The following is a 288358-nucleotide window of genomic DNA, read 5'->3' as shown; positions in this document are numbered from 1 at the left end:
TGTGCACTGACATATTATCACGTTTTAAGTTGATAGTGGGAATGTTTTAAAAGATAAAGTCTCCAATATGTTCACCAAGCCAATCTTTTTTTGTCTGTTATTTGGTGCTGAGCAGGTAGTGTATAGTGGATTTTATTTGCTGAAAATAGCTGCCTGCTGTGGCTCAAAATTACACTATTAGAGCAGTGAACTGGTGATGGAGGTACCTGGAAGTTCCTCCTGATCAGATTTTTCATCTATCTATAACATTTTTGTCATCTTGTTTTTCAGTGCTGTATTTCTATAAAGTTTCTATCTGGTCTATTCTGTACACACATATATTGAATTTCTGTCATGCTGGAAGAGGGATCCCTTCCACCTCTGTTGCTCTTCCTGTGGTTTCATCCAATTCTTTTTTTTTCCCCCCTTTAAATGATTTTTTGGGGGAGTTTTTCCTTACTCAAGTCACAGGTCTAAGGATAGAGGATGTGGTATTGCTGTACAGATTGTAAAACCCCCTCCAGGCAAATTTGTGATTATTTGAGATATTGGACTATACAATAAAATTGACTTTACCGAAGTAAAGTTGTGGGCCAAAGCAGTGAGCTGAAAGATGCTGCTAAGCTCTGTAGAGATGAGGGGAACTGCAGAGTAAGATAATAATACTGTACAAATTGGTAAATGTAAACCGGTGTATAAGGCGCAGTCTATTTTGGGAGGTGTCATGCTGGGAAAAATTGCTTTTCTATTAATGACTGGTTTATTTGAATACACCAGTAGCTATTAATTTATAAACACAGATGTTTATAAGTGTGGATGCTCACAACGTTATCTTTATACTATTGTAGTTATAGTTCTTAGTGTGGACGGCCCTTTACAGACATATAACCATCCAACCTCTCTCTGCATTGTACTGGTGTACTGGACACACCCTATTTTTAAATGTTTTAAAAATTGTATCAAAGGTGCGTTTTATATACCAGTTTTTACGGTAATTTGTGGGTTCATCACTTGGTGTCAAGTTTCACATGAGTACATAAAGGTGCAATGAACAGAAACGTGACAGTACGTTATATAAAAAGGTTGCAATAGATACAGTTCTCACTGTACAGGTTACACTATACCACATAGCATTTTTACAATATACAACATTGGGATTGTGTTCATCCAGGTCCGCACAACTAAAGGTCTAGACTGTTTGTCTTTGGCTCGGGTAATGGAGAGGAACAAGCATCAGTCACATCGGTTACTGGTTTGAGTCACTGCTTCATGAGACACTGAACCCCAGATTGCTCCTGATGTGCGTATATGTGAGAGGAAACAGTGTTTCATTTTGAACAAGAGTCATATCTGACAAACTCATGTCATGTCATCTGCTGGCAGGATGTAAACTTTTGATAGTTTCCTGAGTTCCTGTTTTTAATGAGTTCCTGTTTTTAATGGGTTCCTATGTTTAATCATTTATTTTGTTTGTTTGTTTGTTTGTTTGTTTGTTTTGAATATGTAAAGCACTGTTAAATTGCGATGTAGGAAAAGTACTATACAAATAAAGTTAGATTGATTGATAGTCACCAATAAAAGATGAGCTTTACTTTGTTTAAAGGACAAATCTGGTGATGTTCTGTATTTTTCTTACTGTCCACAAAACCCAGGAAAAGACTAAGGCATTTAATGTATGAGGAACAGTGTTGGGCTTGTTATTTGAAAACTTCTTTTATAGAGTTGATTTATATCACTCATGTACAAGCTGTGAACGGTTTAGCACCTCCATATTTAGTCGACTCTACTCCCAGCCCCTGGCTTTGGTCCTTGAGCACTGCAGCACAACAGTTAAGACAAAGAAATATGGAGGGGCAGCGTTTGATTATCATGAACCAAAACTGTGGAACAACCTTCCCATAAATATCTGCCACTGAACTTCTGTAACTTCCTTTAAAAAAGAACTTGAGACTCACTTTTTTTATCTCGCTTTTAAGCAGTTTGTGTGCTTATTGAATCTTACCTAAAGTGTGCTTATTTATTTTAATCTTATTATCATTACGCCCTGCTTTATTGTGTTTAATAATTTAATTTCCACCATCTAATGTGTGTTTAAATATTTTTAAATATCTTTAAATTTGATGTAAAGCACTTTAAGGTGTGTGCATGTTGTATGATGTGCAATATAACCCTATATTGCGTGTTATTTTCCTTGTGTTACTCAGTCCAGTCAGTCCCATTTAGTCAAATGCACCATTTACTCCTGATTGAGTAACTAAAAACTTCAGTGCCTAGCTTTTATTAGGAAATCAGTTTATTTACACACAGATTGGCCATTAAACTTCTCTAACTTCTTTTAAGGAAGATTTTGAGACTCACCTTTTTAACTTGCTGTTAAGTAGTCTGTAAGCTTATTGAATCTTACAGAAAGTGCACTTATTCCTATTATATCCTGCGTTATTATAATTCTTCATTTTCCACCATCTAATGTAAAGTAAACAAGCAGTTATTATTATTATATTCATTCTGTTACTCAGCCCGACCGTGTCAAAATTTCTTTAGTCCCATTTAGTCAAATGCACCATTTAGCTACTACAGTGTTTAACCTTTAATAATAATTGAGTACAGGCCAGCTGACAGTCTTGCCTGGGCCCGGGAAGAGATAATCTTAGATGGGCCCCCACGCACCCGGATTTCTCATTTTCCCTTGCTCTTCCTCTCCTCTTCTCTCCTCTGCTCTTCCTCTCCTCTCCTCAGTGTTGGGGAAGCTACTTTGCAAGCATACCTTGTAAAACTACATGTAGTTCAGCCTGACAGTAGTTTGAACAAACTACCCCTGGAGAAATGTAGTTTGTAAAACTACAGCTAAAAAAAGTAGCTTTAGCAACTACTTATACTCATTATACTCATTTAACTCAGCGTTAAATAAATCAACATGTGGTCTATATGAAACTAAATATAATAGCCTACAAAAAATTCACATGCCAGCAGAAATATGCCTCTCAACTCAGTTTTATTTTTTTAAAGAAAAAAAGCTGACATGTTGGTCAACATACTGTAGGTTCACCATAGACATGTTGGGTAATATAAAGAGAAAATGAAAATCCTACCCCAATACCCACATGTAAATCAGAAATGTAAATCAGTCTACAAAAAGTGTAATAAAAAACCCAAAGAGGCAGACATATTCTAGATCGGTGTGTCTTGAACAACAATGTTGGCATGTCATGACATGATTCATGCCTTTTTTTATTTTTTTTTATTTAAAATAACATTTATATTATATAGGTATTTTTTGTATAAAAAATATTTCATGTGCAGGTGGTCGAGTGGTTAGAGCACATGCCATATACGCTGCTAAATAAAGGCGTCCATGCCAACAAAAATATTTCATGTTATTGACCAAAATTGTAGTTTGTAAATTGAGTAGTTAAACTACAAAAAATGACCCAAAAAGTAGTTGAAATACTTGACGCAGCACAACATATGAATGTAGTTTAACTACCAGCAAGTTACAGCAAATTGTAGTTAGGCTATGTAGTTCAACTACATGTAGTTTAAGTCTAACCAACACTGCCTCTCCTCTGCTCTTCCTACTCCTACTCTATCAGACTCGGTCATTTTAGTGGGCCATAGTGCAGGATCGCTGAAATACTTGGGTAAAGTTAGAAAGAGATTGGCAGATTCGAACTTCAGCTATCAATAGCTCACAAACGAAACATTGTTAAAACATAAAAAATGTCTCTTTCCTATCGTAGTAAGGTAGACTATTGACTACAAACTCATTTTCGCCAAAACGGGTCGTCCTCCAGGCTGCAGGAAATATATTGCTCTCTATGCGTTGCGGGCGGAGAGGCGAGCGCTTAGGGACCGTCTACAAAGTGCAGTACCAAAGCGAAAAATATTCAATATCTCCACTTTTATTCACTGTAGTCTCACCAAATTCACTCCACACACCAACGGTCACCTGATAATCACACTACAACAGTTATTTTTACAAAATGTGCTTGTGTATAATACTTCAATATCATCACTGTCATGTGCTGTCGTTCCATTGATTTCCCTTCAATAGCTTCAATATTATACACAGTAGTCTTCACTATATTCACTCCACACAACAAGGGTCACCTGATAATCAAACTACAACAGTTATTTCAGAAAAAAAATCTTTTTGCATATTTTTGGGGAATTTTATTGTGAAAAATCGTCAATAGCGTTAATATTATACACTGTATACTCACCAAAATCATGCTACACAACAAGGGTCACCTGATTATCATACTACAACAGTTATTTCAGAAAATTTTGTTTTTGTTTATTTTTGGGTAATTTTATTGTGAAAAATCATCAATAGCGTTAATATTATACACTGTATATCCCATCCTGAGGAGGGCGGAAAGGGCGCAGCTCAAGAGATTGGTTGGCGTGGGACTCAGACCACACCTTAGGATGGAATGCAGGATTAGGGCGCAGCAGCACTCCAGCATTCCCAGGCAAGAAACGGCAGCACTCTTCATGCACGGAAAGGGCATGTAGCTCACCCACCCTTTTTGTCGATATAATAGCCAACAAGAATGTAGTCTTGAGCGAAAGCCATTTCAGCTCAACCGTTTCCAGAGGCTCGAACGGCCCATGCCGCAAGGCTGACAAAACCGGGGGACACCCGGCCTCCTGGGAGAGGGAGCAACCCTACAAGCCCCCCTAAAGAACTGAGCAATAAGGTCACAACAACCCTGTGCCAGTTTACGAGGCCCAACATGGGCCGCCTTTATGGCTGCCACCGTCCCCCTCAACGTCGAGGGAGACTTGCCTGCCTCTAACAGCTCCTGAAGGAACTGAAGGATACCAGGGGCCATACAGGAGAGGGGATCCACGTGTCGTGAGGCACACCATGATTTAAACACCCCCCAACGATAGGAATAAGCAACCCTGGTCGAGGGAGCCCGGGCCCCCCGGGTACCCACTACAGACTGGGGGAAGCCCAAGGCTAGAAATTAGGCCCTCTCAGGGGCCATGCCCAAAGCCTGAGGCCCTGGGGAAAAGGATGAAAAACAGTTCCCTCGGCCTGGGACGGGAGGTCCCGGCGAATGGGTAGCTCCCACGGTTGTCCCTGAAGAAGGGGCGGAATCTCGGCAAACCAAATCATCTGGGGCCAATTGGGGGCCACCAGGATGAGGCTGGACTCTCTGTAGGAGTTGGTGCAGGAGGAGGAACGGAGGGAAGGCATACAGGAGGCCCAGTGGCCACTGATGTGCCATCGCATCCGTCCCTAAGGGAGGATTGTCCCTCCCCATGGAGAAAAAGGGGGGACAATGAGTGTTCTCCCTGGATGCAAAAAGATCTGCCACCGTAGCGATCCCATATTCCGCTCACAACCTCTGGATGAAGCTGCCACTCTTCGGGAAGGGGTCCCCCCCTGGAGAGCCGATCTACAGCAAGGTTCTCCCGACCCCGCACGTATGTGGCCCTCAGGGACTTGAACTGGGGATGAGCCCACTCCCATATTGCCCGAGCCAATCTGCACAGGCGAGGGGAACCTAGGCCCCCTTGCCTGTTGATATATGCCGCCGCTACTGTACTGTCTGTTCTCACCAGCACATGGCGGTCCTGTAGCTCTGGCAGGAAGTGCAGAAGAGCCAAATGGATAGCCTGCAGCTCCAAAACATGTGTTGCGCTAGCCAGGGTCCGTGCCAAAGGCCGCTGATGCCCTTGCCTTCATGGACAGCCCCCCAGCCTACCAGGGATGCATCTGATGACACCACCTGGCGACGCAACACAAGCCCCAGTACCGTCCCACGTGCTAAGTTGGTCGGCCGCCGCCCCCAACGGAGAGCCACACACAGTCTGCGCATCACCAATACGCTGGCCTGCAGATTCCTCTGTGGGCAAAATCCAAGGTCTAGGAGGCAGCGCTGCACTGGGCGCATGTTCAGAAGAGCCAGGGGTATGACATGCACTGTGGCTGCCATTAACCCCAAGAGGCGGAGACATAGCCAGGTCACCCTGGCCCCAAGCCGGAACTGGGACAAGCAAGCCCTGAGGGCGGCCTGTCTCACAGGAGTCAAGTAAAGAGTCCCTGCCCTGGCATCCAAACACATGCCTAGGAACTCCGTGGACTGTGAGGGCTGGAGCCTGCTCTTCTTCCTGTTGAGCTGCAGGCCTAGGTACTCTAAGTGCTGCTGGAGACGAGCCACATCTCTGCGGCACTGCCCCTCCGAGTGAGCACACATGTTGGCTGGCCTCTAAAAGGACCCGTAGATCACTGGAAGCAGCAGAACCTAATTGACGTGGTCTTGGCTGTGGGGCTGGTCCCGGCCCCGCCGGATCATACCAGACATCTCTTGTGTGACCGGCAAACCGGTGTCACAAGCCGCCACGCTTTCACCAGCCCGGGTAGCAAAGACAGTCGCAGCAATCCAGAGAGGGGCCCGTAGACCAGCTCTCCCAAACTCAAAGTAAGTGGATATTGTGCACACAAGCCGTCTAAACCCCCCCCCCCCCCCCCCCCCCCACGTAGAATGGAGAGATAATAATGAAAAACTATGTACAGATGTTTCAGTTGTGCAGATGTAGCATGATTTTGCTGAGTATACAGTGTATAATATTAACGCTATTGATGATTTTTCACAATAAAATTCCCCTAAAATATGCAAAAAGTTTTTTTTCTGAAATGACTGTTGTAGTATGATTATCAGGTGACCCTTGTTTTGTATCATGATTTTGGTCATCCTACACTGTATAATATTAACGCTATTGACGATTTTTCACAATAAAATTCCCCAAAAATATGCAAAAAGTTTTTTTTCTGGAATGACTGTTGTAGTATGATTATCAGGTGACCCTTGTTGTGTATCATGATTTTGGTGAGTATACAGTGTATAATATTAACGCTATTGACGATTTTTCACAATAAAATGCCCCAAAAATATGCAAAACGATTTATTTTTTTTATGAAATGACTGTTGTAGTATGATTATCAGGCGACCATTGTTGTGAAGCATGATTTTGGTCAGTATACAGTGTATAATATTAACGCTATTGCAGATTTTTCACAATAAAATTCCCCAAAAATATGAAAAAAGTTTTTTCTGAAATGACTGTTGTAGTATTATTATCAGGTGACCCTTGTTGTGTATTATGATTTTGGTCATCCTACAGTGTATAATATTAACGCTATTGACTATATTTCAAAATAAAATTCCCCAAAAATATGCAATTTTCGTTTTTCCTGAAATAACTGTTGTAGTATGATTATCAGGTGACCATTGTTGTGTAGCATGATTTTGGTGAGTATACAGTGTATAATATTAACGCTATTGATGATTTTTCAAAATAAAATTCCCCAAAAATATGCAAAAAGATTTATTTTTTTAATGAAATGACTGTTGTAGTATGATTATCAGGTGACCCTTGTTGTGTATCATGATTTTGGTCATCCTACAGTGTATAATATTAACGCTATTGACGATTTTTCACAATAAAATTCCCCAAAAATATGCAAACTTTTTTTTCCCATGAAATGACTGTTGTAGTATGATTATCAGGTGACCATTGTTGTGAAGCATGATTTTGGTCATCCTACACTGTATAATATTAACGCTATTGACGATTTTTCACAATAAAATTCCCCAAAAATATGCAAAAAGTTTTTTTTTCTGAAATGACTGTTGTAGTATGATTATCAGGTGACCCTTGTTGTGTAGCATGATTTTGGTCATCCTACACTGTATAATATTAACGCTATTGATGATTTTTCACAATAAAATTCCCCAAAAATATGCAAAAAGTTTTTTTTCTGAAATGACTGTTGTAGTATAATTATCAGGTGACCATTGTTCTGTAGCATGATTTTGGTCATCCTACACTGTATAATATTAACGCTATTGACGATATTTCAAAATAAAATTCCCCAAAAATATGCAAAAAGATTTTTTTTCTGAAATGACTGTTGTAGTATGATTATCAGGTGACCATTGTTGTGTAGCATGATTTTGGTGAGTATACAGTGTATAATATTAACGATATTGAAGATTTTTTAATATAAAAAATCTCAAATTATATCAAAACTAATTTTCCCAAAATAAATGTTGTAGTATGATTATCAGGTGACCCTTGTTGTGTAGCATGATTTTGGTCATCCTACAGTGTATAATATTAACGCTATTGACGATTTTTCACAATAAAATTCCCCAAAAATATGCAAAAAGTTTTTTTTCTGAAATGACTGTTGTAGTATGATTATCAGGTGACCATTGTTGTGTAGCATGATTTTGGTGAATATACAGTGTATAATATTAACGCTATTGATGATATTTCACAATAAAATTCCCCAAAAATATGCAAAAAGATTTATTTTTTTAATGAAATGACTGTTGTAGTATGATTATCAGGTGACCCTTGTTGTGTATCATGATTTTGGTCATCCTACAGTGTATAATATTAACGCTATTGACGATTTTTCACAATAAAATTCCCCAAAAATATGCAAACTTTTTTTTCCCATGAAATGACTGTTGTAGTATGATTATCAGGTGACCATTGTTGTGAAGCATGATTTTGGTCATCCTACACTGTATAATATTAACGCTATTGACGATATTTCAAAATAAAATTCCCCAAAAATATGCAAAAAGATTTTTTTTCTGAAATGACTGTTGTAGTATGATTATCAGGTGACCCTTGTTGTGTATCATGATTTTGGTCATCCTACAGTGTATAATATTAACGCTATTGACGATTTTTCACAATAAAATTCCCCAAAAATATGCAAAAAGTTTTTTTTTCTGAAATGACTGTTGTAGTATGATTATCAGGTGACCCTTGTTGTGTAGCATGATTTTGGTCATCCTACAGGGTATAATATTAACGCTATTGATGATTTTTCACAATAAAATTCCCCAAAAATATGCAAAAAGTTTTTTTTCTGAAATGACTGTTGTAGTATAATTATCAGGTGACCATTGTTCTGTAGCATGATTTTGGTCATCCTACACTGTATAATATTAACGCTATTGACGATATTTCAAAATAAAATTCCCCAAAAATATGCAAAAAGATTTATTTTCTGAAATGACTGTTGTAGTATGATTATCAGGTGACCCTTGTTGTGTATCATGGTTTTGGTCATCCTACAGTGTATAATATTTACGCTATTGACGATTTTTCACAATAACATTCCCCAAAAATATGCAAACTTTTTTTCCCCCTGAAATGACTGTTGTAGTATGATTATCAGGTGACCATTGTTGTGTAGCATGATTTTGGTGAATATACAGTGTATAATATTAACGCTATTGATGATATTTCACAATAAAATTCCCCAAAAATATGCAAAAAGATTTATTTTTTTAATGAAATGACTGTTGTAGTATGATTATCAGGTGACCCTTGTTGTGTATCATGATTTTGGTCATCCTACAGTGTATAATATTAACGCTATTGACGATTTTTCACAATAAAATTCCCCAAAAATATGCAAACTTTTTTTTCCCATGAAATGACTGTTGTAGTATGATTATCAGGTGACCATTGTTGTGAAGCATGATTTTGGTCATCCTACACTGTATAATATTAACGCTATTGACGATATTTCAAAATAAAATTCCCCAAAAATATGCAAAAAGATTTTTTTTCTGAAATGACTGTTGTAGTATGATAATCAGGTGACCCTTGTTGTGTATCATGATTTTGGTCATCCTACAGTGTATAATATTAACGCTATTGACGATTTTTCACAATAAAATTCCCCAAAAATATGCAAAAAGTTTTTTTTTCTGAAATGACTGTTGTAGTATGATTATCAGGTGACCCTTGTTGTGTAGCATGATTTTGGTCATCCTACAGTGTATAATATTAACGCTATTGATGATTTTTCACAATAAAATTCCCCAAAAATATGCAAAAAGTTTTTTTTTCTGAAATGACTGTTGTAGTATAATTATCAGGTGACCATTGTTCTGTAGCATGATTTTGGTCATCCTACACTGTATAATATTAACGCTATTGACGATATTTCAAAATAAAATTCCCCAAAAATATGCAAAAAGATTTTTTTTCTGAAATGACTGTTGTAGTATGATTATCAGGTGACCCTTGTTGTGTATCATGGTTTTGGTCATCCTACAGTGTATAATATTTACGCTATTGACGATTTTTCACAATAACATTCCCCAAAAATATGCAAACTTTTTTTCCCCCTGAAATGACTGTTGTAGTATGATTATCAGGTGACCATTGTTGTGTAGCATGATTTTGGTGAGTATACAGTGTATAATATTAACGCTATTGACAATTTTTCACAATAAAATTCCCCAAAAATATGCAAAAAGATTTTTTTTTCTGAAATGACTGTTGTGGTATGATTATCAGGTGACCCTTGTTGTGTATCATGATTTTGGTCATCCTACAGTGTATAATATTAACGCTATTGATGATTTTTCACAATAAAATTCCCCAAAAATATGCAAACTTCTTTTTCCCATGAAATGACTGTTGTAGTATGATTATCAGGTGACCATTGTTGTGTAGCATGATTTTGGTCATCCTACACTGTATAATATTAACGCTATTGACGATATTTCAAAATAAAATTCCCCAAAAATATGCAAAAAGATTTTTTTTCTGAAATGACTGTTGTAGTAATATTATCAGGTGACCCTTGTTGTGTATCATGATTTTGATCATTACAGTGTATAATATTAACGCTATTGACGATTTTTCACAATAAAATTCCCCAAAAATATGCAAAAAGGTTTTTTTTCTGAAATGACTGTTGTAGTATGATTATCAGGTGACCCTTGTTGTGTAGCATGATTTTGGTCATCCTACAGTGTATAATATTAAAGCTATTGACGATTTTTCACAATAAAATTCCCCAAAAATATGCAAACTTTTTTTCCCCATGAAATCACTGTTGTAGTATGATTATCAGGTGACCCCTTGTTGTGTAGCATGATTTTGGTGAGTATACAGTGTATAATATTAACGCTATTGACGATTTTTCACAATAAAATTCCCCAAAAATATGCAAAAAGTTTTTTTTCTGAAATGACTGTTGTAGTATAATTATCAGGTGACCCTTGTTGTGTATCATAATTTTGGTCATCCTACAGTGTATAATATTAACGCTATTGACGATTTTTCACGATAAAATTCCCCAAAAATATGCAAAAAGTTTTTTTTTCTGAAATGACTGTTGTAGTATGATTATCAGGTGACCATTGTTGTGTAGCATGATTTTGGTGAGTATACAGTGTATAATATTAACGCTATTGACGATTTTTCACTATAAAATTCCCCAAAAATATGCAAAAACACATTTTTCTGAAATAACTGTTGTAGTACGATTATCAGGTGACCCTTGTTGTGTAGCATGATTTTGGTCATCCTACACTGTATAATATTAACGATATTGAAGATTTTTTAATATAAAAAATCTCAAATTATATCAAAACAAATTTTCCCAAAATAAATGTTGTAGTATGATTATCAGGTGACCCTTGTTGTGTAGCATGATTTTGGTCATCCTACAGTGTATAATATTAACGCTATTGACGATTTTTCACGATAAAATTCCCCAAAAATATGCAAAAAGTTTTTTTTTCTGAAATGACTGTTGTAGTATGATTATCAGGTGACCCTTGTTGTGTAGCATGATTTTGGTCATCCTACAGTATATAATATTAAAGCTATTGACGATTTTTCATAATAAAATTCCCCAAAAATATGCAAACTTTTTTTCCCCGTGAAATCACTGTTGTAGTATGATTATCAGGTGACCCTTGTTGTGTAGCATGATTTTGGTGAGTATTCAGTGTATAATATTAACGCTATTGACGATTTTTCACAATAAAATTCCCCAAAAATATGCAAAAAGATTTTTTTTTCTGAAATGACTGTTGTAGTATGATTATCAGGTGACCCTTGTTGTGTAGCATGATTTTGGTCATCCTACAGTGTATAATATTAACGCTATTGACGATTTTTCACAATAAAATTCCCCAAAAATATGCAAACTTTTTTTTCCCATGAAATGACTGTTGTAGTATGATTATCAGGTGACCCTTGTTGTGTATCATGGTTTTGGTCATCCTACAGTGTATAATATTAACGCTATTGATGATTTTTCACAATAAAATTCCCCAAAAATATGCAAAAAGATTTTTTTTCTGAAATGACTGTTGTAGTAGGATTATCAGGTGACCCTTGTTGTGTATCATGATTTTGGTCATCTTACAGTGTATAATATTAACGCTATTGATGATTTTTCACAATAAAATTCCCCAAAAATATGCAAAAAGTTTTTTTTTCTGAAATGACTGTTGTAGTATGATTATCAGGTGACCCTTGTTGTGTAGCATGATTTTGGTCATCCTACAGTGTATAATATTAAAGCTATTGACGATTTTTCACAATAAAATTCCCCAAAAATATGCAAACTTTTTTTACCCATGAAATCACTGTTGTAGTATGATTATCAGGTGACCCTTGTTGTGTAGCATGATTTTGGTGAGTATACAGTGTATAATATTAACGCTATTGATGATTTTTCACAATAAAATTCCCCAAAAATATGCAAAAAGTTTTTTTTCTGAAATGACTGTTGTAGTATAATTATCAGGTGACCCTTGTTGTGTATCATAATATTGGTCATCCTACAGTGTATAATATTAACGCTATTGACGATATTTCCAATTTTTTTTTTCCTGAAATAACTGTTGTAGTATGATTATCAGGTGACCATTGTTGTGTAGCATGATTTTGGTGAGTATACAGTGTATAATATTAACGCTATTGACGATTTTTCACAATAAAATTCCCCAAAAATATGCAAACTTTTTTTCCCCATGAAATCACTGTTGTAGTATGATTATCAGGTGACCCTTGTTGTGTAGCATGGTTTTGGTCATCCTACACTGTATAATATTAAAGCTATTGACGATATTTCAAAATAAAATTCCCCAAAAATATGCAAAAAGTTTTTTTTCCGAAATGACTGTTGTAGTATAATTATCAGGTGACCATTGTTGTGTAGCATGATTTTGGTCATCCTACACTGTATAATATTAACGCTATTGACGATATTTCAAAATAAAATTCCCCAAAAATATGCAAAAATATTTTTTTTCTGAAATGACTGTTGTAGTATGATTATCAGGTGACCCTTGTTGTGTAGCATGATTTTGGTCATCCTACAGTGTATAATATTAACGCTATTGACGATTTTTCACAATAAAATTCCCCAAAAATATGCAAACTTTTTTTCCCCGTGAAATCACTGTTGTAGTATGATTATCAGGTGACCCTTGTTGTGTAGCATGATTTTGGTGAGTATTCAGTGTATAATATTAACGCTATTGACGATTTTTCACAATAAAATTCCCCAAAAATATGCAAAAAGATTTTTTTTTCTGAAATGACTGTTGTAGTATGATTATCAGGTGACCCTTGTTGTGTAGCATGATTTTGGTCATCCTACAGTGTATAATATTAACGCTATTGACGATTTTTCACAATAAAATTCCCCAAAAATATGCAAAACAAATTTTCCCATGAAATGACTGTTGTAGTATGATTATCAGGTGACCCTTGTTGTGTATCATGGTTTTGGTCATCCTACAGTGTATAATATTAACGCTATTGACGATTTTTCACAATAAAATTCCCCAAAAATATGCAAAAAGATTTTTTTTCTGAAATGACTGTTGTAGTAAGATTATCAGGTGACCCTTGTTGTGTATCATGATTTTGGTCATCTTACAGTGTATAATATTAACGCTATTGATGATTTTTCACAATAAAATTCCCCAAAAATATGCAAAAAGTTTTTTTTTCTGAAATGACTGTTGTAGTATGATTATCAGGTGACCCTTGTTGTGTAGCATGATTTTGGTCATCCTACAGTGTATAATATTAAAGCTATTGACGATTTTTCACAATAAAATTCCCCAAAAATATGCAAACTTTTTTTCCCCATGAAATCACTGTTGTAGTATGATTATCAGGTGACCCTTGTTGTGTAGCATGATTTTGGTGAGTATACAGTGTATAATATTAACGCTATTGACGATTTTTCACAATAAAATTCCCCAAAAATATGCAAAAAGTTTTTTTTCTGAAATGACTGTTGTAGTATAATTATCAGGTGACCCTTGTTGTGTAGCATGATTTTGGTCATCCTACAGTGTATAATATTAACGCTATTGACGATTTTTCACAATAAAATTCCCCAAAAATATGCAAACTTTTTTTCCCCATGAAATCACTGTTGTAGTATGATTATCAGGTGACCCTTGTTGTGTAGCATGATTTTGGTCATCCTACACTGTATAATATTAAAGCTATTGACGATATTTCAAAATAAAATTCCCCAAAAATATGCAAAAAGTTTTTTTTCCGAAATGACTGTTGTAGTATAATTATCAGGTGACCATTGTTGTGTAGCATGATTTTGGTCATCCTACACTGTATAATATTAACGCTATTGACGATATTTCAAAATAAAATTCCCCAAAAATATGCAAAAATATTTTTTTTCTGAAATGACTGTTGTAGTAGGATTATCAGGTGACCCTTGTTGTGTAGCATGATTTTGGTGAGTATACAGTGTATAATATTAACGCTATTGACGATTTTTCACAATAAAATTCCCCAAAAATATGCAAAAAGTTTTTTTTCTGAAATGACTGTTGTAGTATAATTATCAGGTGACCCTTGTTGTGTATCATAATATTGGTCATCCTACAGTGTATAATATTAACGCTATTGACGATATTTCCAATTTTTTTTTTCCTGAAATAACTGTTGTAGTATGATTATCAGGTGACCCTTGTTGTGTAGCATGATTTTGGTCATCCTACAGTGTATAATATTAACGCTATTGACGATTTTTCACAATAAAATTCCCCAAAAATATGCAAACTTTTTTTTCCCATGAAATGACTGTTGTAGTTTGATTATCAGGTGACCCTTGTTGTGTATCATGGTTTTGGTCATCCTACAGTGTATAATATTAACGCTATTGACGATTTTTCACAATAAAATTCCCCAAAAATATGCAAAAAGTTTTTTTTCTGAAATGACTGTTGTAGTATAATTATCAGGTGACCCTTGTTGTGTAGCATGATTTTGGTCATCCTACAGTGTATAATATTAACGCTATTGACGATTTTTCACAATAAAATTCCCCAAAAATATGCAAACTTTTTTTCCCCATGAAATCACTGTTGTAGTATGATTATCAGGTGACCCTTGTTGTGTAGCATGATTTTGGTCATCCTACACTGTATAATATTAAAGCTATTGACGATATTTCAAAATAAAATTCCCCAAAAATATGCAAAAAGTTTTTTTTCCGAAATGACTGTTGTAGTATAATTATCAGGTGACCATTGTTGTGTAGCATGATTTTGGTCATCCTACACTGTATAATATTAACGCTATTGACGATATTTCACAATAAAATTCCCCAAAAATATGCAAACTTTTTTTCCGTGAAATGACTGTTGTAGTATGATTATCAGGTGACCCTTGTTGTGTAGCATGATTTTGGTCATCCTACAGTGTATAATATTAAAGCTATTGACGATTTTTCACAATAAAATTCCCCAAAAATATGCAAACTTTTTTTCCCCATGAAATCACTGTTGTAGTATGATTATCAGGTGACCCTTGTTGTGTATCATGGTTTTGGTCATCCTACAGTGTATAATATTAACGCTATTGACGATTTTTCACAATAAAATTCCCCAAAAATATGCAAAAAGTTTTTTTTCTGAAATGACTGTTGTAGTATAATTATCAGGTGACCCTTGTTGTGTAGCATGATTTTGGTCATCCTACAGTGTATAATATTAACGCTATTGACGATTTTTCACAATAAAATTCCCCAAAAATATGCAAACTTTTTTTCCCCATGAAATCACTGTTGTAGTATGATTATCAGGTGACCCTTGTTGTGTAGCATGATTTTGGTCATCCTACACTGTATAATATTAAAGCTATTGACGATATTTCAAAATAAAATTCCCCAAAAATATGCAAAAAGTTTTTTTTCCGAAATGACTGTTGTAGTATAATTATCAGGTGACCATTGTTGTGTAGCATGATTTTGGTCATCCTACACTGTATAATATTAACGCTATTGACGATATTTCAAAATAAAATTCCCCAAAAATATGCAAATAATTTTTTTTCTGAAATGACTGTTGTAGTATGATTATCAGGTGACCCTTGTTGTGTAGCATGATTTTGGTCATCCTACAGTGTATAATATTAACGCTATTGACGATTTTTCACGATAAAATTCCCCAAAAATATGCAAAAAGTTTTTTTTTCTGAAATGACTGTTGTAGTATGATTATCAGGTGACCCTTGTTGTGTAGCATGATTTTGGTCATCCTACAGTGTATAATATTAAAGCTATTGACGATTTTTCACAATAAAATTCCCCAAAAATATTCCAACTTTTTTTCCCCGTGAAATCACTGTTGTAGTATGATTATCAGGTGACCCTTGTTGTGTAGCATGATTTTGGTGAGTATTCAGTGTATAATATTAACGCTATTGACGATTTTTCACAATAAAATTCCCCAAAAATATGCAAAAAGATTTTTTTTTCTGAAATGACTGTTGTAGTATGATTATCAGGTGACCCTTGTTGTGTAGCATGATTTTGGTCATCCTACAGTGTATAATATTAAAGCTATTGACGATTTTTCACAATAAAATTCCCCAAAAATATGCAAACTTTTTTTCCCCATGAAATCACTGTTGTAGCATGATTATCAGGTGACCCTTGTTGTGTAGCATGATTTTGGTGAGTATACAGTGTATAATATTAACGCTATTGACGATTTTTCACAATAAAATTCCCCAAAAATATGCAAAAAGTTTTTTTTCTGAAATGACTGTTGTAGTATAATTATCAGGTGACCCTTGTTGTGTATCATAATATTGGTCATCCTACAGTGTATAATATTAACGCTATTGACGATATTTCCAATTTTTTTTTTCCTGAAATAACTGTTGTAGTATGATTATCAGGTGACCCTTGTTGTGTAGCATGATTTTGGTCATCCTACAGTGTATAATATTAACGCTATTGACAATTTTTCACAATAAAATTCCCCAAAAATATGCAAAAAGTTTTTTTTCTGAAATGACTGTTGTAGTATAATTATCAGGTGACCCTTGTTGTGTAGCATGATTTTGGTCATCCTACAGTGTATAATATTAACGCTATTGACGATTTTTCACAATAAAATTCCCCAAAAATATGCAAACTTTTTTTCCCCATGAAATCACTGTTGTAGTATGATTATCAGGTGACCCTTGTTGTGTAGCATGATTTTGGTCATCCTACACTGTATAATATTAAAGCTATTGACGATATTTCAAAATAAAATTCCCCAAAAATATGCAAAAAGTTTTTTTTCCGAAATGACTGTTGTAGTATAATTATCAGGTGACCATTGTTGTGTAGCATGATTTTGGTCATCCTACACTGTATAATATTAACGCTATTGACGATATTTCACAATAAAATTCCCCAAAAATATGCAAACTTTTTTTCCCCGTGAAATGACTGTTGTAGTATGATTATCAGGTGACCCTTGTTGTGTAGCATGATTTTGGTCATCCTACAGTGTATAATATTAAAGCTATTGACGATTTTTCACAATAAAATTCCCCAAAAATATGCAAACTTTTTTTCCCCATGAAATCACTGTTGTAGTATGATTATCAGGTGACCCTTGTTGTGTATCATGGTTTTGGTCATCCTACAGTGTATAATATTAACGCTATTGACGATTTTTCACAATAAAATTCCCCAAAAATATGCAAAAAGTTTTTTTTCTGAAATGACTGTTGTAGTATAATTATCAGGTGACCCTTGTTGTGTAGCATGATTTTGGTCATCCTACAGTGTATAATATTAACGCTATTGACGATTTTTCACAATAAAATTCCCCAAAAATATGCAAACTTTTTTTCCCCATGAAATCACTGTTGTAGTATGATTATCAGGTGACCCTTGTTGTGTAGCATGATTTTGGTCATCCTACACTGTATAATATTAAAGCTATTGACGATATTTCAAAATAAAATTCCCCAAAAATATGCAAAAAGTTTTTTTTCCGAAATGACTGTTGTAGTATAATTATCAGGTGACCATTGTTGTGTAGCATGATTTTGGTCATCCTACACTGTATAATATTAACGCTATTGACGATATTTCAAAATAAAATTCCCCAAAAATATGCAAATAATTTTTTTTCTGAAATGACTGTTGTAGTATGATTATCAGGTGACCCTTGTTGTGTAGCATGATTTTGGTCATCCTACAGTGTATAATATTAACGCTATTGACGATTTTTCACGATAAAATTCCCCAAAAATATGCAAAAAGTTTTTTTTTCTGAAATGACTGTTGTAGTATGATTATCAGGTGACCCTTGTTGTGTAGCATGATTTTGGTCATCCTACAGTGTATAATATTAAAGCTATTGACGATTTTTCACAATAAAATTCCCCAAAAATATTCCAACTTTTTTTCCCCGTGAAATCACTGTTGTAGTATGATTATCAGGTGACCCTTGTTGTGTAGCATGATTTTGGTGAGTATTCAGTGTATAATATTAACGCTATTGACGATTTTTCACAATAAAATTCCCCAAAAATATGCAAAAAGATTTTTTTTTCTGAAATGACTGTTGTAGTATGATTATCAGGTGACCCTTGTTGTGTAGCATGATTTTGGTCATCCTACAGTGTATAATATTAAAGCTATTGACGATTTTTCACAATAAAATTCCCCAAAAATATGCAAACTTTTTTTCCCCATGAAATCACTGTTGTAGCATGATTATCAGGTGACCCTTGTTGTGTAGCATGATTTTGGTGAGTATACAGTGTATAATATTAACGCTATTGACGATTTTTCACAATAAAATTCCCCAAAAATATGCAAAAAGTTTTTTTTCTGAAATGACTGTTGTAGTATAATTATCAGGTGACCCTTGTTGTGTATCATAATATTGGTCATCCTACAGTGTATAATATTAACGCTATTGACGATATTTCCAATTTTTTTTTTCCTGAAATAACTGTTGTAGTATGATTATCAGGTGACCCTTGTTGTGTAGCATGATTTTGGTCATCCTACAGTGTATAATATTAACGCTATTGACAATTTTTCACAATAAAATTCCCCAAAAATATGCAAACTTTTTTTTCCCATGAAATGACTGTTGTAGTATGATTATCAGGTGACCCTTGTTGTGTATCATGGTTTTGGTCATCCTACAGTGTATAATATTAACGCTATTGACGATTTTTCACAATAAAATTCCCCAAAAATATGCAAAAAGTTTTTTTTCTGAAATGACTGTTGTAGTATAATTATCAGGTGACCCTTGTTGTGTAGCATGATTTTGGTCATCCTACAGTGTATAATATTAACGCTATTGACGATTTTTCACAATAAAATTCCCCAAAAATATGCAAACTTTTTTTCCCCATGAAATCACTGTTGTAGTATGATTATCAGGTGACCCTTGTTGTGTAGCATGATTTTGGTCATCCTACACTGTATAATATTAAAGCTATTGACGATATTTCAAAATAAAATTCCCCAAAAATATGCAAAAAGTTTTTTTTCCGAAATGACTGTTGTAGTATAATTATCAGGTGACCATTGTTGTGTAGCATGATTTTGGTCATCCTACACTGTATAATATTAACGCTATTGACGATATTTCAAAATAAAATTCCCCAAAAATATGCAAAAATATTTTTTTTCTGAAATGACTGTTGTAGTATGATTATCAGGTGACCCTTGTTGTGTAGCATGATTTTGGTCATCCTACAGTGTATAATATTAACGCTATTGACGATTTTTCACAATAAAATTCCCCAAAAATATGCAAACTTTTTTTTCCCATGAAATGACTGTTGTAGTTTGATTATCAGGTGACCCTTGTTGTGTATCATGGTTTTGGTCATCCTACAGTGTATAATATTAACGCTATTGACGATTTTTCACAATAAAATTCCCCAAAAATATGCAAAAAGTTTTTTTTCTGAAATGACTGTTGTAGTATAATTATCAGGTGACCCTTGTTGTGTAGCATGATTTTGGTCATCCTACAGTGTATAATATTAACGCTATTGACGATTTTTCACAATAAAATTCCCCAAAAATATGCAAACTTTTTTTCCCCGTGAAATCACTGTTGTAGTATGATTATCAGGTGACCCTTGTTGTGTAGCATGATTTTGGTCATCCTACAGTGTATAATATTAAAGCTATTGACGATTTTTCACAATAAAATTCCCCAAAAATATTCCAACTTTTTTTCCCCGTGAAATCACTGTTGTAGTATGATTATCAGGTGACCCTTGTTGTGTAGCATGATTTTGGTGAGTATTCAGTGTATAATATTAACGCTATTGACGATTTTTCACAATAAAATTCCCCAAAAATATGCAAAAAGATTTTTTTTTCTGAAATGACTGTTGTAGTATGATTATCAGGTGACCCTTGTTGTGTAGCATGATTTTGGTCATCCTACAGTGTATAATATTAAAGCTATTGACGATTTTTCACAATAAAATTCCCCAAAAATATGCAAACTTTTTTTCCCCATGAAATCACTGTTGTAGCATGATTATCAGGTGACCCTTGTTGTGTAGCATGATTTTGGTGAGTATACAGTGTATAATATTAACGCTATTGACGATTTTTCACAATAAAATTCCCCAAAAATATGCAAAAAGTTTTTTTTCTGAAATGACTGTTGTAGTATAATTATCAGGTGACCCTTGTTGTGTATCATAATATTGGTCATCCTACAGTGTATAATATTAACGCTATTGACGATATTTCCAATTTTTTTTTTCCTGAAATAACTGTTGTAGTATGATTATCAGGTGACCCTTGTTGTGTAGCATGATTTTGGTCATCCTACAGTGTATAATATTAACGCTATTGACAATTTTTCACAATAAAATTCCCCAAAAATATGCAAACTTTTTTTTCCCATGAAATGACTGTTGTAGTATGATTATCAGGTGACCCTTGTTGTGTATCATGGTTTTGGTCATCCTACAGTGTATAATATTAACGCTATTGACGATTTTTCACAATAAAATTCCCCAAAAATATGCAAAAAGTTTTTTTTCTGAAATGACTGTTGTAGTATAATTATCAGGTGACCCTTGTTGTGTAGCATGATTTTGGTCATCCTACAGTGTATAATATTAACGCTATTGACGATTTTTCACAATAAAATTCCCCAAAAATATGCAAACTTTTTTTCCCCATGAAATCACTGTTGTAGTATGATTATCAGGTGACCCTTGTTGTGTAGCATGATTTTGGTCATCCTACACTGTATAATATTAAAGCTATTGACGATATTTCAAAATAAAATTCCCCAAAAATATGCAAAAAGTTTTTTTTCCGAAATGACTGTTGTAGTATAATTATCAGGTGACCATTGTTGTGTAGCATGATTTTGGTCATCCTACACTGTATAATATTAACGCTATTGACGATATTTCAAAATAAAATTCCCCAAAAATATGCAAAAATATTTTTTTTCTGAAATGACTGTTGTAGTATGATTATCAGGTGACCCTTGTTGTGTAGCATGATTTTGGTCATCCTACAGTGTATAATATTAACGCTATTGACGATTTTTCACAATAAAATTCCCCAAAAATATGCAAACTTTTTTTTCCCATGAAATGACTGTTGTAGTTTGATTATCAGGTGACCCTTGTTGTGTATCATGGTTTTGGTCATCCTACAGTGTATAATATTAACGCTATTGACGATTTTTCACAATAAAATTCCCCAAAAATATGCAAAAAGTTTTTTTTCTGAAATGACTGTTGTAGTATAATTATCAGGTGACCCTTGTTGTGTAGCATGATTTTGGTCATCCTACAGTGTATAATATTAACGCTATTGACGATTTTTCACAATAAAATTCCCCAAAAATATGCAAACTTTTTTTCCCCATGAAATCACTGTTGTAGTATGATTATCAGGTGACCCTTGTTGTGTAGCATGATTTTGGTCATCCTACACTGTATAATATTAAAGCTATTGACGATATTTCAAAATAAAATTCCCCAAAAATATGCAAAAAGTTTTTTTTCTGAAATGACTGTTGTAGTATAATTATCAGGTGACCATTGTTGTGTAGCATGATTTTGGTCATCCTACACTGTATAATATTAACGCTATTGACGATATTTCACAATAAAATTCCCCAAAAATATGCAAACTTTTTTTCCCCGTGAAATGACTGTTGTAGTATGATTATCAGGTGACCCTTGTTGTGTAGCATGATTTTGGTCATCCTACAGTGTATAATATTAAAGCTATTGACGATTTTTCACAATAAAATTCCCCAAAAATACGCAAAAAGTTTTTTTTCCGAAATGACTGTTGTAGTATAATTATCAGGTGACCATTGTTGTGTAGCATGATTTTGGTCATCCTACACTGTATAATATTAACGCTATTGACGATATTTCAAAATAAAATTCCCCAAAAATATGCAAAAAGATTTTTTTTCTGAAATGACTGTTGTAGTATGATTATCAGGTGACCCTTGTTGTGTAGCATGATTTTGGTCATCCTACAGTGTATAATATTAACGCTATTGACGATTTTTCACGATAAAATTCCCCAAAAATATGCAAAAAGTTTTTTTTTCTGAAATGACTGTTGTAGTATGATTATCAGGTGACCCTTGTTGTGTAGCATGATTTTGGTCATCCTACAGTGTATAATATTAAAGCTATTGACGATTTTTCACAATAAAATTCCCCAAAAATATGCAAACTTTTTTTCCCCGTGAAATCACTGTTGTAGTATGATTATCAGGTGACCCTTGTTGTGTAGCATGATTTTGGTGAGTATTCAGTGTATAATATTAACGCTATTGACGATTTTTCACAATAAAATTCCCCAAAAATATGCAAAAAGATTTTTTTTTCTGAAATGACTGTTGTAGTATGATTATCAGGTGACCCTTGTTGTGTAGCATGATTTTGGTCATCCTACAGTGTATAATATTAAAGCTATTGACGATTTTTCACAATAAAATTCCCCAAAAATATGCAAACTTTTTTTCCCCATGAAATCACTGTTGTAGTATGATTATCAGGTGACCCTTGTTGTGTAGCATGATTTTGGTGAGTATACAGTGTATAATATTAACGCTATTGACGATTTTTCACAATAAAATTCCCCAAAAATATGCAAAAAGTTTTTTTTCTGAAATGACTGTTGTAGTATAATTATCAGGTGACCCTTGTTGTGTATCATAATATTGGTCATCCTACAGTGTATAATATTAACGCTATTGACGATATTTCCAATTTTTTTTTTCCTGAAATAACTGTTGTAGTATGATTATCAGGTGACCCTTGTTGTGTAGCATGATTTTGGTCATCCTACAGTGTATAATATTAACGCTATTGACGATTTTTCACAATAAAATTCCCCAAAAATATGCAAACTTTTTTTTCCCATGAAATGACTGTTGTAGTATGATTATCAGGTGACCCTTGTTGTGTATCATGGTTTTGGTCATCCTACAGTGTATAATATTAACGCTATTGACGATTTTTCACAATAAAATTCCCCAAAAATATGCAAAAAGTTTTTTTTCTGAAATGACTGTTGTAGTATAATTATCAGGTGACCCTTGTTGTGTAGCATGATTTTGGTCATCCTACAGTGTATAATATTAACGCTATTGACGATTTTTCACAATAAAATTCCCCAAAAATATGCAAACTTTTTTTCCCCATGAAATCACTGTTGTAGTATGATTATCAGGTGACCCTTGTTGTGTAGCATGATTTTGGTCATCCTACACTGTATAATATTAAAGCTATTGACGATATTTCAAAATAAAATTCCCCAAAAATATGCAAAAAGTTTTTTTTCCGAAATGACTGTTGTAGTATAATTATCAGGTGACCATTGTTGTGTAGCATGATTTTGGTCATCCTACACTGTATAATATTAACGCTATTGACGATATTTCAAAATAAAATTCCCCAAAAATATGCAAAAATATTTTTTTTCTGAAATGACTGTTGTAGTATGATTATCAGGTGACCCTTGTTGTGTAGCATGATTTTGGTCATCCTACAGTGTATAATATTAACGCTATTGACGATTTTTCACGATAAAATTCCCCAAAAATATGCAAAAAGTATTTTTTTCTGAAATGACTGTTGTAGTATGATTATCAGGTGACCCTTGTTGTGTAGCATGATTTTGGTCATCCTACAGTGTATAATATTAAAGCTATTGACGATTTTTCACAATAAAATTCCCCAAAAATATGCAAACTTTTTTTCCCCGTGAAATCACTGTTGTAGTATGATTATCAGGTGACCCTTGTTGTGTAGCATGATTTTGGTGAGTATTCAGTGTATAATATTAACGCTATTGACGATTTTTCACAATAAAATTCCCCAAAAATATGCAAAAAGATTTTTTTTTCTGAAATGACTGTTGTAGTATGATTATCAGGTGACCCTTGTTGTGTAGCATGATTTTGGTCATCCTACAGTGTATAATATTAAAGCTATTGACGATTTTTCACAATAAAATTCCCCAAAAATATGCAAACTTTTTTTCCCCATGAAATCACTGTTGTAGTATGATTATCAGGTGACCCTTGTTGTGTAGCATGATTTTGGTGAGTATACAGTGTATAATATTAACGCTATTGACGATTTTTCACAATAAAATTCCCCAAAAATATGCAAAAAGTTTTTTTTCTGAAATGACTGTTGTAGTATAATTATCAGGTGACCCTTGTTGTGTATCATAATATTGGTCATCCTACAGTGTATAATATTAACGCTATTGACGATATTTCCAATTTTTTTTTTCCTGAAATAACTGTTGTAGTATGATTATCAGGTGACCCTTGTTGTGTAGCATGATTTTGGTCATCCTACAGTGTATAATATTAACGCTATTGACGATTTTTCACAATAAAATTCCCCAAAAATATGCAAACTTTTTTTTCCCATGAAATGACTGTTGTAGTATGATTATCAGGTGACCCTTGTTGTGTATCATGGTTTTGGTCATCCTACAGTGTATAATATTAACGCTATTGACGATTTTTCACAATAAAATTCCCCAAAAATATGCAAAAAGTTTTTTTTCTGAAATGACTGTTGTAGTATAATTATCAGGTGACCCTTGTTGTGTAGCATGATTTTGGTCATCCTACAGTGTATAATATTAACGCTGTTGACGATTTTTCACAATAAAATTCCCCAAAAATATGCAAACTTTTTTCCCCATGAAATCACTGTTGTAGTATGATTATCAGGTGACCCTTGTTGTGTAGCATGATTTTGGTCATCCTACACTGTATAATATTAAAGCTATTGACGATATTTCAAAATAAAATTCCCCAAAAATATGCAAAAAGTTTTTTTTCCGAAATGACTGTTGTAGTATAATTATCAGGTGACCATTGTTGTGTAGCATGATTTTGGTCATCCTACACTGTATAATATTAACGCTATTGACGATATTTCAAAATAAAATTCCCCAAAAATATGCAAAAAGTTTTTTTTTCTAAAATGACTGTTGTAGTATGATTATCAGGTGACCCTTGTTGTGTAGCATGATTTTGGTCATCCTACAGTGTATAATATTAAAGCTATTGATGATTTTTCACAATAAAATTCCCCAAAAATATGCAAACTTTTTTTCCCCGTGAAATCACTGTTGTAGTATGATTATCAGGTGACCCTTGTTGTGTAGCATGATTTTGGTGAGTATTCAGTGTATAATATTAACGCTATTGACGATTTTTCACAATAAAATTCCCCAAAAATATGCAAAAAGATTTTTTTTTCTGAAATGACTGTTGTAGTATGATTATCAGGTGACCCTTGTTGTGTAGCATGATTTTGGTCATCCTACAGTGTATAATATTAAAGCTATTGACGATTTTTCACAATAAAATTCCCCAAAAATATGCAAACTTTTTTTCCCCGTGAAATCACTGTTGTAGTATGATTATCAGGTGACCCTTGTTGTGTAGCATGATTTTGGTGAGTATTCAGTGTATAATATTAACGCTATTGACGATTTTTCACAATAAAATTCCCCAAAAATATGCAAAAAGATTTTTTTTTCTGAAATGACTGTTGTAGTATGATTATCAGGTGACCCTTGTTGTGTAGCATGATTTTGGTCATCCTACAGTGTATAATATTAACGCTATTGACGATTTTTCACAATAAAATTCCCCAAAAATATGCAAACTTTTTTTTCCCATGAAATGACTGTTGTAGTATGATTATCAGGTGACCCTTGTTGTGTATCATGGTTTTGGTCATCCTACAGTGTATAATATTAACGCTATTGACGATTTTTCACAATAAAATTCCCAAAAATATGCAAAAAGATTTTTTTTCTGAAATGACTGTTGTAGTAGGATTATCAGGCGACCCTTGTTGTGTATCATGATTTTGGTCATCTTACAGTGTATAATATTAACGCTATTGATGATTTTTCACAATGAAATTCCCCAAAAATATGCAAAAAGTTTTTTTTTCTGAAATGACTGTTGTAGTATGATTATCAGGTGACCCTTGTTGTGTAGCATGATTTTGGTCATCCTACAGTGTATAATATTAAAGCTATTGACGATTTTTCACAATAAAATTCCCCAAAAATATGCAAACTTTTTTTCCCCGTGAAATGACTGTTGTAGTATGATTATCAGGTGACCCTTGTTGTGTAGCATGATTTTGGTCATCCTACAGTGTATAATATTAAAGCTATTGACGATTTTTCACAATAAAATTCCCCAAAAATATGCAAACTTTTTTTCCCCATGAAATCACTGTTGTAGTATGATTATCAGGTGACCCTTGTTGTGTAGCATGATTTTGGTGAGTATACAGTGTATAATATTAACGCTATTGACGATTTTTCACAATAAAATTCCCCAAAAATATGCAAAAAGTTTTTTTTCTGAAATGACTGTTGTAGTATAATTATCAGGTGACCCTTGTTGTGTATCATAATATTGGTCATCCTACAGTGTATAATATTAACGCTATTGACGATATTTCCAATTTTTTTTTTCCTGAAATAACTGTTGTAGTATGATTATCAGGTGACCATTGTTGTGTAGCATGATTTTGGTGAGTATACAGTGTATAATATTAACGCTATTGACGATTTTTCACAATAAAATTCCCCAAAAATATGCAAAAACACTTTTTTCTGGAATAACTGTTGTAGTACGATTATCAGGTGACCCTTGTTGTGTATCATGATTTTGGTCATCCTACAGTGTATAATATTAACGCTATTGACGATTTTTCACAATAAAATTCCCCAAAAATATGCAAACTTTTTTTTCCCATGAAATGACTGTTGTAGTATGATTATCAGGTGACCCTTGTTGTGTAGCATGATTTTGGTCATCCTACACTGTATAATATTAACGCTATTGACGATATTTCAAAATAAAATTCCCCAAAAATATGCAAAAAGATTTTTTTTCTGAAATGACTGTTGTAGTATGATTATCAGGTGACCATTGTTGTGAAGCATGATTTTGGTCATCCTACAGTGTATAATATTAACGCTATTGACGATTTTTCACGATAAAATTCCCCAAAAATATGCAAAAAGTATTTTTTTCTGAAATGACTGTTGTAGTATGATTATCAGGTGACCCTTGTTGTGTAGCATGATTTTGGTCATCCTACAGTGTATAATATTAAAGCTATTGACGATTTTTCACAATAAAATTCCCCAAAAATATGCAAACTTTTTTTCCCCGTGAAATCACTGTTGTAGTATGATTATCAGGTGACCCTTGTTGTGTAGCATGATTTTGGTGAGTATTCAGTGTATAATATTAACGCTATTGACGATTTTTCACAATAAAATTCCCCAAAAATATGCAAAAAGATTTTTTTTTCTGAAATGACTGTTGTAGTATGATTATCAGGTGACCCTTGTTGTGTAGCATGATTTTGGTCATCCTACAGTGTATAATATTAAAGCTATTGACGATTTTTCACAATAAAATTCCCCAAAAATATGCAAACTTTTTTTCCCCATGAAATCACTGTTGTAGTATGATTATCAGGTGACCCTTGTTGTGTAGCATGATTTTGGTGAGTATACAGTGTATAATATTAACGCTATTGACGATTTTTCACAATAAAATTCCCCAAAAATATGCAAAAAGTTTTTTTTCTGAAATGACTGTTGTAGTATAATTATCAGGTGACCCTTGTTGTGTATCATAATATTGGTCATCCTACAGTGTATAATATTAACGCTATTGACGATATTTCCAATTTTTTTTTTCCTGAAATAACTGTTGTAGTATGATTATCAGGTGACCCTTGTTGTGTAGCATGATTTTGGTCATCCTACAGTGTATAATATTAACGCTATTGACGATTTTTCACAATAAAATTCCCCAAAAATATGCAAACTTTTTTTTCCCATGAAATGACTGTTGTAGTATGATTATCAGGTGACCCTTGTTGTGTATCATGGTTTTGGTCATCCTACAGTGTATAATATTAACGCTATTGACGATTTTTCACAATAAAATTCCCCAAAAATATGCAAAAAGTTTTTTTTCTGAAATGACTGTTGTAGTATAATTATCAGGTGACCCTTGTTGTGTAGCATGATTTTGGTCATCCTACAGTGTATAATATTAACGCTATTGACGATTTTCACAATAAAATTCCCCAAAAATATGCAAACTTTTTTTCCCCATGAAATCACTGTTGTAGTATGATTATCAGGTGACCCTTGTTGTGTAGCATGATTTTGGTCATCCTACACTGTATAATATTAAAGCTATTGACGATATTTCAAAATAAAATTCCCCAAAAATATGCAAAAAGTTTTTTTTCCGAAATGACTGTTGTAGTATAATTATCAGGTGACCATTGTTGTGTAGCATGATTTTGGTCATCCTACACTGTATAATATTAACGCTATTGACGATATTTCAAAATAAAATTCCCAAAAATATGCAAAAAGTTTTTTTTTTCTAAAATGACTGTTGTAGTATGATTATCAGGTGACCCTTGTTGTGTAGCATGATTTTGGTCATCCTACAGTGTATAATATTAAAGCTATTGATGATTTTTTCACAATAAAATTCCCCAAAAATATGCAAACTTTTTTTCCCGTGAAATCACTGTTGTAGTATGATTATCAGGTGACCCTTGTTGTGTAGCATGATTTTGGTGAGTATTCAGTGTATAATATTAACGCTATTGACGATTTTTCACAATAAAATTCCCCAAAAATATGCAAAAAGATTTTTTTTTCTGAAATGACTGTTGTAGTATGATTATCAGGTGACCCTTGTTGTGTAGCATGATTTTGGTCATCCTACAGTGTATAATATTAAAGCTATTGACGATTTTTCACAATAAAATTCCCCAAAAATATGCAAACTTTTTTTCCCCGTGAAATCACTGTTGTAGTATGATTATCAGGTGACCCTTGTTGTGTAGCATGATTTTGGTGAGTATTCAGTGTATAATATTAACGCTATTGACGATTTTTCACAATAAAATTCCCCAAAAATATGCAAAAAGATTTTTTTTTCTGAAATGACTGTTGTAGTATGATTATCAGGTGACCCTTGTTGTGTATCATGGTTTTGGTCATCCTACAGTGTATAATATTAACGCTATTGACGATTTTTCACAATAAAATTCCCCAAAAATATGCAAAAAGATTTTTTTTCTGAAATGACTGTTGTAGTAGGATTATCAGGCGACCCTTGTTGTGTATCATGATTTTGGTCATCTTACAGTGTATAATATTAACGCTATTGATGATTTTTCACAATGAAATTCCCCAAAAATATGCAAAAAGTTTTTTTTTCTGAAATGACTGTTGTAGTATGATTATCAGGTGACCCTTGTTGTGTAGCATGATTTTGGTCATCCTACAGTGTATAATATTAAAGCTATTGACGATTTTTCACAATAAAATTCCCCAAAAATATGCAAACTTTTTTTCCCCGTGAAATGACTGTTGTAGTATGATTATCAGGTGACCCTTGTTGTGTAGCATGATTTTGGTCATCCTACAGTGTATAATATTAAAGCTATTGACGATTTTTCACAATAAAATTCCCCAAAAATATGCAAACTTTTTTTCCCCATGAAATCACTGTTGTAGTATGATTATCAGGTGACCCTTGTTGTGTAGCATGATTTTGGTGAGTATACAGTGTATAATATTAACGCTATTGACGATTTTTCACAATAAAATTCCCCAAAAATATGCAAAAAGTTTTTTTTCTGAAATGACTGTTGTAGTATAATTATCAGGTGACCCTTGTTGTGTATCATAATATTGGTCATCCTACAGTGTATAATATTAACGCTATTGACGATATTTCCAATTTTTTTTTTCCTGAAATAACTGTTGTAGTATGATTATCAGGTGACCATTGTTGTGTAGCATGATTTTGGTGAGTATACAGTGTATAATATTAACGCTATTGACGATTTTTCACAATAAAATTCCCCAAAAATATGCAAAAACACTTTTTTCTGGAATAACTGTTGTAGTACGATTATCAGGTGACCCTTGTTGTGTATCATGATTTTGGTCATCCTACAGTGTATAATATTAACGCTATTGACGATTTTTCACAATAAAATTCCCCAAAAATATGCAAACTTTTTTTTCCCATGAAATGACTGTTGTAGTATGATTATCAGGTGACCCTTGTTGTGTAGCATGATTTTGGTCATCCTACACTGTATAATATTAACGCTATTGACGATATTTCAAAATAAAATTCCCCAAAAATATGCAAAAAGATTTTTTTTCTGAAATGACTGTTGTAGTATGATTATCAGGTGACCATTGTTGTGAAGCATGATTTTGGTCATCCTACACTGTATAATATTAACGCTATTGACGATATTTCAAAATAAAATTCCCCAAAAATATGCAAAAAGATTTTTTTTCTGAAATGACTGTTGTAGTATGATTATCAGGTGACCCTTGTTGTGTATCATGATTTTGGTCATCTTACAGTGTATAATATTAACGCTATTGACGATTTTTCACAATAAAATTCCCCAAAAATATGCAAAAAGTTTTTTTTTCTGAAATGACTGTTGTAGTATGATTATCAGGTGACCCTTGTTGTGTAGCATGATTTTGGTCATCCTACAGTGTATAATATTAAAGCTATTGACGATTTTTCACAATAAAATTCCCCAAAAATATGCAAACTTTTTTTCCCCATGAAATCACTGTTGTAGTATGATTATCAGGTGACCCTTGTTGTGTAGCATGATTTTGGTGAGTATACAGTGTATAATATTAACGCTATTGACGATTTTTCACAATAAAATTCCCCAAAAATATGCAAAAAGTATTTTTTCTGAAATGACTGTTGTAGTATAATTATCAGGTGACCCTTGTTGTGTAGCATGATTTTAGTCATCCTACACTGTATAATATTAACGGTATTGACGATATGTCAAAATAAAATTCCCCAAAAATATGCAAAAAGATTTTTTTTCTGAAATGACTGTTGTAGTATGATTATCAGGTGACCCATGTTGTGTATCATGGTTTTGGTCATCCTACAGTGTATAATATTAACGCTATTGACGATTTTTCACAATAAAATTCCCCAAAAATATGCAAAAAGTTTTTTTTCTGAAATGACTGTTGTAGTATGATTATCAGGTGACCCTTGTTGTGTAGCATGATTTTGGTCATCCTACACTGTATAATATTAACGCTATTGACGATATTTCAAAATAAAATTCCCCAAAAATATGCAAAAAGTTTTTTTTTCTGAAATGACTGTTGTAGTATGATTATCAGGTGACCCTTGTTGTGTAGCATGATTTTGGTCATCCTACAGTGTATAATATTAAAGCTATTGACGATTTTTCACAATAAAATTCCCCAAAAATATGCAAACTTTTTTTCCCCATGAAATCACTGTTGTAGTATGATTATCAGGTGACCCTTGTTGTGTAGCATGATTTTGGTGAGTATACAGTGTATAATATTAACGCTATTGACGATTTTTCACAATAAAATTCCCCAAAAATATGCAAAAAGTTTTTTTTCTGAAATGACTGTTGTAGTATAATTATCAGGTGACCCTTGTTGTGTAGCATGATTTTAGTCATCCTACACTGTATAATATTAACGGTATTGACGATATGTCAAAATAAAATTCCCCAAAAATATGCAAAAAGATTTTTTTTCTGAAATGACTGTTGTAGTATGATTATCAGGTGACCCATGTTGTGTATCATGGTTTTGGTCATCCTACACTGTATAATATTAACGCTATTGACGATATTTCAAAATAAAATTCCCCAAAAATATGCAAAAAGTTTTTTTTTCTGAAATGACTGTTGTAGTATGATTATCAGGTGACCCTTGTTGTGTAGCATGATTTTGGTCATCCTACAGTGTATAATATTAAAGCTATTGACGATTTTTCACAATAAAATTCCCCAAAAATATGCAAACTTTTTTTCCCCATGAAATCACTGTTGTAGTATGATTATCAGGTGACCCTTATTGTGTAGCATGATTTTGGTGAGTATACAGTGTATAATATTAACGCTATTGACGATTTTTCACAATAAAATTCCCCAAAAATATGCAAAAAGTTTTTTTTCTGAAATGACTGTTGTAGTATAATTATCAGGTGACCCTTGTTGTGTATCATAATTTTGGTCATCCTACAGTGTATAATATTAACGCTATTGACGATATTTCCAATTCTTTTTTTTCCTGAAATAACTGTTGTAGTATGATTATCAGGTGACCATTGTTGTGTAGCATGATTTTGGTGAGTATACAGTGTATAATATTAACGCTATTGACGATTTTTCACAATAAAATTCCCCAAAAATATGCAAAAACACATTTTTCTGAAATAACTGTTGTAGTACGATTATCAGGTGACCCTTGTTGTGTATCATGATTTTGGTCATCCTACAGTGTATAATATTAACGCTATTGGCGATTTTTCACAATAAAATTCCCCAAAAATATGCAAACTTTTTTTTCCCATGAAATGACTGTTGTAGTATGATTATCAGGTGACCCTTGTTGTGTATCATGGTTTTGGTCATCCTACAGTGTATAATATTAACGCTATTGACGATTTTTCACAATAAAATTCCCCAAAAATATGCAAAAAGATTTTTTTTCTGAAATGACTGTTGTAGTATGATTATCAGGTGACCATTGTTGTGAAGCATGATTTTGGTCATCCTACACTGTATAATATTAACGCTATTGACGATATTTCAAAATAAAATTCCCCAAAAATATGCAAAAAGATTTTTTTTCTGAAATGACTGTTGTAGTATGATTATCAGGTGACCCTTGTTGTGTATCATGATTTTGGTCATCTTACAGTGTATAATATTAACGCTATTGACGATTTTTCACAATAAAATTCCCCAAAAATATGCAAACTTTTTTTCCCCATGAAATCACTGTTGTAGTATGATTATCAGGTGACCCTTGTTGTGTAGCATGATTTTGGTGAGTATACAGTGTATAATATTAACGCTATTGATGATTTTTCACAATAAAATTCCCCAAAAATATGCAAAAAGTTTTTTTTCTGAAATGACTGTTGTAGTATAATTATCAGGTGACCCTTGTTGTGTATCATAATTTTGGTCATCCTACAGTGTATAATATTAACGCTATTGACGATATTTCCAATTTTTTTTTTCCTGAAATGACTGTTGTAGTATGATTATCAGGTGACCCTTGTTGTGTATCATGATTTTGGTCATCCTACAGTGTATAATATTAACGCTATTGACGATTTTTCACAATAAAATTCCCCAAAAATATGCAAAAAGTTTTTTTTTCTGAAATGACTGTTGTAGTATGATTATCAGGTGACCCTTGTTGTGTAGCATGATTTTGGTGAGTATACAGTGTATAATATTAACGCTATTGACGATTTTTCACAATAAAATTCCCCAAAAATATGCAAAAAGTTTTTTTTTCTGAAATGACTCTTGTAGTATAATTATCAGGTGACCATTGTTGTGCAGCATGATTTTGGTCATCCTACACTGTATAATATTAACGCTATTGACGATATTTCAAAATAAAATTCCCCAAAAATATGCAAAAAGATTTTTTTTCTGAAATGACTGTTGTAGTATGATTATCAGGTGACCCTTGTTGTGTATCATGATTTTGGTCATCCTACAGTGTATAATATTAACGCTATTGACGATTTTTCACAATAAAATTCCCCAAAAATATGCAAAAAGTTTTTTTTCTGAAATGACTGTTGTAGTATGATTATCAGGTGACCCTTGTTGTGTATCATGATTTTGGTCATCCTAAAGTGTATAATATTAATGCTTTTGACGATTTTTCACAATAAAATTCCCCAAAAATATGCAAACTTTTTTTTCCCATGAAATGACTGTTGTAGTATGATTATCAGGTGACCCTTGTTGTGTAGCATGATTTTGGTCATCCTACACTGTATAATATTAACGCTATTGACGATATTTCAAAATAAAATTCCCCAAAAATATGCAAAAAGTTTTTTTTCTGAAATGACTGTTGTAGTATGATTATCAGGTGACCATTGTTGTGAAGCATGATTTTGGTCATCCTACACTGTATAATATTAACGCTATTGACGATATTTCAAAATAAAATTCCCCAAAAATATGCAAAAAGTTTTTTTTTTCTGAAATGACTGTTGTAGTATGATTATCAGGTGACCCTTGTTGTGTAGCATGATTTTGGTCATCCTACAGTTTATAATATTAACGCTATTGACGATTTTTCACAATAAAATTCCCCAAAAATATGCAAACTTTTTTTTCCCATGAAATGACTGTTGTAGTATGATTATCAGGTGACCCTTGTTGTGTAGCATGATTTTGGTGAGTATACAGTGTATAATATTAACGCTATTGACGATTTTTCACAATAAAATTCCCCAAAAATATGCAAAAAGTTTTTTTTTCTGAAATGACTGTTGTAGTATAATTATCAGGTGACCATTGTTGTGCAGCATGATTTTGGTCATCCTACACTGTATAATATTAACGCTATTGACGATATTTCAAAATAAAATTCCCCAAAATTATGCAAAAAGATTTTTTTTCTGAAATGACTGTTGTAGTATGATTATCAGGTGACCCTTGTTGTGTATCATGGTTTTGGTCATCCTACAGTGTATAATATTAACGCTATTGACGATTTTTCACAATAAAATTCCCCAAAAATATGCAAAAAGTTTTTTTTTCTGAAATGACTGTTGTAGTATGATTATCAGGTGACCCTTGTTGTGTAGCATGATTTTGGTCATCCTACAGTGTATAATATTAACGCTATTGACGATTTTTCACAATAAAATTCCCCAAAAATATACAAAAAGTTTTTTTTCTGAAATGACTGTTGTAGTATGATTATCAGGTGACCCTTGTTGTGTATCATGATTTTGGTCATCCTAAAGTGTGTAATATTAACGCTATTGACGATTTTTCACAATAACATTCCCCAAAAATATGCAAACTTTTTTCCCCCTGAAATGACTGTTGTAGTATGATTATCAGGTGACCATTGTTGTGTAGCATGATTTTGGTGAGTATACAGTGTATAATATTAACGCTATTGACGATATTTCACAATAAAATTCCCCAAAAATATATAAAAAGATTTATTTTTTTAATGAAATGACTGTTGTAGTATGATTATCAGGTGACCATTGTTGTGTAGCATGATTTTGGTGAGTATGCAGTGTATAATATTAACGCTATTGACGATTTTTCACAATAAAATTCCCCAAAAATATGCAAAAAGAATTATTTTCTTTATGAAATGACTGTTGTAGTATGATTATCAGGTGACCCTTGTTGTGTATCATGGTTTTGGTCATCCTACAGTGTATAATATTAACGCTATTGACGATTTTTCACAATAAAATTCCCCAAAAATATGCAAAAAGTTTTTTTTCTGAAATGACTGTTGTAGTATAATTATCAGGTGACCCTTGTTGTGTAGCATGATTTTGGTCATCCTACAGTGTATAATATTAACGCTATTGACGATTTTTCACAATAAAATTCCCCAAAAATATGCAAACTTTTTTTCCCCATGAAATCACTGTTGTAGTATGATTATCAGGTGACCCTTGTTGTGTAGCATGATTTTGGTCATCCTACACTGTATAATATTAAAGCTATTGACGATATTTCAAAATAAAATTCCCCAAAAATATGCAAAAAGTTTTTTTTCCGAAATGACTGTTGTAGTATAATTATCAGGTGACCATTGTTGTGTAGCATGATTTTGGTCATCCTACACTGTATAATATTAACGCTATTGACGATTTTTCAAAATAAAATTCCCCAAAAATATGCAAAAAAATTTTTTTCTGAAATGACTGTTGTAGTATGATTATCAGGTGACCCTTGTTGTGTAGCATGATTTTGGTCATCCTACAGTGTATAATATTAACGCTATTGACGATTTTTCACGATAAAATTCCCCAAAAATATGCAAAAAGTTTTTTTTTCTGAAATGACTGTTGTAGTATGATTATCAGGTGACCCTTGTTGTGTAGCATGATTTTGGTCATCCTACAGTGTATAATATTAAAGCTATTGACGATTTTTCACAATAAAATTCCCCAAAAATATGCAAACTTTTTTTCCCCGTGAAATCACTGTTGTAGTATGATTATCAGGTGACCCTTGTTGTGTAGCATGATTTTGGTGAGTATTCAGTGTATAATATTAACGCTATTGACGATTTTTCACAATAAAATTCCCCAAAAATATGCAAAAAGATTTTTTTTTCTGAAATGACTGTTGTAGTATGATTATCAGGTGACCCTTGTTGTGTAGCATGATTTTGGTCATCCTACAGTGTATAATATTAACGCTATTGACGATTTTTCACAATAAAATTCCCCAAAAATATGCAAACTTTTTTTTCCCATGAAATGACTGTTGTAGTATGATTATCAGGTGACCCTTGTTGTGTATCATGGTTTTGGTCATCCTACAGTGTATAATATTAACGCTATTGACGATTTTTCACAATAAAATTCCCCAAAAATATGCAAAAAGTTTTTTTTCTGAAATGACTGTTGTAGTAGGATTATCAGGCGACCCTTGTTGTGTATCATGATTTTGGTCATCTTACAGTGTATAATATTAACGCTATTGATGATTTTTCACAATAAAATTCCCCAAAAATATGCAAAAAGTTTTTTTTTCTGAAATGACTGTTGTAGTATGATTATCAGGTGACCCTTGTTGTGTAGCATGATTTTGGTCATCCTACAGTGTATAATATTAACGCTATTGACGATTTTTCACAATAAAATTCCCCAAAAATATGCAAAAAGTTTTTTTTCTGAAATGACTGTTGTAGTATGATTATCAGGTGACCCTTGTTGTGTATCATGATTTTGGTCATCCTAAAGTGTATAATATTAATGCTTTTGACGATTTTTCACAATAAAATTCCCCAAAAATATGCAAACTTTTTTTTCCCATGAAATGACTGTTGTAGTATGATTATCAGGTGACCCTTGTTGTGTAGCATGATTTTGGTCATCCTACACTGTATAATATTAACGCTATTGACGATATTTCAAAATAAAATTCCCCAAAAATATGCAAAAAGTTTTTTTTCTGAAATGACTGTTGTAGTATGATTATCAGGTGACCATTGTTGTGAAGCATGATTTTGGTCATCCTACACTGTATAATATTAACGCTATTGACGATATTTCAAAATAAAATTCCCCAAAAATATGCAAAAAGTTTTTTTTTTCTGAAATGACTGTTGTAGTATGATTATCAGGTGACCCTTGTTGTGTAGCATGATTTTGGTCATCCTACAGTTTATAATATTAACGCTATTGACGATTTTTCACAATAAAATTCCCCAAAAATATGCAAACTTTTTTTTCCCATGAAATGACTGTTGTAGTATGATTATCAGGTGACCCTTGTTGTGTAGCATGATTTTGGTGAGTATACAGTGTATAATATTAACGCTATTGACGATTTTTCACAATAAAATTCCCCAAAAATATGCAAAAAGTTTTTTTTTCTGAAATGACTGTTGTAGTATAATTATCAGGTGACCATTGTTGTGCAGCATGATTTTGGTCATCCTACACTGTATAATATTAACGCTATTGACGATATTTCAAAATAAAATTCCCCAAAATTATGCAAAAAGATTTTTTTTCTGAAATGACTGTTGTAGTATGATTATCAGGTGACCCTTGTTGTGTATCATGGTTTTGGTCATCCTACAGTGTATAATATTAACGCTATTGACGATTTTTCACAATAAAATTCCCCAAAAATATGCAAAAAGTTTTTTTTTCTGAAATGACTGTTGTAGTATGATTATCAGGTGACCCTTGTTGTGTATCATGATTTTGGTCATCCTACAGTGTATAATATTAACGCTATTGACGATTTTTCACAATAAAATTCCCCAAAAATATGCAAAAAGTTTTTTTTCTGAAATGACTGTTGTAGTATGATTATCAGGTGACCCTTGTTGTGTATCATGATTTTGGTCATCCTAAAGTGTATAATATTAATGCTTTTGACGATTTTTCACAATAAAATTCCCCAAAAATATGCAAACTTTTTTTTCCCATGAAATGACTGTTGTAGTATGATTATCAGGTGACCCTTGTTGTGTAGCATGATTTTGGTCATCCTACACTGTATAATATTAACGCTATTGACGATATTTCAAAATAAAATTCCCCAAAAATATGCAAAAAGTTTTTTTTCTGAAATGACTGTTGTAGTATGATTATCAGGTGACCATTGTTGTGAAGCATGATTTTGGTCATCCTACACTGTATAATATTAACGCTATTGACGATATTTCAAAATAAAATTCCCCAAAAATATGCAAAAAGTTTTTTTTTTCTGAAATGACTGTTGTAGTATGATTATCAGGTGACCCTTGTTGTGTAGCATGATTTTGGTCATCCTACAGTTTATAATATTAACGCTATTGACGATTTTTCACAATAAAATTCCCCAAAAATATGCAAACTTTTTTTTCCCATGAAATGACTGTTGTAGTATGATTATCAGGTGACCCTTGTTGTGTAGCATGATTTTGGTGAGTATACAGTGTATAATATTAACGCTATTGACGATTTTTCACAATAAAATTCCCCAAAAATATGCAAAAAGTTTTTTTTTCTGAAATGACTGTTGTAGTATAATTATCAGGTGACCATTGTTGTGCAGCATGATTTTGGTCATCCTACACTGTATAATATTAACGCTATTGACGATATTTCAAAATAAAATTCCCCAAAATTATGCAAAAAGATTTTTTTTCTGAAATGACTGTTGTAGTATGATTATCAGGTGACCCTTGTTGTGTATCATGGTTTTGGTCATCCTACAGTGTATAATATTAACGCTATTGACGATTTTTCACAATAAAATTCCCCAAAAATATGCAAAAAGTTTTTTTTTCTGAAATGACTGTTGTAGTATGATTATCAGGTGACCCTTGTTGTGTATCATGATTTTGGTCATCCTACAGTGTATAATATTAACGCTATTGACGATTTTTCACAATAAAATTCCCCAAAAATATACAAAAAGTTTTTTTTCTGAAATGACTGTTGTAGTATGATTATCAGGTGACCCTTGTTGTGTATCATGATTTTGGTCATCCTAAAGTGTGTAATATTAACGCTATTGACGATTTTTCACAATAACATTCCCCAAAAATATGCAAACTTTTTTCCCCCTGAAATGACTGTTGTAGTATGATTATCAGGTGACCATTGTTGTGTAGCATGATTTTGGTGAGTATACAGTGTATAATATTAACGCTATTGACGATATTTCACAATAAAATTCCCCAAAAATATATAAAAAGATTTATTTTTTTAATGAAATGACTGTTGTAGTATGATTATCAGGTGACCATTGTTGTGTAGCATGATTTTGGTGAGTATGCAGTGTATAATATTAACGCTATTGACGATTTTTCACAATAAAATTCCCCAAAAATATGCAAAAAGAATTATTTTCTTTATGAAATGACTGTTGTAGTATGATTATCAGGTGACCCTTGTTGTGTATCATGGTTTTGGTCATCCTACAGTGTATAATATTAACGCTATTGACGATTTTTCACAATAAAATTCCCCAAAAATATGCAAAAAGTTTTTTTTCTGAAATGACTGTTGTAGTATAATTATCAGGTGACCCTTGTTGTGTAGCATGATTTTGGTCATCCTACAGTGTATAATATTAACGCTATTGACGATTTTTCACAATAAAATTCCCCAAAAATATGCAAACTTTTTTTCCCCATGAAATCACTGTTGTAGTATGATTATCAGGTGACCCTTGTTGTGTAGCATGATTTTGGTCATCCTACACTGTATAATATTAAAGCTATTGACGATATTTCAAAATAAAATTCCCCAAAAATATGCAAAAAGTTTTTTTTCCGAAATGACTGTTGTAGTATAATTATCAGGTGACCATTGTTGTGTAGCATGATTTTGGTCATCCTACACTGTATAATATTAACGCTATTGACGATTTTTCAAAATAAAATTCCCCAAAAATATGCAAAAAATTTTTTTTCTGAAATGACTGTTGTAGTATGATTATCAGGTGACCCTTGTTGTGTATCATGGTTTTGGTCATCCTACAGTGTATAATATTAACGCTATTGACGATTTTTCACAATAAAATTCCCCAAAAATATGCAAAAAGTTTTTTTTCTGAAATGACTGTTGTAGTAGGATTATCAGGCGACCCTTGTTGTGTATCATGATTTTGGTCATCTTACAGTGTATAATATTAACGCTATTGATGATTTTTCACAATAAAATTCCCCAAAAATATGCAAAAAGTTTTTTTTTCTGAAATGACTGTTGTAGTATGATTATCAGGTGACCCTTGTTGTGTAGCATGATTTTGGTCATCCTACAGTGTATAATATTAACGCTATTGACGATTTTTCACAATAAAATTCCCCAAAAATATGCAAAAAGTTTTTTTTCTGAAATGACTGTTGTAGTATGATTATCAGGTGACCCTTGTTGTGTATCATGATTTTGGTCATCCTAAAGTGTATAATATTAATGCTTTTGACGATTTTTCACAATAAAATTCCCCAAAAATATGCAAACTTTTTTTTCCCATGAAATGACTGTTGTAGTATGATTATCAGGTGACCCTTGTTGTGTAGCATGATTTTGGTCATCCTACACTGTATAATATTAACGCTATTGACGATATTTCAAAATAAAATTCCCCAAAAATATGCAAAAAGTTTTTTTTTTCTGAAATGACTGTTGTAGTATGATTATCAGGTGACCCTTGTTGTGTAGCATGATTTTGGTCATCCTACAGTTTATAATATTAACGCTATTGACGATTTTTCACAATAAAATTCCCCAAAAATATGCAAACTTTTTTTTCCCATGAAATGACTGTTGTAGTATGATTATCAGGTGACCCTTGTTGTGTAGCATGATTTTGGTGAGTATACAGTGTATAATATTAACGCTATTGACGATTTTTCACAATAAAATTCCCCAAAAATATGCAAAAAGTTTTTTTTTCTGAAATGACTGTTGTAGTATAATTATCAGGTGACCATTGTTGTGCAGCATGATTTTGGTCATCCTACACTGTATAATATTAACGCTATTGACGATATTTCAAAATAAAATTCCCCAAAATTATGCAAAAAGATTTTTTTTCTGAAATGACTGTTGTAGTATGATTATCAGGTGACCCTTGTTGTGTATCATGGTTTTGGTCATCCTACAGTGTATAATATTAACGCTATTGACGATTTTTCACAATAAAATTCCCCAAAAATATGCAAAAAGTTTTTTTTTCTGAAATGACTGTTGTAGTATGATTATCAGGTGACCCTTGTTGTGTATCATGATTTTGGTCATCCTACAGTGTATAATATTAACGCTATTGACGATTTTTCACAATAAAATTCCCCAAAAATATACAAAAAGTTTTTTTTCTGAAATGACTGTTGTAGTATGATTATCAGGTGACCCTTGTTGTGTATCATGATTTTGGTCATCCTAAAGTGTGTAATATTAACGCTATTGACGATTTTTCACAATAACATTCCCCAAAAATATGCAAACTTTTTTCCCCCTGAAATGACTGTTGTAGTATGATTATCAGGTGACCATTGTTGTGTAGCATGATTTTGGTGAGTATACAGTGTATAATATTAACGCTATTGACGATATTTCACAATAAAATTCCCCAAAAATATATAAAAAGATTTATTTTTTTAATGAAATGACTGTTGTAGTATGATTATCAGGTGACCATTGTTGTGTAGCATGATTTTGGTGAGTATGCAGTGTATAATATTAACGCTATTGACGATTTTTCACAATAAAATTCCCCAAAAATATGCAAAAAGAATTATTTTCTTTATGAAATGACTGTTGTAGTATGATTATCAGGTGACCCTTGTTGTGTATCATGGTTTTGGTCATCCTACAGTGTATAATATTAACGCTATTGACGATTTTTCACAATAAAATTCCCCAAAAATATGCAAAAAGTTTTTTTTCTGAAATGACTGTTGTAGTATAATTATCAGGTGACCCTTGTTGTGTAGCATGATTTTGGTCATCCTACAGTGTATAATATTAACGCTATTGACGATTTTTCACAATAAAATTCCCCAAAAATATGCAAACTTTTTTTCCCCATGAAATCACTGTTGTAGTATGATTATCAGGTGACCCTTGTTGTGTAGCATGATTTTGGTCATCCTACACTGTATAATATTAAAGCTATTGACGATATTTCAAAATAAAATTCCCCAAAAATATGCAAAAAGTTTTTTTTCCGAAATGACTGTTGTAGTATAATTATCAGGTGACCATTGTTGTGTAGCATGATTTTGGTCATCCTACACTGTATAATATTAACGCTATTGACGATTTTTCAAAATAAAATTCCCCAAAAATATGCAAAAAATTTTTTTTCTGAAATGACTGTTGTAGTATGATTATCAGATGACCCTTGTTGTGTAGCATGATTTTGGTCATCCTACAGTGTATAATATTAACGCTATTGACGATTTTTCACGATAAAATTCCCCAAAAATATGCAAAAAGTTTTTTTTTCTGAAATGACTGTTGTAGTATGATTATCAGGTGACCCTTGTTGTGTAGCATGATTTTGGTCATCCTACAGTGTATAATATTAAAGCTATTGACGATTTTTCACAATAAAATTCCCCAAAAATATGCAAACTTTTTTTCCCCGTGAAATCACTGTTGTAGTATGATTATCAGGTGACCCTTGTTGTGTAGCATGATTTTGGTGAGTATTCAGTGTATAATATTAACGCTATTGACGATTTTTCACAATAAAATTCCCCAAAAATATGCAAAAAGATTTTTTTTTCTGAAATGACTGTTGTAGTATGATTATCAGGTGACCCTTGTTGTGTAGCATGATTTTGGTCATCCTACAGTGTATAATATTAACGCTATTGACGATTTTTCACAATAAAATTCCCCAAAAATATGCAAACTTTTTTTTCCCATGAAATGACTGTTGTAGTATGATTATCAGGTGACCCTTGTTGTGTAGCATGATTTTGGTCATCCTACACTGTATAATATTAACGCTATTGACGATATTTCAAAATAAAATTCCCCAAAAATATGCAAAAAGTTTTTTTTTCTGAAATGACTGTTGTAGTATGATTATCAGGTGACCCTTGTTGTGTAGCATGATTTTGGTCATCCTACAGTGTATAATATTAAAGCTATTGACGATTTTTCACAATAAAATTCCCCAAAAATATGCAAACTTTTTTTCCCCATGAAATCACTGTTGTAGTATGATTATCAGGTGACCATTGTTGTGTAGCATGATTTTGGTGAGTATACAGTGTATAATATTAACGCTATTGATGATTTTTCACAATAAAATTCCCCAAAAATATGCAAAAACACATTTTTCTGGAATAACTGTTGTAGTACGATTATCAGGTGACCCTTGTTGTGTATCATGATTTTGGTCATCCTACAGTGTATAATATTAACGCTATTGACGATTTTTCACAATAAAATTCCCCAAAAATATGCAAACTTTTTTTTCCCATGAAATGACTGTTGTAGTATGATTATCAGGTGACCCTTGTTGTGTAGCATGATTTTGGTCATCCTACACTGTATAATATTAACGCTATTGACGATTTTTCACAATAAAATTCCCCAAAAATATGCAAAAAGTTTTTTTTCTGAAATGACTGTTGTAGTAGGATTATCAGGCGACCCTTGTTGTGTATCATGATTTTGGTCATCTTACAGTGTATAATATTAACGCTATTGATGATTTTTCACAATAAAATTCCCCAAAAATATGCAAAAAGTTTTTTTTTCTGAAATGACTGTTGTAGTATGATTATCAGGTGACCCTTGTTGTGTAGCATGATTTTGGTCATCCTACAGTGTATAATATTAAAGCTATTGACGATTTTTCACAATAAAATTCCCCAAAAATATGCAAACTTTTGTTCCCCGTGAAATGACTGTTGTAGTATGATTATCAGGTGACCCTTGTTGTGTAGCATGATTTTGGTCATCCTACAGTGTATAATATTAAAGCTATTGACGATTTTTCACAATAAAATTCCCCAAAAATATGCAAACTTTTTTTCCCCATGAAATCACTGTTGTAGTATGATTATCAGGTGACCCTTGTTGTGTAGCATGATTTTGGTGAGTATACAGTGTATAATATTAACGCTATTGATGATTTTTCACAATAAAATTCCCCAAAAATATGCAAAAAGTTTTTTTTCTGAAATGACTGTTGTAGTATAATTATCAGGTGACCCTTGTTGTGTATCATAATATTGGTCATCCTACAGTGTATAATATTAACGCTATTGACGATATTTCCAATTTTTTTTTTCCTGAAATAACTGTTGTAGTATGATTATCAGGTGACCATTGTTGTGTAGCATGATTTTGGTGAGTATACAGTGTATAATATTAACGCTATTGACGATTTTTCACAATAAAATTCCCCAAAAATATGCAAAAACACATTTTTCTGGAATAACTGTTGTAGTACGATTATCAGGTGACCCTTGTTGTGTATCATGATTTTGGTCATCCTACAGTGTATAATATTAACGCTATTGACGATTTTTCACAATAAAATTCCCCAAAAATATGCAAACTTTTTTTTCCCATGAAATGACTGTTGTAGTATGATTATCAGGTGACCCTTGTTGTGTAGCATGATTTTGGTCATCCTACACTGTATAATATTAACGCTATTGACGATATTTCAAAATAAAATTCCCCAAAAATATGCAAAAAGATTTTTTTTCTGAAATGACTGTTGTAGTATGATTATCAGGTGACCATTGTTGTGAAGCATGATTTTGGTCATCCTACACTGTATAATATTAACGCTATTGACGATATTTCAAAATAAAATTCCCCAAAAATATGCAAAAAGATTTTTTTTCTGAAATGACTGTTGTAGTATGATTATCAGGTGACCCTTGTTGTGTATCATGATTTTGGTCATCTTACAGTGTATAATATTAACGCTATTGACGATTTTTCACAATAAAATTCCCCAAAAATATGCAAAAAGTTTTTTTTTCTGAAATGACTGTTGTAGTATGATTATCAGGTGACCCTTGTTGTGTAGCATGATTTTGGTCATCCTACAGTGTATAATATTAAAGCTATTGACGATTTTTCACAATAAAATTCCCCAAAAATATGCAAACTTTTTTTCCCCATGAAATCACTGTTGTAGTATGATTATCAGGTGACCCTTGTTGTGTAGCATGATTTTGGTGAGTATACAGTGTATAATATTAACGCTATTGACGATTTTTCACAATAAAATTCCCCAAAAATATGCAAAAAGTATTTTTTCTGAAATGACTGTTGTAGTATAATTATCAGGTGACCCTTGTTGTGTAGCATGATTTTAGTCATCCTACACTGTATAATATTAACGGTATTGACGATATGTCAAAATAAAATTCCCCAAAAATATGCAAAAAGATTTTTTTTCTGAAATGACTGTTGTAGTATGATTATCAGGTGACCCATGTTGTGTATCATGGTTTTGGTCATCCTACAGTGTATAATATTAACGCTATTGACGATTTTTCACAATAAAATTCCCCAAAAATATGCAAAAAGTTTTTTTTCTGAAATGACTGTTGTAGTATGATTATCAGGTGACCCTTGTTGTGTAGCATGATTTTGGTCATCCTACACTGTATAATATTAACGCTATTGACGATATTTCAAAATAAAATTCCCCAAAAATATGCAAAAAGTTTTTTTTTCTGAAATGACTGTTGTAGTATGATTATCAGGTGACCCTTGTTGTGTAGCATGATTTTGGTCATCCTACAGTGTATAATATTAAAGCTATTGACGATTTTTCACAATAAAATTCCCCAAAAATATGCAAACTTTTTTTCCCCATGAAATCACTGTTGTAGTATGATTATCAGGTGACCATTGTTGTGTAGCATGATTTTGGTGAGTATACAGTGTATAATATTAACGCTATTGATGATTTTTCACAATAAAATTCCCCAAAAATATGCAAAAACACATTTTTCTGGAATAACTGTTGTAGTACGATTATCAGGTGACCCTTGTTGTGTATCATGATTTTGGTCATCCTACAGTGTATAATATTAACGCTATTGACGATTTTTCACAATAAAATTCCCCAAAAATATGCAAACTTTTTTTTCCCATGAAATGACTGTTGTAGTATGATTATCAGGTGACCCTTGTTGTGTAGCATGATTTTGGTCATCCTACACTGTATAATATTAACGCTATTGACGATATTTCAAAATAAAATTCCCCAAAAATATGCAAAAAGATTTTTTTTCTGAAATGACTGTTGTAGTATGATTATCAGGTGACCATTGTTGTGAAGCATGATTTTGGTCATCCTACACTGTATAATATTAACGCTATTGACGATATTTCAAAATAAAATTCCCCAAAAATATGCAAAAAGATTTTTTTTCTGAAATGACTGTTGTAGTATGATTATCAGGTGACCCTTGTTGTGTAGCATGATTTTGGTGAGTATACAGTGTATAATATTAACGCTATTGACGATTTTTCACAATAAAATTCCCCAAAAATATGCAAAAAGTTTTTTTTCTGAAATGACTGTTGTAGTATAATTATCAGGTGACCCTTGTTGTGTAGCATGATTTTAGTCATCCTACACTGTATAATATTAACGGTATTGACGATATGTCAAAATAAAATTCCCCCTCACTACAGTTGTTGGTATATATGTGTTTTTTTTTTTTGTTTTTTTTTCTCCCTCCCCTTCCCCTGCTTTCCTCTTCTCATGTCAAGGCAGTGTCACTATTTTACATACCTCTGACCATTACATATGAGTAACATAATAAAAGACAAAGGAGCAAGCCTGAGGTTTGTATCCTGGAATGTTAAAGGCCTTAATAGCCCAGTCAAGAGGGGCAGAATTGTATCTCATTTAAGACACTTAAAAACCGATGTAGCTTTCCTACAGGAGACCCATCTGATCACTAAAGATCATCACAGATTGAGGGCATCATGGATTGGTCAATGTTTCCACTCCAATTTTAGCAGTAAAGCACGGGGTGCAGCTATTGTATTCCATAAAAAAGTTCAGTTTACCCCATCTAATACAATAGCTGATAATCAAGGCCGATTCATTATAGTTACAGGCTCTCTTAACAATGAAGCAGTCACTCTTGTAAACTTGTATGCGCCCAATTGGGATGATGAAGCGTTTGTTACAAAGTTGATATCGTCTCTTCCAGATTTGAGCTGTTATAAATTAATTTTGGGGGGTGACCTTAACTGTGCATTGGACCCGATTCTGGACAGATCCTCCTCCAGACAGCACGCTCCATCTAAAATGGCCAAAGCCTTCTCATCTTTCATGAACCACATAGGAAGTGTGGACCCATGGCGATTCCTCTTCCCTGATAAAAAGCAATTTTCATTTTATTCCCATGTTCATAATAGTTTCTCACGAATAGATTACTTTTTCATTAGTAATGATTTCCTTCCAGCTGTTAATCACACGGAATACTCAGCCTTAGTCATATCGGATCATGCACCACTACTTCTTGACCTTTCTTTTGCACTCTTACAAAAAACACGCCCTCCCTGGAGGTTAAATTCTGCACTGCTTAACGATAATGCATTTAATTGTATGATTTCTGCAGCAATTGATAATTTTCTTATAAATAACGATTCAGATTCCATATCTCCTTCTTTGCTTTGGGAAACATTTAAAGTGGTTATTCGGGGAGAGATTATATCGTACTCTGCGAGCATAAATAAATATAAAAAACAAAAACAAGAGCAGCTAATGGAAAGTATTAAACATCTGGATAATAAACTATCAGTATCACCATCCCCAGAACTTATAAAAGACAGACAAAATCTACAAATGGAATATAATCTATTTACAACACATGAGACCGAAAAACTACTATTGCACTCACGCGGACTTTTGTATGAGCATGGTGAGAAAGCAGGACGGCTGTTGGCTCACCAGCTCAGGAGTCGAACAGCATCTCAACAAATTAAACAAATTAGAACTTTTTCAGGAGAAATTACAGTGCTTCCGTCTGTCATCAATGATACCTTTACAAATTACTACTCTAAACTATACACTTCTGAAGCTTTTAACACTGACACATATAGGACAGAATTTCTTGATAATTTGGAATTCCCATCCATTGCTACTGGCAAAGCAAGTTATATGGATCAACCTCTGAAAATTAGTGAAATTACTGATGCAATTAAACTAATGCAAAGCAGCAAAGCCCCTGGCCCGGATGGATATCCGATAGAATTTTATAAAAAGTTCATTGATAAACTAAGCCCTCTTCTTCTTAAAATGTTTAATGACTCTTTGGATCAGGGAACCTTACCTAAAACCCTCACAGAGGCCTCCATAACCTTATTGTTGAAACCAAACAAAGACAGTGTTGAGTGTGGCTCCTACAGGCCTATCTCACTCTTGAATAATGACTATAAGATTCTAGCTAAAATACTTGCACTGAGATTGGAACCTGTTTTGCTGGACATCATATCGTCAGACCAGACCGGATTTATGAAAAATCGCCATTCCTTCTCAAATATTCGCAGACTTCTTAATATCCTTTTATCCTCAGCTCCTGTTGAGACATCAGAAGTGGTGGTCTCACTAGATGCTGAGAAAGCATTTGACATGGTGGAGTGGGAGTACCTGTTTGATGTTCTAAACAGATTTGGTATGGGTTCCAAATACATCTCATGGATAAAGTTACTATATACCTCACCTAAAGCTTCAGTGAATACAAATGGAATGAGATCTCAATACTTTACACTCTCCAGGTCCACTCGTCAGGGGTGTCCCCTGAGTCCCCTGTTATTTGCTGTGGCAATTGAACCATTGTCTATAGCACTCAAATCAACTAGCTATAATCAGGGGATTACTAGAGGTGGCACCAAACATATACTTTCACTTTATGCCGATGATTTATTGTTGTTTATTTCTGATCCATTAACCACGATCCCTCGCATAATCAAACTATTAGATACATTTGGAACCTTTTAGGGTTATAAACTGAATTACTCAAAAAGTGAATGTTTCTTGGTAAACAACCCAACCCCACACATTACTGATGGAGACCTTCCCTTTAAGCTGTCTGGAAACACCTTTAGATACTTAGGGGTGAATATCTATCAACATTTATCAGCCATTTACAAAAATAATTTTCTACCTTTAATGGAACAGATTAAACTAGATTTGGAAAAGTGGAATGGTCTGCATTTAACAATTGCAGGTAGGATAAATTGTATAAAAATGAATGTGCTCCCACGGTTTTTGTATCTTTTTCAGTGTCTGCCCATTTTTTTGCCAAAATCATACTTTAGTACAGTTGACAAATTGATCTCCTCCTTTATATGGAAAAATGGGACCCCCAGGATCAAACGTGGGTTTTTACAAAGAGACAGATCAGCTGGTGGATTAGCGCTCCCAAACTTGAGAAATTATTATTGGGCGGCCAACATACAAAAAATGATCCTTTGGGTTCAGGCGCCGACGCTAAATTGGTGTGAGATCGAGGCTAGTTCATGTCCCTCCACTTCACTTTTAGCTTTGCTCACATCTAAGCTACCCATTCAGTCAACCCAATACACAGCCAACCCTATCGTTATTACTACTTTAAGGATCTGGTCTCAATTTAGACTAACTTTTGGACTCAAGGGGGCATCCAACCATAGCCCCATTTGCAACAATCACCTTTTTCTTCCCCCCAGTGTAGATGCAGCCTTCTCCTTTTGGCGAAGGGCAGGCCTTACAAATCTAAGGGATCTCTACACTGATAATTCCTTTAATAGCTTTGGCAGACTCTGTGAAAGGTTCAATCTCCCACAGTCACATCTTTTTCGTTATTTCCAGATCCGTAACTTTGCCAAGCTGAATAATTCAATCTTTCCAAACTCCCCACCTGATTCTGCTGTCGATTCAATTTTAGACATTCCTGCTAGTCAAAAAGGCCTCATTTCCAGAATATATATTTCAATATCCCAGCTCACAGAGACCCCACTTGATCAGATAAGAAAAACCTGGGAGGAGGAGCTGGGTTGCCCTATTGCTGACAATGACTGGGAGGAGGCACTCAGCAGAGTGAATGGGAGTACTTCTTGTGCAAGGCTGAGTTTAATACAGTTTAAGGTGGTTCACCGCACTTATTTTACCAATTCTAAACTTTCTAAAATATATCCTAATGTCACAGACTCCTGTAACAGGTGTAATTTATCTCCAGCAGACATGACACACATGTTTTGGTCTTGTCCTCGCCTTCATGATTACTGGACAGATATCTTTGGTCATTTGTCCAAGTTTCTAAGTGTTACATTACCACCAAGCCACCAAGTTGGTATCTTTGGGGTAATACCAAATCATGAGAATTTTAGAAAGTGGGCAAAGGACACTATTGCCTTTGCATCCTTATTAGCGAGGAGGAGAATACTACTAGGATGGAAGTCACCGCTTGCCCCCACGGCGTCCACATGGCTTAAAGACCTTATGATGTTCCTCAATCTAGAAAAAATTAAATACAATTTAAGAGGGTCTCCTGAAAAATTTGAGTTAGTTTGGAATCCAACACTGGAATACATAAGAGAATTAAAAACTCTCGAAGATAAATGAGCACCCCCTTTGAACAGCACTATCTTTTGGCATGCCTCAGGGTTGTTAGAGTACAAGTTGACCTTGTCACCTTATTTCCTTGCTGACCCCCCCCCCCCCCCCCCCCCTATTTTTGTTTGTTTTGTTTTGTTTTGTTTTTTATTCTTTTCCCTATGTTTCCATTGGAATGTATGGTGCAGATGATGATGTGCACTTCTCAACTTATCTCAAAAATAATAATTTATTCGCTTCATGGACATTTTGACTGTATGTTGTATTATGCATTGTATCATTTGTTACATTATGCATTGTATTATTTTTAATTTGGTGTTTATAGTGTAATCTGTACGGTGTAGAAAGTGTAGTGTGGATGACTGGGTAGGGTGGGGAAATGAAAGGGTATGTTGTTGAAGAAAAATGGAAAATAAGCCTTCTGATGTAAATGGCTCTTTGTTATAACCTGTGAAATCAATAAAAAATATTATTAAAAAAAAATAAATAAATAAAATTCCCCAAAAATATGCAAAAAGATTTTTTTTCTGAAATGACTGTTGTAGTATGATTATCAGGTGACCCATGTTGTGTATCATGGTTTTGGTCATCCTACACTGTATAATATTAACGCTATTGACGATATTTCAAAATAAAATTCCCCAAAAATATGCAAAAAGTTTTTTTTTCTGAAATGACTGTTGTAGTATGATTATCAGGTGACCCTTGTTGTGTAGCATGATTTTGGTCATCCTACAGTGTATAATATTAAAGCTATTGACGATTTTTCACAATAAAATTCCCCAAAAATATGCAACCTTTTTTTCCCCATGAAATCACTGTTGTAGTATGATTATCAGGTGACCCTTATTGTGTAGCATGATTTTGGTGAGTATACAGTGTATAATATTAACGCTATTGACGATTTTTCACAATAAAATTCCCCAAAAATATGCAAAAAGTTTTTTTTCTGAAATGACTGTTGTAGTATAATTATCAGGTGACCCTTGTTGTGTATCATAATTTTGGTCATCCTACAGTGTATAATATTAACGCTATTGACGATATTTCCAATTCTTTTTTTTCCTGAAATAACTGTTGTAGTATGATTATCAGGTGACCATTGTTGTGTAGCATGATTTTGGTGAGTATACAGTGTATAATATTAACGCTATTGACGATTTTTCACAATAAAATTCCCCAAAAATATGCAAAAACACATTTTTCTGAAATAACTGTTGTAGTACGATTATCAGGTGACCCTTGTTGTGTATCATGATTTTGGTCATCCTACAGTGTATAATATTAACGCTATTGGCGATTTTTCACAATAAAATTCCCCAAAAATATGCAAACTTTTTTTTCCCATGAAATGACTGTTGTAGTATGATTATCAGGTGACCCTTGTTGTGTATCATGGTTTTGGTCATCCTACAGTGTATAATATTAACGCTATTGACGATTTTTCACAATAAAATTCCCCAAAAATATGCAAAAAGATTTTTTTTCTGAAATGACTGTTGTAGTATGATTATCAGGTGACCATTGTTGTGAAGCATGATTTTGGTCATCCTACACTGTATAATATTAACGCTATTGACGATATTTCAAAATAAAATTCCCCAAAAATATGCAAAAAGATTTTTTTTCTGAAATGACTGTTGTAGTATGATTATCAGGTGACCCTTGTTGTGTATCATGATTTTGGTCATCTTACAGTGTATAATATTAACGCTATTGACGATTTTTCACAATAAAATTCCCCAAAAATATGCAAACTTTTTTTCCCCATGAAATCACTGTTGTAGTATGATTATCAGGTGACCCTTGTTGTGTAGCATGATTTTGGTGAGTATACAGTGTATAATATTAACGCTATTGATGATTTTTCACAATAAAATTCCCCAAAAATATGCAAAAAGTTTTTTTTTCTGAAATGACTGTTGTAGTATAATTATCAGGTGACCCTTGTTGTGTATCATAATTTTGGTCATCCTACAGTGTATAATATTAACGCTATTGACGATATTTCCAATTTTTTTTTTCCTGAAATGACTGTTGTAGTATGATTATCAGGTGACCCTTGTTGTGTATCATGATTTTGGTCATCCTACAGTGTATAATATTAACGCTATTGACGATTTTTCACAATAAAATTCCCCAAAAATATGCAAAAAGTTTTTTTTTTCTGAAATGACTGTTGTAGTATGATTATCAGGTGACCCTTGTTGTGTAGCATGATTTTGGTCATCCTACACTGTATAATATTAACGCTATTGACGATATTTCAAAATAAAATTCCCCAAAAATATGCAAAAAGTTTTTTTTCTGAAATGACTGTTGTAGTATGATTATCAGGTGACCATTGTTGTGAAGCATGATTTTGGTCATCCTACACTGTATAATATTAACGCTATTGACGATATTTCAAAATAAAATTCCCCAAAAATATGCAAAAAGTTTTTTTTTCTGAAATGACTGTTGTAGTATGATTATCAGGTGACCCTTGTTGTGTAGCATGATTTTGATCATCCTACAGTTTATAATATTAACGCTATTGACGATTTTTCACAATAAAATTCCCCAAAAATATGCAAACTTTTTTTTCCCATGAAATGACTGTTGTAGTATGATTATCAGGTGACCCTTGTTGTGTAGCATGATTTTGGTGAGTATACAGTGTATAATATTAACGCTATTGACGATTTTTCACAATAAAATTCCCCAAAAATATGCAAAAAGTTTTTTTTTCTGAAATGACTGTTGTAGTACAATTATCAGGTGACCATTGTTGTGCAGCATGATTTTGGTCATCCTACACTGTATAATATTAACGCTATTGACGATATTTCAAAATAAAATTCCCCAAAATTATGCAAAAAGATTTTTTTTCTGAAATGACTGTTGTAGTATGATTATCAGGTGACCCTTGTTGTGTATCATGGTTTTGGTCATCCTACAGTGTATAATATTAACGCTATTGACGATTTTTCACAATAAAATTCCCCAAAAATATGCAAAAAGTTTTTTTTTCTGAAATGACTGTTGTAGTATGATTATCAGGTGACCCTTGTTGTGTATCATGATTTTGGTCATCCTACAGTGTATAATATTAACGCTATTGACGATTTTTCACAATAAAATTCCCCAAAAATATACAAAAAGTTTTTTTTCTGAAATGACTGTTGTAGTATGATTATCAGGTGACCCTTGTTGTGTATCATGATTTTGGTCATCCTACAGTGTATAATATTAACGCTATTGACGATTTTTCACAATAAAATTCCCCAAAAATATACAAAAAGTTTTTTTTCTGAAATGACTGTTGTAGTATGATTATCAGGTGACCCTTGTTGTGTATCATGATTTTGGTCATCCTAAAGTGTGTAATATTAACGCTATTGACGATTTTTCACAATAACATTCCCCAAAAATATGCAAACTTTTTTCCCCCTGAAATGACTGTTGTAGTATGATTATCAGGTGACCATTGTTGTGTAGCATGATTTTGGTGAGTATACAGTGTATAATATTAACGCTATTGACGATATTTCACAATAAAATTCCCCAAAAATATATAAAAAGATTTATTTTTTTAATGAAATGACTGTTGTAGTATGATTATCAGGTGACCATTGTTGTGTAGCATGATTTTGGTGAGTATGCAGTGTATAATATTAACGCTATTGACGATTTTTCACAATAAAATTCCCCAAAAATATGCAAAAAGAATTATTTTCTTTATGAAATGACTGTTGTAGTATGATTATCAGGCGACCATTGTTGTGTAGCATGATTTTGGTGAGTATACAGTGTATAATATTAACCCTATTGACGATTTTTCACAATAATATTCCCCAAAAATATGTAAAAAGATTTATTTTTTTTATGAAATGACTGTTGTAGTATGATTATCAGGTGACCATTGTTGTGTAGCATAATTTTGGTCATCCTACAGTGTATAATATTAACGCTATTGACGATATTTCCAATTTTTTTTTTCCTGACATAACTGTTGTAGTATGATTATCAGGTGACCATTGTTGTGAAGCATGATTTTGGTGAGTATACAGTGTATAATATTAACGCTATTGACGATTTTTCACAATAAAATTCCCCAAAAATATGCAAAAACACATTATTCTGAAATAAATGTTGTAGTATGATTATCAGGTGACCCTTGTTGTGTAGCATGATTTTGGTCATCTTACACTGTATAATATTAACGCTATTGACGATATTTCAAAATAAAATCCCCCAAAAATATGCAAACTTTTTTTTCCCTGAAATAACTGTTGTAGTATGATTATCAGGTGACCATTGTTGTGTAGCATGATTTTGGTGAGTATACAGTGTATAATAGTAACGCTATTGATGATTTTTCACAATAAAATTCCCCAAAAATATGCAAAAAGTTTTTTTCTGAAAATGACTGTTGTAGTATGATTATCAGGTGACCCTTGTTGTGTAGCATGATTTTGGTGAGTATACAGTGTATAATATTGACGCTATTGACGATTTTTCACAATAAATTTCCCCAAAAACATTTTTTTATGAAATAACTGTTGTAGTGTGATTATCAGGTGACCGTTCATGTGTGGAGTGAATTTGATGAGACTACAGTGAATAAAAGTGGAGATATTGAATATTTTTCGCTTTGTTACTGCACTTTGTAGACGGTCCCCAAGTGCTCGCCTCTCCGCCCGCAACGCATAGAGAGCAATATATTTCCTGCAGCCTGGAGGACGACTCTTTTTGGCGAAAATGAGTTTGTAGTCAATAGTCTACCTTACTACGATAGGAAAGAGACATTTTTTATGTTTTAACAATGTTTCGTTTGTAAGCTATTGATCGCTGAAGTTCGAATCTGCCAATCCAGTTCCAGCTTCACCGTCACCACCTTTTTTAAAAATATTTTTTTAGAAAATCGCTAAGGCCTCTATTTTCCTCTTATCTTTTCTTTACTTTTCTGAGCACCGGACTTGGGCTGACCGGACATTTTTAGCGCACTGAACTTCAAATGACAACATCAAATTTTGATCAGTGGCCAAACCATTATTGTGTTGGGGGTGGGGTGGTTCTTGACCACTATTTCAAGAGCGATTAGGAAGAAAACAATTAAAATCTTTTATGTAACTCAAATATTACACATCTTCTCCACAGATAGGCCTATTTTGAAAAATTATTCCATAATTTAATGTGGGCCCAGTTGATATGAAATACCAGCAGCTCTGTTCGTTAACTGGTCATACCCACACTCACCTTGTAAATATTATATTATGTGGGGTTATTGTACTGATTTTTCAAAGCCACTGGAAACAATGAAAGTGATGTAGTCTGCAGCAAGCTGGTACCCGCCTCGAGCACCTGCCGCCGTCTAAAACCTACTTCAGCTTTTTTAGCCTCTGACCTTGTTAAAGTTCCACTGTGTGAAATGTGGTCCAACCTGTCGGGAGAAACGGGTAAAACTGATGCGGTTATGTTCACACAGGCCAAAAAACGAAAGCACAAATTTATCCTGTTACCACCTATTGTTTAGTATGATTGATTATAAGGGTTTGATGAAAGTATTACGTCATTATCTTTAGCTGTTCTGCTTTTAATGGGGCCTTGCAGCTTTTAACCAGCTTGAAAGCACTTATCACTGTACCTTTTATGCAAACGTGCAAATGCTCTCTCTCTCTCTCTCTCTCTCTCTCTCTCTCTCTCTCTCTCTCTCTCTCTCTCTCTCTCTCTCTCTCTCTCTCTCTCTGTCTCTCTCTCTCTGGTCTTTTTGGAACAGACGCTGGCTTAGCTTTATTCATAAGTCAATTTCTGACAAACTATTGTTCCCATTTTTGTAGTTATACTCCTCTAAAGTTTAGGATTATGCTACATTCACAGGACTTGTTCCCACTATCATTTGCCTTAAGTCCATGCAAAGGTGGATAAAAGCACTTTAATTTAAAAAACAACTCACACAGGTAGATTTCCTTATGAAGTATTTTTTATTGTTGTGTTTCACCCATTTTCTTCAATATATTGTTTTTAGTTATGCTGTTTACCTGTTGTCTTGATAAATGTAATATAATGAATAATATAATTTTCTCAGCACCTTATCTGTCGAGGCTCGCTGAGACCCCCCCCCCCCCCCACACACACACACACACACCGAGAAAAACCAACAACACGAGTTGTTCCAGCAAATGCCTGAAGACTAAATTTGTTTGATGTTCACCTGATGAATCCCTTCAGCTGCCAGAGAGGGCATCAGGTTTTGGCACAATAGGTTACTGTTCCTTTCCCGTATTTTGAATAATTGCCTAACCTGAAACAATTAGTTATTGTTGTAACCATGACAACGATTGTCCCCTAATCTTAACAAAGTAAGTAAGTTAAACATGATATTTTGTCCCTAAACCTAAGCAACCCTTCACCATTGCATTGTATTTATCTTGAAACTGCCTTACAGGAGTATACTTTCTTATCTTGTACAAAAGTATATCATCTTGAATACCACTCCCAAGCTTATAGGCACCTTATTTTGCATAACTGATAGCACAACCTGTTTGTTTTACTCAGAGCTTTTCAGTATTCACTGCTTGTCAATGCAAATGTCGCTCCCTCCGTCTCATCTGTATATTTGGAAACCTTTTTGTATTTGTTTATCTTTCCCAGAACAGGCTCTGTCAGAGAACGCTGACCTTTCAGATTCACCCCAGTGACCCAACAGCAGCAGCAACCAGTGTGGAAAGATCACTGACAGACAATACGCTGTCAGAGACATGGGTAATGCATCAGCTGAGCCGCCTGAGCAGCGAGACGGAGAGAGAGAGAAAACGTTAACCTGCTGTTTGGCCTCGTTTCTCACTCTCTCTCTCTGTCATATCCTATTGAGTTAGCTTTTACATACATCCCTGGAATCTCTTTAATGTCTTAACAACAGTCCGAAATGTAGGTGTACTTCCAAAATGCTAAACATTTTTATATATTTGCATTATATATATATTTTTGGGAATGTTTTACTCACTTACAACTTGCCTAATTAAAAAAGAATCGAGTCTAGATCAAAGCAGGTAGCTCTTTGTCTGAAAAGTGAAGCCAATGTAGAAGTGACTTCAAACCTGCAGCAGGGCATGACTGGCTTCAAAGAGAGAAAATGATCCTACATCTGATTTATTACCTCAGTAAACAGTTTCCTAACAAGTTTATAGTCTCAATCACTAGTTTCAAGTTTTCTTCAATACAGAATGATGATAATTGTGTAAATCATGGCCCTATTTACAGTAAAATAGCCAATAGGTGAGGGTATGCTTTAGGGCGTGGCTACCTCCTCGCTACCATTGTGACAACATCCATTAGTTAAGGTAACCATAGCGTAACCCCAGATTCAGGGAGTAAAGGCATTCTCGTAGCCGTCGCTATTCCACTGTTTTAAATTTATGAAGGTTAATTGTATCATTCTGGCTTTTTCGAGATGTTACTAGGTGGATTTCTTAATTTTGGCGGTAGTTTACTCTGCTTCCCGTCTTCATGCTAAGCTAAGCTAATTGACTCATAGCTCCATACTTACCACACAAGCTTCTCATCTAACTGTTGAAATGAATAAAGAGTAACGAATAATCATATATTCCCAAATGTCTTGAAATTTTGCCTTCATTTATTAATTTTTGTATTATTTTGTGAAGCTTGTGGAGACACTCCGGTAGTGATAATACACTTTAGCTAAATACTGATTTAACTTGACATTATTTTATATTGTCCCTAAATGTGGCACATTTGAAATTATTCATGTTTGTGTGTTTACTTTACCTCTATTTTACCCTTTTCATTTAACGTTTATTTAAATTTGATCATTTTCATCACTTAGACATAAAGATATAGGCTATACACACATCCCACACATAAACTTCTGCACTTACTCTGAATATAAAGAGACAGTAAAGCATTGTGGTGCTTTTATTTTAGTGTTATCAGTAAAAAAATGCTTTTTTTAGTAACAATTATTTGTTGTAACAAACAAAGCATTAGACTTGCTCATACAGTGCAGCCTGGTTTAACTAAAACTAAAAGTTTCAGGAAAATATGAGATCTATGTGAACTATTAAGAGTTCAACTTTACTGAAAATGTAAAACAAGACAGAAACTGACAGTTGACATTTCAGTAATTTTTTGGGTGCTTCAGGGTTTTTCTTTTACTGTAAGTGACACGCTGTCCTCCTTCTGTGTCACAAATTCACTTAATAAAGACATAAAAACACTTCCTGAGTGTGCCAGGTTCAGGTGTTCAGGTGTTGAATGAATGTGTCGTCAAACTGAAGTTCAAGCTGTTCCTTCGTTCACCAGAAATGTTTCTCTGCGGATCAGCGAGGGAGGTTTGCCAACTGAGACTGAAACAGCAGCTGCACACCAGCTGCAATATGTTATTAACTAAAACTGGGGAATTTGAGAGCTATTACTGACTTGCTGAAGATTTATTCCAAACACTGACTCACTTTTTCCATTATGTGCTGTTCATTAAGATAGATTGAGCTTATCAATGGGAATAAATGATTACACTGAAACAAATTCCTTTGATCTCTAATTATTAGACTATTTAATTCCTAAAATAATTACTAGAGACATTATGTACATGTACCATGTACCATACACAGGGTAAGTACTGTAAGTACACCCTCCCTCTCTGCATATTTACAAAATACAACAGAGGACTGCCGGGTAAATGATTGTATGAGGTGTGGTGTACTCATTAATGAGCCTGTTGCAGCATGAGCATTCATTGTATTCTGCTGGAGGCTTGTTCTGATAGCTTCAGCTGGTTCTACCACTTTGTTCTGGGGATAGATTTTGTTAAAAGAATGATCTTGCTTGGTGTTTTGGTGTTGATCAAACACTACAGTACTGCTCTCTACTACGGCCACTGTTTCACTGCAAATCAATGACAATGGACTTGTGCTTCCCTCAGGCACAGTAAACATTTATTTCTCATTCCAGTCACTCTTAGTGTGTAGTTTCCACTGCCTACAGTACCTCTATTTTTTTTAATATATTGGTTAAAGCAATTTTACTTTTTCAACCTGAGCTCCAAAATCTGACAACCTTAATAACTGCAGCCTGTGAAGTGACGTGATAGTGATGTTTCACCTTAAAGAGTTCCGGGTCGGATTTGTGATGAGGTTATGCTCCTGGTCCAGATTAAAATGTTATCCATCTATTGAGTATGTGTACTTCAGAATCTTGGCTATTTCGCCACCTTTTGAGGAGCGGCCACAGAATTCAGGTTTCAGAAGCAAAAGCAGCCACACACATCTGTGTTGTTGGAAAATTCACAAGGATAAGGATCTACAATATGTGATGATGTGAGATAGGCTGGGGGAGCCTTTTCTATAGCATCCCCTCGGCCTTCGGGACAGTCTGCCAGAGGCTGTTAAACAGGCTGAGTCTGTTGATACTTTTAAGACTCGTCTAAAGACTCACTTTTATTCTCTGGCTTTTATCTGTGTTTAATCAGTTTTTACTTGTTATCTGATCTTTAAAATTGTGCTTAAACTTTGTTCTATTTTTTTTAATATTGCTCCTTTTTTATAAGCATCTGCTATGTACATACATGCTTGTATGTGCATACATATGCCTGCCTTTGTAAAGCACATTGCTTTTTTAAGTGCTACATTAATAAAATAAACTTGAAACTTGTCCAGCACTAATAATAATAATAATATTGTTCCTCTTGAACTATTAAAGGAGATTTTGAATAAGTAAAAACACAGTAGAATATGACTAAATATTATATAACTTTGTCCTTCAAAAAACCTTTCTGTTGTAATTCTGTATCTCTACCCTCCATCCTGTCGACAACTTCCCACATTAATTAAAAACCTCAGGATTCCAGCATATTGCCCTATTGATCGTTTTTATTGTTGTACAGGTTCATCTGATAAAGAGACGCAGATTTGGGTCGTTACAGGAGGCTACGCTTAGGTTAAACTAATTTCCAGCAAGTTAGCTCGAAGAGAACACATTTGAATTTAGCCAATAATAAATTTGACATAGCCTCAATTTAGATAGCAATCGTTTAATTTCATTGGAATTAATTTGGCTCAGCTGGAAGTGTAAATTAACCTGCCAATACCGCCCACCCAACCTTCCCACCTCAAAGAAATATGTGCATTCTTTAGCAAGGACTTGGCGTCACTTAATTGATTTCAGCAACCTGCCAAACATTCATATTCGAAATTGTTGTGTTTAATTAAAACAGGCACAATCACTCCAACAGAGCACTTTTTTTTTGGAATGAATGAAGGAGACAAGTGCTTATCCAAATATGTTGTTGACACTGAATAAATTGTTTTTGTGTTTCTGTCTGTTTAATGAATTAAAAACCATTTTAGTTTGATATTATCTTTATGTTTTCTGTGAAATCACTGAATCTAAACATTGAGATGGTTTTCTAATATTCAGAGAGAAAAGTGAAGACAACATTTTTTGGGAGGGTTTGATTGTTTATTAAGGCATCACCAAGTTTGCATTTTACAAGCAATTGTAATTAATGTAGGAGTCTCCCGTTATCTGTCTGCCCTGCGTCATTACTGCAGTAATCTCTGCAATTCGTTAACACTGCGACACAAAACTCCTAACTCCTATCTCTCAGCCAGACAAAAACGCTCCGCGCACTGATTGATGTCTCAAATTAGATCGAGGAAGGAATCAGACCTGCCGTGCCTGCCGTCGAACCATCTAACCACACCAAAGAAAACACACACACACACACACACACGCATCTCTCAGTTATTGTTGGCTGTTTGGACTGCGCTGAGGCACATATCAATCATAATCAGGGCGCATATTGATCGAGTGCGGAGCAGGTAATGATGAGTGAAAGGAACGAGGGAGCCGAGAAAAATATAATGTATTTTTTTCCCTTCTTGCCCAACAAACATGTATCAGGAACATAAGTTAGACTTTTCTTTCTAGATTGTCATTGAAAGTCAAAGCAAACTTAAGCATTAGATTTGCTCTAATTTTGCTCTACGTATGCAGCAGGTAAACGCTATGTAACTCTGTGAGGTGCACACTGTCTCTCAAATCTCAACTCTCTGTTTGGACACATGGAGGTCAGAAGATTTAAGCAGTATATTATGATGATATAGTTGTTGCTACCGAGTCGTTGTAAGACCAAATACACAACTCCCTCCCTGAATACCAAAAACCTCATTCTATGAATAACAAAACAGCCCCCCCCACCACCTCCCTCCTCGCTGGTGCAGAAAAACAAACTCTCAAAGTGTTTGGTTTGACGTTTCAATTCTCCGACTCTGGCTGTGACTGCCGGTCGTGGAATAGCTGAACGCACAATTCAAATTTAACTTCTTATTACCTCCCATGAGCTACAACAGCAGGCTATTGTTGATATGGATAATGTTATTGTTCACAACGGTTTCCGATTTTGTTGAAAAGGCCTCAAAGGGCCAGCTGTGTCATCATCTGTATTTTATGCTGCAGTACAACAGTCACATTGGGTTTATTTATCTTTAGCTTGTCTGATTATAAGCTCATTTCTTTGTTGTTGTTTGTCTTTTAACTAAGACTTTTGACAAAAAAAGGTATTAAAAAAATAATTAAACCAAACATTATAACAAATATTCATTTTCTAAACATCCTTCATTGACTGCAAAGCATATTCTTCATTAAAAAAAGATTTCATTAAATTCACTTTGGCAACAAACATAAATGGCTGACAGTTACTTTTGGCTGTTTCAGTGTATTTCAGATAGATTTCCTTCAATGATCCCAATTTTAAAGCAATACATCTATTCAGTAACAATGCAAAATCTCACTTAAGTACAATTTGTGGTGGCTGACAACAGACCTATGATTTCTTTTGTAATTTTTCATCAACAAACAAACATTTAAACAGTCTTATATACAAAACTCCACAACAGATGTTGTGTATCAAATGCCATTAAGCATAATGGCAGACATTCTTTCAAGGGAGTGCATGACTTTGGTCTCGGAGTCTGTTCAGTTCCTGTGGCGCCCTGGAAAGTTGGTCATTTGGATGTCGTCCCCCTGGAGTGCTGGGTTGTAATAGGCTGAACCACCGTAGTTCAAGTCCAAAGGCTCACTGTTGTCTAATGTGAGGACTGGAAATCAGAATAGTTAATGTTAACTTTAAAAATACAAGCAACACATTAAAAAAGCCTAATTATATAAGACTGACATACACAGAAAAGGAGCCCATATTTCCCCCCTTTAGTGCTGATTTACACGGGAAGTTTAAAGGGGACATATCATGCTCTTTTTGATTTTCTGTCATTTCTACGCTGTTATATTTTCTATGTTAAACACGGTCAAAGATCCTAAACATGAGATGAACATGAAAAAATGTGCAAATGCTGCCTTCAAAGCCCGAGCTTCAGTCTGTTCTGAACTCTCCGTTTGCAGTGTTACCTCTACATGCCCACGCAGCCATCTGCTCCATAGTCTTTGTAGCTCAGGTTGTTTGTGTTATCTACAATATTTTGCATATTTCAGACTGGATTCAAGTTTATATTTAGAGAAAAAAGGGAGAAGTAAAATCCAACTACTATTGTTTGTTTACGAAGCCTCCAGAGCTGCTGGAAGCTGGCCAGTCTCCGGAGGAGGTGCCTTAAGGAGACAAGTAAAACAGCCTTTTAGCCTTCAGACACAAGCTGAACTGAAGGGCTGCACAAAGATCTAGTATAAGTTAAATGAGGAGAGTTTTTTTAAGTCAAAATCATGCGAAGATATTTCAGATAATGAGCATGATATGTCGATGTAGAAAAACTTAGAACTTTCACCACTGTCATAATCCATATCACAGTCAAAAACAGACACTATAAGACAGAGTGCAGGACATGCACATCCAAAAAGCAGCTACAGAAACAATTTAGATGCAGCGGTGTGATTGGTTCACTCTGAGAGGTAGATTGATTTTCGATCATGGAGATTATTACAACCACCTGAGTGATGAATGTGTTTCTGTCTATGTATTGCTTGTGCTGCTTGTGCTTCTGATGACTATTTGACAAAAGCCCGATGAAGATGTCTGTGTGCAGTATACAGATCTTTAATCTGACTTTTGCCAAAAATAGACAAATACCATATTGACATATTCACGTACAGTTTGCTTTTTGAGCCTCTATTTGAAACCAACATTTACAAAAATCAATCGTACAAAGTTCTCGCAAGATTCACGACTCCTTTATTGTTACATCCCATTACAAAAGTAATGAGAGTGAGAGTAAAACTTTCATTTTCATTTCAGCAACAATATCAATAAAATAACAATAGAAATAGCAGTAAAAATAGTACTAAAAAAGTACAATAAAATGAAAAATATAAATAATATAAATACTGTATAGTGTGTGTAAAATGCTGTGTGTAGTAAAAAATAATGTGTGTGTGTGTATGTGTTCGCGCGTATGTGAGTGTGGTGTGTGTGTGTGTGTGTGTGTGTGTGTGTGTGTGTTAGTCTCCATTATTCATAAGCCTCGTAGCTTGGTAGAAAAAACTGTCCTGGAGCCTGCTTGTCCGGGCCTTGAGGCTGAGGTACCATTTGCCAGACAGCAGCAGCTGATAGAGTCCATGGTTGGGTGTTCGGGGGTCTTTGATAATCCTGTGGGCTTTACTGACTCCCCATCTGTTGTAAATCTGCTGGATGGAGGCAAGCTCACATCCACTAATGCTCTGGACTGTCTGCATGACCCTCTGCTTTGCGGTAGAGGGTAGCACAGTTTCCATACCAGGCAGTGATGCATCCCATCAGGATGCTCTCAGTTGTGCCTCTGTAGAAGGCCTGTGGGATCTTGAGCCCCATGCCAAACTATTTCAGCCGTCTGAGGTGAAAAAGGTGTTTCTGGGCCTTTTTCACCACATGGCCGGTCTGCTCATACCAGGTGTGGTTCTTGATAACTTAAGTTGGATCCGTGCATGGCCACGCAGTCATGGGATACACAGAGTAGAGTAGAGGTAGAAGGGCAGAGGTGCTGGAGCCCATCTTCACCACCTGGCATCAATTCGACAGCAAGTCCAAGATCCAGCTGCACAGTCTGGGCTTGAGCTCTAGGCACCTGAGTGTGGTGTTGAGAATGGAAGGGACTATGGTGTTTAAATGTCTATGAACAGCATCCTCATGTAATAATTCCTCTTCTCCAGGAGGGTGAAGGAGATGTGAAGTGTTGTAACATAAGCAAAGCAAGCAAATTGGTGCAGGTCCAGGGTGAGCAGATTAGGTCTGTTTCTCAAAGGATTTGCAAACATTGGGAGTGAGAGCAACAGGACGGCAGTCATAAAAGCATGTTAACTTGTTTTTTTGGTACCGGAACAATGGTTGATGACTTGAAAAAGGACAGGACCACACACACGGAAAGTGAGAGGTTGAATATGTCCGTGAACACACCGGCTGTGCATGCTCTAATCACCTGGGATGCAGCTTTGTGGATGTTGACGCACTTAAAGGATTTGCTTGCATCAGTCTCCTGGGTTCCCTCCGGGAGGTCGGTGTTAACGACCTCAAAACGAGCATCAAAACTATTCAGCTCGTCCAGGAGGGACTCTCTCTGAGAATGAGCCATAATTATTCCTGTTGAATCATTGTTGTTGTCATCGCCACCTGAATGCAACTAGTTCTCGCCGGTTCTCTGGAGTTTTTAGAAAGTAATTTCGGGGAAACGTAGGAAATCACTACACCTGACTGGAGTAAGAGTAAACAAGGCCGACTGAAGATAAGTGGGCACACCAAAGAAGTAAATTACACAAAATAAAAACTTCAACTCACAGACAGAATTGCAAACAGCAGATCTGAATCTGCAGTGAAACATTTTCCAAGAGTAAAACAAAAGTTATACATCCCAACAGTTACTTTGACAAGCATAAAACTTTAATTCAAATAAAGCAGGCTTGATTTTAGTGCAAATAATTCAGGTCTGTACTGTACAAATATAATTTATTTGACTTATTGTTGGTTGTATAGTTGGTATTGGATGATGGTTAAAATCCAACTGAAAATTACAATTACTCATATCCTTGTCAATAATGTGAAATTTTCAAAGTGTATCATTAATATAAGAGTACATAGTAAGGTCTTTGTGTGTTTATCAGAAATGCTCTGTTAGCCTTCAAGGTACTGGCGGGGGTGCTGGTTTTCATGTTTGATTGACAGCCAAGTCAACAGGGGCACAGAGATAAATGCAAAGAAACCGCACCATTTGGTATTTAAACTGACAGATTTTGCATTTTAATATTAAAGCTGTTCAACTGGTGCAGATAAAAACATGCAAATTAATTTCAGGTGGACGTAAAAACATGAAGGTTAAGTATTAGTGGTCGTAAAAGGAACTGTGGCGACAAAGTGCCGCCTTTCTCTGAGTTCATAGTGGGAATGAGACAAATTACAAAGTGGTGTAGAACATGATCTTCATTTGCATAGTAAGGTTAGCTTATTACTGCATGATGGAGTAATGTGTATCTGTGTGAGCATGTATAGAGATACAAAGAAAAAGAGAGACACAGAGGAACAAAGGGCTTAAAGGGACAGTTCTATATGCTGGGAATATATATATATATGCTTATTGCTGAAAATTAAGAAGATCTACACTAGTCTCATGTATGTGGGTCAGTGACAAATAAGGGTTGGCAAGATGAGCAATTCAGAAATAGCTGGAAGTGCAGGGGTACATAACATAAACACATCATTATAATATATACCATAAGCAAAAATCACACCATAAACTAAATAATATGACATGAGGCTGATGGTTGAAAACTGCATTTACCGACAAAAATACTATTGGACACTTCACATAATATTACAGGAAACCACATGGGAAGCTTGCACTGCTCTCAGTCTGCGAAGCGCCATTTCTTCTTACTCGTTTGTTTCGTTGACAGCTGTAAAGACCGGTGGAGCAGGCAGTATACTGTTATGAAAACAGCCAATTATAAAGGCGGGTCTTCATCCATTTATGGCTAAATGTAGGAGTGGAAGTGAGGCTCGTGCACATGCACAATGACTGAGATTTATAAAAACAGAGCCGTGTATACACACAGCTTTATAATCTAAAGAAAGGAAGGAGGACGCTTATTTGTGGCTTTGTGTCTACACACAATTGTATGCTCTTTTTTTACGCTTCAGTTTGTGTATGGATTAAACAATATAGTTGAAAAATGTTAATTAATGAGTTGATGGCAGATGGATTGTATTACTTTTGACAAGAGCCAGACTAGCTGACCCCCCTCCCTACACTATTTCCACTTTGTTTGCTAAGCTAAACTAACTGGCTGCTTCTGATAATTCATATTCAGCGTCAACATGAGAGTGGTATCAATCTTGTCATCTAGCTCTCAACAAGAAAGCAAATAAGAGAGCGAGCATGCATATGTGAAGCTGTGAGTGACTGTCATTTTGTAGCGATGATATAAGGCATCATATTTGGCACAATATTACTTTAGCTTTACTTTTGGAGCTGATAATATACCAACCCACACACCAGATTCTTATTTATTCATAGACTTTGTCAGATCAAGTCGCAACCCCAAATGAATCATGATTCAGCATTCAAAGATAACAACAAATGTCCTACAGTGGTATTTTTCTTCAGAATTTAAATATAAAATCAAGTATTTACTTTACATAAGCTTAGTTTTTAGGTTGGAGCCAACATACCTGGATCTGAAGGGAACTCTTCGACCAGTTTCCTGTGAGTGAAACCCTTCTGGTGTTTCTTTTTCAGGATGACGTAAGCCACCAGTCCCACAAAGGCCACAGCCACCGCCGTTCCCAGCACAGCTCCCCAAGCTCCGTGCCTTTTACTCTTGTGGGTATCTGACGCCAAACCTTTACAAAAGAGGGGGTAGGAGAGAATAATAAATAGTGTGTCAAGAACAACATCATTCATATCAGCTGCTGTCTTTCAGGGTTAATTGTCAGATAATTATGGCTAAAATGGGTTTTTGGAATTGTGCTTCCAGTGGCAGCACTCTGCATAGAAACGCGACCCAATTAGTCAGCTGTGGACATTTCTCTGATTTACACCGCCATAATTAATGCATTTAACATGCCAAAATCATGATCATTTCTTGAATACATTGAATATTTTATGGCTGCGGGCTGTGCTCATCTTTTAAATGAGGTGAAATGTGACTGAACATACAGTAGTTTCTATACTGTTAGGTGAGAGTTTGAATGACATGATCACCATGTATCACTTATACATAAATACACACATCTTTTATAAGTAAGTGTTGCACTGTGGTAATTGCCACCTTCCCACGTGTGCTCTTGTACAGGTGTCACAAACGTAAAGTATAATATAGATACTGACACCTATATGTAATATTAAAGAGCATGCAGTTAAAAATACATGGAATGTGTTGACAAGCCATGACCAGCTCTAACCTGCTGTAACAATCAAACTTTAAACCACAGAAAGTTCAGACTTTACAAAGTCAAAGTTACTCAAATAAATGTGTTATTTTCCCTGTTTGTGTTTGAGGCGACAACAATGAAAAAAAGCAATTAATGAAAGTGACAAAATTGTCATCAGTATCCTTCGACAAAGAAACACTGTGTTTGTATTTTGTTCTGAATCACATAAATAATTCAGCGGCTGTGTTTGGCTCAATTTACCCACTTGCTAGGATCAATTTACCCCTAACCTGGGGCAAATTGAAACAAAAATACAACACTTTTTTCATAAAGTGTATTTCCATCCCTGCTTTTGTTTTAGCTTTAGCTGCATGCGTTTCATTTGAAATGATTTGATAGTAAATAATATAATAAAATATGAGTGAAAATATTTGTCCTAATTTGGTTTTGTTTATGCTTGCTGAGAAAACATTTTAAGTAACAATGTGGTCCTCTGACCCCCTTCCTTTTCTCTCTTATGTGAATTCATGAATAAAAGCTTTTGATATGTGGCCAAGTATGTATTATAGTTTAGGTCAAAGTTAATGATCTTTTTTTGTCTTGTCTTGGAAATTTAACATAGCTTCGACAACTGATTCTAATATATCCTTGTAGGTGTTTAAGTGTTTTAGCCATGCTAAAGTCTCTTTGGATGACAGTGACAGTCTGTTGGTCGATAAACCACTTTAGTCCAGACTGAAATATCTCAACAACTATTGGATGGATTGATAATAAATTTACTACAGACATTCATGTTCCCCTGAGGATGAATCCTAAATACTATGCTGTTAATGTAGCATAGTTTTAATTTAATCAATGATATATCTCAACATTTACTGACTTTATTGATGTAAAATTTTGAACATTCATGACCTGCAGAGGATGACTCCTAGTGGTGATGCTTTAACTTTAACGGGAAAGAGCAGGAAAAGCAAGCACCACTGATATAGCCTAGAATCAAGAAATTAGTGTAGTTTTACTTTCAAACTAAGTTTATTTAGCATGCTAACACCGTAAGTAAATATCATACTTGCTATACATCAGTATGTTAGCATTGTCATTGTGAACATGTTAGCACGCTTATGTTAGAATTTAGCAGCCACATCGATGACATCTGAAACCCTAGCACAACCTTTTCCATTAAAAGAAGGGATATTTGTCCTCTGCCTCAAAGCAAATGTGGGTCAGGGAAAGTGAGGGAAGAGTAATGTGCTAAACAAGCAGTGGTGATATTATTGCTCTTGAGCAATGTGTTACATTCAAACTAAATTGCTTTTCAGCCAATGTTATTGTACTAACGCGCTAAACTAAGATTGTGAACATAATAAATATCATACATGCTAAACAATAATATGTTAACATTGTCATTAAAACCATGTTAGCACTTAAAACAAAAGAAAGTCTGTGCTCTGGCAGAGCCTCACAGAGCTGTTAGCATGGCTGTAGACTTTGTTTATGATCAAACATAATTGGGATCTATTAAAAACCTGTATGTCGCCTCGGTCTAAGAAGGTCAACCATCTGTGTGAGTGCATATTTTTATTTATTGATGTCAGTAAAAAGGAAAGTTGCCTCACATGCTCATATTTATACACTCTGTTTATCTGTGCTCTACTCTGTGTTTTGGAGCAGTTTTAGGGCACACGCTGTGCCTGTCATGGTAACTTTGGAGCAGGGTTTTTTTTCTGTGTGTGTTGCCTGCAGTTTCACAACTGTTCTCCTTCTGTTTACTGCCATCATATTTTAGTGTTATGTCCTGCTGTCACATCTGTCCATGTGTTGTGAGTTTTATTTTAATCAAATCTCTGAATCGCTCTCTAAAGGCTGTTTCTAGATAGATACATAGATAGATTGGTAGCGCCTACTGTATACAGTATAACCTATATCATATAAGCAACCTTTTACAGTCATGTCTCCTTTATTTTTGCGGTCGACATCAAAGGCTAGTCTCACGCCCTTCCACGGAGGCAGGTATCTTTGACCTCAGTCCCTGATTGCCTCTTTCAGGTTTTTTCCCCCCACTAAAACAGTGTTTCATTGTCCTGCTGAGAAGGTGGTTGTAATAGACCCTTTCACTCATAGCGGCCACATCGATAGCACCTGAAACCCTAACCGCCAACCTTTTCCATTGAAAGAAGGGCCATTTGTCCTCTGCCAGTGGGAAAATGGATGCAGGCAAATGTGGGTCAGGGAAAGGGCGGAAAAAGCAATGTGCTAAACAAGCAGCAGTGATATGTGCTCTTGAGTAATGAGTGTATTGTTACTTTTAAGTTTCTAAAGGTGATGTGTTAAGGATTTTGTGCACCTTCTGTTGCCTTATTTCTGTCCATTATCCATCACACCTCAACACAATTCAGTCTAAAAGGCTTGGGGTTTCACAGAAATGCTATTTTTTGCCCTGTTATCTGTCTTTAAAGTGATGTCATGCTGCTAGGAAGACACACAAAGTCATTTTCTGGATATAGAAATGTGCACCGGATACTCTGACACCCGAAACTGCTGCAGTACCTCTTTCTGAGCTGCCCCCCGAGGCTGCATTTTTATCTGTCAGGTTGGCCTTCTCAGGTGTGTTCGGAGCAGGGGTGGTCGTAGTTTTGGGGATGGTTTCTGCGGTCTCGGAAGGGGACGTGGTTGTAGCTGAAGACATGGTGGATGTCTTGTTAATATGTGGAGCTGTTGTGGTAACAATCGTTGTTATGTTGATTAAACCTCTATCTTCATTGGATTTTGTTGTGAGTTCTTGCGTGGCGTTGGTCTCCGGAGCTGAGGATGTCGTCTGTAAATCAGTGCGATTGGAAAAATCTGGAGCATCAGTTGAGTTCTGTGGGATTGGATGAATGGTGGAGTTTTGTGGGATTGGATGAATGGTGGAATTTTGTGGGATTGGATGAACGGTGGAGTTTTGTGGTATCGGATGAATGGTGGAGTTTTGTGACATCGGTTCAGTGGTGGAGTTTTGAGGAGTTGTTGCGTTGTTAAATTCCTCCTCTGTCTCTGTCATGTTGGTTTGACTTGAGTTTGATGAATCTGTAGTTGCAGAAGCGTTGGTCAGTTCAGGTCTTTTGGTTGTAGCATTTGGGAATGCGGGAGGCTGGGTGGGCTTGACAGCAGTCAGATCATTGGATGTTTCACTTGCACTCTTCCCTAGACTGGTTTCATTCTCCTCTATTTCGTTTTCTATTACCATGGAGCCAGATGCAACCCCACTGCTGTAATCAGTTCCCTGTTCATCTTGTGTTACCTCATCAGCTGCAGCGTTTTGATGCTCAACTGTTTTTTTGGCAACATCACGGAGCCAACTTTTATCAATTGTACGCCCAGGAGAGTCAGTTGAATCTTGGAGCGCTGCCAGGTGAAAGGCCTGAACAAGTAGCAGGAGGACCACTGTGATTTTTAAATGCTGTCCCATTTCTCCCCTTTTGGATTCACTCTGAAACACAAGAGAGAACATATAGGATTATTTCATTCCTTGAAATAAATACAATGCATCGCTGTTTTAAAGTGCTAAAAGTTGAGCAGGGTCAGACTCCTGCTTAAATAAATACATTAAAAATAACAAAATGTGTTGATTAGGTTTGTTTATCAAAGAGCTATGTATGATGTAATCAGTATTGTGAAGGTTACTTTGGAAATGTAAATGTTCACAGATTTTAGTTACCCTATTTAATATGTAATAAGTATTGTAAGTATTTCAATTATGTAATAAAAGTAATGTAACTTATTATATTTGATTTTTTTCGATTACTTTTTTAAAATTTCTAACGAATATTTTCGGTAAATGTACCCATTAAGCCCACCACAATCTAAGTTTAGGTGTTTTTCATGGATACTGACATGGTTTATAAGGGAGATCATTTCTTTTAAAGCAATATTTATCTCTCATTTGTATGTTCATCAACAATGATGATCATAACATATCCCCAACAAATTAAAAATAACAAAATGTGTTGATTAGGTTTGTTTAACAAAGAGTTTTATATGATGTAATTGATGAATAACAGTGTGACACATCTCTTCATCAGATGAAGTTTGCTAAATTGTTGTGGGACATCTGTTTGTTTTGATCACTTTTAGGACATAAATGTTGTTAAGGTTTAAAGGAGATGTATTGTGCACATTTCAGACCCATATTTATGTAGTGGGGCTTTACTGGAATATCATTGCATCATTTAAAGTAAAAAAAAAACCACCTTCATTATCTTACACTGGCTCTTTATGCAGCCCCTCAGTTCAGTCTCTGTCAGAAACAAGCTGGTTTAGCTCCTGTCTAGTTAAGAATAACAGAAAATAACAAAAAGCAGGATATGTCCCCTTTAACTTAAATGTTTAAAGCTCAAGTTGGTCAAAAGCTCCAGCATAAGCGATTAAGTGAATGCTGAGTTATGTTTCTAAGGTCAAGCATGAACTGTCAAAGCTCATCTTTTTTAGGCCAATGTGAATGAGAAGTCCCAAAAGTCCTAAAATTGCTCTGAATAACGTCATGTTTTGAGCATGTACGGTTCACCTGGACACCTGGTCAAAGACCATGGACAAAGACCATGTGAGATGGTTGAGAGCTTCACAATCTACAATACATACGCATCAGAAAATATTCTTATAAAATCATAATCATATAATTGTGAAACTGACTATTATATAACACACCATGAAATGAAACATGAAAGCAGCTAGTTATCTATTCAGAAACTGAGAAGAAATTTAACAAGCAAGTTAAATGTACATACATACATTTTCAACATTGCATATATGACACGGTTGAATGCTTTTATCACGATACATCAACTGTGAGTGTTTTGTGTGTGTGTCCCCATGATAACAGTTTCACCATATAATTACTGTATATGAAATGTAATAATTACAAGTCTGTGCCTTGTAATTTTCAGTCAGACTGTAAAGAGACTGGCGTGTAAATGCATCCTGAATTCAAATGCAAACTAAACGGCTTACTAATGATCTTTTCTGGTTTTCTTTCATTAACTGAAGGGTCTATTTATCAACCTTTCAGGAGAAAGATCATCAAGAAGGAGCCACAGGTGTTAACTCTCCCCGACCACACGCAAACACTCAGTGTGCATGAAGACATCCCTGTCTCTTCCTATTTTCAAGAAGTGCAAAATCACCTGCTTTAACACTGCAGGTCAGCTGCACTGACACAAGTCAAAATGAAAAATCCTTGAACGACTAATCCGGTACCACCCCCGTCCTTCATAGAGTGCTCACTTGATGGCGTGGTGAACATGGGCCACAGCATCATGAACATGACATGCCAAGCTGCTACATCGGGAGCCTGTTGGTAAATCTCAACACAGTCACTCCTGCATTGTTACACATCGAGTTAGCACAGTTCAACACAATCTGCAGAGAGATCAGTGACTTCTGACAACATGAGTTTACACAGGTGGCCTCTGAGCTATGTGTTCTCCCCTCGGCTTCACTCCAATACACAGATGACTGCAGCTCCAGTTATTTCCCACAGGGCTGTGTCAGCGCGTGACTCTGTTGATCAGCTGCTTTGCTCTGAACTGATTCTTGTTATGATCAGTGCAAGAGGTCCTATAGTGTGTAATATTGTGGCCTGCAGCTACAGAGGTTTAAACATGCAAATCCGAGATTTTTACATGTCTGGTTTTACTAGTTGAAAACACGTTACTGCATACTGACTTCAAAGAAGAACTGCTGACTGTAAATAAACTGAAAATGACATTTTCTTATAAAGCTGTTGACACTTATTATTGGTGTCAATGCTTTTCCGTGCGTGCAAGTGGTAATGCATAACTTCATGCATGAAAAGGCATTATTGTGATTCATTAATACCTCTCGTGTACACAGTAATGCAAGAACAAATTGTTAATTAATGCTACAACTTCAATATCACAATTTCAGTTATTATGGTTGCTGACTTGTTAAAGGATAAGTTCATAGTTGTCCATATGAACATGAAACATGTTATCCTTGCTGCTATAATTCTTCCTCTTCATACCGACCATTGAAAGATCCCTTTCTAATGCTCTCTTAATGTAAATTAAGAGTTTATCTGAATATAAATTATAAGACCTCAGCAGTCTGATCAAGTGGATATCTCACAGATTTGAATTATTTTTTTGGTTCCCTGGACGTTGTTTCCTTGTTAAGAGATGCAGCAGAGCGACAGTAACAAAAATACTTACTATGGAAGATATTCTCTTGATTTGACTGCTTCAGTCTCATTTGAACTTAAACTTAAATCTCATTTACACTTTAGATATATTTTTACAAAAACTGGAGACTCCTATCACTTACAATAAAAGCAACAAGAAAAAACTATTTCAAACTTAATATGTTTTAATAAATACTTAAATGTGTTTTCTAATGATGTTCATGTCTTCTTCATACTTCACTCTGAAGTTAAACAGACAGATTAAAAAAAAACTAAGAAAAAAAGGAAGAAAAAAAGAACTGTAGTCCAAATGTTGTAGTCATGATTAACCAAACATTACTTTTTCATGACTTCATAATGTCTGTGACCCTTCAAGTTATGTGGTAACCTGGCCCTTTTTTTGATACTAATGAATACCATAAGTAGTAGAAGTATTACTAAATAAGTAAGTAAAACACTAATAATATGTCACCTTTTGTAACACAGGTTACACAGTGCTTACTTCGACATTGGTACACTTAGAAAAGAGAACAAGAAAACCATACAGACACATATGAACACAGAAAGCATAAAGCAATCAGTCACCACTCAGAGCAGTACTCAGTACTTCACATACAAACTAAGATTAATACACTAACAAAATACAAAAATAAGCTAAGAAACAAGACAAAAAACTCTTAATAAGTAAAAAAAAAAAAAAGAAAAAAAAGGAATTCAATGTCTACCCAAAACATTTATATTCACATTCTTTTAAACACAAACTGGGATTTCTGAATTCATTCCTTACCACTACTCTCCACTTACGTCAATGAAACTGGCATTCATGAATAAAAATAGAAATGGAAGTATGTTTATGGAAACATGTACTGCACTGACAGCCAGTGACTAATGAGGCAGGAATGTTCATCTGAGGTCTATTGTTCAACAAGCTTGTTTATCGTCCACACATGACATCAGCCCTGTTTCTATATTTTCTCTGCTCTGTGTGAAATCAGTCCATCCAGCGGGCCGTTGATGGCGCAGCCCGCTGGGTGAACGCAGGATAAATCAAACTGTTCAAGTTTGATGATGATACAACACTAAGAGGGGGGCATCGTTAAAGAAAATAGTTCATTTCACCGAGATAGAGGGACGGGGGTGAACAGTTTAGAGTAATCACACTGCACCTTGAAAAAATAGTAAATGGGAATACAGTGATTGGTTCACTTCCATCTACAGATTCACATTCTCAAATGTGATCCTGCCTGAAAATCTGGATTTTACAATCTTCAGCACTGTCAAGGCAAAGGTTAATGTTTTGACTTCGCCTCTAATGGCTGTTAACCCTGACATACTGTTCAGGGTCAAAGTTGACCTATTTTTATATTTGAGAGTTATGAATACAACGTAAAAGATTTCTTTTAGCCAGACTTAAAACGCATCATTTTTTAACATTTGTGTGCAGCTGATACACATTTTTATATGAGTCAGGAAATGAACAGTATGTGAGGGTTAAATGTAAAAGACAATTTAATTTGTCACTAGACAAAATAGAGTTTCCAAGAGTGCGTTTTTCAGTAAAGAAACATTCAAATGTCAGTTGTGTGCACCACTAATGGTGAGCAGAAGCTAAACACTTCACTATTGCACTTCAAAGAAATTTGATAATACATTAGATCAGTTCAGTTTCAGATTCTGTGTCAATTTTGGATAAATGTCACTATTATGTTGTCGTGTATTGTGTCCAATTTCAAACAAAAAAATGTCCTAAAATTAACAAGCCCCCTACAATATAACAGCCGGGGCTCATGGGTAAAAAACATGACTTCTTTGAACTAAAGTTGAAGTAATTACAGGGAAGATGTAGTATTGTTTAGTCATCCAGCAGACTCTAGTTTTTCTGTCTATGAGGATTTCAGTGAATGAAAACTTTAAAATAGAAATGTAAAAGTACCAGGAGCTTCACCTACATTACAAATCTACAAACTACATATCATTTTCTCCTTTTTAACCTTTTTCTACCTCTGAATGATCTCTTTTTCTCTCCTTCTTTTCATATCCTTGTTTGTCAGATTTAATTTACATTTTTATTATAATTACAATTTGCGTAAAAGTGTAAATGTCTCTACTCTCCCTACTATCAGTACAGTGACTTTGCACTTAGGTCCATGTAAGATTATGAAATAAAGTAGTGTTTGATTATTAATTACTTTTCAGTCATACATTATAACAAAAACTTCTATTTTTAAAAAGAAGTTGTTGGGGTTATTTCCCCCCCATTATTTTACTAGCCGAGCATATTGAAACGTGAATCCCAAAATGAAATCTGTGGAGGATTGAATTGTAATTATGCTCTTGACGGCTGTGAATCAGTTGTAATTGAGTTAATGTAAAACCGTGACAAGCAGCTCTGTAGAGGTGCTGCTTTTTTTAGTAAACGTCAGCACGGACAACTTCATATTTAAAAATGTTTCAGGTTATGTTTGTTTGATTTATATCTGCGAGTGCAAATGTCACCACTGTTTGTATGTAGAGTCTGTTTCATTTCAAACCACAGTTTCCTGGTTTGTGTACACTCAAACAGTCTGTTTATAGTCATAAATATCGTCACATCTGCCATCAAAGTGGGAATTGTAGAGTAACTCTCTCCACCTGTTCTTAAAAAAAAATGAAAAACTGCAGCAGCCGGACCAGCTGGGAGGCTATTTGGCCGTCAGCGTCCCATCAACGAGAGATGTTTGCCTCTGACCCTTCACACCCAGAGAGCCGCCTGTTAAAAAGAGTTCCCACTCTGCTGGTGTTGTCAGATCCTGTATCACCTCAACAGACCTGTCAGCCATGACTTCACATGGAGTCTCATATTAATGCACACACACACATACGCACACACACACACACACATATTCATATAGGCTCAAAAAAGCAAACACACACACACACACACACTTTCAGAACTCCTACAATAGACTCGAAATTTACTGACAGTAATTACCTGACATTTAGGCCATGGATCCTTCAATTCACTTAAAGTTCACCTCATCTTATAGCAATATAATTTATATCACATTTGCCACATCATACAACCTCAATATCTGTGTGAGTAAATATCCAAAGCAGGCGGTTGTAAATGCCAAAGTACATTTACTCAACCTAGCATTAACAGGCAGCTCAGCAGGGTCAACAATTATGAGCTAGTTTTACTTACATTTTATGCTACTTAATACTTATACTTCACTACATTTCAGGGGTAATTATTGTTCTATGTACTAAGCTGAATTTATTTAACAGCTATAAATAAATGCAACAAGTTTTTGCATACGCTATATTTATAAAATGTAATGTATTTCTATAAATATAATGACCCAACAGCAAATGAAGTAGTTAAAAGTAGTGCTTAATATCTATACTCTATACTCTATCTATAATCTAACAGTTACAGTTACAGAAGTTACAGATTGTGTTTTTACATACTTTACATATTTTACATTCATAAAACGTAACCTATTAGCTCCACCTTAACCAACTACAACACTGAAGTACCACTTGCATCTGTAATTATGAACCAATTACATAATCAAGTTCACACTGACAGGTGTCATTTGCATGCTTTTTGCTTTTATTTTTGATATTCTAAACATGTATGGTGACAAATACTTTCACTTGAGGACAGTAGAGAGTAATGGAGTATCTTTATATTGCTATTTTTTTAAACTTATTTTTAAATGTTTTTACTACTTTTTTCACCACTGATCCCACACAGGTGTTACTTTTGAGTTTACTGTAAAGATGTCTGTGTAAATATATTGTTTATATTCTCCTGTTCAGGTTATGTAAGGTCCTACAGTTTGTATGTCATCTCCTGGTTTGAATGTTTTGACACCCTGAGACACAAACTCTGTCACACTGAAAATGAAAGTATTAGTATTTCTGATACTCTGAGAGCTGTTCTGGGAAAAACTGCCAGGTAATGCTGAATTGTACACATTTTACTCATTTTACACATTTTATGTTTAACTGACTCATTTTATAGTCGCCAGATATAAAAAAAAGTATTTTACTCTAAAATCGCTCCTTAAAAAGAAGACTAAAAAATGTAATAGAAATTCAAAATCTTATTAAACATTTTTTATAGTCTTAAGTATTAGTAGTTTTATAGTTTTACAGTTTTTATAGTTTCACACATTTCCTGGGAAAATTAAAAGAGGACAAAGAAATAAATCCTTCCTCAGTGAAAAATCCTTACCTTAGTTTTAGGCTATAATCAGATGAGAACAGGTGCACAGGCAACAAAAATCTCTTCACTGAGCTGCCAACATGTGAGAGTGAATCAGCAATCAGCCCTGAAGAGAGACGAGGGGAGGACGGCCCAACAGAGGAGCATTCAGGGAAAGACCTGCTCAACCTGCTCGTACACCTGCCAACAATAGCAACACACCCTGAACCGCCTCTAGTTGCACGCCGTGAGAAGAGCCACACAGGACAGGGATGGAAGTGAATTAGTGGACAAGAGAAGAGAAGAGGAAGTGGACTTGTGTCTTTGTGTTTGTGTATGTGTGTGGGGTTTGGGGGGGAACTCAATTTGTAACCACATTGTTTCCCTAAATCTACATAACTTGAATGTATTAATTTTCAGTTGCCAGGTTGCGGGGTTGCCAGGTCAGATTTTTGAATTAGCCCCCCCCCCTCAGTGGGTGGAGTTTGTGAGCTACAGGTCCTCTGAGTCCTTCCACAGAGAGAGAGAAAGAGAGAGAGAGAGAGAGAGACTGGAAACGGCTGCTGTCGTCATGGCAACAGGAAGGAGGGGAGGCAGACAAGGTCGGGTTTCATCCACGCCTTTTGTCTCTGGTCTATATCAGGCTACCGGGTGACGTGTGACTTTGTGAACTCACACAGGTACTGGTGCGTCAGATGAGCCTGGATTGTTGTTGTTGTCTCATTTATCTGTTAACTGAGTCATGTCGAGACTGAAATGATTTGAGTGGACAAGGGAGGCAGAAGTGGCACTCAACGCTTTGTGTGCTCTGGTGATTTTACAACATGGAGAAAGGGGGGTGTACTTGTTTTTTTGGTGTTTTTTTTGTTTTTGTTTTTTTCTGAAAATTAAATCTACTTCAACTTGTTAATAAATCAATCCATCTCAAAAGAAAAGGAAAAGTCACAGAGGATACCAGCAGCAGAGCAGTAAACACTGTTTTCCTATTGACACAAAGGCACACAGTAATCAAAAAAAGTACAAAATACACACAAAAAATCCTATGTTCTTATCATTTATTCTACTAACTTATTATTATAGCATACCTTTGTAATCTGCCACCAATTAAATAACACAGAATGAATATATATATTTACCAGTGTTGGGAAGTAACTTGATGATTACAAAGGGGGTTACAGCTGAAGTCAGACCTTTAAGATTTTGCTCAGGAGGGTTTTTTCCTCATTTTTTATTATTTAACATGTCACTGAATACATATATTGCTTTTTTCAATTCTTTGAAATTAATATTTTTTTAAATATGTTTTGTAAATAAATCATGACATGAACCTTATTTGGAGCACACATGGGCTTAAATGGTGTCACAGTACCACTTAAGCCCCATGTCAGACTTCATTAACATTTCATAACATTTCTTTATTTTATATTCCAAAATCTACATGAACTAATGAATACATTTTCAAATTAGAGATAAATCTTGCTTTATAAGAAATAATCTCCCTTAACATCTGAAGTTAGATTTTTTTACCCCAGCAGTTGAAAACATTTGTTAGAAAATTAGACAAGTAATCAAATGTTGTCAAGTTACATTACTTATTACATTTTAAATAAGGTAACTAATAATCTCATTACATTTCCAAAGTAACCTTCCCAACCCTGTATTTTACACACAGCACAGTTGATCCAAAGTGCTTCAGCCTACAGCCCAAAACAGACAAAGAGAAAGAAGAAAAAATAGACAACAAGACTAATGGCGCAGTCACATCGGATTTCACCTCTCGTTCATTTCTATGTGGAAGACACATTCGCCTGCTGTCACCTTTTGCTTCACTCAGAGTTCAATCTGATTGAACTTTGACACGTAAAAATCACAAAGTTTACTGGTGTCCAGTCAGTTTGAGAGAACGAGTCTGAGGTGAGACCTCTCATTCTGAAAGTATTGATGGTTTATATTTTTATTTTGTAACTGCACAATGATACAAGCAGCAGAGAAAAAGAGATGCTGTGTGTCTTTAGTGAGAACACAATGCAGAGTAAAGTGTTCAATGCAAAGTTGTATAATTAAAAACTTTGTGGACTGCTGTTGTAAGCCCGCTAACCATGCTTGCAGGCATCCTGAGGGAGACATGAATATGTGCACCTGCAGTTTGTGTTTACAACCCGACCAACATGCTATTTCGTGTCGCCCCCACTGTGTGCCACACCGTTCAAGTAAAGTTGCCGTGCACATTTTTAACCTGACTGCAGTCTAAAGGTAAAAGGTAGCAATTTCTTATGATTGGTAAACACAGAGCAGATTGAGATTGGACTGAGACTGATGGGAATGTTGTTAGTTTTACAGGCATTTGGTCTAATTAACCAAAGAATTGAACACAACACACACACTTGATTAAAAAGTCATGGAATCACCAAAGCTGTCACAATTCATCCTGAGGGAGACATTGAACGTGTGCGCCAAATTTAATGACGGTCTATCCAATAGTTGTCGAGATATTTTACTCACAGCTACAAATGTCAACTGCATAGTGGTGCAAGAGGAAAAGTCAGAGGAAAAATCATTGGGATTCACTGTCGAGGGGATCGTGCATGTCTGTAGAAAATGTCATGGCAATTCATCCAAATGTTGAGATATTTCTGGACCACAGTGGTGGGCCGACCATCCGGCCGACATTGTGATCAGGGCAAAAGATAAAATGAATGGTGCAAAAAAAGTTGAAAAAATTAAAATGTCACACAATTCAAATTGAGAAAACTGACGTTTAAAAATCAATCAATCGAACAACTTTATTTATCCCTGCAGGGTAATTCAATTTGCAGCCTCAAGTCACATAGAACACAACAACAAAAAGACCACAAGATAAAAAAAAAAAACAAAAAAACAACACATACAGCATCCACTCTGTCAGTACCAGCTGTAGAAAAGACAGCAGAGCATGTTGAATTAGGCACAGTGGAGGAACACAGGCCAATAAAAGTATGGTATGTTGACTGACTTCATAACCTTAAACTATTTTACATATTGTTGCCTACTAACCAACATTTGCATACATTTCTAGACAGATGTCCATGACACAAACTTTGTTAACACAAGCAAATTATAATAATTTAAAGTAGAGCAGTGAAGATATCCTTGTTTGGAGGTCAGCTGTTGATACAGCCGTAAATGAGCTTACTGTCACAGAGCACACTGACTTTGTCACAGACAGCCTGTCGCTGGCTCCTCACGTTGCCTGCCAGTGTTTGAAGCTAATGGGATCATGTAGCCTAAACAGGGACATAAATAAGTGTCTAAATATCAAACAGACAATAAACATGCTTTAAATTTCTGTGCAAAACCGAAGTGCACAAAAGTCATGAAAAAGTAAAAAGGTGGGGTACTTAAAAACCTGATACATGCATTATGAACAGTCACATGGCACATTTATGAATACTAATTCATGTTTATGTTCGCTCAGTGTTAAACCCATGTATGAAAGCCAGTTTTATCTCTGTATATCTGGCTGTAACTCTGTACATTAAGTTCCAGGAACTTTACAGAGTCTGTAAAGTCGTTTGAGGTCATCATCAGGATGTAGATAATGATGAGGATACACATTAGCATGCAGCACATTGCACTGTTCCCTCAGTAACCTTCTGTGACTGGATCCAAATAGTCAAACAATAAATTCCTTTTTCTTTGAAGAACACTTTTCCTCGACCTCTGCGTAAAATATAATAAAAAGACGTAAAGGAGAATAAGGAAAAGACAATGACAGTGCAAAGAGAGAATGTGACAGACTTATATTTAAGTATACTTAATGTATACACTTTATATAAGTTTGTATTTAACAGATAAAGGACAAAGTAAATTATAACAATCAAATATCAATGGATTACTACACTTTCTCAACAATGACCTGCCAAATGATAGTTACGTTAAAGCCCCTTTGTGTTGGATTTGAATATGTCTGAGTCTAGCAACTCCCAGTGGTATTCCTATCAAAAAATAAACCCTGGCAGAGAGAAATAAAGTCACTTTTATTTATATAGCCAAATATCACAAATCACAAATTTGCCTCATGGGGCTATAAATCTGCATAGCATACCACACCCTCTATCTGAATTTTTTTTAAAAACCTTCAACGAGGATAAATCATGCATATTTCCTGGTCTATATTTGTATCCTGGGGCTCAACCTGAATATCTTTACATGATTTCCAGTTCAAAAAAACAGTTTATCTTATACCGGCTCTTTATGCAGCTCCTTGGTCCAGCCTCTGTCTGAAACAGGCCGTTTTAGCTCCTGTCTCTTTAAGGTCCCCCTCCTGATGAGCCCACTCTCTTCTGATTGGTCAGGTACAGCAAGCTGCCCCTCGGTAGATTTCCAGTGGCTCTGGAGGCCACGTCAGCTGACAGAAGTAGGATTTCACTTCTTTGACTCAAAATGAAAACTTCTCAAATACATCCGTACATGTTTCAGCCCAAATCTGATTCGAAATGTGCTAGTGGACAACATGACCAACCTTAGCAACATATTTGTAGATTCTGCATTTTCAATGAAGGAGAAGTCGATGCAATTTTAAGAATTTCTAAGAAGATATTTGAACTTTTTTAAGTACCACATCAGACACAAATTATTATTCAAATCAGAATGCAGAATGCACAGAAGAAATTACATTGGGTCTATATTCTTATTGTCTCAAAACACATGAATAAAATAAAATATATTTTCATTTTACAATTTACCAGATGATGTTTTTTTGTTTGTTTTTTTTAAGCTTTGCATAATCATCGTTTCTTTCTCTTTCCTAACCGTAGGCGACTCTGTTTCTTCTGCTAAAAGAAAGGAGGCACTGAACCTCCCTCTGTGAGCATTCAGACGATTCATTTGGCTTTCATCACACTGTCAATAACTTCCGATGCGTGTGGGTAAATACATTCAGTTGGGAGCCATGTTCATTCAGTCTTGTCAAACGCAACCATGTAGAGTGAATAACGATGATGGAGGAAATGTTTCCCCTTCATTCACTCAATCATTCATTCATTCATACTGTATATATTCTTTATTCATGTTCCTGCTCTTCTAAAAAAAAAAGACTACACACATCATTTATTCATGCATACATGTTCCTGCATAAATTCTGTTTGATGTTGAATGGCGAAATGCAGTTTGCATTGTTATACGTACAGTGTAGCTCCTACATTCAATGGCAAAATCACGCAGACTGCACGCAATGACAATGCAGAAAATGTTCTACACTGCAGCTGTCACCTATTTTTATCCCTTCAATATTTTTATCTTCCTGACATGGCAACTCAAGGCTGATATTAAGTGATAAAACAAAAGCTTTGCTGGCTAGAACTGAAGGGAAAATGACCAGAAAGTGTGTCCAGTTAATATGCAAACTATGAGAGACCATTTCCCAATTTGTGATTCATATTTTATTATCATTCCTGTAAATTATACTCTGCAGTTTTAAGGACATTGAAGAAAATAAGTCTTAATGTGTGGACATTGAAGAGCTTCTTTTTTTGTCCCCTCAGAGATCTGAGGCCCCTTTGGCTCTAACAGAGAGTCTATTTGGGAAAAGATGGAACATGTAGCAAGCAAAATAACATAATGGGGCTGCACTTATGTGATTCTTTTGAAGCATCCTTTGAACCATTATAGTATTTAAGGTTAATTTACTCTGATTAGACGCAAACAGACGGAAATACAGGTCACACTGTGGATGTTTGTTTCTCTTTCTCTCTCTGTCTGGTTTCAAAATGGAACAGGATTCATACATATTTTCATAAAACACATGTTTTTACAAGAAGTTTACAGCTGTTATAACATACTTTTCAATCTCACAGTGATATTTTTTAAATTAAAGTTTCATGTGTAGAATAAAAGAGGGTTTTCTTTTCCAAGTAAGATCTCCAAATTGAGGCTCTTGGATGCTCTGGATAAACATAAGATTTGATGATTGCTCTCCATGTGCTCTCCATGTATGCCAAAGATGCTGTAGCTCAGTCTGATTCATCCTGTGAAGAGAAACACTTTGCAAATCTTTGGAGAGTCATAATGAAACAACCCAAAGTGTGCTTGCTCTTGCTTATTTCCTCAGCTGATCATAAAAAGAAAAAGTGCATAATTTCTACAAAGTATCATCCTGTGCGGTTCCTGGGAGGTTTTCTAATGGGGTTTTTTTAAGCAGAGTTGGTGAAAAATTAAATTTAGCAATAAAAATGCTTCAAGAAGACGCATTAATCTAAGATAACAGCATGTAATCATGCTCTCGGTCTTTCATAACATGCTTGTGACATTTGAACAATAGCTGTGTGGAGCATCCCCGCATACTGATTCAGTCGCTTTTAAAAAAAAAGGTGTTCAATACTCAAAGAGTGTGTCAGTTTAGATGGGAAAACAAAACAAAAAAATGGATCCCTCACAGTTTTAACTGAAGAACATGGCTGCAGGTTAGCCATGAAAATAAATGTTTTTCATGTAGAGCCAGATTGTTCCTTTTATATATTCCTGTGCTTTGAGCCTCCTCTGTGGGCTTGATTACTGTCTCTGCACACCTGATATGTTACTGCAAGCTCACAAAAAGAAAAAAATATTAATGATACCTCCTTAAAACCCACAAATAGTATGTGATTTGTGTGTATGTGTGTGTGAAGATGTTTTGCTGTGGGTAAGGGGAGGATACAGTAATCATCTTCTTAAGGTTGGTGTCTGGCAGAAACCAGTGAGACCCAAAGGCAGAAAAGAAAGCTGAATGGCTCTGCCTTGATATATTTTGGGTTTAACCCTTAGATACACACTATACACACTAACAGCTCCTATCTGTTTATCCCTGGCTGTTTGGCATCTTTTTTTCTTTTTCTTTTTGCTTTCTTATGAAATGCTTTACAAAGTACCACTTGGCTGTACAGCAGTCAGCATCATGGCCTTCATCATCAGGGAAAACAGGCTCAAAAGGCAGCGGCCACAGCTTATTAACTTTTCATTACGAATAACCAATAAAGGCTTTATGAGGCTGTTTCGAGTTTCCTGATTCTCTTTTTCCTCATGGCTACATTTAACATAAAAAACAGAACTCTCAAGCTTAATAAAAGATCAAATTAAAAAAAAAAAAAAAGAAAGTATTTTCGTAGATAAAAAGAACTGAAAATAGTGTCCATCTGTGATGCTTGCATTACAGAAGTTTTCTTTATGTGCAGGCAAAGAAAAGATGAGCTAAAGTTACTGACTTGTGTTAGACATGCTGTAATTTATCATTCACTCATGATGAATCTCAAGATGATCAGATGACTTTGACACTAAATGGATCACTGTGACATAGAAAATCTTACTCCTTTTAAATTAATTTTAATTGAATGGAAAGGGTGCATTTGTTTATCAGCCAGAAGATATTTTGGAAAAGAACTAAAACAAGATCATAATGTCTTTCCTTTGGATTTTAGGGTCTGCTCTTCAGTCAAATTTTGAGGTCGATTGCTGCATGTTTTTCATCCTTCCTGATGAAACATTGTGTATGTGGGCAGGTGAACACCTCAGGTGGTACAAGAATAATCTGTTTTATTAATGGACATTGAGAGACTCAGTTACAGGATGTCAAAGGGGCATGTAAACAGCTTAACTGGAGTACGGCCAACAGCAAGGTTATTCTCCGCAGGTAGCCGAAGGACATTTTATATAACCACTAATTAGTCAGGCTAATCATAGGGCAGAAATGGTCGGTGTAATTATATCAGTTATTATATTCAATTCATATTCAGGTTGAAGTGGCATACATGTATTTGTTTTTTGTTTGTGTCAGGGTCCCCTTGATGGCAGAAGAGCTCCAAAACAAGCTGAAAAATTCACATTTCTGAAATATTATCACCTTATAAAGCTACTATGGAGAACTTATGCACAACATTAATTTGAAGTTCAGTTTGTAATAATATTCAAAGTCCTTTTAGGTTTGGTCTCAACTAACTCCTGAAAAAAAGGTTTGACTTTCTTCACCAGCTTGTTGCTAATTTGATCTGCCCTTTGGCGCTGGGCAGTGGGTTTTTTTCTGAAAGCAGTTGCCCAATATGTCTCAGAACTGGTGCATGGGAGTTTTCCTACAGAACCACAGAGTAAACATGCCATTAAACCAAAGCAGTAAGCTATAAGAGGTTAAACAGCTGCATAGAGTCCCAGAATTGATCATTTTCTGATGTTTCAACTTCTTACACACACTACTTTGAACCTTTGTTACTAAAAAGACTCTGATAAGTGGAGCTTTAAAATCTCTGTATGTCTTCCATTTATTTGTAGTAAACTGAACCAACCCAATAAACCCAGTAAACCCACTTTTATACACATTCATGACTGTGTCATAGGAGAATGACTTGCACGCAGAGCTTGTTTTTGGACAAACAAAGAGCAGACTCATTTCTACGGATAAGTAATACCACAGACATCGAGGCGTTGTAGAAGAGTGTCCACATGTTCACTATAAACAACAAATACCAGAGCGATGAGCGAAGTTTGTCCTCTTAAATCTGAACCACAGTACCGCAGAAGGACACACCTTCACATGGTCAACTGATATTTTCAATGTCAACTCAGACACTCTGTGACAGAGATACAAAATAACTGCATTTTCATGTTTGTTTATTCTTTCCAAAGCCTTTGTGACATTGATAAGCAGAGAACAGCAAACATAATAGCTTTGAATCATTGTGCCATCCAGCACTTTTAAAAGCTGCGGTCGTAATATCAGCAGATTTTTTTCCCAAAACAGTACTTTTTGTTTTTCTGACTGACGGTAAAATACACTTTTTGAACCATAATTCAGAAAGAGAAATTATCAAGAAGACATCCTGGACAGTTAAAAGATATTTTCAAAGTTATTGAGTTGTCATCATCTAAGAGCCATCCGCTGGCTTTCACAAAGCAGAGAATTTAGAGTGTTTTTTATAACTGTTATGGTTTTTGATGTGACATAAGAAAGGATAAAACCACATATCACAGAAATAAGCTTCCTTCAAATCATTAACATGTGACAAATGGAAAGTTAAGCCAAGAATGTTTCCTTTGAGAACCAAGTGGGCATGTTTAAGAACAGCTAACACCTCATTTATATTTACCATCTGCTCACTAATTACCGCAGAGTGATTAAAAGCTTTTCATGTCATTAGAGATCATGCGGTGGATGTTATATAAAAAACATTGCACAGAATGTCCAATAAACATTGTTAAATGCTGTAAACTGTATATATAGTGTTTAATATAATATAAAATCCTAATTGTACATTTTAATATAAAGGAGGAGACTTTGACACAAGGTTTAGCTTTTAGAAATCAAAGTCTATCAAGTACTGTTTGCAAAAGGTCAACAGTAGTTTTTTTTTTTTTTTTTAAGATTATGTTAATGGCATTTGCCTTTTTTGAGAGTCAGTATAGCAAGACAGGAAACAAGGGGGGCGAGGCGGCACGCAATGAGGCCCCTCCAGCTGGGAATCAAACCAGTAGTAATATGATATGCACCTTAATCATTTGCCCACCAGGACGCCCCTGACAATGATTTCTTACAAAAATTTAAATTTTAAATACAAGATCATTTTTCAGGGTGACATGTTCATCTTGTTTTGTTTTGATATAAGATGTATAATCACATTTTTGCAATGTTTGGGTAATTGAACCAACGGTGGTTGGCACACAAACGTCAAATAAATGATGTTGTATTTTCTTGAGGAGCTGTCACACCAGCTAAAAAATCCAATAATTATGCAAAGTGTTGTCTTTCTACCTCAACTCTGAGATAAACTAATAAAGGTTGCTGAATTTGTGAAGCGGTGACCCTGGATGTAGCAACCTGCAGTCACCTCTGTTACAAGGAGAAGCAGGAAAACACGTCACATCACAGTGCAGCATTCATTTGTCATCCTGTGTGTTTATTTTGTATTTATTTATATAATTAATTCTATTATTCTTCACCCTCGAGCAGTGATAAGATGATGCTGATGCACTTTTAACCACTAGATGTCAGCATCAACCAACACCTCTGATCACAGCCTGTAGATGCCTGATCACGATAGATTGACCTAGTCAGTGTAACAATGGCTTGCTGAGGCTTTCTATTTGACAGTCATTTGACACAGTGTGAAACAGCTTGAATTTTAGTCACTGACTATAAAACACTGTCAGGAAACATAGAGGCAGATATCAGAAGGAGCAACCTGTCTGTCCTGGAAGGATGCCGCAGGGTGCTGCATGTTCAGACTACACAAAAGAGGCAGAGGAAGAATTACAATATACAACTAAGATGTACAACAGCACTAACACAGAGTCGCAGGGTTGTTCACCCAGGAGCTGCAAAGTAACAGGGGTGATAGCAAGGTTACGATATACTGTACCACACAGGATAAATAGAATAAGTAACAGTAGTGCTGAAGAGAGCAATGCTTCCCAAAAATCAATCAGATAGATAGATAGATAGATAGATAGATAGATAGATAGATAGATAGATAGATAGATAGATAGATAGATAGATAGATAGATAGATAGATAGATAGATAGATAGATAGATAGATAGATAGATAGATAGATAGATAGATAGATAGATAGATAGATAGATAGATAGTCACTTTATTGATCCCAATGGGAAATTTAGGATTCCAGCAGATCAATTTAAGCATGAAAGTAATAAAGTAACAAACAACAGACAATAAAAATGACATGTGGTGTACATGTAAGAGTAAATAAAACCAATAGCAAGATTTTTTTAAATAACATGTAATGTCTAAAAATAAATAAGGATACTAAAACTGTTATAAGACCACATGACCTAATAAAGCGCAAGTTAAAAAAAAACAAAAAAACATTGTACTGTTTAAAGTGCTGGTTCAAAAAGTGCAAATTAATAAACCATTTATAGACAGATGTAATGACCTTGTGACCTCATGTCCTCCCTTGCCCTCCTCTCCCCCCAACAGTGGAGTTGTACAGTCTGATGGCTCGGGGAACAAAAGAGTTTCTGAGTCTGTTTGTGCTGCATTCGGGAAGCAGCATCCTGTTACTGAACAGGCTCCTCTGTTTGATGATGACGGTGTGGAGAGGGTGGCTATCATCATCCACAATCACACACAAATAGTGACGAAACATTGACATGAGACTGATTGGTTTAACACGATTCAAATGGCAAAACCATCCATAGAAAAAGTAAATGCACATCAGTAGCACAAAGTCTAATATCTGTGTATGATATCAAACAAGCACACTGAGGAAGGACTCAGTCTGAAACATTTGACATTTGATAACATTTAATAATCTTTGCTGCATGAGTCTCAATGTGAAGTCTTCTCAGTTTTTGAGTTATAGCACCTGTGCATATTATAGAGGCAGAAGAAGAAGAGAGTTGAGTGTGTATTCTCAGTTTTTATGCATTCCGATTTACCTATAAAACCACTACAATGCCCAGTACCTGCAGTCTACACTGAGATAAGCATCCACACAGTAGCTTAATAGGTTGTAGAGGGGTAACAAAACTCTCCTCTGTCAAAGTAATCCCATACAATAACAAGCCTTCTGGTAATAGTTACTGCAATAATAAAACATGTTGGAAAGGATTATCGTCTTCTAACCTTGGTTTATTTCCTCCCTGAAAAAAAGCCCACACACACACACACACACACACACACACACACACACACACACACACACACACACACACACACACACACACACACACACACACACAGATTTCAATTCAAGTTTTTGGACGACTCCACGGACAGGACAGAGTTACAGTGTTAGTATGATGAAGGTTCGGTGATCCTTGTGAGGCTGAGAGAGTCCTGTGTCAAAAAGACAAAGAACAGAGTCTGACAATGCATGTAAAGACGCCTCGTTGTTTAGCAGCTTCTCGGCTTCACGCCTCTTGACACAGTGTGCCTGTCGTGAATCTCTAAAATAACTCCAGGAAACATTACAGTTAGTTTACTCCAGTGACCTGCAAAGTCCCAGATCCCAATCCAATAAGCGCATCTGACATAAGGTGGAAAAGGATGTTAGCAGCATGATGTGCTTTGAACTAAAACTACATAATTTGTGTCAATCATATCCAATTAGCATGGGCCAAGAACATTTGGAAAGGTGCCATAAACCTTTTAAGAATTCAGGCTCTCTCTCAGCAAAAAGGGAGCCAGAATATGAAATAAATTGTATTTTTTTTATAGATTCGGCAGTCTGTGGTAGTATTTTTGAAATGTGCACAGTCTTTGGCATATGAAGGACATGCATTAGATCATTTTTGCAGCTTCTGAGTTGCAAAAGTTAACCAACAAGTTCAATAAAATCTTTATTTTACTCTGTGAAAAGTAAAAATAACAGCAGCTGTGTTAACTGGAATGGAATATGCAATAAAGACAAAAAAAAAAGGGATGGGTTTTGTTCATTGTTTCGAGCCGCTGCTGCTTCAATATGACATCGCTGCTCTTCAGTGGCACAAAGCAGAGACACTGTGGCCTTCCACAGCGATGACATCACCGCCCAGTCATGAAGCTGAAACAACTGCAGCCCCGAAATCCAGCCTCACACAGACAAGCGAGACAGATAAAGGAAGCAGGCACAGAGATTGAAATAACACATCAGACGGACTGGAGCACAGAAGCCATGAAAAACTGTTTATGAAAGATACACAAAGGAATCTGATGATTTAATTTCATTGTTCTTTTGACATTTCGTGGACGCTCAGGGTGTCCAATCTGTGTTAGGAAACAGCTCTCGCAGATGAGGTCTTTCATCTCGCCATGAGATTGTTCACAGTCTTCAATGATGTCACTGTTTCTCTTTTGTGCAACAAAAAAGAAATTTCAACTGAAAAATGAGTCAGTTTCCAAAGAAAAAACGGAGAAATGAAAATGTAAAAATAGTTTTACAATTCTTGATTGGGCTGCAGTTTAGTTTGAAGAAAGTCACCAGCACTTTTCTCCTGACAGCCCTTTGCTTTCCATACCACAGTCTATTTAAGTATCTAGAACTACATGTAAATTGTCTGTAAGTTGTGCTGATGATGGTTCTACAATTGAAACATTACATTACAATTTTTTTCTCTTTTGTCATCTTTTGCACATGATATATAATATATTGATTCATTTTGCCCTTTTTACTGGTGGTGAAAAGTTAGCAAGTATGTTTACTCAAGTATTGCACTCAAGTACATTTTCACTCCTTTATTTGACAGATTTAGTTACTTTTCAGATGACGATTTGACACAATAGTTATAATAACAAACTTTTAAAATACAACACAAGTATATTTTACTGCTAATACTTATGTACTTTTACTCAAGTAGGATTTTTCATGCAGGACTTGACCTGTGATGGAGTATTTTGACATTGCTGTATTGGTACTTATATTTAAGTAAAAGATCCGAATACTTCTTGCACTGCTGCTTTTTCTTATGAGAATGAGCTGTTTATCTTGGCTGACACACCTGAACTTCTTTGAAAAAGCATCAAGAGCACTCAGCTTATAGAGCACAAACCCTTAAAAGCATGCAAGTTGGTACATTGTTAAATTCAGTTTAATTCAATGAGGCTTTGTTGGCAGGACCATACTGAGTACAATATTTCCAAAGGAAAAAGGAAAAGAACCAGTTTTTACAATATTTTGTAATGCAAATAACATTAATCATACATTTAATTATGCATATACCATAATGCATATGGTACATTGTTATGTTACAGTATATTGATTCTGGTATTTGATTGGTATGGATTTAACGTAATACCGAATAATGTCATTACTGCACATGCACATTTTTTGTAGGTAATCCAGACAGAAAACCGTGTGACGAATGCAAATAGTCTGTCAGAGTGACTTTCAGTGATCCAAACCAAGTTTCAGACCGAAAAGCTCAGCTGTGGGCCAACTTAAAAGTAATTGGCCTTTTCTGCAGTGAAAGAGTGAGCACTGATTTTCACTTATTCTAAATCATGCTCACTTGTCCATTAAGGGAATGAATCACAGATGACAAAGGACTCAAATGATGTAACCCTATCCTTTGCATATGTTAGTGTGTATTGAAAGACAATTATGTCACATTATACACACAGTCTAACATCTTAAAATTACTAAAAAATTACTAAAATTGATTAGTAATCACCAATGTTATTCAGAAACTTCAAGACATTGATGAAATATATACAATTAATATAACATTTCAAAAAATATTGTACACAGGATACAAAGCAGACCTTAAAGGAAAAATGGATTAAGCAAGATACATCATAAAATCATAAAATATTGTCCTCCAGCTGAGATGGGAAGAAAACATACATTTAGCTGGTGTGTAAATATACACTTGAATGTGTTTTTTTTAATAGTCCTGTAATGTATTATAATCGTATTGTAATGACAAGAGTGAGATAGATATTTCACTGCTGCTTTAATACCCAAAGCAGCAGTGAAATTTGCTGCTTTGTGTGTTAAGGAGAAATCTGTCATTGGCCTCCAGCAAACTTTGCCCTGTTAGAGCAACATGTTCATGATTTCTGAAAGTTTGAGCCCACATTAGTATTTAATAGGTGTTACAAGCCAGAAAGGATTAAAGCCATTGCCAGTTTCTGTAGATTTACAGCGATGTGGAACAAAAAGGCCACTGGCTAACCTCGCCACAATCTTTGATCTTCCTCTACAATACCTCAGTTTTAACTCTGAGGAATATTTGCCCACTGATTAGATCATTCTCCATAAATGTCCTTTTGACGTGCCCGGCTCTAACCTAATGTGTCAGGATAATGTCTCCGAGGCTCAATTTCATTTGCGTATCTGGAGTTTATTCACTATTTTCGGTGACACATGGAAAGAGTTGCGTATTTAGCACTTCATCGAGTTCATCGCGGGAGGACAGAACTAGAAAAGCTTTGTTTCATGACACTAAAAAGCACAATGCTTACTTCATATGCTCTTTTAATGGTTTCCTTGGTAGTCGTAGTCCTTCTTAGTCATTGAGCTGTGGAGTGTGTCACTAAAATTACTGTCAAGGAGTATTTACAACCAAGGTTTAAAGGGTGTTTCTCTTTCAGGTTTTTTTTCTTTTTAAGTGTAGGGGAATTACTTCCTTAAATAAAATAGAAATGTAAAAAAAAAAAAAAAAAAAGGAAAACCAGCAAAAACCACTATATCAATATAGCAAGTCATAACATATAAAACCCCTAAACATATAGAGTACATAAAACAATATGGAGAATGAGGTATGAAGCCTAACATAAAATTACTCAATGGCCTTTCAGTAAAAGTGAGTTTAATGGGCACAGTGGGCATATCGGGCAAGTGAAAACTCTGAAAAGCCACAATACAGAAGTTAGTAAAGTCAGTGTTAAACTTTTATTGGCCGAATTTCTAAATGGATCTATGTGATGTAGGAAATTGCACAATAGCTCACGGTTGGTTAAATGCAGCTTTTTCTCTTTTTCTTACGTAACCAGGATAGAAAAGTAGTCTAAACCCCTCCCCAAAACAATGATTGTCCAATCATAGTTTAGCAAGACTTTGGATCTAGTGTGTTTTTTTTTTGTTGGTATTTTCAAAAACAAAACCAGAGGAACAACAGTTAAAACAAAAAAAGGAGTAAAGAGTGTGTTTATCGTTGCTGATGTAAGCTACAAACATGTCTGACTAGCTAACTTACTACCTACAGTCGTAAGAACCCACATTAGTATTTGATAGGTGTTACAAGCCAGAAAAGATTAAAACTATTGCCAGTTTCTGTAGATTTACAGCGACGTGGAACAAAAGGACATCTGGCTAACCTCTGCACTATCTTTGATCTTCTTTTCCAATGCCTCAGTGTTAACGCTGAGGAATATTTGCCCACTGATTAGATCATTCTCCATAAATGTCCTTTTGATGCTCTCAGCTCTAAAAGCAAAAAAAAACAGAAGAGCAAAAGTGTAATGAAAGGAGTAAATGCTGTGTTTATTGTAGTTGATGTAAGCTACAAACATATTGGACTAGTTAGTAGTTTGATCCCCACATTAGTATTTAATAAATAATACAACCAGTTGGTAATGATTGGTTACTATCAACAGTAGTAACCGACAGTGTTGGAGTCGTACTCATTAAATGTAATATATTACACATTACTCGTTACTTAAATTAAAAAATAATAATAATAATAATGCATTACTTTACTTAATTACTCCCTGTGAAAGGTAATCAATTACACTACTAGTTACATTACTTTTGGGTTACTCCATAGCAACGCCTGAGATGTCGTGTTAAAATAATACACCAACAAATAAAATGATATGAGTGTTGGCCATAATAATATAATAATATATCAAAATAAGAGACTAGCATTCCTAACACCATCAGATTGCATTTGAACTGCATTTCACAGGCCAAACACACTCAAAATCACTTAAGTTGCTCGCTCACCAAACCATGGCTTTATAGTAGACTAGTCCTGTTTATTTGACATGTTTATCACTAAAGCAGTGTTTAAACCTCGTGAGGAGACGTCTCTTAAATCATTTGTCAGACAACTTGTTTCTCCTCGGAGTCAGCACAAGACTGGCCAGGCTGAAGAGCCTTTCCACGGGTGCACCAGACAGCGTTTCCGTCCGGACAAACACCGGTCCAGATAGCTCACCAAAGTTAGTTCCTGTCTGATGACGGCCGTCTGTTCACTCTTATCGGCACTTTGCTGAATTTGTGTCTGAAAGACAGAGATCCACTGTACAAACGAGCAACGCACAAGCTTTGGCTGCTTGGTTGGGGTCTGCATACACTCAGTTTGGGCATCGTGAGTGTTTAGTAACTAGCTTTCTGTGGGCATGAGAGGTGTTGTGGGGAGCGTGTCTATGTTCCCACAGCCCTATGTTCCCCCAGTTTAATAATAAAATAAAGAATCGTACCTGTCTTTCAAGCATTTTCATAGATGAAAAACAACAACACATATGTGCATTAGGGAATGGCCATACCTCTGCTGTGGGAATGTAGGCCTAAGGAAACAAAAGAGCCTAATTTTGATGGGAGGAACATTTCTTAGAAATGGGGGAACATGGGGCTGTGGGAACATATAGCTGACCCCGTTGTTGTGCATGCATGAAAAGCACTTTTGATTTTTTTTTTTTAATCTGCCCAGTTTATACATAATAATTGAAGAACTTAAGTAATTCAAGTAACAACATATTTGTTTGTTTAGAAACTGTAATGTGATTACTATATGTAGACACTGTAACATGTTACATTATTGTGATACAGATAAATATAATGTGACACACAACACTGATAAACGATCATCATTTCCAAAGGTCCCAGGTTACGTAACAAAAATGGCTCCATTCACTGGTAACTAATCCTTTGTGTCCTATTTTTTCACTCTGTGGAAACTAGTCCTTCTTTATCTTTATCAATCACTCTTTATTTATATAGCGCCAAATCACAACAAATGTCATCTTGAGGCACTTTATACATAGAGTAGGTCTAGACCGTACTCTTCCTAATGGTTAGTCCTCATCCAAGAAGCATTTACCCTTAACATTAAAAATTAAGATACTTACAATAAAGAATAAATCTAACCTCAGTTTATGTAAATCTGAGTGCATCTAGGTTATGTGGAAATAAATAGTCTAATACTAATAGGGCTAACTCGCTGCAATACAATGACAACTCTTTTTTTATTCCCATGACTTCTACATGGACCATCAGCTGGTGAGGGTGGTGAGTTCTGCGGCCTGCAGGGATTTGTTAACTTAAGCTAAAGTCTTTTAGCACGATATCATGTACAGTATGTACAGTAGCCACCAAGCGCTGATTTAAGATCCCTTTTACCAGATTAGTGTTTAAATCAAGTCAGCTGGAAACAATAGAATTCAGCTGGAGGGCGTGTTTTCAACTGACTCGTGGAGCTACTGTAAAGTTTGTTTAATTAGCTATGGCTAGCTACAACTAATAAAACATGCTAGCCGCAGTTGTTATCTCAGCCAGCAAAATCGACGGCTAGGAATAAAAAGTTTGCCTTTGTGTACTTCATTCTGAAATAAAGGACCCAGAAAAGCATGAAAAAGATGATTAAGAATTTCAACTAGTAAATCTGCCTCATTATCATTAGCTGCATATGTGCCGTAACAAATAGTGTGAAAGCTATACGGCCTAATTAAATGATCAATTGCTTAAAAAATATAGCCAAGCATAAGCCCAAGGAGACTTAAAATGGTTTTGGCACATTAGAAACGATACCACTCAAACTCCCATTAGGTCCACAATCCTCCCAGACCTACAAACAAATTGGTAAATGCTCTGGAAGAAAATTAAACAAGGATAATATTTGAGAAAAGAGAAGAGTCTTTCACACAGCCTAATTTGGTTCCAGTCAAGTACAACGCAGGCATTAATGGTGTCGTTCACAGGCAGACATTGGCAGAGATGGTCTTATTCCTGTGGACTGGCACCTACGCAGACAGTCAGGATACTCACAGGGCCTGAGCCACCATTCATGTAGAAGCACGATCCAAAGATTACCGCACTGGTTCAGCTGTCTTGCCAACTACCACAATTGCTTACAGCATGTGGAAAGCATGCGCACACACTGAGCTAAAATAAGTGAGGATGTGGCAGAGTTTCAAAAGGCACTCAACAACTCCATTGTGCTGTGTTTGGATGGAAGTTTTAAGTATATACACAGCAAAACTGCCGGTAATCAACTGTTTCAGTAGTTTCATTGTTTCATTAGTAATTCTGCAATTATTCCACTTGCACCTGGTGTAAGATATCTCTTAAAGACTCCGACCTAGGGTCAAAGCTACCTCTACATCATCTTCTGAGGTGGTAAATAGGTTTTCAGTCAGCCCCAAAAGAACAATTAACCCTTGTGGTGTAATTTAGGGAGTCATGTCAATTAGCAATGAAAGCAATGGAAGCCACAAGTGCACTTTCTCAAAATGCAAAAGTTAACTAGTCAGACATATAGCAGTTCTCGCACAGGCCCCCACCATCTGTGACCTTTTCTTGAGGCTAATAAATGTTCTTGTGTAATTACACACCGCAGACCCCTGCGCAGCAGCAATAAAAACATAAGTTCAGTTCAGTTGCCTTATTAACCCAGATGGTAAACTTGACTTGCAGTCATGGGCACAACATTTTGAAAAAAAACAACACACAAGTACAAAAACTAAATGTACAAAAATGTGTCCTGTACATAAGATATACAGAACACAATTATACAACAAAACAGGCTTTGAAATGCTTCATTAAAGGACAGCTGTGGTTTGTTCCAGGGCCTTAAGCACTAACTTGACTCTTGCCTTACTTCCACTAATACTGGCTAGACAATACTTCCTTTGACAGTATCCAGAGTCATGTCTTTTTGGGCCAATCCTTAATCCTTTATTTCTGGAAGTATATAAATGTCCAATAAAAGGGATCAATTACTAGTTATTAATGTTATTATATCATCCCCTGATTTAGTTCAGGAGTCAAACAGATTTATGTGTGTGACCTCTGTCCAGAAGATGAGTTACTCATAAAAATAAGACTTCACATTTCCTCACTGATCTCTACAAACTCTCAGTCATTACTTAAAAAGTCATATTCAAGCACCATTAATACATTTGTTTATGAATATATAGCCCAACTTATGCTCATTTCCAGTACAGCTACAAAGTGCTACTGCAGCACTTTGTAACTGTTTATTTTGGGAGCAAGGAGCCAAAAACCCTATAACCTCTTCATTCTGACCTTCTCTATAAGAACTTTGTTTCTCTAACATTTGTATAAGAGTTGCATGTGGATCAATATTCATAAAAGTTTTGAGAATCACACTTCAGGGTAAATTTAGGAGTAAACAGAGTGCTCTAATCTGTATTTTCATTGTTTGCCATTATGAGAAAAAAAAGTGACGTGACTTTTAACTTGCACTAAAATTCAAGTTCTGGATCCAGTTTGGATCCAGAGCCAAAAGACACTGAACCAAAACAAGCTAAAAGGGTTTAGAACAAGCAACAATCTGCCCCAGTCACCCTAAGGGCGATTCGTAACAGTGAACATATAAAGTAAGGTGTTAAACAAGCTGCATTAATGATGATGACACTTTACATGTGTTTAAAATAAATGCCTCAGAGAGAATAACAGATGACTCCACGGGCAAGACCTACTGCTCACAGATGAGCACATGGAGCACCTGGTGACACTGTGGAGACAAAAAAACCTACTAAACTAAACAGTAATATTGTTTCATGAGGTCGACACCTAAAAATGAGAGGACAGGGTCAGGTGTGATCTAGTCAGAGCAGAGCGAGTTCAGGTATAGACAGAAAGTAGAAAATAACCTCATGTACAGTTCAAAAGGTTGAGAAATAGCAACTAGCTCTGCTCACCTCCTCACACTGCATCTGCTCCCCAGGTGAGCGATTCTCCTGAGAGACACTGATGCAGCTCTGCTGATGATGGGCAATTTGGAGGAGTGCGCCCCGGGGAACGGTCTTATTGATCCAGACCATTGTTTTTAGACTTTTGTGCTCGAAATAAATTGTCCACGTAATAAAACTCTCTGTGTTCTGAGTTTTGGAGACGTGTTAGAGCGAGCTTCTGTGCACTGCTCAGAGAGACGTGGTAAAAAAAATGAAACTGCTGAGGCAAATATTGAACTGTCGATGCCAGCGTGTAATTGAAATGTTAGGATTGTTCTTCTGTTTAGGATTTTTACCAGGGATGAGATGTTAATTTTTTTATGCAGACAACCAATCAGACAGCTCCCAAAACACCTGCAAGCGAACAACTCTGGCAAACTAACAACATAAAAAACAACATACACATATAAACATGCATGACACAAACACACACAAAGAAAATAAGTAGTATTTTTTAGTAGTTGTAAGTAGTATCAGAAGTAGCAATGTTTCTTTTTCCTTTTAAAACATCGCTGCTTAAAGTTGTATTGGAGGGATTTACCAGAGCTGCCCTAAAGGTTAACAGTTACTATCTGATCTGTGTTTATGCTGACGTGAAAAACAGTAAGAAGTGACCAGATTTTCAAGTTTGTGTGAACTCTTACTCAAAGGCCTGTACAGCTTGCATTTTACTGACAGAACAATGCAACTTGAGGTAAAATGACCTGCTGGTCAAACAGCGGAGAGACTTTAGTAAGAGACTTATTCAGCTCTGCAACAGGAAGTCTTTCCTGGCAGCTGCCATCACTCCGCACAAAGAGCCTGCTCTGTGTCGGGAGAGGAACTTTCATTTATCATATTATCCGTCACATCTGTTATATTTCAGACTCATCTGTTGAGATCCTTTCAAGTACTGTCAGTATTAATTTCATTCAACATCTGTGCACAATCCTGCACCTCACTGCCATTGAAATTACTTATATTATAGCATATTAATAATATAGAACAATGTATACTCAGCGAGGTATGGTTACATCTCAAGGCTCTACTCTAATTGTATTTATTCTAGTTGTTTTTTTATACTGGAGTTAGTCTATTTAGTTATTATATATAATTCAGTTTAACTTGTATTTGTTTCTTTTACCTGCCTCATTGTTTTTTTAAATGGCTGCTGTAACACTGTCATCCCCCCTATGGGATTAATAAAGTACTTTATCTGTGCATATAGAAATCTATCAATGCTACAAGTTCTTTGATTTGAAAAAAAACATCAATTTCACTGAGAAATAACAATAAATGAAACACCAGACTTAACTTTTTAAACACAGCATGTCCCTGAATGTTGCACTTCAGATGGCAGTCACATCACATTTTACAAAGATCAATTCTACTCTTAAGAGCTTCCTCTTATTTGAAACCAATTGCATCCATTTTTCTAGGTTCAGCAATAATTAACCTATATTGGTTGCTACGGTAACAGCATGAATGTGCACAGTGAGCTAATAAATAAGAGCAAAGCAGTGTGCTGCAGGCGAGATGAGGAGCATGGATTCCTTTACATCGAAGTCTTTTAACTACTCGGTCACATCAGGTCGAATCAGTGACGGAGAGTTGAGTTTTATACTGCTGTGGCATTCTGCACTCTGGATTTGACGTCAACTTGTCTCGTGAGGGGCGTGAAGAACATTTTAAACTCCAAAAACTGAACCACACCTCTTCTTGGATGTGAATTCAGCGTCAGTCAGCCATGTATGAATTTGGTTTGAATCTGATGTGTAAAACGATCGACGCCCATGCGTGTCTTTTAATGCCAAGTCCTGATAAAAGCAGTATGGTTTGGATTTGGTCTGCCAGTCTGAACATACTGTAGCTTTGGAGATTTTCACGCCTGTCGCAATGACGTTCTGTGATTTACACACAGCTCGAGATGCAATATGGTGTATGAATCATTTCTGTTTGTGTCCAAGTGATTCTATGGACCGTATCAATTCTCCCAACACCCCGCCAGACTGATTCACAGTGGTCAAATGAATCATCTCTCAGTTATAATAGCTCTTACTCCTTTTCTTCTTCACTCTAAAAAAATGTGAGTGTTGCAGACATTCTGAATCATCTCTCTTATACATCAGGGGGGGAAAAAATGCCCATCTGCCCCACATTTTGGATTAATCTGGTTGTTTGCAAATGGATGGCTGTTGTTCATAAACAATGTTATTAAGCCTATGTTTCAGATGATTATGTGTATGGATCCTGTCTAGCATTGTGGTTGAATGGTCTCGCTCTTCATGCTGTAAGCATGTAACCCAAGTAGCCATATTTGTTTTCTGAATAAAATGAATTTGTATGTAATCAGCACTGTATAATCCAAACCCGCTGAAACCAATTGTCCAACATCAGCCATTGTTTTAAAAATGATAACACTGCTTCTATGTGATTTTCTGCATTTTTACCCTCTTTTTTTAACCCAATTTGGTACAGGCAATTCCCAAAAAACATTACAGTCTTTGCTGCTGCGAACTCCCACTCAGTGCAGCACTTGCTATCTGAACAGCTTTATTAACTTCTCTCTGTCTTAGTTTTCTCTTTCTTTTTCCTCAGTTCCTTTGGTGAGCAATCTATTGGGGGAATGTAGTGAATCAGCAGGAGGGTTTACAACTTTTCTATAATTTATATTTTTTTTTTCTGCGGCTCTGAGAGCTCGACGCAGTGCAGCCCCAGAAAACACATGCAAATGGACTAAACACAAGCACATAAAGATAGCATCTTGTTTGACAGTACGGAAAAACACTGCAAATACAGAAAGCACAGCCAAAAACAGAGACGTGCTGCAAATTGCACACACAACCAAAGTTTCCAGGAGACCTTTGGAAACAGCAGTCATGTCCGCTGCTTTAGTACATCCGATTGACTCACGTTACTGAAGCATTTACAGAAGTTGGCAAACTGTTTGTGGTGTTGGAAAATGGGCCAAAAATTGTAGGTGGTGTTTTCTGTATTTGCAGCAGTTTTCTGAATGCTGTGCATGTATTGCCTAACTGTTACAGATGTTTTATTAATTTGCTAGTGTTTTGTATACTGTATTTGCATGTTTTCTGAAGTTGCACTATAAAACAGTGTAGATTAGATTAAAAATATATGTATTATAAGTGGGATTTTACAGTGTCAACTGTGTATATTTGTATCGAATTAGCTGTGAGAATATAGTAATAATAATGAATGTATATGTGTTACTACATCAGCATTAATGTGGAGCTGTTGACCTCCGGCCCCATTCCTCAAATTCTCTTCATCTATTTACTCTGTTGCCTTTAAACGTCCTCATGCAGAAAATAGACTGCAGTTTAGTTATATTTAGTGCCTAGAGTTCTACTTTCTGACCTAGTGTCAGTTAGTTTGTTATTTATTAAGTAAGTACGCTATAAACTGAAGAATAAAGTCTTAAAATGAGATTGTGCCTCTCTAGAAAACAGAGCCTCTGTATCAGGTAATAATGTATAAATCACCTTAAGGTGCTTATCATCTCAGTTGATGTTGTACTTTGATGGTCCGTATTTTAAAAACAAATTTACAGCTCATGATGTTACCGCAAACCAATTTACCTTTACAACCTGGCGCCCTGATAACCCCCGGGAGTCTGGGGCTGTTGCTCCCCTTTACCGCTTGACAAAGCAGCCTTAGGAGAGCCTGGATGAATCAAGTTAGTTCAAAAACTGGATTTCCATTAACTCCCCAACCTCATAGGGCTTCACATTTTTGCAAGCAATCACTGCAAACATTAACCAGACTCTTACCAGGTCAAAATATAGAAGAAACACTGGAAATGTATTTGTCAAACATATAATGATGTACACTATGAACCTTCTCTAGTCATGTCAGCACACCACTACATTTTAAGATCCTTAAGGCTTCTTGAGGATCTGCTCCCGGGTCGACTGCTGTTGAGATGCTTTATAGTGACTTAAACACTGGCAGGAAGAGACAGGAAGAGCACATACTGTATTCTGTGCCATCTGTCAGTGCAGGGATTTAAAAAAAAAAAAAAAATGTATAAAACAACATATTTCAGCAGGGGCGGGGGGTTTGTGTGTAAAACTGTAAAGATGGGAAAGAGTTCCAGACTCACTGTCTCCACTGCAATAACTGGGAGTTTATATCCATCTCTGGGATGATAAATAATGGTCACAGTTGACCAGTTATGGCACCATTACCCTTGAAGATATCTCTTTCTTTTCACAAATGACTTTAGCATAACCACTGGCCACCAGATACAGCCATATAAAAGTATATCTTCTAACGTGTGTGTGTGTGTGTGTTGGTGTGTGTGTGTGTGTGTGTGTGTGTGTGTGTGTGTGTGTGTGTGTGTGTGTGTGTGTGTGTGTGTGTGTGTGTGTGTGTGTGTGTGTGTGTGTGTGTGTGTGTGTGTGTGGCCTCTTTCAGTTTGAATGCAACATGGCAGATGAAGATGAGAGACATCATGTCATGGTCATTCAGACATACCTAAAGAATATGAAATATTTAAATCCTGTAGATCTACACCACCAGCAGTAGTAGTAGCATCAGAGGTCTGAGGTGTGCGGCAGTGCTGCTGAGGACTCAAACATACTGCCACCAGTGATGATGGCGCTTGTCCTCCACCACATCCTCTCTTTTTGAGGCATGGAAAAGAAGGAAAGCGTTCCCCATTGGCTACCTTTTTTTATTTCGTTTGTTTTGCTCCTTCCACTGCAGCTGAATAGCAAAACACTGTCTGTAGAGACACACAGAGAGGGAGCTTTTTACTAAAAAGACTTGGTCTACTTGTGGTAGATATCCACTTGATTCAACTAATTTGGACAGCCGAAGCCTGTAGAGGTACAGAAGCATAAAAAGCAGAACGAACAGACCAAAAAACAGCTTCTTTCCGTGGACTATCAGCACACTCAACACCCACATGAGCCATTAACATGTCTTCTGCTCTCTTTGCAATATCATGTGCCAATATCTGTGCAATATCATCCATTTGTGCAGTATATTTACTGCAGTATATTTAGTAGTATATTTACCTGTCTTATTTTATTTATTATTTATTACCTGCACCTGTTCTGTTATAAAGTGTTATATTTTATTCTTATTTTTTTGTCTGTGTTTTTATCTGTAATGCACTGTCAGCTGCAGCACTTCCAATGTTGTTGTTAAAGTGACAGTACAATGAGAATAAAGGCTATCTTATCTTATCTTATCTTATCTTATCTTATCTTATCTTATCTTATCTTATCTTATCTTATCTTATCGTATTATCTTCAGATAAACCGTAAGCACATTTTTGCTCAAAAGCAGAAAAGCACTGAAAGTTTTATCCTCAGTCACTTTGTTGTTGTTGTTGTTGTTGTTGTTGTTATTATTGTTTTTTTCTATGTTTCAGTCTAACATCTCGTTTTATGATAGAGCATCAGTCCAAAAGCTATGTCATGCATCTATTATGTGTAAAGAATTTATTCATTGATTAGTTTATCTCAAAGAGGTAGCATGGACTCACTACCAGGTCAGCATTAATGTCTCAACTGGCTCAACAGATCCAAATCCCCAAACAGTTCCTGATGGAGATGTAGGATGATGTTTTACATCAACAAAAATGCCAAGACCAGTTCTTGCTTTTAACGCTGCTTCACCAATCACGCAGTATCACCAGGTGGTCCCAAAATCTGTGCCTGTGTCAAATCAGACATCACAACACTGACTTCAAAACAACTAACTGCCTTTTGTGAATTTTGCAATGTTAGACCTTTGCCAGCCCTGCTTGAGTGCAGAAAACCACAATCAGCAAATTTGGCTCTTGAGACTCACTGGAAACTGTTTTCATTCGAACTGCATCATAAAATTGAATTGTGCAGAGTTAACTGGCTGCTGTGTATGTTTATTTTTCCAAATTTCCTGTGCTATGAATGAAGTAGTGCATTATTTATCCTTCCCAAGTTCAAATACCACAAAGTCCCTGAAGTCATTATCTACTGAATGAGACATATGCCGCATGACGCCATCCCTGACTGCATATGCAAGACATTATCATTTTATGATTATAGTTTTCCTGATATTAAGCTGAGGTTTTGAAACGGAAAAAGGTCACATCCCAGGTCTCTACTCCATGCTTGTCGGTATCAATAATAGTATATGTTATATTCCCTTTAGAATAAATGCATTATGCTTTCATCCTGCATGTAATATTACTGTCAATTTATTCTCAGAAACAAATTTGTGTGTTTGTGATTTCATGTTTCTTATATATTCAATAGGAATCCCAGTGAATATAGTCTTCCCTTTACAATAAAGAGGATTATCAGATAAACTGAGGACTTAAACTACAATTGAACTCCATTAAAAGTAAGACGTCCTTTTAGCTACGAGGGATTTATCTCAAAGCTGCTACAGTACCAATTCAACTTCAAAAGTTCCTTCACACAAAGTCTCAGTAAAGCTGTCCCCTCAGTCATTGCTGTATCTTTAATAGCAGTAATTGTGTTGTTAAATTGTTGAAGTCACCATTGGACAGAGTACAAGGCGCATTATGTCACCGATCACTATGAGGAAGAGGAGTGACGCAGGAGGAGTGTGTTGAGCTGAGCTTCACAATCTCTCAATAAAGAGCTTTGTGAGGTTTTTTTGCTCTCAAACGTCTGATTTTTCTTCCACGGATGTATTAATTGAGTAGATTTGTCTTTGTGAGAAATGTAGTTGTTATATTAAATGTATTGTGCAGTATAGCGAGTCATCAACACGTTTCCTTTCAGTTTGCCCCCAGGTTAATTTCAGTGTGATGTATTTTCAGTTTCATACATCATAAGGAAAACAACCCAGTGTCACCCACAGATAAAACTGCTGCTCTGCTGCAGTGTGCATTTGGGATTTAATGAAAATGCAAATTAAATTAATTATTTTGTTATAATTGTAAGTAATGTAACCGGAGATAAAGTATAAATGATGTGTTATGCCTGGTAATTGGCTTTAAATTGTTTTTTTTTCCTTTTTGGACTCTGAAAGCCTACAAGAAAGTGGTGATGTGACATAATGTGAAGTTGAAGAAACAAGAATCGTATCATCCCAATCAGCCCAAGATAAAGATTTCATGGTTGTTAAAGCACAGCGTCATTTATCACAAGCTGTAGACGCTGCTTGTCAAACACTTGTCAAAGCAATGTCTGCCTCAACGTTATGAAGTAAAAGTAATTCTAGTGTGAGACTCATGCTGTGTGTGTATGTCCAGCACATCATTTAGCTCAGTGGGTCTTAACCTTTTTATTGTCTGACATCATTTCACTTCCCCATCAGAGCTAAAGTACCCTTCATTAACACAATCCGCAATGTTCCACATGTGTTATTTGGAGGAGACGTCATGTTATTTAGTGAAATAAAAGTGGAAATTGTTACAAATACCAGATACCGGACAAATACCGCACATATCAGACATAGTGACCAGGGTGTTGTCTGTGTGTAGGCCAAGCAGCAAATACCACAGCTTGAGTCTGAAGCCAATGCAGTACCTTAAAGTAACCTTTAAGTATCTTAAAGTGTAATACCACCGACAGCCACCAGATGCTCCAACTGACATCCAGCGTTTACTCTTCTCTAGAAATACTGAGTCAATAACTTTTTACAATGTGCCATTATGTTATCAATCACTAAATCCAGGCCCTCTAATAAGAGTGCTGGAGAAGTTTTTTGCTGTGTTTCAAACACTTTGATTAACGTTTTCATATTTTCCGTGTGAGCATTGATTGACAGTTGGCTCACATGCTGCTTTCCCCGACTCCTGGACTCACAATGAATCCAATATTTCTATAAATTTATATTTACTTGACTATGATACCTGCCCTGCTAGCACAATTTAGCTAAAGTAGCTAATGTTAGCCCAAGTGTGCACCACTCAGTGTTCCCAGTAAGCTAGGGTTAGCTTCGGTCCGAGTTAGTAGGTCATGTTTCCAGGGCGTGAAAAGTAACACCCCGCACTCCTTATGTGGAAGGTCCTGGCTGCAAACAGAAAAATGGTGCTGATCATAATCAGTAATTCTGGACTTGAAACTAATTTCAATATAAACCAATGAACAATGTCACACCTCGCTACATCCATCTTTAGATACAGTCTATGGTGTGGTAATCGTATTTGCAATGATACTACTCCCCATTTTGCAGAAGCTGGAAGTTTCAACCATTTGTCTGTTACTTTGAGCTATTTTGACTTCTGTGCTGGCTGCTAAGTAGTTCTTTTGGGATTGTGAATCACAATGGATGGTTTGGGTTATCGTAGTTTGTGGTTGATGGATTATTGGAGCAAAAAGTGTGGTTGAAAAAAATCAGCCTCAAACCAATTTGTAATGCTATTTGTGTATTTATTTCCCTGAAATCACAATTTCTCTTTTTTTGATTTAGCTAAGTTACTCCACTCATTTTCCACATAAGCACCCCCTCACCCCGTTATTATTACATAAGCTTATGTAAAACTGTATGTGATTGAAGTTAAAGATTTGATCTCATCCGTGGTTAAAGAAATTATGCACGTGTGTTGAAACTGAAGTTATTGCTCCTATAGAGCATATAAATACGTTTGACTGTGTTTCATTGAATTTTTATTTGGGGTGAATCATTTTTGGCATTTGAGGACTTGACAATGACTTTTATAAAGCATTTGGAAAGATAGAGTCACTAACAGAAACTTTCGGTTTCTCTGAAAATGTTCAAATCTGAATGCAGTTATGTTTTTTTACTGGCCTCCACAGAAATAAGAACAAAAAACACCCACTGTCCTAAATCCAGTTCTTTTCTGGCGTAGAGGGGAGTTCACATGAGGTCCGCTGTGGTGAAGTATTCCCTGCTTCTCAAAGATCAATCAAGTCATACATGTGCATGGAAACAGTGCCAACACAAGTCTGTGCTTCAGTGTCTATTAGTCAGAGCTGTCTTTATTTTTCACAGTGAGTCAAAGGATATGAGTTAGCCTGAACAGCAACAGCTGCAGCCTGCCAGTGGCCATATAGAGAAGATTTGAAACAGACAAGAACTTAAAAACTCTCAGATTAAAGCACTAAATAGCACAAACTGTCGTGATTACAGATTTCAAATAAGAAATCCAAATATCTGACATAGATAATGATGTCTATGAAAAGCAGCATAAAATAATATTATTATTTTTTTTATTCATAAAAACGCCTCAGAGGTTATACTTGGAAATAAATGGTTCAATGTTCCTGTGGGTCCAGATCTCAGGACTCTAAGAAAAGAAAAGGAAAAAAAGGTCTGAAAATGAAACTATCAGAGAATTTTATATGAGTTTGAATAAATGATGTCATCGTATTATGAGCATTAATGTTTTTCTCCAGTTTTTTTTGTCTGAACCAACTGAGTAGTTTATGTAGATTTAACTTTTTCGGGACTATTCATGCCACCTTTTGTTCCTGGATTTCCCTCTGAGACAGCAATTAATAATTTGAAAAAGAAAAGACTTCCTGAATGCATCACATAGTTGAGGTTAATCTTGCAACAGGTGGTCCCTGTGTGGAAAGGGCTGTTAAACATCACTGAGCCAGGGATCAAAAGTGGATCCCCATTAGCAGGATACAGGTCCATGTACAGTCAAAGCAAAAAAAGAACACGTTACATACAGTTTACTATATAATTTTCACAAAGTAAAACTGAATTACCAGCCATTCTGAAATGTCTTTTGTAATGACACAGACGGTGAGTGAGCAGACAAATGGATTTGTTCTTGGGCCATTATCTCAAGCTGAGAAGAAATAACTTCATTAGAGTCGGAGGGCATACTGCGAGCCTCGTTTATTGGAGCAGGAAATTATTATTTTTTTTAAAGGAAAGGAAAGGATGAAAAGAATAAATAAGGATGGAATAATTTAGGGACAATACAAATGGAAGTTATGACAGTAAAATGTTGAAACTTTAAGATATAATTAAAAGCCTCAGAATTAGTCCCACAGTCCTCTCACGTCTTCAGGCATGGGAAACAAGTGTCAGGCTCTATTTGATTAGATAAACATGTCAAAATCACCAAAAGAGGAGATGAATTCCTGCTGCAAATCACATCTTGCATGTTCGCAGGTGAAACAAGCCCCAAAATTGCCCCTGAGTTTGTTGTAGATGCACAATAGCAATGAGTCTACAGCCATGCTAGCAGCTCTGGTGGGGCTGTACTGATACTGTATAATGTTATTTTGTTATGGCATTGTCTTCATCTTAGTTTAGCATGTTAGTATGCTAAGTCCAGCTGAGGCTGATGGGAATGTCATGTAACTGTGCAGATGTTTCATCATAAACCAAAATATCAGAAAAACTAGAATTTCATTATTAAGTTATTATGATTCATCTGGGAGTGGGGGAGCGTGTGCACCAAATTTGGCAATCCATCCAATGGTTTTGAAGACATTTCATTCAAAAGAACAAATGTCAACCTCATGCTGGCTCAAGAGGAAAAAGTCAGTAAGATTCATCCTCTAGAGACGATGAATGTCTGCATCAGAATTCATGTCAGTCCATTCAATAGATGCAGAGATATTTCATTCTGGACACTGACGTCCCAAGAGCCACACCATTAGCAGAGCACTTCTGTTGCAAGTGTATTTGTAGCAAGTCAAGCAGGAAAATGGCTCAAAATACTGTATTTGCTCTGCAGGATGTCCTGTTGTGGACACCACTGTTGGCTGTCTCTGCATCTCTTTGAGCTGAATAGTGCTGAGAGTCAAGGAGAAATCTCCCCACATGAAGAATAAGACGTACTATAGAGTGTGCTCTTTACATTATATTGCACTTACATAAGTCTGGCAAGTTGGAGAGGATCCAGCGATTCTGTCAGCTGCACTCACATAAAAGGACTAACACTGAACCAACCGGATAGCCAAAATTTATTACAGCTGCAAGAACAGAGAGCATCACACACATTAGCTCTGTCACACCAGAGCTGAGAAACAGTTTTATACACAAGAAATGATACGACAAAGGACACTTGGCTTTACAGATACATAGTTTGAGGCTCCTCAGACAACACCATGCATCTTCAAGCACTGGCTGTCTCCCTGCTGTATCCTCCTTGGCCCACAATCTGTCGGGGGAATACAATAGATTTGCTGACTAGGAGAAAAAACTGATAATGAAAACGGATAAGAATGAATATTGGAACTTCTTTTTGTGTCACATTTTACAGGGGCTGAGCTGCTGCACAAACAGACTCTTAAAAGTCCACATGATGTATGATGTCACCGCCACCATACTGCAGTCGCTGCATGCTGGGTCATCATTTATTTGGCTCGGAGGTACACAGCAGATTGCCAGCGGCTTCTGAGTAAGCAGTTGGTGTGGTGTGAATGTGGACTTAAATTGAAATAAACTATGACATAAGGGTCCAAAGTTGGAAGTACAGCCAAAAACATTTTTACAGGAGTTCTTCTGGTTTGTGTTTAATTGGGTGAGACTAGTGAGCTTGGCAGATTTTTTTTAGGTTGCGCCACTGGCCACAGTTCTCACATTAGGACTTTTCAAGGCTTTGACTTGTGTAAATAATAACATTAACGCCAGCTCCTTTTCATTAATTGTTCCAGTAAATGGTGTCGGTGAGTGAGCATGCACGATATCTGGTGTCATGCCCTGGAACTGGTTTGCCTAAATGGGGATGCAGCCATCATTAATGTCAGTAATTCCACGTGTGCTTTTCCTCCTTTGACAAGTCATAATGTCTGCAGTGAAAAGGGTCAATTCAATAGCTTAATGAAACAGATTTATATGATTCATTTGCTTAAACTGGTCATTTTTTATGTACTTATGCCTTTAAACAAACAACAAATGGAAATTGGAATAGACTGTCATTTAACCAGAACTATGTTGGCAAGCATTAATGTGGCTGCAGTTTTCCTGAGCACTTTTGTTGCACTTTTGCCCAACACAAATTTGCCTGGGGACATTAAAGTTTATCTTATCTTAAACACCTGCACATTTAAATGCAGCCTAATATGTAGTTCCTGAAATAAATACCTGTAAATCATATAATGTACAAATTTAGTGGACACATCATTTCCTTCAGGACTGTCATATTTGATTGCATTACACTGCTCAAATGTGTTTTTTAGTGTGTTCACTTCCCAAACGTTTCACAGTGACAGCTTCATCGTATCATCTCCGTAATGTTCCTATCATTATCTACGTCTGCCAGGTCTGTCAGTTCATTTCAGACCCTATCATTTCCTGCCTGTCCACTCCTCAGTCAGTTCCCACCATTCTTGAGTCACCTGATCATCACCTGCCAACACACCTGCTCGTCACCCCCACCTAATTAGGCACTGAGTGTACATACCTACTCATAAACACTAAAACTCTGGCAGGTTTAGAGTAGCTTCATGCCACTGCACAGCAGCTATCTGTTCCTATTCTGTAAGCTTTGATCTCTGGCTGTTTTTGCAACGCCTGCCTGTTTGCCTTCACCAACTCCCCTCTTGTTTCCAACCTCTTGCAGAGCATGTAATCTCACTATTATCACACCCATGTTGCTTTTGGGTACACAAAACACCCTACCAAAATAAGCAAATCCATTAAAGATCATGTTATCTTGACTATATGAATCCATTAAGAAGCTTCCACAATGTGTGTAAATGTTAAGTGTATAAATCAGTCTCAAAGCTGGTCCCAAATTTTTGAATAAATCTACTCTTTGAGTCTTAATTGGTGAATCACTTTGGGTCATGCTCAGTTTTGGAAGCAGTAGTCGCCAAGCCGCAGAAACTGGGACCTAATCCCAACTGTGTTAGTTCAGCTCAAAGTTGGAGACGCTTTATCAGAAATTAAGTTGTTAAATTTTCTTATGTATTGTTAAACCCCATTTTTTTCCATATTGAGATTGAAAGGATTTTTAAAAATGGAGCTTCAGCAGGCTGAGCAGCAGACAAAATTATATGTATTTGTCCTTCCAGCTCTACTGTACCAAAACTGACAACTCCTTCTTTTATGAGACCGTCCTATGTGAGTAGGTGGAGTTCCTGTCTTCATCAAAATGATTTAATGTAAACGTGAGTGTGCCACAAAAGACCTAAAATCAAACAGAGTGACACACCCGAAACCCAAAACATTGCTTCATTTTCCATTTGCTTTTTTCGTCTGACACCACATTAAAATTCCTTCTGCAAAATAATGTCACAGGGCAGGGCCTTTTCCAGCTACTGCTCTGGTATTTGACAATATATTTGCTTTTCACTGCAGTTTGCATTGCAGGTTTTTTAATAAAAGCGTATCCTATTACTGTTGGAGTATAGAGTATGCACTTTTTAACTGTAAAATCGCCAGAAACTTGGGAGCAACAGTGACATGAAGACACATACTTGACACAATGTTGAATCTGACTGATGCACATTGCAGACCTCGCTTTATGTAAGGCTTACGTAATGTCATCACTTTCTGTTATTGTATTATAATCGGATCTTTAAAAAAATGTAATAGATAAATCTAGCAAGCTGTAAACCAAATTTTAACAATGTGTTTGCCACTTGTAACTTGTTCCCCCTCAGGTTTAATGAATGCAGGTCATAACCCCAAACAATCACTCATGCAGTGGAAAATCACCATCCACCTCCTCAGAGGTGGATGGTGAGGTGTAAAGTCTGCTGTTTCCACTGGAAAGATATGCACACATGAGTGGAATTGCGGGCTCAGCAAATTAGATCACTCTTAACATGTTACTTCTTGATATATAAGAAATGATTCATCCCTCAGGATATTGCTTTTATGACCAGCGGTTTAAGCTCAATTGGAAAAAGGTCTTACCATTTCATTTAAATGGCATTTCTTGGATTAACATATTGAAAAATGTTACCTTTAAAATAGTATCACATTGTTTCAGTGCTGTAATTTATTCTCTTTACCAAAAGAGAACAATTACACTCAGCATTATTACAGTCACTGGTGAACAAATTATAGGCCTGAGCTGTAACAAAAGGTTTCCAGCTCTCATTACTCAACAGGTGACAATCGTGTGTATTTCTATTTCCTTTGAACTAAACTGGACTTGTCATTTGATGCCAGCAGGCAACTAAACAGGTGGTCGCTATGTTAAAAGAAGCTTGGTTTGCATGGTTCTTTTTAAGACTCCTGAATAGCTGTCAGCTACACAATCCAGACCTGTTATATATAGAAATTAAGTTAAAGTTTACAGTAATTACAAGAGATTCTTAAATAAAAATAGAGATAGAGGTATCATGGAAGAAAAAAACCCACCTTTTCCTGAATATATTTGTCATTGTTTTTGCCTAACGTTTATATTAGATTATAGTAGTATTAACTTGAAGCCAGGATGTGCTATATACTGATAGGGATCTAGTAATTAGCAGGTGAGTTCCTATAATAATACCCACACTTTTATTTCACCACTGTGTCTCATTATAGTCTACTGAAAACCCCTGTGCGTTGTAATATAAACCAATACACGGGTCCTATAATAAAAAGAGACTTAATTGTTGTTGACAATGTGTCAGAGAGGCATCTGTGCTCATTTTTGAGGATAGTAGTTTTTGGTTTATGGAGTTGTTTTTAATACTTAGTCATATTTGGAGTGAAAAGCTTTTAGAAACATCTTACAGTATAATTATATCTCATAATAAAATGACACTATTCATTACAACAAAGTTTCAAAAATGACATAAACTTGAATTCCAACCTTTGCCATGTCATCCAGTACTTAAAAATGTTTAATAAGAGAGGTATAATTACAAGGCTGCTGCATTGGATTGCATGTGGGGGTTTTATGTGGTCACTGGTTTTTTATCCCAATAGTCTAATAACTTATTTCAACAATATAAGCCAACTTGTCACTAATGTAATACAATACCAGTACAGCAGTCCTATAATAATAAATGGAAATCAAATAAATGGAGTTCTTAATTGTTGACAATTTATCAGAGAGACATCTATGGTCAGTTTTGAGGAGGTGGTTTGTGGTGTCAGGCCTACTTTAGCAATGCTGAGAGAGTTGTTTATAGTATTTCGTCATCTTTGGAGAGAAATACTAGTATACACCTTACAGTTCTGTCCAATCATTTTATACAACTCAACAAATGTCTCATCAAGCGTCATCAAGTATTAAAAATCATGTTTAATAGAAAAAGTATCCAATATTTGCAAGACTCCGATTTCGACAATACACTAACCTGTCACGGTTCTGCACATTAACACACTCCTGAGAACTGTAATTAGATGCAAGGATGCAGTTTGTGGTATTGTGCTTGCATTCACAACTCTACAAAAGTCTCAAAAATGACACAAACTTGAACCCATATTTTTGCATCAGCGTCATCTAGTATTAAAAACTATGTTTCTCAGAAGAAGTATCGTTTATTTACAAGGCTCCTGTGTTAATAATCTAGTAACTTATGCCAACAATACGCCCACTTGCCACGGTTTTGCATATAAACACACAACTGTGAACTATAATGTGAACCAATACAACAGTCCTATTGTAATAAATGAAATTTAGAGAGGCATCGATGGAACATCATGAGGACCTAGTCCGTGGTATTAGCAGTGACGAGAGTTGTTTTTAATGGTTTTTCATCTTTGAGAGAAAAACTACTGAAAATACATTTTTTACCCAATAATGTTATATAATCGAAACTTTTACAACTATACAAAATTCTCAAAAATTACACAAACTTGAATCCATAATTTTGCATCAGTGTCATCTGGTATTGAAATATATGCTTCTCAGCAAGAAGTATCCAATATTTACAAGGTTCCTGTGTTAATATTTCAACAATACACCCACTTGTCACGGTTCTGCATATCAACACACTCCTGAGAACTGTAACTTAAACCAATACAACAGTCCTATTGTAATAAATGAAATGTAATGAATTAAATTGTTGACAGTGTTTCAAAGAGGCCTCTAAGAAGATATTATTTCTGGTGTTAGGCCTGCATTAGCAGTGTTGAGAGTTGTTTTTAATGGTTTATCATCTTTGGAGAGAGAAATTACTGGTAATACAATTTTTATCCAATAAAATTATATAATCCCAACCTTTACAACTCTATAAATTTCTCAAAAATGATACAAACTTGAATCCAGAATTTTGTATCAGCATCATCTGTTATTGAAAAATATGTTCTTCAGAAAATTAACAAGGCTCCAGCGTTAATATCAACTGATCTCAGCAATACACTTGTCATGGTTTAACACACACGTGAACTGTAATGTGAACCAATACAACAGTCATATTGTAATAAATTAAATTTAGAGAGACATCTATGGCAAATTTTGAGGATGTAGTTTGTTGTGTTAGACCTGCATTAGGAGTGTTGACAGTTGTTTTTAATGGTTTGTCATCTTTGGAGACAAAAACTACTGGAAATACATTTTTTTATCCAATAACATTATATAATCCAAACCCTTACAACTCTACAAAAGTCTCAAAAATGACACAAACTTGAATTCATCATTTTGTATGTGCGTCATCTGGTATTGAAAAATATGCTTCTCAGAAGTATCAAATATTTACAAGACTCCTGTGTTAATATTTCAACAATACACCAACTTTTCAGTTTTGTATAAACAGATTCCTGTGAACTATAATGTAAACCAATACAACTGTCCTTTTGTAATAAATTACATTTAGAGATGAACCTATGGCATATAAGAAGATGTAATATGTGATGTTAGGCCTACATTAGCAATGTTGACAGTAGTTTTTAATGGTTTGTCATCTTTAGAGAGGAAAAACTACTGGAAATACAATTTGAATCCAATAATATCACAATCCAAACCTTTACAACTCTACAAAAGTCTCAAAAATGACACAAACCTGAATCTACAGTTTGGCCACATAGTGTCAACTAGTATTAAATAATATATTTCTCTGAATGCATATATTTACAAGGCCCCTGTGTTCTCACTGGTGTAAATCAACAGTCCAGTAACAACTTATTTCAACAATACGCCAACTTGTCGCGAGTTAACACACATTGTGTTGTTGCTGGTTTTCAGTGAGCCTTTAACAGGCATGGTAGCCTGTTCCACACTGAATGCAGCCTTTAAGTGACGGAGGGGGCTGTAATTTGAGAGTAGCACAGAGTATTATTAGCCAAAAAAAAAACCGGAGTGAGTGCGGCACTTGAGACATCCAGATGTTGCGTTCGCGGCACCAAGAGAAGTCAGACAGAGAAAAAGAGAGAGAAAGAGAGAGGGAGAGAGAGAGGGGGGGAGAGCTGAGAGGTGTTTCCAAGCTCAAACAAACTTTCAGACAGTGTTTTGCTGCTCTCCAACAGTGATGGAGGCTGACAGGCTCGATTAAAAGAAGAAGGTGTCAGGCTGTTTTTTTTATCCTGTTTGGACGAAGAGGAGGACGCGAAAGCTGCACAAAGCCCTCAAACTCAACTGCGCACTTTGCAGGACGATTAAAAAAAAACCTGTTTGAAATGTTTCCACGCAGGTTTGGAAGTAAATATCTGTCAGACTGATACTTTGTTTTTGGCTGAAATAACGTTTTATATATATATTTGTTTTAAAAAGTGTGCGTGCGTGTGTGTGCATCATGGCTTTTCTTCACTTGCTGCTGTGCGCCTGGATGTTATCAGTGCCGACGCGTGGAGCCTTTTTCAACGGACCTTTACATCCAGAGATGTCTAATGGCAGTTTTCATCATTATTTCGTGCCGGACGGCGACTACGAGGAAAACGACGATCCGGAGAAATGTCAAATGCTTTTTAAGATGACCGACGAGCGAAAGTGCAGTCTCGACGAGGACCGGGACGCAGTCATACGGGACGATTTCACCATCATCAAGAGGCAGATTGAGGACTCTGCAAGGGTGCTGGAGGGGATCGGGAAAAGCATCTCGTACGACCTGGACGGAGAGGACAGCTACGGTAAATACTTGAGGAGGGAGACCGGGCAGATAAGCGAGGCGTTTACAAACTCCGAGAAATCTCTGCTGGAGCTGGAGGTGAAATTCAAGCAGAGCCAGGAAAGCGAGCTGAAGGAGGAGCACCGGCTCAGCGACGACTTTCTGAACATGGTCGTGCACACCCGAGACGTCCTGAAGGAGACTTTGGACATTTCTCTGGGACTGAAGGACAAGCATGAGCTCCTGTCCCTCATCATCCGCAGCCACGGCACAAGGCTGAGCAGACTGAAGAATGAATACATGAAGTTTTGAGAGAAAATAGTCCCTAAAATGTCTCTTAACAGTCCCTTTTTATATGTTTTTTTTGTGTTTATGGTGTGACTGACCATGAGAAAATTTTGAGCATTCATATCAGGGATAAAAAGTCATTTATTTAAAGGTTGGTTCGCCTAAATTACACATAATCTCATTTAACTGAAGAGCAGTGGTTTCTTTGCAGTTTGATGCACTAGAAAAGTACTTTACATGAGTATTTCCATTTTATGCTACATTATACTTCGATTCCACCCCATTTAGAGACACATATTGTACTTTCAACTCACTGCATTCACAGTATATCACCGTTTTTTTTAATTATAATTGAAAGACATACTGTATGTACAGAAAGATAATTAACCAACAAGTGAGTCTTCCCCAAATCAATCTGCAAATCTGAACCAACCCTTTACCCACCCCCACCTCAAACAATATCAGTCATAAATCTATTCTTACTATCCTTAAATTCTCACTGTCCAGTCAAGTCAATTTATATTTATATGTGGCCAAATCACAGCAGAGGTTATCTCAGGGCACTTCTCACATAGAGCAGCAGAGTCTAGATCATACTCTTTAATTTACAGAGACCCAACATTCCCCCCACAAGCAAAAGAGTTACTTTGAAGATCAAAAAATTATGCGATCACTTTCTAAAATATGTTTAATTATGATGCATTAAGCTAAACAAGTGGACATTAAGTTGTTAAAATTAGATTTACTTTGGCTGGATACTGCATACACAGTAATGTGTTGGTAGTGATTCAGAAATGTAATATAATACTGACACAAAGCTAATGCGTAGGTTTACCTTTGACACTTTTGATTTCTGCTGCTACCACAGTACAATGGAGGTTAAAGGGATTTCTTTGATGGTGCTGCACTGCACTGTCAATTACATGAAGAAATCAGCAGTTATGTGTCAGAAACAATGTAACAGCAGGATAATCCACAGATTAACTACCAGCATGAAATGCACGGTACTCTTGACATTGTCTTCTATGGATTAGTCAAAGAAAAATATGTCACAACTGAATTTTTAAAGTACATTTTCAGTGCTGTGAGAGAGACCAACAATATCTGATTGACATCCATTGGTCTGTGGTGGTGGCAGAAATCTCTGAGAGGGAGATCTTAACACTTGAGTTTATAAATTCAAACTATCTCCACTGTTAATTGAGTTAGTAAGAAAATGAAAATTTGGGTGAACAGACTTTTTTAAAAGGGTCCTTTTAAAAAGGTCTGTTGGACAGTATGTGACACCAAAAAATCTTAGAGACTATTAAGGGTCGGTGGTATGGTTAATATCCTCTGTCACAGCATGAATATATTGTGGACTTTTATTCACAGTATAATTGTTAAAGGATTTTTAAAACATTGATTGAAATGTCTATTTTGGGCTAATCCACCAAATTAAATATGCCAAAAGTAATAATATTGCCATAAAGTGTTCCTGCTCAATGATTTTAAATGCACACAGAGATATTAAAGAGATAGCTACCAAAATCTTCAATTACTGTATATATCATCTGATTGTACATATTATTGCCCTCACCTAGAGATCATTGTAATAGTCAGACATTACACACCATAAAAACACACAATGGTAGTTACATCTCTATATTTAACATAACTAAATACAAATGACAGTCATATTGTACAGAATGGCATTAATGTTAGTTTAATGTTACCATCACGCCAGTCAGTGCACCAAAAATGCCTTTTTTTTGTGTCATTTTTTTGGTGTGCGTTGAATATACTTGTAAAAAGTCACACGTGTCAGGATGTGTGTGTGTGTGTGTGTGTATGTGTGTGTGTGCGTGCATGTGTCTATAAAACAAAGGCTTCAAACATGGGCCAGCCAATCAAGAGGCGAGAAGCGGAAGTATCCGTTTCAGATCATAAGTGCCCCTCTCACGACTGATTGCGGTATGAATGGTTTTCCAAAAAAATTCTTTTTTGGAGAAGGCAGATTCACTTGAGGACCAAATATGATTTGGTTTGATTTTAGGTGATTTATTTTGGGAAACGCTTCATACTGCAAACAGACGATAAGATGGATGTCATGTAGCAGCCTGATTGAAAGCTCTAAACATGAGCAACCATTATTCTCTGACACTCCAGATGAATGTGTCCAGAATATCAAAAAATGTTTACACGTGGATACCTTCCTGTTGTGTTTTTTTTTTTTTTGCTTTATACAGGCCAGCAGACTTTGCACGGTTCTTCACTGTTCTGGTGCTAAAGGTTGTGACAGTGGCAGTTCACAAAAAGGCCTACTGTGCATTCGTGCACAGGCAGTTTAATCTCTGATAAATGTACAGTGTATTATTGGAAGTAAGTAAATACTGTGAGTGCCAATATCGTTATTACAGAACACCTTAATAATATGTATTCATTGTTTATATAAAGTTTTGAAATAGAGCAGCATTTATCTATTCTTGTAAGATACGTGGCGAGGTGTAACACTTTGACGGATAAGACTGCAGGCAGCACTCGTGGACTTCAGTGTCAAACACTTAATCTGTGTGACAACATTCTCAACGGATTGTGTTGTGTCTTTCTCAAATAAAGAGTTTGTGTTTGAAGCATGGTGTCGTGTTATTGTGCAAGAACACGACATTTATGGAAGGAATTGTCAATTTTAATGGGATATTTTGCAGAATGTAAAATGCTGTGATTTCGTGTAGACAGGAAACGATTAATCCTTTCCACCATTTCTGGTCTGTATTAGTGGTTAGTGTCATAAAAGTGAGATTAATCTATTCCATATGGTACTGGGGAACCCCCCCAAAGACCTCCCTGGACATCACTTTAGGAACTTCTGCTTTGTGGTTCATAGCAGACCCCAGTGAGGCGGTAGCACCACAGTATAAGCATTGGGACTGCATTCTGTATTGCCACGTGCTTCAAAATTACAAAGCTCCCCTCCGTGTTTTCTTTACAAGGTTTTGAGGTCTGCTGTGAATTAAACACACACGCAGTGGCCCCCCTAATTATGAGTGCTTTGAAAGAAGAAGCTTCTTGTTGGTATTTATGAGAAACAGAGATGTAAGGATGCTGCGTTGATGGTATTTTGAATGGTGCGGCGAGCCTCACAAACAACTTGTTTTTTCCTGTGTTTTGCTCAAAAGAACATTTTTTTGGTGATACTTCAGCTTTTTAAGACAGTGAATAGGCTTGAGTAAACAGTCTGAATTTATGAGGAGGAAGGCTTTAAAATGAATGATGAAATGTCATCATGTCTCAAAGAGTATCCATATCCTGTACTGCAAATGCCAATTGAGGTAAATTATGAAACAATGCAAAGTGCAGTTAGAAAGTTTCACCTGTGTGTACGTTTTACTTACACACGTGTACGTTTTACTTGCAGTCAATAGATACTTTGAACTTACTGATTACACTCACAATGATGTAAAATGAGTGACGTATATTATATAGCTTACACATATACACAGCCCAATAACCTTTAGCCTACATTGTATTCCATGAAAGAGGGGAAGGTTCAATTCTCATTAAAGTAAACAGATTATTGGCATTAAGCAGGAAAAACATATATCTATGATAATAAACATCTTAAACAGCAGAATTCCTGCTTAAACTATTGTCCTAACATGGAAAATACATTGTTCTATATTCATCTTTATTTTCTCTTTGTGTTCTATTGACCTTGTGGTTACGTAATATTAACACCCTTTACCTCAGGCTGATCTTTGGTATAGTTTCTGCGTATTTATGATGCTAGTTTAGGTATCATTTACTGTCTGACATTCAACAGAACATTATGTACCTGCTCACTCTGATGGGTTCACACTGTGCACTCAATTTTTTCCAAATTCTGCTTTTTATAAACTTTGCTGTTTATTGGCAAAACCTGACATTTGGTTAACAGAAAAAATATGTGTTACTGCACCTTGTTGGGCTGTTTATTTGGCCTTTCTTCATCGCTTGTGTGTTCACCATCTTAGTTTATTTAGCTACACAACAATGTAAAAATATAATATCCCAAAATAGCCAAATGCCATCAGTTTTTAATATGCATTGAAGTAATTTCATAGTACGTAACTTGGAAGCACATGAGAAGTGTTAATTAAACACAATATGCTATACATTCATGTTACTTTAATGTATAACATGTCTTTATGCCATCTTACATACACAATATTGCCAAAAGTATTCACTCACCCATCCAAATAATTGAAATCCAGTGTTCCAATCACTTCCATGGCCACATGTGTATAAAATCAAGCACCAAGGCATGCAGACTGTTTCTACAAACATTTGTGAAAGAATGGGTCGCTCTCAGGAGCTCAGTGAATTCCAGTGTGGTACTGTGATAGGATGCCACCTGTGCAACAAGTCAAGTCGTGACATTTCTTCGCTCCTAAATATTCCACAGTCAACTGTCAGTGGTATTATAACAAAGTGGAAGCGATTGGGAATGACAGCAACTCAGCCACGAAGTGGTAGGCCACGTAAAATGACGGAGCGGGGACAGCGTATGCTGAGGCGCATAGTGCGCAGAGGTCGCCAACTTTCTGCAGAGTCAATCGCTACAGACCTCCAAACTTCATGTGGCTTTCAGATTAGTTTAAGAAGCTTCATTGAATGGGTTTCCATGGCCGAGGAGCTGCATCCAAGCCATACATTACCAAGTGCAATGCAAAGCGTCGGATGCAGTGTTGTAAAGCACGCCGCCACTGGACTCTAGAGCAGTGGAAACGCGTTCTCTGGAGTGACAAATCGCACTTCACCATCTGGCGATCTGATGAATGAGTCTGGGTTTGGCGGTTGCCAGGAGAACGGTACTTGTCTGACTGCATTGTGCCAAGTGTAACGTTTGGTGGAGGGGGGATTATGGTGTGGGGTTGTTTTTCAGGAGCTGGGCTTGGCCCCTTAGTTCCAGTGAAAGGAACTCTGAATGTTTCAGCATACCAAGAGATTTTGGACAATTCCATGCTCCCAACTTTGTGGGAACAGTTTGGGGATGACCCCTTCCTGTTCCAACATGACTGTGCACAAGTGCACAAAGCAAGGTCCATAAAGACATGGATGAGAGAGTTTGGTGTGGATGAACTTGACTGGCCTGCACAGACTCCTGACCTCAACCCGATAGAACACCTTTGGGATGAATTAGAGCGGAGACTGAGAGCCAGGCCTTCTCGTCCAACACCAGTGTGTGACCTCACAAATGCGCTTCTGGAAGAATGGTCAAAAATTCCCATAAACACTATGGATTAAGAATGGGATGTCATTTAAATTCATATGCGAGTCAAGGCAGGTGAGCCAATACTTTTGGCAATATAGTGTATGAGCATTACAAATAATCCTTGTTTATTTATCCATAATAATGTTTCAGATATTGTACTCTTGAGGTTAAATTTCATTATTAATACTGTAAAGTACTATCAGTGCTGTTCCATGACAGCCGGCTGTGTGTTTGAAGTAATGTCACAAAGTTCGTTACATGATAAAACTGCCAGGGTCACTATTATTATTGTGAACACGTGCACTGATTTCTGTTGCAAAGGTGGCCAAGTTGTAACCATGACTTACCCTTTGAAACGTTGGGTCTGTCATGCTATAAATTGGGTGAACATCTGTGATCCTGGGTTAATAATTGTAAAAAGGAGCCTTTAAAATCAAAACTCAGATGTCAGCTGGTGTCACTCTGTGTGAAGACTGTACTGAACTTCTGCTGGGCACCGACATCTTCCCTGAACCTGCAAACAAGGTAGAAAGTTAACAGAGGTATGAATGAAAAGTTGAATTTAGAGAGGTAGTAGTGGCATTATTGTTATAAACAATAGTATATGGTGGTGGTGGTTTTATCCAAAAATCAGTCAAAAAACTCAAAGATATTCAATTTACTGTCATATATGATGAAGAAAAGCTACAAATCAAACATTTTAGAAGCTACAGTCAGAAAACATTGGCATTTTTTATTTGAAACATGAAACAAGAAGATGAATCATTATTAAAACAGTTTCTGATTCATGTTCTGTTGTTCTGCTAATTGATTAACTGGCTAGGCTACTTGTTTAAACTTTACTCTTTATAAATGACCAATTTCCTCAAACTGGGTCTCCAAAATCCACGAAACCATAAAATTGCCCCCTAGTGATGGAAAATAACTAAGTACATTTGCTCAAGTACTGTGCTTAGTATGATTTTGAGGTAATTGTACTTTACTTCCATTTGATGCTACTTTATTCTTCCACTCCAGCTTTTAACATACAACACATTGAGAAAGATGAAACCAGTGGTTTCCAACCTTTTTGGTTTTTGACATCTTACAATAAGCAGTGTGTGGTCAGGGTCACATTCCAGATGTTTATGAGTTGTTAACAGCTGCACCAAATAGTAATTTTTCTTTCTAAACTTCTCACGTGGTTTAATTTTAATAAATGTTCAAAATGATCCAATATTTCATGAAAAATCATAGATTACGGAAAAAGTTCAATAACCGAAAACAGGTTTGTGTATCAAAACTTTTGTATTTTCTTCTTTCCTCTCACATTAATCATTTCAAGACCCCTCAGATTTGCCTGGTGACCCTTTGGAGCGCCTCCACCCATAGGTTGGGAAACACTGGACTAAACTAGCTAACTGTATAAATTAGTGTAAACTAGCTCCACCCCCAGCAGCTACAGCAGTAACATGCTGCTCTAACACTGATGCTTCACTATTAATAATCTAATGATGTTACATATAATAATATATCAGTCAGAGGGACCAAACCACTACTTTTACTGTAATACTTTAACTACATCAAGCTCATAATAATACTTATGTACTTTTACTGTAATACTTTAACTACATCAAGCTCATAATAATACTTATGTACTTTTACTGTAATACTTTAACTACATCACGCTCATACTACGTATGTACTTTTACTGTAATACTTTAACTACATCGAGCTCATAATACTTATGTGCTTTTACTGTAATACTTTAACTACATCGAGCTCATAATACTTATGTACTTTTACTGTAATACTTTAACTACATCGAGCTCATAATACTTATGTGCTTTTACTGTAATACTTTAACTACACTTTTCCTGCTAATACTTGCAAACTTTTACTTAAGTAGGATTTGTCATGCATGGCTTTTACTTGTAATGGAGTATTTTTTACATTACTGTATTAGTATTTCTCTAAATGATATGAATAGCCACTTCCTCCCTCCAGAGACACTTTAAGTTTGCACTTCCTCATATTTAAACCGTCCCCCGTCCGTTTTAAACTATGTTAGTTTATAGACTTTTTTTTTTTAACCAGCAGGGCGTGACTACAGCAGTATATCTCTATTGTTTGTGAAATCATGTCGTGTGTTGGCTCTGGTGGGTCTGTTATCAACTGGGTTTAAAACAGCGGCACGGTGCATGCAATGATTATGTCATCGCGCTCAGCCTCCCAGGTCGACCTTTCACCTACTTTCAGTCTGCACAGCCGACATTTGTGTTGACGGGGACGCGACGCATATAACAGGTAACTGTGTCGTTTACTTTCCTGCTTTTCGGTGCCACTTTAATACATTAAATTTAAAACAAAAGAGTCGTCTGTTGTGTAGTTGGAAGTAGGTCAAACCCGGTAAGCTTTGAGACTGATGTGTGTGTGTATGAGGAAAAGCCGGGGGGCGCGTTTACATTGACTGAGCTCTATACCTACCAGCCGGTGTAGCTTATGTGTGTTTCTCTCTTCAAAGTGAAAGTCTCCAGGCTTAAACTCATCATGTGAAGCTGCTCAGTTTGCTGTCTGCTACAATGTAAGCGAACAAAATAACACCAGGAAACTAGGGAGGGTAATGATAGCTTTTGTTCTCACACGGTTTGGTTGCATCCAGAGCAGTGATGGTGGGAAGTAACTAAGTACATATACTCGAGTTTTGAGGTATTTGTGCTTTACTTGATTATAGTCACTCCATTACACTGCATTTCAAAGGGAAATATAGTACTTTCCACTCTTCTATGTAACAAAATACAGGTTACTAAGTAACTGCTAAAGTAAGTACTGCTATCTGTATTCTGTATCTAGAATAGTTAAAACCAGCTACAACAGTAACATCTAACACTGATGCTTCACTATTAAAAATCTAATGATGTTGATTATAATAATATATCAGTCAGAGGGATCAAACCACTACTTCTACTTTGAGTAGGATTTTTCATTCATGACTTTTACTTGTAGTGGAGTATTTTTACATTGCTGTATTGGCGCTTTTACTTAAGTAAATGATCTGAATACTTCTAACGCCACTGATGACCACAGATGATGAAGGCTGTGTGCTAATCAAGTTAATATACACCTGCTGGTAGTGATGCCATAACTTAAAAATAGTGAAACAAGAAATAAGCAGAGTCAAAGAGCAGTTGAGGTTGTTAGTTTGTGAAAGGGCTTACTGTAAGATTTTTAGATGACCCCATTTCACACTTGGACATTTGCAAATAAACAGGCAAAGTAAGAAACTCAAATAAAGTTTTGGATCTAAAAGGCTACAGTAAAACCAACACAAACACTGACAAAATGAAAGCGACAACATCACAAACACCGTTGAGTTGTGATAGTTAAAAGGTAGCGTCACCATTTTCCAAGTCTGTCTTAAAACAGCTGCCAGGTACCCAAATGAACACTGACAGAAGTTTTCCTCGCTGTAATCATTCACCCTGTTCATATTGGCTATTAAAAGATCACCTTCAAATGTGCTTTCACGAGATGGGGGCCAACGTCCACAGTGTGTCCATGCAGTCATTTTATTCAAAAATGCTTTTAAAAGTTTATTTGAAGCTTATATGAGGCTTCAGCAGTCTTGAGGTAGTCATAGCAAGTGGATATCTGCCGCATTTACAGTCTTTTTAGCATAAAAGTGCCTCTTTGTATTTCCTCAGACAGTGTTTCCCCGTTGAACTGCGGTGGAAATAAAGTAACAAAAAGAGGGACTTTGGCACTAAAAAGACTGTAATGTTGAAAGATTTGCACTTTGTTTGCCTCATTTGGACCGCTGAAGGTTCATATTAGCTTCAGATTCACATTTTGCACAGAGGAAGGACTTACATCACTTACATTGTTAGTGCATTATGAAGGGATCTTCTAATGGGCAGTATGAGCAGGAGGAATTATTACAGCAAGAAAAACTAATCTGAAATGGACTGTTGTTTTAGGACACACTTGAAAAATTGTGAAACGTCTGAATTTGCTGCCTTTTAATTGTCCTCTAGTCTTGGATCAAAAAGCCAGTGGAAAATAAGGTGCTAAATTAAGTCAGCTACACCACTTATGCCAGTGAATTACAGTAGTTGCATATTTAAACATCATGCATCATAATTTAGGTAAATATAAGTAGTGAATTGGACTCAGTTCCAGCAGACACCCATTATAGAAATACTGTGATTGAGACTGGGGTCAAAAAATGACATCCAAGATTCAAAGTGAAACTGAAAAGCAAAAGTAGCATCAGGATGAACACTGTCGCCAATATTACCCAAATTAAAAGGTTATGGTGTTAAAGTTATATGGAAGTTAAATGGGTAAATTAACATTCCCCTTAACATTAATTAGACTGAAAGAAATGGATGACATCCCCTTGGATGTAGGACATTGCGTTGGGTTTTTTTTCACTGTTTTTTGATGTCAATCAATCAATTGATTTATCTAGAAAATAATCAGGCTGCTCAGCGTTCAGGAATTCAGTCAGGCATCTCCTGACTGAGCGAGCGAGGTAAGGAGGTGCTGTTTCGACTTGAGCTAATTCTACTTGCTAAATCATACGCTATGTGTTAGCTCAGTCTGTGTGTTCGTTAAATGAAAGGATAGGAGAAGATGAGCGGTCTCACAGGCTATTTTATTTAGCAGTAAATGAATAAAACATACAGAGCTCTGGGTCGAGATCTTCCTGTCCCTGATGAACAACAGTGTGTGTCAGTTCATGAAGTCCGACTGCTATCCTTTCCCTGACCCCTTTTATACAAAAATACAGAATCAGATATAATGTGTGAGGTGCTGTCGTCTCCTGATTGGCTGTTGATCTGACTCCATCCTCCATCTTCTCACAGTCCAGGATATGTGATCTTCCTGTGACCTCCTTAAACAGGCGCAATAGTGACTTCCATGTGACCCCCTTCTTCTGAAACTACACAATCACCAGACCTCCTGTGGGGGTTTTATGGTTAGTTCTGCATTGTTTAACAAAGGATGGTCAGGGCTCTGACTGAATGTTTGACCCCGCTCTCCTGTTAATAATAAACCTTTAACCTATGCAAGTGGGACGTGTCAACATCCAGAATCTACCTATTTAATTACACTTCAGGGTAAACTGTCTTCATGCATTCTTATTACACAACAAGCTTACTGCTTTCAGATTGTTACACATAGGACCACATATTTATATGAAACAAACAACAAAGTAATTAATCCCCTTATGTGATATTTTAGCAGTGGCCAATTCATAGCATATATCTACAGTGCTGAGTGAATCGATGCCCTGTGCTCAGCTCTACGATGAAATAATATTTTACCCATTTTAAATAGTAAACAAATAGAAAATCAATACGTGGCGGTCAGTGTTGAACAAATGTATAGATAAGAACCCCTACTACTGATGTGTCAGTTACGTGGGATAATATAAAACTTGACACGGGTGCAGGATTTGAATCACACTCCTCTTTGTATTGACGTCATGCTGCTGCTTTGCCCAAAATCTTATCAGAAAAACACACTCAGGAGACCAAGATTAGAAAGTACTTTTTGCTTGGCAACATGTTGAACTGTCCTACAGGTTTTGCATTGCTCAAAGTTTCAGTTTGTCATTTAAGACAAAGAAATGAAGGAAATACTCACAATTAATCAGCTGACACTAGATAATTTTTGGCATCTTTTCTTGGAAAATGACTTAATTGGCTATCAAAATAGTTGCTGCAAATTTTTCTGTTGAATTATGAATCAATCAAGTTATTGTTTCAGCTGTAATTGGTTGTTTAGCTCAATTTTCCCAGTTTAATGTGGAATATGATAATTTATGGTAAAATGGTAAATGGACTGTACATATATAGCACTTTTCTAGTCTTTTTGACCACTTTTACACTACACATCTCATTCACCCGTTCACACACACATTCATGGCATGAGCGACCACCCAGGGTGCCAACCTGCTCATCAGGAGGAACCTAACATTCACTCACACATTCATACACCGTTGGCACAGCCATCCGGAGCAATTTGGGGTTAAGTATCTTGCCCAAGGACACATCAACATGCGGACTGGAGGAGCCGGGAATCAAACCACCAATATTCCAATTGTAGGACGACCGCTCTAACTCGTGGAGCCACAGTCACAATTTATGTTTTGAAAATTGCTATATAAATAAATGTACAAATCCACCCTCAGTGTTTGAACTCATCAATTTAAATGTGGACATATGTAATTCTCTGTCTTCTTGTTGTTTAATCCTGTTTCTTTGCTTTGTCTTTAACTACAGAGTCGGTGGCCCTTTCTGATCTGAAGACATAGTCGCCATTCAAAAATGTGGTTAAGCACATTTTCACGTTTTGCTCTGCCGGCCCTGCAGAGGAGCACCTCTGCCATGACCTGCCAGGCACTGAGGGCTTGTCGTAGACCTGGGCTGGCTGCAAATCCACTACGCGCTTGTCTGACTTCAGCGCAGCTTCGTGGGCATCAGACACTCGGCTCAGCCTCTCTTCCCGAGGCTCGACACTCAATGAGGCACGTCCGGGCCCTCGATGAGGACAGGCTGCTGGAGGTGGAGTGGGAGGATGGAGGCCAGAGCTTGTATCCGTTCACCTGGCTGAGAGACAACTGCCAGTGTCCGCTGTGCACGCTGCAGTCGGCTCAGGCCCGGAAACTGCTGATGGCTGATCTCGATATTCACACGGGAGTCGACGTTGTGGAGGTCACCAATGACAACAAGGTAGAGTTCACCTCACTTGTGTTTCTCTGTTTTTCGTACAAAAGATATGATTTTTCCTTTATACTAAAAGAGGAGATAAAGTAGTTTACTTGCACAGTTTCACAATAAACTACATGTTAACATTTCAGGTACAATAACTTTAATTTTCCCTTTTCAATAAGCAGATAAGGGGATCAATAAGAAAACACGGTTACACTTGGGAATTATTCAAAGTCTATTATGCGTCAAATTATCTGTACACTTGTGCTGCTTGCTCTTTTTGACTCCATTGTAATAGATGGAGCTGAAGCTGTAATGAGCTGCTGTAGTAAATCAAGTGCTGTGTGCATGCACATTGTAGCCTGTGAAATCCACTGACAAATCGCATATCCTATCAATCACCGTTGCTTATGATTGTAATAGTTTTGAACCAGGACCTTGGATCAAGAAGCTTGAGGTAAAATGAAGTGTGTCAAATGAAGTAGTTATTTCAGCATGCTAGATACACATTTACTTATCATCATTTATCATTTAGATGAATAAAAGTACTGAACTGGACATGTTGTTGGCAGATTTTCAGCATAAAAAGACTCAGATTGGTGCCAAAAAGAATCAAAATGATGTTGGAAAGCAGAGGTAGCACAAAGGGAAGCGATTTGTGCACCATTACCAATTTAAAAGTTTGGATGCTCTAGATAAATAGAAGTTAAATGGGGACATTAAGACTAACCTGGTGCACTATTTGCCTGTTTTCCACCATGTGTTCAAGTGAAACATCCCAACCAGCTCTGTAAATTCACGAAGCATGAAACTTTACCCTTTGCTTCCTGTTTAAGAGTAACTGTCTGGTGACAAACTGTGAAGATCTGTGAGGATAGAACCATCTAATTTAGTCAGAAATACAGCCTGACCTTTAAATCCACCAAAGGAACCACCTTCATCAGCTGTGTCTTTCAGAGGGTTGAGCTCCTGAAGTGGGACACAGCTATAAACAGACTGCTGTGATGTGACAGTGCTGCCAAGCCAGACTGACGCTCATTGTAATGTCCTTTTGTTGATGAAAATTAAAGGCAATACGTTTCTATTGCAGCTCCATTGTTTGCTTTACCAAGATTTATTTGATAGCTTATTATAGTAAACATGCTTTAAGGGACACAACAATAGTTTCAAGCTTTCTTATCTTTCTCACCACAGCTATCAAAGAAGCAGATGATCAACAAATCAATCTGAATTTAATTAGATAGTTTTTTTTGTGTATGTGCTGCATGTGTTTCTCAGTTGTTTGACGTAAGAGAGTCCTGCTTTATTCAGCTTCAAGGGCAGTCTCTTCTGAAAGACAGTCACTCTCTCTGAAAGCAAGCAAAATGATATGAAAATCAAAATCATGCATCATTTAAAATAGACTACCCAGCAAGTATTTGACCTCATCATTTTCAGTCAATAAAAGTCTCAGTATTTGAAAAATAAAATCTAAAACATGTTGGCCAGTGTGGATCAGTAAGTTTTTTTAAAATCTGGATTTCTTGCCTTCCCTCACCAGGTGTCCATCGTGTGGCCTGACCAGCACACCAGCGTATTTGATGCAGAGTGGCTCAAGAAACGCTGTTTTTCTCCTGCTGCAAGACAGGCGATGCAAGAGGAGCTCTTCCTCAATGGTGAGTCCAGCTTTTTATATGTTTAATTTACATTTTAAGGCATCTTTCTTTGTATTTTATAATTGTATGTTCTGAACTGGTACTGGGCACCGATTGCTGTTGTATACGTGTGTGCAGCTACTGTAAGTGATCTGTAGTTTGCACAGATGAGATGGGGCTTGGCTTAGATGAGATCATACTTGCACTAAAACTATACACATACACATTGCTGTTAAAGTTTCCTTCATGTTGAATTGGAAAGTGCTTATCTTCTCCCAAATGTGTATCCCATGTGTGCACAGCATGAAGTCAGTGATGTTGTGGGATAATGAACTGTAACAAGATAAAAAAAAAAATAATAATAATGCTCACAAGCTGCAGACAAAAAGGTTAGTATAGACTGAACTGCGCTCATCTGAAACTTCAGATTACTTTCTAATTGATTACTGTATTGTTAATCTAATGGCCAAGAGATAATTTACAAAGGAGGCCATTAATCATGATGTAGCTGTCTTGGAACTTATAGGATGGAAAAACACTGTCATGCATTTACTGCACTTTCCAAACTGTATCTGAGAGCAGCAGAATGTGCCTGTAGGACAGGCAGTGATACGTGCTTGTACACATGTTTCAAGCTAGCAGGATTGATGAGTCTTCGAATGAATCACACATGGCATGGACATCACATTGCATGCCACTGGATGCACAACTTAATCATTAACATCCAATTCCTTTAGTATATCATCATATCAAAAATCCCAAACCCAAAAGCAGCCCATTTAGATTCTCAATGATCTGTCGAATTTCATACTTAATTTTTCACTTCAGAAATGTTCAAAGCAGAAATATAATGAATTATTCAGTGTCATTGATTTTGGTCTTTCTATCAAACTCTTCAGTACGGTAACATGGTAGCTGCGATTTATTGAAAAATACAAGATGATCTAATTTTCATATTTTCCTTCCACTGTGACCGCATTGGAAAGCTTGTAATTTGTGTTCTTTCCTGCATGATATTTAGTGTCTGTTTTCAAGTCAATATAAAAATTTAAGTGAAAGAGAATCTCCGTTGGCAGTAATTCAGATTGCCGTCTAATTCCTGTTGTTGGTTAATGAACGTTTTTCAAATGTAGTCAGCGGAAACTAATTTGACCCTGTTTTTGGATGGTTTTCTGCCTTTTTTTGGATGTTTCTGGCATTGTGGCCATTATCTCTCTTTTAATTCTAACTTAATTGATATTTTTGATTGAAATATTTAGATTTCAAGCTCAATAGTAAGACACTTCAGCAGGAATTGAGCGTTTGTGAACAGAATGCTCGTTCACATCCATTATGCAATAAAGCAGAAGCCCTCAAATGTGAGTTTGTAGCTGGTAAAATGAAAACGAGTGTACCTTCTCTGCTAACCTTTCCTGGAGGGGAAAAAAACCAAAAAACATGCCCCTGATTTAAACTCTTCTTTCCACACATTTTTTTCCCTCAGGAACATAGCATGGTTGTTAAGGAAAGAGGTTTTTCTAAAGACTGGAAGGAGGACTAATTTTACAGTACATTTACAATGGCCCAATACGCTTTACAGTCTGCCAGGCAGCAGAGGAGAAAGTTCAGCGTTGGAACAAGGTAGCGGCACTTAACTGGAGCGGGGGATGGACTGTAGTCGGATTGTGTACACACACACGTGGTCCTGAAGGACCCACAGGGCTGAGCGGCTCCTGCTCTGTCTCTGTTCCAGACTGATTAGGGTTGTGTGTGTGTGTGTGTGTGTGTGTGTGTGTTTCAGGGCTTTTCCATTCATGTTGGAAATGTAAACAGATCCCCTTCACAACATTATACAGACAGATAGTCATTTTGTAGTGTAGACTTTTTTTTTTTTTTTCAAACCACTCAGCTCAGAGCCAGGAGCACTCTTGGAATATACCGCTAAGCTCATGCACCAAAACACAATACAAGATGACGTGCTCACATACACACACACTCTCGCACGCACACACACTCACTCACTCCCTGGGTTTAATTATTTCCTCCTGAGCGCCGGCCTGAAATTCCTTGCTCCGAAAACTACTGGAAAGGTCTACATTCTTGAAAGATGGATGATGAGCAGCGTTCACCTCCCGAGGATTTTTCTCATATTCTCGCTCTTTACTTCTCCATGACGTTAACTCACTGAAGCGCAGTCCGCAGTTTTGAAGTTTAGTTTCCTTTTTCATGCAGTGCACCTAGATTTTTACAGGCCCAGGTTTGCCTGTTAAAATGTTCTCAACAGTGAAAGTGTGCCGCACACAGGACACTGGGAGGTCAACATGATAATTGGAGCTTTGGGGATATTATTCAGCTTGTGCCATACCTCTGTCTGCATGTCTAGAGTAATGTTTTCTTCCTCTGCTTTTGCCGTTTCTATGGTGTTGTGCAACTCAAACCGCAGTATGTCATTCAGCAGCAGCTGCTATTGGTGTGAGACTTGAAACTATTACCATCTGCACTTAATACATTAGCAGAAAACGTTTTAAAATGTGTTTTATACAGTCCCAAATATAGGAAAGAGACTAGAACATGTTGAATTTGTTGTTGCTGGTCATTTATTTTAAAGAGTTTAGCACTCAATCATTGTGACAATTTACAGTTTTACTGTTTAAGTCTTAAAAAGGATCCAGGTGATTATTGTGCAAATTTTAGTTTCCCTCTTCCACTGGCAGTAAATTGTTCTCTTAAATAAGTTTCCATGCATAAATCTTCAATTAGATCTTCAGGTAGGTCTTCAATTTTAATTTGTTTCCTGTTACGTAATTAATGCACGTGTGTTTGGTCAGGGCCTCTTTTTTATTGTCCTTGCACATCTCATCTAGACAGAACTGAAGTGAAGTACAGTCTGCATGTGAAACAGAGTTAGAAAGTGGACTTTACAGGCTGGCGTCTGTATGAATGCCAGAAGTCTCTTTCAGACCCCCTTCTGACTCTGCCATATGGAAAACTGATTTAGAGTGAGGGTCAAGGAAAGATCTGCATGTTCTTACCAAACACAGCTCACAGTTGTCAGTATTTCCTTTCTTGGGAATGAACAAATCCCAGAGCCTGTACATGTTAGCAGTCAAACTGCCTGATGTTTAACACTGAAGACCTCTTAAAGACAAGTTTTTGGTCCTGGTGGAAGTTTTTAGGTTCACTTAACTTACTAAGTATTTTTTGGGATGTTGCCTTTCTGTTGTTAAACGCTATTACCAAATCTTCAATATCCCAAGATTCAGTTTTTATTGTTGAGATGCTGTATTTTACTTTTTGATCATTTAGCTTTTTTAATTTTAACACTCTGGTTATGTTCAGTGGTTTTCCTGTCTTGTTACATATTTTTTTCATAAGAACGGGGATTTTGCAGACTGCTTCATTTTTGGGCCAGCCTGAGCTGTCTTCACTGGGGAATCTTAATTGATACAAGGTTTACGGTTAGGCCGCACCAATCCAGTGTGTTATTTTGCGATGGAAAGGTTGGTTGGTTGATGGCTCCTCTGCTTTGGCACAAACTGAAAAATCTCAACAACAATCTGATAGTTAACAGTGAAATTTTGTACAGACATTCACGGCCCCAAGAGGATGAATCTTACTCTGGCTTTGGTGGTCCCTAGACTTTTCTTCAATGGCTTGAACTTGAGGTTGGCTAATATCTAACCATGTTGGCCAGAGGTTGAATCTTAATGACTTTGATGGTCCTCTGACTTTTCTTGTAGTGCCACCATATGGTTGACATTTATGGTTTTGAGAGAAGTCTCAACAACTATTTGATGGTGTTTCATGACATTTTGGTGCAGACATTCATGCCCCCCCCAGGATGAATTGTTATGGCTTTGGTTGATCACTTAAAATTTCATCTTTGTTCAATACTTTGAGGTTTATTACCAAATACTCTAAAAACCATTGACATTCCCACAGCCCGGTTGTACTTTTTTTATTAACTTTGCGGTTGGATTGGTTGGTTGGTCCACCACTTTGGTCCAAGATGAAATATTTAAACATCTGTTGAATTCATTGCCATCAAATTTTGTACATAAATATAAATGACTTCAGCGATCTCCTGAGAGCAGGTTCACATTTGTGATTCAGAGAGAAATGTCTCAACAACTATTTGATGGATTACCAGAAAATGTGGCACAGTCAAATATTTAATTAAACAACTACTATGTGACAAGCAGGCTGTCAGATTTATTGGTGTTTTTTGTCAAAAGCCTGGATCTCTGTAGTTGTCAACATGAGTTACATCTCATTAGATTATGTCTCATCCATTAATGCATTCCAGACGTTTCAAACTCACACAAGCTGTGTTTTGCTGGCATTTGAACTTCGACCTTTTTTACGTCACTCGGAGGAAATGATGCTGCTGAATTGCTCTCAGGAACACCAAAGGCTCGTGTCACTCACATCCTTATCTGCAGTGACTCTTCCTTTTCGGTGATAAATCTGTCAGTGATTTACTCAAACGCCTGCCAGATGCTTTTAATATTTGTACCATGTCATCGTCTCAGGCCCCACATTTTGCGCTTGTCATGTCTACTTAGTCGCAGTGGGAATCATGACTAATTTCATGTCACTGGCATTTAAAAGACGGATATGAAACAGGTTAAATGGGTTTTTTCCAAAAAGTGTAAATACGCCCAAACACACACAAGCTCATTAGCCATTACCTCACATCTGTAGTTTGAAAGGCAATCATTCTCTTCCAATCTGCCTTCACGACGCTCCTCTGATTCAGCAAACTGTTTAGATTGCTCACCCCGACCAAGGCCAAATAGCATGTCATTTTTATAACAGGTTGAGTCATTTGCTGTGATCACTCAGGATAACTGTGTTGAGTTGTACTAACAGAGGTAAGTGCCGCTGCCTGACCTTCGTTGGCCTGCCTCCCTTCACATTTCTTTCTGCTCTGCCGGTCAAAGTTTGATGTGGTTTCACACATCAAGCAACAATGGTTGAATAGTAGTTTGACCATGTGGAATTGATTTCTAATTCCTGTATCATCATCGGAGGATTGTTTTTGTTTCTCTTGTTCCGCGAGTTGAGTGATAATTTTATATTTTAGTAACAGCCGAAAAGCAGAGTTCGCTTACTGCAAATTCATCCTGAAGAGTTTGAAATATAACCTAAAGTATGTGATATATTTTTATAGTAATAATAACTTAAAATGCAGCTCAAAGTTATTTACATTTGAAACAATAAAACAAGAGCAAACAAGCACAACAAGTTAAATTCAACAGCACAGGTTAAAACAACATTAAATAAAATAAGAAGTATAACAGATTTTCTTTAAAAAGAAACTAAATAATAATAAAACACAAGAAAAAAGAACAGATTAATTAGAAGCTTTGCGGTAAAGGTATGATAACATGATATTTTTGGTGCCCTGTTTTCATGTTAGATTGATTAGCTCCTTATTCTCCTAAAGGCGCTATTAAATGTGAAACATAGTAATGAATCTAGTACAGGGAGGCCTCTGGGATTGTGTTAAGGACCACCATCTCTCACAAAATATGTGAAAGACAACTCTGCAGAACTTTATTCAGACAAATTTTTTACAGCAAATTGCCTTCCTCAAGGTTTTAACAGAATGATTATTACCGCACACAAAAAAGCTGACTCTTTACCAATTATCCAGTGAAGACTAGACACATAAGCCATGTCCTAATGCCGGAGCTGGATCGCCTTAAGCCCTAATTTCTAGACTGAATACATCATAACAGGCTTGTCCTATTTCTAAGGCCTCCTCCAAATTCATCCCAGAAGTCAAGTCTTCTTTTGCCCAGATCTTGTGCGAGGACACAACTGATGTATCTTTTTCCAAACCTCAATAACAGATAATCCGTTCATGTCAAGTGTGATTTGAAGTAAGATATTACAGCTAAATCTAAATTTGAGGGGAATTTGAGGACATTTTCCTGGAAATAAAGGTATGAAAAGTTGCAAAGACAATGTTCAACTGCAGCGATACATTTATTTGTGACATTCTTGCGATAAAAGTGTACAAATCTGGGAAGAGGTGCATGTTTAGCCTCGCCTCCACTCTTTCCCAGACCAGGTTTTTTTATTTTTATGTAGGATGCATCGTCTCAATTGGGACACACATATAAGTGACCCCTTTTATCGTCCCCCCAACACAGAAATTTCACAACACAAGTTTATCCTATCAATAAACCCACACAAAGAGTTCTCAAGAGTCCGACTGACAGAAAACAGTGACGACACTTGAGGTGCGATGCGATTTCTGTCATTGTAACAGCTGTCCCTATTACATCCTTCTCCGGCCTGCCAAGAACGCCTCCAGTCACCAGCCGCAGCCAAAACTTGAAAAATGATTAACCTTAAGCTGAAGATTGCCTGTCAAAGTAGTCTTGGCGTTTCATCGTGTCTTTTTACCTCAAATATGTGGGGGTTTTAGCATTGTGCAGAAGGGCCACTTGTGATCTAAAAACAAGGTGGAAAATGCTCAAGTAAGCAATTTGTCTTTATCAAAGTAGTTAGTAACACATTTTGATACCAACGTAAACAGATTATCTCTTGAAGGCTTGAACATTTTAATGCTCCTCTGGTCCCTGGTCTACCAAAAAAATTCATACATTTAAAGTTGTTTCAGGTCATTTTTAAAAGCTTTACTTGTTTTTGCACAAATTTGACTACAAAATCGTAAAAGTATTGTACTGAACGGGCCTTTAAATGTTTTCAAAGTGCAGGATAAAAAAAATCTTCTGCAGTAACTTTCAGCTTTTCTGCTCCAAACCCTTTAAAGCTCAAATTATAATGTCCACGTCCACATAACCATTACGGACAGCAGACAATGTAAATTTTGTCATCTGCTCCCCCGAGCATCCTCATGGACTCTCTGTGGATGTCCGAGCGCAGCTGAAAACTGTTAACCACACATGTGTGGACACATGCAGAAACCCCAATGTAGTATAAACAGAAACGGGTGCACATCCGCTTTCAGTGTCTGAGTGTTTTTTGGATTATATCTGACTCTTTAGAACAGACTGTCCCGAGACCTAACAGCGGTGGAAAATCATCTATAAACACAATATTTTTTAAATGAGAACTTTTTTGCCTTACTTTTGCTCAGTACTTTTTTATGTTTTTTAGCATTTTATACAATCATTTAAATTCTTCCCTCTTTTTTTCACATTAAGATCAAATATTTGTTTTTTTAGTCTTCTTATATTTCTACCACTTTGTTAATTTGTGTAGCAGCTGATTTGTCAATTCGACTTCTGGCTGCTGTTTTCCTCTTCGCCTTCTGGTCTGAATTTAGTTCTCTATGTCATCGCTCATCTGTTGACAGTAAGGCTCCTGGAAACATTACTGTAGAGGTCCATCGGGGGGGGGGGGGGGACTTTTATATTCTTCCAAAACCTGCCCGTCACTTCACACGCCATTTACAGCTCACGGCAGATTTGGATTTCCACGCACGTGCTCTGGTACACGTGAACATGCCGCGTTATCAACCTGAGAGGAATTTGTGGAATCTAAAGCTTGTGTCTTTGTCAAAAATGTACTCTTATCATGGCTTCATGAGCTGTAACGGACAGCTGAGTCTGTTTTTTATGGTGGTCAGCCAAACGTTCCACATATTACTCGTCTCTTCCTTGAGAAATCTGGCCTTCCCTCAACAAATGTCACTATTTTTCATCCACACAGTTTATTTCTGAGAGTATTCATCTAATTCCTTCCTGGATCAACTGTATTTGGGTTAAATCACCTTTCATTTTTGTCTCTTTTGATATTTCAGCACCTTTACATCATGATTAAAAGAACTGGGTTTTTCCATTTTTTTGGCGAGGCAGACGTCCTGCTTGGCGCTTCAAATAATAATGAAATCATTGAGTCTAAGTTGGCAAAAAAAGGATCTAATTTGACAAACTACTGCAAGGCTCACAACATTTTGGGAACCCAGGCCTGCTGAGGGAGAAAGAGTTGAGTTTGGATTAGCGTGCGGCGGGCCCGCAGCTCTGCAGTGAGAAAACACTGCTTAGTCTGTCTCACCCCCCCAAACTGGGAATGTAGAGGCTGGCTGCTCTGTCATCCAGGTCTGTCTCATAAATAAAGGTGCGTTTGTCGAAACTGGCAAAGGGAGGAGTTGAATTTGCGGTTCCATGGATACACACAGATGCAGAGTTTTAGGTCAACTATAAAAAACACATACACACATGCTAATTGTTGACTGGGAACTCAAATATTTGGACTGTTGAGTCTTGGGAAAAAATATGATTGAATATGTCTCTTCTTTACAAGGACAAATAAATAATGTGGCAAAATAAAGCCCCAAGTTACTTTTTCCTGTCTTAATCAGTCATGCTATGATGCTATACGCTGTTAAAAATGAATTTAACAAATATTTTTGCAGCTTTAAGTCATCAGTCTAATCTAGTTTAGCAAGTTGTGTAGCAAATTAACGCTAATGAATGTAAGACAATGTTGGTGGTACGGTTGCGTAATGGCTGCTGTGTCTTCTCAGGAGCGCTAATCATAAATCAGATTGTTTTCATTAGCAGATTTTTGTTCATGCAGCTGTTCGCAAGCTGAGTTTTGGATGGTAAACATGCTCCAAATAATAGTCTGTAATCCTTATTCACATCCAGGCATTAGCAGAGACACAACAGTTATTTAGTATGTATTGTAAACAATGAAAAAAGTAGCAGACTGTCAACTTTTATTGAAACAAATGTTTTAAAAATGTAGACGAAATATAGTAAAATGGTTTATTTGGATGCTGAAATAAGGCAAGGTGTTGCAGTTGTCTTTAGTAAACTCTCCAGAATGTGTTTTTGCCGTAGATAACAGCTTGAATTGAATTAATTGAGAATATTTCTTTAAATAAAAAAAAGAAAAGGGGTTGTTTGGCTCTGCACCCATCAGCGTGCATTCCACAGATGGCTCATTGAAGTTAGCTGATCCGAGCTCTGTGATAAAAAACTTAACCAAGACAAAACAAAGCTCTCTGGATATCCGCAGCGAATGAAGCAGAGCTCTAAAGGCTGCAGAGGAGGAGAGTGAATGCAGAGGCCTCCGAGCTTCAACAGACAGAGCACAGTGAGCGGAGAGAGCTGCATGACAGCCACAGGAGTCGCGGCTTCAGGTTTCCTCATCTGGAAAAGCCACTGTAGCAGACCACGACCGAGGGGGGAAACAGGGAGAGAGAGAGGGAGAGGAGGAGTGTGTGTGTGTGTGTGTGTGTGTGTGGGGGGGGTTATGCACATATACTATCTTGTCAGACTGTCAGAGGTGTCCCTTCAAACACACGCCAGGACTGTCTTTCCTGTGAAAAACCTCACTTGATTTCACACAAATGAGCACCCAGCAGAAACAAGGCCGTCTCAGATTGACACTCTCACACACACACACACACACACACACACACACACACACGGATACTTAGAAACACACACATGCTAATACTGACATTGTATCTCTGCTAACTGCAGCTGGAAACTATGCAAGAGAGGGTGAGGTTGATTTCTCATTGACTCTGTGGACACTCTGTAGAGGTCTTTCCAGAAAAAAAAGAAAAGAAAAAAAACTGTGGTGAATAAGAGGGTGTTTGTGAGTGTTACACACCAATGAGACCAGAACATCAGCATTGACTGCTGCAGGGCAACCGAAGCTGACATGAAAGCATGTTAGGGTTCAGATGAGTCATCTAACATTATTCGCTTTATCTTCAGTTTGTCCTCCTTTAAGCCGATCTTTGCAACCTTTGTCCAGTTTATTTGCTTTTTAGTTCATTTTAAAGCCTTAACATTGACAGTATAAAGGTGTCAATCACCCCTCACATCTCTCTTTAAGTCTGTGAAGAGTCACTTTTTCTGTCATGAGTCGAGTCCACTCCTCAGAGGCTCACTTAAAGCTCTACAGTGATTCATTAAAATACTAAGATCATCTTACTTAAAGCAGCTATAATCAATTTTTTTATATAAGCGGTGGATCAAGTGACTATTTTCACATGAAAAGGGTCACTATTACCTAACTCTGCTGTTACCCTCAGCAGCATTTACTGAGTTTTTAGTGTCTTTCAGCTGCTTGTTTTGGTTTTCAGACCCAAAACTTCTTCATTTTGATTCAGTCTTAAAACTATGTAAAGTTACATCCGTATTAAGTAATAGCCAGCTAATGGCAAAGTTTGTCTATTTACACATCCAGCAGACACAGAGCGACATTAGCATTGAGCGACACCTGTCATGTGTCATTGAACTTAAAGTTGATATTTAAAAAATCCAGTCAAAGTCCAGAAGCATCATCTGTCAAACTGAGTGTCAAAAGCACTTGCAGAGAGTTAATTATGATGTATTATATTACTGGATTGTTTGTAATATATCAACATTTAAGCTAAAGTAGCCAAATTTATATCATTACACTGTATTCAATAAATGCATTCTATGTTCTAACTGAAGATTTTAATCATTAACTACTAAGTATAGATGTCACATTATCGTTGTGGATTGACTGTAAAATACTGTTTTTATTTGTTCCACATTGGACCAGATTTGATCTCCAACAGTTCAGGTGTCAAGTGCCTTTATTTGTTCTTTAATCTGAGACCAGTCTGAGTTAGAAAGAGGCTAAAAAAACGTCTTCGTGATCCTTCACATTCAAGATTTGTGATTATCCTTCCCACTTAAAAACCAAGCCTACGTTACGAGCTGATTACATGATAGTTATGCGAAGTTCTCATCTTCTGTTCGACCCCGGCGGTCGCCTCGGTGTTACCTCACTCGACAGCGAGCACGCGTGATCAGTTTCCAAAATGAGATTCAGGCTGAACTGCGGCCAGGACTTGCACAGCTGATGTATATGTACAGCGCGACCGCAGCTGTAGCCTCTGTGTCACGGGTGACACCCTAAACCAGGGGAGCCTGAAACACGGCTGCACCTGTACAAGACACCCAGGTCCAGGTTTCACAAGAGTAATTGTAACATTCAGGCTTGACCTTTGCCCCAGTTTCTCATACTTAGCCTTTGTTTCCCTTCCACCCTCTTGAGTTTTAACAAGCGGGGAGTTCCTGACCCTTTTTGAACTGTGCAGCCAGAAACTGATTGTTTGTGACACAAGCCTGCAGGGAGGTCCGCGAGTGACGACCATCGCTGTGGGTTCTGACTGATGTTGCCTTTTGAAAAACGATGCAACGCGAGTCCACAGCGCTAATTCAAAATCACGGCCTTCAGAGTGAACAGTCACAATGGTTTTTAAAGTTTTAGATAGTGATAAATTACGCGTGAACTTCAGCAAAGCTTTTCCCAGCTGCGTGTCCATCTCCTGCAGGCTGCGGCTTTGTAATCTTGTTTGCGATGCAGCCGGTTGGAACATTGTTTAAAAGTCAGCGAGCACTGAAAGTGAGAGAGAGAGTAAGAGTAGACACACAAGGAGGAGCCACAAACATCAGACAGGTACACAATCTACTCAGTTAAACCTTCCTCTTCCCATAAATGTACTTAGCAGCTGTTTGTGTGGAAGTCGCTGGAGAGAGAGGCTCCATGGAAAAAGGAGGCGAGCCAGCTGGGTGGAGAGCTCTGGGAGGATTTTTTCCACTTCTGTCTGTCTGACAGAGACATGCAGCCTTTTTCTGAGTGAGCTATTCATCTTGAAGTGTGCAGACTGTTGCATGCAGTGGCAAGCTGCAAAGTAAATGAAACAGGGCTTTTTTTTTTAATAAGATGAAGACCAATAATAGATTTAATTAACACAAACATAAACTTTCTCATACTGTTTGTCGCTTCTAATGCAGTTTTTAAATTAAGTTTTATTTATAAGAGTGGAAAAATGGCAACTACACATATGTTTTATTTGGAAAATGTGCGTTCATTCTTATTCTTGACCTGTTTTTCATTGTCCGTGCACATTTTTTTGCCCTTTTTTTAAAAAGTCGCCTCAGAGGGAAAACGTGTTTCTAAAGGTAGTGGTGCATGTGTTATGGAAAGTTTTAGGGACTGGGCACGCTCTATTGCTCATCTCTGCTGCACACCTGGGTGGTTCTAGTCCATTTTTATCAGATGTACCAGACCGCGGTGTGATGTCGACACAGGTTTTCCCTGTTTTGAAAACGCTCCGTATCTTTGTGATGTAATGCTCTCTGCATGGCGTCCATATGTTCCTATCATTTATGCCTCGGCATAAACCTGCCAATATCCTGTCGAGTAAAAACAATGGTTGAGATTTATTCATGCAGGATGGAGAGAGAGAGCGTGTGCATTAAAGGAACATGCTGAACGTGGGGAGGAAAAAATAAAGCATCAGATGAAGTTATGATAAGTGCAGATTCTGCTTCTGGTTGTACAGGATTTGTTTGTTTAACAGAGCAGCTACATGACAGGACAAAGACTCACTGGTGGATGGAAATCTTCATGTCGGTGCACTGCAGAAATGTTTTATTCCTCATCAGACAAAACAAAAAAAGAAATCGGCTGTATGTATGAAAATATCTGCTAACACTAAAAGACATTTCTTCCGTTGTCCTCTTTCTCATTCTCAGAGCGTTATTACTGGGACAGCAATCTGCGTATTCCCACAGCAGACTACGAGGAAGTCCTGCGTGACGATAAGGCAGCGCTGGCCTGGCTCCTGGCCCTGCGTCGCGTCGGCATCGTCTACCTGAAGGGGGCTCCGCCAGAGAAAGGCCATGTGGCCAGACTCGCAGAGAGGATCGGTTATCTCAGGCTGACTTTCTACGGGTAAGACCCATTTTTTTTGCTCCAGTCATCTTCAGCCAAGCCACTGTTTAATAATCTAAGGCCTCTCTAAACCCTGAAATGTTGAATTTTCCACTCAGTGTATTTTTACTGGAGCAGAGCCCAGGGAGTGTTATTAGTAAAAGTTAAATAGAAAAGACCTTTTATTTACCTTTATTTCCAGGGAACCACACAAAATAAAAGAAACACATCCAAGATATTTTTGATAAAAGATTCTCACTTTACAACATTAGTGTTTAGGAAAATGTGTGTGCTGTTCAATTATCTGTAGCTTTGATTCAGTCTGGTTCCTCTGAGACGCTTAGAGAGAGCGTCTGCTGGCCCCTTTCATCACAAGGGAGTTCATCACTTTGACTTATTGCAGCGCTGATTACTTGAGGACAGAGACGAAGAAAACAACCTAAAAGCATTCCGGCTTTTTATAAGCCAGACGAATTACCTGGTGCACTCAGTCAGAACAGAGGTTTGGAGCGTAAAGCTTTTCCACTGCCAGCGGATGAGCTCATGCTGCTGGAAGTAAAAGAGACTGCAGACTGAAGCTGCAGACCCCGCCATTAGGAAAGGACTAGACTGCTCTTTTTTTTTTTTTTACGAGTCAGGCATCCAAACGAGGCAGGCAAACAGAACACAAGGAGATAACTTTAGCTCATTAGCGCTCGGACTCCTGCTGCATCTCAATGAAGTATCTCCTTCAGAAGCTCCAGTCTGAGCGCTCCTGTGAAGCTGCCCAGTTTCCCCCTCAGGGATCACAGCAAAGTTCATCTCATCTCAGCCTCTTTTTTTTCTTCTCTCTCTATACACAGCTTAATTGTCGTTGCTGATCTTCCATAGCCAAACTTAAATAATTAACGTGGTAGTTTATTAACTCATGTTATCTTTGTCCTCAGGCACACATGGCAGGTCCAAGACAAATACATGGCAAACAATGTGGCCTACACTTCAGGCAAGCTCAGTCTCCACACAGACTACCCTGCCTTACACTTTGCACCTGGAGTGAGTAAAATCTGATTTACTTGATCCTATTAGAGCATTAAACTGCACTAAACAGATATGTTATCACTTATGAATTCATGTGCAGCCTTTGTACGTGTTTGTTTCGACTTGTTGGTACTTGGATTTTATGCCCTTCGAGTTGTAAAAACGAGCATTTGTGCGGCATGTGTGTAGGTGCAGTTTCTCCATTGCATCAACCAGGCAGCGGACGGAGGGGAGAGCGAGGTGGTGGATGGCTTCCACATGGCCGAGCAGCTGCAGAGAGAAGACCCTGAGGCCTTCGACACCCTCACCTCGCTCCAAGTGGACTTCACCGACACGGGGATGGACTACTGCGACTTCATGCTGCAGTCCAAGAAATGCATCATCGAGTGAGTGGAGGCGGCCAGTTAGATCACACACACACGCGCTCATTTGTAAACCCCTCTGTGCTGTAACATTTCAGACAATGTTAATTGGAAATGACATGCATTAAAATATGATGCAGGGGTTTGTCATTGAGTGTGGGGTAGATATTTGAAGGAGGACACTGCCATCTGCTGTTCACAGTTAATATACCTTCACACAAAAATGGAGGCAGATAAAGCAGCGTAGAGATGTACTGTTAGTGTTGTAGTGTCAGTTCATGTGTTGAGTGAAGAAATAAAACATTTCAAATCATTCCCTGATGAAGCTCAGAGCTGAAACTTAATCTTCAAGCTGCTTGTTTTAACAGTCAAAAACACAGTCATTTTATACAAATAAAGATTTATTTAATTTAAGAGAAAAACAGAAAATCCCCACCTCTAACAAACTGGAATTTAACAGTGTTTGATTATCAAAACTGCTGCAGATACATTTTCTAACTTCAGCTGAAGACTTTAATTTCTGTGAAACTAATCATCTTACGGTTTGTCCTTCTCGCTCCCTCTCTCTCTCTCTGTCTGAGCAGCGTTGATGCCGCGGGTCGAGTCGCGAGGATAAACTACAATAACGCCACCAGAGATTCAGTGCTGGACTTGCCCCTGCATCAGGTTCAGCCCTTCTACCGAGCGCTGAAGGCCTACGTGAATGTCATGAACCGACCAGAGAACATGGTCACCTACTGCATGGAGCCAGGTCAGTGTGCACCTCCTTTTAAAACCCCACTGATGTCATATGGAAAATAATAGAATATAAATGCTCAATGTTTTAACTAAAACAGTTGAGGCTCTCAGAGAAACATCCATTCAGGTTTAGAGTAAACACAACAGAACAAGGTCATGATGACATCAGGACGGTCGATGTCATCTCCGTCACTGTAAAACAGATCAAATTACCTTTATGTGGTGTGACCCTCTTTTAAATAATCACTGCTCAGCAAAGGGTCCGCAGCATCCAGAGACACACAGAGGGAATAATGATGTTTTATGTGACAGTAAGCACATTAAACTGTAGCAGGATGCTGCCACTCATTTCAACACCAGCAGCAGCAGCAGCAGCTTTAATTCAGTGCTGGCAAACATCCAGTGTAACGATGCTGAAGGGTTCAGTACACTTGAAATGAACCTGCTGAAGGACGACTTGTACCTGTTAGGAGTATTCACACTCTAATAAGTGCCGTCATTGATAATGTTGGGGGAAAAAAAGAACAAGTAAACACACTGTTTCCAGGAAATAGCCACAGCTTCGTACTCTGAGTCTGACATTGACGAAAGTGGTCTCCTTCTCCTGCCTACTCAGCTTTTATGTTAGCAAAATAACAGCCAGCCATCAAAATGGAAGCATTAAAATGTTTAACAGTGTTAAAACTTCACTTGACTTTATGTTTAAGCAGCCTGGTTGGTGGCTGGGCGACATATTTTCCTCTCAGGACTTATCGTAGCTCTACGTGCTCGCTGCAGAGACGGTTCAGCTCTACAAGCCTTTATTATTTTTATTAACATTAAGAATACTGAGGATATGATTTGGGAATGTGGCAGATTCATTCACATAGCAGAGTCAGACTGTAGCTTGTAGATACTAATCTGGCATGATAGTTAGACTACATATAATACCTGTCAACGTTATAATTGCTTTACATATTAATTAAGACACATTAGTCATTTCAATTTCTTAACATAGAGTTGGTATACTTTTATTTATTTCCTGGAAAAGTTATAACAGTCAACTGAATCAACTGTTATCACAAAACTAAAGTAAAACACTCCATTATTTCATCAGTTTTCAACTTAATGTAGCAAAAACTTTGTTTTCATAAGGATAATACTTCACTGTATTCCCACTCAGTACTGACACATCCTGCCAGCATGCTCTGCACTCTGTAAGGTTTGCAACAGCTTAATAAAAACCTCAAAAATCTGAAAAACTCTAAAGTTCAAGATGTTAAACTGTTAACAGAACTTTTACTCAGCTATTTCTGTAGAGGTTCAGACTCCTCAGTGTAAACCGAGGAAACATAACACTCAAATGTTGCAGCACAGAGAGGAGCAGGTTGATCGTCCAAATCAGGAAATAGGGCTCATTTATATAGCGCCAAATAACAACAAAAGTTATCTCAAGACACTTTTCATATAGAGCAGATCAAGACTGTACTCTTTAATTTAATTTAAAGAAACCCAACATTCACACATGAGCAGCACTTGTCGACAGTGGCAGAGGAAAAGCCTTCCCTTTTTAACGTGAAGAAACCTCAAGCAGAACTGGGCTCTAATTGGGCAATCATCTACCTTAACTGGTTGACCGGTCTGTGCTGTGTTAGATGCTGTTCACATTAAAAGTGATGAAAGTAGTTGTGTGAAGGATGAAAAGAGAAGTCTGAAGCCTTTTATCTCCAGCTGAACAACTACAAACTGTGCTGCAGCTGTCTCCGATTCCTCTGTGAGGGAGACAAATCTAATTACTAACTCACATGAAATCAACCTGTTAAATCTGATCTCTGGCTGATTGCAGGCGACATTGTGACCTTCGATAACTGGCGTCTGCTGCACGGCCGGAAGAGCTACATCAGCAGACCAGACAGGCTGCGACACCTGGAGGGCGCCTACCTGGACTGGGATGAAGTCATGTCTCGCCTCCGGATTCTCCGCAGCTCGGTCCAGGGGCACATGTGAGCCCAGGAGACTGATACCTTTAAACATGTAGCTTTACAGCCTTTGTGGAGACTCTAAATGATGTCAGACCGCTATTAACTGTTAGCGAGTTAAACTAAATGTAGCTCTTAAAAAGCTGAAATTACACGAGGGCAAAGTGCAAAGATGCCGAAATATGTAGGTACAGAAATATGTGACGACAGGTCGAAAGCTCACTGACTGAAGTAGTCAAGCATCAAATGACAAACGTCGGTTAGGTTATTATTAATATCAGTGAAGCTCTTCGTGTAGTGTTTTTCTTATAAATTGGAACATTATGAAACTTAATGCAACACTGCAATGCAAAAATACCATATTAATGGTATTAAAATTTCAGTGGAGATCTAAAATATTTTACCAAAATAAAGTTTAAACAGGGTTTTGGACTGATAAGTCACAGGGACTAATGACAAATACATTTTTATAGGATGATTTTTATACATTGTCCTTTTTACTACACAGTTTATCACAATACACATTAATGGACATTAAAATAGGCATTATTTTTGCCTGTTGCAGTATTACACTACCTCCTACTGTATAATCATGTGCCTCCACAAAGGATGAGACGTCCTCGACTTTCTCCTTATTCACTCCAATTTCAATATTTGCCTTGAAGTTTTTAAACAGATTTAAAAAACACGGTAGTGGCTTCACTGCAGCTGGCAGCACAAAGTGTAGATTTAAATTCAAATGTACTTTTCTACTCCACTCAGCATCTGGTCAAGCAAAAAAACTCCTGCCTCCATCACATTGCAATTAATGTGAACATTTAACTTACTATTTGTAGTTCAGAGCTTTAAAAAAAATACATTTGGAAGGATCCGACAGCACCGTGTTTTTCCAGAAACAATGTCAAGTTACTCTGGATAACCGTGTCAACTTCTGCTGACGTGTTACTGCTGTTATGTAATTTTTCAATATTTTGAGCAACACAAAATAAATATTACACTTACTACACTTATAATGTGTAGGTACAGTTTGCAAAAGTTTCAGAAATCTCAAAAACCTCTGCATATAAAAACTGTTGAAGCATTACAGGATAAAATGTTTAAAGTAGTTTTGGTGAACTGACCCTTTAAATATCCAGACTTACTGTTATATACAAAGCTATCATATTACAATGTAATGTTGATGAGCCTGTTTTGTTCACTATTGTTACTGTAAAGCTTTCAGCCTTTGCCAAGTTATTTATTTAAGGCGTTTTTTGATGTAACCTCAAAACATTAATGAAGATGTTTTTTTTCTCCAAAGCAAACATACAGAGACTTGCTTACCATCAGTGCGTATGATTGATGTGTGGTTGACTGTGCGTACAATTTTTTTATGTCTTTATTCCCTTCATCCAGTCTTAAATAAAACTTTTAAAAATATATTGTGCTAATGTTCAATCTGGAGCCAAATGTTTCAAATCATCAGACAAACCTGCATTTTGTAAAAAAAAGAAAAAAGAAAGTGTATCAGCACCTTAAATAAATCTTCAAACCTCCAAATGTCGTATCTTCTACTCATTTACACACACACACACACACACACACACACACACACACACACACACACACACACACACACACACACACACACACACACACACACACACACACACACACACACACACACACACACACACACACACACACACACACACTTAAATTAGATTATATTATTCATAAAAAAGAACAATGAGCTGCATTTGGGACAACTTTATTAGATTGCCAAAGCTGTACATATTCTATAAATACTTTTTCAAATACTGGAATACTTACACCTGACATCTCATTTCATTTATTCCCTCTCGTTACAGCAGCCGGCAAGTACAATGACAGAGGTGGTTGTAATAATCCAGTTTTAAAAAAAACAAAACAAAACTTTGACTTAAGCAAGTGAGCTGTGTCCCATTCCCAAAGCAAACTGAGATGCTTCAGACTGACTTCGGTCCTATTTACACATTTGATGTGTGGCGTTAATTCATGAATGGAGACAAACAGCTTGTTGAACATCCTACTGATTATTTCCTTTTACACAGTTTGATTTACTTTACAAATACGAGCAAATCAATAAAAACATCTTCCAGTGATATTAGCTGTACCGATATATTGCTGATCTGGAGAAACTGTTCACCACATGAACTCACACAAACGCACGCACGCACGCACACACACACACATGCACGCTCACTGTGAAAGTTAACGGTTCAGCAACGGGACCAGATTCAACAGTTCTTCACTATCACGGAACAGAAACGACATTAAGACTCGATGATCTCCGCATGGGGGGAGCAGATGAACATGTCTGAAGGGTAAATCCACGACAGGAAACTGCAGCTGTGGGTTTGGAGGATTTTACACTCGATCAGTGATGTGAAAGCAAATGCTTGTGTGTTTTTTTTTTTTTTAGACTGCTTGTGACCACTAAGCTGAGTGAGCTACAGCTAATCGTTTAAGTCAGCTAAAAAAACTAATGTGGAAAAAATGCAGTTTTCTATTTCTCCAATGTGAATATTTGCTGTTTTCCTTTAGTAGTAAACAGTATTTGTTCTTTGTTTTGTCCGACCAACAGTCTACAACACAACCTGAATAAGTTACTTAGATAACTTAGATTTGGGTAACTTGTATTTTTTTGTGACTATTTTCTCATCATTTTGACCAAATTATTAATTCTGGGAAAAATCCACAGATGAATAGACCATGAAATTAGTTCCAACCTGAAGTATTCTTACATAAATGTCACAGTTTCTACAAAGATTTAAGAGGAAGCACAGACAATATTTGGATAGTGCATATTTTAAATTCTAGGTCAAATTTTTTGATCGTCCGTGTCTGATTTTGTTTTAAACCAACTTATTAAATCAGGGAAAAATCCACAGATGAATAGATCATGAAATTAACTTTTTAGTTAGTTCCAGCCTTGCATAGATGTTGTCACAGTTTTTACAAGTGAGTTATTCATGTTAGAAAGTCTTTAAAAAGATTTAAGAGGAAGGACAGACATTATTTTAGATGCTGCATATTTTAAATTCCAGGTCAAATTTTTGTGGCCTGTGTCAGAAATTGTGACATTTTTGCTGATCTTCTGTTGGCCGTTTATACTTTTATGTGTTTAAAGTTGGGAGAAAAGCCAAGTTCTTGAATTGCATTTGGATTTCCTGGTTCAGGTCAACAGAAGTGCAGCAGAATTCAGTTTCAGAAAATCTGACAGTTTACTGACCTGTTTAAGACATTAAATACATTAATGGCAACCGCTTGCCAAAAGTGTGACATCATCCTCGTAAGTGAATACACAGTCGAATATAACGCTGCTCTGTGATAAGTTGAGTGGGAATGTCGAGCGTCTGCTTCAAACATGCAACCGACTCAGGAGTGTTCATGCATTATTCTGGGATGTTCACCTCTACTGTTGAGCACTTGTAGCCAAATTATATAAACAGCCTAAAATAGTTACTTTTGTTGTGTATTTGGAAGCAGATGTTAAGTTTTTATGTCTCGGGTTGTCACTCGCAGTCTGAACGTTATAATGTGAACAAGGCAATGTGCCAACTTGTATCAACGGCTCTGTGCATAAATAAAATATAATAACATCACGTGGCTTAAAGTGGCTGAATCCAACTGGAAAAGCTTTTTGTAAGGACTCTGCTAACACTAAAATGATGAAAAGATTAAATTAAAGTTCCTCTCTACCTGAAAACACCTGGTGTGACATCACTGATCGGGGCGTGGCCTGAGTGCAACACGCTCCAAAGCTTTAAACACTGTGCAGAGCAAAGTTTGCTGCCATGTGTGATCTGGAGTCGATTTACCTTTTTTTCTTTTAAAGACAAACTTTTAAACAGTCATATCACACTAAATTCATCATATTCACTTCAATCAAAATGTTCTATAGAAAAAAAAAGTTCTTTCTTACATTCGTCACCCTGTGAAAGCCAGTTAACTCAAGAAAAAACCTGGCTCTGGCAATGGCTAACTACTTGGTATTGCACATCAAGCAAATCAACAGTTTGTAACATTTTTTTTTCTTTTTCAATGTACAGTAAATATATGTATATATTAAATAAATACTATATATAGAAATATATAATATTTATTTATTATTTTTGTCATCCTCAACATGCAATTGATAACAGCAGACCACAGACGAGAGACTTTACAGTAGAACTAGAACAGCAATTCAGCCTGGCGGGGCCAAGCTAGGGCAAGAGAACACATCTGAGAACACTCACATTATTTTTAGGGTTCAAACACCTTTTTTTTTTTCTTAAAGAAGCGTTTACATGCGGTGCTCTAGTGCAGTGTACAGTAGCATTTATTTAGTACGGGACATCCTGCACTATGAGAGGCTCTCTGGATGTTTCACCAGTTTCAACTTGGACGGACTGGAACTTTACAGTAACCACGTAGCACAGAATAACTCACACAGTCGTATGGAGACGAATGGGAGGAGGTTTTTGGAGGGGGGGGGTTGAGGGTTGAGGGTTTGAGGGAGTTGGGGTGGGGGACATCTCTGTAGTGAATATCAAGGCTGTGCACGGGACCTGCATGCACTCTGTGCCTCGGGGTCTATCCCTCACATCACATCTCCTATCGTTGAAAAACAGTTTGGTCTTGGCAGCGGGAACAATAGAAGACGTTCACAGAGAGGAGGAGAGATTGAGGGAGGGGGGGGGGGGGGGTCACGTCAGGCAAACATTTAGCAAGTTGGGTATGATCATCAAGACGACAGCGATGACGAGGGGGTTTAGAAGTATTTACACAACATCACAGACCAAGGTTAAACACATCTACACGACAGGGTCTAAAAAGGGTCTTAGGCTTGTATATACAACAAGGGGGGTTAAGGGGAGTGGGATTTGTGTGCTTAGAATAAAGTTAGGGATTGTCAGAAGTCTGTGGTTTAAGAGCTGAGATGCCATTTCAAGTAGAGAGGCACGCTGAGGACGGAGAGAGAGGTGAAGGGGGGAAGGTGGGGGAGAAAGGGAGAGAGGGAGCAGGAGCAGGGTGTAGACTAGCTAGGAAGGGGTCTCGGTGACAGAATCTTGGGTTTTCCTTCCGCCTCCTTCCCCTTCACTGCCGCCACGTAGGAGAAAAGGCAGAGGACCGAGTAACAGATTTGATGTGCCTGCAGAGGAGGAAAATAAGCATGAGGGAGAAGATTGTTGCCGTGGTGAAAGGTTACAAAAAGATGTCAAGTCTAAAAAGAAGATACGACCAGTTTGACCCAATCTCAAAGATTTTGTGCTTTTGGTTTTCTTTAGAGTGACAATTTTTTTAAAAGCAATGTCAGAAAGTTGCTGGTTGTCAAGAATTTGAACAAATGGAAAAGTTGCCCCCCCCGTGGTCACCTCAACTCAACTTTTTGCCCCAAACACGCTCTGAGTTTGTAGGTTTGCACCAATCTGAGCTGCACGCAAGAATCGATTTCACACATAAGAGTGTCACCTGAAATTTAACACAAGCCGAGCGTGAACAGAAAAAGCTGACCCCTTTTTCGTTCTGGATCCACTTCTGCTCAAAACAATCATGCTGAGCACTTTGGATGAGGCTCTGAAAGAACAATAACGATCAATAAATTGATATCGCCTCCTTGAGGACTGAGATTGATCACCTGCACCAGTGGGAGAAAAAAAAAAAAAAAAAGGCATTGAGGCCGACATTAGCTTTGCATTAAAAATCACAGCCCTCTTATTCCTTTCAGCTGCGTCGGCCAATCACAACTTTGCAGAGTTGTAAAATTTGTCTGTGAGTTTTACAACAATGTTTTGGCATGTGATAAACCTTTAAATGCATTAATCTGAAGCTCCAATGCCACTTCCTGCATTGTATTTCATTGTCTTGCTGTAACCTAAAACAACAATTCCCACCACTGCAGCCCCTATAAGAGTTTTAATTGTTTTAATCCAGAGTTTATTTCAATCTTAATATCACATAACTGCATGTGTTAGTGCACGTGTGGAGCATGTTTGGGGCCTTAAACATCACAGGAAATCAAATTGTAGTTGTTTTTTGTTTTGTTCTTTAAAATGATGATTTCATTCACTGATTCTCCTCAAATGGAAGAAAAACAAAGTTATCTAATAAATGCTATAATAAACAACTGTGAGCATATTACTCATCTGGTAACCTTTTCTGTTGTAGTTTATCAGACCGGTCCTCATTAATGTGTACTATGTTCATCTTTTCTCTCTTGTTTCATTCTCCCTTTGAGATCCTGTTTTTCTGTATGTGATGGATGTGTTAATGTTTGTCTGTGATAAACGACTCGGGGAGAGAACGGTTGCTTTGCCGATTTATATTTTAACATTCAATAAAAAATATATTTGAATCATAACAGGAAGGCTGTTAAAAACTGAAGCAGCTGAAAGTTGAACCTGGCTCAACTTTTCGTTTTTTTGGTCTGAACAAAATAACGTCACCAATAAAACATGTGCATAAACACACTCATGATTACTATAACAGCAACGGGGAAGTTTCTGTTGTTGATTCAACGATTATCACGTCAGAGAATTAAATTATTATCACTTATTAACATTCCACATTTGCAAAATATCGTCTCAGTTTCCACTTTTCTTTTCTTTTCTTTTTTTAATGCAGTGCTTTTTCAGACTAACTCACTAAAGGCAGATAATGTTGACGCATTCCTCTCATTACACGCTGGGTTAAAGTGACCAAAGGACCAAAATCCCCAAAGGTGCCGTAATCCTTTAATGAGCCGAGAGTCAAATAGTGTCACTGCAGCACAGAGACTAACGTGGCACATTTTACATGAAGTGTTGAGAGCTTCCTTTGAGATTGTAGCCGTTACCTTTTTGTCACTTTATTTCATATAAATATGAACTTCTACACAGATATGTCAGGTGTGGACACCTGGAAGAGGTGAGGACTCACCATGGGGGTCTTGTACTTGTGGATCACCACTTCTTTAGTTTCAGGAACTATGCCGATGCAAGAGACAAAACAAAGAATTCAAGGGCAGCAGGAACTTCATTCTGTTCATGTTTGAGAGCTTGAAGGGTTAAGGGGGGGGGGGGGGGGGGGGGGTGATATCTGAACAGGGTGTAAGATGAGATGTGGGCCAAGAAGAGTCCACCACACACCAGCCAGGTTACTGTTCACATCACAGAAGACCAAATTCTGCTGATAAATCCTGTTTTTTTTTTATACAGCGGAAAATGATTATTAATAACAAAATGGCTACTCAAGAGATTCAACTCTTTTAGAGCTGTAAGTAATGATTATTTTCATTATCAATTAAGCTAACAATTAATCACCTTGTTTAGTTTTTCAACATTTTCAAATCTTGTATTGTCAGAGTAAAAATGCAAACATTAGGTTCACCACCGTTTGATGAAAAAAACATTAAATCTTCACATCTGATGAGCTGAAAGATCAGCGCCTTTTTGTATATTTAGATAAAAAATGACTAAAATCAAAATAGTACCAATTATTTTTCTGTCAATTGACTAATTCACTATCAATGATCATCTAATTGTTGCAGCTCTGAACTATTTTTACTTTTAAAAAAAGTGTTAATGTGAGTAACAGCTGACTGTTGGTGAGGACATTCACGGACCCCAGAAATGGACAAATAAAAACACAAATGTCTTTCTTTCTTTTTTAACAAGAGACTACACAGGTTGTAAAGTTTCAAATATGAAAAACAAAAAAACCCCACAAGAATAAAAAAGGACAACTTCCCCTCCACAACCCCCCCCCCCTTCATCCCACTGAACTCAAAGTTTAAAAGACATCACAGAAAAGCAGCTACGAGAGGCCAAAATCCTTTGGCCCAGGACCATGTCGCTGTCACAGGACAGACGGACTTTTCATTAGTAACTGTGAACCCATAGCAGAGGTGAGGAGGCCGAGATCTGGACAGATAGATGAAAGGGGCTCTGAAATGTTAAAATATCTCTGCCCACCACCTCAAAAAACAAAAAAAAAAAATATTTTAAAGTGTCGCCAAGATCTCCACTTGCTGAGATACTGAGGCAAACTGTCAGACCACGTGAGAGATGATGATCTCCGAAATGAGAAAAGCAAGTGATGATGGAAGCAGAGGAAAACTCATGATACAAAAACTAAAATAAAAAATAAATTCAGTGGAAGGATCGACTGATGAAATATTCTGCACAGAATTCGTTTTGAATAAGAAAAAGGAGAAAGGTGACAACACTTTACCTGCTGGAGAATGAAGGTTTTCATAGTGGCAAAGATGAGGGCAACATTACAAAAGCAGCACAGAGACACGACAGTAACCCAGCCTGGCGCTCAAACCTCCAAGCCTCCACCAATTCAAAACTGCTCTGTCACTGTGAGTCAGCGTTTCTGACTTTCTAATAATGTAAAGTCTGCACTGAGCTTTACAAACCTAACCTTCGCTGCTCTCTTTTCATCATTAGACCGATCTGTACATCTCACAAAACACCAAAAATCAAGTCTCACTTTTTAAAGGATGAAGAAAAGTCATCAATTTGTTTTTAAAATGATTAAAAATTAACAATTTTGTTATCTTTTTTACTATTACATAAAGTTACATTTTTGGCTCTAGATAAAGTTGATTGTCAATTATGGGCTTTTTAAAAATGACTGTTGCATTGCGTTTGTGAAAAAAGTATTTTTATGGTCTTTTCAGTAGCACCGGGCAAATTTATATGGTAAAATAAAACCTTTATAACTTATAATGGAATCGTTTTTTCCACTTCTGTTGCTGCATCTAAATTACATCAAAGCAATGAAGAGCGAGGCCTTTAAATCTCTTAGAACTCAATAAACAACTTTTTTTTGCAGAAAAATGTATGTGAAATATTTTAAAACGTAAAGTAATAATAACTATTGTTAAATATGTTAAATTATTAATTCACTATTTTAGTTTGAGGTGTTATTGTTTATCTGAAATCTGACAGTTTTTAAGCTAAAAACAAAGAGTCCAAAAAAGATTAAAATCAAACGTGTTAATCAATACTTAATGACTTGTAACTCTTTGCTCCAAACCCATCAGTTCCTACTTAGGATGTAAATCTTTAAAAATGGGGGAGTTGGGATTTGTTGTTTTAGGCAGTAAATGGTGCATTTGTTGGTGATTTGTTGGCGACTACAGCAGCAGGAGTTTACTGTCAGTTGGATAATAAACTACAGTGTCTGTGTTCAGAGTAATGAAGTAATATTACATCAAGTGCAACACGTGTCTCTTTAATGTGGTTTTAATGGTTTTTGGATAAACAGTGGAGCTCTGTGGAAGCTCAGAGGAATAAGATACTTAGTAGTATTAAATTATTTGTTGTTTTTGGTCTTTTCAGGGGATTTAAAGACATAAATGAAAAATCAGCCTCCTTAAATGCCTATTCCTCTCTTTCGGCTTTTGAGACATCTACTCACATCATACAGGATGAATAGTAGAAATGGGAAATATTACCTTGTTTACTATTTGCTTACATTCACAGATCAGCTGTATGATTACAGAGATGGTCGAGTGAGGGTTAAAATAAAACATCATATCCAATAAATGTGAATTTAATCTACGTAAACAATGTGAGGCAACGATACTTAATTTTCAGGTATTTTCATATTAGAGTGCCAAACTGGATATATCACTGCTTATAAATCAGTCATCCTGTATGCTGACATGAGCACTTTTTACAAGTCTGTTCTGATCTCTATTTTAGGTAGAATAGCCTTTTTATAGGTCTACTCCTATTTAAAAAATGACTTTTATTCATTATACATTAAGATTTGTATCTATCACAAGCACTGACAGGAATATTTGAGCCTCCTTGTTCTGAAATTGAACTTAATGGAAGAACTGCGACTCTCGCCTTCAGGCCCTCGCTCTTCTGTTTCACGCTGAGCTGACTTTGAATTATTATTCTCATAAGTTTGGTTCCTCTTTATCAACAAAATGAAATGTTTCTAGCTCTAAACCTCTACACACAACGTGTGCCTGAAAGCAAACCGCGTCCTCTGAGGAATACATCGACACCTCCGGACGTCGGTGTGTCATTGTTCCTCGAGGAGAGCGAGTATCCAATTTAGTGAACCCTTATTAGCTCTGGTCAATACATTTGCCAGTGAGCTGAGTTACTGCCGTGCCGAGTACAGGCCTAGAATCAATAGATGGTGTAATTACCAAATTCCTCCAGGACAAAGACTCCCTTCACTGTATTGCACTTTTTAATGTGACTCAGCTCTATGAAAACCTAAAAACAAACAAAAAAACAAACAAAAACAAGACAGAACATTATTAACTCAACAACACTGGATGAAAAGTAAACACTTCATATTTAAATAAAAAGAAAAAACAACCATGTTAAACTTGTTTTATTCAGTGTGAAAGGTAAAAATAAAACAACTACACATGGAGTGCAAGCTTTTAACAGCTAACAAACAAAAAGAAAAAAAGAAACAAAGAAAAGAAAAGCACACTATGAGAAGTTTCCATGATCAAACGCATACATGGGCGACGGTTAAATGAGGAGAAATGCATTAAATCTGCTCAAAAGCTCAAAACTAATTCAAGATGTCTCATCAATGACGTCTGTTAGAGCTGGAAAAATGTGTATTTATAGTTTATAAACAGCAAAGAAAGTAGTAGAATAACACATTTCTTTTTTGTTTCTTTTTAAATGCTAAGAGAGATGTAATATGGCCCATATGATGCATACATGGAATTTCCATATAAAAATGTAGACACAAGGACACAAAATTAGATTTGCCATACAGCTACAACAGTAAAAGAAAAAAAATTGAAAAAAGAAAAGAAAAAGAGAAAGCAAAAAAAGAACCCAATAAGATGTAACTGCTAATAAGCAAACACAGCAGAGGTTGTGTACCTTCCGCTCCTTGCAGGGGGAGAGAGCATGGGAGAGAAATGGTTTGGATTATTATCGGACAGAAGAGCACAAACACTCGATGACACTCCGAGAGGTCACTAATATCCACAGGAGCCTCGTACCGATTCAAAATCCAAGAAATATAATGCTAAGAAAGTTACCAAGAGCCAATAAGAAAACCCCCGTCACAAGAGAATCAGCCCCCAAAAAACTACGAAATAGGTTTTTAAAAGGTTTGACTAGAGGTGTTGTTGAGAGCTGGATTCACCTTTGTTTTCCTGGACTTTAAACATCTCAGTCCCCCAGAGCCCTCCATGCCTCCTCCTCCAGCAACAAGGGCTGGCACCAACACCACTTGCTCACACAGCAGAACACAGAAATGAGGGTAGCTGCTGAAGGACAGTTCATTCCCGCTACAATTTAAGACGATGTCACCCCCAACCCCAACTGACACCAAAATTACTGCAGAGCTGCCCGGGGACCCCCTCCAAAACCTCCCCATTTCCCTGCTGCTCACTCTGATTTGAAGAGCTGAATAAAGTTAGTTTGAGACACTGCTCAGACGCAAATCTGCAAAATACCGATGGTGAAAATCGTTTGAATTCTACAAAATGCGGTGCTCTACTCTGAGAAACTCTTACAGCGGAGGTTTTAATTGTATAAGCGCTCTAGCCCCTTGCAATATAAAACACAAACCTGAGCCAAAAATAGCCTGAAATAGCAAAACCAGAAGCCAGCGAGGAAAAAGCAGGCAGTAATCAGAGCAGTAAATCCATGTTGCAACATCTGAGTTTAACGGCCGGTTCAACCAAATTACTAAAATATATGTTGCACCTGGTTGAGTTGAAGGTTTTGGTTTTATTAGTCAAGGTTTTTGAGACTTCGGCTGCAGCTTGAACACAGTGGAGGTAATTCAACTTTCATTTGTGGTGCTCACAGCAGTGGAGAATTATATCTAAAGACCAACTGAAATCTCAAAGGTGTTTGGAGATATTGTATCTCAGAGATGCTCCGTTAACTCTCCCGTCCTCTGACTGACGTGTTTGATTGACAGCTGTGCTGCCTGGTAACAGGGGGCAATAGTTGTGGTTACTGTCGTTTATAAGTGAAGGACAGACAGCTTTTTATCAGCCGTGACTGATATTGATATTTTGTCACAGCTGCTGTCAGATTTTTTAAAATGATTTATGAGGAGGGAAACGTATTCAACATGTTTGTTAGACCTCAGAGATAAACACATGTATCTTCAGTTGTTTACTGTAGAGCTCCTTTAATATAAAGTTCACAACATCACAATTATTTCCCCTGTAGAAAGTTGTCCTCAGTGCAGACTCTGGATTATTAGTAATGATCAGCTGGGAAAACAGTGGTTTTGTTTGCTTATGGAAACCAGAAAAATCTGATTTTTCTCTTATTAAGTCCCCAATTGCCACCACACACATTTTATATACTGTATTTTCATTTTATTTGATCTTACATTAATGTATCTGTTGTTTTTTTCTTACATGCGTCCTTATGCCCTTTTCTTGTAGAAAAGGTGCTCTATGAATAAAGGTATTATTAATAAATCAATCAATCTTTATTTATATAGCGCCAAATCACAACAAAAGTCATCTAAAGACACTTTTCTCATAGAGCAGGTCTAGACTGTACTTTTCAATTTAATTAAGGGGAAAAACTCCCCTTTAAATGGGAACAAACCTCAGGTAGGCCATCTGCCTTAACCAGTTGGGTGACCAGTTATTATTAATAATAATAGTAGTTGTAGTAATTATTATAATTGGAGACTAAGACATCACATTTGGAAATATGTGATGCTGCTGAATACTTAAGATGAAATTTTGTGAACACTTTAAATGAAATTTCATCTGTCAGAGAAATATCAGAGCTGGATATCTTAAAATCTGAACAAATTAAACCAAAAGTTACATATTTTCGGGGGGATTTGGGTGAACCGACCCTTTCATTTACTTTAATGCTGCAGGATGTCTGATGAGGGATGTTGCTATTCAGTAGTTCCTCTTTGTTCCTCTTTGGTGAAACATTCAACAAAATTCTCTTGTTTTGTAATGTTTAAGATAAATGTACAGTGTAAGTGTTTATTAGCATCAGCTGGTCCCCTGTATAACTGTTAAACTACAGTATGTCGTCCAATCACAGCTTCACGTTCTAACGAAACTCAGGAAATAAACGAACCCCGACTGTCATTAACTGCTCAGATGTGAAGACAACACGTGACGATGTTCAAAGGGTCCAAACTTAAATGTGAAAGTTGCTATCAAATAGCCAATTATTAATGAAAAGTCGCTGCTCAAGGTCATCCGTCTTACCGCTGACGCACAACACACACAAACACGCATACACACACACACACACATCAACACTTTGGTTCCTCCCACACAGTAAATGAACATGAGGTTTGAGCACCACGAATGTCAAAAGAAACGTGTGTGGAAGGATGTGTTCAATGTTTTTTTCTTTTTTCTTTTTTTCACGCATGCATACGGACACACACACACAGACACACACACACAATAACACAAACAAACAAACACAAACTGAAAAAAGCAAATCCAAAAAAGCAAAAAGCACAAACAGGATTTCTTCCTCTAAGGGGGGAAAGATCAGGTACGGGATGAGAAGAAGCCAATCAAACATGTCGTTATCTGTCGTCTCTGAACATTTTGATTTGTTTTTCATGACGATAGAGGAAGACGGTCACAAGGTGAACGGAAATGAAACAAACGGGAGAGACGAGCAGAGAGGTGGACAGGAGGGGATGAAACATGATGAGTGAAGTTGTTTTTTTGTTTTTTGTTCATGCCCTGGTGTGAGATGAGCAGCACTTCTCTGTGCTGGTACTGGCCTCTTACCTGGCTGTGCATGAATTTCAGGTTGATTCCTTCCAGCGTGACCTGCAGCAGTCCCCCTTCACCAGTTTTCATGTCCTGGACCGGGAACTCTCCGCCCAGCTCAGGACCTGAAGAAACCACATCTAAATTTAGAGCTACAAAGAGGTTGAAATACTAAAGAAGCGATTTAGCTGACAATCTAAACAGAGAAATTATCAAAAATGACATTAAATGTTGCTGTAGAAACACTACAGAAGGCAGCAATGCTTTATTTTGTCCCAGCTTTGGATTTCATTTATTTTTCAAATTATTATAAATTAGAAGTTGTGCCAGTCATTGCAGGGTTAGGGTTAAGACTAAATGTGGACAAAATATCTAATTACGATTATTTTGACTGATATTACAACTGCGATATGATTTACAATGGTCTCATTCTCATTGAAAAATATATTAAAAGGACTGTGGTGTGATTTTTGTGGAGATCTGTACCAAATAAAGATGTTTTCTTAAATCTGTAGATTATGATGTGAAGACCCGGACATCTCTGCAGCAAGAAAATACGTATTTTGACACACTTATTGTTCAACCTTACACGAGACTACTTTCACTTTTTAAATAAACTAACAGGCTTGAAAGTAATTTTTTTAACAAAAAGAAATAAGGAGGCAACAAACTGACAGACTGTCCGATCCTTATGAAATACAAAAATACAAAATATTGTGTGACTGTCGACATTTATAATAAAGAAGTGATGAATAGTTTCAGCTTCAAAAGTTTCATATAATGAGAATTACAGATTTTAAACATAAAAACCGAGCAGTGGCATCAGATCGGAGCTTTGTGTTGGGATTATAATCATACTGGGGGAGAAAAGTGAGACTGGTGCAGCTCTGGTGAACACAGTCACTTTACCTGGTTTGATGCTTTGCTGTCTCGCTGCAGCTCGTTCCATACTGTCTTTAACACAGTAGTAGAGTTCACGACACTAGAATGAAAAGAGGAAAGTATTTCTTAATTAATGATCTATGTTCTCCGAAACTGAGCTTAACTGACACGGAAACAGTTTCCGACCTTTTTGGTGTAAAACTTGTTGAGTTGTGTCTCTTGGCCGTTGCGTCTCCAGAGACACAGCACCTTGGTCTTGGGGCAGTAAGTCATGTTGATGAGCTTCTCGTACCACCAGCGCTCGTATACTGTGCCGATGTTGCTGCGCAGGACTATGCAGTCATCGCACACCTGAGATGTCGGCGGGTAAAGCAGAAAAACTTGTGATACTCCTCAACACAAGCGACAACATGATGAGGTTAATTTTGTAATATTAAGAGGAAATAATGAAGAGTTTGCCTACCTCCATGAAAAAGATGTCTCCGGTGGTGTCAGTGCCAGCATGAACAACAAATGTTTGCTTCTTGATGTGACGGCTCCCGCTGGGCCTGATGGACAGCTCACGGCCGTTCTAAAAATACAGTACAATTAATCAATCAATCTTTATTTATTTAGCGCCAAATCATAACAAAAGTCATCGCAAGGCACTTTACATATAGAGCAGGTCTAGACCTTACACTTTAATTTAATTCAAAGAGACCAAACATTCCCACATGAGCAAGCATTTGGCGACAGCGGCGAAGAAAAACTCCTTTTAAAGGGAAGAAACCTCAGGCAGAACAGGGCTCTAAGTGGGCGGCCATCTGCGTCGACCGGTTGGGACGGTGCAGTTACAGTACACAGGAGATGCATAACAGCTGAACTAGCTGAATTAAAAAAAAAAAAAAAAAAGGGAAAGATATTCACCATTTGGGCCAGTTTGTCCAGCAACTCATTGATCTCTTGGCTGTATGTGAGGCCGATGTGGGACTTCCCCATCAAACGCCTAACTTTCTTCCGGATGTCATTTTTGCCCACCTAAAAAAAAAAAAAGAGAGACAGCAAAAAGGTAAAAATGGTGATTGGTGCTGGTAAAAAAAAGAAAAGGCAAATATGACATAAAGTCAAGCTGTGTCTGAAATCACTACCTATTTACTATGGAGTGTGCTACAATTACCTTCAGCCATTTTATTTGAGTGTCTGAATGCTGAGTGTGTAAATATATTCACTATAGAGAGCCCTCAAATATTCAACAATGGAAGGCCAAAAGTAGCGTCCATGGCATGTACTCTATTTTCTGGTAACAATCCCACAATGCAATGCTCCACATTTTAAAGATGTGAAAACTGTCACATGGCTCTTACAGCTGATGGTGACGACACAAGTGATGATGATTAGTTAGTGTCTGAAATCTTATTCGTTTGATTGCTGCTCACTATTGAGTGAACTATGTAGTGTTTATTATACAGGGAGAAATGAATGATTGAATAAGCTAGTGATTTCAGACACAGCCTCATTGATTGGACTGTTATGTGGTCAGAATGACAAACAGTGTTTCTTACTTTCATCATTAGCATGTATGCTACCATATTGTGCAGCAGGGTAGCCAGAAGTCTGTCCTCATCGTCTTCCAGACGCTTGCGGTCATGATCACCCAGTGACAGATATCTGTGACAAAACGTGACAGAAAACGGTGTTAATAGTTTCATAAAGCAGGATTACAAAGTTTTCTAGACAACTATGAAAAAGATAAAGCTAATTAAAGATAATCACAAAAAAATCTGACATTAAAACATATTAAGTATGAGCTGTGTTAAACCTTTCGATCATCTCCTGAGGTCCCTGGTCCATCCCCATCCCCTCTCGCTCCAACATGACCGCGTCTAAATAGGCGTCCTCCCAGAACTGCACTTGGTCCCACAGTGTGGATCGCTCCTTACCTGAACACGTCAACACAGCACACATGTAGCTCAACATGTACAAACATCAGCACCGCAGCTGGGGCATTCAAGACATAAACACACACAGTCACAACATTTAAATGCTTTTCTATTAAAAAAGACAGATAGCAAATGCATTACAGAGTAACTTCTGTCCAATATGATAAATAACTATATTTTTACATCATTATCAAAGTTCATGCATAACAATATTTATCATTTCAGCTTTTTACAGTTTTTTTTTGTTTTTAAATAAACCTGAATAAGCAGCGTGTAGCTCTCAGTCATGTACGACAGGAACAGTAAATGTCAATTAGACCTATTGAAGGACACATAATTACAGCTGTTTGAAGCTTAAACTGTGTAGATATTTAAACAGGTCAGCTGTTGTCTTATGTAAAGTTGGTGAGGGACTGTTTCAGATTTTATTTAAGCAGGAAGATTTGTGTGGACCATTTATTTTTAGCTTTTTTTAATGACCAATAGTGTTTTTTCTGGAAGTATCTGACGCTGTCTTCAAGTGCTGCTTTTTTTAACGTTCTTAGGATCAGAAGTTCACGTGTATTTGAGTCCAACTTAAAAGGAACACTTTTAAATGGATAAAGCCATTTTTCTTTTGGTAGCTGCAGGAAAATTCATTGTGACATTTTTAACTATATTGAGCAAAAGGATGATGATACAAAAGACGAATAAAATCTGTCAATATCAGTAGCAGATGCAGCTTTATGTTTCCTCTTTTATTCAATGGAAATTTTGACATGTCTTAATCCTATTTACCAGTTGGTGGCCCGAGCGTGCTGAACTGATAATTACATTTCTGACAGCACTTGAAGGAGACATGAATTTATCTAGTATGCAAACCCGTGAAATGTTAAAGCTTTCAGGTTAATAGGAAAAGTGTGACAGAAAACTGGGTGTAGAGGCAGGTTAGAGCAGAATAAATGTTAAAAGTTAGACAGAAAGAATCACACACAGACTCTGTATATATGATACTGCTGTATTATATTTCCCCACCTCGATCTCGTGATAACAAACTCACAGGACTTTGAAATGCAGCTCACTGACAGACAGGAAAAAACCCCACATCACATCAAAGATTAAACACACAGCTAGCCCCGATGAACAATAGATACACCCTACACACACACACACACACACACACACACACACACACACACAGGAAAAAAGGGCAAAGGCAAGAGATTAGCCCTACTTAGAGAAAAGGTTTCCATGGCAGCATCCTCTAGTTGATCCCAAACGGAGCTCTTATCGCGGCCTGGAAGAATTTCCCAGGAGGAGGAACAGCAGGGAAGAGAAGCAGCAAGAGCGAGAGGGAGGGGGGGTTAGGCCAAGAGGTGAGTAAGTTTAATGGCAAAAACATAAGCAGAGGGAGCCGAGAAAAATTGCCATGGGAACAAAAACAAGGACAAACAAAGACAAACCGCGCTCATTTACACATCAATTTATGCTAAAGTCTTCCATTACTGTTTAAAAATATATTTAATCACAATAAAATAAATGAGCAATAAATGCGGTTGCTACGTTTTGTGGTTATGAGGCTGTAAATGTTTCTTCTCTATTTAAATATTATATTGATTTAGAGTAATTTTTTCTTAAATGTGCACTTAAAATTAAAGTTAATTCATCTACAGCAGCTGCAGTCATGACTTAAAAAACAAAAAAGAAAATTCTCAAAGCACCAAGTTTTTGTTTTGTTTTCTGTTTCTATGTTAATTCTGTTTTTCACATGCAAACACTATAGTTACATATTTTAAATCACTTTTATAAGAAATCTAAGACCTGTTCTACTCAACTCATTACCAAACAGCAGAGAAAACATATCAGTAATGTTAATTCATCACCATGTATGAAGAAGTGGAAAATCTCATTACATAAAGTTACATCAGAATTGTTATGTAAGGCTTTTACCTTTTACCTTCTCACAGATGTTTGCTTCACAGTTTTATAATAAACGATCAAGATTATTGGACCACATCTGTATCATCACATGTCTGACTTCTGTTTTGTCCCCTTAAAACTAAAACTTTCCGACTAGCCGATGTTCATTGCGGTTACATTAGATCTATCTTCAGTGAAAGTAAAAGCTTGCACAAGTTGTTGTTAGTAAAAAAGAAATTGAACTTTCTTCTTACTGGAAAAGCAAAACAAGTGTAGTTTGAAAATACAAACAACGGCATGCATGTTCCCGGTTTAACGTGATTCTGACAGAGAATATCCAAACCAGGGAGGAGAACATACCCAGCAGGCCTTCACAAAGGTAGATCCTCATACTGATGTCCTCCATGGGTTGAGGAGGCGGTCCCTTTGCCATAGGAGGTAAATGATCTTTTGCACCAGGTTTCAGTGTGTGGGTCTTACCCTGTGGAGGCAGGACAAAGCAGAAATGTTAATTTTCATATATTCTGATCACTGTTTTTGTCCCTTTTTTATCACTACATCAGTCATAAAGTTTTCTAGACCTGAGTTGCATTCACAGTTTTTCAAAATGCTTACTTATTAATCACTATTTGAGCTTAAACTAATCACAAACTTTCCATTGCTAGCAGTTTTCACCAGTTTATGCTTGGCAAAACAAAAAATATTTTCCAGGATATGAAGCCTTTTTCCCTGATTTTATGAGATTTCCGGGAATAGAAAAATAGTCTGCTCTTTCCCAGATCTTTTAAAGCACAGGGGAACCATAAAAACTCATCCATCTCCTGTGTTTTGTTACTGAGTAATTTACTGACCTCCACCTGGGCAGTAGGCAAGATCTCTGTACTTACTACACCAAACTGATATCCTGTTTTGTTTAAGAACTGTGCTTTCTCCAAAACTCAAATGAAATAAGTAAGAACTGTTTCACTTAAATTGAGTCTTGGACTTACAAACACTGCACTGGTGGCCGGGTTGGTTTCAATCTCACTGTCAGAAAGCGTCCCTCTGGACTGATTTAAATGAGCAGCAGTTCTCCCAAGGCCGTCTCCTGCTGTGCTGCTCAGGTCACTGTCAGCTCCCAGAGTCTCTCCAGAGCTATTGCTTATCTAAAACAGAGAAAATCCAGATGTGAGAACAAACAAATAAATGAAAATATTTCAAGGTTTGCTAATTGACCTATGTATAATGTTGGATATGTCTTCTGTTCATGTAAACATATGCTTGAAAGAATTACAGTTGTACATTACGTTCATATTATGACTTTAAAAGCTTCAGTCCTCAAACTGAAAGATTTTTGCAAACGGTTAACAATATGCTGAACATGAACAACTTCATTTTGGGTGTTCACTTAGTTTTGTTTTTTTAATTATGGGTTCAAGACAAATACCAAAAAAAGGATTGGGCCAAAAACAGTATCCTTGAAGCTACAGTGAATGTTGTTAAGTATGTAAGTAAATAAGAAGCTCAGAGTTGGCCGTGCCCTACCACTGTGCTCGCCTCTGAATCCTGGCTGGTGCTTCTCGTCAGGATCGGTGGCTCTGAGCTTGTTACAGACTCTGTGTCGCTCTTCTACAAAGTCAAAAAGAAAAGAAAATTCAGTGACAAACTTCTTTAACAGTTTTTAACACTCAAAGAAACAAAGCACAACAAACTCTGATGAAGGCGAAAAGACTGAAATATTAGTGTATTAATATTGTAGCCATGTAAGTGGATGAAACTGAGGATCAGTCTTAGGCCTCCATGCCTGACTGGAGGTTTCGTGTGTTACCTGTGATATTAGTTTTTTGTTTGTTTAGCACACAAACAAATGACTTGGGAAGTACATCCTGATATTTACCAAAGATTTTACACTCATTTGATTCACCAGACAACATCAACAAGTCTTCACATAACCAACCTGAGATCCAGATGTGACACTGAGGCCACTATCAGCACTAATCTGAGATTTCTTCTCCTCTGCATCAGTCACCTGGGGGCGCTGCTGCTTTGCTCCTTCAGACCCTGAGAAACACAAACAATGTTTCAGCACATTTTCATGATCATTTCTACAATGCTCTCTTACCTTACTGTGAGTCGCCCGACTCGAAGCCACCACAGCACAGCAACACTGACACTACGTCCATCTAAAGTGCCAAAGCCTCTATTTAAACACTGCATTACAATTGCGATAAAGCAAAACGTGTAAAACTTCTGACTTTAATCAGTGAAATAATTTTGGTATCCAAGACTTCAGAGTCTTAAACTGACTTAAAAAATACTGTACAAGGTGACTATTACACACAATCTGAAGTAGTAAGATTCCATATTTCATTAAATGTTTTCACAACTTATGCTGGTTCATAACTAAGTTAGGTAATCTATAAAGTAAAGTTTAAAGACCAGAAAGAGAATTGACAAAGGGGCAAGCAGAGTGGGATACAACTGGGAAAAAATTACAAATGAAAACAAAACTGCAAGAGCGGGACATTAATTTTCAGTCAATGCTGCAAATGTGGCCCAAGTTACACAAGAAACGACCAACAGACACAGGCAGTTAGGCATGCAGACAAACTGATGGACGGTAAAAGGAGACATTTTCTGTTTCAAGTGTGATTTGTACTTTGTCATTTTTGTTTGACATTATCACTTTCATGGTGGAAAGTTGATCCTTACGCTTCTTTTTTTCAGTTCATTTTGACATTTAACATTTGCAGAAAATTTTAATAAAGCCTGAAACCTGAAATGTATCAGCGACTGTAGAATATATGCTGAAAATATACAGCGAGCCACTTGAAACTGGAAAAAATAACAGTTAAAAGAACAGGACAGGGCAGCAGGAATTCATTTCTGTTCATCTTGATGGATGGTCTCAAGGGGGGGGGGGACAACACACTGGAAAACAAAATTATATATTGCTTAAGCTTAAGCCAGTGACTACAGCATAAAAGTTCCCATATTTTTTTGATATAAAAAACCAAACATCAGACAGACTGTGCAAGATATCCACCTGAGAGAACATTTCAGAGCCTTCAGGATGCTCTCCTGTGGAACAATCTTTCAGTTTTGGTCCGGGGGTCAGACACCCTCTCTATGTTTAAGAGTAGACTTAAAACGTTCCTGTTTTATAAAGCTTGTAGTTAGGGCATGTTCAGGCCTGACTCGGACCAGCTCCTAGTTATGCTTCTATGGGCCTAAACTGCAGAGGGACTTCCCAATAATGCACTGAGCTCCTCTCTCCTCCTCACCATCTGTATGCTTTCATGTCCCATTACTGCTTGTTACTAACTCTGCATCGTCTCTCTCATGTAGTCTTGTGCTTTCTCATCTTTCTCCTCCTATGCTTTCTGCAGGTATTTCTGCCTCTGGAGCTGTTGAACCTGGATCTGTGAGTACAAGCTGCACCCACTTCCCCTCTTATCCTGCTCAACCCCCACTGATTCAATTATTATTTTTATGATTATTACTACACATCTCTATGTAGACCTTGCATTGTGCTTTATTTCCCTCTCTCCCCCTAACCGGTCAAGAAAACCTACCAGACCCTGGTTCTGCTCGAGGTTTCTTCACACTAAAAGTATGTTTTCCCTTTCTGCTGTTGCTAAGTGCTTCCTCATGATGTTGGGTATCTGTACATTAAAGAGCTCAGTCTCGACCTGCTCTATATGAAAAGTGCTTTGGTACTATATAAATTAAATTATCTTGACAACTGCCTAAACTGAAAACAGAGGAATGAAAGTGGTTTGAAAGAATTGCTTTTGCACACATGTTGGTTTCTACAGTAGGTTCTGCAACCAACCCTATGAGCCACTACCATTACTTCCAAGGAAAACAACCGTTTATTACAACTTTTGTTTTATTTTTGTTGCTCTGTCATCACCAAAGTAACGGCTGAGATCCTTTGCGTCGGTAAAAAAAAAAAAAGGTCCAATGGGGCAACAAAAGCACAGACAGTCAGACAAAACAGGTTGTCAAAATGCTGACAGATTAGCAAGATTATGTAAACCAGTTTATTGAGAGATGAAGCCAAAGGCAGCATATCCAAAATATCGCTATTAATCCCTCTTTGCACTGTAAACTGAGTGCACATAAACACGGTGGTTATACTGAGATAGACGTTTACAACTGTCAGTTACGGTTATAATTTTACTGCTCAGTTTTTATTTGCTTTCAAAAAACTGATGATAATATTCGTTCCCGGTTGGACTTATTTTTAGCAGTACCACAGTAATTCCAGATCACAGCAATTACTTTGGTGAGCACAACGAACCAAACCGATTTAACAGATGCTCCGAACACTGAAAATAAAACCCAAGTTGCAATAAAATGTAGTCATTAATATTATATCCTTTATTTAACCGGGTAAAAGTCTTAGTGAGATTAAAATCTCTTTTTCAAAAGTGACCTGACCAAGAGAGCAGCATAAACATTGTTTACATATTTTATAATAATAAAACTGGCAACTATAATGCCAGAAGAACTGCTATGTGCGAGGAAAAAATGATGATACCAATCTGTGCAAGGAAAAATGATACCAAGACAAGTCTGGTTTCCATCTCAAGACCGGATTCACAACAGGAAATGTTTTTCTCAGAACTGAACTGTAATTTTCTTAATCTGTGAGTAATACTATGACCTTTAGTTGTCATTTAGCAAATACCCACTGGAGGATACCTACACTGCTGCATGTCATAAACTGGTACATACCTACCTCTCGAACTGAATATTACCCTGATCCACATCTAAAAATGATTAGCTGTAGTATTTAATCCATCCAAAGTATCAATCTTGATTTCAAATATCGCACACCACGACTCGTATGCCTACATTTCTTCAGGTTATCCTTTGTACATGCTTATTAGGTACAGTCCTTTGTTCATCATCACTTAATGTAAAAAGACACTGTTGAGTTTGAAAAGGTGGAGAAAGGGGGTGGAAAAAAGGTCAACAGCTGAACACCCCAATCTTTTTTCTTTTTTTTTTTTGGTGTGTGAAAAGTCTCTTACTCTGTGGTTTTTCCATAGCTTTTTGCTTATCCTGGTGCTTGCTCCACAATTCTACCCAAGATGCATTGCAAGCAAGGAGAGAAAGACAGAGAGAGAGTCAGAGAGCAGGTTGAAAAGGCATGTATGGTGGATGAGCATTGAAATAAAAAAACAGAATAAAGAAAGCATTTTGATTATCTGTCACTACTGAATGAGAATGTTTTGTAATGTTTGCATGTAGCTGTTTTTTAAAAATTCTGGACAAAATGAAAAACAACTTATTGTCTTGTCAAGCTGGATCCATTGTGTGTGTGACAGCTACTAAGGTAACATTACAACACACCCAAAAAGCTCCTGGCCCAAAGTCCTGGAGAGCCACACAGTGACGTCACAATGAGCTTTGGCTCTGACCACACGTCAGTATTCATAGACCGCAGTTGTCTGGCTCTCCAAAGCAAAGGTGAGCAAGAGGTGGATTGTTTGGAAAAGAGCATGGGATGGGGTTGAGAGGCCGACTAGGCAGCAGGTGAAATGGAGCTGTTGCAGAAGCCGGGATGCACGTCTCACAGCATTCTGTAGAATTGAAGGTGCAACTTGTAACAGGAAGAGAAGGGGTGCGGGTAGGAGAGGTGTCAGGGTGGTTGACTGAAAGTGTCCCCCGTATACAGACCCAGAATAATTCTCAGAAAAATTAAAGTGGTAGATGGATTTTTAAAAGGATTTTCCAAGTCAGTTGGTTCTTTGGCAACCAATAGAAACAAAACCACTTGCTGCAGTGAAATTTGTCTCTTGTACTGGGACTGTTTACTGGGGAGTGATGCTTCCACCCTCCATGCTTAGAGCAAAAGGGAGCTGCCATTTTCTACAGCACGCCTCGCAAGAAACCTGCGGTAAAGGCACAGACACCGATTTTTTGCTATCGATGCGCATACCTCTGGTTTCCCTCGTCCACTACTGCAGATTAAGGTATTGGAAGACAAAAACAAAGACATGCATTCAAGGTGCTAAGAGGCTTACAACAGAAGTCCAGAGAGGAGGCAAACAGGGGCACAGATGTTTAAGGAAGGGAAGACAAACACACGCAGTCCAGGCTGGTACACAGGGTAATATTCCAGACGCTTTTTAAGGCTTGTTCACACTTACAGGATCAATAATTTAATTTTAAGTCAAATTTGGGATTTAGATTTTATTCTTATACCATTGTTATATTTTGGAAACCATTAAAAGAAATAAGAAGTATTCGTGTGATCACATGATTATAGCCCAAAGTGTGTGGAATACTGTAACACCTGTAAGAATCTGCCGGGGACAAGTGAGGGGGACTTTCTTGGAGACGGTTGGAGAAGGGGTGGGGACTGGTTCTGAGGTTGATGAGCTTGTAGGGGTAGGGGGCGGGGGGGGTAAGGGATCTCATAGTGCGCATGCAACCGAAGCTGGAGTGGTGTACACACCAATCGAGGCAATAAAGTTCTCCTCGTTCAGACTCCGGGTATCAAAATGGCGGGTTCCTCTGCCAGTTGCATGGTGCGGCAGCTGCAGGTGAGGAACATTCAGAAGGCCCTGAGGTCTGGCAGTCTCCATACGACCAGAAGGACTCTCTTTACTTCCTGGGCTTCCAGCACTGTCTGTGGGGCTTCGCTTGCGTTTTTCTGGGTCTACCGAGTTATCAAAATTAAGGGGCCAAAGACAGATTTCATCAAAATTACAGAAAAAGAAAAGAAAATAGAGCTTCAAAGTAAGAGAGGAGCACGATTGTCAGACAAAGGAGGGAAAATAGTGAGTAGATCAAAAATATTTACAATTACAGTTTATATATCAGTGGATTAACCTCTAGCATGCAAATTAAAGCTTAATATAATCATGATGCAAAGACATGGACGAGTGTTAGTAGCACAAGCCTACTGCTGTTTGGCTTCACAGTGTGAAAGCTTTGAAAAATGAGCTGACAGAATTTATAGAAAATGTTGTATATAAATGCAACAAACCAGCGTTTACTGAAAGCATCCCTGCGGTAAATGTGGGAAACGTACCTTTGGTTTGATAATGTGTGCGGGCTATTTCCAATAAGCTGAAAACACTAGCCATTCCTCCGAGGCCTGCGTTAGTGTAGGAGTGCTCCAGACTGGACACTGTGCACTTCAAGATGTCCAGCATGCCTTTGTACACCTTTCTGCTCACCTCCTGGAAACAAGGTTCATCATTTCAATTAGACAGCAAAAAACAAGCAACACTACCAGTCCTATTTTCTTAAATGAAGCCAAAAGTACAAGTAATAATATGATTTCATGGTATGAGTACACTTAAGTATGATCACGATTTCATGCTTATCAATAACTAACAGAGACTACAGATGTCAGAGCATCTACTTTGTGCCGTTAAAACTGAAAAATAGTCAGTATCCTTCTGGCTATACCCAAAGTAGTAAATAATAAAAAAGCTGTGTGAAAAAATATCTGAATATTAAAAAAACTTTTTTGTTTTTAGTCCTGAGGTTTTCTTGTTAATATTGTGTATTTTTTGGCACATGAGTTTACAGTGAGGTAAAAACGATCATCTCACCACATCACGTATGATCTCCTGTCTGGCGTCTTCCTCTGACTGCACGGCTCTGTTCAGCTTACTGAGCACAAAGACACGGAGCTGCTCGTTCTCCAGCAGGCGGCGCACTTTTTTCATGTTGAGCCAGCCGACTCCCTGTCCGTCCAGGACACTCTGCACCACTTCCTTCAAGAACTGCTGGTTCTCACTGTAGCAAAATAACACAACGGACATATTCAGCAGAAAGAAGGAATTAAAAAAACACCACTTTGACAAAATATGCTCTAATCTTCCATATTGCACATTTGAAAGAATATATCACCTTGTGTTGTTGACGCGACCCTGAGGAGAGGGAGACTCTCTCTTCACTGTTGGACTGTGCTTGATTACAGATGACTTCTGATCCACAAGAGCTCGGGGTGCACGTGCGCCTGGTGGAAGAGCACAAAAACAATGAGGTTTCTGAAGACCACATAGCAAGAAAACCAAAATAACACAACTGCAAACTACTAGCACACTAGACAGAAGAGCACTCAGTATAAGTAGACTGGACACACACAGAGGCACTTTCTCACCAGGTACTGTAAAACAGAAAAGGAGACAGCTTTTAAACTAGTCTTTTTTTTCTTTTTCTTTTAAGCTTCCACATCAAATAAAAAAAGGAGGAAGTTTGCATTGGTTTATGAGGAGAACAGACACACCTGGACTCTACTGTAGGTTATCTACTGCTGAACACACAAATGACTGAAGCTGCTAGAGTCTATTATTACAACAAGAGAGGTGAAGGACAAATCAAACAGGGACATGGTGCGCACGCTCACGTCACACACACACATACACACAAAGGAGTCCAAAATGGTGCTCTTGGTGATGGCATCACACATGAGCAGTAGATAGATGTGAGGTCAGACTGAGGAGACTCTGTACAGCGACTACATCAGTGATATCATGCACAAAAGGAAAAGAGATGAGTGGATGATAAGATAAAGTAAGTTACACTTTAAGGTCACAAGCTGACTCATTCTTATTAATTGCCGCACTGCTGTGTAAGTGGACCGTGTGTAGGGGTTGGGTCAATCAATTTATCATTTATCATTATCACCATTATTAAAAGAGGTTCAAAAACAATTAGGAAACTCTACCGTCTCACTCAATTGACTCAAATGAATAAATAAATGAGACTTGAACCAAACCCTGGCAGCGTTTAATGAGTTGGGTCATTAATGAGCGCCATATCTAGCTGTAGAAGTCATGTCCCTGCTTTTAAACCTCAGTGATACCTTTTTTTTTCTCCAAACAGCTATTAAAAACATAAAAGTGTTTCCACATCTCAGCCTTTCCTCTCATTAACGCCAATATAAATCCCCCATGTGTATTTTTTTCACCTTCGTCCCTTTTGCTGTTTTTTAAGCATGACCATGAAAGTTATCAAATGTCACAGAGAGTGCTGACGAAGCTGAAGGGTAGTGCACCTGTTGCAACGGTTCACATAATTATTAGAATAAAAAACTCACCCAACTTAATCAATTAGTAAAAAAAAACTCATTCACAAACTTTTACTGAGACCAGACAGACTCCAAATACAAGTGCTTAAGTTAGTCTTGAAAAGTTATCCACAGATCTCCTTTCTGACGTGGCGCATATTCACCAAACACATTTTTTCACTAAATGTTCACTAAACACGCTAAGCTGCAATAAAACTCACAATTTCTCCATGTTGTTAGTTGCTGATTTTGTTTCTAGGGAGATGGCGAGGGAGAGGAGGAATGATCTGACATCTGTCATTGCAGGCTGTCTTATTGTCAGTTTTACATGACAGCAGGGATCTATTGTTTATTGTTGTTGCCGGGGCGTCATGGGGACAAGAAATTGGGTTTTATCCACAATAGTAATACTTTCATTGCACAAGCAGAATCTTCAGCAAGTTTTTTTGTATAAAAATGTGTTTTGTTGTGATTCCAATAGAGAGACGAGACACATATAAAACACAAAAGGCACTTGAGGCTCTTTATGAGTATGATAAACATGACTGGAGGAACAGTGGAGATGTTTTATGGATTTGTTTTCCCAACCATGAGCATGGGTCACACATATCTCAGGCTAAGTGGAAAGGTTTGTTAGTGGCTCTAGTGGAGTCTCAGGCTGGTGGCCTTCATCAATATCTTTTGCAGAGTGGTCTGCAGGTCTTGGCCGGGCCCCAACTTTCAACCGTGGCTTCTTACGACAGCTAAAAGAGTTCAGAGATTTATTAATTGAGGATGTTTAAAGACTGTGGCTTTCTTAAATGGTGCTTAGCCTTAGGGGTCAAATGATTTGTAAACCTGAATGACGAGGAAGATGAGGAAATTAAATCCAAAGAATGATCTTAAATGCAACTGCACAATCATGTCAGCACACTGACGAGCTAGAAAATGATGTTAACTCAGCTAACATGCAACAAAAAACTGGGCAGACTGCCAGCATATGAAAAGCAAGTCTGCCAACGTCATTCAGATTTCAGCCTTAACTGAACTCTGCAGGATGAACTTAGACACAATCATCCATTCAGTGACAAAATACATCAAAATTATTATAAATGTAATTTACAGTTTAAAGCCAAGAGATGTTTTCTATATGACAGCTACAATGATTTAAACATTGCATTGGCTACTCAGTAGTTCAGACATCTGTGAAAATATAAAAATATGAGCACCAAATACCTGTCGACCAATAAATAAAGTCTCTTGAGGGCAGAAACCTGTTACTGAATTTCATCACCTCTGCTTGTGTGATGTGAGGCTCCCTGGCAGAACTGAAAATTGTTTGGCAAACTTGATGGATAGCAAACCGTTCACACAACTCTGTCCTGATTGGAAACTCAGGCGTAAAAAGGAAAAAGCCTCAAGGCAATTTGGGCGACATGTAGGCTCTCTGAACAGGAACCACGCTGCCTTCTTATTTTAATACTCAATTAATGGACTGATCAGGTAAACAAGCTAAGAAACACACAATCTATTCCTATGATTTTAGATTGGATAAAATACTGTCCACAATGATGAATAATTAACCAACTTCATCAGCTGATTTAATATTTCATGATGGGATTGTTGTTTCATTTTTGATTCTGTGGTGGATGAAACTGTGGAGGAGTGCCACAAATTGAACTTTGGTTACTTTAGTGTCTTTGATATGCATACATTAGCTACACAGCTAACAGTGAGATACAAAACAACACTAACTCGTGAATATAACACAAAATTCACTTCCACATACAGATCCTACAGTATAAGAAAGTACATTTCAAAAATGTTCAATATACTGTATATGTACAGTACTTTTAAGAGATCCACAGTAATCACTGAAAGTACACAGGAAACTAGAGTCATAATAGCACTGCAAGTGAAGGCAGTTCCCCAGAGATGGTTGTTGTTATGTTTGGTTTTTTTTAAACGACACAAACAACCATCTAAACAACCAGTATCCTGCCTGGCAAAAACCTGAATTTAGTTTTCTGACAATAAAAAAATAATTTAACCCGCTATGGTTCAATATTTGCATAACGTTACTGTACTCGCAGTTCATTGTGTACAGAACAATTACGACATGATTGGGCCCAACCCCATTTATATTCTGTGGGAGCATAAAGGACGAGGAAACAATGACAAACAGTGGAGGCTGGTAGATTAGTTATTATCAATCAATCTTTCAACATCCTGTTCTGTGTCTTGTGCTGCTTCCCCGTGGTTACTTGTATAATAATGTATTGTTTCACTTATCCCGGTGATTATTGATGTTAGATCTAGATATAATTTCCCCTCAAAAGTCCTTTGAAAAATGCTTGTGACGAAGTTCTATCTAAATAAATAAAATTAAACATACTGTGAAGTGAAATAATAGTTAGTCTGAGGCACAACAGTCACTATGAGTGGCGGCATGATAACACAACAGACTTGATGCTTCACTGAATCTTTGATGACACACACAGTGACTGGAATGAGGATATACAGAGGGGGATGCTGGGAGATGTAGTTGACTGGCTTGGAGAAGCATGCAGCTCACTCGATAAAAAGGGCAGAACCCACCTTCTCCGCTCCCCGGGCCGGCCTCTGTAATTATCTCCATTAGAGAATTTAGCCCAAATACTGCACACAAAACCCAGAATTAGTGCCACGAAAAAGGTGGACAGAGAGAGCGACACCGGCCCAGACACAACCAGTCTGAACATCAACCCATAACACAATAGACATGCACACTCAACATGGTGCCAAAACAGAGGAAAAAATAAATAAGTAAAGCAAGAAACAAAACAAAACAAAAAAAGTAAAAGAGAAAAGGGCAGACAGAGAAGAGAAAAAGACAATATGTACTGATGATGGTATCAAACCTGAAAGTGACTAATGCAATGTGTGACAACACATTCAACATTTTATAGATTAACACCAAGTAGAAGCTATGTGTAGCTCGTACTTTTTTGCATATACTGTATATAAATAGCCTGATATGAATAACACTGAACAGGAAAATGTAAATCTAGAGTAATGGATGGAGTTGGAGGTGTTTTCTTTATAATTAGTACATGACCTCATTTGAATACTGGATATAAATCTTGTTCTGAGCACAATAACAAAAAGGTCATTATGACACACAGTCATAATAGGACATTAGAAAACCTTTGATCTTCAGCAAAGTTAAGTTTAAAATAGTGTGTGACCTCTAAAAAGGGAAGGAAACACTAAACAATGGCGAGCCACAAAACAAGCAAGCAAAGCAAAACACACACATGAGAGAGTAAGGAGGAGTCAGGTGGGGAAACAGATTCCATTCACTGAGGACATCTCTTTCTGTGGATGTCATTCAAAGACATATAATGTCACTGTGTTAACACATTTATTAAGGAAATGCAGTTAAAAAGACGACTGAACATCCTTCTTCTTGCAGTAGTAAGGATGTGCAGATGCCACACCGGTAACAGAGGAAATCTTTTGACTATTAATGTCTCCGTCATCAAAAAGACTCCCACCAGTCACACAGAGAGGAATGGCAAAGGAAGAAGGGAGGAGGAAGGCATGAATATACATGAATGATACTAAAGGTGTATCTTCTATCTTTAGTCCTAAACTGAGACATAGGGTGTAGGATAGGTATAGGCCACTTCAAGGGAAGATAAATGCCTATTTAAGGGGGGGGGGTCTAAAACAAACTATCACACCAGACATAACATACCCGGGCTGTCAGGGTCATCTGAACAACAAAGACAAAACACATCATAATCAAAAGGAAACAGAACATTTTCTATGGCAGCTATTCCACATGGAGTGGAGCTATTGAGTTAAGATTATCATGCTACACCTGTTTTTTCTCTCAGTTAAAGTGAAAATCCAGCCTAAACAGAATTCATTGTAACCATGTAACCTTTAGAAAATGTAATAAATATTAGCTACTAGCCAGTATAAAATATCCTGAAGTATAATCTCATATCTTCTTCTATCTTATATCATATGTATTTAGCTAAACATGATACCTGTTTGTGCTGTGCGTAGTTTATCGTCACTGGTTTAGTTAAAAGTTATTACATTAATGAATGGCTGAATATGAGCATAAGCTAGGACTGTGGTTTGATTTTTTTTTTTTACGTATTATTTCCAAGTACTTGAAACTGCTGTTTATATGATCTGTTTATATAATATGATCTGATATCAATATCTGAGTCATAACACCCATAAAACCATATATTCTGCAGTTAGTGTGGATTGCTTTCTTTTTCTTAGTTTGTACTTTTTCCTTGAAAAAAAAGAAAGAAAGGCTGAAACCTGCATTTTCAGGTTGTTTTCTGACATTTATCACTTTGCAAAAGACACCTGTATGAACATTAGCTCATGTTAGTTCTCTCCAAACATAGACTGGTGAGTGAATAATGAACTCAAGTTCCAGAAATAAGCTGCACATTTATAGGAAAAGACGTGCTCATCTCTTAAGACAAAGAACAAGAACCTGGCAATAATAAATGCAAAGTCTGTTTTTTGAGTGGATTTTTCTTTTTTAGACACATGAGAGAAAAACTTTGTTTGATTTATCCTCAATATTCTCCTTTAAAATAGTGCCATATCCGTTTGGCAGTCCAGAGGGAAGAAAGTCAGGCTATAAAAATGTCTCTACAAACCTGCTTGCTCCATCTCGTCCTCAATATCAAAATTAAAATATTCTTTTACACAAAATTTAGAAGAAAAAAAAAAAGGCAGAAGGACAAAAAGTAAATTTAAATACTTAAAAAAATACTGAATAAAAATACTATGCTTTTACAACATATTGAAGATGCATGGTTTACTATTTAGTTAATGAGTAACGCAGACAATACATAAAGTTATAATGATTTTAATTCTTATTAATTATGATAATTTAGTATTAATTAGAGAATTCAAATCATGGTTTTCAAGTGAAAGAAGTAGGATTTTAAAAAAACTGTCTATATAAATGTGTATATGACTGCAACCAATGATGAAGCCAGTAATAAAAAATAAAGAAAAATCAAATGAGTGAGTCCAAAAAACAAAGATGTTTAAGGAAAATCAGTGCAACTCCTGTTTTTTTTTTTACTCTTAACCATTAACGTCTCACCTCTTCCTACCTGTGCGTCCTAATCAACACATTTTATGATCATGTTTCTTATTACTCTTGAAACCACAACTGTAACTACAGGGACAGAGAATAAGATGACAAAATCACCAGAGGGAAGCTGAACAAACATAACTGGTTAGTTTGGCCGTGTTGTCGTACCTTTTAGACTTGGGAAAGGTGTTGATTTCTCCCTCGCTGCTTTGTTGGGAAGAGCGAGGTTGGACAGACTAAAACTGGTGCCGTGGTTCTTGTAAAGATTGCCTGTAGTAAAAATAACATAATTAGAAATAGGAACATTTAAATAACCGTGCAAAAAACTAAAGGCATTATAATTCAGCATTACTAAACCTTCACACAAACATTGGTGTGAGAGAAGCAAACATTTCTTTCAGTAAGAAGAGGCTACTGACCCAGCTGTTAGACAAATCATTCTTAAATTAAGTATAGTAAATATACAATTTTCCACATCATTAGTCTTAATAATAGAAGACTTCCTTTACAATCAAACCTTCTAATGTAACCCATATTTTAAAGAATAACTTAACACTACATCCATTTTTATGAGTTAGTTATTTCTATGGAGTCTGTTTTAGTCTGTTTTATCTGATGATTCAGGTCCCAGTCAAATGTATTCATTGCATTAGCACTTATTTACCTTTTTCTGGAGAAAATCAAGTAATTCTGTTCACAATGTACAAGAAAAAGTCATATTTATAGAATATGTTCAGTGGGTGTGTTAAATCTAAATTGGGGTGTTAAGAAAGGATGAACATGATCTAACAAGTACTTTTTCTCCAATTCCTAATAATCTAAAATCATCACACTTTCTACAAAAATGTCTGAAAAACAATCAAACACATGAACTTCAAATATCCTTACTAGCAAAAGACATGAGTCCTCCAAATCCATCATTGCTGCTGTTGGAAATAGTGGAGTTTGGCGAGCTGTTGCGGGAATCTCCTTCCCCGTCAGACTCCCCAGGGAGCCTCAGACTACTGGGACGTAAAGGACGCTGCGCCCTTTTAGAGAAATAACCAGAGCTTGTTAACAGTGCCTCACAGACACAGACAGTATATGTATGTATGAAATATACACGCACAACATGGGAAAGACACTCAAGCACTCAGGGCACATCACAACATCACACCACCAAAGATTCAAGACCACCATGAATGAAGAGAGCAATTTTGACATGCTGGGTTTTGATTGTGAACATTGCATGGATGGTCAGAGAGCCCATTTGAATGATGATAAAGCAGTCATTCAAGTGATGAACAAGTATAACACACTTGTTGCCATTGAGGTTCTGGTTGAATCGAGGGGTGTATGACTCCACTTGCTCTTCTGCATCAGGGTCATCCTCAGAGGGGAAGCCATACTGAGGCTCAAAGTATGGGTTATCATACTCTTGTTTTTTGTTGGCTGGGTCCACCAGGCCAGCATCAGCTGTGGCTCTGAGGAATGGCTGGCTGCCCAGTACTGGGACAGGGTTCTGTATGGCAGCACCTGCTATTGCCTCAATTTCAGGTGCCTCCCCTTGCTCCTGAAAAAAAAAAAAACAGTTCAAGAAATAAATTGTAGTTTTGAGGGGGGGTTTAAACCTATTATCTCAATGTGTGTAATTATTGTTGCTGTAATTGTCCTTCCCATTATCTCAATCCAGATGAGAGTAAATCTGCATTAAACTGTAGTTGGGCAGCACATTCATTTATTCTGATTGAAAACCTACTTTATTACAAAAGTTAAGATGTTATAGAAGTGAAACCTGACTAAATATGTAGACCAAGTTATTAATCAAAATATTAAAAAATCAGTTTGAAATGAAACACTTAAATTTACACCAATCATTTGAGGCATTTCATTAATGACAGTGATCACACACATGGTTGACTCCCTGGATGATTGTGCTGGGACTTGAGCTTGCAGTTGTGCTGGAGCTTGAGCGAAGAGGTTGTCCATCAGAAGGTTCTGCAGCTCCTTCGCCACTGGGTGGACCGTCTGAGCCGTGGCCTTCCCGGAGGTCCTGGAAATCTTGAAACTCAACCTCGCTTGCATCTCCCAGTGCAGCATGGGTATGTGGTTCTAAGCCTGATGCATTAAAGTAAAATACAACAAGGAAGGACTTAGTAAGATTGTGGTCAGCATGTACCTTGAAATAACTAACTCAGAAAGGGGCTAATGTCCGAAGTCAGTGACCGAACAAATGATTCATTTAAACCTTTCAGTGTCAAACTTACTCGGTGTGTCTCCCTGGATGTCTCCTTGGATCATCTCACTCACAAGGTCTCCAAGTGAAGAGTAGGAGGAGCTCGAATCATCGTACGCCTCGCTGTCACTACCACTGCAACAAGTTACATTTCTCATCACCAAAAGCAGATGACAAATTTTGGTAAACCAAACCATAAACTCTGCTAAGAAGACTGAGTTGGATCATTACAACGACGAGGATCCGGTTCTTTCTCACCTGTCTGTGGGGTCAGAGTCGTTGCCCTCATCCTCCAAAGGACCAGCCATAGCTTCAACCAGCTGGGAGCTTCCATCATACACCCGGTAGACCACCGGCTGTAGTTGGTGAGCATACCACTTGGGTTTGTCGCCGATTAAGGAGGGGTCAAACACATCTAAAACATGTGCAGAGTGTACAGTTAATACTCTTTACTTGTCATGATGCACCTTACATAATACAATATCAATATCAGGAAAAAATATGATCACTATAATCTTGTATGGAGTCTTACTGTTATGTATCCTCTGAAAGGCGAGGTTGGTGGGATTGAGAGCCCACTCTCCATAAAACTCCACTGCCTGGGTGTGAGACAGTTTATCCGCAAAGCAAGAACGCCGTGGCCGGGATGCGAGAAAAGACGACGCCTGAAAAGCCACCACAGGACGGGGGAAGAGACGCAAGGTGCGAGTGTGCATCTGGAACCCCTGGAGAACATTTGGGGAGTTGAAGAACCGTACCATGGCGACCCTGTAAAACAAAGTTGCCTTAATATTTCTGTATTTTGACGATGACTAATTAAGCCATTTTGAAACATGACAAATGAACAATGGCAAGAGACAAGGCTTACCTTGTGGCGACATCCACAGAATCAACATCGTTGCCATAAATCAGGGGGTTGAACTCAGTGGAGGATGGTGAAGCTTTATCTCGCCCAGGTGGGAGCAGCGGGATCTCCTGACCTTCCTGGAATTTCTCCAGGTTCAGGATGGGCTGGGTGTTCAAACTCATGCTGGCCAAGGCCTAAAAACACGTGGCAGTGACACAAATTATAAATCTTGCAGGGGAGCTAAACAGAAAACAGAGCGCTGTGATGAACCACTCCCACTATTGGCATCAACATTTCAGGGGACATTAAATAATCAATCAGTGACTGCCTGCTAGAGAGGGGTCTTGTTTAAGGGATTATTTTAAAGGGCGATCTTTGTAATCTACACATACTGTACATCTCTCATTACTGTGAAGCATCTCCGCTGCACAGTAGTGTGAAAAAGGAGTTTAATATAGTAAGGTAAAAGATAATTTGTGCCATTTTGTCTTGCTAAGTAATGAGGCTTTCCTCGGTTTCACCATTTACTTTCACTTCTTCAATTTCACTTTTACTCTCATGATGTACAGTAGCCAGGGCGTTAGATTTGTGCATGTTGATGCCTGTAGTGGGTGTGTCATTTTGGAGAGGAGGAGCACAAGGGAAGTAAGTACTATGCATGGTTTGCTTTGAGGGGAACTGCTGCAGACTCAAGTGTCAATGTTTAGCTTAGCACAATGGAACATTTAGTTGCTGGGTCTGGATGAATGTTAACTTTGTCAAAGTGATTAGCTTCATCATATCTTGTTTTGGTTACGAGAACACTCACTGATGCCAAGATAGATGCACGCACATTCAGTCATGCTCAAGCCAGAGCTAAGCAGTGTATCAAAAAACTGGTCCGCAACATTCGGTCACACTGTTATGCATTTTATTCAAGTCTTGAGAATAGAGACAAGTAGTAGTGACAAGCAAAATAATGTGAGAGAGAGAAGATATATATCCGTGCAGGGGCATTACACATTCCACAGGAGGAGAAATGAGTAACCTTATTTTCAGAGGAGAAGATCTGCTTTTGGGTGATCACGGTCAACCTAACCAGACACTAGGAAGGGGGATAAGAGAGATGCGAGGAGAATCACATGAAGGCCTGGGATGATAACTTTGTGACTGACACTGGAACAGGACGACGGAAGGGTCACAAACGTGACCCCTTCCCTTTCTTTTCTTTGTCTCCTTTCAACAGTACTTCCCTTTTTGTCAGTTTTTATGGCTGACAGTTAATAAGAGTAATTTGGTGCCACCCAAATGTGAGTCAAATAAATCCTGATTACTCAACAAAATGCTGATGTTATTTTTGATTTGTTTGTGCAATGAAAGATTCCTGGAATTACTTTTCAAATCTACGAATTTACTGAAGAGAGGAGATAAGAAAAGATTTTTTGTGTTTGAACGAAATGGACGGCAAGTAGAGCAAGAGGAAAAAGAGGGTGAGGAAAGAGAAAATTGGAGTAAGACAAAGCCAGAGAGAGAGAGAGAGAGAGGAATACGAGAAAAGATGGTCAACATGAAAGACAGTGAGAGACAAAGACAAAGACAAAGCAATAATAGGACCAAAAACCAGACTTCACCTACACAATCCAGCCACTAAAAAGACACATGAAGGCCATCCATGGTGACCAACTGGGACGAACCAGTGGTTATGATGGAACGGTGATGACAGATAACAAAACAGCAGATCTTTTCAGAAACACACATAAAATACTTGCACACTTAAAAGCAAAATAAAAACCTTAACTGTAACTCTTAATTATTCAACAAAAAAAAGAAATGTTGTGTGAACTGAAATATCACCACAACCATTAAAAAATTAAAAATAAAGTAAATAAATCAGTTCCTAGTTGGAACCCATTTATTTTTAAGTCTTGAGTGCAAGTATTTTCAGTGACTCTCACATCAAAAGCATTCTGCTTTGGCATCACAGTCTTCAGATAATCAGTTAAAAAAAAACATCTTCAGGGAAACTTTCTCCATTCACAGATATTAGTGTTTGTTGTTTTTTTTTGTCTTTCTTTTTCCAAATATACAACTGCTAAACGGAGGCTTTGCACACTCCTACACTCACCAACCTCTCAGTCACACATCCGCACACAGGGAAAGAGCTGCTAATCACACACAGCAACCGAACCGGCTCTGATTCAGGGCATATTCAACGAGTGTACGTAAGGATATAAAACCTCTAAATTGTTTGTAAAGAGCATATGTGACGAGTTATGATATGCTTGTATTTAAAGAGACAATACAATAAAAAGTTCTAAGAAACTTAATTCTGATTGTTTAAAAAATATTTACCAGCAGCAATTGATTATTTATGTAAAGGATGGTATTAAACATACATTTCAGTGATGCCTCTGTATCTTTTAAACATATGATTAAAAAGCAAACATCCAGTAATTTGAAAATCTCATTCAGGGTTATAACCCCCATTTCCTCTGTTGGTCTCATTTCAAAGTGAAATAAATGGAAAACTAATACAAGGATCTCATTCATTACTGGCATTTTAAAATGCCTATTTTTAGAATACATCAGTAGCTGGTCAGTTCTTCAATTTTAAATTATAATCAATTTGTACCCATTTTACAAAAGTTTCAGAATTACTGAGGAGAAACACACATACTAAGCAGTCTAGTTTCCATACTTGCTAAGCTCTATAGGATGTGAATGAACTTGGGAGAGGCATGTAAATCATGTTGATCACAGTGTGGAAATAAGGATCAAAAGGGGCGGGGGGTTTCCATAAATCAGAACCAGATTCTGATGTTATGTTAGATAAGTGGGTTAAAAGGGCAAGTTAGTCACTACCAGTACAGCAGTATTACTAAAAGGCTTTGCTGGCTGCCTAAAATTTCATTTTACCTCCAAGAGCTAGAGCATGCAAAGAAAACGAGGAAAAAAGAAAAAGGGGGGGGGGGGAACAACAATTGTTTATGTTAGTGCACTACAAAACCCATTTCCAATGCTTTCACACTCTCAATACAATACATACAACGCTGCTGAAGTAGGGAGCCCCTACTCTTCACACAGCTGAAAGAGAAGTTTCATGTTTATATAAGAGTAAAAATTCAATCAACAGTCATAAGAAGTGCCTGGGCTGAAGAAATGTCTCTGCAAATTCCTTATATGTGTCAGTATTCCCACTGGTTTTAGGCACAGCCCTGACTGACTCAGTGCAGCAGAGAAAATGTTACACTAATATAATCTAAAGAGGCCAAAATTGGACAAATCACACACAGTACCTGCTTCAAATGTTTCTTAAGCTCGCCGGCTTCAGGCTCTGGAAGAGGTGGTAGAATCTCTGCATTGGTTGGTGCTATAACCTGCAGATAAAAAAGCATAAAATACAAAATATTCACATCCAGACATGCCACTTCCTCTTAATAAATCATATTTATTAGATTAAATCTGTCTATTCAATCTGGACATTTTGCAAACTGAGGTGGAGCCAGGACGCCATGTTGATGTACTGACCTTGCTGCTGTCAAGGTCCACGAGCCACAGATCATCTGGCATTTTGAAGTCAGCTTTGTAGAGGAAGAAGCTCGCTGGCACACCTATAATGTAGGGAGTGGGGGCAAGAAGGAGCTGCACAGAGGAGAAAACAGGACGGTCAGTCAAAGTTTAATGACAAAAAAACATTTTCAGTTAAAAACAGCATGCTTAGGACGCTCCAGTAGCCTAATGGTTAAAGTGGATAACACATAACTGCAACGTCCATGGTTTAATTCAAGGTGGGGGACCTTCAATGCGCGTCATACCCTTTTTTTCCTCTCTCTCTCCCTACACTACATGTATTTCCATTTACCTTTCCACTGAGAAAGCAACCCTTAGAGTGAATGAAGAGAGGGAGCAGCAATAGAAAGAACGAGAAATAAAACGCTATTTTCTGATTATATGGCAGCAAACATAGAGAAATGTCTTCCCCTCGTCCTGAACTAGTCTATTTTGATACTGAAGTGCTTCTTGTTTTGCGAATGAAGCGGTACACAAGACGAGACATGAGCATCATTACAAAATGGAATTTGGCACAATAATAGTGTTATCTCGATTACTGTTTCCATCATCACTGCAAGCCAAAATCATAATTGAAAATGAAATACAATTAATCGCTCAGCTGTAACTGACACTCTTTTTAATTATATCATGCAATGTGTAATGGTTTAATGACACCAGACTGGCGAATATATTAGAGACGCCAAATGTTCATCTTGATGATCACAACACAACAGTATTGGATGGAAACTGATTCATTTGCATTTTCTTTTGCTAATTCTCTTTAGATGTGGTTACAATTTGTACTTAACAAGGATGGAAAACTTAGCTGCTGTGACCCCCAAACCCCCCCCCAAAAATCTGAATGTTTGGTAAAAATTAAAAATAAAACGCATAAATCATCTAATTATCTGAAATATGTTTGTAAGCAACAATGAGTTTTACCTGCTCGGCAGAGGCCATGCATGTTGGCAGTAGGGGGATGACGGGGAACATATACTCCAGAGGGTAGATCATGGCTACAAAGGCCATTACACTCATAGACAAAGCATTGTAATCCCTGGATTGAAGAATAACCTGAGAAAAGAGAAAAAAATATAAAACACGAGTAAAAAACACAACGTATATGTAAAAACTACAAACATTTATGTTCCTTTGCAATTCAATAAAAGCTGGTGAGTGTTCATACGGTCACATCTAAACAGACTAATAATTGTTTGCTACAGCACCAAAGTGATAAGTCTGAGCTATCCATATTTCCTCTTTTAGGTCATAATATAAAAGGTGTGAACACAGTTTTACCTTGAATTCATAACAGCAATATTTAAAACTGAGCTTTTATGAAAAATTCATTTGGCAGCAGAGAGTGCTTGAAAAGGAAGTCACTCTCCGTCTCTCAGTCACTCTGCCTTTTAGGCAGCACTTAGTTCAGCCTGACTGAATTTAATGATGTATTGAATTCTTCTTCAAAAGCATAAAATGGATGAATACAGGATGGTACGTGATGGCAGCATTTCCCTCAAGCTGAGAATTCATTTGCTGTGATTGAGACGTGGGGGGGGGCTGTCTGCAGACAACAGCCAAATCATGATTCAACTAATGACTGCTTGTGGATCCACAAGGAAAGATTACTTTTTAAATGTATCTGCATTTTAAGATGCACTTCCACACAGAAGTTGAAAAAATAAGGGTTGGAGGGTGAGGGAGTTATTTACACATATGTTAACACACCTAACATTTACGAAAATAAACTGAAAAACAGGGAAATGGCTGGCAGGTGTGGGCGTCAGATTTGAATGTGGGATCATTGTAAATGAGCCTGTGTATTATAGCTGCAACAATTAGTCGATTAATCAGTTAGTCAATTGACTGGCAAGTCTTTTGATATTCAATAATCGTTTTAGTCATTTTTTAAGCAAAAATGCCAAATATCTGCTGGTTTCAGCTTCTCAGATGTGATGATTTACTGCTTTTTTTTGTCAAACACAGTATTGTAATCTGATTTTCTTTCAGTTTTGGACACTAATACACCACCTTTGACTCTGGCAAAATTATAACAAACATTCTTCATTGTTTTTTGACATTTACAGACAATACAATTTATCAATTGACTGAGACAAGAATCAGCAAATTAATCAATAATGAAAACAAGAGTTAGTTGCAGCCCTAGTATCAATGTCACTGTAAACCAAGAACAACAGCAGAACATTACACTAGCAGCAGCCAAACAAGGATCCAGTTTCTACCCTCCTAATGCTTCTAGAGTTGAAGATAAGAGACAGAGATGAAGGGTCTCTCCGCTCAGTCACACAGCGAGTGTACAACACACAGGCTCCTTTTTTACCCATCATGCTTTATCCACACTTCACTGAAATGGCATCAGTGAGACAACATCTAACAGAAAATGCATTTGAAGGTCACTCGGGGTATTTCTCAAGAGATCTCAAGTTTTTTTTTGTCCAGGCAGGGACACAGCGGCACTACAGAGGAAACAACTGACCAATCACAATATACTAAATATAGTTATGCGTGTTGCTTTTCTTCGAAACAATCAGCCTTTAATAAAATCCCAAAGGTCATTCAGTTGCAATCTGAAGGCAACCACACTGCTCCTCTTCCTGCTTTAAAAAAAAAAACAGCAAAGAAAACAAAGAGATAAGTATCAGCAATGATTGATAAGAGACACTTCACATCCTGTGCTTACCTTGTGCTCTAGCAGGATGCAGCTGAGAACCTGAAGACAAGCGTCCACGCCCAGTAGCTCCAGGGGCAGGTGCAGGGGGAAGTCGACCATGGAGAAGCGGGAGTTGTCAGGCAGTGCAAAGGTGAGGGGCCGTTTGAGTTCGTGGGGCAGCATTTCCACATCCACACGCCTCTGACCTGCCACTGGCACAGGTGAGCGCAGCAGCCGGTACACCCAGGATTCGATCTCCCGCAGGTCTGCCAGCAGCTGGCTGCCTTTCTCCTCCACAGAGAGCGCCCCAGTAAACACCCGCCACATCGTGTCCCTGAAGAGGATGTAAACAGGTGTACAGTCAGACCACTTAATAAACAACAGTCTACAGTTTGCCATTTTAATAGAAATAAGACAGTATAAGAATATATAAATCAATTAAGAGTTATTTTTTCTTTTTATCATTTTGAAAATGTAAAAATGTCTTAACAAGCTCCCAGAGCCCAGAGTAATATCGTCGAATTACTTATTCTTTCAGTCTAACAGTGTGAAACCCACAGGTGTTCACTTTACAATGATATAAAACAGAGAAAAAGCAATAACTCATCAAATATTAGCCCTAGAATAACTGAATGTCTGGATTTTATGCTTGATAAATGGCTTAAACGAGAATTCTACTAAGTAAATAGAAAGTTTTTTGTTCGATTGATCTCCTGTTTCAACGCTAGCTGAGGAGGCTCAAAAGATGGAAAACAAACACAACACAAGAATAGTACATACTGTGATATAAATACCAACATAACAAGACTGAAGTCTTCAGACCAAAATTATTAGAAGTTTCAACAATGATAGAGCTTCAACTGATAAAGGATGGATCCTTTTTGCAATTCATCATTTAGTCTATAACATTTTAGGAAACAGTGAAAAATACCAAGTTGTATTTGATGTTTATTGATATATTTTTTTCTTGTTGATATTTTAAAAAGCGATTTAATATACTGTATTTGATATGTTTGTAGATATTTTAATATTGTATATTTATTTGTAATAATCTGTCAGTATTAGTAATCTTCTGTCCTGCTTTGGCAATGCAGATTTCTGATCTGTCATGCCAATAAAGCTACAACAATATTTACAACAACCCAAATAAATTCACTTTACATTCATAAAACAGAGAAAAATCACCACATTTGAGGAGCAGAAAGCAGAGGATGTTTGGCATCAATTATTAAAATTGTGGCCAATTAATTGTCTATCAATGAACTAACTGTTAAATCAACTTATTACTTCAGCTTTACACAGTATAAAAAACATACCACTGTAACAGACAGTGAGCGTTCTTATGAAGGCATTATTTGTGCATAGCCATATTTTAAAAGCTTTCATCAGTTTCTCAATTAAATGCAATCTATGCTGAGCTTTACTAATAGCATCTACTGATACCAGTCAACAGTAATTTTGGGGCTAAACTAAATCATTAGCTCATTTTATTTCTGCAAACTGCTTCCATGAGGCCGAGGCAAACACCCCGTGTAATCGCTAATATGATGAGCAAATGAGACTGAAACACAGAGGAGGCTCTTCAGTAATTGCCGAAATATTGATGTGAAAATCCTCAACACTACACACACATACACGGTGCCATTAAACCCCTTTCTAGAGTGTATACTTAGTGTCTGTGAAGCAAGGAGAGAGACAAATCATTAGTCCTTCGGAGCCCTCCCACCAACTGCAGCTGCTACCCAAAGGCAGCCAGAGACCTCAATCTGTCAACGCCCGCCATAACGCAAAGAGCTTGCAGCCATTTATGCAATGGCCCTTCTCCTCCTCTGTCATTGCCTCACCACATTTCAACAAACCACGTTAGAAAAAGAATATAACAACACTATTCTCAGGTCTGGTCTGCTCAGCCTCTGGACTGGATGGCTTTTTTGGAGGTTGTCACATAAACCACAATTCTTTACTGATGACATTTGAATGGACTGCAGAGTTTGAGGAGAAAAAACGAGAAGGTATGAGATTAACTGTGCATTAGACATTCCTGCAGTCCCTTGTTGTGATAAGAGGGGGGGGGGGCTGCACTGGTTCCACCGCTATAAATAGATTTGGGGGGGGGGGCAAAAACAAAAAATACAACAACATTTAATCATACTGGGCCTAAGCCAGCATGAATTGACAGCCTAATTAACACTTTGTCACTCCAAAATTGCAATCTATTGTGTCACCCATGGCAACAATATAACCCGGAGAGCACTGTGAATACTGCCACATCACGATTACAGTGTCAAATTAAAAGTTATTAAGCATTATTTTCTGCTGCTTAACTAAAATATGAATCAATCATATCTCCAGCGTACAATATGTTTACCTCTTTACGACACGTCTAGTAAGAAAAAATGCTGTGTTAAATGTGCTAAAATACACCATCCAGCTCCTGCATACAGATTTGTATTTTCTTTTTAAGATTTATGATCAATTATCAACATTTTGACATGTCCAACTGAACTGTAAACACATGTCTAAGTAAACATATATCATATAACATTTTATCTTTAAAAACCTGCACTTTAATTGACTTTTTAACATTGAATAGAATAATATTTGATGTAATACAATTAAGTCAAAACAAACAGGTTGAAAACACACTGGGGATATTTTGGCTGCCATTATTTATCATTTAGGTGGAGTGTGACAGGCATATAGTGTGCCGTGTGAACACATGACACAAGCTTGCAGATGGCCTGCTAAAACCTGCATTGGTGCCACAGACAAAAGGCTCCTTTATTAATCCTGCAACACAAACATACGCATAACAGGTGGACAATAAGAGAGGCAGTTGGCGAAGGACAGAAGCAGTAAGCATTACAGCTAACATCTGCAGAAACACTGTAAAGGCAACACGTTTATGTTGATTGTTTGCTAATTTAACTTAGCTTGAAAATGTAATGTCAAATTTAAGATTTAAGATAGAGAGAATCTAATGAAGCAACTATGTTTTTGTGGTCAATAGCTAGCATTCAATGAGATATAAGCATAATTTTAATGATGATATTGAACTGCTTAGAGATGAGGTCTTGTAAGCAGTTCATAAATGCATTTATCATATTTTCTTTGTGTTTACAACTTGCACTATTTATTATTTTAAAATAATTTGTTGCTGTGCATGTCACTGAACTATTGCTTTTAACAAGACACACACACCCCTCCCTTTGCCCCCTAAAGGCTGCAAAGTTAATTACATTCCTTAATACAGAACAGGAGTGTTGAAGGACTGAACGATGTACTGACCGAGCCAAACACATTGAACGTGTGAGAGTAAATGCCACGAGTTCATTAAAATCAAAAGGTTTTATGCCCTCGGTAATATGAATGCACTCAGCTAATTTCATGGAAATCACCCCGTTTGATTTTTTTAGATCAAAGTTGGCATTTGGCCCAAAGGTGGCACGACAAAAAATGTCAAAAATAATCATTATGTGGCGAGCGTGAATATACTCAACAACTTCATCGCAATCTGTCATCAGCTTCTGGCATTTCTGGGGTATAAAGTTTGTTTTCGTGGTGCTCCTGGGAACATGGCGGAGGATTAAGTGGTTGGTTGGGGGAACGTACATCTGGTAAACCACCACACTTCTGTTAAAGAGCAGCAAACAGCCGTTTCCCTTAGGTTTACTATGGGAGCCATTCGTACATACTTTTACATTTATTAAACATCTGGCTAAAATGAGTCTAAACCCACCTCCAGATGTTTGAATAATCTAATTTAAATCCATCTTAAAATGCGTCTTTGATGCATTTACACTTTTTTGGTTTTCTTGGACTGTCTGATCTGAGATGAGGTGAATAAAATTACATAGCCAGAAGACATGATTTCATATTGTTTTATTTTCTTTTATTTCTATTTATTTCTGGTTTTAGCCACTTTATTTTATAGTGAATTTATTTTATTATTTTATTTATTACATTTTTTAAATCTTTTATTATCTTCTATTTTATTTGGGTATTCTGAAATTTTACATTATTTATCCTACTTCTGGTGTTTCCTCATTGTAGATTCATGAAAGTTAAGATAGCGTTTCCTCATTTCTTGTTTTTATTGAGTCATTATTTATTTCTTGTGTTGTTTGGTTTTTTGTTACTACGTATGAAAAGTGCTTGATTGATTGATGCTATTAAAAGTCTCACCTTTGGGTGGCGCGGGGGAGCCCAGCACGTTGCGTTAGCCTCTGGCTGCAGCAGTCCACCAGCCTTTTGAGAATATATAAGCATTCCCTGAAGGTGGAGAAGAAGGGGTAGTGGCTGAGTATGCACAGCGATGTCAGCGTGCTGTTGCGGTTCCTGTTTGCCATCTTAGCAGCGCTCCGTCTGTGCTGTGGGGATTTTCCGGCATTTTGCTCGGCGCCTTGTTGGCCGTTCTCTTCTCCAGAAGCGGGTGGAGGCGCAGCTGACTCAACATTGTTAGGTGGAGATAATGTGGAGGCTGGGGCTCCGCCGCTGCCGTCGTGCCCCTCACTTGTGGTCTCTGCACCTTGTGCTGCTGTCTCTGTGTGACTGCTCTTGTCGCCACGGGAACGGTGATGCCCTCGCTGGAAAGAGCGGTAGAAGTTGACGCAGATTCCGTAGCGAGTGGTTCCTGAGTCCTTGTCGGTCAGAGTGAAAACAAATGAGGAGTCGTCGCGGAGGCTAACCCTACGCTGGCGTATACTCAGGCAGCCCTCTGGTTGGCAGAAGAACACCACGTCTGGTGGGAGTGGGAAGTCGTGGTGGTCTTCCAGCGGGTAGCGGCGGAGGAGCTGTGGGGTCTGAGCCACACTATCACTACTTGGTTGCCTGGAAGGAGGATGGAGAAACATTTGTTCTGTTTTTAAAGCAACACAGACAAGGCTAAACATATTAAATAATGAAAACAGTTATCTATCTAAGATTACTGTCTGTATATTGTATTGCTGCCCTCTGTGCTGTGCTTTGTCACATCCAATATCCACAATGTAAAAAAAAAAAAAAGACAACTAGAAACAGTATTTAAGTGATTAGAGAAGGATTTCATAAAAGGAGCAATAAAAACCTTCACTTGATAGTGCAACACAAAGGCTCACAAAGTCATGACAGGCAAATGGTTAGCTATAATTGCGTCTATTCAAATCCAAGAACTGTCAGGGAGAATTTGGTTTTTGGATATTGTAACACTGTTATATGGCAGAGGTGTTGTCTTTTCCAAGAAGAAGAAGTACATTATTGATCCCTATGGAGTAATCGATCCTCTGCATTTAACCCATCCTATACACACACACTAGCAGCAGTCAGGAGACCGACTGCAGTTCTTTTGCCGATGCTTTGGTCAGGGGAACTGACGGAAGTGTTAACCCTGACACACATGTCTTTGGATGGTAGGCAGAAACCCATTAAACTCCACAAGTCCTGTTTTTTTAGGCTGCATTAAAGTAAAGTGAAATAACTGTCTGAACCAGACTGTTTTAGCTGTTCTATTATCTGCCTTTACCCACTTAGTCATTATATTCACATTACTGGTGATTACTTAACAAAAATCTCATTGTGTAAGCACCAATAGTGACCCCTACAATATTATATCGATTTTGACATATTCGGTAAAAAAAACCATTGTGATATTTGACTTGGTCCATATCTTAAAACCATCAAATGTCAAGACTGGAGTTTTCCAAATATGCTGAGTCACAGAGAGCACTTAAGGCACAATAGCAGTGCAACAAAACCATGTTGGTTTTAATGAGTGGATTAATTAATGTATGCTCAAAAAAGGAGATTTATACTCGTTTGAGCCTTGATTGTACAGCTATGCAAAGCTAATCAGTACAATCCGTCAACATCTGCAACAACACCCTACATAATAATGGTGTCATTGAAATGAATGAGTTAGTGGTAAAGGACATACCTCTCCAAGACTTCACCACAGATATTTTCTCAATTGGCAGCAGTACACTTTGGGTTTTTTTCAAGTAATATTTACAGCTTCACCTATGACTAAATTGGCTGCAACATTCCTTGAAACCAAAACTACTACCTGAAGCCAGATATTAGTTTTTTACCTTGCTCCGACTACCACCAGGTAGTCGAGAAGGCGAGGGCACATTTTCTTTTTCTCCATCTTGGATTGACCACGTCCTGTGTGTCACGGCATCCAGGATATATTTTCCCTCTTTGATCACTGGTGGCTTTCCATTACAAGTGGGAACGTTGGGGTGTAAAGGTGAAACACAGCTCCATGGTTATCATCATGATGGTTTAAAAAAAAGAGTAAGTCAGACCTGTAAGACAAAAAAAAAGAAAACTAAATATTAGTTAGTGTTTTAGATCATGTGTTTCTATGGCCACAATGAAATAAACAGAGTACATCCTTTTTGCAAGTCACTAAATTGGGTTAATGTTGTTTTATGCACTAAAATTCAACTTGAGTTTACGGTAAAGATCTTAATTACATCTCTGCTTTTGAGCTGAAACTCTTCTCGCTGAAAGGCCTTGTCTTACTAAGAATCTCATCGCAGTGTCAAGTTTGCATTTTTTATGTGAATACGGGAATAGAAAGACATTAACAATGCTGTCTAGTTGATGTTGAGAAATTCCTTTTTATGGTTTTATCAGCTCCAACAGAAGAGAGAAACTGAAGACAATTAGAAAAAGCAAGAGGAGGACAAAAGACAACATGACAAGTTGACACCAGCATCTATCTCCATTGTGCCACATTTTACCAGTTACTCATACTAATATGAGGTAATTACACAACTACAATAAACTCAAAAAGGCCCTGATAACCTATTTTCTTAATCAGTTTCTTACTATTAGTGATGGAGTCCATGTATATAAAACTGGATGTATAAGTTGGAACAGTTTTGGTTATTTCACATGAGATGTGTATATTTTTGTTCATGTCCTTTATTTTCTTACTGGTTTGACATGGCTGGATGTTTGAATTTAAAATAAAGACATTTGGTGGTTTGTTTGGTCACTTAATCAAATCTGAGGTTTTGACTATTTAACTATTCATTAATAACACATTATTCTAACTTTATTGATGGTTGCTTATTGACTCAAGAATATTTAATGTTATAAAGATGTACTTTAAATTAAAAAAAACAAGGGCTTTAACTCTTCAACAGGGTTTAAGTATTGATCTTTTTGTTGTTGTTGTTGTTGGGACCATTTCAGCTTCAGCTGGTTGTTTTTGTTGCAGGGTGAAGACTTTTCAGTGGAGGCTCGCTGATATAATAAGCAGCTTAGGGGCCTTGGTGGAGTAAGCACCCTTCAAAGCTTGAGCTATTTCCTTCAGAGCCCTCAGGCTAAAAGGTAACTGCAGCGAGCCTTAACAGAAGGTCTGTAGATGACTACAGATCCCCCCTTCACAGACAGACACACACACTCACAGCTCCAGTTCAACATCTTCTCATGGTCCGAATGCTCTGAGATAATGTAATCCTCAAGTGATGAATTTGACACGGCAAAGATTTGAGTTTATCATGTGCAACATGAGCAAAATGTGCACAAATGAACAGCTTAAAGTATTAGTAACTGGTGCACTGGACCTTTGTCTTGAAACGGCCATGACAGCTCATAAGCCACTCAATTTAAACAAACAGGGAAAAGGTGGTGATTATTTTAGGTTAAACTGTTAAGAATTTGGCCTTAGACAATACCCAGATATACTAATTTATAGTGGTGATTTGTCCTTAACTTGACAATAAAAAATAAAAAGAAATATGAAGAAAAAATAAATGAATAAACTCAAAATCAAATAGCCACTGAGGAACCTGAGAAATGAATCTTGTGCAGGGAAAATAAGTCCATTGTCCCAGCAAGCATGATGTTTTGTGAAGTTTATTTTACCTTTTTTTTCCCCTAGCAAAAAGACAAAAAATGATAGTATCTGCCCTGCTAAAAAAAAAAAAAACAACCCTTCCTGGTGTGTGCTGGTCCTATAACTGCCTACCTAAATAAATATATTCACCTTTTGTGCCCCAAGCTGCCCAGTACCTTCAAAACAAAAGCATTAACCAGCACTCAAATTAACTAAAGTGATATTTATATCATAATCAAACTATTATTGCAGTATTATATTCTTGAAAACAAAACCGCAAAAAATAAATAAAACAAATGTATGTTTAATTATTAAATCTTAAAAGAATAAGAAATGCCTCCATCACTATTATTTCCACCTTCCCAAATATATTTCATGTGATGGCATCAGCTGCAGTAATGACACGTGATACGTTACTGATCCACATGAAGAACTTGTTTCACCTGCACACAATGAGGCGACAGGTCACGATCAAACTCAGTCTGCTTTATGTACGCTTACTTTTCAATTATCTGCTTTTAATACAATTGTGTCTTTTACATTACAGCGACACAGACAGCATCAAAAGAGAACAACAAGAGGCATGTTCACATTCAGAGGACATATTGTGGCTGCTACGGTGCATTATGGCTTATCAAGATTAATGTCAGGGCAGAATCCGGTGTCTCCGTCTCTTTCACAACACATTTTTTGCCCAGCATTTTTACAAAATGGCGGCTCGACAGAAGAGCCCCCCTCTGCTTTTTGATTAAGAGCGACTGACTCCAAAAATCTGACTGTGAACTAGTGATGATTCAGACAGCTTGAAACCCAAATGTGATGTATATTATATTATATTTTATTTTATCAGTCGCACTGAAGCTGAGATTATTAAAAAATAAGAAACTTCTACAAATATATATCTAAAAGGAAATGAAAAAAAGGTTAATTGATCTATTCATTCGACAATGCTGCAGCAACAGGATCTATTTGGAGCCGAGGGTCACGGTGAGCAGCAACACATGGCACACGAGGCTGTGCAGCATGAAATCTCCACCCTGAAACACAAACACTGTGAAGCCAGAGAGTCATTTTTCAGTGTCTCTTAAAGGCTGCTGTCCCTGTACTGATAAGCTAATGGAGCAACCATTTAGACTCTGGTTCATATCATCTATGCATTTCAATTCAAAAGCTGAGAGTAATTTGTAGGGGGTAGGTGGGTGGGACGAGGGGGGGGGGGGGGGGGGGGGCTAGGCCATGTTTTCTACTAGAAAATGCTTAAAATGGTGAATTGGAAAGCACAATCCAGGCAGAGTTTGTGCAAGTTTTCCTTATTTCCTCACGGCCCAAAAGTCATGGTGACATTGTGGTCTGTTACTGTGTCATGTTTCCTCATCGGTGTTGATGTCCACCTGTCACGTTTCAGATGCAGCAGCACATCTTAAAGACATACTATGCAGTAGGGCTGGGTATTGTTTAAAAAATGATGATACCAGTACCATTTCAAGCACCCTTAAAGTGATACTGATACCAACTGAGTACTTTATTTAATACCCATTACACATTTAGTGCTCTTGCTTTTATCCAGCGTAACAGTTGTGTAGTGTAACTACACTTTAGAGCTTTTAGGTTGGCATCTTGGCTGCTGAACTGTTAAACGCGCTAACTCAAATACACACCGACTTCACCACCACAGACGGGTTGTAGCTGCTGTGGCGGCAGTGGGCCAATCACATGTCGTTTTAAATCGAAGAACGCTTGCATTGATTGGCTGTGAGTAAGTCCATACAAATAGTCATATCTTCTAGCTCTGGGTTCAAAAAGGATCGATTGCAGGTATCGTTTGACGGGAGACATTTTGAAACCACTTGGTATCGATTTATTTTGGTCGATACTTTAAAAAGGTATTGAGTACCGATACCCAGCCCTACTATGTAGGATTTGTCAGTTGCTGTTTGTAAACACAATACAATAGAGTGAGTGAGTGAGTGAGGAAGAGAGGAAGGGAGCAGCAGAAGCAAGAACTAAAGCAGTGAATCAGATTAAATAAAAGTGTAATTTTTTTATTATTTCAAGGTTGTTATGTTCCAAAGCACAAATGAACACGCCAACACCTCCGCTCAACCCTTTTGGGAGGTTGACGCATTGTCAGATTTGTTTTGAATGCAGGGTTTCATCGTGTCCACTGTGGCCTCTCTGCTCTGTGTGTGAGTGTGAGTGTGAGTGTGTGTGTGTGTGTGTGTGTGTGTGTGTGTGTGTGTGTGTGTGTGTGTTCTGTGTGTGTGAGAGTGTGTGTGTGTGTTTGTGTGAGTGTGTGTGTAGTTCAGCCCCGCCCTCAGTCAAGCAGGCACACAGGCCTGCAGCTCTTTATACATCCATAACACAGAGACAGAGAGCAGAGCAATGTAATCTGGTCACCACGTTAAATGATACAGTCCTGACCTCATCTTGTGTGCTGTTATTGACTGGGGGCTACAAACCCGCTGTCCGAATGATGATGTGTAAACCGAAACGTTCCAAACACAGCAAAATAATAAGAAAATAAGAAAACACAGAGGGAGGGGTAGAGGTCTCCGTAGATGCATACACCACCACACACTTGTAAGTTATTATTTTTGTATGAGTCTATACTTTTTTAGTACAATCCTGCGTAATATGCATTTAAAGCAACCTGTTAGCAGACGGATCCATTTTCCATGTGATTTTTGGGCTTCAGTTATGGGTGTTACTGACTAGGGTTGGGCGATGTCCAGCGACCATGACAATTCTACTGTGACTAACACATAAAATGATTTGATATAAAAAAAATTTTAGCTCTTTTAGAATAGATTCTAAGGATCTTTTTGTTTTACGGTTTTTAAAGCTCTAAATGGTTTTTGGGGACCGCAGGCCTACATCACAGACTCTGTGTGGTTTTACAATGCTTCTTAAGCCCTTAGATCGTCTACCGCTAAGTTTTTAAATACACACAATTATTCACAGAAGAAAATAGGTAGTGCGGTTTTCTTTATTTATGCTCCAAAATTATGGAAAACTCTACCTGAAGCTATAAGAGACTTCTGTGAACATTTTTAAACAACAGCTGAAACATATTTATTTAATCTGGCTTTTAATTAGTGTCGTTTTAACTTATTTTTACTAAATGTCTCATTTATCTGTTTATTTGCTGTTTTATTGTGTTTTTATTTTTCTCTGAAGAGCACTTTAAGCTACATCCCTTGTACAAAAGGTGCTCTATAAATAAAGTTTAATAATAACAACAAGTGATTTTTTCTGCTTCTTCTGGCAAAACCAGACGAGAGACACACAGAGATAACGGGTGACAGCCACACATTATAACACAAAGGCTATCTTTAACCCCTGCAGCCAAAGCACAGCTGCATCCAGAATACATTAGGGGTGACTTTATCACAGAGGGCTTCAGATGCATCATGATTTAAGTAGAGCCAGACGTCAGTCAGCCAAGATTGTCAGCTGATATTGGCCTATTACATCGTCATTTTGTACAATATAGTTTATAGTTAAACTGTAAAATATCATGCCTCCATAATATCTGTGTTTGATAACCACATTGCAAAAATGTGTGTTTTATGTGAATATTCTGAATATACAAGATTATCGGCCAATATGTTGATATCAAAAATGTTTGATTCAGTATTGGTCGGGCTTTAGTTTTAAGTGCAATCACTCAACTAAAAATAAAGCTGCCATTCACTGAGATTTGAGACGACAACTCTGAGCTAATCTTGATGAAGCAGGATGATAAATTATTATCAAAATTTGACTAGACATGAAGCGGAAGCTGCTTATACCAACATCATTGACACATAAATATCAACACCTATATTTAAGCCACTATAGTTACTCAAAAAACAACATTATATTTTCTTTCTATCTTTAGTGGGAAGAAAATATGCTGGTCTATACTCTAAACAGGGTTAAGATCAGGAATGAGTAAGCTGGCCGATGCTGTCTAATGCAACAGTATTTGATGATGAGTGTCGTGCCAAAAGAAGACACGGTTCAAAACTGCACGGCACGGCACACTGGCTGAAACCCGTCCTGTCCTGTTGATTCAGCTTAATGTCAGCCCTCATCACGCTCGGTGAAATTATTCAAATTAACTGTAAGCCTGACAAGTCTCCTACATGGCTGCTTGAGGATGAACAAGAAAACCAAAGTAACCTGTCATTTAATATTAATAACTGTTTATTTGTGTGTAGAAATACTAAATTTTTAAGGCTAATTCTTCATATAAAGTTCTCTACACATGAACCAACTGAGCATTTTGGACAGTGGAAACATCTAGAATATTTCTCACTGCCGCTGCTAATTATGGAGAGTGTATAATTCAAAAAAAAGATATTATATATTCCAACAGCGCAGAATAGGGCAGCACCAGAGGCCCCTTTTTCATCTTGCAGAGCCACAAATACAATGAATCAACGTGCAGGTCTGGCAACATGAACACGCTTCCTGGTGCACAGCCAAAATGGCTATTTTATGAAGCGGAGCAGAGCTGAAGGCACATACTCTCGGCCGGCTAAAGATACAGAACCGCAGCATTATATTTAGATGGAGATGTGAAGCGCTACTCCACTTCACTGATTGTACTTAATAAGTGAGCTTGGAACTTGTTTCTCTCTCTCTCTCTCTCTCTCTCTCTCTCGATCTCTCTCTCGAAATAAAGATAAAAGAAATCGCCACATCACAGTGTAATCTTCAAAGGCAGGATAATGATGCAGGTTAACACAACAGATGAATCTGGTTAGAGTGGTCTGCAGGCGGCACTCGTTGGTTATGTAAGCACCAAGAGGAGATGGATATGATTCACACAGGGCCTCCAACATGGACATCGTTTTCTTGCCAGTCACGATGAGCAGCAATAACTAAAGCGATGGAAAAAAGCTGCGTTGAATTAGTTTTAGTTTGAGGCCACACAAATGAGAGGAGGAGATAAAAGTGAAGTACTGATTATTAAATTCATCCCTTAAATTAAAATCTACAATCTGAAACAATGGTACAATCTTTTATGGTGCGAGATAAAGAGATTTGAAAAACATTTTGTTCCCCCTGTCAATTAAACTGGAAGCCTGGACCTTCAACAGACCGACAATGACACAGTACCAGTTGTTCATCTCCCTTTATATTCAATTTCTTGGACCGTGGCAATGTTTCTAAATCGTATCGAGGCTTCGGTAATCAAATTCACATCATCAAAGCGATTCACGGTCAGCCCTATAGGTGCACACTATTCACTCGTGTAGACACAGTGGTGTTTGGGTGCTGTGCTGTGGTCATGTGCCACCATGCACGCTGTCACATTGAGCTCACATGTGGAACTCATTTTATACAACAGGTTAATATATAAGCCTCGTTTTTATTTAGAAATAAATCACTTAACAATACATTTGTCTTAAAAGCTACCAAAATCCAATCTGGATTTAACCCCATGGTGTTTGGAGGATGATATATTTGTCCTCTACAGCCATTTATCATCCTTTTATTTGGCTGTTTTTATGTATTTTGTGCTGAGACTTTGATATTTGAGTCACATTTTACTTAAAGACCAAATAGAACAGCAATGATTGGAAGCTCAATCGATTAATTTACAAATATCAAATTAATCACCAACTATTTTGATAATTGATTCATTATTTGGAGTCTAATAGATTTCCAAATTCCGTTTCCATCTTCTTAAATATGAACATTTTCTTATATGTCTTCTATGATAGTAAACTTGGGTTGTGTACGGTTAGTCAGGTCAAGACATTTCACAGGTTTTATCTTGGGGTTTGGGAAACCATGGCAGACCTTTTTCACCATTTTAAAACATTTTAAAAACCAACCGACTACACTGAGAAATTGATAATAAGATAACAATAATAAGAATAAGATGACAGAAGATGAAGAGATAATAACTGTCAGATTAATTGAAAATAATCGTAAGATGCAGCCTTAGGACCAATTAAGCTGGTATTTATCTTGTCTTAACTCATCAGTATGTTGGAACATCTATGGCTGCTTTAACTCAGTCAATGTTTGAATATTTGAGTAGTGAACTAAAGCTTTCTCGTATATATGACCATATTTTAAGCTAAGAGAAATATATTCATAAATATATATATATTCAGTGTACCCATCTTGAAGGGTGGTGTATGTTACATATTGATGGTTTCTTCATTCACTCATTCATTCATTCATTCGATAGTGACTAGCTGTCACTGCCATCCTGATTGTGAACTGTTCATCACAACATTTTAGGTTTTTTCTTGGACTTTGGTAAACAGTGACGGACATTTTTCACCATCTTCTAACATTTTATAGACCAACCAAATACATTGAGACATTGAGGTAACAACAGTCAGATTAATTGATAATGAAATTTATCTTTATAGGCAGCCTTATGACCAATTAAGCTGGTATTTATCTTGTCTTAAGAGAAGATAAGATGTATTTTTATTGAACCCCTTTGGGAGAAATTCAAATTAACACAGCAGTATAAGTGGGGAGGAAAAGTAGCAGCGTAAGGGTGAAAGTCATATAATAATAATAAATAATAATATAGACAATAAACAATCTGTGTAAAAAAATCTGCAATATATAGATATAAACGTGCTATATGCAGAAGTATCTGAGAATACATGTGTGTAATTTTCCTGGTATTTACATAGAAAGGACAGCATCAGTCTTTTTTAGTGGGAGTGGGAGGTACTGGGAGCTGTGGTGTTGTACAGTCTGATGGCCGATGGTATGAGTACTTTGAGGTTAAATATATGAACATATTTTAAGCAATGACAAATATATTCATACATATATATATTCATACATATATACATACACTCAGTTTACTCATCTTGTAAAATGCTGTATGTTACATGTTGATGGTTTTTTCATTCATTCATTCATTTGATAGGGGTAGCTAGCTGTCATTGCCATCTTGTATTTACTACCTCCAACATGAGGAGATTCAATCCATTTACGATAAAAATGAGCTGATGTTCATCAGTCGTGATATTCACGTTGGCACATAAATATTTCAGTCGCAAGTTCGTTGAACATAGTGCCAAAAATAATGAGATATTGTAGCTGTGCATGCAGGCAGTGATGAGTTTACAATGACACAGAGGTTACAATTCAATGGGGGGGGAACTGTCAAGGGTATATAACCGAGGTGAGGAGTGAAGTTAAGGGGTTAGTGGGCTTCTTTTTTTTAACTCCCTGACAGATGCTAACTGTGGAGATTAGAGCAACTTACATGGGCTAAAGAGGAGGGCAGCATTCACAGTCACATTATAACAAATATTATGGCTGAAAGAGCTAGCGATGTAGCTATTGGGTTTGATATCAGCTGCATATATATTTATTTATATGTGTGTGTGTGTGTGTGTGTGTGTGTGTGTGTGTGTGTGTGTGTGTGTGTGTGTGTGTGTATATATTTATGTGAACCTACCAGGCCTTGTCTCATATCCACCCCCCATAAATTAGATACATCCTCTCACCTCCACTCTGCTGTGAACCTACCAGGCCTACATGTTCATCCCCATAAATTAAATGCATCCTCTCACCTCCACTATGCTGTGGACCTACCAGGCCTTGTCTCATCCTACATGTTTCACCCCTATAAATGAAATGTATCCTCTCACCTCCACTCTGCTGTGAACCTACCAGGCCTTGTCTCATCCTACATCTTCACCCCCATAAATGAAATGCATCCTCTCTCCTCCACTCTGCAAGCTTTACGCTTTCCTACGTCACGGATGGATTAGCTACTTAGCTCGCTGCCTAGCCTTAGCCTTAGCCTTTGCAAAAATGTATCATATTAAAACAAGAAATCTGTCAAGTCAAACAAAGCTGGCGGCGACGTAAGAAAAAAGAGCAGAAAACGTGCTAGTAAAAAAAAAAAGGGAAAAGAAAGAGGCGCATCCTTACCTGTTGTATTGGGTTAGCCACTTAGCTGCTAATGGTTGGTTGCAAAGCTGCTGCTGCAGCTGCTGCTTGCTGCTGCTGCTCGGCCCTTGGGTGGTGCTGGGTGCTGGGTGCCCTCCTCCGTCACAGTGTCTACTGGGTGGTGGGTGCCCTCCTCCGTCACAGAGACTACTGGGTGGTGGTGGGTGCCCTCCTCGGGGTGGTGGGTGCCCTCCTCGGTCACAGAGGCTGCAGAAGAAGCAGCAGTAGTGGTGTGTCTTGTTTTTCTTTTCGTGTATATTATATATGATTGAATTGGAAATATAAGACAGACTATTCCACTTGGAGAGAAATAAAACACGCTTTAAAGCTATACTCCGACGCTGACTTTGACTTGGTGTGCAGCAGCAGTAGTAAATGATGTGATAATGCGCGTGTCCGCCTCTGTGCTCGGCTCGGTCAGCTACAACCTGCCTTCACAACATCCTCTTCATCATCATCATCAGTCTGCAGGCAGTTCCGCATACTCACAGCCCCGACCTAACGGAAGCGACAAACAAGCCTGACGAAAAAACCTGATAATAATCCCTGCAGGTACTACTGGTTTATCTGTATAGTGGTAGTGGTTTAGTCAATAATCAGTGCAAACAGTTTGCAGTGTTTTACAGGTTTTTTTTAAATCGCTTAACAGGGCTGGAGAAAGCCTTTTTATGGTCCTAATGTGCCCACCCCACCCCTGTTTACATTAGACAGATATTATTATTAGGCTACTTTTCATAGTAACACTTAAGACAGTGGTACACAAATATGGCACCAGGACCATAAAATGTCTCATAATAACTTCTAAATATTTAATTAAGCCCCTGAATCACAGATTTTATTGTATAACCCTTTAAAAAAATATATATAACAACATAAAATCCTAAAATGGGAGCTCAGAGAACAGGTTGTGTCCGATATGCACAAACAATACAGTATTTTATGCCGTTGTATCACTTAATAGGACTGGAGAAAGCCTTTTTGTGGCCCTATAATGTGCCCACCCCACCCTAGTTTTTATTTACAATTTATGATGATTAATATTATAGACGGCTATTATTATTAGGCTACATTTCATAGTAAAACTAGTATCAGCTTTGAGACGGTGGTACACAAGTATGGTACCAGGACCATTAAATGTCTCATCATAACCACCAAAAATATTTAATTACACTCCTGAATCCCAAATTTGATTGTAGTGCCTTCAAAGTTTTCTAATAAACCCCTTTATTATTAGTATTATTATTATTATTATTATTATTAAATACAATTTATTTAATAATAATATAATAATAATTATATGTCATATTATTCTTTGCTTTATTATTATTTGCCAAACAGCCTGGGAGATTTGAAAAGCGACCCTTCCAAGATGTGCGCATCCAATTGTTAACTACAATTCATGACTATTAAAATTGCTGAATGAAAAGCAAAATTAAAATCAACACTATATTTAGCTATCCACCAGTCTGCTAGATAAATTTAGTGTAAGAATAAATAATGTGTAGCACCCTTAAAATGTCTTCTTCTATGTCTAAATGTCCACACATTTTCAATTTGCTTGAGGGCCCTCTGATCGTCATAAGATGCTGTTGCTCCAAGTTACATAATTTATAAAAATGCTTTTAAATGGCCATTATATGATACAAAGTATCATATAAGTATTATATGTAACAAATTTGAATGCCCAAATCTTTCACTCAAAAAATATGGTGAGAATCAAGTTTGATTTTGTGCTAAATATATTGCGCCAAAAATGTTGTAAAATGTACAAATTAAAAGTAAATATGGATATTTTTATTATGTTTAAAGTCATGATCATGAACATCATATTTAGTAAATATGTGTTTTATGGTAGTTTAGTAAACCATACTGTATGTTTCCTACTAAACAAGCATACAACCACACATGTACCATACATGGACTCACTATATATTAAGATACATTCTGTATATTCATATACAAATTGTTGGCCCAAATTTTTTTTAAGTTTAACAGAAACATATTGTAATAGTACACTGCATTGTGTAATTTATCTCTGAATTATTTGGATTTTGCATAACCACACAGAAATCTGAAGCATTTTTGTTAGATTTAACCTACAGGAGGATGCCTTTTAGGTTCAGTGTGCACAAGTCGAAATTAATTGAGTATTATATTAACGACAGCAGTGAGATAAAGTAGGACACACACTCCTCTGTTATATAACTGTAATTTTAGGCTCCGCCATTTAAAATAGAACAATGACTCTGCATTTATTACCTCTGTGTGTCAAGGTTTTCCTGATCTGGGTGCTCTTTAATTCTAAACTTACATTATATACAGGGGACTAATTCACCTGCATATAAAACCTTTATATCTTAGTTAAGATATACAACAGATATACCAAACTAATTAGACATCATCTTATGAGAACATCCATGTTTTTTTAAGTCTTCATTTGCACTTAATAAATGTAAAAATCTTAATAAACTAAATATCCTCACTGGTTTTTATCACAGATCATACTATGTTTTTTTTTCTGAAGTTATCCAGAAACTCCTCTGTGATTAAATAATGGGAATCACTGATATGTGTTAGTAGTAATAGAAATGTATTCACTCCCTAGCCTATAGCAAATAAAGAAAAAACAGAAAGGTGTCACATTTAATGACATCACACTTTGCCCAATACTCTGGTAGATTTCCGCTGTTTATTTCTGAGCTTGTAACTTCAGTATATTCAGCCTGAATGATGACAATTTCTTATGTAGACATTCAACAAGGTCTTATTTACAGGGTGATTACTGTGTAACACCAAATAAATCTGACTATATGTTGACATTCACCGAAGTCTTGTCTGTATATTTAAAATCAGTCTTATTGGGAGTCCCTGAGCATCAATACTTCTTAATGTGTGATCAGGCAAACAAGTAATTGTGCTACCAAAAACATATTAGCATGACAGCTTTTAATTTACTGTACATACAAAACAGAAGGTCTTCAGCAGTTACAAGTATTAAAATAGGTTTTTGCATTTCTATGTATCAATAATGATTTACAGTGTCAACCTTTTGACGACAGAGGAATCAAATGAGATCATAGATGACAATTTATGTACAGCACAATTAACCTTGATACCTACAACATTATAACAAACATGTACATTAAGCAAACTGGTGCTTTTTTTACTGTGTACCTGTTTGTGTGATTTGAGTACATGTAAAAAATTTAAAAAAAACAACAAAAAAAACAAACAAGTTCCATCAAATTCCTTCTGTAGATTGACCTGTGATTGGGTTGGGGCATGTTGGATAAACTCATCCAAATATTACAATAAGTTACGTTTGAATGTACAGCTATGGTTAGTGACACCTCAGCAAGCAGAAAAGCAAAAGCAACCTTTTAATTTCATTGCAAGGGGACCGAAAAAAAGAGTGATTTGTTTCAGATGCATCCAACATAAAATCACCAGTCTTCTGCACTCTTGTACTAATATGCTTATTATTATTACGTTGGTACATTGGTCATGAAAAAAATAACACCATTAAAGACATTACCACGAGGTTGGAGCGGCGTAAGAGAAATCAATATCAAAATTATGTTTCCATTTTTAGAGCATCATTAAAAAAAGTGAATCGATTTTGAAAGGGAAGGTAAAAGGCTTCAATATGTGGTCAGAAAATGTTTTTTCCTCTGTTGACTTCTGTCTGTCTGTACTTGTTCCTGCTTGTGGCAACTGTAAGTGCATCAGGAAGATCTGTTATACTTTTGAGTGTTACACGTATTAAGTTTGATGTTATAATCAAGCAAATTTAAAAATAATACAGCTAAAAAAAGAGCGCAACTGCAGCTTATGTATTACTCAAAAATAGTCCAGAATAAAATATCTGTTTGAGGACTTTGTCAGGTTTTTTTTTTTTTTTAGAGGTGGAAAAAACACTTTGGTAATTGTTGCTGTGATGACTGACAAAGTACAGAGTGTGGAGGGAAAACCTACCATCAATAGGTGGAGCTCAATGCATTTTGCACATTTGGATGAAGTAAATACATTCAAATCAGAGCCAACCAGAAGATGTGAATTATGGTCCACTGCTTGATTTAGAAAAAGAAATTGACCGTTTAATCAAACACCACAAAAACATGAAAATAAAATTTACATATCATCATTGATTAAATTGGCAAACACAACCTCAGCGGTCAACTCACCAATGAATGCTTTTACCATCAATAGAGTTGTGTTAGTAAGCACTGCTGTATTCCCTTGATCTTATGTTAAGTCTGGGTTTCAGAGACACACACACACACACACACACTCCTCCTGCCCTGTGCGATGGACAGAGGTATAAAACAACAGATGTTTCTCACAGACAGATATTTAGACATGTCACAGTAGGAAAAACACAGCTGTACATAAACAATTAATAATGATGGTTGTACTCCATTTAGCTGCTTCTGTTTTAGGAGTCCTGCTGTTATAAATGCTGACTCACTGTGGCACCTGAACAGAGCAGAGCCATCATTAATGACATTAGTAACACCTGTGCTTTTCCTACTATGACGCGTCAAAACGTCTGTTATGCAAAAATATGTTTTGACCATTTGGAAGATCATAACAGCTGATTAAGTTAAACAGAAAAACAAAAACAAAAAGTAACACATCAGGTTAGTGGAAAAGTAAGAAAAAAAAGAGACTCCCAAGTCTAACATTCATATTCCTGAAACACATTACATCCAATCACTGAGCGCTTTTGGACAGAATTATCTTATATCAAATCAAAACCAGGCCCGCCTGTTAATATAATTGAGAAGGACACCAGCTGTGCCTGTGTTACTGTGAGACGTGGGTACTTGTACAGTATGTCAGTGCTCATGTGAAGAATCAATCTATCATTTCAGCTGTTAAGTTCTGTTTTTATTATTATTAAATTAAAAACCATTAGGAACTGTAGTTTAAAATTATATAAAAGTATCACACTGATGTATAATGTTTGATATCGAGTGGTGCTGTGAAATAAGACCATGTGCCGGCGGTGAAAAAGAAAGCTGAAATGGTTGGAGCAGGTTGTTTTCAAACAGGGCAAACAACAGTTTACATCAATGGTTATGGTCGTTGTTCGATGGTGTTAGCTGTAAATAGCTACGCATACGGTTAATAAAGGGACCGCTACTTCAAAAATCAGACTGCAACAACGGGGAGTGATGTATTGTTCAGTTTTCAGCCCTCCTGAGGTAACTGCAACCCACTAAAACAAAAAGAGTATGAAGATGGAATAAACTGCACAATGATGATTTTACATTGACATTCCTTTATCGTCCTTTATGCAGCATTTCAAGTCCATGCTGCACAGGAGAAAGCACGTTAAGTACAGCATGAATATAAACATCTGGATTTCTGTAGTAATAAAGTTCACTACGATTTTTTTAAATGTTTCTACTCATTCCTGTTGTTCTCTGCTCCCTGTTAGTATCAATTTTGGCAAATTGGCTTCCCAAAATCTGACCAGTTAAAGCTGTTGGTGTAGAGTATTTGACCAAGCAAAATACTCAGACAATGGTAGACCTATAGATCAAGTTAGTTTTCCAATGGATATTCAGGAATACATTTTTTTTCATCAGTATCATTCATAAAGTATATTATAAAAAATAAAAGATTGTGAAATGTATATCCTGCCCCGACTATATGTACAAAGTTCATACATGTGTCACACCTCTAAATGCTAGTGATAAAAATCACAAATCAAAATCCCCTATATGATAATAGCTGTACTGCTATGTAATGAAATAAGTAGATTTCACACAATCGTGAATATGAGGACGTTAGCTGGAGCAATCATTTCTGATCTAATTTAAAAATTTCAACTTTGTCAACTTAGGTTGTTATTCATTTGAAAAGAGGGCGTAGATGGTAGCTCAATTTCTTCTTCTTTTTAAAAAATATTTCATCTTTACATGGAATTTCATGACCATCCCTTCCAAAGAAGCAATGTGCTGCGTAAAAAAAAAAAAGTTTAAGTCACATCACCATTTCCTGTAAATGCGCGCCCTGTGCCGCTCACTCTATCATCAGCTTTTGCAGACTATTACCTTCTTGTGCGTTAGTATGTGATTGTACAATGTCGTGGATACTTTTCATGTGTGCGCTCTATACATTTTTCTTGTGAAAATAAATATACAATTTACATAAAAGTTTATGGGCATCTATTAATGACCAAAAGGGTCCCTTATGCACTTGGAAAAAAAACGCGAGTAATCTAATAGAAATTAAAGATGCCACTAATTCCCAGAGGTCTACTTCACATTACTTTACCTGAGCAACTACACCAATCTTTTGATTTCTGCACTAACTCCAAAAAATTAACAAAAACTTTTAGTTGCCACATCACAATGCACAATACCAATCTGATGGCCTACCGTTTATCTCAACATGAATAAAGTGTACAGCAGATGTGGGTCTACTCGATCCCGACTCTGCTTCCAATCCACCTATTGCACGACTGCAAAATAAAAACCACTATTTTCGACCAAATGTGCAACTGTAATCCTCATGTTTGAGATGGCCACAGCTAAAAACCTGCTCAGAGCTTTCTGATTATAATTGTTAGAGGATGAGTTTACAACTGCACTAGAGATTGACTTTCAAAACAGGTATTAAATCAGAGATAACTGGCTAAAGAGCCTGATGCTGGTATTTAATATTGTCACGATCATGTCAGCATCAACACAAAAGGAAGAACAACAAAAGGCTCAAAGAAAAACTAGGTGTTCATGTTTCTCCTTATGAACACAAAACCATTTTAGCAGTCTTGTTTGAGAGCAATAAAGGCTCTCCTCTCACAAAAAAAAACAACTCAACCATAGAACCAATCCATGACCAGATGGGCAGAGAGAAGTCAGTGTTCCTGCTGGATACCATGTCTGTCTCAGGCTTCAGAAGCCACGGAGTGTGACATCAGGTTTGCAGTCACTCGTTGACGTCCCAGATTTCGGAGAGCAGCGGGGGGAGCTTCTTGTCCTGTAGGCGAAGGGCAAAAACCTGCTCCGAGTGGACGCTACTTAGTGTGCGAAGGCTCACCAGCTTCATCAGCATACGGGGGAACATCAAGTGATCCTGAGGAAACAACATATCTTAAAATACTAAGAAAGAAGACGAGGACTTGTGATAACTTAACATATCTGGGAGTTATAATATAGTGTTTTACTGTATCCCAGCTTTCTGTTATAGGAAGAAAATACAGGATTAAGATTTACTAGTTTCATCCAGTAAAAACACAACTGCACTTGCAAATGTTCAAGCGCCCCCACCTATCCTTTACAAAGAAGTGGAACCTCAGCCCTGACCCAATGTGCTTGTTGTGATGACGACACGCAGGTTATGTTGACATACTGCCGGTCACAAGAGAAGAGGTTACGTGAACCGCTGGGCACTTACATTTGGTCTCTTTATCATGATGTAAGAGCGCAGAGCGTCCACATACGGTTGTTGCAGCCTCTCCACGAGATCATGATCCTGCACATTAGGCCGATCTAAACCACACAAAGCATTTAGGCATCTGTTAATATCAGCTCATATTTTCGTCAAAAGCAATTTATTAGTTCTGAGTTTGTTTATTTCAGGGTTTCTATCTTTAGTTTATGAATTCTGACCTGCAGAGAATATGTTGATAGCAATTAGCAAGGCGTATTCTGCCTCGTCCAGCTGCAGGTCATTCATGCCTTTTGAAAACTCAAAGATGGGGTTAATAAACTCAAACTGAAGCCCTGAGGAGGAGAAAGTGGAGACAGGGACAAAGGAAACAAAAGTTCAAAGAGGAAATGAGGTTCTCAACAGCATCAATATAGAAGCAGTTCATATCAAACATACACTTTAGATTAGAAAACATTTATCAGTTTTCTACAGTTGCCAATACTTCAGGCCTGCTTTTAATAGTAAATAGTGGTGTCTATTTGCATGAAGTGAAAAACTCCACAAAGAAAAGATATGTATAGCCTAGCAACATCTTTTTGAACAGACTATGAGACAGATGGAACTTAGGCAGTCATTTTAAGTGATCATTTTCATATCATGCATAAACGTTTGACAGACAGAAATAAGCAAATCCACCTGCTTTCGCAAAATCCTCCTTATTATAGCTGAAATCCTTCAGAAATGTAATGCTATCGATGGCAGGGTTGTATCTCCGAGAGGTCTCGAGCAGCATAATCTGAAGGAGACAAACACATCTTTGTGAGTGGAATATTAATATAAGAATATATTACAATCATAATAGTATAAAGCCAAGCTGAGACAAACTGTATGCAGATATATTCAAAGTTGTTTTCATTGCAGCATTGCTGAGGGGAGTTCCTAAAGGTGCTATCCATTTTAAAATGCGCATTACTCATTTATTTAGCATATTTTTGCATGCTAAAACTGGTTTATGCATACAATATTTTGAAATTATGGTTGTTTGTTTAAATTTCCCAGATTCTTTAAAAAATCAATTATTTACAGGTATAATGCCTTGCATCCAGACAGTCAGTGAAGAAACAACATCTCTTGATAAGTCATGACAAACCTCAATGGTAGACGTCTTCAACAGAGCAATCTGATCCTCTCTTGTGAGCTCGAGGAATCCAGGAAGCTGCTTAGCAAAATCCACGATCTCCTGCACTGACATGATTGCCAGCTCAGTGAAGTGGGCGAAACGCTGCTGACGCACTTCTCTGTTCTGTAAGTCCTGACTCTGTGGCCACGGCTGTTGGACACACAAACAAAAACACACACACACACACACATACATTACTTAATTGGTTTTGTATCCAAACACCAAAACAGTAGACAGAATCTTCTGGGTTGAACAAATGAACCTGAATATCAAAGATGCCCTAAATAAAAATCAGCAAAGGACACACAAAGTTAAACTATTTTGAAATTTCAACTTATTTATCAGTTGAATTCATATCATTTATAAACTTTTCAAAGTTTGCAATCCATTTCATTACTTTGAGAGATTACCGTAGTCCCTTTTGTTACTGTAAACTAAATTAGCAGGTGAGGGCTTGGTGAAGTTTCATATTGACATTTTAGTTCTTAGGTAAATAAGAAATAAAACCAAAGGAGATATTCACTTACCGTCACTTTTGGTCGGTCAAGGAAGGACCTCTTGTTGCATTGCTTCTGCATAGCCACCAGCTTCTCGATCATCTCCTGCTGTTGAGGATCCAGTGGGGCCGCTTCCTGTGGAAGGGTGGGGGTGACCACGGTGGACGTCCGGGCCGATTCGTCGTCGTGCTGCTTCTTCATCTTCTTCAGTCTGATTTGCTCCTCAGAGAGTACACCTGCAGGATCAAAGAGGACGCAAATCTCGACTAAAGCTCCATCCCCAAGTTGAGAGAAAGTCCTTAATTTCACTATCATGATTTTTACTCTGCAAACCCACATACATGCTATAAATGCAGCTGCGTCTAAATATTCTCTACCTCCGATTCATTTGTTTCATACAGAAACTCACACTGCTCCAGCATGCCCGCCTCCCGACACTTGCGCAGGCGGCACTGCTGGCACTTGCGGCGCATGTACATGTCCATTTCACAGCGGCCGTTGTTCTTGCAGGAGTACTGGGCGCTCTTAATGACACTGCGTCGAAAGAAGCCCTTGCAGCCCTCACAGCTTAGCACGTTGTAGTGGAAACCAGAAGCCTTGTCACCACATACACTGCACACTTCATTACCCAGCATCTTCGGAGCAGGACCCTTCTTTCTCTTTACCGGCTGACCATCTACACAGACAGAAAGTGCGAAAGAGAGGTGATGAAGCATGTTAAGAACTTAGATTTAAATCATAGCTTCAAAAAACACATACTTCATATTGTTTAAGACAAAATTTCAGTAAAAGAAATTCTCTTAGGCAGCAGTTTGTTTACAGAGAGTTATTCAAGGTATGTCAGCGACTAGGCAATAATGGATTATCTGTCTCCATTTGAATGAAGACGAGAAGATCATGTCTAGACAATCTAAACAAAAAGGTAAGTCACAGATAGCTCTGTATGCAAATATGCAAGTATGTAATGCCACATATGCAAGTTAATTATCCTGGCATACATTTATCCTGACTCCAGATTGTCAGCACATTCAAAACAAAACATATCTTCTAAACCAGAAAATGAGGCTTTTTCCAAAATAACAAATACATAGTTATTGTTTTATAATATATATATTTTAACTGTTTAACTGTTTTATCTGATCCAATTCAACCCAATATATAGTCACGCTTTGTTATAAATGTGCTTGGGATGTGCAGGTCATGGTTTTACATTGACCACCATTAATATACATGTAAAACTATTTTTTAACTATAAACCTCATTCTGCAACTAAGATAGAGGTTTAAAGGAAATGTTCAAACTAAATTCGAACTAAAGTCCGTCTGTCTGAGGGAAAACATGTCTGAGATTAAGTAAGAGATTTACAGGAAAGACACTGGTTAGTCTGGTCTACAAAAGCTGTCATACCAGTCAAATTACAGACACACACACAAACATACATGAAGAGACAAGCCACACACACACACACGCCCTGCTTTTAGCCCCATTCATGGGTGGCTGTGGCTCAGGAGGTAGAGCGGTCGTCCACCAATTGGAAGACTGGCAGTTCGATTTCCGGCTCTTCCAGTCTGCATGTCCTTGGGCAAGATACTAAACCCCTAATTACTCCTGACGGCTGCGCCAACGGTGTATGAATGTATGTGTGAATGTTAGTCTCCCTTCTGATGAGCAGGTTGGCACCCTGCGTGGTAGACCCTGCCATCAGTGTATGAGTGTGTGAATGGGTGAATGTGACATGTAGTAAAAAAGCGTTTAAGTGATCGAAAAAAAAGCGCCATATAAGTACAGACCATTAACCATTTCACTGCATCTTAACCAAAAATCATGATTAACGGACATCAACTTAGGTATCAGTCGTGCCTGCTCTCATTTGTTCATTTTCAGATTGGTGATGCCCTCAATGACAGTGGCTAATGGTAGTGAGCAACGTAGCATTATTATAGACACTGCACATTGATTTTTTTCAGAGATAAGTAACTGGACACTCCCTCTACAAAATAATTTTATTTTTATTTTCAGAGACATTCTATACAGGTTGTAATCAGTACTAGGGATGTCCCGATCCGATATTTGGATCGGATCGGCCGCCGATATTAGCAAAAAATGCATATCAATATCGGATCGGCCTGCACGGGAAAATCCCGATCCGGACTCCCGATCCAGTTTGTTTTCAAAACTCCGGTCCGTGTTTTCCAGCGCACCGCTGTAGGTAATCCATTCCAGTTTTTTTCAGCTTTCCCCCCCAAATCCGGTCCGCGTTTTTCAGCACACCTAGCGACCTGTCCAGCATCCCACTATTTATTTTCTACTCAGCTTTTTTGTGTGTTTTTCTTTTTTAATACAGTTTACAATATTGTTTGTACTGATGGCTTTTTAAGCCTTGGTTTACACTCTTGTTGTTCAAGAGCAGAGCATTGATGCCAATTCAGTTTGTGTGGTTAATTGACTATTTATTATTTTGTCTATTTTGTGTTTATTTAACCCTGTTAAGAATAAACAGGTCAGCTTCTCATTACCAACCATTGTGGATTATTCAAACTAATCTAATTAAGTTGGCTAGTTGTTCTTAAGAGTAAAACCCTTTTCAACATGAGTATAACAACAAAATAAGTAAATATCTTTAATCTTTAATACATGCTTGGATCGGCCGGTATCGACATCGGCCTATGCTAAAAGCTACAATATCGGTATCGGATCGGAAGTGCAAAAAGCTGGATCGGGACATCCCTAATCAGTACTGAATCATTGACAGAGGAAACCTGGACTCAACTGATCCTCTTGAAGATCTTTTCAAGGTTAACAGTCTGCACAAACAGGACAACAACAACAACAACACAGGATTGTAAAACCAAATCCTGTGAGGTCACATTAACAGTTTGATTTTGAAAGCTTGTCGTGTGTACTACAACAACCTTTTTTACTCACCTATGCTGGCAGATGTGTCGCCTGCAGCTGGATCGAGTTTGATATCATTTAGCTCCACCGGCAGAGGGCTGCTCATCTCGTTCATTGAAGGGCCATTATGAGGGGGCACAGGGAAGTCGTCCGGCTGGGAGAGGTCAGTCAGCGACAGCAGGCTTTCGTGCTTCATTGTGGTTCTTCCACCGTTCTCCTCAACCATGCAGTCCAGCTGCAGCTCTGCGGCCCCGTCAAACACCTTACTCTCATCTGTCAGGGGGCGACACAAACACATTCATACTGAAAATCACATTCAATACAAACCTGTATCATCCTGCAAGATTTTGTTTTCACCTGTCTTTGTTTTAATTGTGACAAGTGTCGAGAATTAACTTTGTTGTTCATCAGCTGACAGATATAATGCAATAAATACTACTTCTTATAAGCTTATGGTTAAGAATTTCTGCTGAAACTACTCTTTGGTTTGAGGCTGTAAAAATGAAAGTTTGTAGTGTGTCATATATGAACGCTTTTCAGGAAATGGGTTCAGCAGATGCCCACGCTTGTTTCAATTACATTAAAAAATCAAAATGTACTTTTTTAGCTGCACAAAATAATGAATAATAGAATAAAAAAGACCAGACTGGATACTAACTCACAGTGCATATAATAAGAAAATGATACAAACTGGCACAGTACAACAAAATGAGAACTTGAACCTGCCCAGTTTGATGATGATAATAATAAACTTTATTTCTACAGCACCTTTCCAAACTGAGGTTACAAGGTGCTTCACATGACACAATATACACCATTTACACAGAAAAAAACAATATGACCGAATTGCCAGTCTGCACAGGTGTGTCTTTAAAATCTTCTTCTTTTTTTTTTAAAATGAGGCACTGACTCAGCTGATGTAATACTGAGCGGGCAGTTTGTTCCACAGCGTTGGAGCTACAACTCTGATCTAGTCAAATAAAGTGGATAAGCAGTTCCTCTTACCATGACCAACATCTGGGATATCAGTCACAGACAGCGTGGACATCTTCTGCACAGCAGCTTGTCATTACGAAATCAACGTGTACCTGTGCAATAAAAAAACAGCAATCAGATACAATCACGATGACGACAGAGCTACCTTGGATAGTACAAGGGGGAGTTCATGTTTAGCTCAGGGGCAGGACTTCAAGGTGCTGTAGATGTGAGCTGACACAGAGGTCTGAATGTGGGTCCGTAAACTACGTTAACCTGCCTGACAGCCAATCTTAGATCAACCTTAAACCCAAAAATAGACGGCTCTCTCCCCCTTTGATCTTTAATTTTAGTCATAGTCTTGATCAAGAGATACAAGTTTCACAAACAGCACAGCCTGTTTTCTTTGGCTCTATTTTTATATGTTCGCAGAATCGCAGCACTGTGCCTGTTTATACTGCATGCGGCCAACAAGGTGATAAAGATTTTGCAATTTAGAGGCAGACACTGACACTGCTGGCAACCTCCTGTGAAATACTTAAAGTGAGAGTCTGACTACTGTCTGGCAGCATTACACAGTCATAAGAGTCTGTATTTAACTAAAGCCCAATAACAAAACTCACTCAACAGACATGCATACTCAAGCAGTGTGACAAAGTGTGATACACAGGGGGAAGAATGTAAACCTGCCCACACTGTGAGTAGATTGTGTGACTGTTGTTCGAAACAGGGATGTAATTAGATGACATCAAAATCAGGACAATTATTATGATCTCACACAGCACAATGCATTTCTTAGAAAGATCGAAAACATAAAAAGTCTTAAATTCAACCGAGATGCTGACAATATTAATGGTTGTTGTACAAACCGAGTAGCTTCAAAAGCAGAAATGAAAGTTTGTCATGCGCCGCATGTCGGTGCAATTTCAGGAAACTGATTCAGCAAAGAAACTTGCGTGATATTTTTGGCTATTCTTAACCAGCCCACAACAAAGTTTAAAAATAAAAACTATTCTGTAATTTCCTCTGAATTACAAAAAAAGGGTTAGGGTTAGTTAAAAAAAAAATCGACACTATAAAATATCCTTGAAGAGGCGCTGCTCATTAATTTGTAACACTGCCCAAAATGGTCAAATACAACCAGAGATATAAAAGAGATACTTGAGGATAGACAGTATGAAAGAAATGCATAATGATTGACAAACTTCTATCATCTCCGCTAAATCACATCACACCCAACCTTAATTTTACCGACATAGACCCTAAGAAAATGTCTGCATTGATAAAAGAACACATCCCAACCACTGAGCAGTTTCTTACACCATTCCTAAATGTATTTTATTTTTACTGTCTTGTTTGTTTTTATTCTCCCTTTGCTCTGAACTCTCAGAGCACCGAGGAAAGATGAAAACATTATCAACGCTGTTTGTCCGGCACAATAAGGCTCAGTCAGAGTATGATCACACTTGGTAGGGTGTTAAAAATCTAAATGTGCCCTAAAACTAGCTGTTCTGTTTAATGCTTCATCACCAGCCTATGTTTATTATAACATTAATAAAAGACAACAGCAACCACTTCTGCAAGACTTAATTACTACTTGTGTGACAGCTGCTGGCTTTCACTTTAGTCTTCTTAAAAATGACATATCGACAAACCTGCAAGACAGTCGTACCAATAGTGACACAGCTTTATACAAACAAGTAAAAGAGGACACGTCATTAAAAAAACCTGAAAGGTAAAGGTGCTGCTTATGTTCAGGTATGTAGTTAGGAATATGGACATTACAATTCTTGAAAAACATAGCCTTTAATTTTTAACATCTAGATAAAAAAATGATGTTAAAGATGATGACCTATAGATGTGTTCAGGGCTGTAAGACATCAACTACTTCGCCTACTCTAATTTACCACACTAAATACATAAATCCACAATCTAAATATACTTTTACGACTGTTTATATCTCGCTGGAACTTGAGCTATCTTAACCTCGTTCCTTTTACACGTACATGTGTCGGGATGACAATAAAAACCTTGAACTTTTCCACTGCTATTAATATTGCCTGTGCTAGTGAAGCTGAGCTGCTGTAAGTGTTTGTATGAATGGGCGACAAAGGCGGAGATGGGAAAAAAAAAACAAGACATGGAAAACTGGGCGACAGCTTGGTTAAAGTTATGTGGTAGACGCGCACATCTGGAATTAAAAAAACAGGTCCTTGAGCAAAAAACTAAATCTGTAAAGGCAGAAAAAAGACCACACACTGTAGCTCCCAATGCAGGTATAATTTAATGAGATATTAAGTGTATGAGTGGGCGAAAAAGGTGGAGATGGAGCTAAAAACAAGAAAGTAACTATTCCTAAAATCACTGTTGTAGTCGCTAAAATCTGAGATACAATTACCACTATCACTACTACTGCTATTGCTATCACTCCAATTATAAATAACATATATAAATATGGAAACTGCTCTGTAAAGCTGATGGTAGGCGCCAGCTTGGTAGCCATTTCTAAAAACGTACTGTCAATCCTGTTAGTCCAATAAGTTACCAAGATAACTCAAGACACTCCACACGATAATCACAAAATTAGTATTTACTGTGACGACTATTGCTATGCAGTTTACAACTGTTTGTGTTAATGTGTCAAACTCAACACTGAATAGTTAAAAGCAGATGAAAGCGCAACTGCGATTACACGCGACGGTCTCAAATTACATAACACTGATTAGGTTTTGTTCATCAGAGCACATGATGCACTTATGATGGAGGTGATGGAGGTGATGGCGACGATTTTCCAAGCATAAAAGCCTCCAAATACTGTAGTAAAGTAGTACTGATGCAGTCCCGCATTAAAGCCTCCACATAGGAGCGTGTAATGAAGGCAACACTTTATTTGAGCATAAAATACAAAAGGTGGGTTTTTTTAAAGCTTTATTCATTATTACAGCGGCTATGCCTGTGTTCACTTAATATTGCATAATGCTCGACCACAATGAGGCAAAGAATGACTAACGCTGTGTTTTTTAGAGTAACCGTGTCAGCATCTAGCAGCACCATCACATGTGTGCTGTAAAAAAAAAAAAATCACAAAGGGTGTTTATTTTTTTTCCATGAAAGTAACTGCTGATTTTCACAGAAAATGACACATTTCTGCGTACCATTACAAGACTTTTTTTGGTTGATACTGAAATTAAAAAAGAGGAAAAGCACAACATTTTAATACAGATTGATATTCAGCTGAAATTAATCAGCCAAAGTGACTCTGTGACAGACACAGTACTGGACTGACCTTACCTCTGAAGTTTGATGTCTTATTTATCGCCTATTCATCTTGCCCATGAGTCCACAACCTCAGTCTGTCGATATCCCGGCGCTGATGGAGGACTTGCTTAAACTGATGAGCCTCGAGGATGATGCCAAAACCTCTGTGACTTATTGAGCGGAAGTTTAATGACTTGATGTCTTGAAGAGAGTGAAGTAGGAAAAGGAGACGAGTCCCTTTCTCTGCAATGCCCTATGGGAGACAAGAGGGAAAACAGAAAGAGAGAGAGAGAGAGACAGAGAGAAAGACAGGGAGGGAGGGAGGAGTGAGGGTGAAAGAGGGAACACAAGAGGTTACTATTGGTCGTTTGCATGGCTCTGAAATCCCCAAAGGGCCGTGGTGCTCCAGCTTTTTCCTGTTTGAGAATTTAGGGATTCTTTTTGATGCAAACTGCCTCACAAAATATATAAAAGACACCTGTAGATGCACCCCAATCTTCTCTCAAGCTCTTCCCATGTAAATATAAATCAGTCTTGGGGGTCCACTGCTCGGAGACCCTGATCTATATTCAAAGACAGTCTCCTAAAAATGTAAAATAAGACAGAAAATACTCAATAGAACTAAATTAAATGCATCAATAATTGAACAGAAAGAGAAATGGCTATAAAATGGGGTTATGAAGAGTCAAACGAGTCTAATATTCACATATTGAGAAACCACAAATCAATATGTTAAATGTCCAGTCAGCATAAATGATCATGAGTGTGGATTTCTGATCATTTCGACATAGCACGAGCGGTTTGTACGTCTTTCTTTGACAGACATTAGGTAACTGGTAGTCCTAGCTGGAAGGTTTTATTGGGTGAATTAACCGTCCGTGGTTGTAAAAGAAACCCTTTCTACTGTGCCTGTGACCTTATGTCATCCCCACCCTGATCTGTCTGTTCAAGTCCAATGTCCCCCCTGCGTCTTATCAGTCAGTCACCTTTGTTCATGCGCATGTTTTCATGGACAGCAGGGAATGGAAGCACCAAGAAAAATCGATAAAAACACTGAATAAAACCTGAAAAACTTTGATTGCATTCAATGTCACAGTTTAGTTTTCTGATCCCTAGATTATTAAATTATACAATATTAAAATAAGCTGTGTATAGTAGGTAATATAATTACAACCCAATTCTGTGTCACACCTTTTCAGTAACTTATAACCACAGGTTTTACACTTATTTTCTGGAAATGATTGTCAATAGGCCTCATTTAAAGAATTTATACCTCATTTTTGAGTTAACTCTTAGAACAAGACAACAGGAGGGTTAAAACACATGAGAAATATATAGTAAGCTTTGTATAGTTTGTAATATAAATGTGTGGCAAAAAACTCACAATATTTGACCTTAATGTCCAATTTAACCCCAACCATGCAAAACCAAATCATACGGTAATCACCACCCAATTCTGCGTTAGGCCTTTTTAATCAACTTCATTCCAACCTATAACCACAGGTTTAACAATTTTTATTTTATTTTATTTTTTTAAGAAATTATGGTCAATAGGCCTCATTTAAATGAAACTATACCTCATTTTTGAGTTAACGCCTGTTGTCCTCCCTGATCAAGACAACAGGAGGGTTAAAAAACCTTTTAATTTAAAAGTCCTTTTAATTCTCTATATACTTAAATACATTTGTAATGCCATGACAGTAGCTTGCTGATATTAAAGGACCAGTTCACTAGTTTTCTAGTCTCTCTCTTATCAGGTCATCAGGTGCTTGAATGAACACCGATATAAGTTCTTCTTGCCGTAATGGTTCCTCCTGTTCATACTGACCATTAGAAGAGCCTCTCTTAATATAAGTGATGATGAGGGACAAAATCCACAAGCCTCCTTCTGTGCAAAAAATGTATTTAAACGTTTATATGAAGCTAATATGAAGCTTCAGTCGTCCAAATTATGCCACGGACGCACTACGTGACTTTCAAAGCCGTCATATTGCTGTAGCACTGTTCACACTTCCCAACTTTCTGTCTCATAATCGTGAATCTTGAAGTCGTTGTGGTTTGCACACTACATTAATGACTGACAACAAGAGGTCACATATGACGAGATCTTTCAGCAGGGATCCGACAAGACTGCCTGGTGTCTAAACTACGTTATGTCACTAAGGGGCGTTTTCACACCTATAGTTCGATTGTTTGGTCCGCAGCAGGCAATACATTCTTCCAATGTAGAGTACTGACTTTGGTACGGTTCAGTTTCACACATGCATTTTTCTAAACGAACCAAAATACGTAATGACTACTCCTCATAGGTCATTTTGGTGTTTATCTCCTTCATTTTCCTCTTTTGTTAACAACCTGCACAGGATTGTCATTGGACACAGTCTAGTTTTGCTGCAGGCCAAATTTCAGACAGAATATATATAAATATAACGCGTTAATCACGATGTAAGAGCCGAGCATAACCTGTTATTTTATGAATTTTAAAATTGCATTAATCTCTCCTCACTGACTCACTCCCTGTCACAGATTGCGGTTACAGTGCACAGCATGTGTTCATTATGTCAGGAGTCTTACTGCTGCTGTCTTATTCCTGCACTGTCTGCTCACATTGTTGGACTTTCTTTGTCAGAGGATTTTGATATGAGCAGTCAGTCAGGGAGGTACGGAGCGGCGCACGCACCAAAAGGAAAAAAAAAGATTGGACACTTATTTGCACGTCATGTCTTCTTTTTTATAAAGTCACTGAGGTTGAAACAAGTAACGAGCCTGTTTTGACAATGTAAGGAGTAGAAAGTACACATATTTGTGTTAAAATGTAGGGAGGAAAAGTAAACGAAATGAAATAGTCAAGTAAAGTACAGATACCTGGAAAATCTACTTAGTACAGGGACGCTGGGACGTTGCTGAGACGCTCCTGGTGGAAATACTCTCATTGATTATGGTGGTACCTATCAGCTCCGGTGACCGCGGCGCAGCCCTAACGTGCCGCTGACAGACCCGGTGGAAATCGGGCTTAAGGCCCCATCCTGTGTCTTGCGCTCTCATTGGCTGTCATTCGTCGCCGTCCTCACTGCGAGTCACAACACTTTTCAGACTTCCCAACAGACTCCAGATATTTAGCCTGCTTGACCTGCTTTCGGGCGTCTGCAAGGCATCAGCGAGCTCTTGGATTGCATCTCTGAACTGTTCACACAAAGTGATACATCGCGCCGAGCTAACGACCATTTGCCGTTGATCTGGGGGTTTTGTGGGCGAATCAGAGATAATATCATGTAGTGGGAACTCAACATTAGTCAAATCAAGTCGATATTTTTCAGTCTTTTTAGTGCTAAAGTCCCTCTTTTTGTTATTATACTTGCACTGCAGCTCAACAGGGAAACACAAAGAGGGAATATGATGCTAAAAAGACTGTAAATGTGGCAGATATCCACTTGATTCGACAAACTCAGACTGACGAAGCCGCATATAAGCTTCACATCAACTTTTAAATGCAGATAATGATTAACTGATTGACTAATGAATGACTAACTCACTTCGTAGTGTGTACATATTTTCTGTTGGTTGTGCAAAAATAATAATTTATTCACGTCAATTTGGGCTCCAGGGACGTCCCTAATTATCATCACTGTCAGCAATAACTTAGATGGACTGATTGTGAGAAAGTTGTAGTGTGTCTCTCTCTCTGTGTACCAGTGATAAGTCTAAATACCAGTGTAAAAATATTGTCAGCATAACTGGGTGGGAAACGTCCTTTTCATAAATTCACAGATTACCAACGGATGTAACTCTCTCCGGTGAAACAAAAAGCAAACAACCATACTCAGCAACAACTTGGTGTGAAAGCAAAAGTCAGTGCTTTCAAGGAGCCACTGGCACCAAAACGAATCAAGGTTCCCATGACGATGCAGATGGAAGAAGAAGAAGAAGAAGAAGTACAATCCAGTATTTCAAGGCCATCTGTCATGTACACACTCCCAGATGTTTTCACTTCTCTTCCTCAGGTTGAAGTTGGGGTGGGGACGTACTGGGAATTACGAGAGGTCACAAAACTAATAAAAATTATCAAGAAGTCAGCAGCAGGTGCAACAGATGTCGAGTCTGCACAGCGCGCGAACACCCACACACAAAGGACTAATCAGGGGAAAAACTCCTGTGTGGGTTCACCGGTGTTTCCACTTATCATGGACCATTTCTCCTGTACTACAAGTGTTGTTGGAGCTTTGACTCTCTTCATACTTCCTCTCCACTACATTTCAGACGGAAATATTGTACAGCTTTAGTTATTTTTCAGATGAAGATTTCGCTTTTTAAAAGACAACACATTGTGAAAGATGAAACCAGTCGTTTCCAACCGTCTTACAAAAAGCAGTGTGTAGTCGGGGTCACGTTTCAGATGTTTGAGTTATTAACAGCTCCACCAAACCATTTTACCCTCTAAACTTCTCACATGGTTTCATTTCAATAAATGTTCAAATGATCCAATATTTAACCAAAAATCAAAGATTAGAGAAAAAGTCCAATAATTGAAAACAGGTTTGTGTATCAGAACTTTGTTTTTTCTTCTTTCCTCTCACATTAATCATCTCACGACCCCTCAGATTTACCAGGTGACCTTTTGGAGGGACCTGACCCCTAGGTTGGGAACCAATGGACTAAACTAGCTAAGTGTATTCTAAACGCCACTGATCCAGAGGATGAACTCTGTGTGATAATCAAATTAATATACACCTGCTGGTAGTGATTTCATAGCTTCTAATAATATCATTTATAATAATATATCAGTCAGAGGGATGAAAGTGGTACTTTTATTTTGATATTTTAACAAAATGTTGCTATTAATTAGAGTTATTTACTTTTACTCGAGTAGGACTTTTACTTATAATGGAGTATGCTGCTTACGCACTGATACTTAATAATCTAATCATATATAATAATACATCAGTCACTACTTTTACTGCAATACTTAAAACAACATTTTGCTGCTAATATTTAGGTAGTTTTACTTTGGTGGGATTTTTATAATGGTCCTGTAATGGTACTTTTACTTAAGGGAATATACTTCCACCACTGTGATGAGCTTTTTAGTTACAATCTTATTTAAAACACACACATACCACAACCAGGTATATTAAACAAAGGCAAGTTTTATGCTTTGGTAAAGATAAATGATCTAATTCACAATTATCCTCGGTGGTGAGTTAGTTAGTTAGTTTACACTTTACCTTTTGCACCATTAGGGATATTTCGCAATCTTGTTATGTAACTTGAACACTTGAAGGGGAACATTAAACAACTTTTGCATTGACACTGTTTACACAAATTGCCCCCGTGGTGGTTTCTTTTTTTTAACACGGTGTTTTTTTTTTTTAAATCAGACTCACTGCTAACATTTAGCTAAGTTATAGTTGTAGTTAACCAGACTTAAAGAGACTTAATTAGATAAATAAATAGCAGCTATAAATTCAGCGTGTAAACATTAGCTAACGTGTTTTTTTTAAACGTACATATAGTTCAACTTATAGTCTACAAATATGTGTTAAAACATGTTTAAACTGGATGTAAATTAGAGATGAGATTAGCTTCATCGTCAATCCAAACAAGGCCAATATCGCATCGCTAGCCTCCAACACCTCCGCACTCCCTTTTTTAACAAGTTCAACTTAGCTTTCTCTGCTAACAAACACCTCCAGGAGAGATTAAAATAAACAACTCAAGACAAAAAAAGGAGTGAGATTAGTTAGACTTACCTGGGTACAGGTGGAGGGTTTACACTTGGAGGAGGTTAGTTGAGGTTTATTCCCGTCACTTCTTCGTGGTTGTTGACAGCAGAGGAGGATAGCATGTTAGCTCCAGCAGGCCAGCGGAGGGTCGTCATGTGATGCAGCGGGCCAGAGACGCTCAGGCTACGGCAGAGGAGGGTTCCATCAGCCCGGGATTCAGTCTGACAGGCTGAAGACTATGGGTGTCTAACCCGGGGTACAGACTCACAGGCTGAACACACGTCAGGTACAATAAAAGGCAGGAGTGTCGTGTGAAACTCCTTTTAGGTCAAGGGCCACATTTTGATCTCAGACCAGTAAAACCACTGCATAATAACCTATAAATCAGGGGCGATTCAAGGATCAGACCTTTAGAGCAGCTCAGCTCCTAATGATAATTTGACTTGCAATGCCCTGCAAGTGTTCAAACCCCCTGCTAAATAATTCATTTCACTGAATAACATAAATTACATCAATACATAGTTGAGTGGTCTACTATAGTGTATAATTATAATGGCTCAGAATAAACAATGACAGATTTCTACAGAGAGGACCCTAAGATAGTTAATGAACCCTGAGACAAAGGCAATATTAATGACAGAACTATCCAAAGTACATTAGACCTGTTAAAATAAAAACAATTTGAACCTGTAGCATAAGTGTTTGTCTCATCTCTAACAGACAGGTTCGCAAAAATATTTTTTAGGAAAATAATAATAAAAGTTTAATTATTTTTAGGGGTCCTTGAAATGGTCTAAAATCGCCACTTCTATAACTTATATATAATATATATTATTATGTTCCATTCTGACTTGTGTACCATAGCCTATTTAACTATGAATCCAATACATTATATCAACCTTATACTGTACATAACCCTTACATACTGTTGGGGTCATATTCTATATTAAACAGCTGTAAAAACACCCCAGATATTTTTCTTTTATGCGGAGATTTGATGACTTTTCCTAAAGTGTCCATAAATGCACAAAAATGAAATTATTTTAAAATGAGTAAGCCGGAGAGGAGATGGGTGTTTACAGCCCGGAGTTTAGTCTGACAGGCTGAAAACACATCAGGTACAATAAAAGGCAGGGGTGTGAAACTCATTTTAGGTCAAGGGCCACATACATAGGGCTGGGCGATATGGACAAAATCAAATATCACAATATTTTAGACCAAAATACATCGATATCGATATTGCAGCAATATTGAAGAAATGACTGCTGATGCCTTCACAAAATATTTACACTATGACATTTTTGATAAATAATAATCAGTAATGTGGATATAATGACAAAGTGGGTAAAAGGTACATAACAAAACAGCTAGAACAGTCTGGTAAGTTCAGAAAATTATATACTTTACTGTAATGCAGCCTTTAAAACCAGGAAAAAACAACTCTGATGACATATTGCGATATTACAATATCCAAAAATCTAAGACCATGTTTAGTCTCAGATGGGCCGGACAAGTAAAACTACTGCATAATAACCTATAAATAATATATAATATATATTAAATTGGGAAGACAATGTTTTTACTATTATTGTGGTAATACCAAGAAGCTTCAGGTAGTAGGCTATACCAAATAATTGATACTTAGTTAAAAATAATAGTGATTAAATAAATAAGTTATGTAACAAAAGAGGCTCATTCATGACTTTTGTTGAAGAAAATAATCAAGGAAATCATCGAGATCATCTCAACAAATCGATACACCTTTTTCTATGTAGTTTCTTTGGATGCTGAGTCAGACCCTCCTCCTTCTGTGGGACTGACAAACGACTGACACTGTCGGCCTTCATGTTAAACATTGTGTTGTCTAATTTATTAGCAGCCTGATGGACAAGGACAGAACGACACAACCTCAGGGGCCCCAGATGTGTGCTATTTGGTTACTTAATTGGAAATTTGTTTGGGAATTTGCACCAGTGAAGTTTAATATCGCTTAAGCCAGGTTTTGCAGTATTACCTAATATTGTGGCCATGTCGTATCATTTTAGTTTAGATTGTGGTCATGTGGTATCAATATCCAGTGGAAAAAAGTCACCACAACTACAGTACTTCCGTACAACTTTGAGGTACTTGTTCCTTATTTCACTAGCTCTATTTGATGCTACTTTATACTTTCACTCCACATGTCAGAGGGGGAGTGTTAAGTGTCAGAGTATTGTTCCTTCTACTCCACTACATTTATTTGACAGCTTTAGTTACTTTTCAGATGAAGATTTGACACACACAAGGAACTACTGGACTAAACTATATAACTGTATATAAAGTTCACTATTAATAATCCAATGATGTCACATACAATCTAATATATTAGTCAGAGGGATTATATTAGTTATTTTAGTTAAATATTTTATGTACATTTTGCTGCTAATATTTCTATACTTTTACTTGAGTAGGATTTTTCATGCAGGACTTTTACTTGTAGTGTATTGTTACAATGTTATATTGGTGCTTTTACTTAAGCCAAAAATCGGAGTACTTCTTCCACCACTGGTTGTATATTCAGTATAACTGGCTGAACCTGTTATGGACGAACCTGTAAACGGCCCCTATTGGCAACCGTTTTTAAGCTGTCAGAGTTTACTTAAAGCACTGTACACACAGACTCAAAAACAGCTACATTTTATGTCCAGAAATCCCCAACTGAAGTAAAAGTACACATACCTTTATAAAAGAACATGTAGTTTTACTTAAGTATAAGTATTAGCAGCAAAATGTACTTATAGTAGCAATATAAAATAACTTGTTTTATCCTTCTGAGATTACTAATACTGTAGCTAGAGTTTGAATACAGTTAGATAGTTTCGTCCAGTGGTTCCCAATTTAGGGGTCGGGCCCCTCTAAAGGGTCACCTGATAAATCTGAGGGGTTGTGAGATGATTAATGGGAGAGAAAATAAGAAAAAACTAAGTTCTCATACGAAAATCTGTTTTCAGTTTTTGGACTTTTTCTCTAATCTGTAATTTTTGGTGAAATATTGGATCATTTGAACATTTATTGAAATTATTTTCCAAACAAATTTGCAATTAATCACATAAACAAATAACACATAGTAAATCTGGGGCCCCCGTTGGACTTGGGCGATTTTCTCCTTTGTTTCGTTGATAATCTGGCCTTGTCCATCAAGTTGCTGATAAATTGGACAGCAGTGTTAAAAATGAAGGTCGATATTGTTTGTCAATCCCAAGGAGGAGGAGGAGGAGGAGAGCCTGTCTCAGGGTGATGTATTAGAAATCTAGAGGAGAAACAAGCAGCAGCAGTAAATAAATAAATAAATACATAAATAGATAGATAAATATATATATATGTATATATAAATGCTAATTATGAATGTATGGTTTGGAATTTATTTTTTGCCAGCCTCTTGCATTACATCTGAATGGCCGCTAGAGGTCAGACTTTTCTGACCCTAAACAGGAAGTAGAGGCGGATGCATTTTATACCTCGGACGAAGAAGAAGCAGAAGGCAAACAAACGAGCATCGCTTGTGTTTGTGTCTTTTTTTTGCACGTTTCCTACACAACTCTCCCCATAATCGCATAGTTTAATCAAAGGTGACACCATGCCCGTCATCTGCGCGGTGATAGGATGTAACAATAAGTTTGTGAAGGGCTCTGAAATAAGATTTTACAGGTAAGTTTGAACGGTGTAAGTTTGCAGCGTGTCTCCATCCTCCTTTTATTTGCATTTAAGTTATTTTATAAACCACAAAACCTACATAGAGAGTTGCAGATGCATTACACACATTACGGTATAATTACTGCTTATTTGTGTGTTTTGATGAACCATACAGCAGCACAGCATTGTGTCTAAATGTAGAGATTATTAAAGGACGTGTTCATATTTGTTCTAGCCTGTCATAAAAATAAGTTTGGAGCCCAAATTAACTTTAATATAAGTTTGTCTTTCCATAATTATTCCTCCTGTTCATACTGACCATTAAAAGATCCTTTCATAATGCACTTATATTTTAGGTGAAAAAGTTTATGAAGCTTCAAATTAGACTGATCAAGTAGATACATTTCAATGTTACAGTCTTTTTAGTGCCAGGGTCCCTCTGTTTGTTACTATACTTCAACTGAAGCTCAACAGGGAAACACAAAGAGGGAATTTGATGCTAAAGAGACTGTAAACATACTTCATATAACTTCAGATCAACTTTTAAATTAATCTCTGTGTAAAATGACTGGATTATGCCCCCCATCACTAACATTGAAAGTGCATTTAAAGGGGATCTTAACCTCTTCCATTGACTGTATTGCAAACCTATTCTTTAACATGCTTCTGCAAATACATCAATGAATTAAAATAATATGCAGTTGAAATAAAAAATAAATTCACACATTTTATAAAGTGCTTATTGTCATTGTTGTATTGAACTAGTTGATTGTCTTAAAGATGGTCTCATAATTTGGAGCCTGGCAGTTGTCACTTTATTCATAATAAGACAACCAAATTCATAAAGTGAGGTTTAATTTATTTTCATGGTTACAAAATGCTTCATTGCACAAATAAGAAATTAAAGAAATGTCTGACTGATGATCAGCAGTATCATGAAGACTCAAAGAAACATGTATGAAGGCTTAAATAAGATAGTCACAGCATAAAATCCACAAGAACAAAAAACCAAAAGTAACTGAAGCTGAAGGTTTTGTATGTATATGAACTCAGTAACAAACCTGCACACTGAACTCTTTAACATTTAACTAACAGTGCTGTCTGTCTAAACTGTCTGTTGACTTATGATAACAGGTCTGGTCAAAATGTTGCTACATCAAATCCTGCTCAATAGTTGGTGCATCAGATCATGCATTGCTTGTTTTAATATGTCCATCAAACCAAAAAAAGACTTTCATTCATTTAAGTCATTTGAAGATCTTTAGAGCTTGATATGCTGCCATTAAGACAACTAATATGCTTAAGAATGATAAATTTACCTACCTGTAAATATGTCGAACATCATGCATCTGAGTCTGCCTTGAAACAGTCTCCTCACTTTCTTATGTGACAGGTTCCCACTGAGCAAGCCTCAACTTGCCTCAAAATGGGTGCACAGTCTGGGGATGAAAAACTTCACCCCGACCGCCAACACCTGCCTCTGCTCCGAGCATTTCCGGCCTGACTGCTTCAGGGACTACAATGGAAAGCAGTTTCTGAGGGAGGATGCAGTGCCCACCATATTTAACCAGGGCCAAGATACATCAAAGGTCTGGGTTCACAACATTATACATAAATATATCATCTATTCTTCGCTAGCAGGTTGTTTTCAGTCTACACTCATCATCCTGTCTTATTTTTATATTAAGTAAAGAGACATGTGTAAAATATTCCACAGATTGAACTTAGAAAACGAGGGGTGGTACCAAAGGAGACGAACACCACCAATCAGGTGGCAACACAAGCAGACAGAGACCGAGCGAGGGAGGCCGGTCTACGCAGAGAAAAAAGAGGCGGAATGAGGGTGAGTTTTCTTTAACTGTTGTCTGTTGTCACACATAAATGATGTATGGATAGAGGATGTGATGATCATCTTGTATAACACCAGTATTCGATGTGGTATCTCACTCACAATAAATACGGTATCCTTCAAATTAATCTGAAGGAGAGCACACGTTCTAGAGATTTGAGTGTGTTTTTTACGTTAATGTAGTTTATATGGAATCTGTATTCTGTGGCCTTAAACTTTCCTCCCTGTGATGATTATTTCACAAATATAAAACACAGGGTTAAAAACATTACATTTCCACATTGTAACTAATGAGTTCATGAGTCAAAATCACTAGTCTGCCCCACACTACTACTACTCTTACTACTATTCTTATAACAACAATTAGAATAAAATGATTATAGATATAGTTAGGGCTGCAGCTAATGATTATTTTCATTATATATTAATCTGTCAATTTGTAATTTGGTCTTTAATGTGTCAGAAAATGTCAATAACCATTTCCCAAAGCTCAAGATGCAATCTAAAAATATCTTGTTTTGTTCTGACCAACAGTCCACAACCCAAAGATATATCTTACTATCATACAGGTCTAATGAAACCAGAAAATATTCACATTTAAAAAGCTGGAACCAAGTAAAAATAATAATGACTTAGATTAATATAGCTTACTTTACATAGCGGGCAAACACAACAGATTTAAAACAATAAGCTAAGAAATAATAATAATGATTGCCAGAGAAGAGAGTTATTGGAGGCCTTGTTGAACACGTGGGTTTTGAGAAGTTTTTAAAAAGTATTCAGGAATGTGGCATTGCTGATTTCTGCTGGGAGAAAGTTTCAGGTGGCTGGGGCTGCCACAGAGAAGGCTCTGTCCCCAGAATCTGTAGGTTGGTGTCTGGGGCGGAGAGCTGGCCATTACCTGAGGAGCTTAGCCTCGGCAAGGGAGTATAGGGGTGGAGGAGGTCAGACAAGTACTTGGGGGGCAAAACATGGAGGGATTTGTAGATGAGAAGGAGGATTTTGTAAGCCGGGCAGGACTTGACGGGGAGCCAGCGAAGGTGGATGAGGGCGGGGTTGGTGTGCTGCCAGGGCTCGGTGGGGGATGAGAACCCTGGCAGCTGAGTTGCGCACGTACTGGAGCCTGCCCAGGACTGTGCTGGGAACCCCATACAGGGCTCCATTATAATAGTCCAGATGTGTGGTGATGAAAGAACCATAGCATTTATTTCTTAAAAAATGACTCAATGCAATTAATTGATTGTCAGAATGGTTGGCAATTAGTTTTCTGTTGATTCAGTAATGGATTAATTGTTGCAGTTCTAATTATAATCATGATGAAGACATTAATAGTTTAACATGAAACTTAACAATGTTTCAAAGTGTTGTACAGTCAGATAATAGTATGCTAATCACTTTATTAACACCTGCACATGTAAGAATGCTATTATCATTATTATCATTGTTATTTTTTATAGTTTATTGTTTAAAAAAAGTCGACTTATCAGTTAAGAGAACAGTAAGTACACCATCAAATAAAAACCAGAAGGACAACTGATACTGCAGTCTCATTAAGTGTGTATAGTTCACTCTGCAGTTGCTGCATACAGACTCTCTGAAGTATAATGAAAACAGTAACAAGCTCAACCTGAGTTTACAGTTAATGCTTTCAAGGGAAAATAAAAAAGTTTTATGAAGACATTTCTGTACAACATCATGCTGCAACTTCCCTTTCAGCTCAGTCCTTGAAACAATCATTACGTTTATTAAAGGTATCAATAAAATAAATGTCATTATTGATATACAACTGGCATTTTTCAGATGTCTGTTTTTATGAGGTAACTTACCTTTTATATCAAATGTTCTTATTTATGTTGTCATAGGGGGGACGAGGCGGCCGTGGAGGAAAACAGATGTCTGACAGGTGAGACACTGTGCAGATGTTTCTTCATTCCTCACAGTAGCACCACTGAATTGGATGATAGAATAATTAGTGCTGAGATAAACCTGCTGCTCTGCTTCAATCACTCACTAGTTACGTACATATGGGAATGAAGCCTGTTTTAAAGTGGAGAATGTACTTCCTCTTCTGACCCTATTTATCATTTTTGACTATCATGAGACTTTGTGTAGCAAAAACTATAAACAAAAAGATTTGTATACAGAAAAAACAGCTGCTGATTACATACCTTACATTTCTGTTGTTATTTACACATACACGTTATTTATGCTACAAATTTTGTGATGTTTTTCAAAGTTCTTGAGCCAATATCAAAGGTACGGCAGAGTTTTAAATAACTTATTTATTTAAGTATGATTATTTTCCCAGAATGTCAAGGGAAGAGAGGCAGTATTTTTTCTTAAATAGCTCCTTGCTTGTTTGTCCACTACCACAGCTGCCTCTAAGGAGCACAGTAGGAAAGAAAATGATGTTTCCTTTCTAGTAAAAATTACAGTAATCTCAGGAAAAATAAAGTTGTGTTCCAGCAGGTAGTTCATTATGTGATATTTAAGGAATCAAATAATACTGTAAGCCTAAATGGTTAAAAGGTTTATGAAAAGTTAGTGCATCAAAAATCCTAATTGCAGTACTTTATGAGAACAACAGCTGGAATATACTGAACATCCCAAACTGAAGATATCCAATCCTGTAAGAGTTTTTAGAGGTTAGGGCTTTCCATCAGGCTCTTGGCTGGTTCATTACTTAATTGAACCTAAATATAGATTTTGAGCATTGTTTCATAATCATGTGAAAAACAAAACTGCTCCCAGGTTTCCACCGCTGCTTACTGAAAGCTTCCATCATATTAATTATTAGAGCCTGACTGCATTGGATGCAGACATCATAACGCTGAACCATAAAAGATGTAAATTTATTCAGAGATAGTCTTAAATTCAGCTGTGATCATTTTATACTGTCAGATAAAACAAAACTGATGCCCCCTATTAAAAAATGTAATAGTGTTATGAGAGTGAGCAGGTCACTCAGTCATGTCAGTGTTTCCTTTTGATCGTGCAGGCAAACCGTCGGAGGCAAGAGCAGAGTGTACGACGGCAAAGGCCGACTGCTGAGCAACGGCAAGGACATGTGTGACTGTCTGGATGTGGATTGTATGGGCTGCTTCTACCCGTGCCCTGAGTGCTGCTCGCGCAAGTGCGGAGTGGAGTGCCGCTGCGACAGGAAGTGGCTTTACGAGCAGGTGGAGGTGGAGGGCGGAGAGATCATCCGGAACAAGTTTGCTGTGTAATTAGCAGTGAATCTTTGGATTTAAAGGCTCAATCATGAAGTCAGGGGGCTTCTGGGAACTAAAACCTGAGTAGAGCTGATGGACCGTTCAAGACTGTGAAGGAATCTTCAATAAAGTTCACTGATATTTATTAGGTTTTGCAGTCTCTGCATACGCTAGAGAGCTGTGCAGAACAGTGTGAGTATTCTGTCCAATGTTGCATGTTCATTTTTATTGCTCATAGAAACTTTATTACTGTAAAGCTTTTTTCTTTCACCAGTAAAACATTTCTTATGTGCCAATCTGTGCTAATAAACAATGTCCTCAATGATATATGGCTGCACTGCTGATGTGCTCTAACATCTGCAGAAGTGGGAATAAGTGAACCTCAAGTTTTTAGTGCAATTGTCTTAACCTGTCTTAGTTAAATCCCAAATTGTACTTTATTCCTCAGTTTTGTCTGGTTTTACACAATTCAATATCCTAAATTTCGACTTGAATTATTTACAGGAGAGGATAAAATACAATAATCATTTTACATTTTAAAAGAAAACTAACTTTAGGTCAACAAAAATAGTTTTCCATAATCTGTGGTTCAGTTAATTTTACAACGTGATGTTAATTAATGAGAGACTGACATCCATTGTCCTTGGATCTCAAAGGGAGGGGTTGGGGGGGGGGTTGGGCAATCTCCCTCATGGAAGAGTGCGATGACACAGTCATTCAAGCTGGAATTCCAAGTTGGGAACTCGGGCGATATCCATCTTGTGTCAAACCCACCCGAGGGGCACGGTGTAAGGGTAAAGTGCCCTAATGTGCTGCTCTCATCTATACATAGTAATATACACAGTACAGCTTTATTACATTAAAATAACATCTGTAGTACAACCACAGTTTGACCTTTAGTATCATCATAATTACTGTGAGCAGTTATTAGGGCATCTTTAAGCTGTTTTTCTCTTGTAAAATGCAAAACTAATAGATTCCCCAATTCACTGACTGGTTATGTTTGTTCCTATGAATGTGTCATCATACATAATTTAATACACATTATAATTTTCACATTAAGTAAAATATTACATTGTGGCTACAAGCATGCAACTACATTCCTTCATGCTTGTACTGCTGTGGGTTTGTCTTCTTTCTCATCATACAAACACAAACACCTTAGTCTTTATAATGTTTAAACGCCACATGCAAGGCCCTCTTTGCTCCTCTCAAACATCCTGTCTCTGCAGGGACATCACCTCACACTTAGAACATGTTAATGTTAACATTTGGAAAGAGTTAATCCCCCAAAAAAGACCAAATGCTTTCAATAGATACCAAAAAAGAGGAATCTGTTTACAAAAAGAAAGAGAAGAGAAAAGCTCTGAAACACCTTTTGAAAATATCAAAGTGTTTTTAACTGGATGCAGGTTTTAGGAACAGAATTTTATATCTCTGCTGAAAAAAAAGTTCACTCCTGTATGACTGTTTATTAGCTTCACTAAATCACCAAATTAAATTAACTAAATGAATCAGTGGAAATGGAAAAATAACAAGTCAGTCAGGGCCAAACTTTTTCGTCCTGTGTCTGTCCAGTGTTCAAATCTGAGCATATCCACCTGTTTTAGATGAATAAAGGTTTTAATTTCATAATATTTGTTATAGTGAGCAATGCCCAGCCCTTTAAAGCCATTAAAGCATAATTTAACATCTGTTTAGAGTCTTCTCAGTAATCTATATGGTTAATAAATGCCCTTGTAAAATGTAAATAACTTTATTTCTGCTTTATTTTTTGCTTGATGATCACTGACTTATTCATACTAATACTGACCAAAGACAGCAGGAAGGCAGCATGACACAGCAGTTCATCACCCCAGCTAAAGAAAGACTTGCAGATCAGCTCAGACAGTAATGTCTCTCTTTTTCTTTTTTTGTACATCCTGCTGTCCTTGAGCTCAGCTGTAGGTTAAGTGTCAATGCAGTCCAGGGTTGCTTTGCCTGCATATCTTCTGCTTATTTTTCAGGAAACATTGGCAGCATGAGTCAAAACAAATCGAGGGTGAAGATTGAAACAAGTGTGTTCCTGTCAAAACTTAAACTTTGAGCAATTGCAGGGGTGTATATATATTTATCTATTATTTTATTCATAATCTTTTTACAGAGGAAATCTGGTGTGAAATCATCTTAAAATGACATCATTAACTGTTTTAATAAGTGTATAGTGCGCTGTTCTGATGAATTCGCTGTGTTTTGATCAGCACTGCCTTTATAATGTATTTTATGGCTCATTTTTAAAGGCCTACATATAAATGAAGCTTATTAATATTTATAAAGCTAAGTCGATTAGAGAGAGAGAGAGAGTGTGAGTCGATGCAAACAAGTCATTCATCAAAGGAACTGAAGTTTTGTTCCAAACTTAACTTTAAGTTCAAGTTCAAATATTTTATCAGTGCAGAAACTGATGTTGCACCCACTGCAGATATTGCAGTCTTTTTAAAAAAAAAAATGACACGTATTCTCCCGTACTGGCAGCTGGGCAGAATATCGAGCTCATGAGTTGTTACTATGCTGATGTGAGGAAGAATATCTGGACGTTTTGCTCTGAAAGCATTTCATTTGTTCATTACTTAGAAGATTTGTGAGTTAAAACTACCAGATTTTAGGTGGTGAAGTTTCGGAAATGAGTCTTTGGTCATGTTTTTAGTTTGTGTCTAGCAGAGGATCCACCACTTAAGCCCAGACTGAGATACCTCAACAACTACTTAAAGGATTCCTGTGAAATGAGGATGAATGCTAATGACTTTAGTGATTCACTAAGCTGACATCTGGTCAAATATACCAAATGTCACAAAACCTGCTAAACTTACACATTCCTATCTGCCTCAGTTGTACTTTTGGGCATGCTAGTTAGCAAATATTAGCATCCTATCATCTTATAATGACAGTGACCATGGTAAACATACCTGCTTTAGCATAGCAAAGTCTTTCATTGAAGCCAAGGTGCAGCCTCACAGGACCTGCTAGTGTGGCTGTTGACTCTTGTTAATAGTCGACATAATTTCATTTGCTAACACAAAGCAGCTCGGTTGCTGTGGGGATGAATGAATTACCGGTTCTTTCAGCGGACGGTAACAGCTCTGACTTTTAAACACTTTAGTCTGTTACGCCTCACTCACACCAGTACTCTCACTGGATTTTTCCATCGCTCATTAATTAAATACAAACCTGCCAAACCAGGAAACGATTAAAAAAAAAATTGAAACAAATACAAGAAAGCACAACAGCAAAATAACTTTTTTCCAAATGAAAACTTTTCTCTTGTGAATTCCTCGAGTACATATCCATTTGGAGCCCTGTGTGCTTTAACAGCCACTGATGAGCTATAGTAATAAATCACATTAATAGCATTCGTGGGACCAGGCTGTACTGTATATAACCTTCTAAAATCTATTGTCCTTAGTTTTAGAAAACAACTCAAGGAAGAATTCATCATAGCCTGACACAAAGCCATCCACTTCATGACCGTGTCCATTTCCTCCCTCCAGCAGAGGAGTCAGAAGGACAGACCCGTCTATAAACTTGATAAAATGTCCATCTAAGTATTGGCTACGGCAGTCATTAGTGGGGGAAGAGCACAAACCCCCTGGGATCTGCTGGATAAAAACAAGCCACTATTAAAGGACACCGACGACCTGAACGGACTGAATCTGTCAGCAGCGATCCAGCCTGCAGTGTCCACATTGTACTGGAGATGTGACAGAGGAGTCGGTGCCAATAGGTCTGACATCCTTCTGGATGTTTGACAGCTATGATCAAATAATGAAGCTGTCACATTTTTCACCCCAACCTTACAGTAATGTCAGAGATCACCGGCTTACTTTAGTAAACAGCAGCAGTGCTGAAACAATTAGTCAGTTAATCAATCTACGGAAAATTAATTAACAACTTTGATAATCAATTTAATATTCCAGTCATTTATCAAATGTCAAGATTAACAGCCTGCTGCCATGCTAGCAGCTCTGTGAGGCTGTACTTCTTATTATTCATGTCATATTGGAGTTACTATCATTATAAGTTTTCTCCATTGAACTTAAACTGGGTTTTTTCGGCACTTAAAGTGCCAGTGTTTAAGATTTATGGAGATGTATTGTCAGAAATTGAATATAATATTCATAAGTATGTTTTAATTAGTATACATTCACTTTAAAAATAATAATTATAATAATAATAATTGTGTTTTTGTTACCTTAAAATTAGCTTTTTATTTCTACATGGGAGTGGGATCTTTTCCATGGAGCCGCCATGTTGCAGCTCCATGTTTCTACAGTAGCCCAGAATGGACAAATCAAACACTGGCTCTAGAGAGGGCCCTCAGCATTTTCGCATTTGCCATAAGTTCTTCTACACAGTTGGAAGGGAAGCATGGTGGGGTGTGGGGGGTATTCAGTCTACAAACTCACCACTAGATGCCACCAAAGTCAAAACACAGGTCCTTTAATATTTGGGAAGCAGCTAAAACCCCAAAAAACATGGACAACTTACATCAACTAAAGATGCTCATTAAATGCAATTTAGCCCAAATTTAATGGATATAATGTAATTTTTGTCATTGCACAATATTCTCAACCCTCATATGACTAACTCTGTTATATACATCATTCCTGAGATGGTTAGATGATGCAAATACTTAACGTGGGAATCTTTCTAAACCCTCCCATCCATCCAACATAAAGAAAAAAAATCCCCTGCATGCAATTAAGGTTAATTATTAATTTTTAATCCATAAAGGTTTTTATATATTTTAAAACGTTCATAACAGACTAAGCTCAAACCTTCTGTGCAATGGATGGCAATTCATCTTCAAGGGCTTCAGATTGTCGCCATTGTTCCTGCAGCAGCTTTTTGTCAATGTCCTCATAAAATGGACGCTTGGGGTTCCCGCTGATATGGGCTGATTTGAGGATGCGGATGGCTGAACCTCTGAGGACTCTTCACATAAAAACAGACAAACTTTTTTTTTATTGGAGATTAAATCGTGATAACAGAATACTCAGAGAATGATTTGGTAAATAAATCACATCTGTTTAGAAAAAAAAGTTTGCATTTGTCTTATTGTGTTTGCTATTAAATATATCTGTCTGGAATATCTCTTATCTCTACAACACAAACAGAAAATACATGGTTTAGTCTCAAACACAAGGAGTGAAATGTTACAATTATAAAGTAAGGATTATGACAAAAACATAAGGTATTGAAAAAGTTGTATCCAACTATTAAATGACTTTTTAACTAACATAACTGGGATGTGTCTGCCTCTGTATGTGTCTGTCCTCAGTCTAATAAATGTCCATGACAGTTTTGGTAATTTTGTCAATATATTTGGTGTCATACATTCTTTCATCTATTTCAGCTTCTACAAATCATGGTTTTCCTTCTAATGCTTGAAAAACTAAGCCTGAGGCCTGATTTACTAAGATCCCAAATAGTGGGTACTAAATTGCGTGCACGGTGCAATAGATTGCGCTTGCCGTTTGCGTGCGTTTTGCGGGTGATCTAAGAATAATTGCGTAAATGAAAACAGGTGCAACGGGGTGGAGACAGCGGTATTTAAATGAGGGTTTTGCTTGTCTTTATGGAGAGTTTGGACGAGCAGAAAGCTGCAAGCGCAAAATTAAATGTGATCAGGTTCTAGTGGAAGAGGTTAACAAATATATTGAGTTATAACAAAAACAAATATTACCAGAGAAACCGACATATGGGAGAGTATTTGTGTTGATGTCAATGCTGTTAGTAAAACCAAAAATATTCCACTCCAAAATTATTAACACAGGTGACAAAACTCCGTCCTGTGCGTATTATGTCATTGTGCCTCCGTCTCCTCCTCTCCACAGTGACAAAAGTCATCTGTGCCCAGTGCGCAGCCGGTTAATACCTGCCCTTCAAAGGTATTATTTATAGACGCAGTTAGCGTCAGAAACAATACCTTCAGGTTTGGTAAATCACAATGCGCGTCCTAAATAACATATTTGCATTTTCTCCTCCCTGTATTTTGCGCACTGGGGTTGAAACGCCCCATATTATTATTATAGACGCAAACCTCAGTGCGCTGGGTTAGTAGATCAGCTTGCAATTTTTTTGCGGGTGATGTCAAGTTTGCACACGTTTCTACACACGCAAACCTTTAGTAAATCAGGCCCTAAAACTAATGTAAAACTAGTTAATTCCTAGGAATAAAAACAAAACCGGAACTACTTAATCACTTGTTAAACTAACTAAACTGACATGAAAAAATGAACTGAATAACTAAATACAAATGAAAACTAATGAAAATGTCAAAACTTTAATAGCCCTGGTCCTCAGTCTAATAGATGTGCATGACAGTTTGTTCTTAGTCACTAATTTACTTCTCATATCCAGTTCATGTTGAGCTTTAAACTAGTGCACCACATTAACACGTACCAGCAACATACAGTAATATTAGCAGCTACTACAGTGAGCAACATATGCTAATATATCTAGTATCGTCTGTGATACAAAAACACACAGAGAAAGGTTATTTACCTTCCGAAAGTTGCAATATGTCCATTAGGCTGAAACTCTGCATCCTCCAAAGTAATGAACAAAAACACTTTTAAGACTTACACACAGCTCCTCTGTTGTTGTCTGATAGTCTGTGGCCTCATTGTACGGAGTCTCCTCTACATCCCGACTCTCAGGCTGACAGGTGAGTAACAACCGGAGCAATTAACCAAATGTTAAGATGGACAACCTTTATATCCTGCGAGACTAAACACGCTACTCTAATGTGTGACAGCAAACAAACTACTTGAACTGACATAAACTTCATCAACAGAAAGACAAAGATTAGGCTGTATTCAACTTTGCACTTAACTGCATTTTAATAGAACATCGTTTTAAACATTTAAGATTGATAATTTAAGATGATCATTTGCAGGAAATACATTATTTTAAGTTTATTTAGATATTTATTTATTTAGTCATTTATTAAATGTTCATCAGGCTGCTTTCAGGTGTTTCTACAGATAAGGAGGCTGGATGGCTGGTTGAACATTTGTTGACACTTTCTGAAGCACTCAAGACTATAATACTGTATCTGCTGTCAGTTGCTATGACGATATGATTTTAATATTATACACTGCCTGGATGGACAGAAGTGCACGTGTCACAGAGCTCCACATTCTAGAACGATGTTGAAGAATGTCATGTGTGATGTCATATAGACATTCTGACTTTATCTAAGTTTTAACATTGAAAATCAAGTCAGTACACTTTGACTGCCGGATCAATCAGACCTGTTGGTTGACACTTGCTTCAAAGTTTATGTTTTTTTCTGTGGAAAAATCGACAAGCAATTCAAATATGCCTCGCTTTCTGAAAAAGGTTTGTTTTACAACTCTGACACAGTTTCTGTAGTTTCCACACAGTTTATGTGAAGGTAGAAGTCAGAAGTAGTGCTGACTTTCTTCAACAAGAGTTTTATAGATCATAGTGTTTGTGAACACAGCTTATATCTGCTATGAAGACACGTTATTTTCTTTCAATTTACAATTAATTTGGTACCTTTTTCTTTATCCCAAACAGAAAAATAAAATAACACCTAAAGCTCCAGTTGTGGAACATGAGAGCCAGCTTTGTTCCACCTCTAAAGCAAAGTAAGTAGAGTTCCTCATGCACACAGTGAATTGAGTGACCAGAAAAATAAAAAAAAACTAGTATGATGAGATGCACATTGTGCTGATGTTGAACTGTGTTTGTGTTTATCACCAGAGTCCCTGTGACAGACGTCCCTGCTGCCACTGCTGGGACTGATTGGCTGCACAGGCTGTTCGGTCATCTTATGGTATGTTTGACAGGAAGTTCTTCACATTCACTTGTTTTTGGCCATTTGTATGATCTGTATTTGGTATTTAGACACAAAAGATGTCAGACATAGTTTGTGCTTAAGATAGTTTTTGTTGTCACTTCACAGCGTAAGAGAGAGGACAGTAAGCAGCGCTCCGACCTCCAGCAAAACCAGAAGACTGGCCGGAGGTGCAATCTTTTCTCCTGCTGCAGAGTAAGTTTCACTGCTTCACATCAATCACAGTCTCCAGTCTGGACAAAAAAACTAATATCCTTTTAGTTTTTTATCTTTTTTGTTTATTGAGAGTTTTTGTTTCCTCCAACAGAGAAAATGTCGTGTCGCTCCAGCACCTGAAACAAAAGGAGATGACGAACATAAAACCATCCACAAACCTCAGAGAAGGTAAGTCGATTATTTTTTCTTTTTACTGAGTGTTTGTCATGAAGAAAGAAAGTCAAGCAAATACAAAGTCTGCTACAGAATTACAATCTTTCTCTCCCTCCATGTTGCAGCCCCACTGCTGATGATCAAGTTATAGAGTTCGCTGTTTCTGAAGAGGACAAGGAAGTTGTGGAAAAGGAAGTTGTGGAAAAGGAAGTTGTGGAAAAGGAAGTCGTGGAAAAGGTAGTCGTGGAAAAGGAAGTTGTGGAAAAAGAAGTTGTGGAAAAGGAAGTTGTGGAAAAGAAAGTTGTGGAAAAGGAAGTTGTGGAAAAGGTAGTCGTCAAGAAGACAGAAGCCCGTATGCAGGTTGACTGGTTTGGGTGAGTAAATCTGTTGAAAAACACAAATATTTAGCAGCAGGTTTGTTGTTGCTCTGTCACATCTCTAAACTTAGGAAATGGATCTGTAAGAGAAAGTCAATCCATCCAATCAAACTAAAATCTAACTAGTGAGAGAAAAGCAACTGTAGTTACTGATGTTATGTTTGTGTGCTGACGTGTTGTGTTTGTGTGTCAGGTTTCCAAATCAAGGACAAACCTGTTATATAAACTCCAGCCTTCAGAGCCTGATCACTCTGAAGGGCTTCACCTGTGGCATCATTGAGCAGGTGGAAGTGTGGAGTACAGCACCCGAAGCTGAACTGATAAGGTACCGCATCACCACCACCACCACCACCACACACACACACACACACATACACTGAACTGAAATAACAGGACTAACAGCAGAAGTTTTCTCTCTCATTTTTTCTTCACCCTCTGCAGAGGATTCATAAACATTGTATCACTCCATCGCTCCATGGACGTCCAAAGCAAACTCAATGCGCTCCAAATATTCAAGATTATTATCTCCATTAGAAATCCTGAGTTTAAAGATAATAACCAGAAAGTGAGTCAGTTGCTTTGATTGTTTCTGTTGTTTCAGCTCCTCCTAATAGTTCCTCTTCAGTGCATTAAAACCCTCTGTGTGTCTTTGTGTGTTCAGGACGCTCATGAATTTATTACCAGCTTCCTGGATCAGTTCAGAAGTTTGGCTCCAGTCCTAAAACAAAAGGCTGCCATTGCGGGGAAAACGTATAAGTGTGCTGTGGAAGACAACTTCGTCTTCAAGATGCAGAACACAAGGACCTGCAAGGGGTAAGAACACACAGAGAAACACATGACACACAGTCACATATCTTCAATTAAACATAAATACAAAAAGGTTACCACAAAGTCTTAATATGAGCTTTTTTATTCAAATGACAATCTTTGAGATTATCACTTTAACCTTTGAGCAGAACACCTCATCATGACAACTGCAGCTGTAATTTTATGTTCTGTCCCTTTAATGTACAGATGTGGAGTCAAGACTTGCAGAGAAGAGGAATTCACCAACCTCTCTCTAAACCTGGTGTCTGGAGCTTCAATCCAGGAGATGCTCCAGGACTACCTGATGGTAAGATTCACTCCTCCGTCAGTGACATCATCATTGTTGTTTTATTGTGCTGTATAGCACTGACAGTGTGTTGTATGTTGTTTAGGAAGAGGAACTGGAATTCAGGTGCAGCTGTGGAGCCAAAAGATCTGGCCAGCAGCCCACCTTCAAGACGCTGCCAAAGTGAGTGACATCATATCCAGCTGTGGTCCACTGACCTTAAAGGACCTGCTGAACTACACATACATACACATGTACTTTACTTGTTCCTTCATCTCATTGCTCTCATGTCTTTTCTTCTTCTTGTGTTTACTTCGTGTCTACAGGGTGCTGATGCTGCAGGTGAAACGATTCCAATACACACATTACACTCAGGTACAGAAGTTGCGTCACCCAGTGAAGCTGCATAAGGAGCTGATGGTGACCTCCGGACAGGTAAGAAACAATTTACCTGAATTCAAATACAAAGTAATCATGTGGTCTGTGTGTACTGCTGTTTTATGTGTCTGTTGCTGACTGTGTTTCTCCTCAGGGTGACGGATGGTACAGTCTGGTTAGCGACATCAGCCATCTAGGCATGGGGGCACATCAAGGTAAGACGATAAGATGCTAAAGTCACACCCTGTAGTCCTCTATCAGGTTCTCAGACACATTATAGATACATGACTGTCCATCAGATGTAGAAATATGTTTACATCTACTCTCCCTGATGGAACGAAGCAGCTGTAAAGTTGAACTGTTTTACCTGTTTAAGCATTTTTGTTAAACCATCAGTTGACCATCATAACCTCTGCACATTAAGACACTTGATCTAACAGTGACTCCTCTCCTGTTAGGACACTACGTGAGCGATGGTATACATCCGGACGTGGAGCTGGACGACCCCTCCGACAGATGGCAAGTTTACAATGATAGACAGGTCACAGAGGTACAGGGGGACGCTGTCTGCCAGGGGCGTCAGAATAGCGTCTTCATCGTTTTTTACGAAAGAAGGGTAAGAGGAAAAAACTGCCTGATGTTTGATTTGAACTGTTTCTCCGACTCTGTATTGACTGCAAGTGTTTTTCTCTGTTCTCAGATGTAGAGGTGTGGATGGGGAGAGAGGGGGGGGGGGGGGGGGAGGGGGACGGACTGTGAGGAGCACTCCGGCAGGTAAGTGGCAACGGGAACTAACGCAGGCAAGTAGTCTTTTCCCTCCCTGCTGTCGTCCTGCAGGTGGTGAAGGGAAGGTGTAAGATGGAGATTCAGGCCAGACTGGGAGCTATTATCGTGGCCTGAAAGCAGCAGGAGGAGGAGGAGGTCCAACCAGCCCTCAGGAGGAGGGGCTTATCCCAGAGAGCCTGGTTCCTCCCGAGGTTTCTTCCTGTTAAAGGGAGTTTTTCCTCGCCACCGTCGCCACACAACTCATCTCCTACATATTATCATTGTAATGTGGCTCTGGACTGGACAGTTACTGGAAGAGATGGAGATGAGTTGTTCTAAATGATCATGGCTTGCTCTCTGGGAACAACGGACAGGTAATAAAACTACTACTGCTCACACTAACACTAATAATAATAAGAAAAAGAAGAAGGAGATGAAGGCGAAGACAAAGAAGAAGAAGAAGCAGAAGAAGAGGAGAAGAAAAATGTATATAAAATAAAAGAAGAAGGAGATGAAGGCAAAGACAAAGAAGTAGAATAAGAAGAATAAGAAGAAGAGAAAAATGTATATAAAAAATGTATATAAAAAATGTATATAAAAATGTATATAAAAAATGTATATAAAAATGTATATAAAATAAAAAAATAAAAAATAAAAAACACTTTTTGAGTCTTTATGGTTGAAATAGGCCTCAGTGATCAATAAGTCTCATCATTTGTCCACAACAGCAATCTCTGAGTTTTATGCTAAGTATAAAGAAATAAAAGAAAAATCTTAAATAAATGTTCATATTATTGAATTCTTTTGCCTCATATGTTGAAGGAAATGTAACTGCTGGCATTTTTTCCTTCCTGTCCACAAAGTGTTAGATTAGCTAGTTAACTAGTCAGACAACTAAACATCATGTGTAATCACTTCGAGTCATATTCATACTGAATTATTGCCCAAAGACAGAGAAGCATCAGATGAGAGGATGGGGGAGTTTAATTCACCAAATGGGACGTCCTCGCTCACTCCAGCCTCATTTTGAAGAGACAACAGTTACTCACCAGACTCATCATCTAAACTGTCAACACATGTAAAACTAGTAACAGTTTTTAAAGGAAAAAAACTCCTGATAACTGGTACTCCAATACTCATTATGGATCTACAGCTGAATGATTACAATCTGTTAATACTGACAGAACAGAATGAGCGTGAGGGAGAAATCAGTTGGAAATGTAGTAAAAAAACGACAACAACAGCCCTAAGGCCTAATTAGAGAGCACAGGTACAGTATAAGTGACATCCTCTCAAAGCTCAGCATGATATTATGGGACTGAGTAATAACACCAACAACACAACTGTAGCTGAATACTAAAATTCACTTGGAACTGAAAATAAGAAAATGGAAAGGAAGGAAAACCTTTTTGGATTTTGAAGTTTTAAATGATTCATTTATGACTCAAATTCTACACACATAAGATGATGTAAGAGTCACCATTAGTGTCATGATTCCTGTTTCCACAGTTTGTTTGATTAATTTACAGTATTATCATAATCATGCAATATTAATTTGGCAATCATATTTGGTCAATGAGGCAAAAATGAACTCATAATAAAAAATATAACATAGTGTAAGTGGGTTTTCAGAAAAGACAGGGAAAGATGAATGCACAGTACATTTTGCAGGACACATGAAGGTAAGAAGCAGTGGAGTCTGACAGCAGGAAAAGCATGAAGAGAGGAGAGAAAGGAACTAACTCAGCTTCATCTTTTTCACTGAATACTGAGGAACACAAATACTAAGATCCCAAATAATAGTGTGCAGTATTAACAGATTTGCACGTTTTGTTAATGTACGTTTTGCAGGTGATCAACTAAGAATAACTGTCTAAATGACAACAGGTGCAGCAGGGTGGAGACAGCAGTCATGTTACTGTATGTAGCTAGTACGTGTTAATGTGGTTCAGTAGTTGACTAAGTGACTAAGAAAAAATTGTAATGCACATTTATTAGACTGAGGATCAGGAAACACTCGCCATCCTGTATCAAGGGTGTAGTCGATAAGCAAATTAGTTGCCAACTACTTTAATAGTCGATAATGAAGTCAGTTACATCATTGTGCGAGTCGAGTAGCTAAGGAGTGAGCCATCTTGCTTCCTTCTCATTTCTGCTGAGAGTTGCACGTGCACAATAGTGACCAGGAAACAAACAATTATTCAGCTCTGGTGGACATTTGTGCTTTCCTTAACACCTTTTATTTTCAATTTTCCAGAGAAGACGTACTGTATTACAAAAACTAGTCCTCAGATTCTTTGATACCACATCTTTCCTGCGCTCCCTCCGCTGGCTGTTCACCTCAGGGTGCTTGTATTGGAATAAAACATGTTGATGTTGTGATCCTGTACAGGCTAACAAAACAGCACCCTCAGGCCGCAGTCCACCTCTACACACCAGCTTTTACTCTACAAGTTTCTCAGGACAGCTTTGCCCGGAGGCTCGTCATCACTGTTGTCCAAGTCTTGACTCTTTTTTACTCCCGATCTCAAAACAACGAGCTGAAAACTGGCCTGTCCAAGAAATACTTCAGCTACTCCTATCACATGAAATATTTCCTCCTCTTCAGTGTACTGTTTTTCTTTTTGGATCTCCCAACAGTTTATTTTCTGTACAAGTTCTTTTTCATTATTGATCATTTATCACTCCATTGGCCGTCTTACTTGTTAGGGCAACTTTGGCTTTGACTGCTACTCTCTTCACTATTGGCTGGCTGATATATTGATTTAATCTCAGCTTTTAAACTTTGTGATTTTAGGGATGTTTGGTCCAAATATCTCAACAACTATCAGACAGATTGTCTTGAAATTTTCTACAAACTTTCATGGTGCCTAGAGTATGTTTTCTAAAGAATTTGTTGATTCCTTCACTTTAACCTTTAGCACCACCATGAAGTTAAAATGTGTGGTTTTGAGTGAATGAATCTTAGACTGTGTTATATGTAGCTATCGTGACTGTGGATGTAACCAAGTAATTTCCTGTGAAGGATCAATAAAGTATCTATCTATCTATCTATCTATCTATCTATCTATCTATCTATCTATCTATCTATCTATCTATCTATCTATCTATCTATCTATCTATCTATCTATCTATCTATCTATCTATCTATCTATCTATCTATCTATATATATATCTATCTATCTATCTATCTATCTATCTATCTATCTATCTATCTATCTATCTATCTATCTATCTATCTATCTATCTATCTATCTATCTATCTATCTATCTATCTATCTCTCTATCTATCTATCTATCTATCTATCTACCTACCTCCGCTATACTGTGTATTTAGAGCTAAATGTTAGCTTGATAAATACCCTAAAATTAAACTAAGGTTTTGAATATGGTAAACATTATACCTGCTTAGCATCAACATGTTAGTGCGGTCGTTGTCAGCGAAAGATTAAATGCTAAAATAATTTTATCACCTTCAAGGCTTTAATGCTAACAACTGATCTGAATTAGATTATGTCTACAATAAAGGAGATCTTGTCAGGGTGAAGCTGGTGTGTCGCAAAGTGCCGACAGTGTACTGTAAGGCAGTAATTAACTGTCTGAGCTCAAAATCATTAGCAGGGGCCTCAGGTTTGTCCATGAATTAATAAAATGTTATGCTAACAATATGCAGTCAGACTCAGACGCTGCACCTGGTTTTTCCTCTACTGTTTCACAGAAACAATGACAGTCTGGACTTCAGAATAACGGGCTAATCTATTATTATTTTACTTTCTCTGCAAAGACGTCCACCAAGCCTGCTTGATAATCTTGATTGTGTCTTTGTAAAATTGATTTAACTTGAATGCTTTCAGTTATTCATGAAATGGTGCTCGATGTTTCCTTATATTACATTTTTATTTCATATTCTTCTAAATTAGCTGAATTTATTGAAGAATCTTTTCTCCCTCCATCTTTGTGTTGAATGAGATTAAGTGATCATTTGTTCAGCACTTTCCCCAACTTAAAAATATATAGAAACTGTTATATCTGAAAAGCTTGCTACATGGATCATATAAAATTATATATATATACACATGTCAACATTTTGCTGATTGTATTTGTAATTGATTGTAATTAACGTTTTCACACAGACTGGCTTGAAAATCTGGGTGCATCAGAAGCTTTACTCTATAATATATATATGGTATGATGTTTTTGTCTTTTAAGCTTGTGCCAAAAAGTCAGTTTATGGAATAAATTCTTCACTGCTGATGCCTCTTTGCAAGTTTTTATGCTTGTTTGCTCACCATATGGACTGTTTGTAATTGCTTCAGCTTAAAGTAGCTTGATGAGCAGGAAACTGAAAACTGCTAAAGAGGGATGCACAGCCAATATTTAGAAGAGTAAAGAGCTTTTTTAGGGGGAGGGTAAAGCATTTTTAAAACATCTGATGCGAGAAAGATTTTGCCTGCTGAGCTATTCTTAAATGTAGTGTACAGCCCACTGAACAGAGCCAATGATCAGCAGCCACTTAGGGGGAGTTTTTGGATGCACTGCAGGCTCTATATTTTCATATCCACCTGTCAGAAAAGAGGCAAGGCATGCTCTTTTTCTTATAGGATGACATGAATTGAGGGATTATTGAAAATCAAGGGGTCCGTCACCTTGGTCGGGGGGCAAAAAAAAGGAGGAAATGTCGGTGGGACATTTAATCTTTCAGTTAGCCTTGTTAAATTTAAAGTCACCCTGCAATCTCACTGTTACATCTACAGATGATTTCTTCTTCATTAACTTTTGAAGTCCTCTGTGTTGATAAATTGTTGCAGCATTATTTAACTGACTAGCCATTTTGATTGAGAACAGCTGTTCCTTTGCTTTACACTTTGATTGATTTTATTAGAGATTTTTAAGATAAAAGAACAAATATCAAACCTAATATATGAAGAAAAACAAAACTCTCAAACCGTTAAATGATACCTGTTTATTTCTGATCCAAATGCAACAAGAAGGGACAATGGGGTTGTTTAAAAGGATGGACAGCTGGGTATGTATCCAGGAAGGCGTCCGCAGTACGTGTTTCCTGTGTTACATGCAGTGCACGCACAGTGTCTGGCCACAGGGTAAGTGACTCCCACTGGACAGCCGTCAAAGTGTTTCACATCATAGAACCAGTCACCACTACAGATCTGCTGTTCTTCTTGGCCGTAGACGGGATCCTGTAATCAACACCAAAAACTTATCATAGGGAACAAAAGTTACAATATATTCAGTTCTCCATGTGAGACAGTGTTTTTTGATACCCGAAAATAATGAAAAGAAAGAAAAAACTCAAAGAGACAATGTTAGACTCAAATGGAGACTGTTGCTGTAACTATCCAACTGATTGATAAGTCTTTTAATTAATACTTGACAACCACAAAATGAAATAATTAGGTATGTTTTCTTCTATAAATGCCAGAGTAAAACATGTGGTGTGTTTAAATCAGTGAAGCAGGTTCACTGATTTAACTTTGCTAAATTTCAACTTTTTTTTTACATCAGACCATGTTTCTCAGTTGACGAGTTTCTGGACTTTCCTCAACAACATTATTCATATTACTTCTTTTTTTTAAACTGGTCTACATTTTTAACTCTGATCATCTAATAAGTGTAAAAAGTGACCTTTTTTAAAAACCCATCATGAATCAGAAATATAAGCTGCATAAATATCTGTAAATTACGTGGCCAAAAACGTACAGATTTATCCTTTAATTCCAGTAATTTGCCAACTTTAGCAGGGGCCTCAGCTTTGTCCATGAATTAATCAGATGTTATGCTAACAATATGCAGTCAGACTCAGACGCTGCACCTGGTTTCTGTACTGTATCAGAGAAACAATGACAGTGTGTGGTGGACTTTAGGGTAGAGAGCTAATCTATCGTTATTCTACTTTCTCTGCAAAGACATCCACCAAGCCTGTTTGACAGCATTGATAGTGTCTTTGTAAAATAGGTTAAATAAGTTGCACACATATCTGTAATTTCCATGGTCAAAAATGTACTGATTTATCCTCTAATCCAGGCATAAACCTTAACTGACAGTCGAATAACTGTTGTACACATATTGGATTGTGACACTACAGCTGAACATAGCATGCACATGATCTCAAGCAGAATAAATACACATCATGATGGCTCACAAATGACCAAGGGTGCAACCCGATTTAGACTTTTCAACTTTACCCTGTGGTAACACTGTCCTTCACATATGGTGGTGATGATGAACTCGGTGCTGCCACAGCTCTCCACGGGGATGCTGACGTTCTTTGGATGGCACTCAAAGCTGCAGCCCTGCCCCACCCCCGCCATCGCCAGCACTGCTACCATGACAACCAGCTGCATCCTCTGCCGGGTGCAGCTCAGACGCCTGCCACAAGAGGGGATCAGGCCTTGCATCAGATACTGAAGCATGTCAGAGAGGATCTGAGAGGGGAGTATCAACGTGTGGCACAGTGTGATCGTTTAGAGACTATTTATAGCTTTTCGGTGATTTAACCACTCAGGTATCAATGTTTGATGCTGGATTTAGATCAACAGAACATATTTTTAGCTTAATCTTTATGCCTCCATAAATTTGCATCTGCTTGAAACACCTCTGCTAACACATTCTCAAAATGATCTCTGGTTTGTCTAACAGCTGGAAATCTCTGTATCTAAACTATGATTACAGTTATTATTGTTGTAGAGTACAGTGTTGTAGAATAGAATACGATCTATTAATGAAATATATCAACAAGATATATTTTAGTTAAAAACACATAATAAACGAATGGATATTTAGAATGGATAACCAAAATATTTGTTCCCAGTCTTGCTATCAACTGAAACATATTCATCACACTACTGGTTCTTATCAGGACTTAAAGGATTGGTCCCCATTAATGACTAAACCAACATGTTTCTCGCCTCTGCCGCCATCCCAACAGAACAAAAGGTGACTGGAGTTTTGTTTGTGGTGCTCACATCATTAAGAATATATCGTGACTCCTCTGGATAATCCACAGACTTTAGTATGAACAGTTTTTCAAGAAATACATGGACACAATAATATTAACTCAAGATCCACTTATTTGCTTTTTTTTTCTGGCATTTACTACCACATCTCACAGCTAAGATTGGGTTAAGATTTTGTCTTTTCAGAAGGTCAAGAAGGAACTTTGACGAAAAATCTTGTGTATTCTGTGAATCATCCGAAGTAACGAGGACACTGTTTTTGAAAAGAGATGTTTCTGTTCTCTTTTTATGGAGCGATGGAAGAAATCTCAGAGAAAGATAAATAAACCCCCAATTATCTGAGTATAGGAAGTAAGCGACTGACTCGTTTGGCTTCCTCACTGTGAGCTGTGAGGCAACTTAAAAATTCAGACATCTCTGTCCAGACTGAATAATTGAGGCGATCGAACATCTTGATATGATATCCTCACTATGCTATTAAAATGTGCGTGTTTGAAAAATCCTTTAAAAAAACCAACAGAAAAAAGTGATCAGAGGCATAAAAGGAATAGGAAGTTCTCATTTGCATCGTTTTCACCAGAATTTTCATATCAAAGTTTTCTTCTGAAAACTAGAAAAAATCAGATCTCAAATATATTCAAATTTTACTCATCTATGCAGCTTTTTCAAGATATCACTGAATTATCATTACAGAGACATAAACTTTTAAAATATCACCTTAAAATTACATATTTTAACAAAAATGCATTGCAAATGCATGCAAATGCTCATTATGTTTTTGACATTTTAAAACAGAATAATAATTACATTTTCAGCACTTTGCATGTCATATATATAAATCTTTAATAATACAAACGTACCTGTAGAGATTTGTTGCTTTGGAAGTTGTTCGTCTTGTTTCTCCTGTTAACCTCTAAACATCTGTAACAGCTCTCGACCTGCGACTGTTCTCCCTCTGACTTAAATAGGGCTCCTCCTAAATCCTTTTAATCTATTCAGCCTCGGTTTGGTGCTGTTTTTCCTAACTGTTTAGACTTAAGAAGTAAAATGCTCCTTCTCTTTCCCTCGACAGATCAGGGAAGGCCCGTGGCTCAAGGCCTTTCCTCCTACACATGAGGAGGAGCGTGTCGGTATCTTCAGAAATCTGGTTTAGATAACATGAGTGAAAGGCTTAGAGGGACTGCAGAAATATAAACATATCTGCCCCCACAATGAGATGGAAAACACTGACACAGGCGTCAGTAATTCATTTGTGATGTTCCCTCTTCAGTGATTTATAGAGTTTTATCTTTTTTTCCAGTGTGTTAATGTTAATAAGACGTGTCATTGTCTGTATGGGTGCAGTTCAGTGATGAATTCAGGTCACTTTTGAAGCTAAATGAGATGTATCACACCTTTACCTAAGGTAGAAATCATCCTAAGAGGCATCACAGATTTGTTTATTTTACATTTCTGTCATTTTCTGCTGTTTTACCTGATATAAACACACCTGAGATACAAATTAAATTGTTAGATCAATTTTAATTCGTTTTTTTTTTAAAGGTATGGATAATTGCGATTGAACCAAAAGTTTTTAAGTGGGCTTAATCAAACTACTTAAACACCCATTTCTTATCTGATTATACCATCTTTCAAATTATTCTGAAAGCATCCATTTTTCTTCATAGAGAAATGGGACAATCTTTGTTCCTTTCAGCCCATTCATCTCAATATATTCATATCCAGAGACACCACAGAGAAACATACTACCATGGTGTTTTTTGTGTGTGATACCACCACTACAGGATGTTTAAGCAGTCTCCTCTTTACGATCTAAAACCATATGCATCAACACTGCAGGGATCTCTTTATCATTCTTTATCTGTATGAATGATAAATCTATAACTTCAATGTTTCTCTGACATTTCTTCGTTGTTTAATGAGGTGTAAATGAAGGTCGCATCCGGTGGTAGAAGAAGTATTCAAATAATTCAGAATTGTCGTATATTTCCATCTAAAATGTAGAGTAGAAGTTTAAAATAATGTACAAAGAAAATACTTGAGTAATGAACAAATACTTCAAAGTTGTACTTCAGTACAGAACTTAGATAAATGTTATTTTACCTCGCTTGCTTCCCTTATGTTTCAGACAGCTGTAGCATAATGTCCTGCAGGCTGCTGCTATCTGTTTTTCAGAAATTCTGTATTCTGCTGCATTCAATAAAAAGTAAGCACTGCACCACAGGCTGGACAGTCTGCAGTGACAGTAGAATATAACTACTTGGGCTGCAGCCATGGTTCATCCAACTGCTGCTCCGTCTGCCCTTGCGGCCACCAGGGACTGAGGTTCCTGCTATGCTGCTATACCTGCCTAACAACGACTTTTATAGAGAGTCACCCTCGTCTGCTAAGGTGCTACATCCTGTAGGAAGTCTCAGCTGAAATATATCACTATTAGCATGAATTTTGTCCTTAATGAACACAAGTCATAGTTGATTAATGTTGTATTCACAGTAGCATGTGTCATTAGTCATTTTCTGAGAGGTCTGCATAACAGCTGGTAATTCCTCTTAAAATGAGCGCATCTGCACTGAAAATTGGTTTATTAGATATGAAATTGAATGCTCTGCATTGATGTGCTAATTACACGAGTACCTTAATTATACTCAATGTGGAGACTGGAAAAGGCAGTTAAACCTGCAGAGGGGAACTCTTACATATGAATGAACGGACGTTAAATTCAAGCACTCAACAAACAAGTTCACACGATGCCGATTAGGCCGGTCACCACCAGGTTAATCTCTCTGTATTTGACAGTATAGAGTTTTTAATCTGGTGTTGGGTTCGACAGTCTTGCGCTGCAGAATATATATATAGAAGAATACATGAATGCAGACTAATGCTGGCCGAGCAGCTAACTTCTGCAAATATGAAGGAGGCTAAAATAATTTAATTGTGCGGCTTGAATAGACTTTCCAAATGTTAACTGACCAAATGGATTGAATTCTGACAGTAAAATAAATCATTTTGCGGGAGTTGTTTGATGTTAAAAACAATTTATCCACTGTTTTAGACCTGCAAAGCCACAGCTGAGCCTATGACATAAACTCACGTCAATTGTGTTTTTGTAATTGCTCTCACTGCCAGAAGTGGGAGAAAAAAGTCCAACACTCCAGCTTTAAGACTTTCAAGATCATTTCAAATAATATGTACCTAAAATAATTTGTGTTTCAGCAAGTATAAAGGAGAAAAATAATCTCCTTTAGTGCTGTTTCCAAGGTTTGTACGTGTTTGGTATGTCTAATATCCTTGTTTAGGCCTATATTTGGAAACTAGACTGTAATTAAGATGATTTATGTATGGGTTATGTATACAATAAAGAAATTATCTCTTGTAATTACGACTTACGACTCTGCATTATTTTACCCACTCTGTGCCCGAAATTTTAACCAATCCAGTCCTTTTTTATCAGTTCAAATTTATTCAAAGTGGCAATAGGCCTACAAGCTATAAAAGGCCGTTTTCCACTTGCCAAAAAGTGATTCCAGCTCCTACCCTGGGACTGAAAGGTTGTTTCTGCCTCCAAATGACTTGATTTCAGTCATGAGGATTGCATTTTAAAGATTATAGCTCAACCAGCCCTTTTTTTAACCAGTTGAAATTTCTTTAAAGCAGCAATACAACCCATAAAATTCACATTTGCACTTGCCAAAAAATAATTCCCGCTCCTACGTTGGGAGTGAAAGGTTTTTTCTTCCTCCCAATGACTTGATTTCATTCATTAAACTTACATTTTAAAGTTTATAGCTCACCCAGCCCTTTTCACCAGTTGAAATTTCTTCAAAATGGCAATACAACCCATAAAAGAAATTTTTCTCCACTTACCTCGGGACTGAAATGTTATTTCTGCTTTAGTGACTTGATTTTTATTTTAGCCAAACCATGATTGAAAAAAACAGTTCAATCTCTGCAGGAACTGTCTCGCCGCCAGTCACCTTGAATTTTTGGGTTACATTTTTCAGGTTTTATAATATTCTTCTACGGCTTCTCTTTTAAACTGCCTCTCTGCTTCACTTTGTTGCCACAATTATTTCGTTATATAAAAATATATTTTATAAAATGCACTTTATGGGTTGTATTGGACCTTTAAAAAGGTATTTCAACTCGTAAAAAGGGCTGGGTGAGCTATAATCTTTAAAATATCATCCCCATTCATGAAATCAAGTCATTCTGATGCAGAAACAACCTTTCAGTCCCAAAGTAGGAGCATGAATCACTTTTTGGCAAGTTGAATACTGTCTTTTATGGGTTGTAGGTCTATTGCCACTTTGAATATATTTAAACTGGTACAAATAACTAGATTGGTTATAATCTCTGGCACACAGCATGTAAAATAATGCAGAGGCATCTGGATAATTGCAGAAGAGATAATTTCTTTATTGTATATATAACCTATCCATAAATCATGTTAATTACAGTCTAGTTTCCATATATAGGATCAAGGACATCAGACATAACACGTACAAACTTTGGAAACAAAACTATAGTACTGACTGTAATCTCGTAAATGTCATGGCTGATTACGCTATGAACTGCAGACACTTCAAGACATACCTTTGCTATTAGCACGGACATAAAGTTATGTGTATTTGCACGTTATGAGCTGTAAACGTATATAAATGTATTAAACTGGACGATAAAGTTTTAACAGGCTGTGTGCACTCCCGCAGACAAGAATCAGTTTTTGGTAGAAAAATCAACTTTGTAATCAAAGGTGTTAGGTCTCGCATAATAAGAGGAAGTGATATGAACCCACCTCCTTCTCCAAATGGGCTTTTATATCTTTACTCTTCAAATTTTAACACCAAGAGGCCTAAATCGATAATATAAGATAAAACACATTTTGCAAATGAATGTTCAGATTCATTTAAGCATAACCTCTCATTATCTCCCATTATACCCAAACGTTTGTGTACGTCATTAGAATAATAATAATAATAATAATAATAATAATAATAATAATAATAATAATAATTATGTGTGGAGATTTTGCTGCTGTGATTATTTCAATTTAGATATTTATTCTCAAAGATTCTGTAAAACTTTTAAATGTCCTTTTTTTCTCCTGCTTGAACTATAGTGATATTTTGACTATTATTTATAATGCTGATGTCATCTGCCTACCTTTTTTGAATGTTGAAATAACTGTTGATTGATTTGAGCTGTTTATCAACCTGGGCAGGTTGGATGATTAATCGCACCTGCCACCATAGAGCCTGCCAGCCTATATGGGTGTGTGTGTGTGTGTGTGTGTGTGTGTGTGTGTGCATATATATATCAACAAGTCCTCCAAATTAAACCACTACATACATTGTTTGACCGTGTGCGCTCCAGAACGACACATAAGGGCGTTTTCTATTGATGGTAATCAGCAGGACAGCAACATTTGTCTGTACTTTTTCAAAACTATTACAAATCACTGTTGGAAATGTGACACTCATGGTTTGAAATAGGAAACAAACATCAGTCTCCTGTGGCAAAGTCCACAGTTGGGTTAATACCTCCATCCACCCCCTCCTTCCCTGAATGTCACCCTATAGCTATTAATGTCATCTGGACTGTGCCACTGCTCCGGGTCATAATTACTACTGCGTCTAAATGGCACCTGTCACTGAAATGCAATTATATGTCATTTTTGTCAGCTGACATTATGACATATTGTGTTGTTTTTCTTTGGAGGACAGTGTCTTTTATATAAGGGTGTGGGATTTATTCTTTAAAACATTTTGGCCTGACAAAAAGTCCAACTTGGATCAAATTGTTGTGTAATCAGTTTGTATTAAAACTGTGTCTTTGGAGTTATTTTTTAGTCCATCAGAGGACATGATGCACTAAATTTCATTGCAATCTATCCAATAGTTGTTGAAACACTTGACTGAAAACCACAAATGTGAACACTGAAGTCTTCATGATTCATCCTCTGGGGACCATGAACATCTGCACAAAATTTAATTGCAATCCATCCGATAATTGGTGAGATATTTCAGTCTGGACTAAAGTGGTAGACTGACTGACCAACCATTTTAAAAATGTAAAAGAAGCTTTTGAACAAGCACATGTACCAGAGAACATCTTACATCTCTTTTTTGCAGCCATAAGACGAGAAGGCCTGCCCTGTAATGTAACATTAATGTCCACCGGGAATCAATTTGGAAATGATGGACGACGTGATGGTTTCAGCACACAGGATGATTTTCTGGTTCATAACTCTTAGCACTACTATAAAAAAAGCTCCTTTGGGTGTAAAAGCTCAAACAAGCTTTATATGAAACCACATATAAAAACAGCTCCACGCCATACATCTTGCTGACATCACAGATTTGAGTCATAGGTCATTGGTTTTGAGCTCTGGAACCGAGTCCTCTCGGCTCTCGCTTTTTATCAACACACCGTAAACGCTGCCATAACGGGACAGGCGGCATCCTCAAAACCTGCTCAGTCACACCTTGCCCTACCTTTTCTGCCGCTTCATTTGCTGCTACCCCTTTAAAAATCATTGTGTCGCATGCACAAACAAAAAAAAAAAAAAAAACCCTCACAGAGGCCCTGAACACGCTCACGTTTTCACCCTCTTTACATTGGGTCAAAACAAAAACGCCTCCACAGCACCGCCAAGGACGAGGCTTTTGTGTGGGGACCGTGCTGGATGTTGCTGTGTGCAGGCTGAGTGTGGAAGTATTGACTCCTGGTCTCTTCACTTTCTCTTTTCATTTTCACCTAATCCCATCCCACGTCCATTGTTTTATATCTTTGCTCAGCATTTCGATGTTTCTGTGACTTTTAAATATCTTATGATAAACTTTTTGTGTTCTTTTAAACTGTGCTGCTTCTCACTATTTCACATCATTCTAGTATTACATGCTGAGTCACTCCTAGTCCTGAAAATATTCTAAAATTGTTGGTATTTGGGGATTTATTACATGTATTTAGATTTTATAATATGTTAATGCAGGGCTGTGTGATCATTCAAATATTATAGTTAACTGATTTTCAGTGTTGCTTTGTGATCATATTGTGTTTTCTTTTTACAGAATTATCTCGTCCAAATTAAAGATCCCCTCCACACATATACTAAGAAATATAAAAATACTCTGCTTGGAACAATAATGTGTGTCTGATGCGGCTTTTCCACACAAAAAAAGCATAATTACCTACTTAAAATCCTTAAACCTGCAGTGCAGCACTTCTACATATAAATGAACATCTGTTACATTCAAGTCATTGCCAATGAATTGACACAATGCAGATTAAGCCTATCACCGCCAGGTAAATCTCCCTGTAACAAAAAAACAATTTATCACTGTTTTAAAGCTGCAGAAGTAGCAACGCCGAAGGCTACAGCGGAACCGATGATGTGAGCATGTCAACAGTGTTTTTGTAATTACTCTCACTGCCAGAAGAGGGAGACAAAAGTCCCACACTCAGTTTTAAAGTTATATCTTTTTCTTCCCCCTTATTAAAAATTCCAGTCTATGAATAAGCAAATTTATTTCAGACATTTAAAAGCTGGACACAAGATGTCTGTTTGTGCACTGGACGCAAGTTTCCACATCATATTTGTGTAAATTTAATATTGGACCAGGATTGACTTCAAAACAAGTTGTGATGTCACAAATTCCTCTCAGAGGCCGACCGCTAAAAATCAGATTTTCAAAGAACACAGAGGAACTTTTTACCTTCAGACAGATTGAATAACTGGCTGTGGCATCTTTGGCTGCTCTTAACACAACATTTACATAATATCACATGAGGCTGATTGGGCAAACCTAGGAAACAGCTGGTTAGTTATACATCTAGCAGACACTGGACACCATAAACATTCACTGGACGTTTAAGTTTGTGTTCACCTGATGAATGTAGCACCAATATTCACTCTCCTTTGTGCTCTAATTTCATCTCTGCCAAGTCCCGAGAGAAACACGGCTCTTTAGCTGCTAAATGCTCCACTGTGTTTGTCAGTCTGCAGTTTGGTAATGGACAAGTAACATACGGTGAGTTATTATTAGCTTATTTGCTGAAAATAGCTTCCTGCTGCAGCTGAATGCATCACTGATGAGAGCAGTGAAAGTGAACCAACACCATTAAGTTGCGGGCAGTGAAACTGAAACAAAGAGCTGAAAGACGCTGAACTGCAGAGTCGAGTGATCCCACATTCCCTGTAGGCCTCTCACATACAAGTAATTATGTATTGCATTGCCCATCTAAAGGCCACTGATTCTAGTTATTATTATTAACTACACCTTAGACATTTAGATCTCTTTTCTTGTGAATACATTTGATTTAACAGACTTCAGTTTGCCTTGTGTGATCCTATAACATGCAGAAGGATTTTGTCAACAAACGAACCTTTTCTGCAGCTCTGGCATCGGTTCAAAGTGCATCTACACTTGTTTGTAATAAGGCACCTTCTATCCTCACTCTATCACCTCTTATTATTACTGACCTCACAACTCCCCCTGGTGCTGACTGAGGCAGATGCTCAATGAAGTGCAAGGGGTGAGTGTGCATGATGTGTATGTGTGTGAGTGAGTGTGTGTGTGGTAAAGGACTAGAAAAGAGCTTGTCTAATGTCTTCGGTAAGTGTCTGAAACACAAAGCGCGACGACTGTTAAGACTTAAAAGAAACCAGTAAGTGATATTCGCACTGTCAGCAAGCGTAAGTCACTGCATTGGATTTTACATATTGTTTTAGTTCTTATGAAAATGATGTATTGTATAATACATTTTAGAAAGAGACTGCACAAGCAACCAAAAAAAAAATACCCCTAAAGGAATATTACATCTAGAGGTTTAAAAAAGACCTCAGGGAATGATTCCTTGGAGGAATATGGTGATTTCAGAGCTTGGAATAGCTGTTCTTGTCCTAATTAAAGTGTTTGAGTCAAATGGTCAGTTTGAATCAAATAGACGGGACGGGATTGGGCCATACTAATTGCTGGGTATCACAGCACAGGGCCTGCAGTGGTACCTGCAGAAAAGCAATTATCTTCAAAATCAAATTAAACCTGGGAGGTTCAAAGGTGCAATGAATAAGACCTTTTGTATCCCGTGGTGCAAAATGATCCAAATAAATCTGTGGTGACATTGGAGTGGATGATCAGTAACAATGACTCAACCTTTTTAAAACTCGGTGTCTCCCAACAGACATGCCTATGTGCATTTCTGACTAGTCGGAGAAGGAGAACATGCATTGCTCAAGCTAAAAAAAAAAAACATAAGATAAAGCAATATTACAGCATTGTGCATCATAATATGAGGCTTTATTTAACCTTGTGTTTTTAACCTAATTCAGCTGGATCTATACCTGTCTTTAAGATAAAAGACTGTGTGACTATTGTTTTTACAATTAATAGACTTTAAGAGGAAATCTTTTGTTGTTTTAATTGCCTTGTTTCCATTAAAAAAAAGCATATTACTTACTGTGCAAACAAGCTTGACTTTTTAAGTATCATAAAGCTATGGCTTACACCTGTAATGGTATGTGCACTAATGAGGGTACCTTAATGACAAATCGCGGTAATATTCATTATAGCGATTTGTCTTTGGTTTTCAATACTCATTACTCAAAAAAGTAATGCATTCTTAATTGCTTTTTCAATAGTAATGCATTGTTTGACTAATTAACACCTGAGCAGAGTCATTTGTTAGAAGACTTGTTGTGTAACACTCTGAGATGAGGACTGTAGTGATTCTTGATTTAAAAAATAAATCAGGATAGTTCAGGTCTCCCCCTCTCTCTTGAAAGATGAAGAACTTGGAGAGTAAATTGTTCTTCTGTTCCTCTTATAAGCTACTTCACAATATGAGAAGATGACTTGTAATTAAGAATTGGGGTACTACAGTTTTTTAATTATCTAACTCAAGCTCTTGTTGTCTAAGGTGTATGGTTACAATATTTTCATTATGTTTTCATCATTGTAGAGTCACATTTTCTCAGGTACTGCAGTTTCTGCTGTTGTGGTTTTATTGGTCACCTGATGATAGTTGGGCCCCTTAAGTGTCTGGCCTCTAAAAGACTGGCTGTTATCCTGACGTGTAAGATTTATGAATGTTTTATACTTCTATTTCCAACCGACTCTGGTTCTGAAACAAGATCTGACTGCAACTTTTGCAAAAAATATGATACAACAGCTGTGTTTTCAGAGAGAAAGCAGAACAGAAAGGAGGGATGTGATGTTAAATGTGGACTGTAGATGGTTGGATAATTGTCATAATAGTCATATGAAGATGAGATTGTGTTTGGGGGCACATATTTCCTGGTTGAACCCTTGGACTGAGCCTCTATATGTTCCTGAACTACTATATGTTCATTACAATAACCTCATGAGTTAGTGTGCCACTTTCAAGTTTTAAAACAGATGCCATATCTTAGACCCCATCCTGGTTTGTTTTCCATCGAAACATTCATATTTGTAATTATAGAGATTGTCTTAATGATTCATATCCTGCTATTTGTCTGTTTGTCGCCGCTTTTACCGCTGTGTTTGAACACATTAATGTTGTAAACAACATCTGCAACAGATAAGAAATCACAAGTTACTTAAATTTAGAGGTTGTCTTGTACTAAACTTAAATTTTGGTGGTGGGACAGAGTCTTTTGTTTGCATTTGGATCACGGTTTATAACTTACCTGTCAAAGAAAAAACCTAACTACTCTTGGATGAAGTATTGATATTTCTCTGCAGTGACACTTGGAAATTGTTTTGTGTGCTGCTGGCAAAAAAGAATATTTTCAAAAAGTCTTTCATTCCCAATGTAATGGGAATCACATGAAGATTTTATATCAGATATATATACGGTGATATTATTATTTTACAGGCTGTGTTTGCCTCTGATGTCTTGTGTCTTTATATTGCAAAGTTTTATACCACCAAGGTTTAGTGTAAGATCGTTTTCTACTGCAGTGGGCAACAGCTGTACTGTAACAGCTCATTACTCGACTGTGGAGCAACTGCTGACTTTACATCCCAACATTCAAGGGTTTCTTCTCTCTGTGGCTTTAGGAAACCCTCACTGAACTATTACTCTATAACCAGGGCTGTACAGTATAGAAAAGAGCTAGAAATGAATGAAACAATTAATTTTTGAATTTGGTGCCATTCACCTTTTGGCTTCCCTACTTAATCAGAAAGTACAAATATTAATATACATAATATATAATATAAATCATGTAATACAATTACAACACAAGGGTTAGGGTTATTATACAATTCCTCTGTTTATTCCCATGGGAAGACGCTGAAATATCAAGATTGTGATGCAAACTGAAGCCCCAAAACAGTTATTAATGAAGGTTTAAAGAAATTAGTTGAGAAGCTTTAAGTTTGTTGTGTTTATGTGCATAAAAATTGCATTGTATTGTATTATATTGTATTTGTGGCTCACGTTTCTTCATAACTTAACATTCGCTGAACATTGAAGTCTGATTATCCACAGAGAACACTGGATTTCATATTTGTGATGGTAGTTTAATTATTTGTGTGGGATCAGGTGAAATCTTTACTGTATGTGGATATTTTTGGTTACAGTTATCTTATTGAGACATAATGTTGAAAATGGTTCAGTACAGATTTCTGAGCTGTGCACCCACGTTTCCCCAGAATATTTAGACTAAGACTAAAACAGGATAAAGACAGACAGTGTTTTGGTGTGTTGGGAGGGTGGATTTAACTGAAAACTGCGACTGCAACAACCATTTACTCTCTACTGTCGGTGAGTTACACGTAGTGACGTTACTTTAGGGATAAATGGAGAGTAATGCGTTACTTTTTGGGGGGTAAGGACACCGGTTGCCACCCGGCAGTGATGATGAAGGGCAGAGGAGGCTCCGGTGTGAGACTGCAGCACGGTGCGCAGTGACCGGCTGCATCCACTGGGGGAGGACCGAGCACCGCCTGCACACGCTGCAGTACATGGACGACTTTCTCACCCAGCCTCTCCATCATCACACACACACACACACACACACACACACACACACACACACACACACACACACACACACACACACACACACACACACACACACACACACACACACACACAATGGGAGGGATACAGGAGTATAGGTAGGGCTAGAGCGGCAGACAGACAGATGTGTGATGCTCAGACTTGGGGCCATTTCCTCTCGCCTGCGTGAACGTAAACTTTTACCCACCCTCGCGTCTTTTCGCCGTGACTGTGCGGAGCTGTCATTGATGCCAACTCGCTTCTTGCACACCTGCTTCTGTTTTTTTCTTTGTCCCCACTCTCTCCCTCTCTCCTTAAATGATCATTATTGCTGCCAGTACCAGGAGCGATGCAGCAGAAACGGGGGCTGAAGTGGCAACAGATCCTGTTGAATTGAGACAAGACGTCGAGACGCAGCCAAAAAAGTGTCCTCCTCAGAGTGCGTCAGAGCACGGATGTACATAGTGGATTATATGGTCGCTGGTTGGTTACGACGAGGGATTAGTGTTATTACCCCCCAAAATCAAGACGGGAATTTGGGTAAAAGCGAAGAACTGCATCCTCACCTAGCCTACCTCCTCATCCTCTTCCTCCTCCTCCAGCAGATTTGTTTGTAGGGGGGCTGAGACAATTTCGTGTGCCCCCCTTTTCAGATGTAAGTATGAATGTCAGAATGAAGGGAGGCTATTTTAGTGAGCTGAACATTTCGTGCGTAATGTCTGTTCTGAACATGCATTCATTTCCGATCATCATACCTTGACGTCCACTCAATTATAATAATACTAATATGCCAATTAAGTTCTGATGTCTCACAATGAAAAGCATGCGTAATAACGTGGACTAAACCGTCGCCAAAACAACGGACATCAACATGAATACATCTTTATTTATTTTTTTGCCTAACCCAACTGCTGTTTTCTCTTGTCTTCTCTTTTTCTCGCAGCTCCAGAGAGCGTCAGAGGAATAAAGTCATTCTGATTCACCGGAGCTCCATAATAAAACAGCAAGGACCCAATTTTTTTTTATTATTATTTTATTTTAATCTCATCACATAAAATGGCAACCAGGAGTGACCATGGAGGATCAGAAGACGCATTTGGGGCGCAAGCCCTAGTCATGAAGAAATTAACCACCTGATGGGCACCGGAGAAACCGAGCAGAGACTGTTTTGGTGTCGCTTGTTGACTTGGTGATTTATAATGCTGAACAAATAAACGGGCGCTGCAAGTTGGACACAGAGCGTCTGCGTAACAGGCTATGCCACCGGCCCTTACATTTTTTGGTTATGGTAATGATGTCATAAAATACTGGAGGCCTGTGTCTAAACGGGAAGATAGGCTGATCAGTATCTCCTATCATGTAAGTAACCACATGGACTGCACTCAACATGGACCTAATTGAGGTGTTTGTTATTTTGACTCATATTCACCACTGATTGGTCGAACCGGTTGATGCCTCATATTGTCGCTCTCAACTTTTATCCTCTGGCCTGAATCCACATCGCCCTGAGGCGGGTACTATAGCGCTCACGGACCGAACCACTCATTGACTTAAAATGGAGTTTGCCATGGTGGGTGCGGACGGCGGGTGCAATAGTCACCTGCCTTACGGATATGCCCAAGCTCGCGCACGGGAGAGGGAGCGCGACAGGGAGCGCCAGGCTGCCCAGTCTAAAGCGACGGCTGCTGCGGCCGTTGCCGAAGGTGGATCCGGTGCAGAGGGAGGAGGAGGAGGAGGAGGAGGAGGAGGTGGTGGTGGTGGTGGAGGAGGTGGTGGTGGCGGCGCTGGGGGGTCCACCTCCACCTCCACCTCCTCCTCCTCCTCGAGCGCTCATCTCCTTAACAACCGCCAGCATCAGTCTCGCGCCGCCTCCTCCTCCTCCTCCTCCTCCTCCTCCTCGAACGCCAACATCAGCAGCGGCGGTACCGCCTCGCGCCCCTCCTCCTCCTCCTCCTCCTCCTCCGCCTCCTCCTGCTCCTCGCAGCCGCCACAGCACCAGCAGGAGCCCGAGCAGCAGCAGAGGGTTCTCAGAGAAAGGAAAAAGCAGCGCGGGGTCGGACGGTGGAGACGCAGCCGGACCACTCTCGGAGGGGACCTGCGCCACTCGGAGCTGGCGCTGCTCGGATCCGAGGAGGACATCATGATAGAGGAGGAAGAGGCCGAGGGAGCTGAGGAGGAAGAGGAGGAGGGGGAGGTGGTGGTGGTGGGGGGGGACCGGGGAAGCAAAAGGTCGAGTTTTCTGTGTAACATGGATGATGAGGAGGAGACCGTCTCGATCACTGACAGGCGTCCTCAGTCCGGATACGAAAATGTTTACAACGAGTGTGGCTGCTGCGAGAGAGTTGTCATCAACGTGTCGGGTCTGAAGTTTGAAACTCAGCTCAAGACTCTCACTCAGTTCCCGGACACTCTCCTGGGAGACCCCGACAAGCGAATCAGGTACTTCGACCCGCTGAGGAACGAATACTTCTTCGATCGGAACCGACCAAGTTTTGACGCCATTCTTTACTATTACCAGTCAGGGGGGAGGTTGAAAAGACCAGCCAACGTCCCGTTTGACATCTTCTCCGAGGAGGTGAAGTTTTATGAACTTGGGGACGAGGCGATACTGAAGTTTCGTGAGGATGAGGGTTTTGTCAAAGAGGAGGAAAAACCTCTGCCTGAGGACGAGTTCAAGCGCCAAATTTGGCTGCTTTTTGAGTATCCGGAGAGCTCCAGCCCTGCCAGGGGGATAGCGGTCGTGTCAGTCTTGGTTATAGTTATTTCTATTGTCATTTTCTGCCTGGAGACGCTGCCGGAGTTTAGGGATGAAAAAGAATACCTACAGCCACGACACAATTCCACTCAACCTGACCACGGATTTACCCCTTTCAACGACCCGTTTTTCATCGTGGAGACAGTTTGCATCATCTGGTTCTCCTTTGAGATTATAGTCCGCTTCTTTGCGAGTCCGAGCAAACCGGCTTTCTTTAAAAACATTATGAACTCAATAGACATTGTATCCATTTTGCCTTATTTCATAACTCTCGGCACGGACCTGGCGCAGCACCAAGGCAACGGACAGCAGGCGATGAGCTTCGCTATCCTGAGAATAATCCGCCTGGTCAGGGTGTTTCGCATCTTCAAACTGTCCAGGCACTCCAAGGGGCTTCAGATCCTGGGTCATACCCTGCGCGCCAGCATGAGGGAGCTGGCCCTCCTCATTTTCTTCCTGGTCATAGGTGTCATCCTCTTCTCCAGCGCGGTGTACTTCGCCGAGGCGGACGAGCCCACCTCTCAGTTCACGAGCATCCCCGACGCTTTCTGGTGGGCGGTGGTGACCATGACCACGGTGGGCTATGGAGACATGAAGCCCATCACTGTCGGTGGGAAGATAGTGGGCTCCCTCTGCGCGATTGCGGGTGTGTTAACCATCGCGCTCCCGGTGCCGGTCATAGTGTCCAACTTCAACTACTTTTACCACAGGGAGACGGATAACGAAGACCAGACAGCGGTGGTGGAGAGCATGCCACCGGGCTGCCCGTATTTCCCAGACTTTCTAAGGAAATTCAAAGGCTCGCCCTCGGGCTCCTCACTGGGTGACAAAGCGGAGTATATGGAGATGGAGGAAGGGGTGACGGAGTCGCTTTGCGGGCTGGACAAGAGCCCCAGTAAAGGAAACGGCACAGACATAAGCAGAAAAAACAGTACTAACTCAAAATCCATTCAGACTGACGTGTGATTACAAGTAGTGTTTCGTTTTTCTTTCGTTTTTTTCTAAAGAAGAATACACCCTATAAAGATACTGTATGCCCAACAGCAGGTGGTCACCCTAACACAAGTTTTACGCACGTGTCAGAGCTCCCATAACACACGCACACGCACTCACAGGTCACCATTTGGCAGGTTAAATGTTTCATTCTCTCCTATGGCTGGTTACAATCTCAGAACAATAGTCTCTCTAACATCCTCTTCACACTGTTGAACCCTTAGGAACAATTATCACCAACATTGGCCTAGTGGGTTGAGTATTTAATTCATTTAACCTGTGTGGGCTTCCAAATCGGACACACAATCGAAATTCTAGATAAGACAGGCTATGCATTCGCACTTTATGAGTTTCATCTGTCAATAATAGAAAATGGTAGGGATGATCGTTTTGCTGTTATGCAATAAAGTTAACATTTGTTTGCACTAAAGTAGAATTTGCGCGGGTTTGTCAAATTTTTATTTTCGAGACAGAAACTGTAGGCCATGAAAATGGCAATAATTTAGTCATCCTCTGACCACTTAGCTGAAGAATGAGTAACTTTCCTTAGATACAACAAACTAACAATATTAATAAACCCTTTCATGCGCTGCCAGTAAAAAATTGGACTCCAAGAAAGGAAAAGTCGAAGACAGATAAACGTCTTCTTTTGTTGCTGTTCCAACTCTTAATATTAACAAAAAGCTTACTGATAGGACACAGCATTTAGCAGTAATTACATAAACCAGGGCTAGAATTACTTGTGTTGACCCACCAGGAGAGCTAAGCACAGGAATCATCAGAGTTAAACACGGCTGTAGAAATGACTTGACCCCGACAGGTTTTTTGTATGGACAGGCTTGGACCCTTAGTGACAACACTTTCCCCAGTTTATTTTAAGTCACCTCAAAAATGACAATATCCCTTTACACGGACGCGGATGGAAAGCTATAGCAAAAATGACTCTGTTGCCTAAACTCCTTTGGGGGAGTTTGTGAGCAACTTCCTCTCCTGTCCGCTGGACTTCGTGCACAAAATATTTTTTCTCAAGAGGACTATGATTATCTCCGAGCTCAGAGGTTCGCCGGGTTGTGGATGTCTTCCAAGGTATGTATCCCACTGTTTGCCTCTGACACTTGATTCTTATCCTCCTAGTTTTATGTGAATGAGCCAATAATGCTCCTGGAAATGTGGATCTTAAAAGATGATACATGCGTCACTCATGACGCACTGCCTTCAGATACACAGCTTATTTAATCGTTTCCCATCCTCACTTTTATTTTCAACACTTGGATGTCAACTCTGCCAAATAATTATTCATTACTACGCGTGCGTAATAGTGCGTAAAATACTCTTGATGGACGCTGGCTGAAAATGGCGGACATTCCTGTCAAAATATGGTAATTCAGTTCATGTTTGTTCTGCTCCACTTCTACACCACACTCAGGTCTAATATGCAGCAAAGTTACAAACTCATTTACAATGAAGTATTTATCTCATCTGAGGTGACATCAGGTCAGACTGCTGCTGGTTTATCGTTAAGGATGGCTCATTTATGGAGTGTGTGAAAGTTTACAGATGTAGTTGAAGCCTGACAACAGAGGCTATTTTCATATAACTCTGAAAATAATGTCACAGAGCAGCAAAGTTCCCCCCCGCCCTTCCATAGATTGTGTTAAATGCATAATAATGACAATATAGTTGACTTAACTTTGCTGTATTTTTTGGTTCGTCTGTGCTGTTCATTCACCTTGTTGACAGTATTCTCACCTTCCTCAACAGACATAATGTAGGAGTCAGAATATATTGTTTCACTTTATGCCTATCAGCCTAAAGCTTGACATTAATTATTGAAAATGTGAAAAGTTACACCATTTTGCTGCTGAAATCTAAATATGTTGTTCTGTAGATATTTAATGGCCAAGTAAATGTATTTAGTAGTTAGTCCCCCTCCACGCAAAAATGGGTTTTGCTTGTTGGTCCTTCAGTTGGATGTTTGAGCTTCACTGTATTGCAGTGTTTGACACTAGAAGGCTATTTTCAGTCACCTGCTGAGGGTGGGAAAGTTTCTGTGTGCCACAACTACTGTTTTGAAGCTAATCATTGTCCAATATGTAATTTACTCAAGTGTGATGTGGAAACTTGAAGCCTCCAGTGCACACTGAGAAAATAGGAGACATCTTGTATCCAGTAGTTAAGAGGAGTAAATGAGGTTTTAAGAATCTTTTTATGGTGATTTAACTTAACTGTGGAAAAACTGGATTTGATTCAAATTACTATTCAAATCAGGTCTTTTTTTTTTTTTTAAAGACACTTAAAATGTGTCTTTAGGAGACAGACACAGAATAAATAATACAAGACCAACAAGTATGAATATTGAGGTATGCTAGAATTTCTATATAATTCATGAAAACTCTTAATTTCTGGGGTCTGAGTCTTAGCAAAGTTAAATGTAATTGATAATACTTTACAGTGTTTTGAGTATTGACAAAATCCAGTCAAAGACACCACCTGCAAATATGACCTTAGGGCTTTATGACTGCATCACAACTCTATCTGAAGCACATGAATGTTGCCCCCTGTCACTCACTCTATCAGTGCGTTTCAGCATTCCTCAGCACATAATCTCTGCATCAGCATATCATAATTTATTGCACTGTGTGTTTATATCCTCAGTGGAACTATTCATACCAGATATTTTCAACACCTGCACCCACAACCAAATGCACGCACAGGCACCAGTCTGGCACTGTGCCAGTTCCTCTTGATACCTCACAATTAGCACTTACATAATGTGGCTTATGGCAATGAGACGCAATCTAAAACATTTTTTTTCAAGCAAAGTGTGCGTGGATCAGGCATATTCTAAGGCCTGTAGCTGCTGAGCTGACTGTGAAAACAAGCCATATAGTCCTGAGCCACAGAAAAGCGCTGACTGGTTTTGACTATTCAGAGTGTCCTATTGTCACGTGCACCGTGAGTCTTTGTAGTGCAGATTTAGACCATATGGCCGGGCCATGTGACAAAGTGAGTTATTTATGGTTATTTCTCAAAAGGTATTCCACGCCTGTCAAAGGACATAAAGGAGAGGTGGAAAGAAAATGAGTGTGCGGTACATAATGTCAGAACGTTACGTAATAATAGCGAGAGCAGAGTATAAGGGAGGCGAGTTGATCAACATACAGTTCATTTACAATTCTGCTAATGATTTAATAGTTTGAATCACTTCCAGTGAAGACAGCAAACATTAGGTTGTTCCAGTTCTTCCAATGTGAGGATTTTCTGTCCGTTCTGTGTTGTATGACTGTGAAATGAAGATCTTTGTGTTTTGGACTTGTTGATCATACTATCTTTAGGTTATGGGAGCTGCTGATGCTCATTTGTCAATATGTGTGACATTATAGGGACTAAATTGTTTGATTATTGAAAAATCATATTTGATAAAGACTGATATGAGTATTTAGTCGTACCTCTAAAAGATATTAGCAGAACTACAATCTTACTGTATACTCCTGAGGGTGAACTGTTCATTGATAAATGTTGTTTACAAAGCTCCATTCCAGCTCACAGTACAAACAACAGTGAATCACAGTGATTCAGGTTTTCTTGTGGTCAGAGTCACATCGGTACAGTATAGAACAAACTGTGAGCTTCCTGGTGGTTATTTGACCTGAAGCCATTATCCTTGACTTTTATTCTACTAGACTCAGCAAAAGCTACTACAACAATGGTTCTCCACATTTTTTTTCTCCTGTGACCCTTTAAAGCAAAGCATTGTCTCAATGAAAGCCCTTATCACAGCTTATCAGATGTGAGCAGTTCAATCAAATAGTGATGTTCCCTGTCCTAGTTCTAAAGAGGTAAAACCTTTCAGTATTTACTGATAAAAAAGCAAATATTTAAGAAAAAAATTGACAGACTGTGTGAAGCAGAAATGTTTCCCCCCCTTATTTACCACTAATTATCTTGTGATCCTTCAAACATATCCTGTGACCCTCTTATTAGTTTGTACTGTGTATGTGTTAGTGAAGGTGTGTTTGACAGTATTTTTTTAAACTGTAGTTTTCAATATTTTTGAAACCAAAGCAGCCACATGTCTTCAGTTCGCGTCAAAATACAGCAAAGTCACACAAACTTATTTTTCATTTCCCCTCCATTATTTTGAGATTCATTGTTTTCTGCCTAAACATTATGAAAAATCTGCACTTACTAATTGTCACTATGATGCCGGTCAGTGTATTCTGTCTCATATCATGTCTTATTCTGATTGGTTTGTCTGTAGTCGTGGGTCGGAGCAGCTGTCACTGTCAGTTTTTCTTTAGCTAAAGCTCCTAATCGGTTGTTGGTGGACATGTCTCACAGTGCGATCTAGGACATCGTTTTTGACTGCCCAAAGATTTTACCACATTTCTCTCAGGATTGTTGACTTTTGTCTCCGACTGCCCAAAATCACACAGTGTAAAGACACTTTTAGTCACTGAATAATGCTCACTTTAATAGAAATACAGTTTTTGTCCTTTTAACAGAGAACACCATGTCAGCATTCACTAAAGACCATACATTTGCAACAGGCTGAACTACTAAAAAGCACGAGAGTTAAACTGTGTCCCAAATCCTTTCAAACTGCATCAATCAAAAAATAGCTGCACTACTCACATTTTGCATTGTGCATCATCTTATCATATTGGCACCAGCATTACGTATCGATTAGGCTCATCAAACCTCACAGCACCACACTCCGTAGTTTATGGGAGAGCAGACTATTCCGAGACCGAAACAACCTGCTCTGCATAACAGAAGCCAAATTGTGCTGACGAGCGTAGGTCAAAGTCACGGCTGACCCTGCTGACAAATGGCCCATTTAGCTGCTCAGAAAATGACTCCAACCTGCCGCCAAGACATGCATCCATCTTCCACATCTGCTTACTTGCTCAGGGTCACAAGGGGGCTGGAGCGTATCCCAGCATACTCAGGGTGAGAGGTAACACAGACAGGCACACCTTCACACTCATAATCAACCCTCAGGGGGAACTGAGAGCTTCCAGTTCATAAGTGTCACTTTATTAGGTACACCTTGCTAAAAATAATTAAATCTAATAAGGTCGACTTGTGATAAATCCCACCTTTTTAGAGTTATGAGAGGAGGTGATATCAATTTATGGTTATATTGGAAGGTGTTATTTGTTGTGCTGTTGAATTATATTGTGTTAAACTTAGAGGTAATTAACTGGAGTGGACAAAATATTAGAAACACCAATCAGTGTGTAGTTTTAAAGGTAGACAAGTGAATTCAAACTATTCTTATTTATATAACCAAACTCACGCATTTGCCTGAAAGGACTTTAAAATCCGTACATGTGACACTTTTGATCCACAGATGATAGGATTTTTGTAGAGCTTTTGTCTTGGATATTATTGCACTAGCCTTGGTGCACCTAATAAACTAGCAACTGAACAAGTCCTGAGATAAATCCTTCCTTTTCATTGGCGATGCTCCTGCCTAAAATTTACTCACTTTTTCACTGAACTATTATTCTTTGGACTACAGGATACTTGAAGAAGTTTAAGTAATGCTGCAGGTGTCAGGGACAGTAGAAAGCCAAAGGCGCACATGCATCGCTGTCCAATATAGATCAGCAATACAGTAAAGTCATGAAAAGTATTCTTTATGCAGAGGTGAGCATTGCCAGTGCAATTCAGTGACAGGTTGTTACTGTAATAAGACTCATTTTTTAATACTTGACTTCTCAACGTATAGTTTCCATTTTTAAAGCCACTGCATACAGACAGAAGTGATTCTAGTGAATATGGCTGATTAGATCTCTGCACAGGTTGAATTTTGGTGTAGCTATGCTGAGAATCACTTGAAGTCACCAAACTTCATACAGGCGGTATGCAATGACATAACTAGTTGTATTTCTGTTTAACTTTGTGTGTATCATTAAAAATCAGAAACCTGTATTAATAATTTTCTTGCCACATTGCAGCCAACTGTGTATCAGTGTGAAAGCATAGGCAGGAATGTGTTTTCCATCAGTTGCATATTTATTATTATCAAAATCTCCACAGGATACCTTTAAAGGGGACATATCATGCTTTTTGTGATTTTCTGTTATTTTTATACTGTCATGATATCAGATTGTCATTGTTAAACATTGTTAAAGGTTGAAAACTTGAGGTGAACATATGTAAAAAATACTCCCTTAAAACCAAAAGTCAGGGCTTCAGTCTGCTCTCAACCCTTCGTTTGCGATGTTACCCCTACTTCCCCCTCATGAAGACGTCAGATTGTTCATACACACCCACAAATGGCTATCCATTGGTAACTGTTGTTGCTAAGGTTGTTGTTAAGTTGTTTCATGGGTTGGTGTCATTATCCACTCACATATTTTGAATTGGATTCAGGCTCGAACATGTAAGGATCTATTTGAGATGTAATTATCAGTAGAGAACAGGAAAAAGAGGTGAAATCCTACAGTTTTTTGTTTAAATTGCCTCTGGAGTCACTGTAAGTCTGTCAAGGGGCAGCATCCAAGAGCTAACCAATCAGAACAGAGTGAGCTCATTAGCAGGCGGGCCTTAAAAAGACAGGAGTTAGCTCCTGTCTTTTTAAGGCCTTTTAAATGGCCGTTTTAAGACAGAGGCTGAACTGAGTAGCTACATAAAGGGTCAGTAAAATATAAATAAGAAGTTTTTAAACTGTAAATCATGTTAATATATTCTAGTAGAGCCCTAGAATAAAAGTATACACCAGTAAATGTGCATGATATGTCCTCTTTAATGTGACACCACTTCTCTGATCACCACTGAGTGGCCATATAAACTTAATGTGAATTTGAATCCTTTTTTTTTGTTACAGGCAATTGAGCAACACCTTTTTACTATTTTTGTAGTGTTTTCCATATTTTATCTGTGTGAATGCACAGTAGCAGGTGCTGAATGTTGTGTGATTGCCACTAAAGGAAGAGTGTTCAGTGTTCAGTGATATCATGTGCATACCTTTAATGATTAATAGAATAGTCAAGGTATAAAATGTCTCATAAATACACCAGGCTGTGAAGGAGCTGTAATGTTTAAAGCTCCTTCACAGGAAGTGATTGCCAATGTAAATAATCGTTCACAGTATTAGTAACACGTGTGCTTTTCCTACTATGGCAATTTGGAAAGGCTTATTTGACCGGGGGACGTTTTTCTTGTTTTCATTCTTTCACTGATCCATCAGACCATATTTTCCATAGATGTAATAATTTTGCGGAAAAGCTATTAAGCAAACAAAATGACATAGGCTGGAACAACATAATAATGCTTGCATGTTTGTGAAAAGAATTTTAAACGTGTTGTTTTTTACAATTATTCATATATGAGCCTTCATGCATCACTGATAAAAATCTTCTCTTCTTGGAAGTAACCAAAGCAACAAGAAAAGAAAACAACAAAAAGCAGAGAGGATTTGTATGAGACTGGAATGTCTCTCCATTCATCTGTCTTGCCAATTCATTAATCAGGCCTGATAAAGGGCTGTCAGCTAGCTGCTTTGCCAACAAACACACAGACAGTCCCAGCTGTTGTCATCATGCGAGTACTTACGATAATTGCTGTCCCGTTTGAAAATGAGGGTACTCGAGATACCTTCTTGTAAAATCATTAACAAATGGTTCAAAATGTACAAGGATTGATTCATCGGTTTTAATTAAAGGGAAGGTCTGATTCTGCTGCTGTCCGAACCATTTAGTCGTAGAACGCTGGGAGAAAGAGTGAGCCAAAAGCAGAGAGCAGCCTTTTAACATTTAAGCCGTTTTTAAGAGGGCCGGGCTGTGGAGCCAATTTAATATAGCGGCCAAACTATGAAATTACAACGTCTGGGTCCATCACGTTACACTGCATCCTGACATACAGCGACGCGAGCGAGAAAAAGTGATTAAAATGCATGAGTTTTCAATCAGCCTTTCCTGACATACCGCGAGCGACATCGCCCTGTCCAGGGATGACGCCCACCCCTCAAAAAATCGCTCGCTCTGTCTCTATTTGGACGAAATTTCGCAGCCGTGTCCCGCCCCTAAACACTTCTTATTGGTTCAAATGTACACGCTGCTTCCTGTTGACAAGCTAGCTATCAGAGAGAGAAGTTTGTTTACGCCCCTCAATCATTTGATTGGTTTGGAATATACTCGCGATAAAATCGTCACGCTGCATATCAGGACAGTTTCGCGCAAGATTTCGTAGCCGGTTCGCTCGCTCGCTCGCTGTATGATCAGGATGCGGTGTTAGGCCGACCGGCGCAAAATGCATTTCTGGGCACACGATCATTGGGAAAGGACCGCCTGTAAAACAGTGAAAACATTTCTCGTTTTACAATCAGAATTTGATCCATTCGGTCTGATAACATTTGGAAAGTTTGGAAAGAGCCACATGATTAAATTATTTGATCCCGATTTAAATGATCAGGTAGCTAAACGGAAGTTAATCAGCTCAGCCAGTGGGAGAAAAAAGCCTTTTCACAACTAGTACATTTACTATACGATACAGTATATCCCTATTGTGTGAGAGCCGGTCAATGCTAGTATATCAGAGTTTAGGATAACATGTAATAGTAGTTCTGTCCTGGTCTTAATTGGAACCCCATCAAAATGTATTACCTGAGAAAGTATGTGACGTTACGTTGGCCAAACACATGATTTGGTCCTCTTCATATTTAAAGTCTTTTCTCTTGTAATATTACAAGTGAAACGTACTGTTTGAAAATGTAAACTGTACCATAAATCTTCTTCTTAAAGACTCAGGAGGCAAGTATTTATGGGGTTATGTTAGCACAAGATATGTCTGATCTTATATTTAGTAGCTCTACTGTAATACAAGAACAATGCATCTTCTTTACTTACATGTCTTCTATATAGATCTTTGACTGGTGGGTGCTAAGTGTTTATTAGCACACTATCATGTATGTAGCCATCAGGTGGATATTTACTAGATTGTTGTTTTGAAATGAGTCAGCTAGAAACATTAAAAGTCAGCCGGAGACTGTGTGTTTTAAACCAACTCACGCAGCAAAAGTTAAGTCTTGTCCTTTTAGCTGGCAAAATCCACAGTAACAAACGATAAATGAGAAGTCTCCTTTCATGAAGTTTGATCTGCTACTGTTATCGCTGTAAACTGCACACTGTGAAGGCATTTAACACTCAACTGGACAAGTTGCCTTTTTCATTGACCAATTAACTGTTTCAAGATAACATCTTAATTGCCCGGGGCCATCATGCACTTAGCAAACATTGTTTGTCACCTCCCATTTTCCAGGTAAACACAGTGTTCACAGCCACGTCTGAGGAGAGCAGTTATTAAAGCACACTTGGGATTACAGCGTCAGTGTAAGTTTAAACCAGCTCGAGGTTTCCATGTAGCGGTTGCATAATGTCCCTCTATTGAAGGATAGCAACCTGATATTCTTTGCACGCTCCACTGTATCCCCGCTTTCCAATTGGCTGCATTAATCTGACAGTATCCCAGGCTTTATTGTGTTACTTCATTCTAGACGTGTAGATTGTCTTGCTAATTACACATATGCCTCTGTGTCGGGTTTTTCCGCCCACAGAGGAATCTGCGGCTTTATTAATGCTTATACGATGTATTGGATTGCAGTTATTAAAACGGTAGTTGTTGCATGTGTTTAAAAGAGAAAATATGTTTTGGTTGTATAGATGCCAAGATGATGGTAAATATAAATTAAAATATAGATGACAAAATCAATATTTACAATACTGTTCAGTCAGTTTACCTGCAGTGCATGCAGAGCTGTGTTTGGTCAAAGCGTTGATTAACTTTGCTGCCCCACTCACACAATCTGGGCCAACAGAGGATTACAGATTCGTTATGGCATTGGGAAAGGTAAGCATTTCAAAGATTTGTCATATCAAGTTGAAGCTTTTTTTCCCCCTCATTTTCCAGAGTGCTACCTAAAACCCTGCAGCGCTGTAGCTTTTTATGAACAAGCTTGAGATTTGATTAAACGGAGCAGCTGCTCAACGATAAAAAAGTTTTCTCTGTCGCTCTCCGTGAAGATGAGCTGGTGAGCGGTCCCGTAAACTTTCAAGGGGCCGCAGATCAGCTGTGAGGATCAAGGAAAACACATCAGCGTGTGTCTGTGAAATCTTTGGAGGGTGAACTTGATAGGAGTGAGTGCACTCTAGGGGCCAACGTTTCTAAAATGTAAACATTTAGCTCTCTAAAGATGTTAATTATTAATGATTTTTAAAAGTCAGAAACAGTCCTGATGTTTTATATTCATCATTGAGACCCTCCCAAGATAAATATCTCAGAATGTCAGTTACATATAATGTTTGACTGTAGTGATTATAACCTGCAGCAGTTGCGTCATTCAAACAACCGCGAGTCGGACAACATTTTGTAAAACTAACTATGATTGTCACCTAACTTTAAACCCATGATTACTATTGTAACCATGACGATGATGTCGCCTAACTTTAAGTAGTAACTTTAGCTTACAACACATGTTTCTTTAACTTTAACAAAGTGATCATTTGAACCCAAACCAGGATCTTTCCCTGAACCTAACTAAGTGGATTTTGTGCCTAAACCCAACCAGACCTTAATCACAGAGTTGTAACATCTTAATACATCATTGTTTTTTTCAACAGTGGGTCATAACAGTTTGGAAAGTACAGTCTAATGATGTTGTCCTGCTGATTGGTGCTGATTGAGTCGTCAGGTTAGAAAACGTTTCCTCAGTATGTGTCATGTAATTTGTAGGAGATGTCATTGTCGGGTATTGAGACGCTTCTCTGTGTTGGTTTCCTCTCTCTGTTTGTTCTGAACAGGACACGCGATTAATAAATAATGAATGTAAGGATATCAGACATACATGTTTAAGTTTTTTTTAAATAATTTAACTCACAGTCTCAACCAGAAAAAACAAGAAAATGATAAAGCTGTCAAATGTAACACTGCATCTCTCCTGGCTGTGATAATGATCACAGCAGGCGACACAGTGCAGAAAAAAGCAGATAATGTTTGTGGACTTTATTATGATAATATTCTTTAAATATGAGTTAAAACTTAATTAAATTGTCTCTTGACTTTAAGTTGTTGCTGGTTTTTTTCTTCATATTTATGAAATGTTACTTACAAATGACTGGAGAACATTTAAATATGATGCAGAAATAAGAAACTTTGTGTTAGTATAGAAAAAAAGATGAAAACACAAACAAACAGAAACAAAAAAATAATTTTAGGTTTTTTTTTAAAGCATTTTAAACATCTCAAACTCGTGAGGCTCAACAGAGTAATCAGCTGGTCACATCAGTGCTGAAATTAGTTTTGTAGTATAAAATGACCACACATGGCAGTTTATGTATCATGACCTACTGTACTAAGTTTAGATATTTCTAATTGTATATAAAAACAAACGGGCAAAAAAAACCCCAAAAAACTAAATGGAAAACACTTATTTCAATTAGCCCCTTTCTTCGTTATTATTTTCACTTGGTCCAGCGTTGAATCAGAAGTACAATTAAATGCAAATTGTGTGGTGTTAAAACAGTTTGACTCACATTACCTCAGGCTGCTTATGATTAGATTCAACAGACAAAGTCTCCGTTTCCTGCACACCAAGGACTCGTGTAGGACAAACCAAACCCGACGACACGGGGATGGCGGGGTCAGGCGGTGCGTCACATTAACATGCTGTCATTGTCTGCATTACATTGCATTAGTATAGATATGATGAGACATTTGTGCAGTTATGTGCAGTTACTAATTTTTTGGCAAGGCGTATTGTGAATTTCAGCCCCCTCCCCTTCTATCATTTCAAATGAGAAGAGATGCTAAGACAGCAGCCTACAGTGTTATGTACAAACTAAATCTGTGGGCGTATTACAAGTGTAAGCTGTTTTTCCAATAATAAAAAAAAACAAAAAAACTCCTCTCTCTCTCTCTCAGCACACATTGCTGAATAATGTAACCCAAATAACAGAAGTAGGCTTTAGAAAGGTTCTGACTAATGATGAGTCAAATTACATTATTCATGTAGGCTTGCTATATTAGGCTACAGCGTATATCTCATGCAGCCGTTACTATAGTCTTCATAACAGTCGACGATACATTTTGTATTTGATCAGACTTTGTGTGCACATCAGACTGGAAAGTTTCAAATACACAAAACACTTTAAGTTTTAAGGGAGAAATCGGTTTTAAAAGATGATATTTTTACCCTTTCAGCAGCTGCATGGAGTTGTGTTTGGATACTTCTCCCATTGGATTTTACAGTTCTGTGTTTGTTTGATGCATATAGTATTAGGATGTTGTTTGATGATTGATTGATAATGAAGATTATACATACAGTGTGTAAAATGTGTAAGGAGTTGCTTGCAGACAATTGTGACCCAATCCTGCACTTCCATTAAGTTTTTAGCTCTCTTTTAGCTCATTGTTTTAGTTTTATAGGCTGAACTTCTCTCTATGTTCCAACTGTGTGTCCAAGAAATCACATTTATATACGACCAAATACTTTTTCAGGAGATATAATGCTGATTGAATTATGTTCTCTCTCAAAATAATGAGAAAATGTTGGTAATTAACATATTTGGCAAGTTGCAAAACTGCTAATATTGAACGTATAAACGAGTAAAATGTTCAGTTTTTTTCTCTTCGCCACAATATCTCGGTCCATTGGTTGTGGCTGCTGCAATATTAAACTTTTTATGGTTCTGTTTAGGCGCTGGCAGCACTTGGTTAAGGGTCGGGAAAGATTGTGGTTTTGGTTTAATACAGAAAAAAGTCTGCAGTGACTTGAAGCATAACGTTGTTTATTAACATTTAATTGAAACCATAATCCTTCACTAACTTTTTATTGCTTATGCAAGACTCAGGATGCAAATCCTCATCTCTGGTGCCACAGTCCAGCATATCATACACCCGCCAACCACCTTGACTACCTCCCTCTGACTTCAGTCTGATAAACACAGTAAATGTAGCGGTTAAATCACTGGAAACAACATTGCCTGTGTTCATACTGTAATTCAGCCAGTGGTTAGGTTTGCTAACACAACATAATTGGGAAATCAATTTGTATACAAACGAAATTTCAAGGAGTCAGGGGTTTGATGGTTCTCCACTCTCGTAAACCACCATCTACAGCACAACAAACATCACACAGACAAACTAGGTGGTCAAAACTGTCAAACACATTAAAGAGACCGATATTTTTCTGTGGCGCAGCTGGAAACCAAAGCAGAGCCAAAAGGAAAATGAATATATGGAGAAAGACATGACTAATTTAAAGAGTTGCCTAGGGTCTGCTGCATGTGTAAATAGGCCATTGTTTGCTAACACATTAGCCATCACAACTTTATAATGTGATAAAATGCCAAAAAAATTGCATGATGCATCTGACTTATCTCTCCTAAAGCGTTTCAGCATTGGAGCATACAGGATTGCAACACAGTCATCACACACTGATGCTTTTCTCACTGAGCAACACATTACATCTGATCTTCTATGTGTCTTTAATAATACTGTACAGGCTATTTTACACCAACATCTGCAGGAGTCAAACTGCCAAGACATCACAGAGGAAACAGAAATCAGTTAAAGTGTCCTTCTCAAGGTGGGTTTAGCATAAGGTCCAACTGAAATTAAATTGCTTTTTTTTTTAAAGTCTACTACAGCACACATATCTGCTCACCGATACTGTGATCTACTTTTAAAAAACACCTTAAAATGTCATTTTCTCTTCAAAATCCCTGTTATGACCCTTCTTTTCTCCATTCTATTAACACAAAACAATTAAGAAAACACGTTGACATGATTTTCGACTGCAGAGAAGGATGACTAAGTGTGATTTCAGTAGGACGTAGTAGAAGTGAGCGAAGCTGACGCCACAATTTAAACAGCTAATTTTACAGCAGTTATCAGCGAATTGTGCTCTACTGCCACATTAAGAGAAGGAACTGAGGCAAGAGGAGAGCGATCTTACATATTCAACTTGGCTACGACTTTCTAACTTTTTTTTTCTGGCAAAACGAGTGTGTCTGCAGTTAGATGAAAAATCCCAATGCACTGAGTAGTACATTGATTTTTCATCACTCACAATGGTACGTGTACACTGCACAGTCTGGAGTAATGGTAACAATTCCTCTTCTGCTTCTATTCATTTCTCCGAAACCAGTTTAGATTTCTTGCATTAAGTCTGATAACAGAAGCTTGGCAAAATGTTTCCATGATCACATCTTTACACAGTTTGAGAACACTGTCGGGAAAATACTATATCACCATTATCTAACAGATGTATCACAGTCAGAGTGTAGTGTAATATATTACGAGAAGAACATATATATTAATTCAAATCACAGTTTTATTCACTGTGGCTCTCACTATCTGACTATTTCTTCATTTCTTGAGAGTCTGAAGCTGTTAATGTTAAACGTTGATAGGTAATATGCAGTTATATAAGTGCCACGTGTGCCGTCAACATCAATTACAGTCAGACGACCTCAAGTTTCACCCTGTGGTCAGTCTAGGCTGGCGTGGACATGGAAAACGTGAATTCTAGATGAGCCAGGATCAGGGGGCGTCTCATCATGTATTGATCACTGTTACGTAAAAGTATAACAGTTGAAGCTCTCTGGGCTTTTTGTCCTGCCCGAGCAGCGTTTGCACTTGTTGGAAAATGGCTGCCATGACCAGCCCTTCGCAGACCTCGTCTCCCACTCGTTCTCTGTGCTCTCCTGCTTTGGAGTGACTAGATGTTTTTATGTGGAGTGACTAATGCTCGCTCTAAAAGGCCTCGGGTGTATCTCACTGTGTGTGTGCGTCTGTGTGTCTGTGTGTGTGTGTGTGTGTGTGTGAGGGTATGTGCATTAATGTGAGTGCACGAGAATGTTGTACGCAACCAATCAGCATGCAGGGGCTTGACCCGCTTATATGAAGATGAGTCAGTTTCATGGTCTGCAAAAACAGAGATCCCCCTCCAACACACACACTTCAACTTGATACATGCAAATGGTTTGATTTGTAATTGTGTATAGGAGTCTGTGTGCACCATAACACTGTAGTGCCAATTCATGCGCATGTGAGGACACTCGGATGAGAGTTACAGTGAGAGGAGGAGGTTGAAGGTGAGACTGATGAGTGCAGATTGCCACAAACAATAACGTTCACTCTGCGCCTGTTTTATACTGCGAGACTCAAGACGAGATATCTTCATCCTATCTGTGCTCGGTCATGATGAAAAAACAGGATGACCAACAGTGGAAATTTGAGGAATTTTGAATCCGTGAGGCTGCCAGACAGCAAATGGCAGCTCGTAGATGGAAACACGCTGGATGAGATGACATATCTTCACATGTGCTCCATTCATTCATCATATTTATAGACTGATGACAGGTCTGAACCTTGTCATTGAAATCCTCTTATCACTCTTATTTTTCTGGCTGATAAATCAAGCAAGGCAGAGTAAGTTAGTCCTGCAACTATAGTCACTTCTACTGTCATTTATGTCAATGATTATTTTTTCTTGATGAATAGATTAAATACTTTATCTGTAACCAGCATTTTTAATCAATTTCTGACATTTTATAACTTCTTTGAATGTCTCATTTTGTCTGATCAACTGTTCAACATCCAAATAAATTCAGTGTAGACTCATGTATGAAACCTTCTCACATTTGAGCAGCTGCAAGCAATACATATTTGGCTTTTTTGCTTAAAATTCAATTATAAAAATGGTTGCAGTGTGGTCATAGCAGGTGAAATGTTGATTGTAAAATATGAGATCTTTTGCTATGTACTTACTAATTCAACATGTCATGGCTGTAGTGGCAAATAAATAATAATTAATATTAATATTATAAGTACTGTTGTTTCTACTCTTTCTTCTGTCACTGTAATCATTATTTTAGGAAATCTCCTGTTCAGTGAGCGATGACACTTCCCCTTCAGTGTCAGATCACTTGTTTCAGTAACTGGAGGAAGTCCTCATGTTTTCCCTCTATGCCTTCTTTCTTTCTCTGTGTGCCAATGAACATCATGCAGGTTTATGTTATCATTATGTAGGCTGAGCAGCACATTAGCTCAGTGGTTAGCGCTGTCGCCTCACAGCCAGAAGGTCCTGGGTTTGGGTATAGATAATGGCTGGATGGATGGATAATGCATGTGATTTACTCTGCACTTATGGTTGGTTTGCCTGAAGCTGACATTTTAACACAGAGTGCACAACATGGCGATTATGTTTGTGTTTTGTTTTGTGGCTTGTGTGTTTTAAACTGTTAGCCTTGAACCATTGTAATTTCAGTGTTATTCAGTGTATTTCAGTGCTCTTGCTGTTTCCTCCTGATTTCATCATGTTGCATTGGATATCTCGGAGCCCACATTTGCTTAACATCTTATTGTTCACTAATTAGCCAAGGTTAAAGCTTGGTAACATGTTAGGTGTTGCACATTGTTTACAGTTGCAGTGCCCTGTAAAGAGAAGAAATCAGGCAGCTAAAAGAAGAGCTTCATTATTAAGTTGGATTTAAAGCAGCAGCTGGTCAACAGGCGAATGATTATGACTGGAATATCTAGTGACAATTTCAATAAGTATCCCTGTCTCCTTATTATTTATAGAGTTTGTACATACGCCTGTTTTTGTGACATTACAGCTTATTTTATTTAAATTACTGCAGGTGTATTTAAAGGCAAAATGAACAGGAGTTTCCTAAAAAAAACCACATAATTTATGACACTGGAAGTGTATCCTCCCCTCAGCCTGTATTTTGTTGTTTTACCGCGTTAGGGTTGGACATTTCTGAGCATCAACATTTGGGCAGTACAGGTGTAGTCCCGAGCCAATAACTTGGAATGAGACTCTATAAAGTATGGCCACAAAGTGCTGCACTGTCCTACTCTGCCTCTGATAGGCTAGTACTCATTGCCTTACTTGGTTAGGTTGGCTAAGGTTAGGCATGAGGAGTGAGCTGGTTGGGTTAGGGTAAGAATATCAGGGTCAGAGTAGTTGGGGGGGGGGTCTTCACAGAATGTGGATAGCAACAAAAAAAAAAAGAGGCTGCACCTAATTGTAGCTATTCTGCTGTCATTAAGCCGGGTCAAATCCAACTAATTTACCTTTAACATTACATTGCTAATTAAAAATGTGAACACATTTTAAAGTGCACAGAGCTACCGAGAAATGATGAGTGAAATGTCCTCTTATATAGTTAGAATATAGTGCGAGTATATAGAATATAGTATATACTTTAAAATATTAAACTCCTTTTCTGCGAAGTGGACTCTGGGAACATCCAGGAGACACTGGTCAGCCGATATGAGTAACACAGTCTCGTCGTAATTACATTCATATACAACTCAATTGTTTTCCTAGTTACGTCCACGGGGAATGTTTTAATTAAATCCTGAGTCACACGTGTGGTTGTGTTTAGGCAACAAAAGCACTTTGGTTAAGGGTTTACCAGTGAGGTAAAGTGAGAATAAACATGTTATGCTTCGAGTCATCACTAACCTTCCTGAATTAAAATGAGACCACGATCCTTCCCTAACCTCAACTCAGTGCTGACAGTGGCTTAAACAGAACCATAAAATGTGTAATATTGCTGCTTCTACTAGATAGAAGATACTGAATAAGCGTGTTGTCTCTGAAAATTTCATTTATACGTTCAGTATCAACATTTTTTGCAATTTGCCATATATGTTGATAACCAACATTTTGTTGAGAGAAAATGTAATTCAGCCAGCATTACTTTTCTAGCAAAACATATTTGCTGTTGCAATTTAGTTGTATATGAACGTAATTTCTAGGAGACAAGGTTGATCTGAGAGACTTTAAATTACTGTAGGGACACAACAACTCAGGGGCTTCGTCACGTAGAGTCTGATAAGTAATAACCAACATTTTATATTGAATTCTAACTCTACTGGAGAGAAGCCAGCAGTGGAGTTATGTGCTCCCGCACTTTGTCTTTGTTAGAAGATGAGCTGCAGGATTTTGAGCCATCTGCAGCTCTGTGGCTGAAGCGAGAGTGTCATGAGTTATAATAATCTAGTCACGAGGACACAAAAGCACGGATTCATTTCTAAGCATTTAAAAAAAGATAAAATATGTCAGATCAGTTTTACACTCTGGGATAAACAGCATGAACATACTATTTAACGTATTTTGAAGCGGCATCATGTAACAACATCAGGATGAAGGGTAAGTTTCATAGAGTCGCAGTGCCTCAAAATGTCTGCGCATCTCTGGGATTATACAGATCTACGTAGAGTACGTGATGAAATTTCACTTCAACTGCCAGGTTTGCTTAAATAAATACTCCTTCTGCATTCAGCAAATATCCGATGAATGTAAACTTGAGACCTGTGTGATTAACCAAACTGCTTGACTGTTTCCCTCAGTGGCACATCGCTACCTCCCTCCATCGCTCCCCGCTTCCCTCTTTGATCATAGACACACACACACATAGCCTCCCACCAGCTTCCACGGTTTCTGTTTTCCTTTTGATTTCATTTACTGCAGTAGGTCGGTTTTAATTTATTTATGCTCCTTTACCTCTCATTCAGATAATTTGTTATCATGCCTTTCTGCCCCTTGTATCTCACTGCTGATTCTATCCAGCTTGGCTCCAATTATTGTGGTTTTGATGGTTTCTTTTGGAGGTGAGAATTGTGGCAGATGCTTTTTTTTCTTTTCAGTGCTTTATGCAAATAAATAACCTGCAGCATTAGCCTCTGTGGATCAGGTCTACTTGTTATATGTAACTTTTAAATGGGCCAGTGTGAGTTCAGCATCATGCTTTTCCA

General features: G+C 37.4%; 7 protein-coding genes across 12 annotated transcripts; 4 read left to right on the top strand and 3 right to left on the bottom strand.

Moving 5' to 3' along the window:
• The first annotated feature begins 116815 nt into the window (after positions 1-116815).
• fibinb (fin bud initiation factor b) lies at positions 116816-117606 on the top strand. The gene has a single exon (XM_062418460.1). It carries the CDS (start codon positions 116906-116908, stop codon positions 117527-117529), a length of 624 nt encoding a protein of 207 aa, XP_062274444.1. The 5' UTR covers positions 116816-116905; the 3' UTR covers positions 117530-117606.
• A 7384-nt stretch (positions 117607-124990) lies between these two features.
• On the top strand, positions 124991-147845 carry bbox1 (butyrobetaine (gamma), 2-oxoglutarate dioxygenase (gamma-butyrobetaine hydroxylase) 1). The gene is made up of 8 exons (XM_062416653.1): positions 124991-125024; positions 129008-129457; positions 130977-131091; positions 143565-143763; positions 144669-144774; positions 144949-145145; positions 145706-145872; positions 147685-147845. The coding sequence occupies exons 2-8, from the start codon at positions 129053-129055 to the stop codon at positions 147843-147845; spliced, it is 1350 nt and encodes a 449-aa protein (XP_062272637.1). The 5' UTR covers positions 124991-125024; positions 129008-129052.
• A 4527-nt stretch (positions 147846-152372) lies between these two features.
• madd (MAP-kinase activating death domain) lies at positions 152373-205809 on the bottom strand. 3 transcript variants are annotated; one of them, XM_062427037.1, is made up of 34 exons: positions 205364-205809; positions 195690-195908; positions 193810-194454; positions 189655-189958; positions 187896-188027; positions 186930-187043; positions 186698-186778; positions 184450-184506; positions 183444-183616; positions 183108-183343; positions 182834-182990; positions 182607-182710; positions 182252-182457; positions 181659-181912; positions 181249-181388; positions 180529-180630; positions 174098-174206; positions 173797-173983; positions 173268-173418; positions 172689-172892; positions 168174-168277; positions 167762-167845; positions 167227-167382; positions 166598-166718; positions 164218-164338; positions 163961-164066; positions 163326-163436; positions 162883-162990; positions 162606-162770; positions 162447-162519; positions 161556-161662; positions 157980-158049; positions 154742-154788; positions 152373-152975 (listed from the first exon to the last, which is right to left on the bottom strand). In XM_062427037.1, exons 2-34 carry the CDS (start codon positions 195746-195748, stop codon positions 152862-152864), a joined length of 4902 nt encoding a protein of 1633 aa, XP_062283021.1. In that variant the 5' UTR covers positions 195749-195908; positions 205364-205809; the 3' UTR covers positions 152373-152861. The 3 variants fall into 3 exon arrangements, with proteins under 3 accessions (XP_062283021.1, XP_062284100.1, XP_062283783.1); XM_062428116.1 differs by lacking the exon at positions 172689-172892; XM_062427799.1 differs by lacking the exon at positions 184450-184506.
• Positions 205810-208310: 2501 nt separating this feature from the next.
• On the bottom strand, positions 208311-227446 carry nr1h3 (nuclear receptor subfamily 1, group H, member 3). Of its 2 annotated transcripts, none has more exons than XM_062426283.1 (11): positions 227317-227446; positions 221598-221822; positions 218342-218424; positions 217367-217609; positions 214851-215117; positions 214472-214677; positions 213915-214094; positions 213461-213560; positions 213004-213117; positions 212789-212883; positions 208311-212467 (listed from the first exon to the last, which is right to left on the bottom strand). In XM_062426283.1, the coding sequence occupies exons 3-11, from the start codon at positions 218382-218384 to the stop codon at positions 212321-212323; spliced, it is 1395 nt and encodes a 464-aa protein (XP_062282267.1). In that variant the 5' UTR covers positions 218385-218424; positions 221598-221822; positions 227317-227446; the 3' UTR covers positions 208311-212320. The 2 variants fall into 2 exon arrangements, with proteins under 2 accessions (XP_062282267.1, XP_062281526.1); XM_062425542.1 differs by having other exon boundaries at positions 221603-221822.
• Positions 227447-230808: 3362 nt separating this feature from the next.
• Positions 230809-236646, top strand: arl14ep (ADP-ribosylation factor-like 14 effector protein). The gene is made up of 5 exons (XM_062424434.1): positions 230809-230976; positions 232355-232550; positions 232679-232804; positions 234673-234713; positions 235809-236646. Exons 1-5 carry the CDS (start codon positions 230906-230908, stop codon positions 236035-236037), a joined length of 663 nt encoding a protein of 220 aa, XP_062280418.1. The 5' UTR covers positions 230809-230905; the 3' UTR covers positions 236038-236646.
• Positions 236647-251832: 15186 nt separating this feature from the next.
• LOC133983736 (gonadotropin subunit beta-1-like) lies at positions 251833-261756 on the bottom strand. The gene is made up of 3 exons (XM_062423290.1): positions 261729-261756; positions 253072-253255; positions 251833-252066 (listed from the first exon to the last, which is right to left on the bottom strand). Exons 2-3 carry the CDS (start codon positions 253228-253230, stop codon positions 251875-251877), a joined length of 351 nt encoding a protein of 116 aa, XP_062279274.1. The 5' UTR covers positions 253231-253255; positions 261729-261756; the 3' UTR covers positions 251833-251874.
• Positions 261757-267385: 5629 nt separating this feature from the next.
• Positions 267386-269551, top strand: kcna4 (potassium voltage-gated channel, shaker-related subfamily, member 4). Of its 3 annotated transcripts, XM_062416648.1 has the most exons (3): positions 267386-267542; positions 267597-267621; positions 267658-269551. In XM_062416648.1, exons 1-3 carry the CDS (start codon positions 267386-267388, stop codon positions 269549-269551), a joined length of 2076 nt encoding a protein of 691 aa, XP_062272632.1. The 3 variants fall into 3 exon arrangements, with proteins under 3 accessions (XP_062272632.1, XP_062272633.1, XP_062272631.1); XM_062416649.1 differs by lacking the exon at positions 267597-267621 and having other exon boundaries at positions 267386-267555; positions 267649-269551; XM_062416647.1 differs by having other exon boundaries at positions 267386-269551.
• Positions 269552-288358: the final 18807 nt, after the last annotated feature.

The sequence above is a fragment of the Scomber scombrus genome, chromosome 1 (genome assembly GCF_963691925.1).
Source record: "Scomber scombrus chromosome 1, fScoSco1.1, whole genome shotgun sequence".
Lineage (NCBI taxonomy): Eukaryota > Metazoa > Chordata > Actinopteri > Scombriformes > Scombridae > Scomber > Scomber scombrus.
This window is presented reverse-complemented; position numbering and strand designations above follow the sequence as displayed.

Coding starts and splice junctions, on each gene's coding strand:
- bbox1 (XM_062416653.1), top strand. CDS start 129,053: ATGTGGTTAAGCACATTTTCACGTTTTGCTCTGCCGGCCCTGCAGAGG. Junction 145,146..145,705: donor TCCAAGAAATGCATCATCGA/GTGAGTGGAGGC, acceptor CTGTCTGAGCAG/CGTTGATGCCGCGGGTCGAG. Junction 145,873..147,684: donor CACCTACTGCATGGAGCCAG/GTCAGTGTGCAC, acceptor GGCTGATTGCAG/GCGACATTGTGACCTTCGAT.
- arl14ep (XM_062424434.1), top strand. CDS start 230,906: ATGCCCGTCATCTGCGCGGTGATAGGATGTAACAATAAGTTTGTGAAG. Junction 232,551..232,678: donor AGGGCCAAGATACATCAAAG/GTCTGGGTTCAC, acceptor AATATTCCACAG/ATTGAACTTAGAAAACGAGG. Junction 232,805..234,672: donor AAAAAAGAGGCGGAATGAGG/GTGAGTTTTCTT, acceptor ATGTTGTCATAG/GGGGGACGAGGCGGCCGTGG.
- fibinb (XM_062418460.1), top strand. CDS start 116,906: ATGGCTTTTCTTCACTTGCTGCTGTGCGCCTGGATGTTATCAGTGCCG.
- madd (XM_062427037.1), bottom strand. CDS start 195,748: ATGGAGAAAAAGAAAATGTGCCCTCGCCTTCTCGACTACCTGGTGGTA. Junction 167,383..167,761: donor ATTCAGAGGCGAGCACAGTG/GTAGGGCACGGC, acceptor TCTCTGTTTTAG/ATAAGCAATAGCTCTGGAGA. Junction 162,520..162,605: donor ACAAGTTTTACACCAAAAAG/GTCGGAAACTGT, acceptor TTTTCATTCTAG/TGTCGTGAACTCTACTACTG.
- kcna4 (XM_062416647.1), top strand. CDS start 267,386: ATGGAGTTTGCCATGGTGGGTGCGGACGGCGGGTGCAATAGTCACCTG.
- LOC133983736 (XM_062423290.1), bottom strand. CDS start 253,230: ATGCAGCTGGTTGTCATGGTAGCAGTGCTGGCGATGGCGGGGGTGGGG. Junction 252,067..253,071: donor AAGGACAGTGTTACCACAGG/GTAAAGTTGAAA, acceptor TGTTGATTACAG/GATCCCGTCTACGGCCAAGA.
- nr1h3 (XM_062426283.1), bottom strand. CDS start 218,384: ATGTCCACGCTGTCTGTGACTGATATCCCAGATGTTGGTCATG. Junction 213,561..213,914: donor TGAAGACGTCTACCATTGAG/GTTTGTCATGAC, acceptor TGTCTCCTTCAG/ATTATGCTGCTCGAGACCTC. Junction 213,118..213,460: donor GGAGGATTTTGCGAAAGCAG/GTGGATTTGCTT, acceptor TCTCCTCCTCAG/GGCTTCAGTTTGAGTTTATT.